Source organism: Bemisia tabaci, chromosome 1 (genome assembly GCF_918797505.1).
Source record: "Bemisia tabaci chromosome 1, PGI_BMITA_v3".
Lineage (NCBI taxonomy): Eukaryota > Metazoa > Arthropoda > Insecta > Hemiptera > Aleyrodidae > Bemisia > Bemisia tabaci.
Window position 1 is genome coordinate 42919585 of NC_092793.1, and position 288358 is coordinate 43207942.

At 39.0% G+C, this 288358-nt stretch overlaps 2 protein-coding genes across 2 annotated transcripts; one reads left to right on the top strand and one right to left on the bottom strand.

Annotated features, from left to right (window-relative positions):
- Positions 1–11194: 11194 nt before the first annotated feature.
- On the top strand, positions 11195–87959 carry LOC140224733 (uncharacterized). Its single transcript, XM_072301174.1, has 2 exons — positions 11195–13121; positions 86776–87959. The coding sequence occupies exons 1-2, from the start codon at positions 12930–12932 to the stop codon at positions 86932–86934; spliced, it is 351 nt and encodes a 116-aa protein (XP_072157275.1). The 5' UTR covers positions 11195–12929; the 3' UTR covers positions 86935–87959.
- On the bottom strand, positions 40858–193314 carry LOC109039130 (protein glass). Its single transcript, XM_072301148.1, has 5 exons — positions 192232–193314; positions 159049–159327; positions 150498–150678; positions 104555–104800; positions 40858–47645 (listed from the first exon to the last, which is right to left on the bottom strand). Exons 2-5 carry the CDS (start codon positions 159276–159278, stop codon positions 46638–46640), a joined length of 1665 nt encoding a protein of 554 aa, XP_072157249.1. The 5' UTR covers positions 159279–159327; positions 192232–193314; the 3' UTR covers positions 40858–46637.
- Between the last annotated feature and the right edge of the window lie 95044 nt (positions 193315–288358).

Below are 288358 nucleotides of genomic sequence, written 5' to 3' on the forward strand. Positions count from 1 at the left end.
CTTCCGCTGCCAGCAGCCCAGCCAAACCTGCTCTTTTCCTAGTGCGTGGCACATTAGGGTGTATCATCTTTATACCTGCAGACATTTTTATGAGGATTTTTTTCGCTCCCATCCCCTCAACTCGTTCCATTTGCCTTAAAAATGACTCATTGCCAGTAAAAAAATTAGCTTGATTGGAACTTTTTAAACTTTGCCTCCTGGGGGGTACATAGTTGCTTACACCCAAATTAATGGTTCACATAGAGAGAAATTAAATAAGCACCGCCTAAAAAATAATTTTCGTCTAATTGATTTCTGTTTCTTAGGTGTTTCGCCTGTACTTTTTAGCGTAAGATACACAAATGATAGCCATTTTTTGCCACAGCATCAGAATGTTTCGAATAATTGAAATCCTCTAAAGTATCGTTTTCTAATGAAAATTAAAGTTTCTCAAAACCTTCTGTGTAATCGAAAAGAAGCGAAATAATATGTAAATAAAAAACCATAAAAACATCAATAGCATGAAAATATTACATCGGTAGCTGAAGGCGAAACTACGTATCTGCATTACTGTGTTTCAAAATCTCTGCTCCTATTTAATTTTTTGAAGTGAAATCAGTCAACTATATAGTTTGAAATTTCTAGAGAATATGCTGCATATAGAGAAGAGAAATCAAGGCAGTTTTCGAGACATTAAGTTGATTAGTTTTCCAATGAAAGATGAAGTACCTATGTAACAAGAGGTCTGCAACGTCGCAAACGGAGATGCGTGGTTTCGCACTTTGGCCATCGATACGGCTCAAAACAGTATCCTCCTTCCTTTGATGATACATTTTCTTCCAAAAGACAGTCACATCACTGGTACAAGAGAAAAAAGATTGTAGAGGAAGAATAAAGATATGAGAAAATAAACGTAAATCAAAATGTTAAGATGAACAGTTATTTTTTATGCATCATACTAATTGAGTTACTTAACAGTTCAACATTTTTGGCACATAGTAGACTGTTTGAAATTTTTGAAGATATTTCCATGTTCAGAGACAGTCTGCATAATTAACTATCCTTGACTCTCTTGTTTCGTCCAAAAATGTTCGTATTCGTCAATCTACTTTACGTTTACGACCCTTTCAGCCACACCATTGAGCACCTTTATTTTTCTGACCTTTTTAAGTAAGTCTTGACATAGCTCTCATTTTGGGGCCAAGTCTCCGGGTCACATCCTAGTAAATCGTCTTAGAGTCCTATTCGTCCTATTTGTTGGGAAAAAAGGTTCAAGCCTCCTGAAATAAATTCGTGCATCCCCTTTCCTTGAATCTCATTGACGTCATGTATTCTTAGACGCTCAAGACTTTCGTGTAGTGGGTTTTCTTTATCTAGAGCTTTAACTTATTTTTAATTTTGCCTCAGGGGAAATCCTATCGTCAAAAAACGCAAGGGATGCATGTTCACTTTTTAATAACCATAGGTATGAGGCCTTATTCGTAAAAACAGCAGATGTTGCATTTTTAAGTTTTGAGAAAGTTGCGTTCAAAGTTTTCAGAGCTGTGTCCGTCTTGACATCTGCCCTGGAATAAAAGGCTTCCTGATCAAGAGTGGCGGTAGCCACCCCCGGTCGAGGAAAATGACGTCCTACTAAAGTCCCGATAACAAACGGGTGGCCGACACTCTTAGTCACAGGCAACTCCCTTAATCTGAAAATTGATTCGATTTAGAATGGAATTCAGAGCAAACGGCGGCACGGATTCCAACGATCTTGGTGTCTATGGACGCAGCTAAGTTAGCCGGATGGCGTTTAAGGGTTTCATTAAGATCCATCGAGTTTTCAAAAAGTTATAAGCACTTAATGACCCAAAACAAGGAAAATTTTACTTTTTACTTTGCCGGGAAATTTGAATTTCAAGAATCCAGGGTCCTGAGAAAGTCACTCAAACTCCGCGATAACGGTAAACCTTAGACCCATAAAAGTGGGTACCTAAAGAATCACCATGTTACCGTGTCCACGGGTTTTTACAGTTTTTTAACATTCCTGGTGTTCTAAAAGAGAAATTACGGAAAATACGACTAAACTGCCCGTCATGACCATCTTTAACAACAGATTTCTCGCTTACCCGGCCGCAGATCGTAATGGAGCCTATATAAAGGGCACTCCGTGAAGATGTGAGGATTTCATTTTGCCACATAAAAAAGCGCTTTATCTCACGGATAATCCAGCATCCGCTTACATCCTTCAAAATTTTAGCTATAATTTTTGAATTTAGAAAAAAGCCAGTATTATAATGGTTCAACGCCATTGGTTCATTCTGTTCAGGTTCGTCCGAGTTTCGGGAACGAAATTCCTGTCGTCGTTATCAACCTCCATCTACTGTATTTATTTGTGAATAATGAAAATGAACAGATTTAATTTAAAAGTTCAATTCATTTTAGATCCTAACTAATATTACACACTTCTATTATTACGCCCACTTTGATCCCGATACACTACTCCATTGGTTTCTTAAAAATCTCAAGTGATTTCTGGTCGGTCGTTACCAACCTCTTTAACTAGTTGTGAATAGATTTACCTAATTTGTATAAGAGTTTAATTCTTTGTAGATGCTAACCACTATATGTACGTACTCTTATTATTACGTCTCACGTGTTCTACTGGAGCCCGATATACCTTAATTTCTCTTAAAATGTTCAAGTGATATCTTTATTTTATTGAACGATATGTGACAAAATTTTAAGTGAGGTTATGTCGTCATGTTTATGTCAGTACCTGACCGAAGCGATCGATGTAATTCCGGTAAATTACGTCCAAGAAATTACACCGAAATTGTGCCAAACTCTCCAAAGAAAGCAGCATTTACATCACAGAATGTATTCTCACTACTAAAGTCTAAAAATTACTGGAATATGAGCCTCGGTCTTCACATGCGACTGTCACTGAACTTCGACCAAAATTTATTCGCTCTATATCTTGCCATCAACCTATGTGCTCTGGAGTGATTATGCTTCTCTGAAGTGTATGTTATTTACATTAAGAACATGTTTCCTTCATGATTTATCTTGGAATCCTCCTATCTCTTCTACCGTTCTTGTTACGCGCGGCTTGCGTACCTGAGTATGTGAGGCACAATTCCATCCCTTTTCGGAACAGTTCAATCATAGGTCAACTGAATGTCACATAATCAAAGGTCTTTGACTGTGAGCATTTGCTCAAATTGGTTTCTTCTGAGTCTCTTTGATTTTGCGTCAGGAGTTGTTAGAAACATCATTTTGCCCAACTTTAGTAACAAGGTCTTTAATGAAAGGTATGTACTCGTATTATTCTCATAATTTCATAAGTTGATGATGAAAACACAATGAAGGCTTCATTTTCTTGCATCGATTACCGTGTGAAATGGGTGCGTCCATTCTTCCTCCGTACAAAAGCGACTTTCCGAGCAGTCCAAATACCGAATTACACCCCCAGTTCCTACCTAGTTCCATTGGAATAAGTGCGATTGTGTCAATCAAGGCTGAATACAATTATATTAACAATTATCTTTTTATCCAGCCAGAAGTATGTCTTCATGATCCTTACTTTGTCTATGAGCCTTGCCTGATCGCATCAGCCCCAGTAAGTGAGAGGATATACCCACCTAAATCGGAATGGAAAGCTTTGTTTAAATCGCCGCCCCTCTTTCTTGCTGCTTATGTGAGGGGATAATCTCCACCCTGTTAATGGATATTTAATCTCAGTTCTCTGTTTTAAATGAGGACCAGTTTGCTAGAGGGAGCCTCTGTGTCATTCACGTATTGAGTGTTTGTTTACATCAAGTCATAAGGTTATGTTTGCACCCACTTATTGCTATTTATACTTATTACTAGATGTGTTACTGAAGTATTATTCCATTTTGACCTAGCGAGTGCTTTCTAAGCTCAGCTCCCAGCATGTAATTACTCCAGTGAAACAGTGCACGTAAAATATCAGGTGTTCGGAGTTCAGTATTGACCTACCTAGTTTCTGCACCGCTAATCTTCCAAGGCTGAATGTGATTAGATCAATTGGTATCATTTATGAGAAGAAATTGAAAGCTCGCATATCACCTTCCATATATTAACTAAATGCTCTTATCAAGAGATTGCCGTTTCGGTTGATGTCTGTCAGTGAACCTTAAAAACTCAAGGAAACTAAGAGGTAAATTTTGCAATATTTTACCCAAAAAATGCCTGTATTACGACCAAATACTTTCTTCGTGGCTATTGCATTTTTTAAAATAACCTAAGGCACTACCTAGGTGGGCAAGTATATGATTTGACAAATTTTATGGTGAAGCGATATTATTCGAAATTAATCCAAGAGAAAGACAAGCTATTTCATTGCATGCGCAGGTATTTTTTTGCAATGGCCGATACTTAATAAGGTCAGTGAGAAATTCTCTTAATAGGTATTCATTGTCAGAACCTGCAGCCTGATTGTCGAAATTGTGTGTTTCTCGGGTAGACATAGATGACATAGGTCAAAAGGCGGTACGTGATTGGTCGGCGCTATGTCTTGTCGCTGTTTTGTCGTGCCTCTGATGGGTGGAACCCTAGACAAGCTAAAGGCATCTCTTAAGTTTCTGACAGTATGTTGTCCATTCCACCAGACAAAGGCACGATAAAGCAGCGATAAGACATATTTGATCAATAACGCTCCACCTTTTAACCAATGTCATCTGTGTCTACCTTTCAAACACAAACTTTCAACAATCAGGCTGCTGGCACCCTCAAGTTAGGAAGATCATTTTATGCGATAAGTATGCCTGTTGCCAAATTTTCAATGAGAAATTAAGTATTCAGGGGAAATGAAAATATTTCTCATTTCATTGCAATCATCGACAATTTTTCTTTTACAATGCTCCTTAGAGTATGGTGTACCTAGAGTCTGTAGGAACAAAGTTTGGATGTTCGGATGCTCTAAAGAATAATAATCCCAAAAGTCATGAAAATACCTAGCTGGTTTAAAGTTACGCCACACCAAATAGACTCATTTTGGTAAAATTTGTGCTCTACTACTTCATTCACTGGTTGTTTCATGAATAATTCATCATTCCATACAGAGTACCTATGATTTATAAGGCAACGCTCTCATGAATTTCCATTATCATCTGATAGGTTGCTGAGTGATCAAATTCAGTACTTATCGAAAAACTTGCTGCTAGCATTAATACAAACATAGGTGCGCTTAAGAGGGATGATGTGCGTAGTTGAAACAAATGAGCAAAATTATTTTATCACTTGGAATAAGCTAGCAGTGTAATGCCTATGACAATAAGTTATACTCTTTTTCCATTAATTTTCTCACGCAGGTAAATGAAAACTCGATAGCTATTTAACCCCTCCCCCTCCCCTGTCACCCTTTTCCTGTGAGCCTTTCCAATAGGTACTGATACATTTGACTACCTTAGGTAGCCCCACTACTTTCAACTACCTATTTCCAGACTGATCACAAAGTCAGTGGGTGCTATTAAAATTTCCGCTGAATGTGTTAGTGCTTTAGCAGATGTTGTTTACTTTCCATTCATTCAGGATTTTCAAATAGCCAATAGTACCTACTTAATATTTTATGGCCACACCTTTCTCCATTCAAAAACGAGCTGATATAAACTACAAAAACCCTCAAAAACATTTTCGGGCAAAAAATCCGGTCGAGGAAATTGACGTGTTACATCTTATTAACCAAAAAAATTCCCTTTCACCCCTCCAAGGAGGTTGATAAAACCAAGTAAGTAACTATGAGATGGCAAAAAGCTCTCTTTTAAATTCTCAGGGTCCATCAAGGCCACATATGTCCAAAAACTTACTCTATATGGTTTAAAAAAAAGAAACAAAAAATAATCCCTTAACAATAAGAAAATTTAAAAAAAAAAAACAAAAACAAAAACCGATTATGTGGTTCACAGATATGTACATAAATCCTTCGAATGAACTTGAAATCACAAAATCGGTCGAGAAAATTTAAATGAATTTTCTCCTTCAATTATGAGTTCCGCAACAAGCACGACTCGCTTGAAGCTTACCATACACGAGCCGCAAGAAACTAATTTCTTCTTTCTTACCTACTGATTGTGAGGAGAGCGGGAGCATTTACTTTTTCCTTCATTTATACAGGATGCAACAAGCATGACTCTTGCGTTTGCAGAAACCCTTTCATTAAGGAGATCGCGAGAGCCTTTACCGCGTTCATTTCCAAAAGGGATTACTCCAGAATTTCATGCATTTTAATAATTTAAACGATTCATCTGTTCTTCTCTTCTCTCCTTCTGTCCATTGACAGAGATACACAATTTTTCCGACTCACTGACGCGACCGGCTCGATGCGTAAACAAGTGTGGATTACCTCTAAGGTATAAAAAAAAAAAAAAAAAAAAAAAAAAATCAGAATAACACATCACAGCATGGGTGTGAGTTTTCTTATATCGAAACTTAATTCAATTTCTTTAAGTAACTCCTCTTGTCAAATGGGACCCATTTCGTGAAAATGAAAAAAAGGAAAAGTAAACGAAAACTTTTAGCCTTCTCACCATCCAAATCATATAGTAAGCTTACAGTAAAAGCAACCATGATTTAGATGCAGCGAAGTTAATCGAAAGAGTCTGAAATGTACCTATGTGGTAAAATGGGTCCACTTGTAAAACTGAAGCTGGCGTCAGGGATAAAAAGGCATCGTTTCACTGAGAGCATCGAGCCGGTCGCGTCAGTGAGTCGGAAAAATTGTGTATCTCTGTCAATGGACAGAAGGAGAGAAGAGAAGAACAGATGAATCGTTTAAATTATTAAAATGCATGAAATTCTGGAGTAATCCCTTTTGGAAATGAACGCGGTAAAGGCTCTCGCGATCTCCTTAATGAAAGGGTTTCTGCAAACGCAAGAGTCATGCTTGTTGCATCCTGTATAAATGAAGGAAAAAGTAAATGCTCCCGCTCTCCTCACAATCAGTAGGTAAGAAAGAAGAAATTAGTTTCTTGCGGCTCGTGTATGGTAAGCTTCAAGCGAGTCGTGCTTGTTGCGGAACTCATAATTGAAGGAGAAAATTCATTTAAATTTTCTCGACCGATTTTGTGATTTCAAGTTCATTCGAAGGATTTATGTACATATCTGTGAACCACATAATCGGTTTTTGTTTTTGTTTTTTTTTTTTAAATTTTCTTATTGTTAAGGGATTATTTTTTGTTTCTTTTTTTTAAACCATATAGAGTAAGTTTTTGGACATACGTGGCCTTGATGGACCCTGAGAATTTAAAAGAGAGCTTTTTGCCATCTCATAGTTACTTACTTGGTTTTATCAACCTCCTTGGAGGGGTGAAAGGGAATTTTTTTGGTTAATAAGATGTAACACGTCAATTTCCTCGACCGGATTTTTTGCCCGAAAATGTTTTTGAGGGTTTTTGTAGTTTTTTTAAGTAAACGCATTGGATTGGATTTTCTGCTAATTCCAAGGCGGGTCCGTTATGGACGATAACACCGGGTTTCTCATTATAAGCACTCAGAATTGTCTTGGAACAAGAAAGTCCTATTTTCTTGAATAAAATCAACGGCGTTTTAAAATAAGCGATCGTGTACTTGAATGAAGGAGCCTGTTTCTTAAAATTAGTAAAAGGGGACAACGCCTTGAGAGCATCGTCGTTCCCTTTTTTCAACTCCCCAGCTTGCTTGAAAGAGGAAAACACGTTACGTCGAAAGAATAAATCGTTCTCTTGAGATAAGTAAACGGGGCGAACGCCCTCTGAGAACGTTCATTGCCCCTTTTCAAGTCATCAGCTTGCTTGATCAAGTAAAATACGGTGCGTCGAAAGAAGGAACCAGTATCCTTAAAATTCGTTAACGGGCTGGGCGCCTTCCAAGGGGGAAAAACCAATTAGCAATACGCTTGTTGCCATATTCCAAGTAACAGCTCGCTGGATGAAAGAAAACACATTGCGTCGAAAGGAGAAACCAGGCTCCTTAATTAAAATTAGTAAACGGGGTGGTGACTCCTCCTATGAGGATGACGCATGCAATGGAGATGTTGCATGTGTGAGGAATTTGCGATTTGACTGTTGTTTCTTATATAAAAGTTCGCGAGAAACACGATGGTGCCTCTGGTTTTTTCTGAAATCAACTCCCATGCTCAAAAAAGCTCTCAAGTTGAGCCCGAAATGGAGGAGATATCCCACCCCACCTACCCTGAGAGTCCACGTCTACATCAAGACAAACTATCCATGCAAAGATAAGGAGCCAATACATTGACAGGGCTGCCTTTCAGAGTTAAGAAATTTCGTGAAAGATTATAAGAAGAAATTTCATGAGGAAATTTCAAGAAACTTCATGGGAAAAAAGGAAATTTCATGAAATTTCTTGTAAAATTTCACAAAATTTCATTCGATGAAATTTCTTTTAGTAACTCTGCTGCCACTTTATTTGGAGACTCCAAAACTGAAAACACGACAACCCTGCTAATGTATTTGCTCCCTATCTTCGCATGGAGAATTTGTCTTGATGTAGACGTGGACTCTCAGGGTAGGGTTGGATATATCCCCTCCACTTTGAACTCAACTTGAGAGCTTTTTTCGAGCTTGGGAATTGATTTCAGAGAAAACCAGTGGCACCATCGTGTTTCTCGCGAACTTTTACGTAAGGAGCAACAATCAAATTGCAAATTCCTCACACATGCAATATCTCCAATCTGCCAGATGCCGCAAGCATCTGCGTAAAGCAACATCATTTATGAAGGATAGTGAAGGAACCCATCCATCAAAATTATCTTGAACAAGAAATATAGTTCTTCCCAGGAAGGGTGCAAAGATGTAAGGATTAAAATATTTTGATTAGAACAGCGAATGGGAGTTGAGTTTTCGGGCTAACTCGATGGTTAGGTCGATCTCATGTCGGAGAATCTGGGTGCGCATCCGCCGACACAGAATATATAGGCAATATTCTGTGCCGCTGGTCTGAGTTTATCTTTTGCGTGAGTCCAACACTTCGACATAGATCTCTGCCCATCAAGTCTACCCTCCCAGAGGATCCGTTGGCAGACTTACAGTAGGTAGCTGCAGGCTCTCTGGAGAGAGTGTAGTCCGTTTGGCCGCCGAATTCGGCTGCGCGTCAATGGGAAATTCTCGGAAGTGGACATCGTGGATGTTGAGGACATGGCACGGGTAGGCTGTAAGATGCTGTGAGACAATGTACAATCATGTGGTTTACGACGAGCATGATTTCCGGAAAGGCGGAAACCGGGAATCTCCGGCCGCGGCGGAGGAGCACCGCGATTTGATACCGGGGGTCGGTCGGCGCTGGGTATCACGCTAACGTTTCAAGACTGTTGTGATATACCATTAAAATCCTTGGTTTTGAAGTAAAAAAAAAACGCTCTCCAGCCACAGTGGAAACGAAAGGTAGATTTCGACTAATCGTTTCTATGAAAACAATTGCGCCTAATGAGCCTGACAGGTCGGAAAATCGTCCCCCTTGAACTTGAGATTTCCCGGATAAGGAGTGGTTTTAGAGGGTAGGTGAATATAGGTTGTTTTGAAGGCCACGACGAGACGAGTTTTTTGACGTATCACCGACCAAGATCGGACGAGTTTGAAAAATCATCCCCCTTTGGACTTGAGATTTTCCGGATAAGGGGTGGTTTTAGAGGGTAGGTGAATATAGGTTGTTTTGAAGGCCACGACGAGACGAGTTTTTTGACGTATCATCGACTAAGATCGGGCGAGTTTGAAAAATCCTCCCCCTTTGGACTTGAGATTTTCCGGATAAGGGGTGGACCGATTTTCACAAAAAAGGAAACTTGATCTAGACCTCATAGCAGTGAAGAACCATGCTTAGTTTCCTTTTGATCGTACGGATAGTTCCGGAAAAAAACGGTCGCAAAGGTTCGTTATATATATATATATATATTCTAATTTCATGGTTATTTTATGTTTAATAAAGCGAACTTCATGAGTTGTATAACCGTTTTATTTATTTTAAACAAAAAATTTTTTTAATGCTACGTTTCGGTGGCTTATTATTCGCACCATCTTCAGGCAGAGACTGAGGCGACAAAACAAGGAAAAACGAGAAATAAACACCTAGTCCTCCGATCCAACACGGTCAGGGAAGAGAGGAAAAGATAGTTCAATCTAACGAACATTACAAACATTGTTGCCTGAGTTACAGCTATTAATAAATGGTCGACAAAACAATGGGTAACAATTAAAAGGTATCGGTGCCTACCAAATAATCCTCAAAATGGGAAAATTCTGTCCGTGAATTCAGAGCGTTGTTATTTTTAAGGATGCTTAACCCTTCTAAATTTAAACGGACCTGCTCATTTTTCTCTTGTTTTAGCACTCTGGTGTTATCATAATCAAATTGATGGTTTGTTTCTTTTACGTGCTGCTTTAGTGCCGTTTTTTCATGCTTATTAAACTTGTGTCCATCAAGGCGCTTATGTACATACTGTGAAGTCTGCCCAATGTAGACCCCTGGGCACCCTTTGCATGGGATTTCATAAACCACGTCGGACATTTTCTCGTTTGGGATTTTGGTTTTTAGAGCTGATTTAAACCCTTTCAAATTACACTTATTTGTTGTTACTAGCGATAATCCAAATGGTTTTATTGCGGCACTTAATTTTTCAGAACATGAGGACAAATATGGTCCAACCACCGTCTCTTCTTTTCCCCTATTTTTGCGAGGGGGGAAACCGTTGTAGCAAGAATTTATTACCTCTGCAAAAACTGACTCGATAAGTGACCACGGGTAACAATTCTCAACCAACAATTGCTTTGCCTCTTTTATTTTGTCTTTTCTGAGCAAAGGATGTGTCAACAAACATACACGCGTTGCAAGATTTTTTACCACATTGATTTTTTGTGGAAGTGGTTGCACAGACAAAAAATTGAGATATCTACCAGAAAATATTGGTTTTTTAAACCACGACGTGATCAATTTCCCTCTGTTTTTTATGACAGTGACATCCAAGAAATTTAAAGAGTTGTTGACTTCACGCTCGAGTGTAAATTTGATATTGCTCGAAAAATTATTGAAAAATTAAAAAAATCGAAAAATTATTGTTTTGTCGCCTCAGTCTCTGCCTGAAGATGGTGCGAATAATAAGCCACCGAAACGTAGCATTAAACAAATTTGTTGTTTAAAATAAATAAAACGGTTATACAACTCATGAAGTTCGCTTTATATATATATATATATATCGCACATTTTTCAACTCAGGGCTTCAGGATCGATGCTCTTTGAGCGAAAATTCCGGAAAATTACGAGGTCGTACCGTCTGCAATAGTTAGATATTTCTTCGAAATCTACCTAAAATCAAGAAGCCCATTTGGCAACAAAATAATTGTTATTTAAAGAGAAATTCATTTAATGTGTCCTTTGAGAAATCACTCATACGCTCGGTGTCAACAAGAAATCAAATAATTAAAGAGGCAAAGAAAGAGAAGAAGAGGAAAGTATCTGCGTTTTTTTAAATAGATCGACACTGTGCTTTTGGAATTTTGATCCTTAAATGAAGGGGTCCGCATAAAGAGGACTTTAATACTGAAGTAGATGAAAGCCGGGAGTTCATTGCATTGCAACAGTTCACCTTCATCTGACAATGTACTTCTTCACACTAAACTTCACACGACAGTAACATGCGCATTTCTTTTTGCTCCAAAGGCATCTTTTCGGGTTCAAAAAATCTTAACTCATCAGACCTCACGCATATTCACTATCACAAATGGTGAGAGCCTAAGTCGATGACTTATTAAGTGTAAATTTGCCAAATGAAGACCTAAGCCTCGATGGCTCAGTAGGAAGGGCGATAGGTTCGTAAACTGTAGGCCCCAGGTTCAAATTCCGATAGGTAGGCCAAAATTTGCAAGTCGGTACTTGTCATTGTTGAATTTGTAATTTCCCGCCGATCATTTATCAATCGGTGTGCCGAACCTCATCGGTCATCCACCCCTGTAAGCAATACTAAGCAATAAGTTATATCCGCATCCCGCCCATGATCGCAGCCAGATACAAAAGTATTGTACAAGTTATTGAATTGAAATCAAATTTTATAAGTATTTTAAATGAAATAAAAGTGCCTCCGCACAGGTTTTGATAAACCGGTCTTTTCATTGCGTTACTTCAACATGGTAGCAGAAGCTAGTGGTTGGTAAATTCGTGTCCGAAAATTCGCCGGTCTAACCGTATGACCTTAATGTGACCTCGTGAACCTCGTGTCCGAACTATCGTTTTTTTTTGTTTTCTCACCTAAATTATGGCTGATGAAGATTTCAAATTGAGAATTCCCGTTCTTGATGGCAGTCGAAAAGACTACGACGGATGGAAGTATCGTCTCGAACTACTCCTAAAAGTCGAAGAGTGCTACGAAGCTGTGGACCCCGACATCAATGAAATTTCAGAAGACATCGAAGAGGAAGAGTGGGTTACAAGGGAAATAAAAGCCCGAAACTATTTGGTAAATGCCGTATTTAATTCAGCCCTTGGTTTTATTAGACACGAGAATAATGCTGCTATCACTAATACCTCAATGAAATTGATGATCAAGAGAAAACTGCTAGAGACTAAATTTGATATCCCACCACTTTCTTCAAAAGTTTTGAGAAAAACACCACTGACCTCAAAAACTCAGGTGAAAATGTTAGCAATGAAGACCATCTCAACTATTTGTTGCCAACCCTCCCTGAGTCTATGTCTCATTTGCATGACATTGTCGATGCCTCGCCAGTTGCTCAGCGCAAAGCTGATTTTGTGAAAAAGAAGATAATGATCTCTTTCGAAAAGGAATCAAATGATTCCAGTCTAAGTCTAAGTGATAAATTTGAAGCCCTAAATCTCCAAGCCCACAAGCCAAGCCAAGGGAACTCTAGTGGTAACCCTTCCTACAACCGTGGAAGAAGTCGTGGATTCAGCAGAAGACCGTGGGTGCGAAGCAACAACTCGTCATCGCTGTGGTGGCACAGGACATGATGCCAACGTCTGTCCAAGCTACAGTAACAACCGAGGTGGTTTTTCCTCAAGAGGACATCCGAGCAACAATCGTGGTTCAAGAGATTCAGGCAACTTCAATCGTGGGTATTGAAGTTACCGCAGCAAAGGATACAACGCAAGAAGACCCAGCAGAGGTTTCAACCAAAGCAACGCAGTTTCAAAGTCTGGTAATGATTACTTCTACTCTCCATACGATGAAAATACCTTAAACAGAGGAAATTGTCATGTAACTTCAACCTCTAGTTCCGTAAGTCTCTCATCTGCAAGCCATTCTGCTGATTCAAATCTAATTGTTGAATTCCTTCTAGATCGTGGGTGTAGCGACCATATTGTAAATGATGAAACACTTTTTTCAGGTCTTTCTTATCTCGAAACCCTCCTCGAAATAAAGGTAGCTGATGGCTTTATTTTAAAGGCTGATAAACTAGGTAAAGTGTCTGTCTTGTGTAATGTCTCTGGTAATTTAATCAAAACTGAAATCAATAATGTTTTATATGTGCCAAAAATGAAACTTAATTTATTGAGCGTACCCCCCCCCCCCCAGGGGGGACGCGGGGGCCCCCAACTTTTTTTTTTCAAATGGTAACCCCCATCTTGTGATGCATCGTTAGAAAGATCATAAAAAACTAAGAATTTTGGCGCAAACCGCAAATCAATATCTTAATTTTTGACCGAGTTATGATAGGTCAAAGGTCAAATTTGACCTATTTTCAAAAAATCATGTCTCCGGGTCATATTATCTTAAAGATAAAAATAAGACGGGAAAATTTATCAAATTGTAAGCACTTTCAAGTAAAAATCACAGAAATTACTTCAAACTAATTTTAAGGGGGGTTTCGGACCCCCCAAATACGTCATTTTGAAGGTCATACGATATGCTCGCGAAATGAGCCAATTTCCCCTTACTTTTCCTCAACATTATCTTAGTAAGTTCAAAATTAGTTCAACATTGCGTTTTCAAGTCCCTAAATTTTGAGCAAAGTTCAAAAAACGAGATTTTAGGTGATTCAATTCAACCATTTAAATTTCATTTTTTTTTAAAACTTTGTTCGAAATTTGGGGACTTGAAAACGCAATGTTGAACTAATTTTGAACTTACTAAGATAATGTTGAGGAAAAGTAAGGGGAAATTGGCTCATTTCGCGAGCATATCGTATGACCTTCAAAATGACGTATTTGGGGGGTCCGAAACCCCCCTTAAAATTAGTTTGAAGTAATTTCTGTGATTTTTACTTGAAAGTGCTTACAATTTGATAAATTTTCCCGTCTTATTTTTATCTTTAAGATAATATGACCCGGAGATATGATTTTTTGAAAATAGGTCAAATTTGACCTTTGACCTATCATAACTCGGTCAAAAATTAAGATATTGATTTGCGGTTTGCGCCAAAATTCTTAGTTTTCTATGCTCTTTCTAATGACGTATCACAAGATGGGAGTTACCATTTGAAAAAAAAAGCTGGGGGACCCCGCGTCCCCCCTGGGGGGGACGAAAATTTTAACCCCCCCCCCCCAGAAGATGGACCCCTTTAAGATAGAAACATTCCCAAAGTTTCGTTTTTCTATCTCTAATCGATCAAAATTTACGAGGGGGGGGGGGGGGGTACGGACTTTTGGGACACCCTGTATAACTTTTAAGTTAGTTTTGGAAGTTCTTGTATATTCAAGGTGTTCTGTGTGAAATTTTGATGAGGATATATGTATGTCGATGGTTAAAGTGCGAAACCACGTATTTCCATTGCGGTGTTTCAAAATCTCTGCTCCTATCTTATTTTTTTGAAAAAGAAATACGTGGTTTGGTACTTTCATCGTCGATATGTCTTTCATGCGTAAGTTTACCTCTTACCTTATTTTTTGCTCCACTGAATCCGTGTTATTTCCACTTGAAATGGTTCATTGTGCTTTGATAAAGAAGAAAAAAACCAACATAACGCTATTGTTTGCGCTGGCACGTTGGATATATTTTTCCTCCGATGGCACACCTAAACTTTGATCGGTTGAGAAAATCCTAAAGTAATGTTAGAACATTTATTTTCAATTGTTGATGCTGAAAGCTCTGTAAGTCTCTTCAAAAAATTGGATCAAAATTTCAAATCGTAATTAGTAGTATGAGTAATGTTCTAAGCATTTGAAATTAATCATTTCTGAGACTGGCATCAGCACTGATTAACTTTGACAAAATTTGTAGTAGGGTTGTAGGAGCTGTGATACCTGGTGTTCCGTATAATCAAACAATCAATTTCGCTCTGTTTTCTACATCAATACTTTTAAAGATCGTTCACTTTCCAGTCCTATGTTTTCTACATCTTCTTACAAATAATATTATACGCGGTCCGGCGTGACCTTGAACTTCTCGGCCCCGTCTCGCGGCCCCCCTGTGTCCCACACCCCTGAAGATCGATCGGCGAGACCCCAGCGGCCGAGTCTCCGGTCCCCCCGCCGGGTTTTCCGGGCCGACCCTACCCGGGGGGTTGCTGCAGCCCCTAAGAGTTTTTTTCGGGAAAACCGCCATCGCTCGCGCCACGTTCGTCCTTCCGGCTCGGGATTCGGCACACGGGTACACTCGGGTGGCCGGAGCTTAAGTCCAAAGAATCGCTGACCCCGGCCTCCCAGGAAGGCGCTGCGCCCCCAAAGGCCGTTTTTTCCACCCCCGCACGGAGTGCCCCACTTTTTACCTTCCCGTTCGTCCCCCGGGCTCCCGGTTCCGTCTGCGGGTCGGCTTCGGGTCGGCGACGTTCGGTCAGGTTGGATTTAGCGATTCCTCTATCCGGGGATGCGCTGGTGCCCTCCGACGGTTTTCGGAAAAATTGGCCTGGCGCCCTTCCTGCTGCATGGCCGATCGGAGCCGCGTTTGGACCGGAGGTTCTGCCCTTCGCCCCGCGTTGGGCGGTGCGAGCGCCCCCCGGGGATCCGCAACGGGGGAGCCGCGGGAGCTCCCCGAGGGTACCGTTGCCGATCCAGTTTCTCAGTAGGTTAAGCGGATTTTGGAGACGGAAGGCCGGATCGCTGTTGCCATGGTTATGCTATACTTATATGACTGCGCACGGCTCGAGCGCGCAGTGTCGCAAGATCTCGCTCACCGGCGGGATTGTTTTGAGCTAAGTCCGTCGGGAAACCTGAATTCGACAGCCGCGCATCTTTTTCTTTTTTACTTTCCATTTTTAAACTCTGGTGTGGGAAGCGTGGTGGCCGGGGATTTTAGGGTCGCTGCGGCAGTTCAATAATTTCATTCATAAGAAGAGAAGAGGAGGAAGATTTGAATTGCTCAATCGCAGAACACGGCCGATATTCTTAAATTTTAATATTTTTCATCACTTGTATGTTCTAGCGTTGCATTGCCAAAAAAAATTGAAATTAAACGCTGAGTCCTGCAATCTTAAGTTTCAGCGGTCGCTATTACACTGTGCGATCGCAATTACTCCCCAAAATAAATTAAAATGTTCCCAGCTACGTTCACTAAAATTGACCGCGATTGCAATAATATTCACCAAAGTATGCGTGCTTATAGTATTTCTTAAAAACTATTTATTTTCGATGCTTCCATGTCAGGCCATTAAAAAGACGTTAAGAGAGAAAAATAATTTGATTTTTATGTTTTTTTTTTTTTTTTTTTATAAAGAAAATTGAAGAAAAATTATCCGTACGGAATGTACAAGAACCTCAAAATTATAAAAAAAAAATAAAATCATGAGTTGAAAAAACGCTAATTCCGCGAGTTTAAATAATCGCATCAAACACAGTTCAGGTACTGTAAAACGCATGTTAGCGCCTACATTACAGAAGGAATATTTCACGCATTGCGCGCTCACTAAGGGTGCGTGCTGGAGTTGAGAATTTGTAATTTGTCGTTGTAGGGCCTACCGCAAGGCACTTTGTGTCCTAGGATTTTGCACTCTTGGACTCAGTAACATATTTTTTGTTTCAATTAAGCCTCCATCTGACGGTCCATTGCAAATATTTTACTATCCTATTCCACTCCCCGATCCGAGAAATCTTTGTTTTGCTATGTTGTCTTTTCAGTTTGCTGATCAAAAGCATCAATCATTGATAAAATGGGAAGCATACAAGAAAATTTCGCGAACGACAATTTATCCATTCCAAATATTCTTCAATGTAGCGCAAAAATAGCGCAAGTGATCGAGTTATTAACGAGATACATACTTACTGGGAACAATGGTCGACTTTTAATTTTTTTAGATTTGCCTGAAATTGTTCAACCCACCTTGAATAGATTTATGAACGCTGATATCGAATATCACGTCCGTTTTTTGGGTTAGGTGTTAGGTCCATGTTCCCCGCAAAATTAGGAATTTTCCCTACATAAATCTAGCTTCTCCAGAGAAGTATCAGTGTTCCGGAGAATCTGTGCATGATGGATAAAAGCTGAAGCCGTGTACGGATTCAGCAGCCAAAATCTCATAGGGAATTTAGTATTGCATGCCTATTAAAGTTTCTTTCTAATCCTAATATCGAGATTTTTCCGGACCAGTGCTCCTATTCGCCCATATAACACCATCCCTAGTAGCCAAAATATTCTTTTTAATAATTATCTAAATAGCAATTTAATATATATCCAAATAGCTATGAAATAGGGTATAAAATAGCCAAAGTTAGATGTAAAATATCCTATCTAAATACCCTATATAGTGTCCTTTTTTTCAACTATAAATACCCTATTTTATAGCTTTCTGGACAGCTATAAAATGGGTATCTGAATACCTATTTAATAGGTATATGGATACCTATTGAAAAGATATTTAAAAGGTATTTCAATTTTGAAAAAGAACCAAAATTGAGACCTTGAAAACCATAAGGTGGTAAGTGCATTGATACGTTGCCAAGATTGTGCAACTGTATACGATAAATGCAGCAAATCAAAACCATGTAGAGGTGAAACTCTTTTAGCAAAAATTCCCTGGGCTATGCTGATTTTTTTTTTTTTTTTGCATTAAGGTTTGCAATTATATGTGATTTTGGTTTGCAAAAAATGAAGTTGCTCTATCATAGCAACGTTGCAATGTACATATCATCTTATGGTTCTTAAGGCTGCAACTAACAATACTACGAAAATTCATTAACATGTTTAAGAAAATATACAATAATTCTTGGGTTTCTTAAATGTTAAGGTTGAATGATGCAATTTATTCCACCCATTTAGTGTTTTAAATTATTCACTATCCCATAAAGTACATGACTTCCCTTAATTTAATTGTTCAAATAATGTCTTACTGCTACACAAAAGGGAGGAGGCGCACTTATTATAATACAGAAAAAGATTGTCCGCAATATTCTTAAATGATGCAAAGGTGCCGGATTTTGCACGGATATTTTCGGAAGATTAGATGCTAACTGGGAACTGGGTATGTATCCCTTGCAACAGGGTGAGGGGCTTGAAAGAAGAAAAAAACCTAGTACATAGCTGTAAAATACATATTTTCAAACATAAATTTTAAACCAAGATAAATGCGCATGGAATAGCTACGAAATAGCTATAAAATAGCCTTTCTGGCCGATACCTATTTGCTAATCCTATTTTGGCTACAAGGGATGTATAATTCATCCGATTGTTTTGCGGCGGAAAGGAAATAAGGAAAACATTTTTCACAGGTAACTAGTGGCTGATTCCCACTCAATTTTTGCCTCTGAATCCGAAAATTATCTTATTTTTAATCTAAAATATACCAAATTTTTGAAAAATAGATTTTTCAGCTCCAAAAAATCCCCTTTTATTGGGATATTGATTTTTCCGAAGGTTTTGGAAGTGATTGAGGATCATTTTCGGCTGCACCCTAGTAGCAGAGCTAAATTCACAGTATAAACGAAGTATAGCAGTTATATAAAGAGCGTATTTATATAAAGAATTTATAATCAAACTATAACGGTTATATGAAATATATATAAAGAGTGTATTTAAATAATAAAATATGTATAACTGAAGTATAACGGTTATACAGGGTTATCCAAAAGTCACCTACCACCCCTGTAACTTTTTTCCTATTTGTCATAGAAGTTTGAAATTTTGGGAATATTCCCCGGTTTAAGGTAGCAACTTTTTGGTCCCCCCAAAATTTCGGCCCCTCCTAAGGGGGGCGGGGCTAACTTTTTTTTTCAAAAACCAACCCCCTTTTTTGTGATACTTCATTCGAAAGATAATAAAAAAAGAAAATTTTTGGCGCAAACCGCAGGTCAAAATGTTGATTTTTGACAAAATGGCGGCCGGTCAAAGTTCAAAATGGCGGGAATTTGACATCTCCACTTTTTATCGGCGGATTGGTCTGAAACTCAGGATCCCAGGGTTTTTTGGGACGAGAAAAACGATTCTGGCATTAGTTTTCCAGAAATGTCAGTCCTTTTCAAAATGGTGGCGGTTAAAATGGCGGCTTAGAGCGGGAAGTGGATATTCAGGCTGCTTATCGTCGGATTTGTATGAGATTTGGTATCCGGGGGTATTTTGGCACGAAAAGAACGAATCTTTCATTGGATTTTTGAAATTTTTAAAAACTTTAAAATGACGGCAAAAATGCGAATGGCGATGGTGGATACGGATTTTCCGTTATTTTTCCGACGCCATTTTGACGATATTCAGTGTTTCAAAAATCTAGTGAAAGATTAATTTTTTCCGAGCCAAAAACCACCAGAGTATTGACTTTTGTGCAAATCCATCGGTAAACAGCTTTGATATGGATTTTCCGTCATTTTTTCGCCGCCATTTTGAAGTTTTTAAAAATTTCAAAAATCCAATGAAATATTCGTTCTTCTCGTGCCGAAATACCCCCGGATACCATGTCTCATACAAATCCGACGATAAGCAGCCTAAATATCCACTTCCCGCTCTAAGCCGCCATTTTAACCGCCGCCATTTTGAAAAGGACTGACATTTCTAGAAAACGAACGCCAGAATCGTTTTTCTCGCCCCGAAAAACTTGAGCATTCTGATTTTCAGACCAATCCGCCGATTAAAAACGGAGATGCCAAATTTCCGCCATTTTGAACTTTGACCGGCCGCCATTTTGTCAAAAATCAACATTTTGACCTGCGGTTTGCGCCAGAAATTTTCTTTTTTTATTATCCTTCGAATGAGGTATCGTAAAAAGGGGGGGGGTTGTTATTTGAAAAAAAAAATTAGCCCCCGCCCCCCAAAATTTGGGGGGACCAAAAAGTTGCTACCTTAAACCGAGGAACATTCCCAAAGTTTCAAACATCTATCTCAATTAGGAAAAAAGTTACAGGGGTGGTAGGTGACTTTTGAATAACCCTGTATAAAACATTTTTACAAATAACTTTTATGTAAACTAATTATAAAGGTTATTCGCGCACTTTATAAAATTATTTGATTAATAACGGTTATATGACGGCGGTTTCCTTTGAACATCCCGTTACTTAACCGTTATACGAGTGGTATACTTTCGTTAAAATTTTTTTTATATAAATCTGCTAGGTACTAGGGCAGCGTCAAGAATTGAGTGGGAATAACTCCACTTGTTGTGTGAGGAATAAAATTTTCTTCTCTTCTCCGACGCATAACGATCGGATGAGTTTTACATGGCCTTATAAAGGCGGAAAGGAGCACTTGTCCGAAAAAATATTAATGTTAGGAACAGAGAGGAAACGTGAATGAGCATGCGATAAATGGCTCTTGTGTGATTTTGGCAACTGAATCCGAAAATCACCGTATTTTTCTCCCGTCATTCAGTCTGCATAAACTGCTACGTGTGAAGCACGTAAGGGTCGCTAGTAGTTTAATAAAATTCCCAGAAAGTTAAAGTGGTGCGAAACTTGCGGAGAATGTTTTTTAAACGATAGAATGCATCGAACATGTTTGATATTAAAATGTGATTTAAGAATGTTAAATCATATTTTGGAGGATTTTGCTTTGAATAACAATAAAATTATTAATTAATGCTGAAGGTACCCGGGCGCGTAGTAGCGATTCTTGAAAGATGCCTATGCATCTCCCATTAGAATTGGGCCCAGAACGGAATCTTGTCATACCTTCACCTTTTGTAGAAGAAGGTTAGAGAAGTTTAAAAATGGCGGAGGTTTTGATCCAGCCCCCCGGGGGATGGGCGGCAGGGGGGGGGGGTCAAAGAAAAATCAACTTTTGGGCACTTTTGAACGGTTGTATATATTGAGTTGAACTTTTTTTTAAATGAAAGAGCATAAAAAACCTCTCTATCGAGTATAAGAAATTTACAATCAGTTAATTTTTGGCAAAGATATGGCTCATCGAATTTTTTGAAAAATTTTAATTTTGGATTTTTCAATTTTTCGATGTGGGGGGGTTACACGAAACGTTATGAATATGTATGCAAAACATAGCCCTTATTTTTTTCTTTAAAATGAGCTAAAGAACATGGTGAGGAAACGATTAGTTGCGGAGTTACGCTTTTTCTAAGTTGACGTATCTAGTTGACCAAGTAGCGTCCGTCACGGCCAGCCAAGGGGCTGCGCCCTCTGGATTCCCGATCACTCGCTACGCGAGATGACTCCCTGATCGGGAATCCAATGACAACAAGGAATTTAATGACATTTCCGGCTAAATCATGGGTTTTCCCAGGGAGGCAGCCTCTCGTCCCTCCCGGACTCTACTGTTGCCAGATGAGTTGCTTTTTTAGCACTTTTCCCAATTCAAATCCATGTAAAATATTTTAGGGGATAAAGAGAAACGATAACTTCGAAGACATGAATACTTTATTCTTGTATCAGATACACGAGAGCGAGACAACGAAAAGCAGGCTACATACTTGAAGGAGTCGTTTCTCTTTATCCCCTAAAAGGTTATGGGCCCAATAATTGCGTGCGTGATTATCGGATTGTGCGTTAGTTCGGGAAACGTGATCTGATGTTTCGAACTTTGAAATTCTTCACAAAAGTGCGTAGCCGGTCTAACAACCCAAGCAAAAACGTGGCCTAAAGTTATCGGTATCGGTATAGTTTTGTATTTCGCAATCGAAGTCAAATCATGAGTGATGCAAAAGGAAACAAGTTTATGTTTAATGTGCGGATACTTAGTAGAACTAACTTTAACAATTTGAAGTTCAGGATTAACTCCATCCTAGATCAGAAACAGATAACTCATGTGCTTGAAAGTGATGGACCCGCGGCCGACGCAGTGGCTGAGACAAAGAAGAGCTTCAAGGAAATCGACGCCAAGGCAAAGGCAATTATCATCCAAGGTATTGAAGATAAACACCTAGATATAGTTAAAGATTCGAAAACAACCAAACAGATGTTAGAGACACTGCAAGCAGTATTTGTAAGGAACAGTGCGTTCACCAAATTAACTTTATGGAGAAAGTTAATCAACCTGAAATGTGGGTCCACCGACAAACTTGAAGATCACTTTCTCAAGTTTGACGTCATAACCAGAGAGCTGGAAGATGTTGGTACTAAAATTGACGAACAAGATAGAATCTGTCACCTGCTACTTTCTTTGGGGAAAGATTATGATACAGTTATCACCGCTTTGGAAACCATTCAAGATGTCAAAGTGGACTATGTGAAGGCGCGTCTCTTGGATGAAGACATCAAGCTGAGGAATCGTAGTTCGGTACCTGCCAGTGGATCATCAGAGGCTAGTTTCGCAGCAGGAAGTAAGCAACTATGTTACGAGTGCAATGCTGAAGATCATTTTGCCCGTGATTGTCCCAGGCGCTCTCAAGGAAATCGTGGAAGAGGCAACGGATATCACCGAGGAAGTAATCGTGGACGCTACCATCACCGAGGAAACAACAGAGGACGCAGAGCAGAAGAGGATCAGCTCACATTTCTGAAGAGAAGGAAATATCTTTCTTCGCATTCAACACAAAGGAAGTTAGTTTAATCAGCAAAGAAGAAAATGACGTTTTTATTCTAGACTCCGGAGCAAGCAGCCACATGATGCAGCATGGTATGATTAAAAATATGTACGATATTTCCTATTTTGATAAAGGATTTCCTATTGAAATCGCAAATGGCGAATCAATGACAGCTGTTGCTGTAGGAAAATTAAAATATTTGTGTCATGAAAAACTTATTGTAATTGAGGCTCTAATAGTTAAAGAATTGACCCACAATCTGTTGTCAATTAGAGTACTTGTAGACAAAGGATACAAAGTCATTTTTTCTCAAGGTAATATACGCATTTGTGGAACAGGTTGGAAAATTGAATGTGAACAAGAAAAAGGATTGTATTATTTAAAAGAAGCTCTTGAAAGACAGGAAAATTGTAATATTGCTAATTCGTGGCTTAGGCGATTAGGCCACCTGAATAACGAGAGCTTACGACAGCTAGACTTACCTGTTACTAATAATAAGTGTGAAACTTGTATTGAGGGCAAAGCCAAAAGACTACCATTTCCTTCGCATGAAAAACGATCTCGTTTTATAGGTGAATTAATTCACTCAGACATAAGTGGTCCTATCACACCAACAACGATTAATGGTGAAAGATATTTTCAGGTCATAGTTGATGACTTTTCGAACTTTGTTGTAGTAAAACTTTTGGAGACTAAAGATGAAGCAGAAGAAAATCTTATTTGTTATATTAATGAGGTAGAAAGGCAAAAAGATGTATTTGTTAAAAGAGTACGACTGGATAATGGCGGAGAGTTTACGTCTAATTATTTCAAAGGTATGATGCGACAAAAAGGTATCTTGCTCGAGTACACAAGTGCTTATAGTCCATCACAAAATGGAAAAAGCGAGCTTATGAATCAAACATTACAGAATAAAGTTAGAACAAAACTTATAGACTCTGGAATCTTGAAGAATCTCTGGGGAGAAGCTATCCTATGTAGTGCGTATGAATTGAATCGTTCTCCCTCAGAGAGTTTACCTGCTGGTAAAACACCAGCTCTTCTTTGGCATGGTAGACAAGACCTTAGTAAACTAAGAATATTTGGATGTAGGGCTTGGTGCATCACTTTGCCAAAAGAATCAAAATTGGAACCACGAGCTAAACGTGGAGTAATGGTAGGCTATTGCGGTAGTGGTTACAGAGTCTGGCTTCCACAAGAAGAAAAAGTAGTAAAATCTCGGGATGTTAGATTTGATGAATCAGTCGCTGAATATCGAGATCATCTAAACCAAGAAAATCATACTCCGTCCGACAACTGACCGACAATTGACCCAAATTGTCAAGAAAATGAAGCACACAATAAACCTTGTATTGAACCAGATAAGGAAAGTGAGGTAAATATAGTTAATAATCCAACAAGCACTCCTAGCTTAAGTTCTGATCTTTCTTCCAGTAAAGATAAGAAAATACAATCAGGTAGAACTGTCAACTTGCCAAAATATTTGCATGATTATATAATCTGGAGGTTAATTATTGCATGCTATCATGTGCGAAAGAACCAAAAACCTTCAGCGAAGCCAGTAAGTGTCCAGAGTGGAGAGAGGCTATTAGCAAAGAGTTGAATTCGCATGAAAATCTAGGGACTTGGTCCCCTGCTACTTTGCCTGAGGGGGCTAAAGCTATTGAGACCAGATGGGTTTTTAAAATTGAGGATGACGGGACGAAAAAAGCTCGTCTTGTGGCAAAAGGGTTTCAGTTACAAACTGATAATAATGAGCATTTATATGCACCTGTCTGTAGGCCAGCCACTCTAAAACTCTTATTGTCTCTCACAGCAAAGAAAAAGTGGGCTATGCGTCAAATTGATGTACCCACTGCTTTCCTAAACGGCGAATTGGATACTGAAGTTTACATTAAAAGGCCAGAAGGAATTGTCACTGATTGTTATGTTTTTAAGCTCAATCGCGCTTTGTACGGTCTTAGAAATTCACCTCGATGTTGGAATGATACTTTTACCGAAAAGATGATCAGCTATGGTTATAAAAGGTCATCCTACGACTATTGTTTGTACTATAAAGATGGTGTTTATTTGTTGATACACGTTGATGACTCATTAATCTGTGGGGAACCTCAGAAGGTAAATGTTTTGATAAATATTCTTCAAAAAGAATTTAATGTCAAAGTATTCGAAAAAGTTGAGCGTTTTCTCGGAATGAGTATCAAACAAACTGAGACCTCCATTGCGATAAATCAAACTCAAATGATACAAAATTTATTAGAAGAATTTGGAATGTCAAAATGCAATCCAATTGCAACTCCCTTGCCAGCAGATTTTCATATTGATGATGCCCCAGTAATAGAAGATGTGCCTTACAGAAGATTAATTTGTAGTTTAATGTATATTGCTGTTACCACGAGACCAGACTTATGCTTTGCGGTATCTTTGTTGAATAGAGTACTTGGCCGACCCACAGCTGCCTGTTGGAATGTCGGTAAGAGAATCCTGAGGTATACTTAAGTGGAACCAAAGATTTAAGTTTAGTATTTAAAGGTTCACCCCATGATGAGTCTCTTACTTGCTACTCAGATGCTGACTGGGCTGGGGATAAGAGAGACCGCAAGAGCATCAGTGGCTGTATGGTTTTTGATAGTGGAAACCCAATTGCCTGGTTTTCTAAAAAGCAGAATTGCGTAGCAATTTCCTCAATGGAATCCGAGTTGTATGCAGCTTCTATTGCTGTACAAGAACTTGTCAACATCAAAGGAATTTTAACAGATATGAATAATTCTCCTAAAAATACTGGACTCCTTTTAATAGATAATGAATCTACTGAGTCAGCAATCTGCAACTTTGAAAATTCAAAAAGGGCTAAGCATATCGATATAAGGGCACATTTCATTAAAGATTTGTATAACAAAAAGGCTTCTGAAATTCAACACATTCCTAGCTCAGAAAATGTTGCTGATATTTTCACAAAAGCATTGCCCAAAGAACTATTTGTAAAACACCGAAACAAAATCCTGCAAAATTGTGTTTAATTTTTTCTTTCTTTCCTGTATGTAAATTCATATTACTCAGTTATTTAAGAGAATGAAAATGTAACTCTATTTTTTTTTTCTCCATCAAAAATATATGGAGAACAAAGTTTCTAAATTTCTACTGCATCCACTTGTATTCTAGGATTGCCAATGCTTGTATCTTGTTGGGCGATCCAAAGGTTTTTCCTTAGAATTTAAAAACACTTTGAATAGAGGGGGGAGGGGGGTGTCTCACATACATTGGAGCGCCATCTGTCGGCCATTCACTTCTCTCACTATCAGAGCCTCCTTCTCTTTTATCTCTCCCCTACTTTGTTCGACTCCTTCAAGTATGTAGCCTGCTTTCCGTTGTCTCGCTCTCGTGTATCTGATACAAGAATAAAGTATTCATGTCTTCGAAGTTATTGTTTCTCTTAAATTTATCCCCTAAAAAAATATTCACATTTATCGCACAAACTGGCAACCTCTCGAGTGAAATAGCAAAAGGTAGAATCGCTGAAAGTCTGAATCCTTCGAAGTTCATATTAATGATGTCATGATTGTCTTTTACTGATCATTATATTTTTTTCTGGTATCCAAAATCAATGCTCATAGTTTTTTTTTGTCCTTAAATAGTGATCATATGCATACTACCAAATCACAAAAACCACTTATGACAAAAGTAACAAGCAGGCCAATCCATTGGCGGATGCAGGAGGGGGGGCAATGGGGACATGGTGGGGACCCCTTCCCCCTTGGACCAATAAAAGGGGGAAAGAAAGAAAAAATTAGGAAGAGAGAGAGAAGAGAGTGCTCCGGGAGAGTGTTTGGGAGACAGAAAGTGCTCCTAATAATTTATTGAAATGGTGTCAAGAGAGAACTTCAGAACTATTTAACCAATTTTACGAAGCCAAAGGTTACTCAACACCGTGCAGAAATAGATAGGCCATATAGCAAATTAAATTTCTCTAAAAGAGGTATTACCTATACCTATTCGTCAATTTTCAACTTTCAAATAATGCATAGATTCCATGAAAACTGCTTAAAATTCAAACTGGGAGGGCTACTTTTTTTTGAAAATTTTCCGGGGAGAGACCCCCCTTGCTCTAGGGGTATCCCCCAGATCCTCCATTTGACATCAGCAAATGCCCCCCCCCCCCTCCTACTCACTCTGGATCCACCGCTGTGCCAATCGCCACTGCGCCGTTTCCAAATTCCAGATCGGTTTACATTAAATAGAAAATGGGGGAAGGGATATTATGTATGGCATATTCATCCTTATACAGGGTGGCCCAGACCTACCGTACCAGACCTTTTTTTCGGTTAATTTGGGTCGCACAAAGTCCAGGACCGCGGGGATGAATAGGGAATCGACCCCAAGGAGTCCGAATTTCATGGTCCCAGAGCCCCCCTGGCGAGCCTCTTGGGGGGTAAAAGGGGGGTCCGTACTTCAAAAGTTAGGGTTTATGTCAAAATTTTGAAATTATCTCACTGGAATCAGAACGTACGGAAATTTTTAACTTAAATCGAAACCAAGCAATCCAAAATCGGCCCATCCGTGTCCAAAATACCGACCCCTAAAGGTGGGGGACAGAGCCCACTTTCAATAAAATTCAAGTTCGTTAAATTGACGTGGAGACTCGGAAAAAATGAGCATTCATGAGTAATCGACCCCAAGAAATCCAAATTTGAGGGTCCCGTTCTCCTCAGAGACTTTCCTGGTGGGGCACAAGGGTAACCTCCACACCGGTTAAATTTAAAAGTTCAGAGTCCCCCTGTGCCCCACCAGGAAAGTCTCTGAGGACAACGGGACCCTCAAATTTGGATTTCTTGGGGTCGATTACCCATGAATACTCATTTTTTCCGAGTCTCCACGTCAATTTAACGAACTTGAATTTTTTTGAAAGGGGGCTCTGTCCCCCACCTTTAGGGGTCGGTATTTTGGACACGGATGGGCCGATTTTGGATTTCTTGGTTTCGATTTAAGTTAAAAATTTAAGTACGTTCTGATTCCAGTGAGATAATTTCAAAATTTTGACATAAACCCTAACTTTTGAAGTACGGACCCCCCTTTTACCCCCCCCCCCCCCAAGAGGCTCGCCAGGGGGGCTCTGGGACCATGAAATTCGGACTCCTTGGGGTCGATTCCCTATTCATCACCGCAGTCCTGGGCTTCGTGCGACCCAAATTAACCGAAAAAAAGGCCTAGTACTGTAGGTATGGGCCACCCTGTATGTATGCTTGCTAAATGGTCAAAATGTTGTAAAATGTTAAACAATTACGGAGATCAGCGCGAAACAGGGTGCTCCCAGGCGCAGCTGCGGGACTCTGGCCGGAGGCCCATTTACGGACCCTGTCGCGTCAACTTGGAAAAGCGTAACTCCGCAACTAATCATTTTCCCAACATGTTCTTTAGCTCTTTATAAAAAAAAAAAAAAACAATGACTATCTTTTGCACACATACTCATAACATTTTGTGCGACCCCCACATCGAAAAATTTAAAAATCCAAAATTACAATTTTTCAAAAAATTCGATGAGTCATAACTTTGACAAAAATTAACTGATTGTAAATTTCTTATACTCGATAGAGAGGTCTTTTTATGTTCCTTCATTTAAAAAAAAAGTTCAACTCAATATATACAACCGTTCAAAAGTGCCCAAAAGTTGATTTTTCTTTGACCCCCCCCCTCCCTCCACCCGGGGGGATGGATCAAAATCTCCACCATTTTTGAACTTTTCTAACCTTCCTCTACAAAAGGTGAAGGTATGACAAGATTCCGTTCTGGGCCCAATTCTTATGGGAGATGCATATATTGCATATACCTCTTTGGCAACACTCCATTTACGTGTATGTAAAACAATAGATTATTAGTGAAGCAGTTTGCCTCATCTAAAGCGCACTTCACACGTCGAAAGTGCGAGACGAAAATGAAGTCACGTGGTCGTCGCTCAACAGTCGTTTTTTCGTAAATTTCAAATCGTTTGATCCAAAGAACCCCGCACAGAGCATGGGCTCAGCGGCTCTCTATGAAAGTTGATGAAACTTTAATAGACCCTGGTAGCACAGCTCGGATCGGTAAGGTTTTAGAAACATTCCACTTGTGTCGAAACTGATTCATCTCGATGAAACATATTAGAAACATTTCAGAAATGTTTCAATGACGCAAATACTTTGAACATTTCATTGAAACATATCCAAAACATTTTGAAAATGTTTTCAAATTGGATACATTTAACACAACAGAAATGTTTTGAAAACCAATCCAAAACATTTTACAAAAGAAAAATTTGGAGGGGAAATGAAATGTTTTAAAAACATTTTGAAGACAAAGTTGCGAGTCATGTAAAATATTTCATCAGAGACAACATGTTTTGAACACAGTTTAAAAATATTTTCATTTCATCTTACAGAAACGTGAAAACAATGTTTTTAAAATGTGTTCAAAATGTTTTCAAATTGTTCTACTATCACTTTTTAAAAACGTTTTCAACACATCTCCAACATGTTCTCAGATACTTCTAATTTCGAAGTGTTTGGTGATATGTTTTGGAAATATTCTGAAAATGTTTCGAATGAATCTACAGCTTGTTTCAACCAACTTCTCAAAGTGCTGTCAGATACTTTTCCTGCACGACTCAACAACACCTCCCAGCAACCTATCTGACACATTTTAGATATGTTTTCAATTATTAATAAATATTACTAATTGGTGCGGTATATCTCCAACTCATTTTCAAAACGTTTTAATTCTCTTTCCGATCAGCATCCTCAATTCATTTCAAAACGTTTTGAATATGAATCGAACCAGTGTCGCTGAAGTTGTTAGAAAGTATCATATAGATATGGCAACCATGGATCATGTGACCAGGTCAAACCCCACTCCTCACCACACTCATACAACATGTCCGACCATGCAAGTTCTTGAATAAACAGGTGTATTCTCGTAAATGTCTTTATTTTATGTTTCATCAAAAGTCCTTTAAAAGTCAAGATAAAACATGGCGCAGTCGAATGTATTTACGTGCCGAAAGTGTTTTGAAAGCCAATAGTGAAAGCCAAAGTTATTGAAAGTGAAATATCGTATCAAGTGCAAACGTGACTGTGAACAGTGAAAGCCTATTCTGAAGCCTAAGGTGAAGCACATGCAAATTTGAAAACTGTAAGTTTTGGATATCTTACAATTATGGAAGTTTGTTCTAAACCAAAACCGTTGAGCGTCAAAGGTAACCTCAAAGAAAACTGGAAGAGGTTCAAGCAAGAATTTGAAGACTTGCTAGTCTCAATGGAATGGGACTCAAAATCCGATAAAGTCAAAGCGGCCAAATTAAGAAATTTAATTGGTCCTGAAGGTCGAGAAAGAATTGAAGCTCTAGGTCTACAAACGTCTGAAGACTATAGTGAACTGATATCGAAACTAGATGCTTGGGCGGAACCTCAGAAAAATATCACAATGGAACGAGCTAAGTTCAGCTCTCGAAACCAAAATCCGAATGAAAGTTTCGACGAATACGTGTCTGATCTAAAACGTCTGATCTCCACGTGTGAATATGGTACTCTCAAAGATGAGATTCTAAAAGACCGAATTGTCTTGGGAGTAGCGGATGTTAAGTTAAAAGAACATCTTCTCCGAATCTCTGATCTCACCCTAGAAAAAGCAGAGAAGTTAGCACATGCGGTTGAAACTGCTAAAGCAAGCATAGCGGTGATGTCATCATCCGAGCAACATGAAGCAAACCATGAAGTGAATCCAGTCCAAAAATTCAGAGGTCGTGGTCGCGGGCGAGGAAATTCTCAGAGGTCATCCAACTCGCAGCGTGGTCAAAGCAGAAGCAACCAGCCAAATGGACAGTATCAACAACAAAGATCTCAATACTCTCAATCACGTAGTGGAAACCGAGGTGACTTTAACGGAAATTTCAGAGGTAAACAGTCTAATTATTGTGATAGGAATGATAACTATTATTGTAAAAAGTGCGCAACAAAGCATGGGCCGAGACAATGTCCAGCCCATAATAAAGAATGTGGAAGGTGCTTTCAATCTACATCATTTTGCAAGGTGTTGTAGGGCTAATAATGTAAATGAAGTTAACGTAGAAGAAAATAATAACGATGTTGTTAAGCGAGCAGTCGAATCCGTTGTTTACAGAGAATGTCATGAGCTAGTAGCGTACAGCCCAAAAGCAAGTTTTTATGAAGCCAGGGTAATAAATTGTGACAAAGCAGATAAATGTCTTGAAACTGCCACTAAGAATTTAGAAATTGGAAAGCCAGCTGAAAATGCTAATGAGAGTCAGGTAAATGTCCTTGATGTCCAAGATCACCCAAATGTCAGTAGCGTTGGTGAACAGAAAAAGCCAAGAAAGGAATGGAGAGAGACAATATTCCTTGAAAACGTTCCGGTTAGTATGAAACTGGACCCGGGGAGTGAAGTAAACACTCTACCAGAAAGTATTTTTAAAGCTATTTTAAAGAAAACTAAAATTCCACTGGAAAAGACAAACGAAATATTAGGTGGAATAGGTCACGGTGTAGCTAGACCTCTAGGTATTGTAAGAAAGGTGGATTGTAAAACAAGTTTTGATGTGCGAGGATATTTTGATTTCTATGTCACAAAAGATAGTGACACTAAAGCATTATTAGGTATTGAAGCGTGTGAACGCCTTGAATTAGTAATAAGAAGGGTGCACTCTGTTAGCACTAATGCAGAACAAGCAGCTTTTGTTGAGAAAAATAGAGATGTTTTTACTGGTAGCGGCAAAGTTCCAGGTTTAGTTAGTTTTCAGGTAAAACCGAATCCTGATTTTAAAATTTTACCTCCGAGGCGGTATCCGATTGACACAAGTGAAAAACTGTTGAATAAATTAAATAAATTGGAGAAGCAAGAAATAGTTTTAAAAATTCCAATAAATGAAGAACTGTTATGTGTCAGTAATATATTAGTCCGTGAAAAACCGGATGGTGATTTACGGTTATGTCTTGATCCAAAAAATTTAAATGAGTGCCTCATAACAAGAAAATGTGCTATCCCTACTGTTGATGAAATCAGTGCAAAGCTGTCAGGTAAAAAATGGTTCACAGTGTTTGATGAAAAAGAAGCGTTTTATCATTTTGAACTGGATGAATACTCAAGTCGTTTGTGTGCATTTAACACGCCTTTTGGAGTTTATAGATTTTTACGTATGCCTTTTGGGATAATCTGTGCAGCAGAGTGTTGCCATGAAAGAAATGTAACTATTTTTGGAGGAATCAAAGGTGTGACAGTGTACATCGATGATATCCTCGTAGCTAATGACACAGAAAAAGAACACGATGAAAGCATCAATCTGGTAATAATTCAGGCCAGAAAACATAATGTTAAATTTAAGTTGTCAAAACTTCAATACAAACAAAGGTTTGCGCATTTCACTGGGTTTATTTTTTCGGAAAAAGGAAGGCAAATCGACCCGGAAAGAACGAGAGCGTTAACTGCGATTGCAGACCCCAAAAATAAAAAAGAACTAATGTCAATAATGGGGATGTTGAACTATGTAAGACAGTTTTTGCCTAATCTAAGTAATGAATCAGCTCCTTTACGTGAGTTACTTAAAAAAGATGTAGAATTTTTGTGGACCCCGTATCACTCTGAAGTGTTAGCAAAATTAAAAAAGAGAGTTGCTGAAGCACCTATTTTAAGTAATTTCGATTCGTCTCAAGAAATAGTGTTACAATCTGATGCGTCAAAATCAGGAATTGGAGCATGTTTGATGCAGTTAGGTAGACCAGTTGCCTATTTTTCTAAGGCTCTGACAGAAACACAAACCAACATCTGGGGTCAAATCGACAAGGAATTTTATGCAATAATTGCAGCGCTTGAAAAATTCTACCAATTTACTTATGGTAGAGATGTAACTGTTGAATGTGATCATAAACCTATTTCTTATTTGGTTCATAAGGACATATGTAAAATTAAATCTCAAAGATTGAAGAAATTCAGACAAAGGTTGTATAATTTCAAAGTTAAGATAATATTTAAGCCAGGTCGAAAAATGTACATAGCTGATCTGTTGTCTAGGCAATATTTGCAGGATGTAGCGGAAGACGATCCAGAAGAAATGGAGTATGTCCATTCCGTCCTAACTGAAGAAAAAGGTAGTTTAAGTGATTTAGAAGAGTTGAAGCGAGAAACAGAAAATGACCCAACTCTACAAATTTTAAAAGAATACCTACTCAATGGTTGGCCTAATAATAAAAGTGTTTGGCCAGATAATGTAAAACCATTTTGGAAAATTAAAGAATTTTTGTATCTAGAAGATGGAGTAATTTTTAACGATGAGAGAATTGTGGTTCCAAGAGCAATGAAAGAAAAATGTCTTACGCTGTTGCATTTAGGTCATTTTGGTATTTCAAAAACTATTGCGAAAGCCACTGAATTGTATTATTGGCCAGGTATGAATTCTGATGTAACGAATTTTGTAAAAAATTGTCCGATTTGTGAAAAATTTTCAATGAACAATCGTAATGAACCCTTGATGCCCATCGAATTACCAAAGAATGTATTTGAAGTTTTAGGTATTGATTTTGCTGAGTTAAATGGGGAGAGTTTCCTTATTTTAGTGGATTATCTGTCTAAATGGTTAGAAATAACAAAAGTCCCATCTCACCATGCTAGAACGGTGATTAATGCTGTAAAACCAATCTTTGCAACGCATGGTTATCCTAAAGAAATTATTTGTGATAATGTCCCTTTCGGAGCCAGAGAATTTAAAAATTTCATTGAAGAACATAAGGGTAAGGTCCTAACAACCAGCCCAAATTTTCCTCAAGCACATGGAATGATTGAAATTTATGTAAAAATAGCCAAAGGAATGATAAAGAAAAGCAAAGAGTCTAAGGTTGATCTTGATGAAATGCTGTTAGAATATAGAAACATGCCTTTGACAGGTATGAAAGTCAGTCCAGCTCAAATTTTAATGAGTCGTCAGTTGAGAAGCAAGTTACCTGTTAATCCTAATCAGTTAAAACCTAAAGTAGTGAATGCAAGAGAAAAGTTTCTTGAAAAGCAAGCTAAAGTTAAAGAACAGTTTGATAAATCTGCTACACGATCTGAAACTGAGTTTAAGGCGGGTGACAATGTTGCTGTTCGAAAAGATAAAATCTGGATTAAAGGAATAATTGTAGGTCCAGCAGGTACCCCTCGTTCGTATATTGTTCAAACAGCTCATGGTAATTTGCGTAGAAATACTTTTCATTTAAAAAAATCTCAAACTGAACGTTTCAATCCACTTTTGCAACAAAATGACAACTATGATTTTCTGGAGGCAGAATTAAATGATAATACCCAGTTACATAATGTAATTGAACCTGATAATAATGTAACCCCAAATGCACAAGTTGTTAATAATGCCCTGCCTAACGGTCAAGCGCAAAATAATGAACCTGAAAATGTAATTCCACGTAGAATTAGACGTGTCCCTCAGTGGCACAAAGATTATGTTATGTAAAACTTAGAGTAAATTCTGTTTTGTAACCCTCTCAAATGTAATCTGTGAATTGTACTAAAATTTAAAAAAAAAAAGAAAATTTCTCAAAAAGGGAGATGTAAAGTAAGATTTAAATTTTTTTTCTCAAAAAGGGAGATGTTGTAATGTTAGAAAGTATCATATAGATATGGCAACCATGGATCATGTGACCAGGTCAAACCCCACTCCTCACACACACTCATACAACATGTCCGACCATGCAAGTTCTTGAATAAACAGGTGTATTCTCGTAAATGTCTTTATTTTATGTTTCATCAAAAGTCCTTTAAAAGTCAAGATAAAACAGCTGAAGTTTTAGAAAAATGTTTTCAACACATCTCCAACACGTTCTCAGAAACTTCCAATTTCGAAGTGTTTGGTGAAATGTTTTCGAAATATTTTGAAAATGTTTCGAATGAATCTACAGCTTGTTTCAAGCAACTTCTCAAAGTGCTGTCAGATACTTTTCCTGCATGACTCAACAACACCTCCCAGCAACCTATCTGACATATTTTGGATTGGTTTTCAATTAAAAATAAATATAATGTCTTTGAAACCTTTTTGAATATTTTGTTCGAATTTATACGTCACTTAAAATGTTTTTGACACGTTTTAGAAATGTTTCATTGAATTACATAGAAACATTTCTAGGACCTTTCTAAAAATTTTCCTACCTAGTTCAAACTGAATCCACCAGAGGGCGTTGAAGTTTAATTTTTCAATTTTACCAAATTTCAGCTTAATTTTTCGTCTCAAGCTATACTTTTTGGACATTTAATTATGTGGAGGTTATTAACACGGTTAATTCCTTGTATGAATCGAGTTCATCTCCATAAAAGCTCAAAAGTTATGGATTATCTAGAATATTGAAACCGTACATCGTGCTTTGCGTATACTTCTCTAAAGTGAAGGTGTTCTAATCCCTCTGATAGGTTGATAATGATGAAGTGTAACGATTCAGCCCTCATGCAGGGTTGGTATAAAGGATGCCTGCTGTGATGGTTCTAATTCCACAGCGACATTAGTTAAAACAAATGTCTGAAAATTTTTGATACTTATAGCCTCGGTGCCGATACCTCACTGAGATGTGTTGAAAAGGTATGAGAGACATCTATCGGACGTATCTGTGAAACGAAATTTAGGGGTGACATAGAGTTGTTTTAGAAACCTTCTCAAAACCGTCGGGACACATGATATGTTTTCAAGATGTTTCAACAAACCACTGAAAGGTTTTGAAAACATTTTTGAAACGTTTCGACGATACAAAGGAATGTCATGCCTCTCACCGAAATGTTTCAAGAATATGTCAGATATATTTCTGCGACGAATTTGTGGTGCCGATACCTCACTGAGATGTGTTGTAAAGGTATGAGAAACATCTATCGGACGTATCTGTGAAACAAAATTTAGGGGTGACATAGAGTTGTTTTAGAAACCTTTTCAAAACCGTCTGGACACATGATATGTTTTCAAGATGTTTCATTGAAATGTTTTAAAGAAATTTTTTCGGATCAATGACACATTTTAAAAACATCTTCAATCTGACCTGTGCTACCAGGGGATTGTTATAAAGTTCATAATTAAGGGAAAGCCAAAAAATTAGCTCACTTTTACGAGTAGAAGCTGAGATATTCGCGATTGAACCCGGACTATTTTCTGTGCGGCGGAGGTAAATGGGCGCTCCGCGTCGCCGTCGCCTTACCTTGCTCGAGCACTTCGGCCAGGAAACCCCCTCTCCCCACCAGGTAGCTACGATGTCGCATTGTTTACACTCACAAGGGGAACTTACGGACCTGCTGCCTCCGATTGGGCTGAATTTTTTTTTACAGACTCTATGGACCAATTCTAGAGGTGAAGTTGAGCCGTTTTCCCGAATGCGCAATAGGAAGGGCGTGAAAAATTCCCAAAAGTTGCGTTTTCGGCGTGTGATTTGGTCTTTCGGCGCTTGGCAACACTGAAGCAGCCTCTTGTACCGCTTTATCGGCCTGAAGGTTTCAGCGGAGTCCGGAGCCCTACTGCACACGTACTGGTTCCATGATAGTGATGTCCCGGGTTCGATCCTCGACTTTTTATTTTCCGCATGATCACGTAACATTTTATTTTTAATTCTTCATCCGCATTTATAAATCAAGCAGTTCCGATCACTATCCCCCCCCCCTCATTTTACGTACATTTTCCCCCGATATTTATTCACAGTGGCCACATATAATCGTATGAAACTTCATTGATATAAATTAATGAATTAAAAAGCAAAAGGCTAAAATAATGTGTTTCTTGTGACCCTTGCGTGCACATGGGTTTGGGTTGCTCTTCGATTTATTTACACATTACATATTTTTCCAGGAAAACCATTGGGAGCAATGTAGTAACAAATAAGGTTTTGCCTTTGCTTTTTAATTCATTAATTTATATCAATGAAGTTTCATACGATTATATGTGGCCACTGTGAATAAATATCGGGGGAAAATGTACGTAAAATGAGGGGGGGGATAGTGATCGGAACTGCTTGATTTATAAATGCGTATGAAGAATTAAAAATAAAATGTTACGTGATCATGCGGAAAATAAAAAGTCGAGGATCGAACCCGGGACATCACTATCATGGAACCAGTACGTGTGCAGTAGGGCTCCGGACTCCGCTGAAACCTTCAGGCCGATAAAGCGGTACAAGAGGCTGCTTCAGTGTTGCCAAGCGCCGCAAGACCAAATCACACGCCGAAAACGCAACTTTTGGGAATTTTTCACGCCCTTCCTATTGCGCATTCGGGAAAACGGCTCAACTTCACCTCTAGAATTGGTCCATAGAGTCTGTAAAAAAAAATTCAGCCCAATCGGAGGCAGCAGGTCCGTAAGTTCCCCTTGTGAGTGTAAACAATGCGACATCGTAGCTACCTGGTGGGGAGAGGGGGTTTCCTGGCCGAAGTGCTCGAGCAAGGTAAGGCGACGGCGACGCGGAGCGCCCATTTACCTCCGCCGCACAGAAAATAGTCCGGGTTCAATCGCGAATATCTCAGCTTCTACTCGTAAAAGTGAGCTAATTTTTTGGCTTTCCCTTAATTATGAACTTTATAACAATCTATTAAAGTTTCATCAACTTTCATAGAGAGCCGCTGAGCCCATGCTCTGTGCGGGGTTCTTTGCACCCGAATTATTGGAACACCTCTTATAAACTAACAGCTGTTGAGTCCCGGCTTATCATCGGTTGCTGCGCGTAACGCGCAAATTTCACGGAATCTCGCGGCAAAACTCATCGATGATTTGATTACCTCAATTTTCAGCTCCTATTTTCGGCGTGTGAAGTGGGCTCCAATCGATATTTTTATCAGATATTAATAAAAGAAAAACAGTCTTGCCAACTCGTAAAATTGCCACTGCGAGAGCTAAGCACTTCCAGAGTCATTCTAATGTGCTTCCAGAACTATCTTCAATTTTGGTATGTAAAAAAAAAAAAAAAAAAAAAAAAAAAAAAAAAAAAAAAAAAATTTAGAGCAAACAAATTTTCGGGAAAGAAGTAAAAAAGGTTTGCACTTTACAACAGAAATTCCAAATTTATAAAAGATTTTGATCATAATAATGAAAAAAAATTGAAACAATAAACATTCTCGGAGGAGGAATAAAATAACATACAAAAACATAGGAATATACAGTTATTATAAAGAGCATCTAGTGATAAGTAAAGGAATGCCAAATTTCCACATCATACTTTTGACCCGAGGATTTCGACTTGAATCGTAGGTACACTGATGTGAAATAATATTACCGTTAGTCCAAGACGGACAGTTTACGAATTTTCAGCGATTAAATCACGCGTCATAGTGCATGTACACGTAATTAGTGAAGTATACATACAGTCTTGTAGGCGCTAAAATATCCGTTTCGCGCCGGACACAGCCGCACTGGTTTTTTTAGCTTTTTATATCGTTAGCAAGCGTGTTCTTAACTTTAAACCAAAGAAAAACCTCGTGCCTCGCGCGCGTTTTTATTGTGATTGTGAGTATTTAGTCGATTGGCTCGTTCTTGCGTGCCTCGCGCATCCACCGCGGGATAAGTGTATTTTCCACAGGATAAGTATACTCCACTATTTAGCGGTAGTTAAGTGTGGCATAGGAATTAGTCAACAATTTTTTTAAAAAATCAGGATTAAAAAACGTTTGTCAAAGAACTCTCTTCTCGTGACCCACCGTGTGTCAAATGTCTGTCAAAAAACTTCCTTCTGGTGACCCACCGTGCGACGGAGCATTTATCCAAAATATTCAAACTACGTATCTCCGTTTGCGACGTTGCAAACTTCCTGTCATACTATATTTTTTCTTCGGACAACTCGTCAACTTAATTTCTGGAAAACTACCTTGATTTTTTTTCTCTGAAAAAGAATATTCTTTAATAATTTCAAGCTATAAAAGTTTGCTCGTTTCTCTGCAAAAAATAAAATCGACGCGCAGATTTTGAAACACCGGAATGGTGATACGCGGTTGCTACGTGTATAAAAACCAGTTGAGGTGATTCCATGAAATTTTGCATCTACCACACTTTGTTTAACCTTGGGGAAACGATTCGTTCGTGAGTTACGGCGATTTTTCTGCGCGTTCCCGGTTACGCGTGGGCGGCATACCTATCGGCGGAGCTCCATCCCGCGCGGGCAAGGCAGAGGTTGTTTCACCGCTAGGCAGGGCTTTATATTCATGCTGTAGGCTGTAATTATCGATATTTTCTCCTTCCCCCACCCTTCCCCTCAAATAAATATTTTTTTTTATACTTCGTTATACAGGGTGTCCCGGACCACCCGTACCCGGTCTTTTTCTCGGTTGGTTTAGTTGGTGTATTCTGCTGTTTTAGCTGTCTCAGTAATTTCCTCTAAAAGAGTTTAGACGAATTTTGAGGAAAACTCGATTTCGAAAATTTTGCATTGACGGCTTTCTTCGCTATCACGGCAGAATACCCTACAACCCCTGCTTCTCTTTTCCCGCGTCTCTCCCCTCTTATTTACTCGAGAGAAAAAAAGAGGAAGAAAATCCGAAAGCCGCCTCCTAAAATTTGCCGCCCGGTGCCATGGCACTCTTGGCCCACCCCTAAATCCGGCTCTGATTATACTGTCACTCTGACATTACTCTGTCATTACTCTGCCATCACTCTTATCTGAACATTCAGAGGTTGACACGATGTCCCTGTGATAGCAGAGTGTTCGACGGACATCGCTGATATCACAAACCGCTTTATGAAACACATGGTAGATGTCATTATGACATCAGAGTGACGTCACAGTGTCCTACTTTTATTGAGGAGCGAATTCATGCATTTTAATACTTTGTTCGAGATTTAGACTCCTCCTATTTATTTCTCCCTTTGTTATTCATCCATTATTGGATCTTAAGGAACAATATACAGGGTGTCTCACGAAAAACGAGCCACCTTGAATATCTGCCGAACGCGTCAAAATTTCGACAAACGGTAAAAGACGTGTTCATTTATATCGAGGGGGACACCTTTTGGCGTATTTGAAATTTTCCCAAACTGCGGGAGGGGCGCGGAGCGGGGGGTGCCCCACCCGTAAGTCGAACTTTTCAAATGGCACCCCTACTTTTTTATTTCAGAAATCAATTCTACGCAAAAAAACAAGCCACCCTGTCCAAACCGAATGTAATTCGGACAATTTTTCAGTGATTGACAGAGGTTGAAACATTTTTTTCATGCTCTTTTCAAAAATTTCCCACGCCCAATGGAATTGCTGCATCAAACCAAACTCTCCGCCAAAAAAATTCTTAAAAATTGCACTTTTGATAAAAAATAAAAAAAAATCTGCTGCGCTCGAAATCTGGAGCACGCAGAGCCCTTCTTTGTGACTTTAAAATTCGTTCTACCGAACATTTCCGAGGGGCGCTCATCGGGAGGGAGGAGTAAGTCTTAGACAAGAATTATTATTATTTTTTCTGCAGCATAAGAAACCGTGGCCATGAAGAAGCAGTTAAGTTGAAAAACAACGCACCGCGGAAAAATAGCGTCCTCAGAAGTATCAAGGTCCGGCTCAAGTCGTTGACCCCCCCCCCCCCCCCCCAAAAAAAAAGCTAATCCATTTGTTTTTCTACTTTACTGCTCCTTCATGGACACGGTTTCTTATGCTTCAGAAAAAATAATAATAATTCTTGTCTAAGACTTACTCCTCCCTCCCGATGAGCGCCCTTCGGAAATGTTCGGTAGAACGAATTTTGATGTCGCAAAGAAGGGCTCTGCGTGCTCCAGATTTCGAGTGCAGCAGATTTTTTTTTATTTTTTATCGAAAGTGCAATGTTTAAGAATTTTTTTGGCGGAGAGTTTGGTTTGATACAGCAATTCCATTGGGCGTGGGAAATTTTTGAAAAGAGCATGAAAAAAATGTTTCAAATTCTGTCAATCACTGAAAAATTGTCCGAATTACATTCGGTTTGGACAGGGTGGCTTGTTTTTTTGCGTAGAATTGATTTCTGAAATAAAAAAGTAGGGGTGCCATTTGAAAAGTTCGACTTACGGGTGGGGCACCCCCCGCCCCGCGCCCCTCCCGCGGTTTGGGAAAATTTCAAATACGCCAAAAGGTGTCCCCCTCGATATAAATGAACACGTCTTTTACCGTTTGTCGAAATTCCGACGCGTTCGGCAGATATTCAAGGTGGCTCGTTTTTCGTGAGACACCCTGTAGACAAGGAAAATAGAGACACCTCACTTTCCTTGTTCCGTCGGTGAGTATTTAAAAAAATGCAACCTCCTGCCTTTCACATTTGGCTACCATCTTTGATTTGGAGCGCCCCCTTTGACCGGGGGGCCTTGTGGAGTTAATTTATGAAATCTACGACCAAAATTACATAGGAAATGATACCTCACATGAGACAGACTGAGCTTTTTAAAATACCGATTTCCTGGACCCCCTTATTACGGCCGCCACTTTCAATTTTAAGTACTTTGAGGGGTGTTCCGGGGTCGCACCATTTTTAACTTTTAGGAAGTTGTTCAGGGGGACGTACTGATGACGATTACATAGGGAAAGTTCGTTACGCAATTTTTCCCGGTCAAACCGCACTTCTCCCTCAATATCATAGCACGATCCTGCTTCTCGAGCCGTACACTTTTTGGAGGATTGTGCAAAATAGTTGGAACTTTTTTTGAAACTGAGGAAGTTCTGATGACATTGGCATCTTCAACACTTGCGTACAGTTCATTTATACCCTCTTTCGACTTATTTTCGTGAAGAATGAGTCTTTTAAACCGCTACTTTGCAAGACCTCGGAAATTCTGAGGACCAAAAAAATAAATACCGAGGTGAGTTTTTCTAGTTCAATTTGATTTTTATCGTTTACAAAGACGTCTTCCTAATGTAAAATTCCATCCTCTACAATTTGAATACAGTGGCATTTTTCTCGTAAACGCACGATTTCAGCGTAAAATCAAGTTTTTTGTACGAAATCGAGGTCTAAACCCAAATACCATAATTTCATCACAAAATCGACCTTTGGCACCATTTAAAATGGTTGAAATTGGCCCAAATTTATTGGCAACCATGTTTTTTTACCAAACGTCATCGATTTCCGCCCGGGGAGCGGAACACTTCAGACTTTCATTTTTTTTGACGCACCCTAAGGTACTCCCCATAAATTGTGTGAGAAAAAATGAGGGAAAAAAGATTGGAAGGATTTGAAGAAGATCAAAGTTGGGTCAACATGCGCAAATCGTTTGTGCAAATCGCGCGTTTTTTTAAAACGTTGCACTGTATACCTGAGAGTGAGAAGAGGCGGCAAAAACCTATATCCGGCTCTGATTATAATGATTTGTTTCACAAATCATTGTGCCCTCACAATGACGAGGTCATTATGTTTCACTTTTATATCGGAAGAGACTTTTACTGTATGTTTGTACGTAAAAATGCTATCCAGTCAATTTTTACAACATTTTTTGAAGTTGCATACTTTGCACTGTTACCCCACTCATTACATCAGTGTAGACTATAGACGATTGTGTTAGTAGGTAGAGTACCTTTATAGACAGAGTATGGCCATTCGTATCTTATTACTACAAGAAAACTGTGCCGCTTTTTGATTGGTCAACGAGTTGTTAGGCTTCATGATGCTCTTACGGCCGTAAATAAACAAACAAAATGGCGGCTCACAGTAACATTGATAAGAAGCTAAATTTGACAAAAATTTCAATTATGCGGCAGTAACAATTTAAACTAGCATTTCTACGAATACCACACGAAAAACACGTGAAAACACTGTTAAATCGCCTAATTTTGCCTTTATCACAGGAGGATATAAGATGTGCATAACCTCAAACTTGCTTGCCCTAAAAGCCATCTTGTTTGTTTATTTACGGCCGTAAGAACATCGTGTCAGCCTATTTTCACGCGACCAATGAAAATCCGGCACAAGAATGGCCATACTCTGTTTATAAAGGTACTCTTTCAGTAGGTACTAACAAATTTTCGATGCCAACTTTTTTCTTTGCAGATTTTTTTTTTTTGGTATCATTCACATAAAATAAGAAAAATAAGAAAGTGATTGTGAAGGGATTTTTAATTTGCATAGTCCGATAGGTGAGCTTCGGTTTTTCTCTTTTTTTCTTTCTTTCTTTGCAATTATAATATAATGGCATCATGATTTCTTGTCAGAGCTGACTAGCTATGTTTTCTGTACGCCGAGCGCATGTGTCTCTAAGCAATTGTTTTGAATCCTTCAACCGTTCTATAGATATTTGGAAGATACCAATTTTTCCCGCTATTCTTATTTAGGACGATGACCAAGGATGCCCAAGTAGCACAGAGCAACGAGAATATTAAAATGATATTGCAATTTAATGCAATAAAATTACGATTTCCACCTACGATAAAATTGCAGTAGGTATAGGTTCTTTTACATGATTTGGTAAGTAAGTGACGATTTCTAAGATGGAAAAGTTTTATGTGTGAGGATGGTAGACAATTTAAAACGCAAAGAAATTGAAATTGCAACTTACGTATTTCAATTTTATTGCAATAAATTTCAACGGGAGGAGCTCCCTCGATTTTAAAATAGACAATATACACAACAATCCGACAGAAAAGTAACCATCTCGGCATGGAATAAATTGAAAAGTCCAATCTGTGCTACTTGGGGGAAGGAAGATCACCTGGGGTGGTTACCGGCTGATTTGATTCGTAAAGAGTCTAACAGTCATTATTAGATCGAAATCAAGTAGGGGAGAGTGGGGTTATTTGAGCCAGTTTTAGAAAAACGCTCCTAAGTCTTATTTAGAATTTTTTTTGTCTAATCTCATGATTTAATGCGATCAAGTATACTCTTAGCTATTTAATTTATGCCGGAATATATTTTTTGTGCATGAAATAAAGTCAAAATCTGCATTTGAGCAGGGTAACCTTTTTGGCTCATTTAACCGCGATCATGGGGTCTAATGAGCCACCCCTGGGGTTAACTGAGTTATATAATAGATATTTGTCAAACCTGTAAGAGATATATCTTTAAATGTTTAAACTTTGCACTATAAAAAAAGCAAATGAACAAGAAATATGGAAAGGGGGGGATTGGGGTTTCCTTTTTCATCCTTCAATGTAAAGTTTGCAATGACTTGATGGGCATTTTCTTTTTCTTTTTCTTTTTTTTTGGTACTTGTTTAATGAATGAGTTCACCTGATGTAAATAAAATTATGAATGAATAAATGGACGTTTTTCTCAAAAACATAAAGACGGAGTGCTCGTATCTAAAAGCAAGGGGGAAAAGTGAAGCCTGCATGGTTTGGCGCTGGGTGCTTGTGCGAGTGTGTAAATGAGTGCGGAAATCCATGGCGGCAAACGGAAATTTGATTTAAACTTGTCCTCTTGATTTTTCCACATTTCTTCTTCGAAACGTATTTTAAATGCCTAAAACGAATATATTAAGAAAGTTGGGACTGCGTCTTATTATATTACACCTACTTTTGCTCGGTAATAGGCAGTAATCTCAGATAAAGTTAGTTTTTCTTCTGCTCATGGTGGTTCTACAGGTTCAAACAGGCTGTTACAATTATAGATGATCGTTACTCCCAAATGAAATTAATCGGTCGACGACGGACCAAAGCTAACCTAAAGTTAAAAAAATATGAGTGGGTAAGTGAATTTGGGCAAAAATCAACCTAGAATACTTTGTTTCCGCAATTTTATTTAGTTCCCGCCCTACATTTGAATTTCAAACTTGTCCCGATTTCGCCGCCAATCCTGTAGCCAATAGTGGAGGTGGTTGAAAAAAGCTTCATTTTTTGCTTTTAGCCCTCCGTCTTTATGTCTTTGGTATTTCTGTCAAACGGAACTAAGCGCCAATTTGAGTTCCTTTTGAGGAATTTAGAACGCTGGATACCGCGTTCTGTCAAACGGAACTAAGCGCCATGGAAAAGCATTGCGAGTATAGGACGGAATGAGCCCGACGCCCGGTTTTGCCGCCAATCAAAGCCCCCCTCTACCTCCCCCTATGGCGCTTGGTTCCGTTTGACAGAAAAACGTCCAAATAGATAAATGATTAATGATAACTTTTGGTTGGTATGAGAGGAGTGTTAAAAGAAGGTAACCTTAAGAATAGGTATTTAGAATTTCAGAATAACGAGGTGATAAGAATCCACTTTTTTGGCAAAAAGTATGAATCTTCTTTTAGAGGCTGAAATAAGAATTTTGGAAAGTTTTGAAGGTTTTCTGGAGAACATTTTTTTTTTCAACCCTGCATTTCATGCCCACCAAAATAATGCAATTTTACGGCTTTAAGCAGAATTCTTCTGGGAATTCTTGGAACCGCCTTTTTTCTGATAAACTTTCTAGTCATGATTTCTGCAGAAAGAAAAATTCAGAAAATCAGTTAAGATCTAGACTTGGTGAGTGGCTCATGTCACCCCCCCCCCCCCAAAAAAATGACTAATTTAGCCCCCAAGCAGGTTAGAATTTTCAAAGGATGCTGAGGAAATTTCAAAATAATTTTTTTCAACGTTCTAAAAGGCCGAAATGTGGGGAAACAAGTCTACTTTTCAAAACAATTTACAGCATTATGATCCAAAGTGAGTACTTAACAATGTGCACAAACTTCTTGAATGAAAAATTGCCGTTTTAGGCCGAATGCGACGGCTGCCGTGCTAAGCAAGAACGCCGTAAATCCATCAAGATTTTCCCGCGTTTTTTAGAACTTAACACTATAAAATAGAAACTGTTCTACCCATACACCTCAAAGGACCCCGCACACCTCTTGTGGGAAGCTGCACCATGACCGATTGCCTTCTGACTTATGTCATTCGATTCTCCTCAAGATGCTGATCAAGATGCGCCAACTTTCTACGATGCACCGTTTTCGCAAAAACCAAAGAGAAGATTCAATTATTCGGCGACTATGAGTAAAAAAGAACAAAGCATTTGAGAACTGGCCCGATGTAAATAAGGAAAAACCGTAGCGCGTGTCCGTCTTCTTATCTGTACCTGCCGACTCAGGGGCTATCTCCCTCCCGCACTCGCCCGGTAGACGTTCAGACTTTCCTGTTCTTATGCTCTTCAAGAATCTGATTTGGATGGTCGAGCAAAACGGCGTGTGGAATTCGAGATAAGACTGCCGCTCGGTGCGGGAGTCCCCATGATTTCCTTGTTGACACACAGCCGCTTGTCAATCGAGCACTGAAATGAGGAATCTTTCTGGCTTTTAATCACCGAATAATTGAATTTACTCATAGGTTTTTTGCGAAAACGGTGCATCGTAGAAAGTTGGCGCGAGTATAAATTTTGATCAGCATCTTGAGGAGAATCGAATGACATAAGTCAGAAGGCAATCGGTCATGGTGCAGCTTCCCATCGGGAAAGAGGTGTGCGGGGTCCTTTTCAGGTTAAGTTTCTGATAGTTGATAGTATTTGCGAAAGAATTCTGTAGAAACATTGTCCCAAGGTAAAAAACACGTTTCTTTGCTATAAATCATTGTTTCCAAAAAATTTAAAATGGCGTTTCCGGCGTTTTTGCATGCGTTGCACGGCAGACGGCTCCGCAGCTAATGCGACTCCAAAACAAAAACAAAGAATGCTGATGACGTCACTGCACATTTTTTTGGTAGAATACTAGTATTGCCCTCTTCCCACGCCGGCAAAACCGAAAAATCCCTATTAGGTAGGAAAATAGCCCGTGTGACTCATTGAACCCCGTGGCCCAAATAATTCCACTCTCCCCTAGGTACTATGATACCTCAAACCTCATAAAGTTTTTCTTGACGACCGTTCTAGAATGTTTACTTAACTTGAGATTCATGGAATATTAGGAGGGCGAATCACAGGACCAAGATTGAGCAACTGAGCATAAGCATGAGCATGAGCATGAGCATGAGCATGAGCATGAGCATGAGCATGAGCATGAGCATGAACGCTGGGATCAAGATGTCACATGGGAATGGCATAATGTTGACCATGAACCCTCATATGTCGGTTCAAGTTTCCAGATTGAGAAAATCGAAGCAGACAGAGCTTGCACTGGTAGGGTTTTTCTCCCGAGTGGATACGTAAATGTTTGGTGAGGGTACTCGAATCTGAAAAAGCTTTTCTACAAAGTCTACACCTATAAGGGCGCTCGCCGGAGTGAGTGCGCATGTGAGTGGTCACAGACGAGGACTGCGAAAAGCGCCTATCACAAATATTACACTTAAACGGCTTTTCGCCGGAGTGAGTCCGGACGTGGGCCGTCAAATTGGCCGCTTGACTAAACGACTTGTTACAATCTTCACACCGGTAGGGTTTTTCTCCGCTGTGAGTTCGAAGGTGCGTCTTAAGCGTGCTCGGCCGGGCGTATGTTTTCCCGCAAATCCGGCACAAATTTGGCCGATCTCCGCCGCTCTCGTTGTTGGAGCAATCGTGGTGGATCGAGGACAACTGCAACCCTTGTTCCATGTGCGTGTGCTCATGCTGGCCTCGTTTCACGCCGAGCTCGTCCTCTTGCTCATGCCCGTGCTGCTTCCTCATGTTTGAGGACGGTGACGTCGGGGCCTCTAATGTCGGTGACATTGTGTTATGAGGCGATATGGTTATACAGTAATTGCTAACACTCTTCAGATGGTTCGGCATCGAACTGCTTAGGTTCGACGGTGACAGAGGTGAGATCGGTGAAAGAGGCCTGTAGCTGGGCGTCGCTCCCTTTTCCTCTCTGTGTCCAGACCCTCCTTCCGCACCGTCGGCACAACTCCCGGCTCTGTTGCTCCCGCAGCCACTTCCGAGAGGATTCGTGTATATACTGAATCCTTGCTCCACCGTGTTCTGATTCGATTGTCGGAAGTCCGTCGTGAAAGAATAACTGGCACTCCCACCGTGGTTTCCACTGTGCGGATTCAGCAATCCCTGGCTTTGGTAGTTAGGTGAGTTTGATTCTGATGTTGAAGGTATTGATATCCACTGCATCTATGAAAAAAAAAACCCATCAGTGAGTTCAAAAGTCACGAATCGATAATTTTTACGTACCTATAGACTAAGAAATGCTTTTATTTGTCAACGGCCTGTTGCAAGGTGCGGGGATTTGCGAATTGATAACTGATTCCAATGGCAAATTTCACGAAAAGAACGATGGCGTTATTAAAAAAGCTTGAAATGACTTCTCAAACTCAAACAAGCTGTTTTTGGAACCGACCCATTCGAAACGGCCACTTTTATTAGGAATTGGCAGCCGCTTTCCAAATGCAAATATCGAGTCAATCGATGGTCTTTTGACCCAAATGGAATTCAGAAATGGAGTCCTTGAACGTTCAAGTGGTTACATCCTTTCAGTAAATAAGAACCAACGGGATAAACCCTATTCTTAAGGAAAACTGTACCTAATCAATTACGATTGTTTAATACATCTGCCATAATGATAACAGACATGGACGTTAGCTCAATATTCAGCCATTTTCATGAGTTTTTTCTTTTTTGTCACTGTTTAAAGGTAATTTTTTTTTTTTGTACATCAATTTTTTAGTACCTCAGGAGCATGTTGAAAGCTGTAACGGTATACATTGTCATAATACATATTTTAAATAGAACACATTCCGGCAGTCCAATAAACGCTCAAACCATGGCTGTTCTCTCATTGCCTGTAAATCGTTTTTGACTCTTTAATAAACATCTTAATATCATTCAGAATGTTCCCACGTTCCATACGCTTATGTTACTTTAAAATCCATATTATTCGTAAAGTAACACTTTACCTACAAGAAAATGTATGGTAGATGGGGGTAAAAGGCCGCACCCCAGTTTTTTTCCGAGGATTGTTTAGGTTAGCATCGGCACCGTGGTTGGTCCTTACCGATGTACTTACGTGGTTGGGACCGTGGTATATGGTGGTAATGTTGGTAGTGGTGATGTTGTTGTGTTGACGAAGTTTCGGACCGAACGGACGCATTCCCTCGGAAACATGAGGGTGATTTCACGATAAGAGGAATAGGTAGGTAGTCGTGTCACCGTGGGATATAAATAGGTAACGTAGGACAAAAAGATTGAAAAATAAGTTCATAAATCAATAGGAATGATGTCCCTGAACTTAGGTATCTATTCTAAAATTTATGATAAATTATTACACATTGTGCACACGAAAAAGTCCTCTTTCTTCCGATTCAGTCAAGGTAAATTGGTCTTGCAACATCCAAACTTTGATTGCATAAATGGCTCTGCACATCCATCGTGTTTTGTTCAAAGCTCCGGTTGACGTAAATATACCACCCCGTTGTGGAACTCCACCTAGGAACATTATTTTCACAGACGTTCCAGCCAAGGGATGATTACAAATAAATGCTGTGCTTAATCATAATATTCCTAGGTGGAGTTCCACCCAACGGGCTGGTGTTTATGGCACCCGGAGCTTTGAACAAAACACGATGGATGTGCAGAGCGCCATTATGCAATCAAAGTTTGGATATGTTGCGAGACCAATTTACCTTGACTGAATCCAAAAAAAGAGGACTTCTTCGTGTGAATATTTTTATTACTACGGTAGATATATCATTCTATTGTTCCTCAACATTCAACGATGATGAGCATGAGCTCTATTAATTATCTTTTACTAGCAAAAAGCCCGTGACTGAAGTCACGTGTCTAGATCCCAGTTAGCATTTTATCTTCGGAGAATATCCCTGAAAAATCCCGCGCCTCCGCATCATTTAAAAATATTATGACAATACCCTCACAAAAACCAAACAAAATAAATATAGTGAGGATATTTTGAAAATGTTATGAAAACGTGCAAGTTTACAATCTTCTCAGAACATTCTCAGAATATCCCATCTGCCGTTGCACGGGTTACATAATCGCCCATTTGAATGCGCTACAAAAACTGCTCGCTCTCTAGCGGCGCTCGTCAACATGTCAACAACTCACAACAAAACAATCGTAGCGCCGGCTACTGAAAATCATATTGTGTTCTCGTTTGTGAGTTTTTATTTCACATTATTTACATTTGTACTTCTGTGGAAAGTTTCTTTATTCACCCACGACTAAACACTAGGTAAGTAAACATCATTCTTGTTCATTTTGACTGTTGTAGAATAACTTTTGTGTTCGACTGAAACCCATTCCATGCGGACACGGATACAAAGCTATACATATTTCAATCTCTTGAAATCCTCGAAATATGACTTGCATTCCGTCTCATTCGATCAATGTATGAACTCTGGAAAGAATTCTGTGTGTGAGATGGGCAGGAACTTCACTTTCCATCTCTCTAGCATGACTTGATCCGTCATGAAACCTAACCTTGCTAGTTCATCATTATCCTCCGCCAATCTGTTTCTAGTGCTTAATATTCTGATTTCTAGACACATTTTAGTGATTGTGTCACATTTAGTGACATAGTGGCCACTGCCTAAATTTTACACTTAGCACTAAAATAGTCTGCATGTAGGAGTATCATGGATGTCAGATCTGGGATCTTGCACAGCTAGTTTTGCAGAAAACTTGTATTCATACTTGGTGAAGCCAGGACTACACAATTTTGAAGGTAGGAAAGGCATACTTTTTCCTGTATTTGGTGTGGAGCGCTGAATCTAGTTCTCTGCAGCTTGACCATGTGTCTAATAATCATACCTATCGACGGTCAAGTGTTTTTTGCCTTTCTACCAACACATTGAGTTTTTTCAACTTAGATCAATGACTGAGGCTAAATCCGATCATAGAAATCTATCTGAAACAATACAATAGCCCACTGCGTAACTCATTTAAATGTTTCATTTTATTTTCATTTTCAGAGTGGACAACCCTGATATTTCTATTTCATACCTTACCTACTTACCTACGACTTCATTCCTGTTGGTTCAATCACAATGGCAACAACATCAATCGTAAATGTGATGAGCTCCCAATAGTCAAGGTATCTTCGTCTGCGATTACGATGAATTGGAACCGATAAATCCAACGCGAAATAACTCCTCAAAAATGTTTGTCTGCTGTTTTGTACCAAATTTAATTATTTCGAAGAGTGTAAATATTTTCAAATACTGTTTAACTATCCACAAGTATTCATTTATTTTGTTTCTATGATTACTACTACATTTTAAATACTAAGTATGAATAAAGCTTCTTTTGTTCTTGAAATTTTGCTTTCAACGTATGTTTTTCCAATCGTACTTTCTGTTCAGTTCCATGGAGAATGGATATGGGTACCGATGCATATCATGTGCAAAAAATGATTCAGACAAATAAGTATTCTCTTTTAACAGCTAAAACCATGCCCTTTTCAATGCAAGCTGCTTGACAGCAGTTTAGTTTAGTATTACGTATGTAAGTAATGTCCTTTTGAATCTCTCTGAAAAAATTGTATACCTAACTTTTTACGTATAAAATGAGTCAGCTACAGCCATACAAGTAGGTGTCTAATAGCAATGCCATGCAACAAGAAAGAATCGCAACATTTTGAGAAAAAAATACTGTCCATTGAGACTTGCAACGTCTTGATGCTATCGTGTTTTCATGGCTTTGAATGTTGTTTTTAAAGACTAATTTTCATCATAAAATTTAGAATATTGAAAGGAAACACCTGTCTTTTATCCATCCTAGTGGTTTTCGATCATAGGCATGTTTTTTCTGCTTTCCTCAAGGGCAAACGAAAAACATATTGCTTCGCCTTTCAGCAGTGGATGAAATGAGCCCTGAATTAAATTCCTCGAGGACGTTGAAAGAAAATTTACAACGGACCATCCAACGTTTCCAGCTGGTAAAAATATACTATCCACTTTTCCTGACAGCAGTCCCTAAAACGAGTAGGGTGAAAATGATGACTTGACTCGATAAAAAATCCAACAGCGTTGCATGATGGTGCAGAAAAATACGAATTAAATTACAGTGTTGTATAGGGATTCTTGTTCAATATGGCAACGCTGTAAAGTAAAAGTATTGCATGTTGCCCCTTCAATAATGGGATTATGCAATGGTGTAATGTAGCCCCCTTCAATCTGCGGTTTATGCAATGGTGTATTTTTCAAGATGGCGCAGCAGCGTTGCCGGACGGTGCACTTAAATAAATGATTTAATTATTGGTGAAATTTTGTAACATCGCATTTTACAGTGTTGCCAGATGGGGCGAGAAATTAGTTAATTTTTCGATACAGTGTTGCCAGATTGTGCAAAAATTCGGATTTTCGGACTTGTAAAAATTTTCGGTTTCGGAAGACCGTATCTAACAGTATGGGCCTGGTATCGGAGACTGGAGATTAGGGTCTGATTCGGTAATTTACATTTTCTTAGCGCTTGGAGATGCGTACGGGAACCTTGTGCTTTGCGATGAGCGACTGGGATTGGATATTGCAATATTCAGTTTGATAAATCAAATTTTTTTTTTTTGGGGTATTTACAGTTACAGTTTAAAACAGTTCCCGTTGCAAACTATTTATACGGAATCCTTACTATCGATCCAACTGTTGTGACTCGCGTCCAGACCCAACCATTTGACAAAGGCCTGGTTTTTCTTGCGACGCAGAATTTTCTCCACCAGGAACGTATCCTTATAGTTGGTGGGTTGGAGTTCTTCGTGGTAGAATTTTCCTTTGATGATCGTATCGTGCGCGTCTTTCAGATCGTACGTGATCGAAACGGTCGGATTGACGCTGACAATCTTGAAAATTTCCGTGCTCCAATTCGGTGTGTATCCATTCTCGAACATGGCTTTGAGTCTCGAGATCCGGACGTGATCACCGACATTCAGTTTTCGTCTGGCCAAACGTCTCTTTTCAATTTTACTCAGCGGCGGTCCACGAAGCTTTTGCAGGATCATCGGTACATCATTATCAGTGACATCGATTGGTTTCATCCCGATGGTGCGATGAACGCTCCCGTTATATTCACGGATGAGTTTCGGTAATAGATCTACCCACTTGTACGATCCTTGCGCGCTAAACTCTTTCCACATCTTAGTTTTGAGCGTTCGGTTGAGTCGCTCCACAATAGAGGCTTTGGTTGTCGAGTACGAGCTGTACATATTGATCTTGTGACGCTTCATCAATGCTTGACATTTGGAGTTGTAGAATTCCGAGCCCATGTCGACTTGTAAATGTTTCGGTGACTTTCCGGCTGCTTTGAGAACGCGTTGCAGAGCATAAGTGACATCCGTGGCCGTTTTCGATTTGAGCGGTTCGGCCCACGCCTTTTTCGAGCACGCGTCGATGACGGTGAGGAGATATCTGTATCCTTTGTTGACCGAGGCGTACAGTTGCATCTCGACGAGATCGGCTTGCCATAAATCGAACAATCCGAGGATCCGTACTTTACGACGCGGATAGTTTCGTCGTGCAGGTTTATGTAGCTCCTCGACGATCCCACGTTTTTCTGCCGACATGATAATTACCGTCAACGTCGTCGTCGTCGTCGTCGTCGTCGTCCGCTCTCTCGATTCAAATGCTGTTTCGATGCTACTATTTTAACTAGACGATTGTAAGATTGCTGAAGTTGGTGGATACGCTCCAGACAGTGTTGACCTAATTTCATAGCTTCCTTCCACTTCCGTTCGGACCATTGTTTGTTCACCGCATCCTCATCGCTTTCGGGATCTTGCACTTGACGAATCCGTTTGTTTGATACGATATAATTTCCATCGGAATCCAGTGAAAATCCATCACCTCCTGGACCGCGGCGGAATTTCGATCGGCCAAATTCGTCCGTGTGACTCATCTCAACACTATTTTCCTTTCATTCGATTCACAACCTCTAGTTGACTGATCCTATTTTCCAGTCGTGATAATTTCGTCTCGAGTCGTTGCGCGATACTTTTGTATTCTTCCATTTTCTCCAAACAAAGCTGTGTCGAATTCATAGTTTCCGTCCACCTCGATTCTGTCCATTGTTTGTTCACGGCGTCGGTATCCTCTTCGGGATCTTGCAGTTGTCGGATCCGTTTGTTGGATACGAGATAATGCCCGTCGGGATCCAGTAAGAAACCGTCTCCTTTGAGACCTTGCTTCGTGTTGCGAACGTAAGTCCCTTTCGATCTTCCAAACTGGTCGGTGTGACTCATTTTTGTGCGGATCCTATATTTAGTGGATGTAATCCGCTTCGCGAAGCTCCTCGACGATACTCAGAATTTCACGGTCGTGATCGGTGTGACCAGCTTGTTTCGAAGCTACAAGTAAAACGAGACGTTGGACCAATTCGTTCGGATCGTCCCAATAGACGAGTTCCCGTTTCGCACGATGAATTTTGATACCGGAGCCTTTCTTCAATTCTTTACGCAATGACTTCCTCGTTGATCTCGGCGTCGATGTAGCGAACAAAGGTTTGATGAGATCGCGGTATTTTTGACTGCGGTTCAAGTTGGGTCTACCGTGTGGATGATGATCCCTCCTATGCGCATTGGTGAGCGTAACTACTCTTTGGAATTTTACGCGATCATCTGCTGTGTAATTACGCGGATGTTTCTTAAAAAGGAGCTCCAAGAACCCGGGTGTCGGTTCGAACACCTCATCGCTACCGTCCAGGATTCGTCGTCCGTCCGAATCGAAACTTATGGTTCGGTTTCCGATGAGAAAGTTTCCGTTGATCGCTTTCCGCACACCATACGCGGGATCGGATTGTTTCGGATGTTTTTCCAGATAGTCCAAGTATAATTGTACGTTCGGGGCAGTGATTGTGTCTCGAGAATCGACGTCGTCGTCTTCCGTGCGACCCGTTGTTTGTCCTTTATCCGTTGCGTCTTGGAACGATTCATCATCGTCATCATCATCATCATCATCCTCCTCCTCGTTTGAGTCGTTATCATCATCATCATCATCATTGTTCATATTTTTCGGTGATCCGAACGAAGCAAATAAACTATCAACAAACATTGTTTTATCTTTCGTTTCCGATTTTGAAGGTTCGATCTTGGTTTTCTTTTCCTGAGGAGCAGCAACAAGTGCGGGTGTTGACGACGAGACAGTTTTCTGCAACGCTGCGAGCGGATCTGTCAACGGTTTGAAAACTTTCTTCAACGTCACCTGAGCGTCGGCCTCTCCGGTGCGAATGGTATTTAACTTCCGTTTGATATCTTGACGGATTTTATCGATACTACCGTATTTCTGAGCGATCGTCGACAACGATAAGTTATCCATCTTGTACAATATAAGTATCGAAACTTTTCCGGTACCTTCCCTCGTTCTTATTACTATCTTTATCGATGACTAAAAACCCGTACTTGTCCTGCCAGCACACCGAGCAGATATGTCTGAAATCTTCAAACGTGAAATCCGTGTTGACGTGATCGTCGTAGATGTGTCGCAAGTTTGTATTGTCCTGTTTGAAAACTACGAGCAGGTTAGCGTTATCGCGAATCAATTGTTTCGGTATGCGAGAATAAGTTTGACACAAGTAGAAACTATCGACCGAGCTATGCCTTCCCATACTAAAATAATCCCGCATCGCATTTTGTTTGTCACAGGCGACATCATCGAAAATAAAGACCGAGTCCGATGCGGCATCGTTTGGTGGAACAATCTCGGCCGTGTCCGAATAGACGTTGTATCCGAGACCGTCGATTCCGTCGAATATCTGACGCAGTTCTTCGTACGTGGGTTGGAACGGTGTCTTGGAGTACAAGTACACGTTGCGGAACTTCAATCCGTTCGGATGTTGTAGCAAGCAAACCATCACGTTTGTTTTACCGCAGTTGGACGGTCCGGCGACAATGCAACGGATACTATCCGGTAACAGTTCACTGTGTCGTCGTCGTCGTCGTTGTCGTCGGTTTTCATTTTGCTTCTTCCGTTTGTCGAGGTTCGGGACTCGCAATGACTTTCTTTGCTTGACGAGTCGCATCGTATTCGTTCCCTATTTTATCGGACAGTTATTTTTTTACTTCTCCGTATAAATAGTATGGACATTTTCGTCAGAGTATGTCACCGAGAAGATTATCAACTTGCAGCAAAACCAATCGAGGACGTGGACTGTTAAACTCGTTGATAAATTCACTACCGTTCGAACTACACTTACCGGGCGACTACAGGTACTGCGGACCGGGCACTCGCCTCGCAGAACGATTGAAACGCGGAGATCCGGGTATAAATCCGCTCGACGAAGCTTGCAAGTCCCACGACATCGCTTACAGTAAGACCAAAGACACCACCGAGAGGAACAAAGCCGATCTCATACTTGCGGACAGAGCTTGGGAACGTGTGAAAGCGTCCGACTCACCGTTGGGTGAAAGAGCGGCAGCATACGCCGTAACGAACGCTATGAAACTCAAAGCCAAACTCGGAATGGGACTAAACAAGACGTTGGCAGCGAAAAAACCGAAACCTAAGAAGAAGAAGAAGAAGAAGAGAGCGTCGAAGAAGAAGACGAAACCGGTGGAGCGGTCGATCGAACGAATCTTGGCTCTCCCAAAGATGGGTGCCGGGGCGTCGAAAACGAAGAAGAAGAAGAAACCGGCGGAGCGAATCTTGGCTATCCCGAAGACGGGTGCCGGAGTCAAGAATCTCCTGACGAGTATCGGTCTGGCCGCGCGAACAATCACACCGGTAGCGAAAATGATCAAGACGGTCATCGACGGATCTTTGAAGAAGAATGTACACCTCGGTGAAGGATTGTACTTGCGACCGTACCGTAAAGGTTACGGACTTTACTTGAGACCTTACCGAAAGAATTTAAACTGATCCGTGAGCTACCGCGCCGAGCGATGACGGATGTTGAGTTGAGGATCGCTGCGACAGAACAATTACGAATCCCGCATTTCCGCGGTGTGTTCATGATCGGTGAATTGGCGACCAAGAAACCCAAACATCCCGAGTGTGGTATCATCAATCTGGACCGAAGCGATGGAGCCGGTACACATTGGACAGCATACCGGATTTCAAAGAGTGGTAACGCATTGTACTACAACAGCTTCGGTGATCTACCACCACCCGTTGAAATTACTCGATACATTTTACGCTCACGTGGTAGCTCAACGACGACGACAATAGGATACAATTATGATAGCGAACAAAATTTCAACTCGAGCGTCTGCGGGAAACGATGTTTAGAATGGCTCGTACAAACCAGGAATATATAGTATTCTCGAAACCCGAATATGGAAACACAGAAAAGATGTCACACGTTCATGTTGACGGGGAGGAGCAACGTACTCAAGTTTGCACTGCCTAGACCTCTCGAGTTGTTCGGACCTTGCGAGATCGGTCTGACGGGTTTTGTAACTTATTATTCCATCCCGAACATCGACATAACGAACAGACTGCTTTTCTACTCCGAGAGCCCTGAAGAGAATTACTCGGCAATTTCCTTCCCGATCGGAGCCTACGAGATCGAGGGTATACAAGAATACTTGCAGGGAGAACTTGGCGGAGCGGAAGCTATCAAACTCAAAGCGAACAACGCTACGCTTAAAGTACGCATCAAATCCAAGTACTGGATCGATTTCCGTAGACCCGGCACTTTACGTAAGATGCTCGGATGCGGAAAGCGTCTCTGTCACCGGACAAATGGCACGAAGCTGACTATCGCGTCAACATCTCGCCCGTAAACATGATATGCATCGAATGCAGCATCGCCGACGGTGGATACGTGAACGGGGTGCGCGGACATCACATTTATGCGTTTGCTCCCGATATCAAACCAGGATTCAAAATGGTAGAGCAATCGTCGACGATTCATTACTACCCCGTCTTGGGTGATAAGATCCAACGTTTGCTCGTTAATATAGTAGACCAACAAGGAAGATCGATCAATTTCGGTGGTGAAGAAGTGATAGTGCGACTGCACGTGAGACCGCTAACTTATGGGTAAACGAAGGATCCAGAACGACGACAAAGATACGTTCCTATATTCTCTTGCATATAATAGTATTGATAATCCACGGACTAGTTGTCAACAACAACAGCAACAGGAGCAACAGGAGCAGAGGAAAACTTTGACCGAATATTCCAAGAGAGCTCTCACACAACTCGGATTCGTGGTGAAAAATCCGAAATAAGAACGAGATGGAAGCTTGGCGACAAGAGATCATCGAATACGAATACATCCGTTTCGGTCCGGTCGACGAACGGCGTGGAAAGAACGATTAAATCCGGTTCACCCCCGATACCCACGGCCTGATCACCGTGCCTCAAGATTCGAGGATCTTCATGCGTTTAGAAGTGAAACTCGAGAAAAATCCTGGAGCCGCCGCAGATGCTGCGAAACCTAAAGTCAAGTGGGCTAACAATTATCCCCTGCACTTGTTCGACCGTATGCAGTACAAAGTGAACGGGACGGAAATCGATAGCATGCAGTGTGTCGGAGTGACATCGACCGTGAAAAATTATCTCACATACACTAGAGCGGAAACCGCGGGACTCGCAACTTCCGGGTTTTGTGACATCACTCATTCATGGAGCGAATGGGATATGACAACGTTAGATGAAACTCAGTGCGCTGTCGTTCCGTTGTCTTCACTCAGCGGATTCGCAGTACATTTCAAAGACGTTCTAGTCAGATGCTCGCAAGAATTGATCCTAGTGCGCAGTGGTACGGATAAGAACGCATATTATATCACCGACGCGGCGACCGCGGACGGTTACACCATCAAATTTAAAATAATCGAAATCTATTGGGAGATTCCCGTCGTCAAATTCACATTGGAACTGGAAAAACAAATCTTGCTCAAGATGAAGAAGAACGACAAGATGAGTTTCGGATACATGAATTGGGAATCGCACGACATCCCGGGGATTTTTCCGACCAAGACGTTCAAATGGAGTGTAAGAACAACCAGCAGGCACAAGCCCAAATTCGTGGTGTTGGTGTTTCAAACGGATCGACGGGACAATCACCTGAAGGATTCCTCTCGTTTCGACCATGTAAATGTGCGCTCGGTCAGCGTTCAAATCGGTGAGCGTCGGTTTCCTCAAGTTGATACGATCTACGATTTCCCGACTATGGATTATAATCACGCCTACCTGAACTACACCGATTTTATGAGAGACTACTGGAAAGGTGAGAAACTCTGCGAGCCAGCTATGTTGATTGAAAATTTCAAAGATCGCGCGATTTTTGTCATCACATGCGTTCAAGGTGAAGATCTAAAAACAGCTCCGGTGGATATCACGTTGACCGTTGTGGTAAAAGAGAATTTCCCGGCCAACACTACAGCCCAGGTGATTCTGATCACGCCTGTGAAGTATTCCTACGAACTACTGCACGGAACCGTGAGGCAATTGGATTGATCTTAAGCAAAAATTTAAAAAAAAAAAAAATAACATGTTTATTTTTTTTTCATTGTTTTTAACAAACTTGTGATTTCTTTTTTTTTTTTTTTTTTTCAACCATTACATCATGTACAAAAGAATACAATAATACATACAATATAAATCAAGCTGCAACGTTTGGAACGAGTGCGAATTTATATGTTCTTCCGATCGGACCTTCGTAGATGAGATCGAAGGATCCAGCGTTGATATCCTGAATTGCATCGTCCGTCAAACAGTTCGTAATGTGCAAAGGTAGGAAGAGGAGACAATGATGATTCTCGAAGATGATATCAGCGGCAACGGTGATCCCGTACTTGGTTGGTATTTTGATGAGTTTGTTCATCTTGTAGCGGGTGTTTACAGTCAGCTCTTTAGCGTTGACGATCAAGATTGAATTGTTGAAAACTTCCATGTAGTCAGTTCTATCTGCTGTATATCAAGGTACGGATGATTCCAATTTTCGTTTGCTATATATTTCGAGTGAAACAAGTTGTCTGCTATATTAAGCACGGATGATTTCAATTTTCGACTGCTATATTTCGGTTCGATAATTCGTCTGCGAATGATTCCACTTTTCGTGTGCTATATATATTAAGTCGGGTTGATTCGACAATTTGTCTGCTATATTAAGCACGGATGATTTCATTTTATCTGTCTGCTATATTTTGGTTCGTTCAATCTGACTTTTCATCTACTACTCCTTTATTATTATCGGGGTGAGTCCTTTGTTCGTCTGCCACTATAATCTTCTCCTGCTCTTGCATGATTTCATCTTTGAAATAATCACGATAAAAAGATTCCGACATCCACATACACAATCGGATTGCGTTCGACATAGCGCAGAATGGATGTACTAAAGGACACGTATATGCTGTCGACCAACGAGCCAATAGTCGCAAGGACGGACAATCTTTAGTGTCCAAATTTACAACGATACATTTTTCCGGCACGAAACGACTGATGAAATTTCGTTTTTGTTCACCTTCAACATAAAGTACATCGTAGCGGTTCCCAATGCGATTCACTTTTTATAGTGAATTCATCGTACTCGAGAAACCCGCTTTCCCATTCCAAGTGATGATAATTGCGTGTTAACCAGTTGTTTGTCACAACGTCTTTAGCGCTCAACATGCTGCTCGGGAACGGAGGTTTGAATAAATAGAGTTCAGTTTCAGTACACTTCATATCCACAAGACCAAACTCTTTGACGATGAAATTTCCTTGGCTCCAAAAACCTTGTACATCGAGACAAGCCATCATTTGTTCGTTCCGTTAGTTACAATTTTACTATTTTCAAATTCGAGGTTTCTTAACTGACGGTTCTCCAGAATTATTTATACTATTTATACGAGGTTGTTTAACAGCGAGGATTTTTCTCAACTCTCCCCGGACTCGATGACAAACGATGCATGCGTTCTAGAGGACGGAAAGAACACTGTTCCTATTTTCAAATTCGAGGTTTCTTAACTGACGGTTCTCCAGAATTATTTATACTATTTATTCGAGGTCGTTTAGCAGCGAGGATTTTTCTCAACTCGGTCTTGGCTCCGCAACTTTCATCCACCATGCAAAGATCGTCGTCGATGTCACGATGACCCCAAGGAACAGTGCTAACACCGTCTTCTAAAATACAACGTTTATCGTCTAAGCCGGAGAGGGTTCTTTTTGTACTTTCAAATGAGTATAGTTGATGTCTCCGCGCCCCGATCCTACGCATCGGGGCGCTCATTCTCGATTCAGGATCCTTTAATACTGTGAGAAAATTGACAAAGTTTAGCGATCTTACCACTGCTGTTGATATACCTTTTGCCCTTTTCTCTGTTTGCCCGTTGCTGAAACGATATGCATACATTTTAGGTCGCAGCGCGACAAACTCAGCAATGGGTATTCCCCCCGTTTCATCCTTAAAAATACCCATTACTTTACGGTTTGCCGCGCTGCGACATTGATGACCTTCTGGGAAGTTGGAGGTGTCGTACAAGTGTAGGTCTGACATCATATCATCGTAGACGTTCGGTGTAGTCAACTCGTAAATGAACGAATCCGTATCCATATAGAGAAGTTGAACTTGGTCGGGATTGTACTTCTTAAGCATGTGATTATAGTGGAATTGATACAAGTGTACTTTACTCAGATTTAAGATTGAAAAACCAACAATCATTGGTCTGTCTATGACGACCTCTGTTCTCCGTAAATGGATTGCTACCAATTCTTCTGCGAAAATCGTGCGATCTATGAAATCGACCCGTGAGATGGCTTTCAGTATCTGTCTGCTGTTTGTACCCAATTTAATATTCTTTCGCTTCAACGGGTTCTCGATAAATTTTCCGTAGCAAGCGTTGCTGCATAGTTTCAGGAGCGTTTGGTGAAACAGATTCGTAGCGTCCCGTCTCAACCGGGCGTTCAGCTCGATGAAGGGTGCCAAGAAAGGAGCCTGACGGAATTTGATGGCCCGGTTGACGCGCAGGAGTTTCAATCCCTGACCGAGCGCTTCTTTCAACATTACATAGTGGATAACATAGTTGTTTTTATTAGCTAGAGTCGTCAATAGTTTCGTATATTTCCCCGCTCCCGATGGTGGTATTTCGTTCCGGCACAAGAACGGAAGGTCCTTGTGCAGGTCGTGGAGGTGTTCTGGATATTCAATATCTACATCGAGTATGTACCCGAAAGGAGCGTCGTCGGGATGGTTGATTATAGTTTTCGCCAGAGTTAGCAACTCTTCTCCTTCCGGGACCCAAGTGTAGTTATCGTAGGGTAGATGCTTTCTCATGGTGTGTGCGTAAAGTGCCGTCACATCCAAGTATTGTATATAGTTCACTGGTATTTTAGGATCAAACTGATCCGGTATCAAAGGATTGTTTGCGAGAGCGTGCCGTTTCACCACCTGTGTTATCCCACCTCGGATCGAGCTCATAATCATGAATACCATATCCATATCATTGAAGAGTTGAATTTTCACATTAGTTATTTTTAAGAAGGCGTCGAAAGCGAAACCGGGTAGCGTTAAGTAGTTGGCACAGTCCAAACCATAGTTTTTCATCCCAAAGAGTCGGAACTCCTCGAACACATCGGTGAGGAGGCACACATCGAGTCGCAAGTAGAAATCTGAATACTCGCCGAGATTACGGAAATTGAAAGTTTGCCAAACTTGGAGAAACCTTTGGCATTCCTCTTCGGAGATGTCCGTTTGAGTCAGGATGTTGAAGAAAGCCTCTCGCGGTGGTGGACGCGGCTCGTTCAGCTTGGCCGGATTGTCAACGTAATCGTACGGGAACGGAGCTTTCCGACAAACCATATCGAACTCATTGTCTGTGCGAGTGAGCTTCCTCGTGCGAACGAAAGATTCGCGCGGGATCGTCTGAACCAGTTTATCCAACGACGCGGGGAGGAAACGGAACGAGTCGATAAACTTGATCGAAAACCTGTTACCCAGATGGACCGTCATGCTGATGTAATTTTCCTCCGTGTGTGGTATTATGTCGGCGCGATGAGGATACTTGTTCAGAGCCAGCACTACCTCGTGGAAATCATACCTACTACCATTGTGCAGGACGACTCTAACACATTTCTCATGTCGGAAAATAAGATTGCAATTTGAACATAGCGCCTTTCCATAATTGGACCCTGTTTTCCCTCCCGCTCTCTTTTGATGGCCATGATCCCTTACCTTTACGATACCTGGTTGTGAGAAATCCACCTCGCAATGTCCACACCTATTTTCCGCTTCAAATGAGGCCCGATCTTCATGTGTCATGATTATTTTTCCCTCTTTGTCGTTTTAACTCTCACTGATTCTTCCTACCAGAGTAATTATATCGTCCAGAAAGGACTCTATGCACGGACCCCCCAAAATCACCCCTTTCAAAAGTTAACGAAATTCATACCAGTGATAGAGGGGCACTTCCGGCCTCCAAATCCGGGGTTGGTTTAGTCCCCAGCCCCCCGAGTGCGACGTTGCCATTTTTTAAAGTTGAAACATGTTAAACCCCATAACTTTTGAGCAATTAAAGATACGAAGGTGCGATTTGTTTGAGTTGATAGAACATAAAAAGAGCTATCATTTCGTATATAGTTTTGATCCATTGTTGCCAAATTTACCCAAAAATCGACAATTTTTCGATTTTTTCAAGGTGCAAAAATACGGTTAACCTTAAAAAGTCGGTATTGGGACACCAGGTAGGAAAATTTGAAACACGCGTATTTAAAGCCCTTGATGTGAGCTTTCCAACGGTATATCGGTTTTTCCGGGGAAACGATTCTATCGCGAGATACAGCCCTCCAAAGTCCGACTTGGCGTACTTTTTGGAGGTCCCGCGTCATTCGCACCTCAAAAAATTAATATTGCGAACGCTGGCAGAAAAACGAAACTCATATGTAATGAAAGTCCTTTGTATGGGCTTTCCAACGGTATATTGGTTTTTCCGGAAAAACAATTCTATCGCGAGATACAGGCCTCTAAAGTCCGACTTGGCGTACTTTTTGAGGTCTCCCGTCATTCGCACCTCAAAAAATCAGTACTGCGCACGCACATAGGAAAATGAAAATTACATGAAATGAAAGCCCTTTGTATGGGCTTTCTAACGGTATATTGGTTTTTCCGAAGAAACGATTCTATCGCGAGATACAGGCCTTTAAAGTCCGACTTGGCGTACTTTTTGAGGTCTCCCGTCATTCGCACCTCAAAAAATCAGTACTGCTCACGCACATAGGAAAATGAAAATTACATGTAATGAAAGCCCTTTTTATGGGCTTTCCAACGGTATATTGGTTTTTCCGGGGAAACAATTTTGTCGCGAGATACATGCCTTCAATGTTCACTGTAGCGGTTCAGGTCCTATTGAATATTACATGAAACAGGGGATTTCTTATCTAAGTGGGCTGCCGTCCATGCAGCGGCGAGCAGGGAGAGAAAGATGCAGATATGCAGAGAGAGATGCAGATATAGAGACGAACCTGACACATACTGCCAACTGTATATTACCAAATGTTAAACGAATATTAAACCTACAACTTCAATGGAATCTCAGAGACAACGGATCCATTTTTATGTATCATGTCTCCCCTATAACACAATCCCTGAGATTGCGACTTTTTTCTTGCACCCTTTATGCCTGAGTGTTTTCATTCACGTTGAGTGTTTGACACCATCGATTTGTCCGAGGCAGGGAATCGATAAACGAGATCGAAAAATTGTCAATTTAGTGCCCTGTTTCATGTATTATTTAATATGACCTGGGACGTGTACCATCACGATAGGCAAAGAAACAAGCCGCGCGGGATACCTAAAAACCCCGCTACAGTGAATATTGAAGGCATGTATCTCGCGACAAAATTGTTTCCCCGGAAAAACCAATATACCGTTGGAAAGCCCATAAAAAGGGCTTTCATTACATGTAATTTTCATTTTCCTATGTGCGTGCGCAGTACTGATTTTTTGAGGTGCGAATGACGGGAGACCGCAAAAAGTACGCCAAGTCGGACTTTGGAGGCCTGTATCTCGCGATAGAATCGTTTCTCCGGAAAACCAATATACCGTTAGAAAGCCCATACAAAGGGCTTTCATTTCATGTAATTTTCATTTTCCTATGTGCGTGCGCAGTACTGATTTTTTGAGGTGCGAATGACGGGAGACCTCAAAAAGTACGCCAAGTCGGACTTTAGAGGCCTGTATCTCGCGATAGAATTGTTTTTCCGGAAAAACCAATATACCGTTGGAAAGCCCATACAAAGGACTTTCATTACATATGAGTTTCGTTTTTCTGCCAGCGTTCGCAATATTAATTTTTTGAGGTGCGAATGACGCGGGACCTCCAAAAAGTACGCCAAGTCGGACTTTGGAGGGCTGTATCTCGCGATAGAATCGTTTCCCCGGAAAAACCGATATACCGTTGGAAAGCTCACATCAAGGGCTTTAAATACGCGTGTTTCAAATTTTCCTACCTGGTGTCCCAATACCGACTTTTTAAGGTTAACCGTATTTTTGCACCTTGAAAAAATCGAAAAATTGTCGATTTTTGGGTAAATTTGGCAACAATGGATCAAAACTATATACGAAATGATAGCTCTTTTTATGTTCTATCAACTCAAACAAATCGCACCTTCGTATCTTTAATTGCTCAAAAGTTATGGGGTTTAACATGTTTCAACTTTAAAAAATGGCAACGTCGCACTCGGGGGGCTGGGGACTAAACCAACCCCGGATTTGGAGGCCGGAAGTGCCCCTCTATCACTGGTATGAATTTCGTTAACTTTTGAAAGGGGTGATTTTGGGGGGTCCGTGCATAGAGTCCTTTCTGGACGATATAATTACTCTGGTAGGAAGAATCAGTGAGAGTTAAAACGACAAAGAGGGAAAAATAATCATGACACATGAAGATCGGGCCTCATTTGAAGCGGAAAATAGGTGTGGACATTGCGAGGTGGATTTCTCACAACCAGGTATCGTAAAGGTAAGGGATCATGGCCATCAAAAGAGAGCGGGAGGGAAAACAGGGTCCAATTATGGAAAGGCGCTATGTTCAAATTGCAATCTTATTTTCCGACATGAGAAATGTGTTAGAGTCGTCCTGCACAATGGTAGTAGGTATGATTTCCACGAGGTAGTGCTGGCTCTGAACAAGTATCCTCATCGCGCCGACATAATACCACACACGGAGGAAAATTACATCAGCATGACGGTCCATCTGGGTAACAGGTTTTCGATCAAATGGGCGATTTTGGGGGGTCCGTGCATAGAGTCCTTTGATATGTGCCTCTTCGCCACGGTATAGTTTCGGTTCCGTCATTTTAAATTCGGGATACTCCGTGACGAGGAGGTAAGCGTAAGAATTTGAGATTTGCCGTCTATGCGCAGACGCTGGATGCTCCGAGTCACCATTAAGTTGTTCTAAGTAGGCTTCAAAGTCTGCCTAAATTATGTAATTATGTTTTATTTCCTTATGGTGATTTTTGAACTTGAGGTATCGCTCGTCGGGAAATGAAGCTAGAAATGCGTCTTTGCTGACTAAAGAGCAAAGAACTTTATGTTGATTCAATTGCTCCATCGAGTACTTGTGCGTAAAGCATTTCTTGCAGATGTAGATACGATTTGCATGTTTTGTCAACTGTTTTCGTACAAGTTGTTCAAAGTTCTTGATCCAGCAATAATGGTAACTGAAAGGTACGGGGGTTGAGAGACATAGTAGGTCGGTGTGGTCCTCTTTTTCCGGGTCGGCAACTTTAATTGGGTAAACTGTATACTTTTTCTTGTTGGACACCAAACTCTCATGGAGCCCAAATACCGAAACCGATACGTTGTTCCTTTTCTCGAATTTGATAATATCATCTATGCTCGTGGGGAATCGAACGACCGAGAAATCATAATGATGGAGTATATCTACATATTTAGCCGGATCATATTTATGCTTCTCTTCCTTCGGGACGAACTTTGCCAACATTGCGAAGAAGAAACAATCGTTATATTCACCGTTATTTACATTGACAACATTGTTCGTTCGAAACGGAAGCTTAACGTACGTTCCTCCTCGATGTAAAGCGTAATAGCGGTTGACACGTAGCTCCATACCTTGTATCTTCTTCAGCACCCACCCGGATCCGTTCATGTGAAAATCGAATGACTCTTTATTGATCTTGGCCCTGAACTTTTCATAATACTCGTCCAGATCCGTTGACGCGAAAACAGCTTCGTTTTTAGTCTTGAATTTTTTCAACTGCATTCCTTCCTTGTCCTTATCGTCAGCTTTCTCGTATTCTGCGTAAACTAGTATATTTACCTTCAATGCCTCGTCGGTGAGTTCTTCTTTAATTTTTCCAATCACGAGGTCTTTAGCTGATAGTAGGTAGTCATCGATGATGAGAATCTCCGGTTGGAGGTTCGTGATGAAAAATGTTTTCAACCTACTTTGAGCAGCAGTCTCAACTTGAACAATCGGTACTTTAGTCTCAAACAAATTTCTTATGTGACTTGCAGATTCTTCATGTTTTTCTCTTTTATGGTATGAGATCTTGCACGTGTCACAATATTCTTGATTCTCATCGTTGTTGTCATCGGTAGGTGATGAGGTGTCCTTCATGGTGGACATCTTTTCAATATGTTCGGGAGATTGCTCATGATTCTCTCCCTCCGCATAAAACTCATCACAAAGATCACAATGGATGAGCGCGCTGTGCTCCTGTTTAATATGCGTTTCATCGTTGATACCCTCCTCCTTCTTAATTTGTTCCGCACACTGTTCGTGCTTTTCACCTTGTTTATAAAATTCATCACAAATATCACATTGGATGAAAGTTTCAACAATCTGTTGTGTTTGTTCTTGAGGCAGCCATGATAAAGATACTATTTTAAGCTCTACGTTTTCCGAGTCGGTAAGAAAAGGAAATCTACACTATCTTAACGTTTGCTAGATTCTGTCTCATTAAGAAAATTTCATAGCGAACAACTGATACTATTTTAAGCTCGGGGTTTTCTGAGTTTGTCACCACAGAAAATCTACACTATCTTTACGTTTGCTAGATTCTGTTCACTGAGAAAATTTCAGAGCGAACAAGTGATACTATTTTAAGCTCTAAGTTTTCTGAGTTTGTCACAACAGAAAATCTATACTATCTTTACGTTTGCTAGATTCTGTTCATCGAAAAGATTTCAGAGTGAACAAGTGAAAACTATTTTAAACTCGAGGTTTTCTAATGTCATCAAAACCTAGACCGATGAACTTTCGCTCGGAGACAAATTTACACTTTTCATAACCGAGTGAAAAGAAACTGTAAAGTCATAATTTACCTCAGAGTAAATATAGTAGTAGTATTCATTCCCCACCAAACACGGTTACACTCGGAGAAAGTGTGTAGTCATGATTTAGATCAAAGTTAATATAGTAGTATTTCTTAATCACCAGATTCGGTTACACTCGGACAAAATGTGTCGTTGTAATTTAAATCAAAGTAAATATAGTAGTATTTGCTAATCACCAGACTTGATTACACTCGGACAAACTGTGTAGTCATAATTTGTAGTAGTAATATAAAACTACGCTTTCATACAAGTGGGAAAAATTAACAATTCTAGTCAGGGAACGTATAAATAGTGTCGAGGAAGTGTGATCGATCATTTCAAAACAAGAACTCGTCAAGTATGGACGCTCTAACCCTCAAATCACAATCGATTAGAGCGATGAACACCTTGGACACGGTATATGAGGCTCTCTCTTTCAAGATTCCAGGAATACGAGTAGAGCTTTTGAACAAGTTTGCCAGACTCCTCTTTCCTGACAAGTTGTTCCACCATCTTAAACTCAGCTCAATAGACACTTCCGATCCCGTCGGGTGTTATGGGTTAGTTGAGATAACGGAAAGATTTTGCCATCTCCTAGAACGTGTCGCAGACGAGCATGAAATAATGTACTTCTTAAAGCAGGGGTACAAGAAAGTAGATGAACGGGACTGGAAGATATGCAGACTTTTGAGTGCGATTCGCATAGTATTATACACCAGAGAGAGGAGAGCGGCTCTCTAAAGATTTCGTATTAATAGTATGCATTCTCTTCTCAGTATCGCAAGGAAAAAATCATGATTGATAAAATATTCAGTGGCGTGCGGTGGGTTTAGTGACAGGGCAAGCTCTAGCGTTCGCCATCCGGGGGGGGGGGGGGGGGGGGGTTAACGTAGTCTCTTTCCCTTCCTCAGGGAGCCTCCCTAGAAAATTGTCAAAATTTTACGGTATTTGCTCTATTTTTCGGATGAAATCCGATGGAACGTCTTGAAAAACTGTGGTTTTATTACTTTCTCTCTTACATATGATTTCATTTACTCAACTTGTTTCAAATGTTACTGAGCATTAGAGGACGGCTCCATGCTCTTAACTCCTAATTTTGCCACTTATTTGAGGTATTGTAGTCTTTATTCTACATTATTTAGAATTTTTTGAGTTTAAAATTAGAAATTAGAAAAATAAGTTAGAAAATTAGAATTTTCTGCGTTTAAAACATGATTGAGAATTTTCTAATTCATCACTAATCAGATCAAGTGAGGGAAATTTTATAGAATTTAAGGGCATTTGCACCGAAGGAGCAATTACAACCGCGACGGAAAGAGGGAGCAAGATAGCGCATCGGAGGCAGAAGCAGCGCGCTGCGGTGACGGGCCAAGAGATGGCCAAGAGAAGCGAGCTGCGATCGCGCAGCGAAGGGCTCGGACTCGGAACGTACCGCTCTACCCGCCCGCCTTGATTCCGCCGCCGAGCAGGGGCTCTCCGCTCAGCTGATCGCAAGCGATTCTCCAGCGCATGAGTCGGCCCGTGTTCAGGCCGCGCAGCGCGCTGCGCCAGCGCCACCTCCATCCGCTCTGGTGCTTACCTATACTTTAGTGGCACTATACGTATTTCTGTCTCTCTCTCTTTCTGTTTTTAATGCAATTTACATACTGAACACGCTTTATAAATATATTTGCTAAAATGTAAAACATGCATCTAACAGGTGTAATTTTCTTCTTTCTTTTGAAATCTTTGGGCAAGCAGTGCTTGCCTTGCTTATCCGGACCGCACGCCACTGAAAATATTTCTCATCACCATCATCATTGCTGTTGTTGGAGTGAATTCCACAACGGTAGCGAAAAACTCATCCGAAGCAAACATCACAATGTGCCCGGTCTGTCCGGAAATCAAATGCGCACCCTCTACCTTGACGGATGTTCTTCTATTCATCTTGAGTTTACTGGCGCTTATTTGCTCCGCTCCGTACCTGTACTCTAAGTACATATCATCCGACTGCAAGTTCCGTTTCATCAGGATGGCCCGGAAAAATAACAATCGGAAAGTCGATGATATAAGTGTTGATTTAAAGTTCGGAGAAGGAGAAGGAATCGATGTTTGTGGTTGACAACCCTCACGTTTTTAGAACGCGCACGTTTTCTGAACGTGTACGTTTCCTAAACGCGTTTGCGTTTGCGTTTTCTGAACGCGAACTGTTTTAAACTGTAACTTTAACTGTAAATATCCAACAAAAAAAAAAAAAAAAAAAAATAATAGAATTTTTTGATTCATCAAACTGAATATTGCAATATCCAATCCCAGTCGCTCATCGCAAAACACAAGGTTCCCGTACGCATCTCCAAGCGCTAAAAAATGTAAATTACCGAATCAGACCCTAATCTCCAGTCTCTGATACCAGGCCCATACTGTTAGATACGGTCTTCCGAAACCGAAAATTTTTACAAGTCCGAAATCTCGGAAACGAAAAGTCGTATTAAAATTCGGTCAGTACAGTTTTCCGATCTTCGAAAGTGGAAAAGAATCGCATCGATCCGCAACGGATCGGAGGACGGTAATTTTCCGAAAATTTTTCAATTTCCCGGATCAGACCCTAATCTACAGTATCCGATACCAGGCCCATACTGTTAGATACGGTCTTCCGAAACCGAAAATTTTTACAAGTCCTAAAATCCGAATTTTTGCACAATCTGGCAACACTGTATCGAAAAATTAACTAATTTTTCGCCCCATCTGGCAACACTGTAAAATGCGATGTTGCAAAATTTCACCAATAATTAAATCAGTTATTTAAGTGCACCGTCCGGCAACGCTGCTGCGCCATCTTGAAAAATACACCATTGCATAAACCGCAGATTGAAGGGGCTACATTACACCATTGCATAATCCCATTATTGAAGGGGCAACATGCAATACTTTTACTTTACAGTGTTGCCATATTGAACAATAATCCCTATACAACACTGTAATTTAATTCGTATTTTTCTGCACCATCATGCAACGCTGTTGGATTTTTTATCGAGTCAAGTCATCATTTTCTCCCTACTAAAACGTAAACAATTGAACAAAAATCCGCTGCTTTTTCAACTATACATGAGTAGATAAAAAACTAAAATCAAGTGATCCTGTTTAAATCTGATAAAAGCAATTTTTTTCAGTTTTGTCATAATGTTTTAAGTAGCTATCCTCGTGAAAAGTAGAAAACATATTTGCATAAGCTGGAAAGGTTGGATGGGGGGCCATGGCAAATTTTCTTTCAACGCCCTCAAGGGAGTTAATTCTGGGCTCATTTCATCCACTGCTGGAAAGGGAGGGAGGACTATAATAACACTTTTATGACAATGTCCACACGATATCCAGTGAATATTTTGCGGATTTTACGAATATCCTGAGGTCATCCTGACAACATGCTGTGGACTTTTCAAGGATTTTTTCAAATATCCCTAGAATGTCCACACAATATTTTGGGGATTTTCAAATATCCCCAGAATATTCTGGGGATTCCGTTTTGTCTCACGAAAATGTTCTGAGAATGTTTTGAGAATATTCCTGAATATTCTCGCAACATTGTCAGAATATCTTGAATTTGCCTCGGAATATTATCAGAACGTTCTCAGAATATTAGGCTGCTAACTGGGATGCTTCACCAAAAAGTATTAATTTAATAAGGGGGTAAAGTAGATTCAATTTCTGAGGAAACTTTCTGATATACTATTCTTATATGTTTTTGGTCGCTGAATCCGAATTTCACATTTGCGAAAAGATCTGAGGCGAGTCAAAGCCGCCATCTCGAAAAAATGGCCGAAATTTGCGTTTTTCGGCCAAAAAACCGAAATAACATGTATATTTTGGAAATTACGGCAAAAATAGGTTATTTTCAAAAATTGAAGTACATAATATTTACATTAAAACGAGCCCAAGATGGTTAAAATCGGATGATAAAAAATGCCGTTACAGTGTTGCAAAGTTTCACGAAAGTATTCCCTAGTAGCATTTGCATGTATTTTTTTACAATTTTCTGGAAATTTTGCAGGAATTTAATTGCAATTTTATTGAGATGAGATTTCGATTTCATTGCAATTAAATCTTCTTGAAGTCGCCTTTTTATTTGAATTTAATAGCGATTACATACGTATTAAATTTAAATTATATTCAGATAATATCTAGATTTCATAAAAAAATAAATAAAAATATTTTTCAGATGTGGTAGTACAGGCAAAGACCGTCATTTTCACAGCACTGCACTTGTATTACATTTGAAACATGAATTACACAAGTATTGAATATTATAAACCACTTACCTGAATTCCTGTGACATTTGGTAGCGTAAAATACCCGGACACCCTCTTGCGGATTTGAACCAGAGCCGCGAGTGTGGTAGCTCAGCACTCTGCCGTTGAACCACAGAAAGCTCGTGATGAATCGGGTTAAAATCACGCCTGGTAAGGCTGTTATAGCAAGCATTGCGTCAGTGTGCGGCTCGACTTTCATCATAGCGTTGATTAACGCCGTGTGTTCTTGGGCTTCTATTTTTCCTGTTATTTTGTTTTTCGATATCACGTAATAGGTACTTCCAATAAATTTACACTGATGTAAATTACACCACTTACTAACTTAAAAATATTTTTAAAATATCTTCGAAACTTTTCTAAGGAATATTTTGAAAATGTTTACAAATTTTTTTTTAAAATAATTATAAAATGATGTCTGTAAACATTTTGTAAAATATTCCTTAAAAAGTTTTGAAAATATTGTAAAAATATTTTTAAATATTTTCAAAACATTCTTAATTGATTCAATTTAATCAGTTCATTTTAATCAGTTAGCAATGGACCAATATGGACCGACTTCAATGGAAAGGAACCAATAAATCACATATTGTTAAAACTGGAGAAAAAGTTGTTTACATTTTTTTCAACGATAAAGTACAAATGTTATTTCTATAATTTTCTGATTTTTGTTTTAGTTAGCAGAGATATTTTTGAATATGTAAGCAATTAAAAAGACATAAAATTTCAATTATATCGCTGTAAAAAAAGTAAAATATATTGGAACTAAAAGTCAAGATTGATTGTATAAAATTGCTAAAAAAAATCGTTACGAAAGGGAATTTTTTTCTAAAAATAAAAATTGAGTTTAAATTGAAATAAAATCGCGATTAAAATGAAATTTCCCTCCAATTTTTGGTGAATCTATGAAATTTCAATTTCATCCAAACAAAATTTCAACAAAATTGGAATTTCTAATACAAGGGTGAGGTTAGGCAATTTTTGTAACCCTCCCTGCGAAAAGAGAGCTTTCGAGGAGATTAATCAGTAAATCTTACATAAGTGAAAGTCTGAGTGAAGAAAGGAGTGTAATTTTGAATTCTTGACATTCGAGAACGGCAGTGGATAAGGGTGAGGGGGAAGGGGGGGGTCCGTATGATCGCAGCTGCAGGGTCCTCCCGTCCTTCCCCATTTTCATGACCGGCCGAGTGCGGCCGGTCGGCCTTCGTTCTCCGCGGGTTATTAGTTAGTTTTTCTGTCCTCCACAGGCGCCTTTTCCGGTAAACATAAACTTGATGTGCCTATGTACAGGTATATTTGCTGATAGCAACATTAGCTGCCACCAAGCCAAAGAGACAGGCACTGCTAGCTTGTCAAATATACGGTGGGTCAAACTTTTGTGTCCGTTAAGTTGAAGCGCGCCGACCGCTGTAATCCAATCAGCAGTATGAGGAGTTGAATTTGAGTTGTTCCAACAAAACCTCTCGTATTATTTCGGCGCATAGTTATTATTAAAAAAATCGGACGAGTAGCTTCAAAATGTTTTGTCGTATTTAATTCCACCCTATCCACTCTCGCTATTTGCCGCAGCAGATATGCGTAAAGTTACTATCTGTCCACATTTTGTAACCCTGATAAAAATAAGCCATACAAATTACTTATAGCCCGGTCATAGGAAAAATCATATGGTAAATTGAAACATGGCCTTTTGGCGATAGGAATTTTCTAAAGCCGGCGATTGAGAATTCCTATGGCTGGCTGTAGGAATTCTCAATCGCCGGCTATAGAAAATTTAGGGGTTCGCAGCTAGAGGGTGGTGGGAAAGGGTTAATTGAGGAAAGAGTTTTTAAAACCATGAAAATTAAAAATAATGAAACCACTGGGATGTAATTTAATCGATGTTGAAGGTTACAGATTTTTTACCTATCTTAAGGATTGTATAGGTACCCGGGACTTACCTAACACAAACCGAAGACCCTACCGATTGAGCCATACCAGTCGATGCTTTCAAATGACGAAAAATCGGTAGGTATTTAACGTCGATTTGAACGGGCAACTAGGATATTTTCAATCTACCTGGATTTGTCCGTGTAGGTATTTATTTTACTTTTTACTTTACTACCTATATTTTTTAACTTTATTTTATCGTTTTCTTTGTTTTATTTCCTTGCTGACTCTATTTTTCTCTCACTCTATTTTATTTTTTCAAGTACTTCATTTTTTCTCTTTAATTATTTACTTCTCATTCCTTTATTTTGTTTTATGTGTAACTGTAATTTATTTTAATACTTCATTATAATTTTTTTGACTTCAGTTTACTTTTTAAATTAATTCTATTCTTTAACCTCATTTAGTTTTGTCCCTCATTCTTCACCTCATTTTTTTACTTCATCTCCTTGCTCCCTCCAATTGTTTACTTCAATTTAGTCTTTGACTTCATTTTATCATATATTTGATTTACTTTATTTTATTTCTCTTCTATTGTCTCTGTTATTCTATTATTTCTACTATTTTTTTATTTCCACAACTCTATTATTTTATTTATTTTTTTCTCTTTAAATTTTTCATTTTTATTTTGGGAGTGGTAGGCCTAAAGGGGAGAAGAGACAGTATATAGCGCTAGTGCAAGAAAGAGAGAGGTGCGCGTGACTTACAATTAGGGCCCTACTGAAGCTCCGGTGCGGAAAGCTTTGCGCACATCTCAACACCTATGCGCTGAATCTCACTCCCCTATTCATTCTCACTCAAAAATCAAAAACAAAGCAAATCAAATTATGGAAAGGTAAGAATTATTGAGAAAAACTTGAAGAAAAATATTTTCAGAAAAAAAATTTGCAGGATAGATTCACTGGCGCTTATGATGATTTTCGAAAAAAATACTTATTTAATTGCCCCTCGTGCACACGCGTATTTCCAATTTGAGATACTGAACATTCTGTCGCCGGCTACAGATGGCTGTCTTGGCAGCGGATGGTTATTGCCGTTATCCTATCACCACAATCTAGTAATAGCCACATATGGCCAGCTATTGAATGTCCTATCGCTGGCTATTCATGGCTATCGCCGGCTGTAAAACGTTCTATCTTCGGCCATTCGTGGCTGTAGCCGGCGATTGAACGTTCCATCGCCGGCCATTTGTGGCTATATTCGGCGATTGATACTCCTATCGCCAGCCATACATGGCGATAGAGCTTTTTATCGCCGCCCATAAGGGCGATAAGAAAATCCTATCGCCAGCTATGAAAGCTATAGAAAATCCTACAGCCGGCCATAAGATTTCTCTATCGCCTCTATGGCTTATTTTTGTCAGGGAATGCATTAACACCGTGTCATGGCTCCCTTTGCGCTCCATTGCCTCTTCTTCCTACCATTCGTCAATCTCTTCACTTTTCTACATTTCATAGTCATTGTTCGAACATTCAGCGTTTGGATCATCTACATCATCTCCTTCTTCTTCCATTAAAAGTGCGTCATATTGACTTTTTTCGCACGAGATACGACAATACCCGCAAACAAGACTGCAATGAAGGCCTTTCTTCCAAGAACCGCAGGCACTGCGACTTTCTTCAATGTAATTGCATGGGATCTTGCTTAAAATTTCGCCGTAGCGAGATTTTTCAAAGTAATGATGGGGATGAGGCTATTTCTGCTATTATTCCACCCCCGCAGTCGCACGTGTTTTTCTTGATGCCCGTCTTTTGCTGTATACACGAGGATAGGAGCATGAAATGTGGCAGCATCCTCTGAAGATGGAAGATAAGCGATATTTTGTATACATTGTGGAAAAAAGTCCGAACATTGCTTTCATATCTAAATTCAGCCAAAGCTTTTTTCTACTCACCCTCGTAGCCATATGATCGGAGTAAAAATTATTTTTCTGCTTTAGAAATTTCTTCTTGCTTTAAGGCTGATTTTTTAAGCATCTGAGTCTGCTGAGTGGTTCTCCAGGGTTGCCAAAAACTTAACTTAGACTTGCCTGAAGAGTGATGATATTGTGTCACACCTACTAATCGCATGAATGAACCGTAACCTATGTGCTCGGCTTTCACTTCATTTTGAAGGCTGCCACAGTTGAAAGGTTTTTGTGGAGTCTTACCTTCGTTGGATTTTAGAAGAAAAGCATTTTTGACATTGAGTGACTGATCTGTAAGGTGGACAAGAAGGTCAATAGGTATCTTTTCCTACAGTGACAGCAATTTTTCCCTGTTTTGCCATTTCCAAAGCCTTTGAAACTATGATCGTGTCAGCGACTTCTTCTGCTTGAAACACAGACACTTTCTCAGCCCTGAAACATTTCATGGGCATTTGGATCGAACGGGATTCGTGTTTGCCGTTTTTCCAGAAAATTTGCTTGTGATGTTACTGGGGCCATATTTTCATGGAATTCTACTTCCACTGATGAGGCTTGTCCTCTTCGCAATCTTTTAAGAGTTTTCGTGCTGCATCTTGTAATATCTTTGAGATAGTAGGGTTCGGCTTATTTGTATGCTAAAAAAAAAGTTGGAAAAGTTCAGCTCCCCGGTTTCCAATAGGTGCCAATACATGAAAAAACAATTCCTGTAAAGTTTCAGTCCGATCGGATCATTTTTAGAACCTCCGCCGGGGTCGTTTTTACTAATAAATAGATTTTTTTACTCTTGCCTCTGAATAGCTCGCCCTGTGATCAAAAATGGCTTTTTTTCTGCAAGAAAAACGCGTCGTAGCGAAAAAGTGCTTATTTTTCAAATGAAAGTCCGTGAAATTTTACACAAGAATCATAGTAGATATGACGACAAATTTTGAGAAAATCACCAATAAAATTCATCCATCGGGACGGATCTATTCTAAGCTCAAAAAATTGTGCCTGCACTCCGATAGTATATGCAAAAAAAAAAAAAAAAAAAAAAAAAAAAAAAAAAAAAAAAATTGGCCACTCAAATCGGTTCTGGGCGTGATAAAACTACAAGTCGTACACTCTTGCAAGAAAACTTTCTTAATTTTTTCTTTTTCATCGAAGTAAGTCCAAAAATACCACCCATTACTTTCCTTGCAGCGCTTTAAGTAATAGAACCTGTTTTTACTATGAAGAGGGCCCTCATAGAGAAAATATGGATACAAAAATTTAAAATGCCCAGAATACTGACCAATAAAGTTTTTTACGGTTAAATAAACTGTAAGCTTTGAAAATGTTTTAAAGAAAATTGCTACTACGGTCATAACGAAGTGTTAAAATGACAGACCTGCATATTTTCCTAGGAACCTTCGGAATTTTTAAACGGCGTTAGATCAAGGCTCTCTTATTTAGCCACGGGCCGTCAAGAGGTATATTGCAGGGTTGGCGCAAGCTGTTTTGTGTTTCGTTTTGTTTCAACTGATTCAAAGTAAACGTGATTGCTTATGCGCATCGGTTCAGACAATCCCTTGGGAAATCAAAATGGACTGATTTAGTGACTACGTTATTCTACATAATATGATCGAACTCTTTATTCAAAGCAACATAACTTCATGTGCGAATTTTTCATGTGTTAATTGTGCTAATTCATTAAAATGTAGTCATTGGCCGGTGATAAATTAACTAAAGACTCATTTAATACAAGAACTAACGATTGTAAGAAACACTTGGACGCATTTTACCACTATGGTGCGAAGGCCGCGAATGAGCGCGAAATGGCGCGAATCAGGAACAGTGTTCTGTGTTTGTTTACATTTGAACCAAGGGTTCGATATCATATCGAATGATGTAGCACTAGTGCAATATGCCTCTTGACGGCAGTTTATTTAACCGTAAAAAAATTTATTGGTCAGTGTTCTGGGCATTTTAAATTTTTGTATCCATATTTTCTCTATGAGGGCCCTCTTCATAGTAAAAACAGGTTCTATTACTTAAAGCGCTGCAAGGAAAGTAATGGGTGGTATTTTTGGACTTACTTCGATGAAAATGAAAAAATTAAGAAAGTTTTCTTGCAAGAGTGTACGACTTGTAGTTTTATCACGCCCAGAACCGATTTGAGTGGCCAATTTTTTTTTTTTTTTTTTTTTTTTAATTTTTGCATATACTATCGGAGTGCAGGCACAATTTTTTGAGCTTAGAGAAGATCCGTCCCGATGGATGAATTTTATTGGTGATTTTTTCCAAATTTGTCGTCATATCTACTATGATTCTTGTGTAAAATTTCACGGACTTTCATTTGAAAAATAAGCATTTTTTCGCTACGACGCGTTTTTCTTGCAGAAAAAAGCCATTTTTGATCACAGGGCGAGCTATTCAGAGGCAAGAGTAAAAAAATCTATTTATTAGTAAAAACGACCCCGGCGGAGGTTCTAAAAATGATCCGATCGGTCTGAAACTTTACAGGAATTGTTTTTTCATGTATTGGCACCTATTGGAAACCGGGGAGCTGAAACTTTTCCAACTTTTTTTTAGCATACATATAAGCCGCACCCTATTGAGATAGCCGCCTCGACACATACCTAATTGTTGCATATATTGTTGAAAATGCCTCATTTTGTCTCCAAATCACTCAAAGGAGCAAAAAACGGACATCAATGACATCAGTAGGATTCTTGTGATCAATTTTATCTACACACGGTTTAAGTAAATGCATCATAAAATGTGGACACAGCTCCTTTAATACGCATACCGTCTGCTCGGGTCAACGAAAGGGAATTTGGTGAGAGTTCGGCAGAAAATTTTGAAGTTCCTCATCTGATTTTTTATTAACAATTATGCGCCTAAATACAGGAGGGGGCCATTGGGAAAACATCGTTTTCAACTCAAATCGAACTTCTATCCCGGAGAACGAAGGCTGGGGAAGGACGAGAGGACCCTCCAGCTGCAATCACACGACCCCCCCCCCCCCCCCATCCACTGCCGTTCTTGAATGTCAAGAACTCAAAATTACCTACACTCCTTTCTTCACTCATACTTTCACTAATGTACGATTTAATGATTAATCTCCTCGAAAGCTCTCTTTTCGCAGGGAGAGTTACAAAAATTGCCTAACCTCAATTCTTGCGTGAAACTTTGCAACGCTGTAACGGCATTTTTTATCATCCGATTTTAACCATCTTGGGCTCGTTTTAATATAAATTTTATGACCTTTAATTTAGAAGATAACTGCTTTTGCAGTAATTTCCAAAATATACGTGTTATTTCGGTTTTTTGGCCGAAAAACGCAAATTTTGGTCATTTTTTAAAGATGGCGGCGTTTGCTCGCCTCAGATTTTTTCGCAAATGTAAAACTCGGATTTAGCGATGAAAAATACATAGGAGTAGTTTATCAGAGAGTCTCCCCAGAAATTGTCTCTACGTAGCCCCTACATTGTGCTCTATTAACTGGACTATTACCCAATTCTAAACAAACTCTTCGTCATTTTGATTTTAAGTGCCTTTTGCTTGTTTCACCATATGAGTTTTTGCTCGAGAGCCGCTCCGCACTTAAAAAATACTAGCCGTTCTGGGCGCGCTTCGCGCGCCCGTCACGCCTAGCCGGCGGGCTGCGCCCCTGGACCCCCGGTCTCTCGCTAGGCGAGTGTCATTCGGGCTCGCTTGCGAGCCGATTTTGTAGTAGTTGCAAATTTTTTTTCACTATATTTTGAAGATTTCATAGAAAACATTATGAAAATTCTCACTCCACCAATTTTTACTTGTAGAATAAATAATGGCCAGGGCAAGAAATAGACTATATCTTAAAATGGACGGTTCCGCTTATTAAAACAGCCAACACCACGTGAAGGTGAGGAACCATCGTTAGCCACTTTTTTTATTTATTTTTTTTTCTTTACTTTTCTGAACAAATTTACTGAAATGTTAGTTGCGTCCCCTAAAGGGAAACACGGAGAAAAAAATTAGTGCATGGAACCCGAAGCTGAGATCATATGGATCTCTGAAGTTTTCGGATCTCGCATCGAAAAGTTAAGGTCCATCTGCCGAAGTTCGGTTAGACATTGAAGTAGTTCGGTATATACGAAGATTTCAGGTCAGAATCGAAGTAACTCGGTGGCATACTCGAAGTGCTCAGATTTCTGACTCAGAGTTTTGGGATACAACACAGTAGTGAACCAAGGAAATCACAGTAGACAGAGAAAAAAAATACAGTCGATAAATAAAGAAAACTAATTATCGAAGAAATTCTAAATATTAGAATGAATTCGCTGCGTAATCAATGCGTAACTGCATTGTGCATGAGCGAGATTTATCCTCAACTGACCGCTGGCCACTAGGTACCTGGGTGGGCGAGCGACAATACTTATAGCGGTGGCATATGGTTCGATTGCCAGGAGTGGGGAACGGTCAGACGTAGGGAAAGGTTCAGCTTGAAACGTTCAGCACAGCGCAGCGTCAGTCACCGGGTGGGGAAGAGAGTCCGGGAGGGGACACTTCCCCTCGAGTGAAATAGAAAAAGGCAGAATCCTTCGAAGTTTATATTAATGATGTCTGATTTTTATGTAACACTGAGGCTGCTGCTCCAGTTAGTTCTTTTTTCCATGTGGGTACCCTGGTAAAAATGGCAAGTGCTCAGATCAGTAGCACTTGCCTTTGGAACAGACCTGAACACTGATGTCAGTGCTGCCGGGCGCTGATCTGCTACCTCAGTGTTAGGTCTGTTCCAAAGGCAAGTGCCTCTGATGTAAGTGGCACTGACCTAAGTGTCTCAGACGTAAGCGGAATGGAAACTCCCAGAAATACTGTACAGGCAAAAATTTAGTTAATTACCGATCCGCCAGGTACGTTAAGTCACTATTTGACGACCAGGGAGGGCTGCTGTGGGTTTTCAATCACAAGTAATCCCACCTATAATAGTTACCGGATCTATGTCAGCAATTCTTTCGTTCACGATGACTATCGTTAGATTTACGTTAGCTGTCTCAAATTTTGTAATTTTGTCCATTTTGATCTGATGAAGAACTGTATAGATTTTCGGTTAAATCGCATTTACCGTTTACTTGTAAACGGTAATTAACGTAAGTGCCCTACTTACGCTGTTTTCCACTAAACTGTTTTTTTTTATGAAAATTCCATTCCGTGGTTTCCTTGGTAACCTTTGTTTGCTATCAGCTGATGTTTCATTTCCATTTCTCGGCCAACGGATTTTATTTTTTTATTTATTTATTTTTTTTTCTTTCATTGCCAGGTTAGTTCTAATTTTTTTGCCAGCATTTATTCGACCCCTCCCCTCCCAGCTCATTTTTCTAACTCCCTTAGCCCCCCCCCCCACTAATTTTATTTATATTTTTTTTTCCTATGGCATGCCTCGCACCCCTACCATCATATTTTGGGGTTTCATTCGGAGGGATAAAATATTGTATTGTATATAGATCTTCGATATATCGTTCGATATAAAGCAGGATAGACAGGGATAAGACGGAATTTTATTGATATTCACCGGGATAAAAGGTAGGAATTTTAAGAAAAGGGGAATAATCAGTGTGAAACGGGGTAGATAGGAATTAAACAGGATAGATAGTGATAAAACAGGGTAATGTCTATCGATCTTCGATATATAGTTCGATATAAAATATGATAGACATGGATAAAACGGGATGGGGAACGACATTGATATTAATTGAGTTAAATGGAGGAAGTTTGAGAAAAGGAGAATAATCAGTGTGTGACGTAGGTAAAGATGAGGATAAAACAGGATAGGTAGGGTTATCCCACCCTTCGATACATCGATCTTTGATAAATTGTCCGATATGAAACAGGATGGGAAAGTGGCATAATGAATTTGAAACGGGATAGATAGAATATATCAGGATAGATATGGGTAATATTGGATATAGATAGGGATAAAACGGGATGTATTGATATTAACCGAGATAAAAGGGATGTTTATCGTGTTTGAAGATTTTGCTGTGTTTGTGGTGTTTGATGTATTTGTTGTGTTTGTAGTGTTCGTCGTGCTTAATATGTTTGCTGTGTTTGGTGTGTTTGATGTGTTTAATGCGTTTATTGTGTTTGATGCATTTGTTGTGTTTGATGTTTTTGTTGTGTTTGATGTTTTTGTTGTGTTCGATGTTTCATGTGTTTTTGTCGTGTTTGATGTGCTTGATGAGTTTGCTGTATTTGTTGTGCTTGATGTGTTTGATGTGTTCGTTGTGTTTGATGTACCTGTTGTGTTTAATGCGTTTGTCAAGTTTGATGTGTTTGTCGCATTTGATGAGTTTGCTATATATGTTGTGTTTGATGCGCCTGTTGTATTTAATGTGTTTGTTGTGTTTGATGTTTTCGTTTTGTTTCTACTCAACTCACCTATATTCTATCTTCAAGTATACAGGGCGTCCCTAAAGTCCCTTCCACCCCTTCTAAAATTTTACCTAATTAATATTTTGAAACAAAACTTCGGGAATGTTCAAAGATCAATGTAAGCTACTTTCAGGGCCCCCAAACTTTCCCCCCCCCCCCCACTGTTTTTATGAAAGTTTCATTCCTCGGTTCCTTGGTAACCTTTGTTTGCTATCAGCTGATGTTGTATTTCCATTTCTCGGCCAAGCCAACGGATTTTATATTCATTGCCAGGTTAGTTCTAATTTTTTGCAAGCATTTATTCGACCCCTCCCCTCCTAGCTCATTTTTCTAACTCCCGTAGCCCCCCCCCCCCCCACTAATTTTATTTATATTTTTTTTTCCTATGGCATGCCTTGCACCCCTACCATCATATTTTGGGGTTTCATTCGTAGGGATAAAATATTGTATTGTATATAGATCTTCGATATATCGTTCGATATAAAGCAGGATAGACAGGGATAAGACGGAATTTATTGATATTCACCGGGATAAAAGGTAGGAATTTTAAGAGAAGGGGAATAATCAGTGTGAAACGGGGTAGATAGGAATTAAACAGGATAGATAGTGATAAAACAGGGTAATGTCTATCGATCTTCGATACATAGTTCGATATAAAATATGATAGACATGGATAAAATAAAGAGAATTAAAAAAGAAAATTTTTGGCACAAACCGCAAGTCAAACTCTTGATTTTTGACAAACTGGCCGCCGGTCAAATTTCAAAATATCGAAAATCTAAATCCCAGTTCTCGTCGATGGATTAGGATGAAACTTGGTTCTCACACCGCAATCACACGCTGAATGTGGAAGTCATCGGCCGGATGCCTGAATTTTGCGCGTGACGCGCAAAATTCAGCAACGATTCTCAGCAACCATCGGACCAATTTTGAATTTGTCTGAACTATTCGAGTAGATTTGATACACATCTGGATGAAAATAACTCGAATTTGCTAAATTTCAGCCGTTGGGCGATGACTGTTGACTTCCACATTCAGCTGCTAAATTCAGCGTCTGATTGCGGCACCATAGGTTTTTTGGAACGAGAAAAACGATTCTGGCATTATTTTTCCGGAAAATTTTTGCCCTTTTCAAAATGACGGCGGTCAATATGGCGACCTTGAGCGGCAAGAGAATAAATTAGGCTGTTTATCGGTGTATTTGCATGAAACTTGGTATCAGGGGACACTTCGGCATGAAAAAGACGAATCTGTCATCAGATTTTTTGTAATTCTGAATAATTTCAAAATGGCGAGGAAAATGGTGGAAACTTGGTATTACGGACGTTTACGGGTGGATTCGCATGCTGCCATTTTGAAAGTATTTGACATGTCAGAAATGCATTGCGGAAGAGGCATGTTTTGTCGAACCACAAACCAACAGGACCCAGACTTTCATTCGCATCCAACCGTAAACGTCTGTAATACCAAGTTTCTGCATTTTCCAGATGCAAAAGGATTGATAAGCATAAAACTACATTTATCCCGTTTAATGTACGTTCATCCTAATTCAGTAACATTCACCCTTGCCGGACAAAGAATTTGATTTTAAATTAATTGAATTTTAAATAAATTAAATGTGTCGAGTTTTATAAATTGAGATTAAAATAAAAAAAAAAAAATCTAATCACACATTGGTAGGTTATAGGTTATGTTACATTTTTTTTGTCTACCGGATCAAGACCCCCTTCACGCTCTTAACCTGTGACCATAAATTGTGCTGAACACTTATCAAGTGGATTGCCGATCTCTCCAATTAAAAAAAAAAAGAAAAAAAAGTGTTTATCAAACAGGAAAAGATTACAGTAACGCCATTTCAGTTCACCTTAAATTTCAAGGTAGGCAACACGAGTTTCTACGTGGTTGAATGGCGGTATTGTCGTCGTGAAATGACAGTTTGCCTTCAATGATTAGTGTAGGGAACACAAGCTCTCACGGGGTCGAAGAGTGGTATCATCGTCCGTGCAATAGACGTTCTCTGTCTTCTAATTTGCTTTCATGTCATGTCGGGGCCGCGTTTGTCAGTAAAGTGGTTGCTCCTCTTAACTGTTATTCATTAAGCTGTTTTTATTTTTTTTTTTACTTCCCGTCCGAGCACATGAACACTAAAAGAGAGAGATAAGAATGATGATTATGATGCTGATGCTGATGCTGATGATGACCATGAAGAAAAAGGAGAACAACGAATGGTGCAGAACAAGAAGAGTGAAAGAAAATAAGCTAGAATAAATTTAGAGAGAAGAAGAAGATAATGAAAGTGGGAGAAGCAAACAGACAGAAGAAATAAAAAGTAAAAAGAAGAAAGCAGTGAGGGGGAGATTGAAATAAAATAAGAACGTGAAAAAAGTGGAATAGCTGTTTCATAGTGAAATTGCACGATTACTTGGAACGTTTTTAAAAAATAGCATTTCACCAAACTGGAGAGGATAAATTAACGTCATTTCATTTCGCCCTCAATTTCAGTGTAGGCAACAGGAGCTTCCGCGTGGTCGAATAGCGGTATCGTCGTGAAATGGCACGCTCACTCAGGCAAAATAAGCTCCCATGTGGTCGAATAGTGGCATCATCCCCGAAACAATATCGGCCTAATGCTCCCCGTAACTAAATTTTTGGTGAAGCATCTAGACCCGTGACTTCAGTCACGGGCTTTCCGCTAGTTATCACAATCTTTAGAGGACAACGCTCGTTCCCTTGCGGTCTCCAATCTAAGCACTAACTACCTGCGCGTGTAAGTGTTAGGGGCGTAATTATGCCATTTCAGGGCCCCCATTGGAGTAATTTTGCCAGCAAATGATGATTTTGTTTTTGATTTTGAATCCGATACTTAATTTTTTTATTATTCTATTTTAATCAATCAACATGGAAATGAAGTTTTATAAGTTATGTTTCTTTGAAAAAGAAAAAAATGGAACGCATTAAAATTCAAAATTATAGCTAAGGATGTAAAAAAATAATTAAAGTTGAAATGATACAAAAAATGGACGGAGTTAAACAGAAAGGAACCAAGCCACGTCGGGATCGAACCGAGAAGAAGAGGTTTAAAGTTTGGCTCCTGCATAAGACTCAATGTAGAAAATAAACTTCGAGTTCAATTTCTGCAAAATTTGTTCCAACAAAAACTTTGGATTTTCGGCAATAGATAGTAGAGTAGTGGTCGAGTTCAAAACCACTTATAACTCAATTTTCTCCAAAATGTGGGTTGGTTCCTTTCTGCTTAACTCAGTCCAAATATAAATTAGCAGATACAAAAATTGAAAGTAAAGGAGTAAAAAAGTTGGAAAAGAATTAAAAATAAAGTAGGAACTTTTCAAAAAAAATTAAGACTGAAACATTTTAAAAAGAGTTAAAACTGAAAAAAATTAAAACCAAATTTAAAACATTTTTTTAAAAAAAAACTCTGAAGTTAAAAAAATAATAACAGTTAGCGGCAAAAAAACCCTCAAATCTGAGAATTGAATAACGGTAAAAAAAAATTGTTTCCTTGTAGATAAATGCTTAGAACTTTCTGTATTACTACTTATAAAGTAGTATTGTATACCAGGACACTGTTTGGCCACTTTTAGTGAGATTAAGCATGATACATTTTTAAAAAATGAAAAAAAATTAAGCCGCGAGGCTGATCTGGGATAGAGTCAGGCGCCAAAAAGTTCCCTTAATTTTTAAGGGGGGCATTATTTGTAATTCTCATTGGCCAGAAAAGAATGTCCTTCTCATGAGGGTTTCAGAGAATTTCATTTGAATTTATATAACCATGTTTAAGTCGTTAAAAGTGATGTCATAACAGTTAGCGGCAAAAATGTAATTAAGTAATGCTTAAGTTATGCTATAATTGACTTAAGTTAGAAGTTTAGTGTGCTGGGAACCCTGATTATTGGTCTTTGGCACTTAAAAGTCCACAATAGTCAATTAGTTGTGACATTTTCTGCTTAAATAAATGCATCTAAATACATATTATAGCGGTGATAATATTTTTACCAATCTCATTTTTTTGTGTGTTTTAATTATTTAAGTGCTATCTTAAACGAAGAGGGTAAAACAAATTATTCAAAAGTGTACCTAAACCATGTGTATTACCTACCTAAACTAGTTTTCCTTCCCTCTTAGAAAATCCCACCTCCTACAAAATATGCCTCTCTGAAAGATAAAGTTAGTGGTCCCTGTATCCCGAGGAAATATTCCCCCACGAAAAGGAATTAGGATGGGGGAAGGGGGAGCCATCTCTACTTTTTGGGAGTGAGTGCGGTTCGATTAAGACTGATGTCAGAGCTAGACTTACCCTCTGAACCAAGTCCTGACCTCAGTCCCGCTTACCTCAGAGATATCTCTGCACTTAGGTAAGTGTTTCTCCCGACGTCAGTGCCTCTTACCTCAGTGCTGACTTCTTGGGTAAGTGCTTTAACACTTACGTCAGAGAAAACTGAACTGACCTCAGAGCAAATTGCACTGACCTCAGTGGAAAATTCACTGACCTAACACTTGCAATTTTTACCAGGGTATGTCACACCAAGCTTGACTTTAACCCTCTCCCTTCCTCAATAAAAGTAAAACCCTAACGTATGAAAATATTTTCATTCTGTTGCAGGTTTACATGATATGCGGGTTTGGAGCTCCACACGCCATTGATGGGGCGCCCAAAAATGATATTGAATTAATCGACGACTTAAAAAAGCTTAAGAAATTTGATGAGCCAAGTGCAACTGCTGCATTGCGGAAATCCCAGGTATTTAAATTACTTAAGTGAAACGGTTGCGGTACCGTTCTGTATTTTTGACGAAAGAATATCTGTGGCAGAGAGAAAACTCTTCGTCCACAACATAAAGAGCAAGGTGTTCCTGATCCTCCGCAGAAATTGTGATGTACCAGTTAATGAAGTAACAGATTTAAGTGATCGACATGTTCACAACTAACAGTTTAGTATTTATCAAAATGCTAGATATTCCCACCGAATTTTTAGACATGGATCCCTCGGAGTGGTTACAAAATTCAGATTACATTAATGCTCGTAAAATCGTTTCTTTCCTTGTTGTTGTTAATGATCATGCTGAAAGAGCGGTAGCATTGATGCAAACGTAAGTACAATAGAAAAGTTACCACGGAGGAGTCATTTCAAAACGTGGTACAAGCTTCTGCAGACTTCAACCAAAAAGTTGATAAGAATAAAAGAAAATTATCTGTTACAGAATTGGAGAGTTTGTCAGGTTAATGTCAGTTTTAAGTCTTTTACTTCAGTGTTGTTGTTATTGTTTTTTTTTTTGTTTACTTTTAGTGATTTTCTGTCATTTTTAGTGTTCTTCACTTATTATTAGATTTGTTGAATCAAAAGATCTTGATTCCATTCCTTCGTTGCAGCCCCTATTCCCTCATGTGCCCTGTTCCGTGTTGGTGGCGCGCGACGGATAAGCGCATCCTACTCCGCGTGGCCGCTAATCCAACGCGCGCCTGGGGGAGCTTTTCGCGCCGTCGAGGTCGTCGCGGCGAGCACTTGAAATGCCTTTTGCCGGCTAAATGACTGAGCATACGGCAAAACGGACTAAATTGTTACTATAAGGGCCGTAGGTAAACCGTTGATTACCTTCGGGAAATGACTCTACTTTTTCCGAATAACCAAGCTTTAGACCTGCTCCATTTAGGGCGCTCTAGAGACCCCTAAATTTTTTTTCTATTTTTTTTATCAGAAGATCTTGATTTTCTCATATAGTAGCACGTCTTAAGCGAATCGCCCCTTAACTTTTCTTAACTTTCAAAAATAAGAGACACCCTACCCCACCTAAGTATCCTATTGATAAGTCTGGTAATCGAAGAAGGATCTTACGTCTACTTTCCTTGCCTCCATTTTGAGCACACCGGTCTCCTCATGTCATCAGTATTGTCATGATAAGGTTTTTTTTTTATCATCAATGATTGATACTAACATTTTTGTGTCTTCAGTGAAACATTGAAGGGTGAAAAATCAAGAAATAACAACTGACTCGCTCTATACAGCAGGTTTAAGCGTTCGACTGCCAGAGTGTGTTCTGAATTAATATCGACGGTGAAACTACCAAACCACGTATCTCGGTTTGCGACGTCGCAGACTTCCTGTCATACTTTATTTTTTAAATGAAAAACTACTTAACGTCCAGTCTTGAAAATTTCTGTGATTTTTCCTCTTCGTGCGGAGAAAATTCTGTGAAAATTTCAAGGAATGATATTGATTTGGTCTACTTCAAAAAAATAAAATGCGAGCGTAGATTTTTAAACACCGCAAACGAGATACGTGGTTTGGTAGTTTCACCGTCGATATGTAACAATGTATACCGTTACAGCTTCTAACATGATCCTAAAGCACTAAAAAATTGATTTACAAAAGAAAACTTACCTTCAAATAGTGACAAAAAAGTAACAACTCATGAAAATGGCTAAATATTGAGCTAACGTCCATGTCTTTTATCACTACGGCAGATGTAAACAATCCCGAATCATGGACCAAGAGAATAAATAAGGACCCCCAACTCCGGTTAGCGCTGACATCAGCGCTCCCTGGCAGAGGGTGTAGTGAACTAAACCGATGATTGGGTCTTCCTGTTTATATTTCCATGCACCACCTATTTAGGCTTATCACTCAGTAGTGCTCATAGAAGTTTCTAGATCCTCGTATCCTCGTGGTCGCCCTGCAGTTTTGAAGAGTGTAGTGTGAAAAGTTTCCCATTTTCATTTCAATCTTCGTCAGTCTTCGTGTACATAAACTGGTATTAATGTGAAGTGTTATTTCTAACCGTTTTACTCAGCAGCAACTGCTGTTGAGAAAGCCAAAGGAAGTGTGTATGTAGTGTGCAGCAGGAATCAGGATTGTACTTTTAGCCGAAGGCGCCGCTCTGTTAAGTGAAATCTTTTTAGTGAGAAATAGTGTTGTACTGATAAAAATCAACTGAGTGTCACAAAATCAAAGATACTTGACTTCAAGCATTACCTTTAATTTGATTATTAGCAAGTCTCTTTGATTCTGCGTCAGAAGTTGACTGAATCATCTTTGCTCGTGTTCTGATAAGATACTTCACATCAAAGTCTTTCGCATTGACCTCTGCCGAAGGTATGTATCTATACAATTTCATTAGTTAGCGAAAGTAAAATGTATTAAAGTATCTACACAAATAAATAAATCATAGATAAACAAAGAACATTGCATGGAATAACATACTATAGAGGTACGATCGTGGACCGCTGCGGCGTTAGTTCACCGCACCCTCTGCCAGGTTCGCTGCGAGCGCGCGTTAACGGTTTTTAACACAGGGTAGCATAGGGAGTTGGGAGTCCTTATTTATTCTATTGGTCCATGCCCGAATTGACTACAGTTTTCGTTCAAAATAGGGTTTATCCCGTCGGTTCTTACGTATAGAATGGAGGATTTGACCGCTTGAACGTTCAAGGAATCCATTTCTAAATTCTACTCTGGTCAGAAAATCATCGATTGACTCAATATTTGCATTTGAAAATCGGCTGCCAATTCCTAATGGGAATACACTGTAAGTGATGAAAAGACCAGGTTTGTCATGAGATGTGACGTAACAAGTGTACCGGATCCGTCCCCGCGTAAAACTGACCGTTTTGAAAATCCGAATTCATAGGCGAGTCATTCCTTGTCAAGTGTAGCAGGCTCGGAACTCGACCGATTTTAGAAATTTCGTAACTCATTACCGACACAAGATAGGGCTAAGTACCTACCGAATAATTTACACAGAGCCCAAGTAGCATTTTTCAACGGAAAAATCGCGATTTGTTGCGATTTTGTAGGCGATAAATCGCTAAGATCATCAACATCTGAGCGATTATCCTCGATATTGTTGCAATAAAATCGCGATTCCATAGCCCGGCAATTTATTGCGATATTATCGTAACAAAAACCGCGATACATGGCGATTTAATCTCGATTTTATCGACGAAAATTGATCGCGATTTTATTGAACAAAAAATTGCGATGCACAGCGATTTAATCGCCGTAAATCGCAGTTTTTTATTCGATAATATTGCGATAATCAACCGATAAAATCGTTATTTATCGCGATCACTGTTCCTTGGGCAGTTGGAGATTTCCAACAGGACACCTACCCGATTTTTTAAAAAATGCGAGTCAGGTATGTATATTTTGGCTCTGGGGTACGGATACATTGATCCTGAAATATTTTATGGCAAACTAGAATCCCATAGGTGATAATGCATCTTTGCCCGTGCATGCGACTTATTTAATTGACTAAAGCATGGTTTTTAGTGAGCGGGAAGTTCGAACGGACGTACCTACACGAAGAAACGCAATTTAAGTACCTATTTCTGGCTATGAGTTGAATTTGGAAAGCTTTATTGCGCCCATCATTGTCGCGGGGTCATAACGAGGGGTTGCGCGCCCCCGCTCATGCGACTCGCGCGCCCATGGTGTTTGCTCCTATATCTACTAAACGGTTGATTTTCAGGTAAAGTGGATGAAATTTCGGACCTACGGAACATAATTCGACATTTTCAGTCGGAAATGACTCTTTAAAAATATGAAATGACCTTTTTCCGACATGCGCCCTTTTCGCCCCTTGGGCGGCGGGTAAAATTTTTCTTTAATTTTTTTTTCCAAAAAAGCAGGTGTGTTTTTACATCACATAGAAACCTTTGAGAGGTTGACCAACTTGAAATTCACAAATTTAAAAAATAAGGGACACCCTGACAGGGAAGTTCGAACGGACGTACCTACACGAAGAAACGCAATTTAAGTACCTATTTCTGGCCATGAGTTGAATTTGGAAAGCTTTATTGCGCCCATCATGTTTAACGTGGAATGTCACTGAGAAAACGAATACTGTGCTGCTAAGGTTCGTGCCCTGTCTAGTGGTCTGTTGTTCTTCAAACCGCCATTAAAACACAATTTACGATGAATCAAAATGTATGCTGCATACTACTTACCTAATATAGCCATGCACATTAATGAGACAAAGCAACGGGCCTGCTGTGCCGTTTTTTTTTATTGTCTTAATCGAAAGAACTAAGGCTCCTGATGTCACAGGAATTTTTCCGGAGTTTCTTGATCACTGAAAACCCTAAAAAATTCAACTTAAAGACGCCTGCGTCATTCCACGTCAAGTGTACCCGGCTCGGAACACGACCCCCTCCGATCTGGCTGAAAATTGGTATACGAGGCCTTCACATCATTCTAAGAAACTGAATTGAAGGGTTTTCCTATCCGACGCCCCGTTCGCGAGATATCGACCCCCAAACATGGGGTGAATTTTAGCGATATTCAAAAAAGCCCGTTTTAGCGATTCTCATTTTCTCGACTTCCTTCTCTTCGACTCTCCGTAGCGAGACTCTGTATCAATCCATCATACTTTGAAAGAATGTTTCTAGGCCAATATTTCATGTAGACTCTGAATATGCCATCGAAATTGAGCTAAAAGTTATTTAAATGACCGTAACTTAGGGTTTTTCAAAATTTACTATTTTTTCGCCATTCAATGTTCAAACTGAATTATCTAAAAAACAGTCGCTCCGATTTTCGATTTTTTTTATACTTCAAGCTTCAGATATATACTTTTGGTAAATATACTTTTTTCAATTGCTATCGGACGGTTAAGGGCCTAAAAAAATTCAAATAGGCCAAAAAAGGTAAAAAATTGGTAAAAAAAGACGATTTTTTACATGTTAATCCAAATATTTCGATAATGGACGCTTTAATTATCGATATTTTCCCCAGTTTACCCTCTTAGATGTATAACATCAAACTTTCAACGCTTTTCATACATTCACCGATCGATTAACGGCCTGAGGGAAACCGGAAACCGACCAAAAATCCTCGTTTACGCAAAAAGGCGATTTTTCACGCGGTAACCGATGCATTCCATGGATTGTAACTGCAATTTCCAATTTTCTCTCTCCATTTCAACCTTAAGGTGTACACTTACGAGTAATAAACACTTACTAACGTGCATCGATAGGGCAAGTATCTAAACGGAAATGAAAACCGGGCGGAATTGCTCAAAAATGACGGGAAAAGGCGACTTATCGCATAGTCAGGGGAGCATGTGTTCGAAAATTACGTCCCGTTTGCACGTTTGTGATGCAAGTTTACTCTCTTCGTTTTGGTCCCTAGAATGAGAAAATCTTTGCAAGACTCTCCGATTTTGATGCCAAGGCTCCCAAAAACAAGATGGCGGCCAATGGAAGCTGAAATTGAAACGTTGGTAAAACGGCACAAAACGTCAAGAGAGGTGTCGAAATGTGGAGGTGTGTTTAAATTTGTGAATTTCAAGTTGGTCAACCTCTCAAAGGTTTCTGTGTGATGTAAAAACACACCTGCTTTTTTGGAAAAAAAAATTAAAGAAAAATTTTACCCGCCGCCCAAGGGGCGAAAAGGGCGCATGTCGGAAAAAGGTCATTTCATATTTTTAAAGAGTCATTTCCGACTGAAAATGTCGAATTATGTTCCGTAGGTCCGAAATTTCATCCACTTTACCTGAAAATCAACCGTTTAGTAGATATAGGAGCAAACACCATGGGCGCGCGAGTCGCATGAGCGGGGGCGCGCAACCCCTCGTTATGACCCCGCGACAATGATGGGCGCAATAAAGCTTTCCAAATTCAACTCATAGCCAGAAATAGGTACTTAAATTGCGTTTCTTCGTGTAGGTACGTCCGTTCGAACTTCCCGCTCACTAAAAACCATGCTTTAGTCAATTAAATAAGTCGCATGCACGGGCAAAGATGCATTATCACCTATGGGATTCTAGTTTGCCATAAAATATTTCAGGATCAATGTATCCGTACCCCAGAGCCAAAATATACATACCTGACTCGCATTTTTTAAAAAATCGGGTAGGTGTCCTGTTGGAAATCTCCAACTGCCCAAGGAACAGTGATCGCGATAAATAACGATTTTATCGGTTGATTATCGCAATATTATCGAATAAAAAACTGCGATTTACGGCGATTAAATCGCTGTGCATCGCAATTTTTTGTTCAATAAAATCGCGATCAATTTTCGTCGATAAAATCGAGATTAAATCGCCATGTATCGCGGTTTTTGTTACGATAATATCGCAATAAATTGCCGGGCTATGGAATCGCGATTTTATTGCAACAATATCGAGGATAATCGCTCAGATGTTGATGATCTTAGCGATTTATCGCCTACAAAATCGCAACAAATCGCGATTTTTCCGTTGAAAAATGCTACTTGGGCTCTGTGTAAATTATTCGGTAGGTACTTAGCCCTATCTTGTGTCGGGAAGGAGTTATGAAATTTCAAAAATTGCGATTTACATTGAAACCAATAGGGCCGATGCACGGTTTACTCCCGAGATCTCAGAATGACTGAAATGGAGTTGGATACCTTTTGACCCAGGGGCCCTGGTATGATAATGTCGTCACTTTAGCAGTCTGTTACGATAAATCATCCCCGCCCACCTTTGAAAGTGAAAAAGAAGCGCTTCCAAACACAAAAAAATGAAATTTGCTAATTTAGAAAGTTTCCATCCACAGTATTACAGAATTTTCCAGTTCCTCCATAAAATCATTTTTAAGAACTTTGTACATATCTTCTGAACTGTCCAACAGAAACTTATCGGAACGTTCTCGATCCGGTTTTATCGTTGTTAGCGAAGGCAGAGAAGACTGGAGAATAGGGAGAGACTTATGTAACAGATGAGTCTCTTAATATTGAGTTTGCGTAAAGGGTGGGGGGGGGGGAGGAAAGGCTTTGAAATTTTTTACCAAAATAGTGTAAGGTTAGCTCATAAAATACGGAGACGGTATTGAATCTAAGAAATCGAACCATCCGGTCGAACGCTTCTCTATAATTGCTTCGTTTCTGCAGCCGTTTCAGTTGTCATGGCGACATTCTGTGGGGTGGGTGATGCAATGTTGCGAAAACGTGAACTGATTGGTTGGTTTTGACTTCACGTTTTCCTCCTCCTTTCTATCGATTACCCGCCATTATGATCTCATGTATCCCATTCCTGAGCACAGTTCACCCCCTCTACTTTTCTGTACCCCACAATGCACGTTTGGCTAATTCTCTTTCCTTCCCGCCTACCTCTTTCCTCCCTCCCCCCCCCCCTCTCTGACTTTCTTCGAATAGCCATCCGTCTCCTCATTCATATCTCACTCATTCTCGCATTTCACCAAACTATTTCTCGAGCGTACCTATATTCTTCGCTTTTTCTTACCCCTCAGAATGTCATCGGAGTCTTCGATCTTAATGTTTTGAGTAGGTAGGTATCAAAGGCTACATCTGTGTTAAAATAAATGGGAAGACACAATAAACTAGGTAACCAACTTTGTTTGATATTTCACTGACGACAAGCTTTATTCTTCTAAGTTACAGGCTTTACACAAGATAGGTACATATAGGCCGTGTTTTACGCATATACACACCAACATCTTAGTCCCTCAGTCTAAACGACTCCTTACTTTTTTTGAATTTTCAAAAGAAAAGAAGATTGTAGAAAAAAGCACATATGCAGAGATTCTTGTTTTTTTGTTGAAGAAAAGCTCCTCTTACAATTCGACCACTACTAACGATAAACAGGGTGTCCGAATTGTCCCAACAGTCCATTGGCAACTTTTGAACGGTTAGAGATAGAAAAACGAAACTTTTAGACCGTGGGCCAGCAAAGGGTAACCCCCCCCCCCCCCCCCGTGGGAATTTTGAAGATGGTGATTTTTTTTGAAGCTCTCAACTAGTAGAATAAGATTTTTCTTGTTTACGCGAATTCTATCGTGGTAGGAAGCCCCCCCCCTAAACCCCCCAAAATTGCTCAGATTTCCGAACTTTTCCGCGAATTTGCCCATTTTTCTCGAAAAGGCTTGATTTTAGGGCAAAACTCCACGTTACCATTCTGAAAGCTCGTGAAAGAGCCGTAAGCAAAAACGACATTTTTCGCCCCCCCCCCCCCACTAAAACTTATTCAAACTTCGTCTATCAGTTACTAATACTGGAGCGCTTCTTTCCCCAAATTTTCAGACCCCCAAAAAATTTTGGGGGGCGCTAGGGGGGGTGGAAGTCAAAACCTGTAACCATCAATATCTTTCGAACGAAACAAGATATTGAGGCCCGGTTTGAACAAAAAATCGTCTAAAATTGCATACTTTAAGATTCTAGAGGTCAAAATCCCAAAATTAAATTTTTAACTTAACTTATGTGCTTTTTTTCAGTTTCTGAGGAAAAACAATTTCTTTTAAACAGATTAAACTGAAATTTCACATTTTTTGATTTGAACCAAAACCAGTTTTTTAAATTGTTCGTCTTTTTCCGCATCCAACGAGTGGTCGTATAAGCTGGGGAACCGAACGGTTTCGGGGTTATGATCGATTGAAGTTTCCGCTCAACGCGCGCCGACCGATTTTTGCGCGCAAAAAAGTCGGATTTGACTGTTATTAGATCACATTTAATGTTCAAACTGAGCAAAATGCATTATTAGGGACTCTTGAGGGTCGCTGAGTCCAGAAATTACAGATACTTCCAAAAAATTCACGTTTTTAAAATTACAGCTCTGTACAGGACCACTGAGCGGCCGGTCGGCGCTCAGTGGGCCTCTAAAATAGCGCTACGGAGCTGTAATTTTAAAACGTGAATTTTTTGGAAGTATCTGTAACTGGACTCAGCGACCCTCAAGAGTCCCTAATAATGCATTTTGCTCAGTTTGAACATTCAATCTGATCTAATAACAGTCAAATCCGACTTTTTTGCGCGCAAAAATCGGTCTGCGCGCGTTGAGCGGAAACTTCAATTGATCAAAACTCCGAAACCATTCGGTTCCCCAGCTTATACGACCACTCGTTGGATGCGGAAAAAGACGAACAATTTAAAAAACTGGTTTTGGTTCAAATCAAAAAATGTGAAATTTCAGTTTAATCTGTTTAAAAGAAATTGTTTTTCCTCAGAAACTGAAAAAAAGCACATAAGTTAAGTTAAAAATTTAATTTTGGGATTTTGACCTCTAGAATCTTAAAGTATGCAATTTTAGACGATTTTTTGTTCAAACCGGGCCTCAATATCTTGTTTCGTTCGAAAGATATTCATGGTTACAGGTTTTGACTTCCACCCCCCCCTAGCGCCCCCCAAAATTTTTTGGGGGTCTGAAAATTTGGGGAAAGAAGCGCTCCAGTATTAGTAACTGATAGACGAAGTTTGAATAATTTTTAGTGGGGGGGGGGCGAAAAATGTCGTTTTTGCATACAGTTCTTTTGGTCTAGAGAAGTTATAAGTGATTTTGGCCATTACTCGCGGTCCCCCAAAATGGGGGAGCTTAAAATGTCAAAATATCTCAAATTTCCGCGAAAATGACCGTTTCGCCGCGATTTCTCGCCAATAACGCGGAGAAGGTTGGTAATATCGTAAAATTGTTTATCCCTAAAATGATAGAGCATTAATTTTTTTATTCGAGGGGCGGCCTAACCCCTCGTGGGGGGGAGGGGGGCCCCCAGCAGTACCCACCCTATAAAAACCGTCAAGATTGGCCGCTTCCTTAAAGTAGCGTTATGCGCAAAGAGAGCGGCAAAATGAAAACAAGTGGCGTTTGTTCTGAGAGAACATCAGTGTGACTTTTTGTGGGAGGTGACAGGGGGGAGGGAGGTACATCCTCCTCCCTCCCCCTCCCCCTCCCCCTCCCCCCAAAAAATAATCACGAAAAACGATAATAAAACGCGAAAATTCCTCTTTGTAAGACGACTTTCAGGGCTTGTCATTACACGTTTACACTAACATAATTTAACGAGGGGGGGAGGGGAGAAGGGTTTATCCTCCCCCCTCCTCTTCCACCCCTCCCCTCCCCCACATAAATAATCACGAAAAAATTTAAATAAACGCGAAAATGCCATATTCTAAAGGGCGACTTTCAGGGCGTGTCATTGTCACGGTCAAACTAATATAATTTAATGAGGGGAGGGGGGGGGGCGTTAGACATCTTAGCCTCCCCAGCCAACATTAAAAGAGGGTGGGGGAGGGGTAATTTAAAAACGTCACTTGCTGAATAATAGGAGGGACGGGGAAACCTAGCTGCAGTAGGAGAATTTCGTTAAATTATGTTAGTGTAAACGTGTAATGACAAGCCCTGAAAGTCGTCTTACAAAGAGGAATTTTCGCGTTTAATTATCGTTTTTCGTGATTATTTTTTGGGGGGAGGGGGAGGGAGGAGGATGTACCTCCCTTCCCCCTGTCACCTCCCACAAAAAGTCACACTGATGTTCTCTCAGAACAAACGCCACTTGTTTTCATTTTGCCGCTCATCTTTGCGCATAACGCTACTTTAAGGAAGCGGCCAATCTTGACGGTCTTCATAGGGTGGGTACTGCTGGGGGCCCCCTCCCTCCCCCCACGAGGGGTTAGGCCGCCCCTTGAATAAAAAATTAATGCTCTATCATTTTAGGGATAAACAATTTTACGATATTACCAACCTTCTCCGCGTTATTGGCGAGAAATCTCGGTGAAACGGTCATTTTCGCGGAAATTTAAGATATTTTGACATTTTAAGTTCCCCAATTTTGGGGGACCGCGAGTAATGGCCAAAATCACTTATAACTTTGCTAGACCAAAATTTCACGAGCTTTCAGAATGGTTATGTGAAGTTTTGCCCTAAAATCAAGCCTTTTCGAAAAAAATGGGAAAATTCGCGGAAAAGTTCGGAATTCTGAGCAATTTTGGGGGGTTTAGGGGGGGCTTACTCCCACGATAGAATTCGCGTAAACAAGAAAAATCTTATTCTACTAGTCGAGAGCTTCAAAAAATCACCATCTTCAAAATTCCCACGGGGGGGAGGGTTACCCCTTGCTGGCCCACGGTCTATTTAGGACTATTTCTATCTTAAAGGGGACCATCTTCCAGAGGGCTCAAAACTTTTGTCAGTCCCTCGGGGGGGGGGGGGGGAGCCTCGCCCCCAAATTTTTTTCCAAATGGTAACCGCTTTTTTGTGATACATCATTAGAAAGTACATAAAAAACTAAGAATTTTGGTGCAATCCGCAGATCGATAGGTATCTTAATTTTTGACCGAGTCATAGGTCAAAGGTCAAATTTGAACTTTCTTAAAAAAATCATAGGTCCGGTTCAAATTACCGAAGAGAAAAAAATAAGACGGGAAAATCTACCAAAGTTTAAGCACTTTTAAGTAAAAATCACTTAAATTTGAAGGGGGGGGGGAGTTCGGACCCTCAAATACGTCAGTTCAAAGGTCATACGATTTTTCCGCGAAATGAGCCAATTTCCCCTTACTTTCCCTTAAAATTATCTCGGTAAGTTCAAAGTCAGTTCAACATTACGTTTACAAGTCCCCAAGTTTAAAAAAAACGAAATTTAATCGGTTAAATTTCATCACCTTAAATTTCGTTTTTTGAACTTTGCCCAAAATTTGAGGACTTGTAAACGCAATATGATTTTGAACTTACCGAGATAATTTTGAGGGAAATTAAGGGGAAATTGGCTCATTTCGCGGAAAAATCGTATGAACTATGAGCTGACGTATTTGGGGGTCCGGAGCCCCCCCCCCCCCTTAAAATTAAAATTTAAGTGATTTTTGTGATTTTTACTTAAAAGTGCTTAAAATTTGGTAAATTTTCCCGTCTTATTTTTTTCTCTTCGATAATTTGAACCGGAGTTATCATCTCTTGAAAATAGGTCAAATTTGACCTTTCACCCATCATAACTCGAACAAAAATTGAGATATTGATCTGCGGTTTGCGCCAAAATGCTTAGTCTTTTATGTTCTTTCTAATAACTATCACAAGATAGGGGTTACCATTTGAAAAAAAAGTTGGAGGCCCTCGCTCCCCCCCCCCCCCCCCGAGAGACAAAAAAGTTTTGAACCCCCTGGAAGATGGTCTCCTTTGAGATAGAAACATTCCCAAAGTTTCGTTGTTCTATCTCTAACCGTTCAAAAGTTACCAATGGGGTACGGACTTTTGGGAAACCCAGTATAATACTCAGTATACGCCTCCTTGTTTTTGAGGGGAAAAAACACACCTTATTGCTCTTTGATTTGTAACCTGCTTACCGAAATGTATTTTGCTCTTTGATTCGTAATATTTTCTTAATTGTGAAGAATTTATCTTCTATTAAGGTGATTCAATGGACGCCATATTTCGTGTCAAAACGGCATGCGATATATCGCATCAATTGGTTCCATTTTTTCAGCTACTCGTCATTTTTCTCAAATTTTGAGATCGCAATTCTGTATTCAGGAGACTAAAGCACTCACTTACCTATTTTAACAAAAAAATTCAACGTAATAAAGGCGTGATTTTCTTAAAGAGAAAACATAGCATTCGATACTGATATCGAAACTGCACTGGAATGCGATATTTTCTCTCTAAAAAAACCACGCCTTTATTACGTTGAATTTTTTTGTTAAAATTGGTAAGTGAGTGCTTTAGACTCCTGACTATAGAATTGCGATCTCAAAATTCGAGAAAAATGACGAGTAGCTGAAAAAATGGAACCAATTGATGCGATCTATCGCATGCCGTTCTGACACAAAATATGGCGTCCGTCGAATCATTTTAAAGCTTTCGTGAATATACTACCTATATTATCATCAGAAGAAATTTTAACAATAGGTATTAATGATGCCTTTCTTATAATTTTATTTGCGAAGTGACAGTTCACTTGAATGTATTTCGAATTTTTAGGTGGTCAAGTTTCCAAGTCTTGCTCTTGTGAGAGCTCCTGAGTTATATCCACACAGGATTGGATCCTTAACATTAACGCTTAATGTTTCTAAGAGATTTACTACAATCATAATCTCAGAAGTAGCCTCATATAAAGCAACATATTCGGTATGAGTTGAAGATTTTGTGACAAAGTTTTGTTTGCGGGTTTTCCAATAAATAAGAAGGGTTTCCTTAAAATCGAATAACATACCCAGAATTACATTTGTGGTCAATATGATCGATGCCCTGTCCGAATCAACAAATGAGTCTAATACCTTTTTTTCATTGACATTTAGTTTTTTCGAGACATAATATAAAGGCTAATACTTTAGAACTCTCAGCGCGTACTTATAGTGTGTTTCATCAGCACAAGTAGTAAATCTATTGCGGCAGTTGACGCTGTACGTTATTTCAAGGCAAGTTGTGCTACTTGTGTACAGGAGGGCACCAATATAAGATTTCTGGAAGGTAAATTTGGATCAAGATTTTTCCTCGGATCCACATGGACATGAAGATAGGAAGATAGATAAGACCCTCTTTACGCCCTTCGATCAAAGAGGTATCACCCGGGTTCGAAGGCATTACGTGTAGGTATCCTTGAAATTCAAGTCCGAGCCCGCATAGGTGGGTGAATCCAAATAAGGGTCAAATTTCAGGTTCAATTTCCTCCCAAAATTTTTTTGTGAATTTTTGGGCAAACCAAACTTTATTTTGACTCTCATTAGGTGTAGATTTAGGAAATATAGCTCGTCGAGCTTAATAGTTATGCTTAAACCCGAATTTCCACCGTCACGTGTATCACTTCCCAAAATTTGCTCTAATTTTGCCTGATTTCCCAAATTTCCATCTCAGAGGTGACATATAATACTTTTAATTGAAATTTGAACGCAATTGTCATAAAAGCATCGTCGAGCACTAAATTAAAGCATAATTGAAAACATGTAACCCTTTCATATCTTACAGAACCAAAAGAATTCATCCGTCATGAAAGATATCTGGAGCTTATTCTGCTTATTTTTTAGACAGTTCCGTCTGTTTATCCTACTGTTTTCCTTTAACACGAGAAGAAGCTTTTATTTCTTGGAATACTGCAATACAAAATTGATCAAAAACATCGAATTTTAAAACTTCAAGTGGGCGTGTACCCGCTGAAGTGGAGGTAAAGCCAGGAAAAGTTTGAGGAATTGCATTAACATATCAATTACACTGGTCAACGTTTTTTTTTTTTTGATTTTCCGAAGATTTGCCAACGGTTTTGGAGTAGATTTTTGGCGCTGATTCCGAAGATCACCTCCATTTACCTGTATCAGTGCGACTTATCCCGGGAAAGTTCGACATTTTTCCGGAGAAATCGGAATTGTCCTTAAAAATCTAGCTTTTCCAGCAGAGTCAATCTTCCGGGAGAATCTGTGCACGATGGAAAAAACCTAGGAATTTTTCGATTTCGTAGCCTAAGATACATAAGAAACCATGTATTGCACCCCTATTAAAATCTTTCTTTTCCTAATGCCAAGGTTTTCCGGTCCAGTTTCATTAAAATCAATTAATTAGTTACTGAGATAGCATTTTAGGCAACGTCCGCCATCTTGGATTTTCAAATTTTGAAAATTTGACTAAAAATTCGAGTTTCCCATTCAAAAATATCCCCGAGTACCAAGTTCCGCGTAAATCGATTGATTAGGCGCTGAGATAGCATTTTAGGTCATGTCCGCCATCTTGGATTTTCGAATTTCGAAAATTCTACTAAAAATTCAAGTTTCCCATTGACAAATACCTCCGTGTACCAAGTTTCACTTAAATCGGTCGAAAAGAGCGCCTACAGGGCTTAAACAAACAAGTCTCAGTTGATTAGACGCTGCGATAGCATTTTAGGCAATGTCCGCCATCTTGGATTTTCGAATTTTCAAAATTCGACTAAAAATTCGAGTTCCCCATTGAAAAATACCCCTGGTTACCGAGTTTCACTTAAATCGGCAGGAAAGAGCGCCTACAGGGCTTAAATAAGCAAGTCTCAGTTGTGACAGTTTTCCAATCTGTCCCACTGAACTGGGACATGGGACAGGATGGAAACATGGGACAGGATGGAATGGGACAAGATGGAACGGGACAGGATGGAATAAGCTGTTTTTTAAGCTTATCTCTAACAATAAAGACAATTTCGGTGTTTTTTTTCACGGAATATTTAGTAGCACGTCCTAGAGGATCGGAATAAGAGAAAATTTTCCCTAATGCACACTCCGAAAGTATTTTACGAGCTGATATTAGTGTGTGTGTGTATGCTTGACGCCCTGTTAGTTATCGTGTAAAGCATTCTGTTTGGCATCATTAATGGCGGTAATCTTGCACAAAAATTTGCGAATTTCAGAATTTTTGCCATCTACGATGTCAATCAAAACAAAAAAAGTAGTTTTTGGAAAAACCTCAACGTTACGGCAATCATATAGAGCTTATTACATCGTTGCCATGTCTCTCCTGACTGTTGCTGACTGTTGCTCGGGACAATGATTCTAGCGCGTGAAAAAGTTATTGATGGAGCAAAAAATGAATTGACATTTTTTTTTCTCAAATTCAAAAGCATTACCTATCATCTCCAATAAAGTTTTCTTAAATAATCACTCTAGTTATGCTGCAACATCGATTTAAAGTCAAGAACGAGGCACGGGGGACACGCAAATTTGGGACAAATGTAGGCAATTTACACATTCAAAGTTCTCCTAAATTTTTATTTCAGTCCAAATAAAGTTGGAAACAGCATGTAATAGTCAACAATAGTCTGGAAAATGAGAAAAAAATTTGATCTGCCCATGTTTCTTAGATTATGACGATTAAAACAGCTGGGGACACCAGATTAGACGCTTATTTGAACTCACCCAGGTACCACGGAAAATATTCCAAGTCCAAAATTCCGGAGCCCGCGCCGCGCGCACCAGGCGCACCTTGGAAAATATTTCAAGTCCCGAATTCTGGAATCGGTAGACTCGGTGCTCTGCTTTTGTCTAAGGGTCCACTCGGGAGTACACGGTCCGATTCTGGATCTTTTTGTATATGGCCTCCAGGTAGGTTAGGTCACTTGACACCACCACCATACTAAAGTTAGGTTGCTAGACATCAGCATACAATGCGATGTTGCTATAAGTTGCACCGAAAATTAAATTATTTATTGCACCATATGGCAGTATCTGTGCTCAAACCTCCATTTCCATCCTACTTCGGTAGAATTCATCCTACTTCGGTATAATCCACCCTAGATAAGTTTACACACTTGTAGACTGCGACAGAAGATCCATCACCTTGATTCCTTCATTTACTTTACAAGCAAAAGTAGTGACGTCAGACGATCTTCTGTCGCGGTCTAGAGGTGGGTAAACTTATTTGGCGTGGACTCTACATGTCCACTTTTTTGGGTGGGAAGGGGTAAGGTCCGCGGAAACTCGAGTAAAAGTGAATATGTTGAACTGAAACTAAATATGCACCCGTAACTTAATGATAAAATACTAAATTTGTGAAATTTCTTCCGAAATAAATTCATGCCGCGGTATAAATGCGCGGACTTTATACACAAAAATCCGTCTTCCCTACTTACCGACAGCCCCACGGACACTCCGGACGTTTTTTTGCTTAATGACAGTAGAGTGAGCCGGTGCAGCACATGACAGCTTTATATTCTTGGACCGAATAATATGAGACAAGTTAGTGACTTGATTACCCCTATATACCTAGTACACTCTGAGAATCCATTGAACCAACATAAAAGTTCTAGTAAGCCTAACCCGACCTCTGCCGAGACAAACCGAACTCTGATTGAGGTTGCCACAACAGCCACATGCCACATATATTGGTTGGAGTAACCGAAATTTCCGGTTGTGCTAAAGAAGACGTTTGGCTTATCGGAAACTCTGTGTCTCCCTCAGAAATTTCCAGTTGACGCCACTAAGAATTCTGGTTCTGAAATTACTCTAATTTTTGGTAGCCTCAACCAGAGTGCCGGATCTGGTTATGAACCTCGGACTATGTTTTCAATCCACTAAGCACTGACTTCACGGTGATGTATCAGAGTGACGTCAAAATCACGTTGGAGATATATTATCGTGGTATCATCCCAGAATGTATTACGTAAAGCGGCGTGATGTCTCAGTGAGGTCAGAGCCGGATTTACATTTTTTGCGCCCTAGGCTAAACTTAGGGTGGTGCCCCTGAAAGTAAGCGCTCTTGTGGGGAGGGGGGGGGGGTCCCAGATGCCCCTCCCCTCCAGATCAGAGGGAGGATGTTAGGTGTCAGGACCTTTGATGACAACACAAATGACATTTTTTAATAAGTCACGTTTTTGAATAAATTCTCAAAAATGATGCGCCCCTCAGAATGCTGCGCCCTAGGCTATGGCCTATGTAGCCTATTGGTAAATCCGACCCTGAGTGAGGTGGTCATTATGACTCTCTTTTACTAGGGGCTCATTTTCACATTCATAACATTTTTCTCTCAACTTGGAATCTTAACAAGAGAAAATGTGCGGCTACTCAAACTGGATGCGTAACACTACTTCGAATTCTACCCCTTCCCTCCCCTCCCGAAAATGTGACTTGTTCCTAAATATTTACTATAGTCCAAATTTTATCAAAAAGATACCTAGTTATAATATTTGTACATTTTCTCAAGGAGCTCGTCCTTGAGATGGAAATGTTTTTGTATAAATTACCTTAATACACATACCTGCGGATATGTTATTTGGTGCTCACTCATGACCGAAGGGTAACCGTGCATAGTCATGTTCATAGATACGTTGACACTCATGCTCGGGAATATAGGTGATTGATTTGTATTAGTGTTAGCTGACCAGTTTCCACCTGCATTGCTTGTCATACAGAGATCAGCGGGGTCTAAATTAAAGCCGGGCACTCCATTATTGCAGCCTCCTCCATCAGAGTATGAACCAGCTCCCGGCGAGACAGGCATCATCTACCAAATAGAAGCACGTTTTTTTTTTATCCTACGCTCATATTTAAGTCTGTTGGGGGCCCGTTTGAGAAGAGCACAAAGTTCCAAAAAAATTTATCAAGGGAGGCCTCTCGTATCCTCCATTCTTTTGAAACATAATTCTAAAATCATCCCCCATTATCGAGAGGATGCACTTTAGGAGGAGGGGCCGAGAGGCCTGTACCATCGATCGCGGTTATGCGCCCAAACATCTTAAATTCTGTTACCATACCCTGGAATCGGATTTAATTTACTACGCAAAAAAAAATGTAAAGAAAATGCGATGGTCATCTTAATACTAGAGAGGTGAACCTTTAGGGACCTCTCACCACAGAGTGCACTTAGCGCCCCATAATGCAAGAGATACAGCCGTGCGAGTAGACTTTTTAGTGGTTAAATGACACGAAAATTACGATGCTCACATTAAAAAAGTCTGAAATACACTCCTTATTGCGCAATTTGCGTTGTCAGGAACGCGCTTTTTCAAATTTCCCGCGTCTGGGGGCAGTTTTCTAACGGCAACTCGCGGCTATTTCCGGTCAACTAAAACTGACAACATAGCCTAAAAATCGGAGCTCGTGATATCGTGAAATGAAATGTAGAAGGATTGCGTTGGATATTTAAAAGTTGATCGATATGGTTACTGCATAAAGCGTATATGGACCACTATAAGAGATCACGTTGGGTTTGTAAACAAACTGAAGGAAAAAATAACAACAACAACAACGACTCGACATCTTCCGGAAATAACCGAGCCCGCCGTTTGCTCGTTTCCGGTGATTAGAAAACTGCCCCCAGACGCGGGAAATTTGAAAAAGCGCGTTCCTAACAACGCAAATTGCGCAGTAAGGAGTGTATTTCAGACTTTTTTAATGTGACCATCGTAATTTTCGTGCCATTTAACCTCTAAAATGTCTATTCGCGCGGCTGTATCTCTTGCATGCAACAGGCCCGTTCCAAAATCTAGCCCTATCTCTCTTCCTCTATATAGATACTTTAAGCTCTCAAGCCTCCTAAATTTTCATTTCTGGTATCGCTTAAATTCAGCGTCCCCCAAATAGCATCTTTCAACGGAAAAATCGCGATATTTCGAAATTAAATTGCGATTTTTTTACGATTTTATCGGTGATAAAATCGCTAGGATCATCAACATCTGAGCGATTATCCTCGATCATTCGCGATTTTATTGCGATTTTATCGCGATAAGATCGAGTATAATCGCTCAAATGTTGATGATCCTAGCGATTTTATCGCCAATAAAATCGCCAAAAAAATGGAGTTTGCGCTGTCAGCCGATTTCCGTCAGGTTCAGCTGTCAAGTCCTTTAACAAGTACGAGAGTATAATCCCCGGAGCCTCCGCGGGGATTCGAACCCGAGTTGCAACGGTGGTAGGCCTGCACATTGCCACTAGGCTATGGCCGCTATATGACTAACGTGTGCGAATTGAAGCCTCGTATACATGGATCGGCGCTTCGCAACCTCACAACTTTTGTCATTGAGTTGACTGACACCGAGTTTTCATTGGATTTTTTTTTTTATTTTCCCTCCTCCGTATTTTATTTCATACCTTGAAATACGGTTGGTAAAATAAGGCTCTATTGGTAATCTCATCATTTTGTCTCTGTAAAATTATCAATAATAGTGAGATGGCAAAGTTACGGATGGACCTTGTTAAACACGCCAATATTTTTTATCGACGGTAGTAGAATTACCGAGATAAAATGGTAAAGTTACCGGGAGTTGATTACCGATAAAAGTGGTATTCTTACCTGAAAAAACCAGTAAAAATACCGGTTTTTAGGTAAGCTTACCAGTCTGTCTTGGTAACATTACCAATAATTGGTAAAAAAAGTGAGATGGTGTAAAGTTACCAACGGACCTTGGTAAAAACGCCGAGAGTTTTTTTCTCAATGTGGGCGTACCTCCTACCATCCCAACTCCACGCCCAACCACGTATCGAATCATTCTTACACCTCCACTAATTGCAATTTAACCCCTCGAAACAAACTCCGCGTCACCCCATTCCTCCTCTTCTCACTCCCAACCCCACCCCATACCCTTTCCTTTATGACCATGCAGAGGCGATTTTAGAAGTAGGCACATTTTCATCTTAATGGGGGGGGGGGGGTGGCGGCGGCATAGAAACATCTTTCATAAGCATCATTCATGCGATAGTGGGCGTTGATGAAAAATTGCAATTTTTTGCAATTTTATCTCTATAAAATATCGTTCGATAAAATCGAAATATTATCTCAATTTATAGCAATTTTTCTCCCTATAATATTGCGATGAATCGCCGTCAATAAAATCGCGATTTTATCGCAATTTATCGCGATTTTTTATCCGATAATATTACAATAAATCGACGTCGATAAAATCGCGATACATTCTCCGTTTAAATCGCAATTTATCGCAATCACTGCTACTTGGGTCTGCCGCGACGATTTTCATGATTTTTACGGCTTTCGATAGGTAATTGTCTCTAGATGTACCCGCTTTATTCAGATTTTGGAAATATGACCCAGGTTTTTGTACATTATGTGGTAAAGCTGAAAATTCTCCCATGTGAACAATGTTAAATTTCATTTTTTGTCACAGTTCCTTTGAGCATTTTACTGGGCCGATTTCTATGATTTTTGTAGCTATCGACGGGTGATAGTCCTTAGATGAGCCCGCTATAATCAGATTTTTGAAATAGGACCCACCCTGAAAAAGATAGCTTCATGATTTAACCAGAACTTCTCGTTATAGAAATTCTAGTTGCCACAACCAGAACTCTGAATGCGACTATCAGCTGTATCGGTTGACGCAGCTATATGCGCTAGTTCGCGTAACCAAACATTTCTTGCTGGGGTAGATCTGTTTATCCGAAACAAGCATTTCTGGTTAGGAAGACCAGGCATCTCAGAATGATCCGCGTATCCAGCAATTCTGGTTCGCTCAGCCTAGACGATCTGGGTGTTGAGTTATGAGCCAGAACGGCTCAATATTTCTGGTACGAACCAGACATTATGTTTCACCCTTCAATCTGGCTGGTTGGTATTTGACCTTTGCCGATAGGCCAAAAAATAAGTTACTGTATTCATTTCCATTTCAATTTGCTCTTGCGAAATAAGAATAATAAAAAAATGAGAATAATAAAAAAATAAGTTTAATAAAAAATTAAAAATAATACAAGCTAAAAATGATTGAAAAAATAAAATAAGTAAAAGTAACAACAAAATAAAATTACTAATAAAGATAACAAAAAATGAAAATAATAAATAAATAAATAAAAATAATGAAACTAAAAAGTGAAATAAATAAATAAAAACAACGAGAAATACAAAAAATATGAAAAAATACTGAAACTGTAAAAATTATGAAGAGATGAAAGAAATTAAATACAATTATGGATTCAATTTGAAATAAATGTCAATGAAAATAAAGTAAAAATATTGAATGGTATAATTGAAAAACGATGATTCTAACAGTCGGAAATTACGTTTAATATATGTTACAAGTTAACTCCGTTACTTTGCGATCGTTTTTTTCTAGCTGGTCCAAAGCCCAGGAAAAGGAGGAGGGTTGTGCGTAGGGCTAGCAACCCTACCACGTAAAAACATCCAAGCTGCAAAAACCAAGTTGGAGGCCAAAGCCCACCCCGGGCTGTAGCGTCACTAGTAAGTAAGTAATATTTATGTTACAAGTTACATCGAACACATCAGACCTCACGACCTTTCAATATCTCATTAGCTATGTTTATGCGAGCCTCATAACCTAACTTCAATCGAAACCTGAGTTTGAAACCAAGGTTCAACTCTAGTTCAAATCACGGCATAAACGATACGGATGAACTAACGAAATGTAGGTTTCCGAAATTTGTGTTTGAAACCTTATTTTACACTAAAGACTAGGTTTTCGCACTCCGCATAAACGAACCGGAGGTTGAAATTAGTTGAAATTCGACTTCAAATGCGATTTTCAGGTGCGCGATCGGCAATAAGGCGGATTCATTATCATAACGTTCGTAAACAACTGGTGCTTATCCCACGATTTAGCTTTAATTTTGCCATTATTCAACATTTTTTACAATCATAATTTTACTATAATTGTTGCTTAAGCACTTTTACGTGATTCCTTCAGTTATATGTGGCTTATTTATCCTTATTTAGCTAAACGTAGGGCGTTATTTTCTAGTGAAGGTGTTTAGTGTCAGATGGAATCCAGGCTTATTACTGCTTTTTCAGATAATTCTTGCAACTCTAATCAACATTTAATGACTACAGAAGCAAAGCAAGCAAAGAGCTTTACAGGCTACAATTGAGTAATAGCCTTACCTACCAGTTCATCATCTGCGGAGAACTTTTTTACTGTATCCACACGATTTGCCTAGGATTTCAAGATAAGGCACCCTGCTTCCCTTTAAAAAGTGCACCGAATTTTTTCATTTCATTCTACCGATTAAATCTGAAATCTGATCCAATCAGAGCTGTGTAGCTCTTGAATTTGTGTGGTATCCATGTATCTATTTCCTGGTTGTCCTACTGAAAGTGAGAGACCAGCCACAACCGTGACCTGCTGACTTATTTCTTTGATCCAATCTCTTGTAAATGATGACTCAAATTCTGAGGCCATCATTTATTGAAACTTGTTCAAAGTTATTGCTCCAAAGTATCGTCACTCTTTCATACTGAGGCAGAAGGAAGGAGATTTTTTGGTGAGTACTCTGTTATCCAAGATTTGCAATTTGAGATAAGAATAAGGTTTTTATTGAGGCGTGTAACAATTTTTGGTCGTTGAATCACTAGTCATAATTGAGCCTTGGCGTTAGAGATCCATCTATTGTGGAAAGTGGCTCTGCCTGTGCAAAAATATCTTGTGACAGCAGTGAATGGCAGTAAATGCGCTTTACAGGTAGACTGAAAGCCCCATATTCCAATCTACCCGAATAATTAAATTCAAAAGCATTTTTGAATTGAGCTCATATCGAATCTCAATGGGAGAATAATATACAGTGTAAGCGAAAGAATATCAATGGTAAGGTTGGGTTTGTGTGTTTGGTTAGTGAAATGCAATGGCAGGTTCTGAAATCTTGTTTGTCAGTTGCTCTTTTGATTTCAGTCACCTTTGAAAATCAAGGTTAAGAAAAAACAAGCAGTGAACTCCAACACAATGTGTTGATAAGGCGCGTCATTAACTCGCACATATCAACCCCTTTAGTTTTCATTTACAGAGATTTCAAAACAGGCAAACAGCACAACAAGAGAATTCACGATCCAACACTGCGAGGTCAAAGACGCACCTTGACGAGACCGTGTATTGTGAAAGTAGAGAGCTATTCGATCGAATTTAAGTTTTTTGATCTGCCTCAAGCAAAATCTTATCAGATTCTTGAGGAAAAGTGCTACGGAATAATTTAAGCGAAGAAAGGAAAAATTCTGTCGAACTCCTAGAAGATAAAGTTGATTTAAAGGTATTTTGGGGCTAAAATACCCAAATCACCGGTAGTAAAAATCCCGTTATATTATTGAAAAGAAATTGACTCGATATAAATGCAATTGCATTAAATACGTCTTGATTTTGTTATTTTAAACGTCTTTCCATGCAAAGAAGTTCAACCATGTCGTTGCTTTATTCATTCATGAATTGAAAGTAAGCAATCTACATCCCGGAAATCTACTGATTTGCCGTAAAAAATTGCAGAAACTTGATATACCAGGTCGATGCACCCACTCGTTGAATTTACCAACCAATTTCGTGAGTGCAAATGTGTAAAAATCAATATGCTATAGTCATTTTGGGTGCATTTATTTTTCATGAAACAATAATAATTTCAATCCCGAAAAACCATCAATTTTCCGTATAAAATCGAAAAAATCAAAATATGTCGACTCCCCGACGTGAAAATTAGATTCTACGTGTGTAAATACTTATGTATCGATATGCTGAACAGAAACTATGTGTGGACACCGTCAGAAGCCCGCGGCAACATTAATTCAACAGAAAAACTGTAAAAATTAGATCGGATTTTAGCCGCTTTGCCCGCCTCTCCTCGTTACTTACAACAAACCGTTCTTATACTCATCTCAAAATTTTTCTCAGAGCTTTGGGTTATTATCAGCTTCCATTTAAACTCCGGTTCGATGGCCGAATCGGCTGCCAAAAAAGCAAGCCACTGTTGAAGGGTTCTATGAGAAATTCGTGATATTATCGGCTCTCAGGAAATCACCCCATGGCTAAAATTGGTGGTATAAATGTTTAAGTGCTTAAAATAATCGTATTCAAGAAACTAAGGAATTAAACTATGGATTCCTTTTTTTTTAATAATATAACGGGATTTACTACCAGTGATTTAGCTATCATAGCCCCAGAATACTTTTAAAGCGCCTTTACGTTCCAGAATCTCGACGGAATTTTTTTTTTTTTTTGCTTAAACGATTCAAGAGACACTGTAGTTAAGAATATAAAGATTTTTCGATTTGGACGTATAAAAAATGTTTAACTCGTTCAGGCACACCGTGTATTGTATGGAGTACTGCTGTTATTCGACCGTTGTCTTCAGGTCAAAATTCTTACAAGGAAGCCCCTTGCAAGAGGCGAATTTTTTGTAATTTCTCCCAGTTTTTTCAGCGTTAGGTATATAAATGAATTGCTTGTCAAATTCTGAGGTCAATTATATTTAATTGTAATTTATACTTTCTTTTTTTCCCCTTCATTTTATTTTTCGTATCGAGAAGTCGAGGTTTTGTTGATTTCTTCGGATTTCGATTACTGTAACTTCTCTTCTATTCGGCCGATTTTTATGAATGAGGTCTCTTTTTATTTGTGTTTTAACGGAGAGTAAGGAAAAAATTGCTAAATACACGCGAAACAATTTTTTTTTGAAAATTGGATGAATCCTAGCGTGACGGTGAAATGGTTAATGAAGCGTGAGTAATTGGGGTACGGGTATCGGCCGCGTTGGGACCCAAGGCGACCCAAGGCCCATTGTTCTTCGTGACGCCGACGCAGTGATCAGGAGCGTGGGGAAGAGAGGGATGAGTGGACTCCTGTATGAGCCACGTTTAGCAAATGGTCTAATGAGTCTCGAGGCTCATCACAGGTTGCACTTACCACTATCCTGCTGGCCCCGGCTATCAGAGCAAGGAGTACCAACTTTTGAAAAGGATAACAGTGGTGTGGAGATATGTCAAAGCAACGTTTTGAACAAAACAGAGTGAGTGAAATTCTCATTCAAAGAGTGCCGAACTGGTCAGCCATCCTCGAATCAGTTCGCTTGCTTCCGCTTATATATGCATATTTTAAATCAGCGCGTCGTACTCTTAGGCTTTTTTTAAAAAAACCAAGTAACGTAGACTCTTGGTATTCACTGCACATAAACTAACGAGCCCCAGAATGAGAAACAACTTTAAATCATAATTATTGACGGATAAATAAACTTTTTACACGCTTTGGAAAATCTCAGAAGTTCGCGGTAGTCACTTTTCGGTAAGGAACTAAGGGACTCGGTTATTGTATCGAGCAGGGTTCGAAACGATCGCAAAGGCGGTATACTACGTATACGCGCCAAAACACATAGGTAGGCAAACAGTGGTAGGTAGCTTGCCTATTTTCTTCCTGTCTTGCTCATGGACTCGGAGAGCAGTGGGAAAGAGTAGAGTACCTGTATAGCGAGAGTATGGACAGATGTGAAACTCCGAAAATCCATCAGGCCTTCACCGATGCTTCTGCGAATAAAGTTAGGGCCCAGAAATGCAGGCCAACCTATGAATTTCAATTATCCAGAAAGATTTACTAATACTATTGTTACGAACCGTCGTTTATTAAGCACGTGTTTGACTCCGTTTTTGCATAAATTTACTCAATTTTCCGGAAGAACGCTCATTTATGTACATTCTTGGCCATCTTGGTTAGAATTGGAACCTGCAGACTGGCAGTGAAATTTTGTGCGTTAGAAGTTGGTTAGAAGGGTGGCTGCACTTTTGGGCCCTAAGCCCTCCATGAAGCGATCTGTCCATACTCTCGCTATACAGGTACTCTAGGAAAGAGGGGTGAGAAACAGGACTTCAGCGCATGTCTCTGGGAATGTGGAAATTAAAAATTTGTGAAGCGTCATCAGTTTGTTAAGATTGTCACCGTCCGTTGCCTCAAGAGGATTTAGACGCTTCTGCTTCAGCGATACATTGTTGACCTATCAATATCCGCTTATTTTGATCATATTTTGAAGGAGCGATTCCCATAAGTATTCCCGATTAGTTATTTGTTTCACTACAATAATGGCAGACATACAATCTTTACGACACCATGGAGTGAAGGTGTGGTACTTTACTGGATTAGCACTCCTACACTTTCAATGCCTATATCTACCTATTGTAAGATCATTAGAAGCTCAATAAACAACATGATGAACTTCTGCGCCTGCCACAATTATTTTTAACATCACTAAAATTAAATATGATGGCAACTTTTCTGAACTCAGAATATAAGCTCGAGCATGATTTAAAGGGTTGTTGAGATTACTTAGGTATTCATTCAATTTTTAAATATGAACGTAAAATGATTAAAAATCCACTGTCATTTTTCCAACTGTTGCTCAGAAAGTCATTAAAGGCTTTTCTAGTGAAGATGCGAAGCCTCCGCTTATATATTGCGGAAAAATTGTGGAACATACACGGGATAAAAGAGTAATAATAATTTTATTGAATCAATTCATAGTGAAAAAGTGAAGTATAGCTTGTGAAAATGGCGCCAACGCATGAAATTCAAGTTCAATCGAAAATATGCGCATAAACAGCGCCAGAATCGGAAAGTTTGATTTCCCGCGAAAGTCGGGTTACAGCGCCCGCATAAACCCGACGACGAAAACTAGCATTACAAACTCGGGTTTCGTGAAACCTCGGTTTCGAGCCTCGCATAAACGTAGCTATTCTAGTGGACAGTCGAAATCATTTGTCGTGGTGTAACGGTTAGCGTGTTAGGCTAGGAAACTGTACACTCAGGTGCAATCCCCGCTCAGGTCCAAAAATACTTATGTCGTGTGGTTAGATTGCAACTATGACTTCCAGATTTTTCTGGTTCACTTAACCAGATTTCTAGTAAAAGTACCCGGATGCATAGTAAAAGTAACCAGATTTCTGGTAAAAGTAACCAGAATCATGGTTGACTCCACCAGAGTTCTGGCTGAGATAAACTGAATTTCTGGTTGTGGTAACAAGATACTTCTGATTGTATATACCAGAAACGGCTGGTTAACGTAACCAGAATGTCGGGTTGCAAAATGCAACCTTCACTAATTCAATATCTGGTTGCCTTAACTAGAATTTTGGCTCTGTGAACCGAACTTTTTTTTTAAAGCAGGATTATTTTACAATCACGTTGTAAAAGTGAGCGAATTTGCAGAATGCTCCTTAACTGCTGCCATTATGCGCAAAAGGTTGCACAGTGGCTGAGTGGCAGTCCTGGCGGTAGTTGAGTGCATTGAGGCGTCAGATGACCCTCCAGCGAGCGCCGCGCCGAGGCGTGGCGTGGGTCCGCGGACCCACGCCTTTCCTTTGAAAAGAGACTGCGTTTCACAGAACCAGAATCCTGGTTGAGACAACTAGAAGTTATGGTTCCATTTCGCAACAAAATATTCTGGTCTCGCCAACCAGCCGTTTCTCGTACATCCAATCAGAAGTATGTATCTGGTTACCACAAGCGGAAATTCTGTTTATCTCAGCCGGAACTCTGGTAAAGGTCACCAATAATTCTGGTTACGAGAATTAGAAAAGTTTGGAGGTTACAACCAGATTTTTCCGGGGAGTGCACCCCCTTCCCCCTTAAATATAGCCCTAATGCAAATTTTAAAAGACCGAAAAAATAAAAACTGTCAAAGTCTACATCTTATTTACAGCCTGCATTCGTTGAAATCTAAACAGACGACGTAAGTATTTTTGGACCTGAGCAGTGATTGCACCTGCATTGAAAAAAAAGTTCGGTTCGCAGAACCAGATTTTCAGATTCAGTGGCTCAAAACACACCAGAACAGTTCAATATTGCATATCTGAGAAAAAATTCACCCACATTCTGCAGGGCCCCTGTAGGGGTACTGGTCCTAAAAAGACATATAATGCTAATTATAGAAACTGACCCGGAAAATGAGTGCCGAGTTCGGCCTTTGCATGGTCCAAATCAGTACCATTTGGCATGAAATGTTTTTCCCCCTAATTTTTTGGAATCCCTGACCTCGAAAACCGATATCTAGAGTGTTCACTCCTCACTTTGCTCCGCATTTGACGTTTTGGCCACTAAAGAGCCAAAGTCGGCCGCCATCTTGGATTTTGGGCATTTCCGTGGGTCGAGGGGTCTGTATGACTAATTTTTTGGAATATACGATCCAAAAAACACGAGAATCGACACCTGTCTTGACGTTTTGTGCTCTTTTACCAACATTTCAATTTCAGCCTCCATTTTGGCCACCATCTTGTTTTTGAGGCCTTGGCATCAAAATCGGAGAGTCTTGCAAAGATTTTCTCATTCTAGGGACCAAAACGAAGAGAGTAAACTTGCATCACAAACGTGCAAACGGGACGTAATTTTCGAACACATGCTCCCCTGACTATGCGATAAGTCGCCTTTTCCCGTCATTTTTGAGCAATTCCGCCCGGTTTTCATTTCCGTTTAGATACTTGCCCTATCGATGCACGTTAGTAAGTGTTTATTACTCGTAAGTGTATACCTTAAGGTTGAAATGGAGAGAGAAAATTGGAAATTGCAGTTACAATCCATGGAATGCATCGGTTACCGCGTGAAAAATCGCCTTTTTGCGTAAACGAGGATTTTTGGTCGGTTTCCGGTTTCCCTCAGGCCGTTAATCGATCGGTGAATGTATGAAAAGCGTTGAAAGTTTGATGTTATACATCTAAGAGGGTAAACTGGGGAAAATATCGATAATTAAAGCGTCCATTATCGAAATATTTGGATTAACATGTAAAAAATCGTCTTTTTTTACCAATTTTTTACCTTTTTTGGCCTATTTGAATTTTTTTAGGCCCTTAACCGTCCGATAGCAATTGAAAAAAGTATATTTACCAAAAGTATATATCTGAAGCTTGAAGTATAAAAAAAATCGAAAATCGGAGCGACTGTTTTTTAGATAATTCAGTTTGAACATTGAATGGCGAAAAAATAGTAAATTTTGAAAAACCCTAAGTTACGGTCATTTAAATAATTTTTAGCTCAATTTCAATGGCATATTCAGAATCTGCATGAAAAATTGGTCTAGTAACATTCTTTCAAAGTATGATGGATTGATACAGAGTCTCGCTACGGAGAGTCAAAGAGGGGGAAGTCGAGAAAATGAGAATCGCTAAAACGGGCTTCTTTGAATATCGCTAAAATTCACCCCATCTTTGGGGGTCGATATCTCGCGAACGGGGCGTCGGATGGGAAAACCCTTCAAATCCGTCTGTGAGAATGATGTAAAGACCCCGTATACCAATTTTCAGGCATCGGAGGGGGTCGGGTTCCGAGCCTGGCACAGTTGACGTGGAATGACCCTTATTCATTCATGAATAATTGAAAGTAAGCAATCTACATCCCGAAAATCTACCGATTTGCCGTAAAAAATCGCAGAAACTTGATATACCGGGTCGATGTACCCGATCGTTGAATTTACCAATCAATTTCGTGAATGCAAATATGTAAAAGTCAATAATGTGATATAGTCATTTTGGGTGCGTTTTTTTTCATGAAACAATAATAAGTAATTTCAATTCCGAAAACCCATATCAATTTTCCGTATAAAATCTAAAAAATCAAAATATGTCGACTCCCTGACGTGAAAATTAAATTCTACGTGTAAAAATACGTATGTTTCGATATGCTGAACAGAAATTATGTGTGGACACTGTCAGAAGTCCGCGGCAACATCAATTTAACAGAAAAACAGAAAAATTGGATCGAATTTTAGCCGCTTTGCCCGCCTCTCCTCATTATTTACTAACCGTTCCTATACTCATCTCAAAATTTTTCTCAGAGCTTTGTGTTATTATCAGCTTCCATTTAAATCCGGTTCGATGACCGAATCGGCTGCCCAAAAAGCAAGCCATTTTTGAAGGGCTCCATGAGAACTTCGTGATATTATCGGCTCTCAGGAAATCACTCCATGGGTAAAATTGCAGGTACAAATGTTCGAGTGCTTAAAATAATCGTAATCAATAAGGCATTAAACTATGGAGTCAATTTCGTTTTAATGATATAACGGGATTTACTACCGGTGATTTAACCATTATTGTCCCAGAATACTTTTAAAGCGCCTTTACGTTCCAGAATCTCGACGGATTTTTGTTTGTTTGTTCGTTTTTGTTTTTTTCTTTGGGGGGGGGGGGGGGGCTTAAACGACTCAAAAGACACAGTAATTAAAGATATAAAGAATTTTCGATTTGGACGTATAAAAAATGTTTAACTCGTTCAGGCACTTCGTGTATTGTATGGAGTACTGCTGCTATTCGACCCTTGTCTTCGGGTCAAAACTCTTACAAGGAAGCCCCTTGCAATGAAAGAGGCGAATTTTTTGTAGTTTCTCCCAATTTTTTCTCTGTTATATAATTGAATTGCTTGTCACATTCTGAGGTCAATTATCTTTAATTATAATTTATACATTTCTTTTCTCCCCTTCATTTTATTTTTTGTTCGGAGAAGTTTTGTTGATTTCTTCGGATTTCGAATACTGTAACTTCTCTTCTATTCGGCCGATTTTTATGAATGAGACCTCTTTTAATTCGTGTTTTAACGGAGAGTAAGAAAAAAATTGCTAAATACTCGCGAAACAATTTTCTTTTGAAAATTGGACGAATCCTAGCGGGACGGTGAAATGGTTAATGAGGCGTAAGTAATAGGGTCCCGGCGGCCGCTGCGCAGGGAAACGGTCTATTGTTCCTCGAGACGGCGACGCAGTGGTCTCGCCCGTGGGGAAGAGAGGGGTAACTGGATTCCTGTGTGAGCCACGTTTAGCAAATGGTCGAATGAGTCTCGAGGCTCGTCACAGATTGCACTTACGGCTGCCCTGGCTGGCCCTTGCAATCAGAGCAGTGGTGCCAAATTTTGAAAAGCATAACAGGGGTGTAGAGATCTGTCAAGACAACGTTTTAAACAAAACGGAGGAGTGAAATTCTCATTTGAAGAGTGCTTAAATGCTCAGCCATCCTCGAATCAGTCCGTTTGCTTCTGCTTATATATTCATATTTTAAATTAGCGCGGAGCATTCTCAGGTTTTCTTATTAAAAAAACCAAGTAACGTAGACTCTTGGTGTTCATTTCACATAAACTATAAAGCCCCAGAATGAGAAAAAATTTTAAATCATAATTATTGACGTATTAGTAAACTTTTTACACGCTTTGGAAAATCTCAAAAGTTCGCGGCAGTCACTTTCCGGGTAGGAACTAATGGACTCTGTTATTGTATCGAGTAGGGGTCGAAACGATCGCAAAAGCGGTATACTACGTATACGCGCCAAAAAACTTGGATCCTATTTTCAAATTCTGATTATAGCGGGCTCATTTAGGGACAAGCACTGTTGATAACCGCAAACATCATGGAAATCGGCCCAGTAGAACGGTCGAGCGAACTGTGACAAAAAATAAAAATTTACATCGTTTAAATGGGATAATTCACAACTTTACCAAGTAGTATAAAAAAGCCTGGGTCATAATTTCAAAATCTGAATAAAACGAGCTCATTGAAAAGACAATTGCCTGTCGATTGCCGGAAAGATCATGAAAATCTGCTCGGTAGAACGCTTGAATGAAGCGTTACCTACTAGGTTACCAAAAATGCCAAAAAATGCACCTTTATCGGGAGAATTGGCTTTTCCGGAAAATTGGAGGGTGATGGGAAAAAATGGAGGTCATTTTCGCATTCAGCGCCTCAAAATAGATAAAGATCACAACTCATCTCGTCTGGAGGATTTGTGTCATTTGTTTTGTTCAACCTTGATATCTAGGTATTCTTCAGTACCTACCTATAATAGTACGATAAACTTTATGAATGAAATGGACTGCCGTCAGGGCTCTAATTTTGGTCACGCAGGAATGATGATGGTACCTATCAAATTAAATGGCGTATGTGTACTTTACCAGCTCCGTCCAATGAGGCAAAGCTTTGATCTCAATTTTTTCAAGCTTCGAACGAAATGATTTTAACGGATCTACGAGGGTCATCCCAAAGGTAGGTTCACCCCTTTCATATCTCGAGAAATAAAACAGATAAATCAAATCGGTAAAAACAAACTACTTTTTTATATCCTTAGCTCTCTATCGACACCAAGATTTTTTAAAATTGGATCACTGGTTGCCGAGGAAATCGATTTTTACGCGTGAACAACTCCCGACCAGTTCCGTCCACTGAACGGCGCGGCGTGCTGCCGCATGCTGTCGCCAGGGGCCGCAAGCGGAGGCCTCGAAGACGAGGGATTGGGGTGATTCCTCCACCGTGAGGAAACGCGTGGACGAGGTACAAAACCTCGTTAGTGAGTTTTCTCCCAGATGAGGGATTTCACCTCCGTCTCCTGGAAATGATTCCCTCGCGCTGCTTAAAATCTACGAGCAGCGATTATGCGCGCCCGGACCTTCCTTACTGGGAAATTTCTAGACGCATAAACTAGCGGCGGCGCGAAAGCATAACAAGAGCCCAACTTTGGGCCTGACGCAGGCCGGAGGGTTGGCGGGGTGAGTCTTGGGGCAATCCGCCAAGAATGAGGGATTGACTTGCCGTTCAAACGAGCCAAAACCTCGCGGTGAGGAAGTCTATTCCTCCGCCACGAGGAAACTCGTGGACGCGACTATTGCACCAATATCTCATTTGGTCCAGTACCAATAGGAGTTTATGAATGCAAGAAAGAGGTCAGAAGAGGTTAAAGCTGATTTTTATGTATTTTTGGTCGCTGAATCCGAATTTGATGCTTCCCACCAGATCCGCCTTGTGCGTTTTCCGGAAAAGCCGGAAAACTGCCGAAAATCACGTTTTTACGCGCTTTTCCGGGAATAAATAGCTTAATATTCGTCGGAGCGTAAAATTAGTTATTAGCCAAGTTGTAGCCGAGTAAATTGCCGACAATATTGAAAGGGACAAGTTTTCGCTAGGACTTAAAGTTAAGCCACCAGAGCCCGCGAAAGTTCGAATTCGGCCAAAAATCACGTTTTCTCGCGCTTTTCCTGCCATAACTCCCTTAATTGACTTTTAATTGAAAAAGTCAAGAGAAATGGAGTTTAAGGTAATCAAATTTTGAACAAACTAGAGGGCTCCGCCCCCTGGCCGCTCCGCGGCCCAACCCCCTCGTATATTCTGTCAATGCGTTATGAAAATATCACTTAATTTTTTTTAATTTACATTATTCTCGTAAATTGTATTAATATTAATACTGCTGAAGTTCTGTTAAGTGCTTATTCATTCAAAAGATCATCTTCAATTTAGCTAAAAACTTACTTCAATTAAGGTTGGAGTTTTAAAAAAAGGTGAATAATCAGTTTGAAACGGTTTATATGGGATAAAATAAAATGGATGGAAAGCAAATAGGATAGAATATAATATAATATAAACGAAATATAATAGGTTTGTCATTAATAAAACGGGATGTATTTATATTAACCTTGATAAAAGGCCACAGGTCGGTTTGATATTTAAATTAAAGAGTGGCGGTGATGCGTAACAATTTTTGGATTTGCTGCTGCAATTCCCGAGTAGTAGTGATCGCCATAAATTGCGATTTAATCGGAGAATATATCGCGATTTTATCGACGTCGCGATTTATTGCAATATTATCGGATAAAAAAATCGCGATTTTATCGACGGCGAATCATCGCAATATTATCGGGAGAAAAATCGCGATAAATTGCAATAAAATCGCGATTTTATCGAACGCGATTTTATAGAGATAAAATTGCAATAAATTGCAATTTTTCATCAACGCCTACTAACGCATGAATGACGCTTATGAAACATGTTTCTATGCCGCCGCCGCTGCCGTTTTTACCAAGGTCCGTTGGTAACTTTACCATCTCTTTTTTTTATCAATCATTGGTAATGTTAGAAAGGCAGACCGGTATTTTTACTGATTTTTCCAGGTAAGAATACCACTTTTATTCGTAATCAATTCCCGGTAACTTAATTTACCATTTTATCTCTGTAAATAATAATAGTAGTGTATATTACCTACTATCTACATATGTGTGAACAAGGCCTTCCATTTGTAAGAAATGAAGGTAAAAATTATGCAAGAACAAACATAAATGTGGTTCAATAATTTTAACTTCCGCCGCCGCACCGCGCTGACCGCACTGTGTTTGGCGCAATGCGTCTATTACTATTACCGGGATAAAAGGGAGGAATTTTACCTGCAGGATAGTCATGGATGAACGGGATGTACCTATATTAATAAACCGGGATAACAGGAAGGATATCGATCTTTGTGTATCGATATTCGATACATCGTTTGTTCTAAAGCTGTATTGACTGGGATAAAACGGGATTTCTTCATAATAACCGTGATAAAAGGGAGGAATTTTACCTATACAGGATAGTCATGGATGAACGGGATGTACCTATATTAATAAACCGGGATAACAGGAAGGATATCGATCTTTGTGTATCGATCTTCGATACATCGTTTGTTCTAAAGCAGTATTGACTGGGATAAAACGGGATTTCTTCATAATAACCGGGATAAAAGGGAGGAATTTTACCTATACAGGATAGTCATGGATGAACGGGATGTACCTATATTAATAAACCGGGATAACAGGAAGGATATCGATCTTTGTGTATCGATCTTCGATACATCGTTTGTTCTAAAGCAGTATTGACTGGGATAAAACGGGATTTCTTCATAATAACCGGGATAAAAGGGAGGAATTTTACATCCTATACGGGAGAGTCATGGATGAACGGGATGTACCTATATTAATAAACCGGGATAACAGGAAGGATATCGATCCTTGTGTATCGATATTCGATACATCGTTTGTTCTAAAGCTGTATTGACTGGGATAAAACGGGATTTCTTCATAATAACCGTGATAAAAGGGAGGAATTTTACCTATACAGGATAGTCATGGATGAACGGGATGTACCTATATTAATAAACCGGGATAACAGGAAGGATATCGATCTTTGTGTATCGATCTTCGATACATCGTTTGTTCTAAAGCAGTATTGACTGGGATAAAACGGGATTTCTTCATAATAACCGGGATAAAAGGGAGGAATTTTACCTATACAGGATAGTCATGGATGAACGGGATGTACCTATATTAATAAACCGGGATAACAGGAAGGATATCGATCTTTGTGTATCGATATTCGATACATCGTTTGTTCTAAAGCTGTATTGACTGGGATAAAACGGGATTTCTTCATAATAACCGTGATAAAAGGGAGGAATTTTACCTATACAGGATAGTCATGGATGAACGGGATGTACCTATATTAATAAACCGGGATAACAGGAAGGATATCGATCTTTGTGTATCGATCTTCGATACATCGTTTGTTCTAAAGCAGTATTGACTGGGATAAAACGGGATTTCTTCATAATAACCGGGATAAAAGGGAGGAATTTTACCTATACAGGATAGTCATGGATGAACGGGATGTACCTATATTAATAAACCGGGATAACAGGAAGGATATCGATCTTTGTGTATCGATCTTCGATACATCGTTTGTTCTAAAGCTGTATTGACTGGGATAAAACGGGATTTCTTCATAATAACCGTGATAAAAGGGAGGAATTTTACCTATACAGGATAGTCATGGATGAACGGGATGTACCTATATTAATAAACCGGGATAACAGGAAGGATATCGATCTTTGTGTATCGATCTTCGATACATCGTTTGTTCTAAAGCAGTATTGACTGGGATAAAACGGGATTTCTTCATAATAACCGTGATAAAAGGGAGGAATTTTACCTATACAGGATAGTCATGGATGAACGGGATGTACCTATATTAATAAACCGGGATAACAGGAAGGATATCGATCTTTGTGTATCGATCTTCGATACATCGTTTGTTCTAAAGCAGTATTGACTGGGATAAAACGGGATTTCTTCATAATAACCGGGATAAAAGGGAGGAATTTTACCTATACAGGATAGTCATGGATGAACGGGATGTACCTATATTAATAAACCGGGATAACAGGAAGGATATCGATCTTTGTGTATCGATATTCGATACATCGTTTGTTCTAAAGCTGTATTGACTGGGATAAAACGGGATTTCTTCATAATAACCGTGATAAAAGGGAGGAATTTTACCTATACAGGATAGTCATGGATGAACGGGATGTACCTATATTAATAAACCGGGATAACAGGAAGGATATCGATCTTTGTGTATCGATCTTCGATACATCGTTTGTTCTAAAGCAGTATTGACTGGGATAAAACGGGATTTCTTCATAATAACCGGGATAAAAGGGAGGAATTTTACCTATACAGGATAGTCATGGATGAACGGGATGTACCTATATTAATAAACCGGGATAACAGGAAGGATATCGATCTTTGTGTATCGATCTTCGATACATCGTTTGTTCTAAAGCAGTATTGACTGGGATAAAACGGGATTTCTTCATAATAACCGGGATAAAAGGGAGGAATTTTACCTATACAGGATAGTCATGGATGAACGGGATGTACCTATATTAATAAACCGGGATAACAGGAAGGATATCGATCTTTGTGTATCGATCTTCGATACATCGTTTGTTCTAAAGCAGTATTGACTGGGATAAAACGGGATTTCTTCATAATAACCGGGATAAAAGGGAGGAATTTTACCTATACAGGATAGTCATGGATGAACGGGATGTACCTATATTAATAAACCGGGATAACAGGAAGGATATCGATCTTTGTGTATCGATCTTCGATACATCGTTTGTTCTAAAGCAGTATTGACTGGGATAAAACGGGATTTCTTCATAATAACCGGGATAAAAGGGAGGATTTTACTCCTATACAGGATAGTCATGGATGAACGGGATGTACCTATAACAAGGAAGGATATCGATCATTGTGTATCGATCTTCGATACATCGTTTTTTCTAAAGCAGTAATGACTGGGATAAAACGGGATTCCTTCATAATAACCGGGATAAAAGGGAGGAATTTTACCTATACAGGATAGTCATCGATAAAACGGGATGTACCTATATTAATAAACTGGTATAACAGGAAGGATATCGATCTTTGTGTATCGATCTTCGATACATCGTTTTTTCTAAAGCAGTAATGACTGGTATAAACGGGATTTCTTCATAGTGACCGGGATAAAGTGGAGGAATTTTACCTATACAGGATAGTCATGGATAAAACGGGATGTACGTATATTAAGAAACCGGGAAAACAGGAAGGATATCGATCTTTGTGTATCGATCTTCGATACATCGTTTTTTTCTAAAGCAGTAATGACTGGGATAAAACCGGATTTCTTCAGAGTGACCGGGATAATATGCAGTAATTTTACCTGTACAGTATAGTCATTTATAATAGTGGATGTAACTATGTTAAGGAACCGGGATAAAACACATCAAATGCATCATGAAACATAGCAAACACATCAAACACATCATGAAACACGTAAAACGCAATATACACATCATGATACACCTAAAACACATCAAACACAACAAATACATCATGAAACACAATCAAACACATCAAACACAACAAACACATCATGAAACACAATCAAACACATCAAACACAACAAACACATCATGAAACACAATCAAACACATCAAACACACCATGAAACACAATCAAACACAACAAATCGCATGTATCGATAATCGCACGTTTCGATAACCGCATTTATCGATTCCAAATTCCCCCAAATTTCCCCATTTATACAAAAAATTACGAATCTTCCTATTTCGCATTCTCATTGGTCTTTCATTAACCAATCAGAAAACGTCATTGAAAATCCCCGGGAAATTTAAATGTATTCTTCCGTAAAGGAATTATTGATAGGTAGACAGGTATAAAAATAGGATGTATTTCTTCTAATAACCAGGATAAAACGGAGGATTATTACCTATACAGGATAGTCCTAGAAAAACGGGATGTACCTATATTAATAAACCGGGATAACAGGAAGGATATCGATCATTGTGTATCGATATTCGATACATCGTTTGTTCTAAAGCAGTATTGACTGGGATAAAACGGGATTTCTTCATAATAACCGGGATAAAAGGGAGGAATTTTACATCCTGTACGGAAGAGTCATGGATGAACGGGATGTACCTATATTAAGATCGATATCCTTCCTGTTATCCCGGTTTATTAATATAGGTACATCCCGTTCATCCATGACTATCCTGTATAGGTAAAATTCCTCCCTTTTATCCCGGTTATTATGAAGAAATCCCGTTTTATCCCAGTCAATACTGCTTTAGAAAAAACGATGTATCGAATATCGATACACAATGATCGATATCCTTCCTGTTATCCCGGTTTATTAATATAGGTACATCCCGTTCATCCATGACTATCCTGTATAGGTAAAATTCCTCCCTTTTATCCCGGTTATTATGAAGAAATCCCGTTTTATCCCAGTCAATACTGCTTTAGAACAAACGATGTATCGAAGATCGATACACAAAGATCGATATCCTTCCTGTTATCCCGGTTTATTAATATAGGTACATCCCGTTCATCCATGACTATCCTGTATAGGTAAAATTCCTCCCTTTTATCCCGGTTATTATGAAGAAATCCCGTTTTATCCCAGTCAATACTGCTTTAGAACAAACGATGTATCGAAGATCGATACACAAAGATCGATATCCTTCCTGTTATCCCGGTTTATTAATATAGGTACATCCCGTTCATCCATGACTCTCCCGTATAGGATGTAAAATTCCTCCCTTTTATCCCGGTTATTATGAAGAAATCCCGTTTTATCCCAGTCAATACTGCTTTAGAACAAACGATGTATCGAATATCGATACACAATGATCGATATCCTTCCTGTTATCCCGGTTTATTAATATAGGTACATCCCGTTTTTCTAGGACTATCCTGTATAGGTAATAATCCTCCGTTTTATCCTGGTTATTAGAAGAAATACATCCCATTTTTATACCTGTCTACCTATCAATAATTCCTTTACGGAAGAATACATTTAAATTTCCCGGGGATTTTCAATGACGTTTTCTGATTGGTTAATGAAAGACCAATGAGAATGCGAAATGACACGGACGTACACACAAAAAAGGCCTTATTTTTTTTTACTATAGTAAGATTTCAATGTGACATTTTTCGGTATGATTCACTTATCGGCCGCTAGAGCGCGCCGAAGTGCAAAAAACCCCTAGAGGTAGGCAATTTCGACGATTTTCTGCTCAAATGCGATGAAATTAGCAGCATATGTTGAAAAATATTGGCGTATCATGACAGATATGTATATTTGATTCGCGTATCTCGTTTATTACTTGTCATAGAGATTTTATTCCGCTCGCAACTTTGAAGAGTGAATCTGTAGCATTGCATGGAGGATGAAATCTGTGTGCACAAGGTCGCAAATAAAATCAGCGTACATCGAATTTTTTGCTCTCGTCCAACTTGGAGCCTAGAGGTATATATATCATCCTCAGTTTTGACCATATCTCTTTGGCCAGGCTGAAACAGCTGTGGTCACTCGTATAATGCCGGGAAAGCCCTCTTTAAACTCGCGGAGTGCTGCAGTACAATCGCAGGTAGAGGAGCGCGCGGGCATGTTTTAACGGCGGGTTGTGGCGGGCGCGATGAGTGAAAAGTGAAAAGGCAGCCATGGTCGGGGGAGAGGGAAAGCTAGAAAGGGTGAAAACATTCATTGTACATCATGCAAAATCTAACATCTTGCCTAGATATTTCGGCCAGCCTCTACTAATACGCATGTTTGAGGGTATTAAGTCAAAATTGTGGCACTGGGAATCTGAGACTGATCAGCTCCTAATTTTCAGCCCTATGTCGAATCTCCGTCTTTCAACATACTTCATCTCAAGCTTAAGTGCACGTGTGAATTCAATAGTTCCTTGAGTTTTCCACTAACTTGAATCATTTCTATGTCAGAATTTTTCGTTAATTTACGCGCCATATCCCATATCGATAATACGTGATGAGTTTGTATCTCATTTCTGAGAAAGCACTTGAAACGGCCAGACCAGTGTTGGTAGGAGAGAAAAGGCTTGCCCTCATTTTGGAGAGCAGGTATTAGAAAAAAAGGTAAAAAAATACGAGCTATTGCCTCCCTCGCTACAGTGACAAAGCAATAAAAATGTCAAAAAGAATATGTGAATGAAAAATCAATCGTTGCTCATTTGAAGCGGATGCTAAAAATTCAGGAACGATCAATCAGGCTGAGACAAGTGCACTCCGATGAGCCAGAATTTGACTTTAAGCGATGTTGCTCATTTTGTGGTGAAAGTATGCTTGCTAATGTAAAGCTAAAAAACAATAAACTTCAATTGCATGGACGTGTAATTGTGATTAGTGTAACTGCATTAAATATGCGGGATCGGTTATTGTGTACTATGCATACAACGAATCCTTGGTGCTCAGCTATGTTGCGTCAAGATTACGCAAGGTGGAGGATTTAGTCGCAGAGGAAGCCAGGTATCATTCGAATCGTAATTTAAAGTTTGTAAGATTGTATTTTCCTGTGACTAAATCGGAGACTTCACGTAAGAAAGGGTCGTATGAAGAGCTTATTTCCGAGGTCATGCGACAGATTTTTGATTACTTGGCTTTATACTTAAATGAGTGTCAATTCATGTTGACAGACTTAATAGGCGAATTTAAGGGAGAATATAAACCTGATTTAAGAACTGTTAAACATGAGTTGATGAAAAATTATGAGAGTGACATCATTATATCAAGATCTTGGAGAGTCTTCTATAGTTTATTTCAGAAATATTGGTTTTCAAGTCCTTTTCCGGACGCATTTTACCCGAATAAAAGTAGCGATGAACACGATGCCACCTTAATTTCTGAATACATTCGGTCCAAAATCTACAAAACTGAAAAATATTCTCCCATCAATAATTTCCTGGGGAATGCCCAATCGATTGTCCCCTATAGGCCTTTTAACATTTTTAGAAATTGTCATTGTGAAACACAGAAAAGAAGATGAAGAGTCGAAAAAATGTATATGCTTTGCTCATTGCATCATAACGGCGGCACGGCCGAAATCGTTTATATCTTCCATTGAACTTGGGATTTCTTCATTTATTTAAAAAAAAAAAAAAATTGTTTCTCGGTGACTCATTGACACGCTTGAGTCACTAGGAATATCCCGCGTCTTATCGAAAAACCGTTGTCAAAAATTTCTCAAAAAGGATGAGGGAAGGATGTTTATGAATGTTTTCCAGACCAAGGCTTAATATTTCGCTGAAATATGATTCTCACGTGTGACCTAATATTATGATTGATCAAAATATCCGAAATTGACATCAAATCCACTGTTCTCTCCTAACCCTGGAATTATTCTTCAGAATTAAAAAGAAAGAAAGTTCTCTTGATTCAATATTATGTATATACGCAGCCGTAGCGCTTGCAGTGAGGTTGGGGGGGGGGGGGTGAGGTTGGGAGCTCTACTTTAGGAAAAATAATTCCTTAAATCATCTGTTTTACAAATATACATCGATTTTGAATTTACAGCGTATCAACAGTGAATTAATAGCTGATATCATCGCATTTGAGCAGAAAATCGTCGAAATTGCCTACCTCTAGGGGTTTTTTGCACTTCGGCGCGCTCTAGCGGCCGATAAGTGAATCATACCGAAAAATGTCACATTGAAATTTGTTCAAAATTTGATTACCTTAAACTCCATTTCTCTTGACTTTTTCAATTAAAAGTCAATTAAGGGAGTTATGGCAGGAAAAGCGCGAGAAAACGTGATTTTTGGCCGAATTCGAACTTTCGCGGGCTCTGGTGGCTTAAATTTAAGTCCTAGCGAAAACTTGTCCCTTTCAATATTGTCGGCAATTTACTCGGCTACAACTTGGCTAATAACTAATTTTACGCTCCGACGAATATTAAGCTATTTATTCCCGGAAAAGCGCGTAAAAACGTGATTTTCGGCAGTTTTCCGGCTTTTCCGGAAAACGCACAAGGCGGATCTGGTGGGAAGCATCAAATTCGGATTCAGCGACCAAAAATACATAAAAATCAGCTTTAACCTCTTCTGACCTCTTTCTTGCATTCATACCCCCCTTTTTAGATCTATTGGTACTGGACTAATTAGCTCGTCGGCGCATCGTTGAGGATTCCCTAAAATCTGGAAGAAGAGGCTTTGCGCTCGATGAGGACACACGCCGCGTCTGAACCAACTTTAAATAAATAGTCGATGACACCAAAAAGTTTCTTCGGAGGGTTGAAGTAGGATACAAGGGTCAGTCCATTTAAGATTTCATTTTGCTGTTACCGCTACTTTTTTCACAAAACCAAACCAGTGGCATGGTGTTTTGTACCTACATCATTCCTCATGAAAATTTTGCGCTGAATCCGGATCCGTGCTTAAATTGCAGGAATTTTCTTTTTTTATAGCTCAAATTTGATCTGAAATGCTGAATTTGTCATTACCGTAACCTGTTACCGGTCGAAAGTCTCAACTTTATCGCTGAATTCAAGCAAATATATACAAAGTCACGGGCTTCTGAAATCAAATATGGCTTCAGCATACTTTGAATTGATAATTCTTTCTTTTTAGAGCTATATTTTCCTCTAAGTTTTCGAAAAAATTGGCATCTTGTGCTTGTTACCGGATTTGGTGTCATTACCGTAACCCCTTGTTCTGGAGCAAACTTCGGCTGCTAGGCGACAGCACCAGCTCGAACTTACATTCGTTGATGTTTGTGTTGGAAGTAGGACCCATGGTGAGTAGCTCTCTATTTTTTACTTCATCATAAAGTAATATTCGTTCAATTTACAGTGATGAATTGAGTTTTGTCCAACTCTCAGCTGCCATTATCGTCACCATATAAAAATCCACCAAGGATTGAAGATATCATCAAACCTACTTCATTTATGAACGCATGGCATTAAACTAACCTCAAATATTAAATCTCACCTTCCTACAACAAGCCCATGTCTCCTTTTGGCGCGAAATTTGAATGTTTCTCATTACCGTAACCACACTGAAAAAAATGAGTTAGCGTCAGATGACTAAAAATGGTTTCTATACACTAACTCAAATTGTGTGATTTGGACACACATGATTTTTGGTTTCTGTACACTAACCACTATTAGTGCTGGAAACTAATTCCGCTACTCTAATTCGCATTCGGTAGGGTTGGGTCAACCTAACCTCAAAACTGAGAGAGGAGAAAACGGCTTAGCGAATGATAACTGGACAATACTTTCAGGAAAAGAAGATTTCTTAGAAGATGAGAGGTAAAAATAAACTGACCGGTTCCAAACGAACGACAGAGGAAAGGAATATCCCATAGGTACGTGCAAGTAGACAGAATTATTCTTTAGAGAGACACACACTCACACATGAAACGGTAGCGAATGTTCACACTGAATAAACATATCTCGTCCGAACACTTGAGATATTCTTTTGAAATTACGGGAGAACACGAACTATAGAAGTAAGCAGTAAGTTCACAGGTTTTCGTAAAATATAAACTGAACGCGGAACGCTTTAATCGCAATTTAATACAGAAGATTGACGACTCCAACGAATATCATGCTTGTTTACGTTTTGAATCGAACAGACGATTTCTAACCTTAACAGGTTTATTTATGTTGCTTTCGAACGTTTTCAAGAAAGAGAGGACACTATAAATCATACCGGGAGTATTTACATTGTCAAACGAGCCCGAAATTTCACATTTTAATTGATTTTCACGAGCTGACGCGATTGAGGCTGTTGTACCGACGCCACTTTTTTGAAACTAAATAAATGTAACGGACAATGTGGCAGTTAGCGTTGAGGGCGAATTAGTTTGACCCGAAGGTGAATTTGTCTTACCACAGCGCTAATTTTACAGCTAGTGCTGTTTTCCAATTCTGGTTCGCGCTCTAGTAAAGTGAAGTCAGCGTGAAGCGAATTGATTGGTGCTTCAGTACAATAAATTAGTTCTGAAGCCTAATTTTGATTCTACTTGGCGAGAACTTACCAAATTAGTTCTCAACGCTAACTACTTTTTTTTCAGTGCATCATTACCGTAACCGTAACCATCATTACCGTAACTTCCACCCAGACCGTCTAGGGTGTACGGTAATGATGCAAGAGTTTCGGTTATGACCAACTATCTTTTTTAATGAATCTATAGCGGCCTTTTTTAGTTTTTTAGGAATAATTTCAGTTGCTTGAGATTACCTTTAAATATATCTCTGTCTTTTCCTTGTCCACAGACGTTTTAATTGAAGAAAAATGTCAACCCCATACGAGAAATGGTTTCAGAACTTACAAAAAAACTGAAAGTCAGTCAGTTTAAATCAGTACAAGAAAATGGCCCATCAGATACCACCAGCAATACCGTCGCGTCCTGCCCAGAAAGTACATCAATACGATCCGAGATAGTCTTATACTATTTATTGCTAGTTTTGCTAGTTAAAAGTTCTATTTTCTCTTGACTATTTATTATGATTATTTTGTTTGAAGATCTCACTAGAGATATTTTTGTTTACGTTACCTACATTTCTTCTCAAAGAAATTTTCTCTTTTGCATATAGGTGGTTAAATAAAGTCCTATTTTCCCTCTATTATAATTATTTTGTTTAGTGATCTCATTAGAATACTCATTTAATGTGAAATTGGTTGATGTCTACCATTTCTTTGACTATTTATTTCTTTCAAATGATTTGGTTTGGTCATTTTTTCGAATTTTTGTACTGCTTTAATACAATGTTTCTTTAGAAATCAGTGCTTTTTTCCTTCAGCCTTGAGATCCTACCCCATAAGGCCGTCATGCATAACAATAAATCATTACCGTATACTGACATAGTCATTACCACTACTATTTATCATTACCGTAACCGGCTTATTTTTCTTGAAAAAAAATTGGAAAAAAGCTGTAAATTTACAATTTAGGGGGAAATTACGAAATATAAGTTTAGCTCTTTATAGAAAAGTCTTTACATGCAACCTCATCCTTTTCTCTCAAATGTAGGGCAATTTAGAACTCAAAAAAACAAAAAATTCCGAATTTGACATCGAAATCTTACTATAGTAAAAAAAAATAAGGCCTTTTTTGTGTGTACGTCCGTGTCATTTCGCATTCTCATTGGTCTTTCATTAACCAATCAGAAAACGTCATTGAAAATCCCCGGGAAATTTAAATGTATTCTTCCGTAAAGGAATTATTGATAGGTAGACAGGTATAAAAATGGGATGTATTTCTTCTAATAACCAGGATAAAAGGGAGGATTATTACCTATACAGGATAGTCCTAGAAAAAACGGGATATACCTATATTAATAAACCGGGATAACAGGAAGGATATCGATCATTGTGTATCGATATTCGATACATCGTTTGTTCTAAAGCAGTATTGACTGGGATAAAACGGGATTTCTTCATAATAACCGGGATAAAAGGGAGGAATTTTACATCCTATACAGGAGAGTCATGGATGAACGGGATGTACCTATATTAATAAACCGGGATAACAGGAAGGATATCGATCTTTGTGTATCGATCTTCGATACATCGTTTGTTCTAAAGCAGTATTGACTGGGATAAAACGGGATTTCTTCATAATAACCGGGATAAAAGGGAGGAATTTTACCTATACAGGATAGTCATGGATGAACGGGATGTACCTATATTAATAAACCGGGATAACAGGAAGGATATCGATCTTTGTGTATCGATATTCGATACATCGTTTGTTCTAAAGCAGTATTGACTGGGATAAAACGGGATTTCTTCATAATAACCGGGATAAAAGGGAGGAATTTTACCTATACAGGATAGTCATGGATGAACGGGATGTACCTATATTAATAAACCGGGATAACAGGAAGGATATCGATCTTTGTGTATCGATATTCGATACATCGTTTGTTCTAAAGCAGTATTGACTGGGATAAAACGGGATTTCTTCATAATAACCGGGATAAAAGGGAGGAATTTTACCTATACAGGATAGTCATGGATGAACGGGATGTACCTATATTAATAAACCGGGATAACAGGAAGGATATCGATCTTTGTGTATCGATCTTCGATACATCGTTTGTTCTAAAGCAGTATTGACTGGGATAAAACGGGATTTCTTCATAATAACCGGGATAAAAGGGAGGAATTTTACCTATACAGGATAGTCATGGATGAACGGGATGTACCTATATTAATAAACCGGGATAACAGGAAGGATATCGATCTTTGTGTATCGATCTTCGATACATCGTTTTTTTCTAAAGCAGTAATGACTGGGATAAAACGGGATTCCTTCATAATAACCGGGATAAAAGGGAGGAATTTTACCTATACAGGATAGTCATCGATAAAACGGGATGTACCTATATTAATAAACCGGTATAACAGGAAGGATATCGATCTTTGTGTATCGATCTTCGATACATCGTTTTTTCTAAAGCAGTAATGACTGGTATAAACGGGATTTCTTCATAGTGACCGGGATAAAGTGGAGGAATTTTACCTATACAGGATAGTCATGGATAAAACGGGATGTACCTATATTAAGAAACCGGGAAAACAGGAAGGATATCGATCTTTGTGTATCGATCTTCGATACATCGTTTTTTTCTAAAGCAGTAATGACTGGGATAAAACCGGATTTCTTCAGAGTGACCGGGATAATATGCAGTAATTTTACCTATACAGTATAGTCATTTATAATAGTGGATGTAACTATGTTAAGGAACCGGGATAAAACACATCAAATGCATCATGAAACATAGCAAACACATCAAACACATCATGAAACACGTAAAACGCAATATACACATCATGATACACCTAAAACACATCAAACACAACAAACACATCATGAAACACAATCAAACACATTAAACACAACAAATACATCATGAAACACAATCAAACACATCAAACACAACAAACACATCATGAAACACAATCAAACACATCAAACACAACAAACACATCATGAAACACAATCAAACACATCAAACACACCATGAAACACAATCAAACACAACAAATCGCATGTATCGATAATCGCACGTTTCGATAACCGCATTTATCGATTCCAAATTCCCCCAAATTTCCCCATTTATACAAAAAATTACGAATCTTCCTATTTCTCTACTGTTCGAAATTATATGAATTTAATTTTTGATCATTAATAATTGTATGTATTTCATTACAATTCTTTTCTCCTATCTTTGCGACTTATTTTTCATTATCAGTTGCATTACTTCATTATCATGTGATGAAAAACAGCTGAGTATTTTTCACCACTTGGTTTTTCAGTTTTAACCTTCAAAAAACAAAATTAAAAAAAATTTCGGAATGTCTTCTTTCAAAAAAATTAAAGATTTAAATGAGTATGCTTATAATATCCAAATTAAATGTAAGGTAATTTCAAAATCACAAGTGAAAGTTTCAAAATCTGGTTCGGTCGAGTTTTTCTTTTTCAATTTACAAGATGAATCTGCCACAATAAATTGTATTTCGTTTGAGAAGGGATTCCATCAAATTATTCAGGTATGTACTTATTTATGTATTAACCTCTTACTTTATTTTCTCTTTCTCTAATTCCATTTTTATATGTCAATTTTAATTAGCTGAAGAACTATTTACTAAAAAATGTTATGGAAAGTTATTTTAATTTTTCTTGGAATTGATTCTGAAAAAATGTATAAATTTTTTATTTAGTATAGGTATGCGAAGATAAGATTCTGTTGAAATTTTTTTCAGTGTTAACTTTTTTGTTCCAAAAAAAACATAATTTTAAATTTTGAATTGTAAGTTTGAATATGAGATCAGAAAAAAGTGGAACATTGTTTATCAAGAAGTTCTGCATTAACTTTGTATATTTTCTACTGTTTAAATTGAGGAATGCAAAATGTACTTATTATCTTAAAAACAATTAATTTTGTCCCTATGAACAAACCTTTTTTTATTATGTATATAACTTAAAATTATAATTTCACTAAACGTGATGGACGCACGGAGAACGCCCAGAGTTAACGCCAGGGGATGAAACCCCTTGGAGACTTGATGGTACAATTTTTTATCTACCAATATTATTCACGGTAAAATTAAATCACCCAACCCAAGTAGCATTTTTCAACGGAAAAATTGCGATTTTATCGCCGATAAAATAAAAATAATAAAAATAATATTGGTAGATAAAAAATTGTACCATCACGTCCCCAAGGGGTTTCATCCCCTGGCGTTAACTCTGGGCGTTCTCCGTGCGTCCATCACGTTTACCGGTCGATTTTACCGGTGATAAAATCGCTAGGATCATCAACATATGAGCGATTATCGCCTCAGTCGCCACGGTGGTAGGCCAACACTTTTCCATTAGGCTATGGCCGCAACATGATTCCCAAGTGCGAATTGCCTCTATGTAGATGGATCGGCGCTTCGCAACCTTACAACTTTTTACATTGCGTTGACTGACACCGAGTTTTCATTGGATTTTTTTTTTTTTTTTTTATTTTCCCTCCTCTGTACTTTATGAAATACGTACTGTACTTTATGAAATACGGTTGGTAAAATGAGGTTCTACTGGTAATCTCATCATTCTGTCTTTGTAAAATTACCAAGAATAGTGAGATGGCAAAGATATCGATGGACCTTGGTAAAAACGCCGATATTTTTTATCGCCTGTGGTAGAATTACAGAGATAAAATGGTAAATTAAGTTACCGGGAATTGATTACGAATAAAAGTGGTATTCTTACCTGGAAAAATCAGTAAAAATACCGGTCTGCCTTTCTAACATTACCAATGATTGATAAAAAAAAGAGATGGTAAAGTTACCAACGGACCTTGGTAAAAACGGCAGCGGCGGCGGCATAGAAACATGTTTCATAAGCGTCATTCATGCGTTAGTAGGCGTTGATGAAAAATTGCAATTTATTGCAATTTTATCTCTATAAAATCGCGTTCGATAAAATCGCGATTTTATTGCAATTTATCGCGATTTTTCTCCCGATAATATTGCGATGATTCGCCGTCGATAAAATCGCGATTTTTTTATCCGATAATATTGCAATAAATCGCGACGTCGATAAAATCGCGATATATTCTCCGATTAAATCGCAATTTATGGCGATCACTACTACTCGGGAATTGCAGCAGCAAATCCAAAAATTGTTACGCATCACCGCCACTCTTTAATTTAAATATCAAACCGACCTGTGGCCTTTTATCAAGGTTAATATAAATACATCCCGTTTTATTAATGACAAACCTATTATATTTCGTTTATATTATATTATATTCTATCCTATTTGCTTTCCATCCATTTTATTTTATCCCATATAAACCGTTTCAAACTGATTATTCACCTTTTTTTAAAACTCCAACCTTAATTGAAGTAAGTTTTTAGCTAAATTGAAGATGATCTTTTGAATGAATAAGCACTTAACAGAACTTCAGCAGTATTAATATTAATACAATTTACGAGAATAATGTAAATTAAAAAAAATTAAGTGATATTTTCATAACGAATTGACAGAATATACGAGGGGGTTGGGCCGCGGAGCGGCCAGGGGGCGGAGCCCTCTAGTTTGTTTAAATAAAAGTTTTAATCATAACTTATCCAAATATTTGTATTTATTTCGAACTATCAGACTTTAAACTAAACAAAAAAAATAAAAAAGATCAGTTTCCACTTCTTTTGCGTGTGCTGGACTAACAAAATAAGTAGGTTACGGTAATGATGAGTTTTTTCAAAAACTCTTAAAAATCACAAGAAATAAAAAAAATGGTGCCGAAAAGAGCCACTGTCCAATAATTATTCCGAGGGGTTCAAAGGTCCCAAAAAATATCATATACAAGTCACTTACTGACTTCCAACTGCTGTGAAAGTCTGATTCTGAAAATGAAATCTTAAATGGACTTGTTGGTGTTCCACCCCTAATAATATTTTCAATCTAATGTTAATGCTGTAAACTTGTCAACCTTGCATGTCATATTAGCATGCGTGCGCATCTATTGCTCTCAGCTGTCCTTTTGTCTTTTGAGGTTATATTACATAATAAAAGTAAGAGGCTTAAGCCATGTCGCCTACTAAAGCTCTTCTTCTCTTTTCTCCTTTTTCTTTTTCGGCTGTGCATTAATCTAACTCTACGACAGGTTATGGGCCTTCCGTTTTTATCCGTACTCATCCGTTTTTCGTAAGTTTGTCCGAATTTCTCACCGAAATCAAAATGGACCCGTGCTTCTCGCGTCGCTGCGTGATCTCGTGGATATCGTCCTCTGACTCGTGCGCGTCTTTCAACTACAGATGACACTCGATTCAGATCTTGATACGGACAATTCTCTCTTGGATTCAAGTACAAACAACGATTCCTGAAACCTGAACGACATCTTTGAAGATAACCGTGGTGCTCAACTCAACTTGGAAGAATCGCCTACTACGACTTCCATCATGCCGCAGTCCAGTTCAACCGCAGGATCAATAGGTCTTCCGTCTTTCCCAAAACTCTCAGGTCAGGATAATTATTCCTTATGGAAGTTTCAAATGTCAAAATTTTTAGACTACGATGATCTTTGGGACATCACGAATCCTGAAATTCCTAGCAATCTAGTGGCCGCTACCGACGATGATCTTAAACTAAAGCGTCGAAAAGCGATCACTAAAATTTCCTTAATGGTCGAGCCTAACTGCATTAAGCACATACGAATGTGCAACTATCCCGCAGAAATGTGGAGAAATCTTCAAACGGCTTTTGAGCATACTGGTTTATCTAGACGTTTACGCTTGATGAGAAACCTTTTTAACGTTCGCCTTGAGAATTACTCTAACATTCAATCATACGTCGATGCAATTTTAGAATTAACTCAACAAATTAGCGACATTAGCGATCCCTTGGATGATGAATTCATCGGAATTCTTATGTTGAATGGCCTTACGCCAGATTTTGACCCCATGGTCCTTGCTATGGAGAATTCCAACACTAAAATCTCCAGCGATTTAATCAAAGGCAAACTTCTGGACCAGGCCAGTAAACAAACTGAAGACGCAACCTCACAAGCTTTTTTCACTAATAAGAACCGTTTTAAATGTGATTTTTGTAACAAAACAAACCATTCAACTGCTAGATGTTTTAAGAAGAAGTATCTAAACAGGAACACTACTACTTCTGAAGATTCTTCCAATTCTATATCTGCTTCCTCGTCTAAAAAAGGCAAAGGTGGCAAAGGTTTTAAGTCATTTTTTTCAGCATTAGCAACTACAAAACTCAACTCGTCAGATTGGTTTTTAGACTCGGGAGCTGGAAAGCAACACATGACTTGTCGCCGAGATATTCTTGCCGACTTTAAAACTCAGCCACCGGAGTATATCACTGTTGCCAACAACTAAACTATTGCTTCTGAAGGAGTAGGTAATTGCCAAATCCTACTTGAAGGTGATACAACTCCAACCTCTATTAAAGTTGTTCTCTACGTCCCAAAACTTTCAGTCAATCTTCTATCTGTTAGCAAATTGACTTCATGCAATTACAAAATTGTTTTTAATGAAAATTCTGCTGATATTCTAGATGAAGATAATGATGTTGTAGCTACTGCTTCACTTTTTAATGGTATTTATCGTTTGAACATACAAAATCCTCAGTCACTGAATTCAGTTCTCTCACTAAACACTTCAAATTCAGTTGATCCTTCAAATATTGCCAACACGGCTGTCAAACTAAATAATCAAATTTTATGGCATAAAAGACTTGGACATCTCAATTTCAGGTCTATGACTTTGCTGAAAAATGGTTTGGTTTCAGGCGTCACTTTTGCAGAATCCTCAACACCTCTTCAACCCTGTGAAGAATGCATCTTAGGGAAGCAAAAGCGCTTACCATTCCCAAAGTCAAATTCACGTGCAACTTCGAAACTAGAAATTGTTCATAGTGACCTTTGTGGCCCGCAGTCAACGCCGTCTCATAATGGTGCCAGGTATATACTCACCTTTATTGATGACTTCAGCCGTAAAACGTTCGTCTATTTCTTAAAGTCAAAAAGTGATACTTTCTCCAAATTCCTTCACTTTAAAGCACTTGTAGAAAATGAAACTGATTGTAAAATCAAATGCCTTCGATCCGATCGTTATCGGAATAGAAAGAATGAATATGAAAATTCAAAATTTCAAAATTTTTTCAACGAAAATGGCATTAAACATCAAACATCTGCCAGCTATACTCCTCAACAGAATGGTGTAGCTGAACGTGTCAACGGAATTATCCTTGACAAAGTCCGGTGTATGCTAGTGGATGCTAGACTACCGTCTACTTACTGGGCAGAAGCAGTTAATTATGCCGTTTATTTGAAAAATAGGTCTCCTTCTAGAGCAATCAAAAATTTTGTTCCCGAAACCATGTGGAATAACAAACCGGTAGATCTAAGCAATCTGCGTATTTTTGGATGCGTAGCTTTTATGCATATTCCGAAAGAAAAACGCAAAAAGCTCGAACCAAAAAGCAAACGAATGTTGTTCGTCGGTATTTTCGAAAACTCAAAAGCTTATCGACTAATAGATCCAACTAAACCTACAGTCGTCATCAAATCTAGAGATGTCATCTTTGATGAAACTTCCTTCTTCTTTAAACAGAAAAAACCAATTACTGCAGAATCAGCAACTGATAATGTGCAGGTATTTCCACAAATACCTTCCACTACCACTAATCAACCACTTGCTGTACAAGAAATTCATCAACCTCATCCTTCATCCAGTTGTGAAGCTGATGCTTTAAAAGCACCGTCGAATTCTTCACTTCCAGATGAAACGTCAGAAGATTCAGCAACCCATGATGAACCCCACTTCGATGAAGATGACACCTTGTTCGAAAGTGCAAACTCTTCCTCAAGTACCGACTCATCTCAGACGTCACCTGACATTGATTAAACAATCCTGCAACAAATGATTCCTGAACCGTTCGAAAATGATCGTGACACAGAAAATCTTCCACCTGAACGTCCGTCAAATTCAACACAAGATGAAAGAAAAAGCAACCGACCTACACAATCTCCAAAGTGGACTCATGATTACCATATGTTATTAGCTGTAAGTAATATAGATAATCCTATTGTAAGTGAAAATCCTCCTCCACAAACTGTAACAGAAGCTTTGCAAAGTCCTGATAAAAAACTATGGACAGCAGCAATAAACAAAGAATTAAAATCCTTTGAAGATAACAATGTTTGGAAACTAGTTGAAAGAACTCCTAATATCAAACCAATTCATACTAAATGGGTTTTTAAAATTAAAACAAATTCAAAAAACAATACAAATACTTTAAAGCCCGTCTTGTCGCAAAAGGTTTTACTCAACAATACAACATTGATTATCAAGAGACTTTTTCACCTGTAATAAGATACTCAAATTTGCGCCTTTTGTTTGCATTAGCTGCTAAATTTGATTTAGATATAGAACACTTAGATGTCGATACTGCTTTTTTGTCTGGTGATTTAAAAGAGACTATTTTTGTAGAACCTCCAGAATGTTTTCACCTGAACAAAAAAGACAAAAATAAAGTTCTCCAATTGAAAAAAGCAATGTATGGCCTAAAACAAAGTTCTAGAGTATTTAATGAAAAAGCTCATTCATTCTTCATTCATAATGGTTTTAAACAATCCAAATTTGAACCCTGCATTTATCGCAAAAAGATCAACAATACTATCATTATTATTGCATTATATGTTGATGATTTCTATATCTTTCACAATAATGTAGATGAAGTAAACAAACTTAAAACAATTTTGAAAAACTCATTCCAGATTAAAGATCTAGGTTTGATTACCAATTGTTTAGGTCTCGAGGTTCAGAGGAATCGAAAGAGAGGTGAAATCAAGCTTAATCACACAAAGTACATCAATAATCTTCTTAATAAATTTCAAATGTTAAATTGTAAGCCAGTTTCAACTCCTCTTATTGATACAAAATTTGACGAAGATATTCCTGTACGCCCAGATCTAGAGAAACCATATCAACAGTTGATAGGTAGTTTACTTTACTTAGCTATTACCTCACGTCCAGATATTCTTTATCCTGTTACGTTCTTAAGCCAATTTAACCGAAAACCAACGCAACAACACTGGACTTGTGCTCAACGTATTTTAAGATACTTAAAAGGTACTTCTAATCTGTCTCTAACTTATAAAAAGTCAGATCATGATCTTATTGGTTACTCAGACTCTGATTGGGCCAATAATTGTCCTCAAAGGAAATCCTTCTCTGGTAATGTTTTCACTTATAGCGACTGTGCAATTTCGTGGGAATCTCAAAAACAAAAAACCACATCACTCTCAAGCACAGAAGCTGAATACATTGCACTAACTTTAGCTGCTAAAGAGGCAATTCATTTAAAATTTCTCCTTCATGAGTTAATTAACAGAAAAGATTCTGCACTTATTTTTACTGATAATCAAAATGCAAAAAGAATAGCAGAAAACCCTGTTCAACAAAATAGAACAAAACACATAGATGTGCGCAGAGACAAGAGACCCTCCACTGGCCTCCTAGCGACAGGTGGAAGCTTTTACTTTCGGGGTTTCAACAATTCCTTATGGACAATTATGAGCGAGCAACAGTCATCACCCTACTTTCGGCTGTTGACTTACCTACATGGTCGATGATGAGCTTCGGATGACGTCATAAGCCAAACAACTTTCCCAAACGTCGGCCATTTTCGGCTTGTTTGCGGAACGAAACTGCCAACACGTTGTTGAACATCAACCATGTAGGTAAGTCAACAGTAGAATGCTGAAGTCCCGAAAGTAAAAGCTTCCACCATGGCCAAGTTACTAGTGGAGGGTCTCTTGTCTCTGGATGTGCGTTACTGGTTCTTGCGAAATGATGTTAGAAATAATGATATCACTGTAGAATATCTCCCTACTTCAGTTATGCCTGCTGATTTTCTAACTAAGCCTGTTCCAGCCCCCAAACAGAAATTCTGTTCTCAAAAAATTGGTCTCCGCTAATTTCTTTTGCTATTTGCTATAATATCTCTGTTGTTTAAATTTTTTCTGGTCATTATGTTTCACTTGAACAATTACATATTAAGGGGAAATCTTTTTCAACCTTCTTGTTAAAGCATAACATGCAATTGTTTTGTCGAAACATTCAAGTTGAAATTGTCACTTTAGTCGTCAATGGAATTGTTAATATTTTTTTTAACAATTAGATTGAGGGGAAGTGTTGGTGTTCCACCCCTAATAATATTTTCAATCTAATGTTAATGCTGTAAACTTGTCAACCTTGCATTTCATATTAGCATGCGTGCGCATCTGTTGCTCTCAGCTGTCCTTTTGTCTTTTGAGGTTATATTACATAATAAAAGTAAGAGGCTTAAGCCATGTCGCCTACTAAAGCTCTTCTTCTCTTTTCTCCTTTTTCTTTTTCCGCTGTGCATTAATCTAACTCTACGACAGGACTGACCCACAAGTACTTACTATCATTTAAGCCAAAAACAAAATAATTCGTCGGGCTCTTCGAAAATAAAAGTGATTTTTATGTTGACATGCGTGGTTTTTTCACAAAATTAAGTTTCTCTAATTTTCGGGGAAGATAATAGCGACAAATAGTTAATATCACAACATCATATTGTTCTACAAGATTTTAACCTTCTAACGAGCTATAAATTTTTATTTTTGGACCACTGGTTTGCGAGATAATCGATTTTTACCGAGACAGCTTCATTTCGCTGCGGGTCCTCCGACACTAACAACACTACAAAATGAGTATCATGATGCAATTAATGGTACCTACGTTTCATGTTAAATTTAACTTTGTCAGCTGTAAAAATCGTCATACGACAAAAATACAAAATATTGAAATTCTTGCGTTTTTAGACAATTTTGAGGATTTATAGCAAAAAACTGAAACGCATGATGACGTCAAAAATAATTTTTCTTTAAAGTAAACTAACACATGCTCTCGCTGTGAGATATTTGAGGCGCTAGCTCAATTCTAATGTTGTGAAGAAAATTCGTCAAAATGGGCAAAATGCAGAATTTGGCCCAAGGCCGGGGGTGGTTTTTGGCCTTGTGCAGCACTTAAAAAAACTTTATAGAATTTTTTTCTTTAGTGAAATCTTCATTTTCATAAGCGAAGTCAACGATTTAGAGGGTACCGTCATCAAAATTCGGAGGTGACCTTCAAAGTGGGACACTCTAGGGTGCACCAACGTCGGAGGACCCGCAGCGAAATGAAGCTGTCTCGGTAAAAATCGATTATCTCGCAAACCAGTGGTCCAAAAATAAAAATTTATAGCTCGTTAGAGGGTTAAAACCTTGTAGAGCAATATGATGTTGTGATATTAACTATTTGTCGCTATTATCTTCCCCGAAAATTAGAGAAACTTAATTTTGTGAAAAAACCACGCATGTCAACATAAAACTCACTTTTACTTTCGAAGAGCCCGACGGATTCACTGTGCAACAAAAAAAAATGACAAAAATGTCTCCCGTACGAGATAAAGTGATCCTTATGTATTTTGAGGCGCTCAATCCGAATATGACCTCCGTTTTTTCCCCATCACCCTCCAGTTTTCCGGAAAAGTCGATTTTACCCGGAAAAATGACCATTTTTGGTGTTTTAGCGACTATTACCCCCTGCAGAATGTAGGTAAAATTTTTCTCCGATACGAGAAAATGACCGAAAATGACCTCCGTTTTTTCCCATCACCCTCCAGTTTTTCGGAAAAGCGACTTTTCCCCCGGAAAATGAGCAAATTTGAAGTATATTTGTCATGCATGCAATTTATTTGTATAAATTTTTCTGGACTCGTGGTACAGTCATTCTTATGTATTTTAAGCCGCCGAATCCGATTATGACCTCGGTTTTTTTCCATCACCCCCCAATTTTCCGGCAAAGTCGATTTTTCCGAGCCTAAATTTGTGAATAAGCTTTCCCGGACTCAAAGAGGATCAAAAATATATTTTAAACGTGTCCGCGACGTGCGATACATCGATTCTTATGTATTTTGACTCGCTGAACCCGAATATGATCTTGGATTTTTCCGATCACCCACGAATTTTCCCGGAAAATCGATTTTCTTTGGAAAACTACCTTTTTCGGTGTTTTTTGGACGATTTTCCTGTTGTGAGGAGTCTAAGAAATTTTCTGAGATCCTCTCTAGGTCTCTTCTGCTATATTAAGAGCAGCTGAATCCAAATTTGACCTCTATTCATCTCTGACAACCCCCCGTTTTCTAGAAAGTCCGATTTTTCAGGGAAAAAAGCTTTTCCGAACCGTCCCCACCTCCAGGGAAATTTGAAAATTTTTCCGCACGTGTGATACATCGATTCTTATGTAATTTGAGCTGGAAAACCCGAATATGACCTCAGAAATTCGTTATCACCCACCATTTTTACGTAAAACTCGATTTTCTGGGAAAATTTCGGAAATATACCAAAAAACACGTTCTCCAAGAAAAATCTACTTTTCCGACAAAATGGAGGGTGATGGGAAAAATTTGAGGTCATATTCTGATTTAGCATCTGAAACTACATAGGAATCTCCCCTTCACGGATCCAGGATAATTATTTAAATAAAGAATTGCATGCCAGACTAAAATAAGTCAATTTCACTCAGTCTCCCGGCAAAAAGTGTCTTTTTTACAAAACTGAGGGCTCATAGAAAAAAATAGAGGTCATTTCCGTACTCAGGGACTCACAATACCTGATGTACAATCTAATTTGTAGCTAAGAACAATCTTACGCACATTCCACAAGGAGCAACAGTCGCAGAAACACCGTAAATGGTCAAAAATACCCATTTTTCCCAAAAGATCGAGTTTTTCGTAAAAATGGTGGGTGATAACGAATTTCTGAGGTCATATTCGGGTTTTCCAGCTCAAATTACATAAGAATCGATGTATCACACGTGCGGAAAAATTTTCAAATTTCCCTGGAGGTGGGGACGATTCGGCAAAGCTTTTTCCCCTGAAAAATCGGACTTTCTAGAAAACGGGGGGTTGTCAGAGATGAATAGAGGTCAAATTTGGATTCAGCTGCTCTTAATATAGCAGAAGAGACCTAGAGAGGATCTCAGAAAATTTCTTAGACTCCTCACAACAGGAAAATCGTCCAAAAAACACCGAAAAAGGTAGTTTTCCAAAGAAAATCGATTTTCCGGGAAATTCGTGGGTGATCGGAAAAACCCAAGATCATATTCGGGTTCAGCGAGTCAAAATACATAAGAATCGATGTATCGCACGTCGCGGACACGTTTAAAATATATTTTTGATCCTCTTTGAGTCCGGGAAAGCTTATTCACAAATTTAGGCTCGGAAAAATCGACTTTGCCGGAAAATTGGGGGGTGATGGAAAAAAACCGAGGTCATAATCGGATTCGGCGGCTTAAAATACATAAGAATGACTGTACCACGAGTCCAGAAAAATTTATACAAATAAATTGCATGCATGACAAATATACTTCAAATTTGCTCATTTTCCGGGGGAAAAGTCGCTTTTCCGAAAAACTGGAGGGTGATGGGAAAAAACGGAGGTCATTTTCGGACTCAGCGGCTTAAAATACATCGGATTAGCCGTTTCTCGTATCGGAGAAAAATTTTACCTACATTCTGCAGGGGGTAATAGTCGCAAAAACACCAAAAATGCCCAAAAATGGCCATTTTTCCGGGTAAAATCGACTTTTCCGGAAAACTGGAGGGTGATGGGAAAAAACGGAGGTCATATTCGGATTCAGCGCCTCAAAATACATAAGGATCACTTTATCTCGTACGGGAGACATTTTTGTCATTTTTTTTAAGTTGCACAGTGTTTCGTTTTCGGCTTAAATGATAGTAAGTACTTGTATCCTACTTTAACCTTCCGAAGAGACTTTTTGGTGTCATCGACTTTTCATTTAAAGTTGGTTTAGACGAGCCGTGGACAGTATTTGGCCGATTCCTCTGCTCTGCTCCCCTCCGCTCGCGAACCCTGGCTGTCGCGTGTCGCTGTTGTCTCTTAACATTTTGTTGCCAGGAATCCTAGGGAGAAAAGTGCATTATTCCAACATATTATCTAAGTATTTATCGATGAAAATGCACGGGGAAGGGGAACTCGTGAACAGCTCGTAATCAGTGGATCCTGAAATCAGTATTGTGCGTTTCATGACGGAGTTGCCATTGAAAAAGTCGCCGATTACTTACGAAATCCGCGCTATTACTAGTTTTCTCGTTGCGAGTAATGAAACTTCTGAGGCTGCCTATTCATAAGAAGTTAGTCGCCGTGTACGGTGGTCCGTCTATAATTTATACAGGGTGTTTCAGACCACCCATACCAGGCCTTTTTCTCGGTTATTTTAGGTCGTACGAAGTCGGGGACCGCGGGGTTAAATAGGAAATTGACCCCAAGGAATCCGAATTTCGTGGTCCCGAAATCCCCCCACCTCCCCTTGGGGGGTAAAGGGGGGGTCACGATGCTAAAAGTCACGATTCCCGACCGAATTGCGGATGAATCGCATCAGAATATAAAAGCTCGGAAAATTTCACGTGAAATTGACCCCTAAAAATCCAAAATCGGCCCATCCAAGGTCCGAAAATGACCTCCTAAAGAGGGGGACAGTACCCCCCTCCATAATTTCTCTTTGGTCTCAAAATTGACGTAGATTCTCCAGAAAAAGACGGTTTCCCAGGTAATCGACCCCGAGAAGTCCAAATTTCATGGTCCCGAAGCTCCTCTAGCTCCCCTTGGGAGGTAAACGGGGGGCCAAATTTTAAAAATCGGGGCTCCTTTCCGAATCGCAAATTGATTGCATCCAAATTGAGGAGCAGAACACTTTTACATCTTTAGTGACCCCCAAGAGTTTTAATTGACCCCCTTGAACGCCAAAAAGTAACCCCTGAGGAGGGAGGTTTCGCCCTCTCCAAAAGTTTCTCAAGATTCCTCTTTGGTCGCAAAATTGACGTCGATTCTCCAGAAAAAGACGGTTTCCCAGGTAATCGACCCCAAGGACTCTGAATTTCATGGTCCTTGAGCTCCGCTATCCGCCCATTTGGGATTACCTGCAGGGAAACCGTCTTTTTCTGGAGAATCGACGTCAATTTTGCGACCAAAGAGGAATCTTGAGAAACTTTTGGAGAGGGCGAAGCCCCCCTCCTCAGGGGGTTACTTTCTGCCGTTCAGGGGGGTCAATTAGAATTCTTGGGGGTCACTTAAGATGTAAATGTGTTCTGCTCCTCAATTTGGATGCAATCAATTTGCGATTCGGAAAGGAGCCCCGATTTTTAAAATTGGGCCCCTCGTTTACTCCCGAAGGGGGGCAAGAGGAGCTTCGGGACCATGAAATTTGGACTTCTCGGGGTCGATTACCTGGGAAACCGTCTTTTTCTGGAGAATCTACGTCAATTTTGAGACCAAAGAGAAATTATGGACGGGGGGTACTGTCCCCCTCTTTAGGAGGTCATTTTCGGACCTCGGATGGGCCGATTTTGGATTTTAAGGGGTCAATTTCACCTGAAATTTTCCGAGCTTTTATATTCTGATGCGATTCATCCGCAATTCGGTCGGAAACCGTGACTTTTAGCATCGTGACCCCCCTTTACCCCCCGAGGGGAGGTGAGGGGATTTCGGGACCACGAAATTCGGATTCCTTGGGGTCAATTTCCTATTTAACCCCGCGGTCCCCGACTTCGTACGACCTAAAACAACCGAGAAAAAGGCCTGGTACGGGTGGTCTGAAACACCCTCTATAATGGTCTGTAAATGGCGGATTCAGTTTCTGCATGAGCGCGAAAATGTGCACGACAAAAAACGATTCGGACATCCCAGTCATGCTTTAGGAGACGATGCTGCGATCTATACCATTGGAAAGATTGTTGAAGAGGATCCCTGGTACAAAATCGACAAATTTTGTGATGCCTCCAAGTTTTGAAATCGGACGCTCCAGTGTCACACAAATTTTAACGGATCACCTCGGATTGCGGAACATGTGAGCACAATGGGTAGCGCGGCGCATCGTTTGGTGGACGGAACCCGCCGGGAGTTGTTCACGTAAAAATTGACTTTCTCGGAAACCAGTGATTCGCAATTAAAAATCATGGTGTTGATAGAGAGCTAAGGATATAAGAAAGAAGCTTGTTTTTACCGATTTGATTTATCTTTTTTAGTTCCCGAGATTTGAAAGGGGTAATTTTACTTTTAGGATGACCTTCGTATTAGCAGCAAAATTACGCGGCAATTAAGGGCCTTATTGACCCCTCTATGATCACGCGCCGTTGACGCGCGCACCGTCGCGTTTCACGTAAATTGCTCTCGTGCATGGGTTTGTTTTTCCATCGTACAAATTTGGTTTTGGGATAAAATTAATTAACCCATGTCAAGCTTACGTCTGATTATAATAACTGAACACTCATATGTATTCGCCCGTTAGACATTATCTAACAGCAAAATTTTCGAAAATTTATTTTTTTTTCACTTGAAAATTTTGAAAAATTATCACGATGACGCCAAAAATTTTTAGAGAGCTGATTCTCCATGAACATTTCTGCTTTTAAAAAAAGTTGATTGAAATCGATTGCACAGCGATACAGCGCATTGAAGGGTCGTGTTGGCCGTCTAGGGCGCCGGAATGGGTCCCGTGGCGCGCAACACTTAAATTGCTCTTACGAACTTATTTTTATCATCGCACGAAAATTGTATGGGTATCAAATTAAAGGCCAGACAATTCTACGTCTCATTATGAAGAAGCAAAATATTCATTTTCTCGCCTGTCAAAAAGTTATTTAACCTCGAAAATTCCGAAAATGGGAACATTTTCAGTTTACACCCATTTATAAAGAAAATATAAGTCTAAGGCCTTGTCTCCACGAGCCGTTTCACGAGATTTGTCCCAGGGAAAAATCCCACTTACGAAGTTGGGAAAAATATTGAGTTAATCAATATTTTTCCCAGTACCAAGTATGGTACTTGTACCCCTAGGACCCACTGAGAGAAGAAGAAGAAGTGAAAACGAATTGTGCGATTCATTACTACATTGTTAATGTTTGTTTAGTTAAAATAATGTGTCTAATTGTCAATTGAGTGCAATCATTATTTTAATCCCGGTTAAACACCCGACTTTAACCAATTTATCTTCCCGCGAAAACTAGTCGCAGGACTGTATGAGCCCCGTCCCGTGGAGACGGTAACTGGAAAAAATCCCAGAAGTTTCATTCCTGCGATTCAAACTTGGGACAAATCCCATGAAAACGTCCCGTGGAGACAAGGCCTAATGGAAAAATTGATAAGGAATAAAATCGTTCTCCTAGAAATTACCTTTCATCAAAAAAAAAAAGAAGTTGATCCGAATTAGGTCAATAGCAACAGAGGTACAGCGCTTAGAAAAAAACCAAAATGACGGACTTTAACGGCCGCCATCTTGCTCCAGTGGCGGGTCTTTGAGTGTTGCCCCTTCCAGAATTACTCCTGAGGACACCACCAATAAGCCCTGAAAGCGGCAATATACCAATCAAAAAGCGCAGGGTTTTTTCGTGTAGGCAACGGACTAACGGGCCAACTCCCGCTCTAAAGAATCGCTTGGGAAGGGCCGACCGGTGAGCCACTGCTTGGAGGGAGAATCAAGACGGGCAGGGGGAGCAGCACGTTCGAATCTAAGTCCGGCCCTTCCACAGGGCCCTTTACTGCAGAGCGCTACTCTTACCTCCGCTCCGGTGCGCTATCTCCCCCCCTCTTTCCGTCGCGGTTGCGATTGCTCCCTCCAAAGCAGGTGCTCTCTAATTTTATACCATGTCGCTCACTTGGATCTCCTTGGTGATGAATAAGACAATTCTCAATTATGTTTTAAATGCATAAAGGTGTTTTTTCCTTTTTTTTCTCTTTGGAAACTAATATAATTTAAAAAAAAATCTATAAGCTGTAGAAGTGAGACTAGAAGTACCTCGAATACCTAAGTGGCAAAATCGGGAGTTTAGAGCAAGATGCCGTCTTTTATTGCTCATAGATTTAGAAAAAAGTTGAGCGACCTGAAATATAAGTGAGAGATTAAAAAATAAAACTACAGTTTTCCAAAACGTTCCATCAGATTTCATCCGAACGACAGAGTAAATAGAGGGTCGCGAGAATCTAAATTTTAACAATTTTTCAGGGAGGCTCCCTGAGGAGGGGAAGGGGGCTACGCTAAACCACCCCCCCCCCCCCCCCCCGCCGATGGCGAACGCTACACCTTGCCCTATCACTAAACCCATCGCATGCCCCTGGAGTTGTGAAATATTTCTTTCTATCTCTGTATTAAAAATGAGAGACAGAAGTTTTAAAGCGATTTTTTTTGCGTTTTGGCCAAGCCAAACTTTTAAACACGTCGACTTCACGGCATTGCGAAATTTAATGGTGGAAAAGGATTGAAGCTTTGTCGCATGTTCCTACAATTAAACTACGTATCCAAACAAGGAGAAATGGGCGACTAGAAAAAATAAGAGATGATTTCATAATAAAAGAGTAGATTGGGAGAAGAGGGAGGATACGGTTGACTTACTTATATTTTTACTTCCCTGGTCTCATGCAACATCCTTCATAATATCATTTTTATGGTCGCATACGATTGTAATTATAGATACCTGTTGTGGATGTAGTGAGTATGGCGAGGAGCTGTATGAGTGAGTGAAAGGAGAAGAGGAGCATGTGTGTCCAGGGTGAACGATAGCATGTTTTAGTGATAGTAAAACGTCAGCCATATCATGTGGTTCCCTTACTCCAACTTCATCTCCGTTTTTACCGATCAATGTGCTGAATTCACTCCTGCAATATATAGTAGATTACTTAAGTATAAATGGGTGCAAATGAATGGAAATAGTTATCCTAGTAAAAATGACTCATGAGAACCCATACGAACATTGTCAAATAAAGCTACATGGTTAATTGACCCACAAAAAAACCGTGCTCCCCAAAGGAGTCCCATAGGACCTCGGACAAGAATTTTTTTTTTGGAAAACCAACGCATGGAAAGTCATTAATTTTTAATTCAAGTAGAGGTATAAAAAGAGAAATAGACTGCCTTTTTAAAATTCTTTAGAACATGCACTGATACACAATACAAGTTGGCCCAGACTTACCGTACCTACTTGACTTTTTTCTAGGTAGTCCAGTAAACAAAGACGTATAGGGCCGATTTCCGGCCAAAAATTAACATACGGCTGGGTTCAGGCCGAATCAATTCTCCACATGAAAAGGTATTTTTTGCCAAAAAAATCCCATATATCCCTAGGGGAATTCCGCAAGGCGCTAAGCCGGTATCAGACGATCAAAGTGGAGCTCTCAAAGTGGAGTCACGTGGGGTCACGTGACCCCAATGAGGCAATGAGAGGGCCAATGGAGGGCCACATGACCCCACATGACGCCATTTTCAGAGCTCTACTTTGATCGTCTGATACGGGCTGTGCGCATTCGATGACGTTGAAGAGACGTATTTTCAAAAATTCACTGGGGAGCGAGAAACAAACTTGGAGAGCTCATTTTTTTTTCTTTTCTTTTCTTTTTTTTATTTATTTAACAAAAAAATATGGTACTAGTCCAGGTAAACTAGCTTTTTACCTCGGCCAAATTAGCACAAACTTTTCCTTCGGTACATAGGGTCTCTAGGTACCTAATAAGACAGAAAAAAAAGTTGGGTTGCATTTATCGGCACGCAAAAAAAGGGTAAATTCACGGAAAAATTATGTTTTTCACGAAATCGAAAATGAATGTCACAGTAATTGTAATAATTCACGCAATGGAAAAAATGTTGCACAAAAAATCAAAGTTGTGAACAGAGGAAAAAATACTTACACGAAAAATGAAGTGAAGAACAGGAAAATATATCGGAACTCGCACGCAAATTTAAAGTGCAGGAGCGGTAATCAGACGTCTTAAAGTTCATTAAAAATTCATAAAAATTCATAAAAACGTATTGTTCGTCGTATTGTTAAAATTATGTTTTTAAAAGAAATATACTAAAAATGAAGCGTCTTAATCTTGAACCAACAGAGCTTGCTTGGCTTTTGCGGGCCGCCCTCTCTTTCGCTTCTGGCCCAACGGAATTGTTTTGGCCTCTGGTGGTGCATTCACTAATTTCAGCCGGATTTGCATTCCCAATGTATGTTTACAAATGTGTTTTTTCAGGAAGTGAGGGCATGTGCAATCGCAGTCATTAGTATCCTGTTCATTAATCGAGATGGTCCAAATGCTGTAGTAGCTCTGCTTAAATTGGTCGAATGTCTTCCACTTACCGGCCACGGCTTTAAATTTGGTTAGACGTTTTTGAGTGATATTCTCAGACATAGCACGGTTCGTTTGAACCAAAGTTAAATGAAAAGTCGATGCACTCATGATTTCTCTTCAGAACCTTGAAGTATGATGTAAACACATTACTTTAAGACCAAAACGAAAATATTCTGTCGAGCTCTCGGAAAATAAGGCCGATTTAAAGGTTTTTAGCCCTGAATCGGCTGAAAATTGCTGATTACGGAGCAAATATCCAATAATTATGGCTGTACTCTTTGTTTTTTGAAGTTGCGGGGGCATCGAGGGTAGGAAAAGGCCTTTTTCTTCCTTCAGCCCCCCCCCCGCCCCCTTCCATAAAAAACCATTTACACCTATGCATATGCATGCGCTCAAATTGATATGAATGTCTTGCTAGTTTGAGTCGGTGGATTGGACCCAAAGTAGAATACCGATGACCAAACTCGAAAATTGCACAATCGCTTATTGCAACGTTGCAGATTTCCTTCTATTATTTTTTACGGCCGAGAATTTTGCAGAATTTCAAGGAAAACTTCATTAGTTTTTTTTTACAATGACATTAAAATTCAGTGGAAGTAATTCTCTCAAATCTCTCCTATGGTTCGTCTATAAATAAAGAAAGTAGAAAAATATACAAGCAGAAACTCTGAAACGTCGCAATAAAGATGCGTTTAATATTTGAGTTTACCTTTCAATATTCTTTAAAATGTATTAAAAATACAGCACATATTTGAAGAAAAATAGTCTTTTTCACGAAAATAGAGGGTTAGTTATATTGAAAGCATTTGAATACAAAATATGGCAAAGCATAAAGCATGTTAGAATGGCAGAAAAGCAATTTAGCAATCAAGCATAAAATCTACTGTGAATGGAAGCATATAAGAAAACATTGAATACAGGACGACAAAGCAGCATAAGTCATATAAAAATCGCATAAAATCATTTAAGGATGGAATTATAAAAATAATTAAGCATACTAGTATAATTTTAAGTAAAGATGATTATACCCACAAGATTACAAATGCAGTGAATTGTACTCGCAAACTGCGCGTAGCAATCGAGTTAAGTATAGTTAGGGTTCGTTTCTGCTACTTTGTATTTCAGCCATGTGGCTTTAAAATCTTGATGGACACTCTCAGGGGCTTGCTCGCTAAAAAAGCCAAGACCTTGTTGTTTCTTTTCACAGTATTCAAATGCTTTCAATATAACTAACCCTCTACTTTCGTGAAAAAGACTATTTTTTCTTCAAATATGTGCTGTATTTTTAATACATTTTAAAGAATATTGAAAAGTAAACTCAAATATTAAACGCATCTTTATTGCGACGTTTCAGAGTTTCTGCTTGTATATTTTTCTACTTTCTTTATTTATAGACGAACCATAGGAGAGATTTGAGAGAATTACTTCCACTGAATTTTAATGTCATTGTAAAAAAAAAACTAATGAAGTTTTCCTTGAAATTCTGCAAAATTCTCGGCCGTAAAAAATAATAGAAGGAAATCTGCAACGTTGCAATAAGCGATTGTGCAATTTTCGAGTTTGGTCATCGGTATTCTACTTTGGGTCCAATCCACCGACTCAAACTAGCAAGACATTCATATCAATTTGAGCGCATGCATATGCATAGGTGTAAATGGTTTTTTATGGAAGGGGGCGGGGGGGGGGCTGAAGGAAGAAAAAGGCCTTTTCCTACCCTCGATGCCCCCGCAACTTCAAAAAACAAAGGGTACAGCCATAATTATTGGATATTTGCTCCGTAATCAGCAATTTTCAGCCGATTCAGGGCTAAAAACCTTTAAATCGGCCTTATTTTCCGAGAGCTCGACAGAATATTTTCGTTTTGGTCTTAAAGTAATGTGTTTACATCATACTTCAAGGTTCTGAAGAGAAATCATGAGTGCATCGACTTTTCATTTAACTTTGGTTCAAACGAACCGTGATAGTGGAGGAGGCCGTGAAAAACAGTGACCTATCTTTAACTGACTGTTTTAATACCTTCTTATTCATAGAGGCCTTTCATCATTACCAATGTTTGATCATTACCACAGGCCGCCTGCCTGCGTACCGACTGTCCCATGTCTTCGTTCTTAATTAGCCGTAGAGCCGTATCAAATTCAGAGTTAGTGGGCTTATATTTATTTACAGTTCATTTGATTTATTTTTTCGTTTCAACTTGCAGCAGAATTCTGTGGTATCAAATTAAAATGTCGTGCAAAAAATACCGCGCAGTTCAATAAATTTTGCGTGCATTCAGACGATTTTTGAAAAAAAAAAATTGCGTGCAAACCTCTTTTTTTTGCGTGTGCTTTATTATTCCCCAAAAAAGTTTACGGAAAAATTTCATCGGAAAAGTGGTCAAATCGCACGTTTACATAATGACGGCTTACAGCTATTTTCAAAGAGGACGTCCATATGGATTTTCCTTTGTAACTAAAAAATCATGCATCAAAGGAAAATTTCTTGAGATCAATTGGAAAATTTTGGTTAAGAATCATATTCAAAAATTCAGCTTTTATTACTTTTTTCCTTCTGAATATTACTACTTAAAAACACCAACCGGCACAATCTGCCGTAAGTTCACGATTTTTCGCGTTCTTGACCAATTTTAGGTCAGAATAATTAATTTAAGGTTGCAACAACAACTCAACTGCAGAGTACGTTAAAGGGGTGTATGCAAAATCAAAAATGAATATTGACCTCATGCTTAGAATGATTCGACTCACAATGCGGTCATAAAAGATTAAAAGGTGAAATGGTTGGGTATACTTACGTAAAAGGGGTGTATGCAAAATCGGAAAAAATTCTCCCCTCATGGATTTTGACGAATTTCCAGTAAGTATGTCATTCTCCATTATAGGATACGCCTTTCCCAAAAGTTTCAAGGCCTGAAATGAATTTCTTTCCGCGTAGTAGCGTTGCCAAGTTGAAAACCGTCGAGTTCCATATCTGTTGAACAGAAAATGATATTGAGGTGCAATTTGCGTTAAAATTCTCCAAAAAATGCGTTCTTTTGAAATATGTATTCAATTTGATCGTTTACCTAGGTACTTTAAGATTGCAATGATGCCATTTTTCAAAATTTCTTGAGGGTCAATTTTTGTTCAACCCTAGTACATTGTCAAATGCCGGATTCTCGATTCGAACAAAAAACTGTTTATTAAATTATTCGTACTTTTCCATTTCTTTTGATGTATTAAAGCTCCCAGGGAAACGATTGGTAGTGGAGAAATAAGCAATCTAAGGTTACGCTCTGCGCGCGCCGACTGGAATCCGGGCGCCGCTCGCTCGCCGCTCGGAGTCGTCTGCACACTCCCTCCCTTAAGCTTCACGAGGTCATTCCAGTGTATTTTTTTTGCGAACTTTTCATTTCTGGCCTTTAAAAAGGCCTCCGATGCATTTTTAGGGGCCTTGCGGTCCATGGTTGCCATGTTTGGCTTGTACATAGGCTGTCCAAAAAGTACCGAGACTGGTTCTATAACTCAAAAACCAAGATAGCTAGAGGCTTGATCTTGGTCTTATTTGAAAGATCAAATCAATATTTATCGATTGAGACCAAAATCAAAACTTTTGGTCAAATATTTCAAAAGTTACAACACTGTTTGTAGAAAAAATATCTGGACCCCCTACTGTTTTTTATGACTAATTTCTCTTGCCGGGAACACTCTCTAAATTATTGATGATCAGTGCACGGTTCTTTTGCAACCAATCATGGCGAAACCTAATTGATTTGGAAACACTGTCAAGCCGTTGTCGTCCGACTATACGGGTATGAGAGTTCAAAATTCCACGGGGAAAGAATGAACCATCGGTCAGCCACCCCTAAAAAATCCAGAAAATTTTCGGCAGTTGCTGACAATTCACAGTGCGTGCGTGGTCTACGCTGCAAATAGTGAGTGGTTTTGTTTCTGTGTTCGAAATTTTTAATACCACTGCTTTATCTCTTTCCATAAAGGTATCAAAATTATCTAACACAGAAACAAAATCACTCACTATCTGCAGCGTAGACCACGCACGCACTGTGAATTGTCAGCAACTGCCGAAATTTTCTGGATTTTTTAGGGGTGGCTGACCGATGGTTCATTCTTTCCCCGTGGAATTTTGAACTCTCATACCCGTATAGTCGGACGACAACGGCTTGACAGTGTTTCCAAATCAATTAGGTTTCGCCATGATTAGTTGCAAAAGAACCGTGCACTGATCATCAATAATTTAGAGAGTGTTCCCGGCAAGAGAAAATAGTCATAAAAAACGGTAGGTAGGGGGTCCAGATATTTTTTCTACTAACAGTGTTGTAACTTTTGAAATATTTAACCGAAAGTTTTGATTTTGGTCTCAATCGATAGATATTGAGTTGATCTTTCAAATAAAACCAAGATCAAGCCTCTAGCTATCTTGGTTTTTGAGTTATAGAAACAGTCTCGGTACTTTTTGGACAGCCTATGTATTTAGGGTTTTTTCCAATTTTACTCACAATTCTACTGTAAAACTTAATGTGAACTGAAAACTGTCAAGTCACCAAGGTCGTTAATGATGTACTTTTTTACGTTCTTTTCAAAATTGGAAAGTACAGGAAAAATACAAACGATACACCCCTACGAAGGATGACTAAAGGTCTAAAAACATTCAAAAAATCTATACACATTAGAAAAGGCCGCAAAAGGTGACATCCCGGAAAATTTTCACATCTTCGGAATCCAGATACAACTCGGCTTTTTTAATATGTTGTATAGATGGGTAAGATTTGTTACGTACCTACGTCAATGTAAAAGTTGCGCCCCACTTACTTAAACCATGGCGTGGCAATTAATCCAATTTTTCCAATATTTCGCTCTTTGCTACAATTTTTCTCGAAAATTTGGCAACGGAGGAAAAAATTATACATAAACGTTTATTTTTTTACGTTCTATCCCTCGACGCACACAGTTTTCAGTTTACATTAAGTTTTACAGTAGAATTGTGAGTAAAGTTGGAAAAAACCCTAAATACAAGCCAAACATGGCAACCATGGACCGCAAGGCCCCTAAAAATGCATCGGAGGCCTTTTTAAAGGCCAGAAATGAAAAGTTCGCAAAAAAAATACACTGGAATGACCTCGTGAAGCTTAAGGGAGGGAGTGTGCAGACGACTCCGAGCGGCGAGCGAGCGGCGCCCGGATTCCAGTCGGCGCGCGCAGAGCGTAACCTTAGATTGCTTATTTCTCCACTACCAATCGTTTCCCTGGGAGCTTTAATACATCAAAAGAAATGGAAAAGTACGAATAATTTAATAAACAGTTTTTTGTTCGAATCGAGAATCCGGCATTTGACAATGTACTAGGGTTGAACAAAAATTGACCCTCAAGAAATTTTGAAAAATGGCATCATTGCAATCTTAAAGTACCTAGGTAAACGATCAAATTGAATACATATTTCAAAAGAACGCATTTTTTGGAGAATTTTAACGCAAATTGCACCTCAATATCATTTTCTGTTCAACAGATATGGAACTCGACGGTTTTCAACTTGGCAACGCTACTACGCGGAAAGAAATTCATTTCAGGCCTTGAAACTTTTGGGAAAGGCGTATCCTATAATGGAGAATGACATACTTACTGGAAATTCGTCAAAATCCATGAGGGGAGAATTTTTTCCGATTTTGCATACACTCCGTTTTGTTTGTCAAGTGTTAACGACATCCGTAAACAGTTGTCCTCCGCGTTAACGAAGTTGGTATTTTTATCAACCAATCAGAGCCCGGTGGCCTGTTAACGAGACTGTTAATGGGTTTCACTCTCATGTCAACCAGAATCGTCAACATGTTCGAAAACGTGGTCCGGAGCACGCGTTTACAAAACTATAAACTTACGGGCGATTTGGCGGGAAAGGCTGAGCCACGCCACTTGAATCACAACCTGGGAACGAAAATTTGTTTGATGTCGTATTTCGTAAACTGCCTACGGATTTCGTCAACAATTAACGAACGAATTACTTAATGTCTGAACGAATCCTAAGATTTCTCGACCACCTCAGAGATGAGTCGAGCAGTGGATTTGGGAGTAGACGGTGTCACAGAGAACGTCAAAGAACAATCAAGTGTCCGAAAAAAATGGCGGTAAGAAGATGAAAAGATATGAAAGTTCTGCACCAATTATACTGTATAGGTATAGCGAAAATAGGTATACCTAGATGAAGTGTGAATAGTGTATATGTTATTGTAATTGCAATAACACACACTATTCACACTTTTAGTTAACTATGGCGACTGTAGTTCAATTATAAATTTTCTTTATGTAAGTCAGTAATTTAATGCATTTTTCACCGATGAATTTCAAGGAAATCAATTAACGTGGTGGCTGTTTCGTGTAGGTAATCCTACTGTCATCATCCAGTAACAACAATAACGTTTTGAAATGATCTGAATGAAGTTCAAGTGTCTCTGTCATTCAACAGAACACTCGATAAATAACACGACAGATTTTTAAAAAACAACAACAACAACAACAACAACAAAAAAAACCTTTTTCCAGCTCAATCGAGTTGTAAAATTAGCCGATTAGCGCGTTTTTTTAAAACTTAATCTGGGATTTTGTTGATTTTCCTAAGGATTGGATTGAAAATTGAATTCTTAATTTCGATTCGTCATTTGAACGATGGTAAAACAATCATGGATCGTCCAAATGATGAGCCGAATTCTGTCGCGGAAATTCGCCTTTAGAATGGCTTACCAATTACACCAGAAAGTTTTCTAAAGTATTAGTAAGCGTTTAGCACCGACAAATAAAAATCGACTTCTCTAATCCCAGAACAGTTTTTTGCTGTATGTCCTGCAGAATTTGAGATTCCATCTCCGGGGCTTTTTGCGTGACTCCATCATAAATATGAGAATGATCGAAAGATTGAGTTAGGTACTTACTTATAAGATGCCGTCGGAGCGGTGGTTCCTGAGCAGGGGCTAAATGGAAACAAACTGGGTAAAGGGTCGAGATCGAGAGTGGGAAGGGAAAGCTCGTCGGTCACTCCGATGCTCCAACCTCCGTCAAGCCCGTAGTGTGCCGGGTTATTGGGTATGTAGCAACCCTCCATCCCTCCGCCTCTGTCGATTCCGCCACTCCCTCTGCCGACCGGATCGCTACCGTCTCTCATTCATGCCTTCCGATTCCACACTCCCTCTTTTTCGGCTTGCCTGCAGTCCCTGTGAAATAAATGAACGCATCGCAAGATTACTTTTTTTTACGAACCAGAAGCCAAAAAGAAAACAAATGAGGCGCAATTTGTGGTCCTCAGATCCTCTCGTCTGAAAAAGATATTTTAACAATAAAAAACAAGCAGTGAACTCCAACACAATGTGTTGATAAGGCGCGTCATCAACTCGCACATATCAGCCCCTTTAGTTTTCATTTACAGAGATTTCAAAATAGGCAAGTAGCACAACAAGAGAATTCATACGATCTAACACTGCGAGGTCAACGACGCACTTTCACGAGACCGTGTATTGTGAATGTAGAAAGCCATTCGAACGAGTTTAAGTTTTTTTCTAATTCAGAAAATTCTAAATGAATTCTTTTTAAAGAAAAGTGCTACCTACGTAATAATTTAAGCGAAGAAAGGATTTCTGTCGAACTCCTGAAAGATAAAGTCGATTTAAAGGTATTTTGGGGCTAAAATACCCAAATCACCGGTATTATGAATCCCGTTATAATACTGAAAAGAAATTGACTCGATATAAATGCAAGTGCTTTAAATATGTCTTGATTTTGTTGTTTTAAACGTATTTCCATGCAAAGAAGTTCAACCATGCCCATTCTTGATTCTTTAGTGAATTGAAAGTAAGCAATCTAAATCCCGAAAATCTACCGATTTGCCGTAAAGTCGCAGAAACTTTTACATACCAGGTCGATGTACCCACTCGTTGAATTTACCAATCAATTTCGTGAGTGCAAATATGTAAAAGTCAATATTCTTTAGTCATTTTGGGTGCATTTATTTTTCATGAAACAACAGTAGGTAAGTAAGTTAATCCTGAAAAACCATCTATATTCCGTATAAAATCAAAAAAATCAAAATATGTCGGCTTCCTGACGTGGAAATTAGATTCTACGTGTAAAAATACTTAAGTACCTATGTATCGATATGTTGAACAGAAACCATGTGTGGACACAGTCAGAAATCCGCGGCAACATCAATTTAACAGAAAAAATTGGATCGAATTTTAGCCGCTTTGCCCGCCTCTCCTCGTTATTTACAAACCGTTCCTATACTCATCTCAAAATTTTTCTCAGAGCTTTGTGTTATTATCAGCTTCCATTTAAATCCGGTTCGATGACCGAATCGGCTGCCCAAAAAGCAAGCCATTTTTGAAGGGCTCCATGAGAACTTCGTGATATTATCGGCTCTCAGGAAATCACTCCATGGGTAAAATTGCAGGTACAAATGTTCGAGTGCTTAAAATAATCGTATTCAATAAGGCATTAAATTATGGAGTCACTTTCGTTTTAATGATATAACGGGATTTACTACCGGTGATTTAGCTATTATAGCCCTAGAATACTTTTAAAGCGCCTTTACTTTCCAGGATCTTGAAGGAATTTTTTTCTTTTTGGCTTAAACAACTCAAAAGACACTGTAGGTAAAAAATATAAAGAATTTTCGATTCTGACCCAAAAAAAAATGTTCGTTCAGGCACACCGTGTATCGTATGGAGTCAACCCTTGTCTTCAGGTCAAAATTTTTACAAAGAAGCCCCCTGCAAGAGGCGAATTTTTTGTAATTTCTCCCAATTTTTTCTCCGTTATATAAATTGAATTGTTCGTCAACTTCTGAGGTCAATTATATTTAATTGTAATTTATACATTACTTTCTTTCCCCTTCATTTTAGTTTTTGTTTGGAGAAGTTTTGTTGATTTCTTAGGATTTCGAATACTGTAACTTCTTTTCTATTTGGCCGATTTTTATGAATGAGACCTCTTTTAATTCGTGTTTTAACGGAGAGTAAGGAAAAAATTGCTAAATACACGCGAAACAATTTTTTGGAAAATTGGACGAATCCTAGCGTGACGGCGAAATAGTTAACCAAGCGTAAATAATTGCGTGAGAGACCGAGTCGGGTCGCTCGGGAGGATCAATAGAATCTGCCTCGGTCTCGGGACAGACGTCCGATGTGCGGGGAGGACATCAGGAGAAGGGTAAGTGGATTTCTGTAAAAGCAAATTGATATCTGTATGTGTTATGGTTAGCACATGGTCTAATGAGTTTTGAGGCTCATCACAGAATGCACTTACGGCTGTCCTGGCTGGCCCTGGCTATCAGAGCAGTGGTACCAAATTTTGAAAAGCATAACAGGGGTGTAGATATCTGTCAATGCAACGTTTTAAACACAACGGAGGAGTGAAATTCTCATTCGAAAAGTGCTGAACTGCTCAGACATCCTCGAATCAGTTCGTTTGCTTCTGCTTATATATGCATATTTTAAATTAGTGCGGAGCATTCTTAAGTTTTTTATTAAAAAAACCAAGTAACGTAGACTCTTGGTATTCATTGCACATAAACTAGAAGGCCCCAGAATGAGAAAAAACTTTAAATCATGATTATTTACGGATTAGTAAATTTTTCACACGCTTTGGAAAACCTCAAAAGTTCGCGGCAGTCACTTTCCGGGTAGGAACTAAGGGACTCGGTTATTGTATCGAGTGGGGGGTCGAAACGATCGCAAAGGCGGTACACTACGTATACGCGCCAAAAAAGAAAAGAAGCGGGAAAGCTCTAATACGTGGGTATTCGAGAAGCGCTCAGCGGAGAGCGCAATTTTAATGAGTCTCAGCTTTAATGTACTACCTATGAACTGAGTATGTTTAAATTTGCAGTAAAAAAATTAAGTAATTCTTAATATATTACTAAAACATCTAAAATGGTGCTTTGCTCCTCCCCCCCCCCCACCAAAAGAAATTCCAAGATCCAAAAGAAAAAATAATGATCCATTACTTAAGTATTGAAATATTAATACATAAAAAATCCTTGATTTCTCATAAAAACAGAAAAAACCATTACGGCAAAAATAACTTTTCTAGAACACTTAAAGAAAATGTATCAAAGATGAACGTATCACTTCACGGCCCGAAAAAATTGCGATTTTATCGCGATAAGATCGAGGATAATCGCTCACATGTTGATGATCCTAGCGATTTTGTCACTGATAAAATCGCCAAAAAAAAGGGGTTTATGCTGTTAGCCGATTGCCGTTAGGTTCAACCGTCAGGTCCTTTGACGAAGACGAGCGTAAAATCCCCGGAGCCTCCGCGAGGATTTGAACCCGAGTTGCAACGGTGGTAGGCCAGCACATTGCCACTAGGCTATGGCCGCTATATGACTAACGAGTGCAAATTGAAGCCTCTTATACATGCTTGTAATTAACACCCCGTAAAGGGGTGGTTGTACATTTATATAAGTTAATAAAAAAAAAAAAAAAAAAAAAAAAAAAAAAAAAAAAAAAAAATTATACATGGACCGGGGCTTCGCAATCTTACAACTTTTGTCATTGCGTTGACTGACACCGAGTTTTCATTGGATTTTTTTTTATTTTCCCTCCTCTGTATTTTATTTCATACCTTGAAATACGGTTGGAAAAATAAGGTTCTATTGGTAATCTCATCATTCTGTCTCTGGAAAATTACTAATAATAGTGAGATGGCAAAGTTACCGATGGACCTTGGTAAAAACGCCATCATTTTTCATCGATTGTGGTAGAATTACCGAGATAAATTGGCAAAGTTACCGGAAATTGATTACCAATAAAAAAGGTACATATTCCTACCTGAAAAAACCAGTAAAAATACCGGTTTTTAGGTAAGCTTACCAGTCTCCCTTGGTAACATTACCAATAATTGGTAAAAAAAGTGAGATGGTAAAGTTGCCCACGGACCTTGCCCAAGTAGCATTTTTCAACGTAAAAATTGATATAATGTATCAATTTATAGGTATAAAGTTGTAAAAAATATTGCAATAATATAGCTATAAAGTAGCAATTCTCAGTCAACATTTGGACGATTTTTCCCGATATCGTCAGGTCAGATCGATAAAAAAAAATCTATACTTAATAGCAATGTCATTGCTATTTGTGGCGGTGCCAAATGGTTTTAGGAAAATTGAGGAAATTATCAGTCTACCCTAATTTTTACAACGTTGCAGAATCCATTCGAAAATCCGATCTTGCCGGAATTGACAGGAAATTCATGATTCAATCATCCAGCACCCTATAAATTCTTCTGTCCGAGGCGCGATTAGAACGCGCAACCTTCGGATTACTGTCGTGCGCCGCCTTTACCGTTTGAGCTAGCCAGGCTACTTGTCGGGTGCCTCACTTTTCACACATTATATAGCTCCGACATGAAACGAAACCCTTAACGGCGCATTTGCATGAAATAAAAAATTCAAAGAATTAAAAGTAACAAAAACAGAAACGAAATAAAAGGAGGAAAGAGAGGCATGAAAGAAGTAAAATTAAATTTCCCAGAACTTGGTTAAAAGCATAGACGATATTTATTTTGATTGACTGGAAATTCAAACCTTTTAAAAAAGCATTGAAATTTTTAAAGTTTCAGATTTATCGAGTTTGAGCTATTTCGAGAAGACTAAATTGAGGAAAAATGGTTGTTTCATCAAATTGTTGCGATACATTCCTGCATTCATGCTAGAGATTTGAAAACAAGTTACGGAAAGGAACACGCGGGAGTTTTTCATCATACTTAATAGCAAGATTATTGCGATAATTTTTGCGCCTTGCAATGAGCAGATTGGCAACAGGTGACACAACCAATGATCGGAATTTATTGCTACATCATAGCAACAATATAGGAATAATTTCCGCGCCTTCAAATGAGGGAGTAGGCAATACGCATGGCAAATATAATATAGAGACATTCCTACGATTTTATGTCCATCTATAGGTATCCTTGCTACTTGGGTGGTAAAAACGCCGAGAATTTTTTCTCAATGTGGGCGTACCTCCCACCATCCAAACCCCACGCCCAACCTCCTATCGAATCGTTCTTATACATCTTTTATAAGCGTCATTCATGCGTTATTGGGCGTTGATGAGAAATTTCTATTTTATCTCTACAAAATCTCGTTCGATGAAATCGAAATTTTATTGCAATTTAATGCGATGAAATCGCAATTTATTGCGATTTTTTATCCGATAATATTGCAATAAATCGACGTCGATAAAATCGCGATACATTCTCCGATTAAATCGCAATTTATCGCGATCACTGCTACTTGGGGAGGGTATTCTCAGGATATTTTTCGAATCGATTCGCAACCTCACACTCCCTTTTGTTTTTGTTGATAATGAAAATACAGTTGAATAGTGGTCATCTGACGAAAAAGGGTGGCAAAATTGTTTATTTATCTCAATCCTTGAGTCGTTGAAACTGAAACCAATTAAGCTTGTAGAATAAGTCAACATTCGACTTTGGCTTGCACGTACTATGTACCTACTCATGGGGGAAGGTTTTCAAAATTATCAATGCAATATAGCTACTAAAGATTCAAGAATTGGGTGATCAAAATACTAAGTTAAAAATAATTGTAAAAAATAGCGATCTCATTGTGGTTAATTTCAATCAAATAGCCATTTCGTTGGTATGCAAAAATCGAACATTATTAGCAAGTTTGTATTTCACAAGTAGATTAAAATTACTATTAGTAGAAGTTTGATAGCAATAAATACACAATACCTACTCAAATTGACTTCCTATGTATATTGCTGATCTATCATTATCAATCTTGAAATTCTGCTACAGGGTTACCTATAACCTATCATTTGTTAGTAAATATAGGTATTCTTCTACCTAACCAGCAACGACTGATGTTTCTGGTATTAAATATTGTCGATGAAATTACCCGAAGGGTAAAATATGAGAGAACCATCGGAAAAACAGATGTATTTCACTTTCAAAACGTACGTATGTCCACATAGGAATATTTTAGGGGTAAACTCTAGTTTTTTAAGGGAACCGAGGCCATTCGCAGGGATGCAATGGTTCCATTGCTGGTAAGATCGCCATAAGGTGAAACGTCGTCGGGCGTATTTATAGTGTTAATACTTTGGATGTGGCTTGAGACAAATGGGGAAGGAAAGAAAGAAGACCCACTTTAGTTACAGGACGCCATGACAGAAGTGTATTGAAGGGGGCCGCTTCCACAGGAGCCTATAGGCGGCTAAGTGTACATAGTTGCCATATCGACATGTATGACATTTTTTTGAAGAAAATACTTGCATTAAAACTAGTTAATTAGATACGACTTATGTACAACTCATTAACATAACACATAATACTTAAAGTATTTAACATCATTTAACACAATCGATAATAATAATGCCTTTAATACACCTACCAAGCGAAAAGCTCGTGACTGGAGTCACGGGTCTAGAGGCTCCTAAAATATCTAAATGTCCGTAATTGATTGTATTTCCTGTACTTGCCGTGGTAAATGACAGGGATTGTTTCTATCGAGTTCTTACTTCGCACATTACTTCGCTTCAGTAATTGCATAATTTCCCTAATTGTCTGATGCAGTTATGTTCTCGATAGATTTAACTTGTAAACATGTGACACGTTTGTTATGTTCGTGTCAATATGCGCACAAATTTAATTTTTTCGAAATTTATACAATTTTAAATCATATCAGGGTCGGACTGACCATAAGGCCAATCTGCCATTGCCAGACGCGCCCCTAGGGGCCTAGGGTGCGTCAAAAAAAATGAAAGTCTGAAATGTTCCGCTCCCCAGGCGGCAATCGATGACGTTTGGTTAAAAAACATGTTTGCCAAAATTTGGGCCAATTTCAATCATTTTAAATGGTGCCAAAGGTCAATTTTGTGATGAAATTATGATATTTTGGTTTAGACCTCGATTTCGTACAAAAAACTCGATTTTATGCTGAAATCGTGCGTTTACGAGAAAAATGTCAAAGAACTCAAGTTGTAGAGGATGAAATTTTACTCTAGGTAGACGTCTTTGTAAACGATAAAAATCAAATTGAACTAGAAAAACTCAACTCGGTATTTATTTTTTGGGTCCTTAGAATTTCCGAGGTGCTTACACAGTAGCGGTTTAAAAGACTCATTTTTCACGAAAATAAGTCGAAAAAGGGTATAAATGAACTGTAGGCAAGTGTTGAAGATAAACCAAAATATCATAATTTCATCACAAAATTGACCTTTGGCACTATTTAAAATGATTGAAATTGGCCCAAATTTTGGCAAACATGTTTTTTAACCAAACGTCATCGATTGCCGCCTGGGGAGCCGAACATTTCAGACTTTCTTTTTTTTGAACCACCCTAATGTGCCCCCCTCAGCGCGCCGAAGGAGCGCCCCTCTTCCGGCCGCTACAATAATAATGAAGAAAATGAAGAAAAGAAGAAATGAATAAAAAGAAGAAAAAGAAGAAAAGAAGGAAAAAAAGAAGAGAAAAAAAGGAAAGAACAATATAAATAAAAAGCAAGGAGAAAAGAAAATAAGTAAAGAAAAAATGCCTAAAAATTATAAGTACCTAAACGGAAGAAGCTTTAGTAGAAGTTGATTACTGAAGAACCCCATTTCCCCATAAGAAGCCGTATATTTTTGGAGAAAATAAGGGGCAAAACAAATGTCGTTACCTGGAAGCATCGTCTGGTACAGCTCAATTGGTACGGTCTTTGGTTAGTGTTAGGTAGGTGGTTCAATCCAGGGTAGGTAAAAAAGTTCTGACCTTCAATATCGATTAAATTACATCCCAGTGGTTTCATTATTTTTATTTTTTATGGTTTCAAAAACTCTTTCCACGATTGACCATTTTCAACCATCCCCTAGCTGCGAACCCCTAAAGCAGTAAATCGATACATGACTTTTTGGCGGTAGGAATTTTCTATAGCCGACGATTGAGAATTCCTTCAGCCAGCCAAAGGAATTCTCAATCGCCGGCTATAGAAAATTCCTATCGCCAAAAGGCCATGTTTCAATTTACCATAGGATTTTTCCCATGGCTGGGCTATAGGTAATTTGTATGGCTATTACTTTTTTCAGGGATTGTAGACTGGGAAAGTGTCATTGTGGTTCGTTGCGCGTTTCTCTTTGGTATTTTTAGAAATCATATATCCTAGAGATACCATATTCCAAAGCACAAACGGTACAAACCGGTGCAACCATATTTTTCGGATGCTTCTTTGAGGTGACCTCTAATTTCCGCGAAAATCGGATATAGGGGTTTTAAGGAACCACTGTACACATTAAGGCGGCCAATGAAATATTTCAACACAAATTCATGTTTTAAGGGTTTTAAGGGTTTTCAAGGTTTCCAATAGCATTTCTCGCTCTTTCTATACGGTAGAATGGAAGAAGGGGGAGGGGGAGGCCGACCAAAATCAGACAGTCAAAAATTTGTAATGGTCAACAATTTTCTTGAGCCCAGTAAATAATGATAATCTTTTTACATCCGTTCACACATTCAGCCTAAATAGGACTAGTTTTAAACCAATTTGGCAAGGAATATGAAAATTCTACCATCACATGGCACCTAAGTTTAGAGTAAGTTGACCGTCGCTGACACCAATATAACTGATGAAATATGTCAACTTCTCTGTTGAACTATAACTTATGCAATCTTGCGTGCTCGAGGGTGATATCTTAGAGGTGGAGGAGGAATCTATATCAAATTCTGCTAATTCGATCAAACATTAATGTTGGTATGAAAATAACGTATTATCAAGAACCGACTCGTACGCATGCTCAGCTCAGGATGCCGTCACTCACCGAAAGTAACACATCACTTATACAATGACAGTAGCTTTTAAAAGGGATGTAACACTAAATTAGGCATCGTTGTATTTAAAGAAGTCAACATTTAGTTATCTGAGTGACTACAATCATACGATATTACATCACTTTAAGTCCAACAGTGAAATTGAAAGAGCCTCCCAAAAAAGGGCCTTTTTTGGCCCCTTTTCTGAAACTCGGGGATTTCATTCAAATGTAGCCTAAACGAAACCTTATGATGACCAGTAAAAATTTTAGCTTGAGTATACGTCCGGTTTCGGAGATACAGCGTTGCAAAGTTTGCATATTTAAGCTTTAAAAATCTTCATATTTTCAAATATTATCTTCCTAAAACCAACATTAGAGTGAACTTTACGATCTAAAACAACCGTGAATGAAGCATAATGATAAAAAAAGCCTCCATTAAAAGTTTTAGCTCATGCATGACCCCTGTTTTGGTAGTGCAACGTTGCAAGTTTACCTTCCTGAGCTTTAAAAATGCTCATATTTTTAAGTTTCTTGTTGAAAAACCAATTTTAGTGAATATCAAACTGCATTTTGAGGGATAAAATTAACCCCTAGTGGTACTCGTGGATGCATAGTTGCATTGATAAAAGGTTACAATGATTTAAAGTAACACAGCGTTGCAAAGTTTACATCATAAATCTCTGAAAATGTCTTTTCTCTTGTTTTCTTATTAGAGACAACTTCGATCAGACATGTTTCGATATTGTAAAGCGAAATACAAGGACTCTAGGTAGTTCTAAGTGACAGTTGGTGTAAGACATGACACTGTTGCCTATTTTTCCTTTTTTTCTCTCAGCATTTAATCATAAAATAATATTAAAATTAGGATACTTCCAATAATTATCTAATTTCTAAATCAAATTCAAGAGACTTTGCCATGCTCGATTAAATACTCAGCATCAGCGTTGCTTTCAAAATCCAATAAATCATGCCTCGCCATAGTTGCCAATTTGACCTGTTTTTAAGTCAAATGAAAAAATAAATATAGAATACGGAATTTGTCGAGTTTTTTTAAGTTCAAATAAATCTTGATCTAGAGAATACATTTATTATGCCTTGCAAAATAGAGTGCCTCCACTATTTTTAAATAAAAATTTAAAAAATTAAAAATATTGACAAAAATTTCAAAAATTAAAAATATTGAAAAAAAATTTAAAAAATTGAAAATATTGAAAATATTGAAAAAAAAATTAAAACAAATAAACATATTGAAAGAGAAATTAAAAATTAAAATTAAATCAAATAAAAATTAAAAAGTAAAATAAAATAAAAAAAAATAAAGTATCAATTATTGGAGACATCTTTATTTTAAGATTAATTTTATTATTTATCGTTTGAGAAGAAGTATTAATAAACTTAGCAACAGTACTTTTGCGAATACTAATCGTCACTTGGAACTGACATCAGCCCTCGACATTTTCCCTTGATATGAGGTATGACACCCATTGACGTTCTCTTGAACTAGCATAAATAATAATTTCGAGAGTTTAAAGTTGTTAGCTTGGCAACGCTGTATCGCCACCAATCAAAGTATCCCTGTTGAAATACAAACATAGAGCTACAAATGACACATTTGGTGGATTTTATGCTTCAAATTCTAAAGAAGATCCACGAAAGTCGCCTTTTGAACGCGGAACTTAGAAATATAAACATTTTTAAAGCTCAAATATGTATAAACCAAGCAACGCTGTATCAGTAAGTCTGTACTTACGCTCGCGGTAAGGCCTATACGGAATACTTATCATATTAAAATATTACATTTAAACACCATACACGGAACTTTTGGTGACAATAAGTTCGTTTTTTCATTCAGAAACTTACAAAAATGAGCAACTTTTTTAGGTCTTTGGTGTCAACTTTGCAACGTTGTATCAAGAGAATCAGCAGTATTACCGTATCAATAGGAATATGGATTTAAAGATAAGACTAACTGTAGGTAAAATGTCACAAAATAACGTATTACACCCGATGGAGTTGTTCTTTAAAGTAAGATATTTGAAAATATGCGAATTTTTAAAGCTTAAATATGCAAACTTTGCAACGCTGTATATTGGAAACCAGCCGTACACTCAAGCCAAAATTTTTACTGGAGGCTTGTCTTATCATAAGGTTTCATTTATGCCGCATACGAATGAAATACACCCGAGTTTCAAAAAAGGGGCCACTTTTTGGGAGGCTTTTCTTCAGTTATATTGGTGTCAGCGGTGGTCAACTCACTCTAAACTTAGGTGCCATGTGATGGTAGCATTTTCATATTCCTTGCCAAATTGGTTTAAAACCAGTCCTTTCCGGGCTGAATGCGTGAAAGGATGTAAAAAAATTATTATTATTTACTGGGCTCAAGAAAATTAATGACCATAACAAATTTTTGACTGTCTGATTTTGGTCGGCCTTCCCCTCCCCCTTCTTCCATCGTAAAATATCGAAAGAGCGAGAAATGCTATTAGAAACCTTGAAAACCCTTAAAACATGAATTTGTGTTGAAATATTTCATTGGCCGCTTTACTGTGTACCGTGGCTCCTTAAAACCCCTGTATCCGATTCTCGCGGAAATTGGAGGTCACCTCAAAGAAGCTTCCGAAAAATATGGTTGTATCGGTTTGTACCATTTGCGCTTTGGTATATGGTATCTCTAGGATATATGATTTCTAAAAATACCAAATAGTACCGCGCAACGAACCGCAATGACACTTTCCCAGTCAACAATCTTTTGAAAAATTCATTTTTAAGGCATATTTTTCGGGCAACTTTGATCTCATGCCCTGCTGCTAAAAATCAATATTTTTGGGATCTGCAAAAGCGAAAATATTCTCCTTTTAACAGAATCACAAGGATAGATGATAAGATTACATTTTTCTCTTCGATTATTGTGTTTTTTCCCCATTTTATAAGAAGCAAAAGTTCCTCTTTTTCATGGAGCAATTTCTTCGGCTTTCGACGTTCAAAACCTACATTTAGACATTTTTACCGGCTTTTTTGACACAAAATTTGGAAAGAACAGATCAAATTACCCTAGGAATCATCATGTCTTGAACGATATATCTGATCTAGCAGGAGTTATGAATTAAGCGCCGCTACGGACACGATCTGGCCCACCGTGCGGCACATGGGACTTTCTCGCTGAAACCGTCGCACGGCGGATCGAGTCAATGGTGTAGGTCGGCCATGAGCGATTCGAGCGACTCGCATTTTTTAAGGGGCAAAAGTGTTCCTCAAGAGATATATTTAAAGGATCTGACATTGATTTGGAACACAACATGTTCATTCTTTAGAGTCTGAAGAACACATTGCGCGGATACTTTTGGCGCGTATACGTAGTATACCGCCTTTGCGATCGTTTCGACCCCCCACTCGATACAATAACGGAGTCCCTTAGTTCCTTACCGAAAAGTGACTACCGCGAACTTCTGAGATTTTCCAAAGCGTGTAAAAAGTTTATTTATCTGTCAATAATTATGATTTAAAGTTGTCTCTCATTCTGGGGCTTTCTAGTTTATGTGCAGTGAATACCAAGAGTCTACGTTACTTGGTTTTTTTTAAAAAAAAGCCTAAGAATGCGCCGCGCTAATTTAAAATATGCATATATAAGCAGAAGCAAGCGAACTGATTCGAGGATGGCTGAGCAGTTCGGCACTCTTCGAATGAGAATTTCACTCACTCCGTTTTGTTCAAAACGTTGCTTTGACAGATCACCACACCCCTGTTATGCTTTTCAAAATTTGGTACCACTGCTCTGATAGCCGGGCAGCCGTAAGTGCAATCTGTGATGCGCCTCGAGACTCATTAGACCATTTGCTAAACGTGGCTCATACAGGAAGCTACTTGCGCACATATGGAAATCTACCTATACCCCTCTCTTCCCCACGCTCCTGATCACTGCGTCGGCGTCTCGATGAACAATGAACTTGGGCCGCCTTGGGTCTCGGCGCGGCCGAGACCCTTTTCCGATTACTGACGCTTCATTAACCATTTCATCGTCACGCTAGGATTCGTCCAATTTTCAAAAAAAATTGTTTCGCATGTACTTAGCAATTTTTCTCTTACTCTCCGTTAAAACACGAATTAAAAGAGGTCTCATTCATAAAAATCGGCCGAATAGAAGAGAAGTTACAGTACCTATTCGAAATCTGAAGAAATCGACGAAACCTCGAATTCTCCAAACAAAAAATAAAATGAAGGGGAAAAAAAGAAATGTATAAATTACAGTTAAATATAATTGACCTCAGTATTTGACAAGCAAATCCATTCTGTATATAACGGAGAAAAAATTGGGAGTAATTACAATAAATTCGCCTCTTGCAAGGGGCTTCCTTGTAAGAATTTTGACCTGAAGACAAGGGTCGAATAGCAATGGTACTCCATACAATACAGTGTGCCTCAACGAGTTAAACATGTTTTATATGTCCAAATCGAAATTCTTTATATTTTTAACTTCAGTGTCTCTTGAGTCGTTTGAGCAAAAAAAATCCGTCGAGATTCGGGAACGTAAAGGCGCTTTAAAAGTATTCTGGGGCTATAATAGCTAAATCACCGGTAGTAAATCCCGTTATATTATTAAAAAGAAATTGACTCCATAGCTTAACGCCTTAGTGTCTTAAATACGATTATTTTAAGCACTCAAACATTTATACCACCAGTTTTAGCCATGAGGTGATTTCCTGAGAGCCGATAATTAGAGTACCTGTATAGGGAGAGTAGCGACAGATCTGAAACTCTGAAAGTCCATCAGGCCTTCACCGATGCCTCCGCGAATAAAGTTAGGGCCCAAAAGGGCAGCCAACCTATGAATTTCGAATGTCCAGAGCGATTTACAAATACAATTGTTACGAACCGTCGTTTAGAAAGCATGTATTTGGTTTACTTTTTGCATAAATTTACTTATTTTTGCGAAAGAACGCTCATTTATATACATTCTTAGCCATCTTGGTTAGAATTGAAATCTGTAGGCTGGCAGTGAAATTTTGTGTGTTAGAAGTTGCTCAGAAGGGTGGCTGCACTTTTGGGCCCTAAGCCCTCCATGAACCGATCTGTCGCACAAATTTCTCATAGAACCCTTCAAAAATGGCTTGCTTTTTGGGCAGCCGATTCGGCCATCGAACCGGGGTTTAAAGGGAAGCTGATAATAACACAAACCTCTGAGAAAAATTTTGAGATAGACATGGATTCTGTTCAGCATTTCAATGCATAAGCATTTTCACACGTAGAATCTAATTTTCACGTCAGGAAGTGGACATATTTTGATTTGTTCGATTTTATACGGAAAATTGATGGTTCTTCGGGATTGAAATTACTTGTAATTGTTTCTTGAAAAATAAAGGCTCCCAAGATGACTATAGCATATTGACTTTTACATATGTGCACTCACGGAATTGATTCGTAAATTCAACGAGTGGGTACATCGACCTGGTATATCAAGTTTCTGCGATATTTTACGGCAAATCGGTAGATTTTCGGGATGTAGATTTCTTACTTTCACTTCATGAATGAATGAAGCATAGACATGGTTGAACTTCTTTCCATGGAAAGACGTTTAAAATAACAAAATCAAGACATATTTAAAGCACTTGCATTTATATCGAGTCAATTTCTTGTCAGTAATATAACGGGATTTATACTACCGATGATTTGGGTATATTAGCCTCAAAATACCTTTAAATCGACTTTATCTTCTAGGAGTTCGACAGAATTTTTCCTTTCTTCGCTTAAATTATTACGCAGCACTTTTCTTCAAGAATCTGATAAGATTTTGCATGGGGCAGATCAAAAAACTTAAACTCGTTCGAATAGATTTCTACATTCACAATAAGTACACGGTTTCGTCAAGGTGCGACGTTGACCTCGCAGTGTTGGATCGTATGAATTCTCTTGTTGTGCTACTTGCCTATTTTGAAATCTCTGTAAATGAAAACTAAAGGGGTTGCTATGTGCGAGTTAATGACGCGCCTTATCAACACATTGTGTTGGAGTTCACTGCTTGTTTTGTTTTTTTTTTTTTTTATTAATAGAAAATAAACATGAATACAATTCGTATAGAGGCATATAAATGAATGTTCAGGTTCTAGTTGAGATATCCAGTATGTAAAATTAAAGTTATGGGATCATATTGATCAGATAGTAAAGAGTTAATCGTAAGTTAATCATAATTACAATCCGTGTAGAAAATAGTAGGTAACATAAATATTTTAGGTCTGCATGAGATCTCAAAACGTTATAAGCCGGGTAATTAATTGATCAGTATGAAAAAATTAATCATATTTACATAAACTTGTCTTATCCATTTTCTACAATACCGGAACCGGCCGTGGCCACTACATCGGTTTAGGTGGTTGGCACCCTACCATTTGATACTTCGTTTCTTTTTTCTAACACTAATCTTATGTATCTATATACCGTGTTCCAACCTGTCTTTGTTTCTAACATGACCTTCATGACCGTATTTTTCTTTATTTCGCAATTCACGGCCGCCTGGGCCGCATCTCTTTCGGTGTTGAAGTATGTGCATTAGAAAAATGCATGATCAGGGTCATCCATTTTCGCACCACACATGAAACATCCCGGATCTTCTCTGATCTTATATTTGTGTAGATACGAACCGAAGCAGCCATGTCCTGTCAGGAACTGTGTCAGATAGTAATCAGGGACACCATGCTCCCTGTAAATCCACTCATAGAAATTAATGCCAATAATTGTTCTAGTCCATCTTTCTCTGTCGTCTTTCCAATAAATTTCGTTGTACCATTTCCCTAATATATTTTGTCTTATCTCACTCTTATCTTCTGTTTTATTCATGACGCTTATTCTCTCTTCGACCATCAATTCAGGAGGGGGGATGCCCGAGATCACATCCAAGGCAAAATCGGAACACGTTCGGTACCCACTGCAGAGGGACAATTTAAGGGGTCTTATTGTTTGTCTAATAGTCTTTATGTTTTTCTTTAACTTTATTCCTTCGTGCCATATTTGGATTCCATAAAAGATTGCTTGTTTTGTATTACAGACCATTTTTTCGATGATTATGTTTGCGCTATTGTGCTCACCTCAAAAAGCAAAAATAGCAAAAAAAAGAAGAAAAAAAAAAGTTTAGGCGATACTTTTAACTAGGTACCCATCCGCCATCATTTGCCAGAAAACTTTGTGTAAGCATGTTCATAGGAGCGTCCATAGAGACATTCCGCAATATTTGGGTGCCACTTTGCGCCGCTTTGGCCATGACGTCACTTTTTTGTTGCATTCCGAGATTGCGCACGAGCTTTATCTGGAGAAACAAGCGACCAGTGAGCTCTCGAAACTGCTAAATGACCCAGGTAAGTATGATTCCCGTTAATCGGAAACTGGAAATAATTTTACCGTCAAAACGTATGCTCTTTGGCCCGTTTTACATATTTTCATTATTTCCCAAGCTACTTAGGCATATCTATAGGAGAACTAAAAAAAAAAGAAAAAAAAAGTCGTTTTTGTGATGTATGCGTAGATGGCTTGCGGAAATTTTTAGCAGGTAAACCCCCCCCCCCCCCCCCCCCAATTGCCTGGCCCCTGACTGTGATGCAATTTTATCTGTTGCCCTCGGCGATCGCGCGCGGCCCATATCATGAAAATTGGACGACCGGTCACCGAGGAACTTTTAAAACTGATACTTCTCTCAAATATAAGTACATATGATTCAATTTTTCACCTGTTTTGATGTAAACAAACTGAAATCAGTGCGAAACTAATTTCATTACGACTATGCTTTAACTTTACAAGTCCGGGAAATTTTGGAAATTTTGCGGTTTTTGCGTCGTTTGTTTTTTAAGTTTGATGAATTTGCATTTTATGCATAAGAATGATACCTAACTTATGACAAAATTTCGAAATTAACTTTGCTGTGAAGGACATAATATATCTGATGCAGTAGCTCATATCTGGGTAGGTATGTTTGTGTATTTGTGGCACTTACTTGTAAGTTTCAATAATTCTATTCATAATTATTTATCCTCTTTCCTCATGAAAAATTAAAAACTTCGTCGTGCGAAGTGAAACACAGAATCAGAAGTGATCAAAGCACCTCTTTGTACACGATGTTTTTCGTACGGTTGCCTTTTAGTCCAGTAAACGAAGGCGTATAGGGGCCGTTTCCAGCCAAAAATATGGAGGACAACGGATTATTTTTATCCAACATTTAATTAGCACGCTTCAATGAACAACCAGATGCAAGTGGGTATCAACTCCAGAAATGAGGACTATAAAGGCGATTTTTATTATGCTTCCAAAGTTTGAATGATTCTACAGTAGTAAGACCGCACTGAGGGCGAGCCCACGGCTCTAAAAGGCCCAGTCACCTCCTGAAATTTTGAAATGGAATCCCCTCATCGAGCCTTGCAGAGGTGGGCCCAGCGATAAAGTCTGCGGGCGGACCCGCGCTTGGTGAGTTGCGTAACTCTTTACAGAAAACGCATGAATTTAAAAAAAAAAGAGTCAACTTACACGCGCTGAAGAGCGCAAGCCTGGAACATTACCCTATAATAAAAACCTTGCGTAAGCTACTCAAAAAGGGGGGGGGGGGGTAAGGTCTAAGTTTGGCTCACGGGGTCTTACGAAGGGAGAGGGGAGTCAAAGTCAAGTCTTAGTGAGCCTCCCACTTAGAGAAAAAATAATAATTTTGAATAGAAACAAAAAGTCGCCAGTTTTCACACTTTCTCTGTCATACTTTCTGGAAAATTGTAGGGGGGGGGGGGACCAGGGCAGTTACTTGATTCCAAAGGGGATTGAAATGTAGTTGCACTGTTGCTTCACGAGGGGTGGAGTCGGTGTAGGTTTTAAAAGTCGTTCAAAAAGCCGTAAGTATTAGTTAAATCGCTACCAGAACGAATTAGTGAACAGTTAAATAATAAAGCGAAAACTGGCAACCATGGCGCTTTAGAAAAGAGCCTTTATAATGGAAATGATTGATTCTGGTCGTAAGTAAACGAGGAGAGGTGAATTAACCATCACTGCCATCTTGTGCCATCAAAAATCGCCAGGTTACAATTCAAAACACAGGCGGCCGCGCGTCGACCCGCTCCGTTTTTGCGCTTTTGCTCCGCTCAATTTTAAAGATAAACCTATGATGTAATATACCAAATCAACGCTAAAAGAACGATCTACAATTTTTACTGAAGGGTATTTTTCGATCCGGGTCTTCGTAAGGACGTAAATACGGAAAATGCCGGTCAATAATTCTCAATTTTCAATTTCTTTCAATTTTACTCACATTTAAATTACCTTGACATTCTTAACTATAGTTTATTCGAAAAGTAGACTCAATTACCTACAGTTTCAAAAAATTGAGCTCTTCAAGTTCATTTCTCGCTATGCAGTGAATTTTTTAATATACGTCCAATTTTCAACTTCATCGGACCACTGTGCGGGATCCCCCAAAGGCCCAAGGGGATTTATGGGGACTTTTGGCTAAAAACACCTTTTCATATGAAGCATCGATTGGGCCTAAATCCAGCCGTATTTTCATTTTTGGCCATCAAAATGCTTCGTTTACTGGACTAAAATGGCCAAATTGAAATACTTGTGGGTAGCAAAAGAAATCATATCCCTGCAGAGGAGAGAATACCAGGGAATCCTCCCGCCTTACGGTAGGGCCGCTACCTGCTTAAATTATGGATTAAGACATAGGAAAAGTAAACACACATTATGCTTTCATCAACTTTCAACATAGCTTCTAAACAAGCCCAAAATAATGAAAATCGGACGAGAATGTGCCGAGATATAGCGCGCGTATGACTTGCGTAGCACGCGTTAATTGCACGTACCTATTCCGCCGTTTCCACCGCGCACCGCGCACCCTGACGCTTCACTTACCTAATTTGCTCTAGCGGGTGCATTTTTTGACGCACAAAAAATTGTTTTGGTATCATATAAGAGGTCAGATAATTTCCCATCGCCGTTACTTAAGGCAAAAAATCCATTTTCTCGCGTGTTAAATAATTGAACGCTCTTGAAAATTGGGTGAAATTTCAAAATTTTCCTAATGACCATTCACGTATGCCTTAGGCGAAAAAATTTATGAGATAAACTTCTGTAGAAGCATTTTAGCTTCAAAACGAGATCAAGAAAACGAAAATCGGACACGTAGTTTCCGAGATATAGCGCGCTGAAAAAACGCTTGGTTCCTGCACGGACCTCAGAGTGCCTCCCCTTCTAAAAGGGCTTCTAATGACCATAAGAATGATCCCTGAAAGCGGCAATTTCCAATCAAAAAGTGCAGGGTTTTTTGTGTGCCCGCCGTACTAATATTGCTTCTCGTTAGTTCCTCGCCTGAAAATGTGACATATAAGCGTCACCCTCCCCTCTCCCGCGCGAACTGACAAGAAACACATCCTCCGATAGTGTAACTATGTATGAAATGGCAGAGCTAGGCATTGTAACCTGTCGGCAGCCTCTTTGCGACTTTTCAAACAGGACTTATGAATTTTTGATAATAGGTTGAGATTGAACTTTAATCGTGAATATCTCGAGAGCAAAAAATTGGATTGATCTCCTGTTTGCGCGAGCATTCTTGTTTTTTTTTTTTTTCATATTTTTTCTAACGATGTAGCATATCAAGGGAGGGGTTGCCGTTTGAAAATTTCGAGTTGCCCCTCCCTGGGGGGCCCGCTCAAAAAATGAGCCCCTTGCCACATTGAGTAATGGCTCAAACCGAGACCTTTTATCTCTATTTGTTCCCGCGAAATGGTGTGGACCCAGCACCATTTCTCCACCTTATTACATGCAGTATTCGGACCCTTTCTTAGTGTTTTTTCTCATTTGTTCAAAAGATATAGAAACTTTTCACTTACCTACTTTCGGCCCACCTCGTATATTTTAATAAAAGTGCAAATTTTCTCCCTTTTCTTTCTAAAACAACCGACACTACCTACAGGAGATTTGCTCAGATATTCGCAGGATATTCGGTGGTAGAAAATTCATTGGATATCTGAATTGTCTCAATGGAAGATTCGCAGGATATTCGGCAGGATTATCGTAGGATATTCTACCTTTTTGTCATTAAAATATCTTTGGGGTATCCTACGAATACCCTCCTGCTCGGTGCGTTCTTTTTAAAGGGAAAACGTGATGTTTTCCCCGAGGTTTACTTTGATCCATCGACACGTAACTCTTTGTTGTATACAGGCCCGCCACATCCCATCTCGGGCCCTGGTACCAATTTTAAGGCCCGGGCCCCATGCCCGGGGGGGGGGGGGGATCAGAGGGGCATCCCCCGAGAAATTTTTGAATTTATGAATGTATTCGGACGCATTTTGAAGCTTCCATGACGAATTTTTCCATCAATTTCTGCGGAATAATTACACTTTTTTCTACTTCCAGCACAAAATACTTGCGAATTGTTGCATTCAAAACATCTGGAAAATTTTTATTTTTGGGGGGACAGGGAAAATTTGAATTCTAACGACTTAGGTTATTCTCAAAAACTGTTTTTGAAAATAAAAACTTCATATCAACATAACGTTTGGCTTGATGTCATACTACTGGGCGTTTTTCGAGCTGATAAATACTTGTAAAACACTTCTTCAAAAAAAAAAGGTGAATCGTTTGATCTGCTGTTTCTCGCTGCTAAAAGTTAGGTTATGTTCACGTGTACAAATTTTAAAGCCTAAATAACTATGTAATTTCTTTGAACCTAACTATCTGGGGGCATTTTACCCCCAGATCTTCTTTACTTTACTTTGATATTTGTTCTGTGCGTGGTGAAAACATTCTAAATCGTCCAAATGCGGGAGTGCCTCACCCACAGTCTCACCCAATGCTCCATATGTAAGTGTGCGGCTCATTCAAAAACTGACTGTCTAGATGCTATTTGTAGCAAAATTAAAGAGAGTAATATCGCTACCTACTGAAATATCCAGATGTAACCTACTTTCTCAAAGTTCTTGTGTTAATGCCTATCTCTCGCAAAGTAGAAGAAACAGTTTACAAAACTCTACAAGCCAAGGCCTAAATAGTGCAACTTCTACTAACTCTACGTCTACGGTTCTCTCAACTCCTGCTTCAATTCCACATCACCCTCAACCCGATGTTAATATAATTGCATTCCTTCAAGAGCAAAATCGCTCATTAAAAGAAAACAACAAAATATTGCTTGATAGAATTGAAGATCTAACCAATCAAATTAAAAAACAATTCGAACAACTTGAAGCCCTTCAGGCTCAATTATCGAATAAAAATTCATCTCCTCCACGTAAACAACTCAAAACCACAAACAAAGTGTCATCTCTTTCTAAAAAGAGGCTTTTCCACGATAATAACCGGTATGATCTCCTAAGCTCTTCTGACGTTGACGATGATAATGATGATTCAATGGATATCACTCTTGGCTCTGACGCATCAATCTTCGAAATCCCTGCTCAACCTCCACCGAAAGATCCTGTCATGGCAAAAGCTGCTAAGGCAATCTCTCAAAGGAAGATTCAATCACAGAAAAAGGACAATAAAGCTATCCAACCAAAGCTTAACCAATCTAACATCCCTCAACCTGATTCTCAAACAGACAACGGTAAGAAAGGGGTCAAGCCCCCTTCTCCTATCATTACTGCGGTAGTCATCAACTGACTTACAGCCCAAGTAGCATTTTGCAACGAAAAAATTGCAATTTAAATGAAATAAAATTTCCAGATGATTTCAACTTTCTTGCAAGAAAATTGCAATTATTTTACAACATCTGACCCCCTCATTGTAAAAAAGTTGCAATTTTTTTTTTTTTGCAATGAAATTTCAATATTGACGACCTTTAAATTTCAACCCCTAAATTTTCCGGGGAAATTATAATAATTCGAACCCATGCTTACCTAATGTCCTACTACGTTTAGCAGCATAAAATACCGGACGCCCTTGAGTGGGCTTGAACCCGACCCGCGAATGTCATAGCGGAGCACTCTTCCACTGAGCTACAGGGAGCTGATGATGAGCTTGGTTGAAATCACGCCTGTTAAGGCTGTTATCGCATGCATTGCGTCAGTGCGTGGCTCAACATTCATCATAGATTTGATTAACGCCGTTTTTCTCAGGCTTCTTTCTTTTGCCTATTATTTATTTTTTTTCGTGTTATTTATTTTTTTCGTATTTTTTTTGTCTGATTTTTTTTTTCGATATCACGTAATAGGTACTCACACTAAATTAACACCGGTGTAAATTATACCACATACTAACTTGAGAACTTAAAAATATTTTCAAAAAATATTTTTAAAATATTTTCAAAACTTTCTTAAGGAATATTTTTAACATGCATGTTTACAGGCAATATTTTTGAATTATTTTAAAAATATTTTTTGTAAACATTTTCAAAATATTCCTTTAAAATGTTTTAAAAATATTTTGAAAATATTTTACTTACAATATTGCCATGAAAATATTTTGATAAAGGTGACAATATTTTCAAAATATGTTGGGCTATATGGGTTAGGTAGGTGAGACATTTAAGTCGAAAAAACTTTAAAACAACTAGAGAATTGGATGCCAGGCACATGGCGTGAATTTGTTACAACATGATTGCACCGAAATTGCAGTCTTTATAGTGCCTTGAAAAACAAGCATAATCTACATTTCTTGCAAACTTATTGCAATAAAATTGCAACTTTTTAAGCGCCTTCAAATGAACGTATAGGCAACAAGCAAAAATTGCAATCAACTCACAATCCATTGCAATGAAATTGCAATCCATGCTACTTGGGAGTAGGTACTCTGCCACACTTTAAAAAATGTAGATAAATCTAAATGGTGTTCCACGGCCTTACCACAAGGCTCATTTAAAATTAATGCATCCGATGACTCTACGCATAATACTATCATAAGATTGTTCAAGGATTGCAAAATCTATTGTAATACTTACGAAAATAAGAATAATAGGCCTATCCGAGTAATGTTCAAAGGCCTACATCACTCCACTGATCCTGGTGATGTTATTTCTGATCTAAAGAGTAAGGGTTTTAAACCCATTTCTGTAATCAACATTGTCCAAAAGAAACGTATTGTCACTAAAACTTCTAAAGAAAAATCTGTCAAAAATTCCCCCCAAAATATACCAGTAAATTCTCAAAAATCTGATAAGATGCCTGAAAATATCCCTGACAATTCTAATACCAACAATAATCCTGACGCTAACTCACCAGCTATCTCTAATAGCGAATCCAATAACATGTCACAAACCTTACCCCAAGATGAACAACCTCAACCAGATCCAAATACCAATAGAGATCAAAATCCAGTAAACCAGGATCATAATACTCAAACTGAAGGTATATAGTCCATGGTAAGTCACCTACCTCGCAATCTCAATCTCATATCGTTGATATTGATGAACAAGTCAAAATTGAAATTATACCTTTTAACTTGTTTGCAGTTTCTTTTGAACACTCTGATGATATCGAAAAAATTTTTAATATTAAACTTGTTGCTAACATGAAAAAAATAGTTGAGCCGTTATGCCCTAACCCTAGGGACTTACCTGTTCAATGCCATCGTTGTCAGAGCTACAATCACACAGCCTCATTTTATAATTATATACCTAGATGTGTTCGTTGTGCAAAGGAGCAGGAAACAGTTAATTGTGACCTACCCAGGTATATATTTCCAATCCTAAATGTGCCAACTGTGGTTTGGACCACCCTGCCAGCTATAGAGGTTGTGAGGTTGCTAAAGAAATTGCCAAAGAACGAAAGGAGAGAATAAATAGATTAAAAGAACGCTTCTCCGTTCAAAATAAACGAGAAAAACTTACGGAAATTCCACCTGCTAAAAACTCACTCAAAAAAGGCTTATCATTCAGTGGCTCTATTAAAAACATCAACAAAAACTCAAATCTTACTCCAATTGACAATAGCAAAAATCAAGATATATCAATCTCAAATCAAAAATCTAACACCCAAGAATCTGACATAGCTCAAACCTTAAATTCCATTCTAGATTGCATCAATAGCCTTTCTGCTTGAATTACAAAATTAGAAAATACACAATTTCCCCACCTCAAGGGTGGTCCAAATCACAGCCGGAATCGTGGAGATGTCTGCCAACCTCAAAATTGCTGTTTTCAACTGCAATGGAGTCTTAAATCGCATTGCAGAGATCGATAGATATGTCAATGATAATAATCTTGATATTATGATGCTCACTGGAACTCATCTGGCTTCAGGACTACATTATTATGGTAAACCTAAGCGGACTAGTCCGTACCGGTTGCAGGAAAGTTCCTGTGAATATAGCGCTATAGAGGGTTACCGGGGTTGACGACTGTAATAGTACCTGTGAATTTGATGGTCACTATGCCGGAGTGGACAACTGCGAATGTCTCGCTACGCCGACCGTCCTACTCATTCACCACTCCAGAGAGGTCCGCTGTGAATACCGGAACTCCCGGTCGTTCATGCGGGCTTATTCGTTCGTTAGATCAGACCAAGACGAATTTTGTAGCAGAGCTAGACTGATGTAATCACAGTACCGAATTTCTTTTTCTTCCCCCCCCCCCTTCTCAGCCCTGCTGCTCCAGGGATCCTCAGGTTTTCCCTGTGCATTAGACCAGTTATTATTCGTTGAGAAAGCTCTTGTTCCTATATAGGAATAAGAGTTTATTAGTTCTTCAGGTTCGCATCCGTTTTAGCAATTTCGTACTTCCCGTTCATGCGCAGTTCATGATGTAAGTCAGAAACCCAAAAAAGTCCCGCAATCAAGATCTGGTGCTCCTGTATCAGTTTCTGTTTGATTTTGATAGTTTTTCCGAAAGATGAGAGTTTTTTAAAAGAGCTGTCAGGCGTCAAAGCTGTTCAAAAGCTCAAAGATGTGTGTGTTTATCAGTCATTGAACACCGTCATGAATTTTCTACCAATTTTCAAAATTCGTCACCCTTTAGTTACTTATTAACTAAATAAATAAATAAGCAAAAAATGGGGGGAAATAATTGTTTCATGTAACACATTTGCTTTGAAGTTAACGTGCATCACGCGTTTGTCGATGTCAGTATTTTCTCTCTTTGGATTTCAGCCTTTCAATAAATCAGTGGGACTTAATAGTTGCGTTACTAATGTCGTGAATGTGTAATGAAATGCCAGTATTCTTAAAAATTCAAATTGCGGATTTTATCATTGATTGATTTCTAAATGAGTGACCAAATAACAAATATACAAGCATTATAAAACCATCGATTCCATTAAAAATGAATGAATGCAAATAAAAATTGAATATTAGTTACATTAAATTCCTCACTGTTGTCCAGCTATGCGTAACTCAAATGGTAAATATTCTCGCGTTGTACTTGATATATGTATAAAGTAGGTGTGCACTTGTTTGCAGGTGTGATGGGGCAAAAACAATAAAGATCCAAGATACGAAAAATTGAATGATTCTGTGAAGCAAAATGTGAGAAATGAAATAAGAAAGATAAAAATGTGAGTAATAATGTATGAGTGACGAATTCTGAAAATCTAGAATATTCGAGGGCCTAAAATGGCCTAATAAACACACTCACCTTGACAATACACTTAATCCTTAACTGCCTACAGCTCTCGTAGAATCGTCTCAGATTTCTTCAAATACATCAACATCGTACACAAAAACAAAACAGAAAATAACACAGTGTTCACACAGATATTAATATTCCAACTGAAACTTGGAAAGCAGTTAAAACGGTCAGAACGGTTGGAAGTCAAACACCAATATGGCGCGCGGTGGTAAGTGGACAAAGACCACGCCAACGGTAATTAGTTGGCCGGACAGACATGCGGAAATGCGGACCAACGCGGGGTTGAGCCCTGATCCTTCTGTGCCGACGGGGGTCGATGCGTCCGGTATCCACGGGGTGGACTTTCCCCGTTCGTTGGCGCCGACCAGCCGCTCGTCATTACTGAAGTTACGGTATTCATCTCAGACCCGAACAGCCGGGTTCCACAGGCGACCTGAGTACGGGGTTGACAACCAGGAGTCACCTGGGTCTTTATCAGACAGTCGTTCCTCAAGCTCGTACCTCAAATTCACCGAGCAGGTCCGCTCACGTAGAAAATGATGTCTTTTATAGGGTTGATCACCCCGAAGATAATGCAAGGGGCGGTGTTGGCCTCCTCGTTAAAAAATCAATTCAACATTTTTATGATCCCAGGATCAATTTTTCTACTGATGCAATCCAGTCTGTGGGGATTGGAATTAAAACTAATCTTGGTGAAATCTATGTAGCCTCAGTATACTTCCCACATAGCACAGAATCTTATGTCAATACTGATACATATTGTTGGATGTTGACATGATATCACCAAAACTAATGCAGTATGATATTAAGATTGTCGGTTAAAAGGTATACCGCGTCAGCAGAATATAACACTGATACCTTCAATATATCAAACAACAGTATTGAGTCAATGCTGACGAGGTAAAAGAAAAAAATAACACGAGAAGAAATTAACACGAAAAAATGAAAAAAAATATAGGAAGAAAAAGAAGCCTAAGAAAACACGGTGTTAATCAAAGTTATGATGAAAGTCGAGCCGCGCACTGATGCTATGCATGCTATAACAGCCTTAACAGGCGTGATTTTAACCCGAAACACCATCAGCTCCCTGTGGCTCAATGGCAGAATACTGGGCTAGGAATTCCACGGTTCGGGTTCAAATCCACCTGAGGGCGTCCAAAAGGTTATGTTCCACAAACCTTCGAGTGTTTCCCAACATAACGAGTGTTTTACCAAGTTAGATTAACATGTTTTCATTTTACTTTAAGGTATTTTTATCAATTTTGTGCATTGTATAGTCTGGTACACAAAATTAAAAACTGGGCACGAAAATGTCCTAATTTTTAGGTTTAAAGTGGTCTGCAATTTTCTGTAAAGATCTGTAAGGTTACGGACCGCTACCATGTGGTTCAGTACATCCTAAACATCTAAATTTTCATTGGTTCATTTGCTTTTTCTTGCTTTACCGTGAGTTATGAATTTTTTTGTGACGCAAGATCGAGGATTTTATGCTAATTTCTTATATTAGATCACTCACGTGCCAGGCATTGGCGATTCTTGCATGTTGGCATCAATGCTCTTTCTCATTGTAAATACACTAACGAAAATCGATTCTAGGTTAGGATTTTCGATATATATCGATTCTATCGTAGATGTGTTCATATGGATGAAAGACAGTGTTGCCAAATTGCAAGCATGTCGTATAATGGCGCTATCCTACGCTAATCTACTTATATTGTTATTATAGATGTCCATACAATTGCTGCCCGACTTCTGGGGTTAAATTATGACTGATTCTGAATAAAATTTTCTAATTCAAGGTTTTATTCCGGCTTTGCCTCTCTATCTTCTAATTTCTGGCAAAAGAAGTGCATTCTTTAAAACAATATTTTCATTGGTTCCGCCAAAAAATACGCGACAAGCAGACGACTCCTGAATTTTCTGGACATGTCTGGAGAGTTCAAATGGTCAATTTTGTGTAAGAACACACTCCGAAATTTTAGAATTTCTTTGGTCTACTCGCAATTTTTCGCAATTTTCTGAGCAATGAGTATTTTCGTTGGGCGAGATGAGATTCAATACTATAATTACGCTGAAAAATACGCGACATGCAGACGACTCCTGAATTTTCTGGACATGTCGGAAGGGTTCAAATTGTCAATTTTAAGTAAAAGCACACTCAGAAATTTGAGAATTTCTTTGGTTCACTTGCAGTTTTCGGCAGTTTTCTAGGCTATGAATATTTTCGTTGGGCGAGATGAGATGCAATGCTAATTCTGCTGAAAAATACGCGACATATATTCCCATATATTACCCAAAGATAAATCATCACTTTTCAAATTTTTTAAATTTTAAACTGAAAAATGTTGAACAAAGAAAGCAAAACTGTAATTTACTCACTAAAATAACCCTCAGAAACCAATTTCTTCACACAAAACAATCTCAGGTACCTCTGAAGATTTGAGTGAAAAATTGCTATTAATTACCCGTTGATAAAGCAATTTTTTTAAATAATTCTCATCAAAAACTTCAAAATTTCTTTAAAGAAACCCAAAATATGGATTCAGCGATCTAAATTACCCCTAAAAACATACATTCTCTCATATTAGTAAGTTCAGGCGCCTCTGAGGACTTTTGACCGGCTAAACTTGGCTGCGGCGTCCGGGTATTTTACGCTACTAAACGTCGCAGGACATCAAGTAAGTGGTTTATAATATTCAATACTTGTATACTTGTGTAATTCATGTTTCAAATGTAATACATGTGTAGTACTATGAAAATTACGGCCATCGTCTGAACTTTCTTATCTACTTGACAGAGTGCGCTGAGTGTACAGACGTGTCAGTGTTAAGGTAGTAATGCATACATATTGTCGGTGTCCTGCAGTGTTCTGATGACCTTGTCATAACCCTGATTTCCATATGAAATCAACCTTTTCGGCCAATACTGTAACAATATTTTGACAGCTCCAAATCAGTAACTAATAAATACTGGCATAGTCTTGATATAATATTAAATCAGGATACATCAGCATTTTATAAATACTGACACTACTGACGTGTCAGTACTATTGTAGTGTTATATCAATATTCTGTGCTATGTGGGTTACCACCAAATAGTAAAGAGTTCAACTTTGATTCCATCAAAAACTTCTTCTCATCCCTCCCAAAACGTCATATCTTGGGCTGTGATTTTAACTGCAAATCAGTTTCCTTCGGTTGCAGAAAGACATCCACTAGGGGTACTATCCTGCAGAGAGTCTTGCATTAACTCGGGGGATCAACCCTTACAGATGGTTTTCCAACCTACTATCCTTCTGACCCAATTAAACAACCGGATATCTTAGACTTTTGGATTATTAAAAATATTTCGAGAAATTATTGTGCAGTTGGTTCTGACCTAGAAATGAATTCCGGCCATATCCCCATAAAAATTCAAATATTCCAAAAAATTATTCTCAAACCTAAAATTCAAATCACAAATTCCAAGACAGATTGGAATCTATTTCGTGATAAACTCAACTCATCAATACTAAGACATGAAATCGCTAATGTTGATGAGCTGGAATATGAAGCGGAAGCTCTCGCTAATTTGATAAGGTCGGCTGCCTCTGAATCAACACCAGTCGTTTCATATAACGATCAAGCTCCCCCACTCCCATCTAAAATCCGGGAGCTCATAAAAGGAAGACGCAGAGCTAGAGCCAAATGGATCAAATGCCGATTTTATAAAGACAAAACTTACTATAACAAAGTCAATCACATTACAACCCACAAAATTTCAGAATTTCGTAATGAAAATACAAGAAAATTCCTAGAAACTTTAACACCCACCCACCATACAGATTACTCCCTTTGGAAAGTCACAAAATATTTGAAAAGAGGTGATACTTTCAACCAACCCCTGCAACGACCAGATCTATCCTGGACTAAAACCAATCAGGACACGGCAAACGAACTTTGTCGTCACCTTGAAGAAGTTTTTAAACCGGATAAGTCTGTCCCCTCAGAATTCAACCCGGATCAGGAAATTCTAAAAACCAAACCTAAAGAAGAGGTTGAAATTTCGGCGATAAGACATTCAGAGGTTGCTGACATTATCAAATACAAAATCAAAATCCATAAATCTCCCGGTCTTGATTTAGTCTCTGGTCAAATGTTAAAGGAACTTCCTTCTCTTGCTCACAAAAAATGGCAGATATATACAATGCAGCTCTGAAGCTCAGACATGTTTCCCTTGCCTGGAAAAAAGCGGACGTGATTTGTATTCATAAAAAAAACAAGCCTCGCCATCTTGCCTCATCTTATAGACCCATTTCACTTCTGGCGATTATAGGGAAGGTATTTGAACGTTCGATAGTAGCACAAAGACGTAAAATTTACCCCAAAAAAATTCGTAAAAAAAGACGTAAAATAGACCAAAAATGAAATGCCAATGTAGTCTTTTTTACAAGAATAATTCGTAAAGAGTACAAGATTTTTTACGTAAAAAATCGAGTTTCTTTACGTAAAAAGTTATGCGCAAATAAACTCTTGCTTCCTGAAATTGATTAAAATGATAAATCGTAAAGAAAAAAATAGACTTCTTACATATCTGAATCTGTAGTCAATTAATTCTCCTTGAGATCAACTTTCAAATTATTATCTACTTGTCGGGAATTGAACCTGGGACCTGCCTATCAGGAATCGAATGCGCTACCTACTGAGCAAACGAGGCCTCTGTATTAGAGGGGCGACTTTGCGCTGTATAAGTGAATATTTTTATTGTTGAATATGCGGGAGAAGGAATTGCGGAATATTTTTTGAATTTGGAAAAACTGGATAAGGGCAAAAACTAATATTTATCATGGATATTTTAAAGATGGTTTAGGGTATACCTACTTTCAAAAGTACCTTTGTTGTTCAGAAATATGTGAAAAAAGTTATGTACATTTTAATAATGTGTCCCCCTTTTATCTTTTTCTTTTCTTAAATATTATTAACATGCATCAATTTTGTATAAGAATGTCTGAAATATTTTAATAAAGATAAGTTATTAAAATCTTCTCGAACTTTTAAAAACTCTGGCTTATTCGTTCAGAACAATGTGTTTTTGTATCCAGTTTTCGGGCTATACTTTTTTTTACAAACAATCTTTAGGGGACATCAGAATTTTTGGCTTGATTTCCTTGTCATAAAAACTACAAAGGTATCTCCTGTTCGGTCAATTCAGCGAATTTTCCGTTCAGAAATTTTTTTCCTAATTTTCTACATGTAGAAAATCGCGAATTTTTTACGTACAGATTTCAGTTCAATCCCCCAGTTTTTTTTTTTTTTTTTACGTCTTTGATCACAAATTTTTTACGTTAAGTTCTCAGACTCTGATTTTTTACAAGTTCTTTTACGTACATCTTTCGTACTTGTAAAATTTACCAGTTTTAATTTTTTTTTTCACGAATTATATTACAAGATGTGCTACTAGGGTCTATATCTTAAGCGTCTGCTCCCAGTAGTAGAGGAAATGAGAGTAATCCCGCCTCATCAGTTCGGCTTCCGCAGGAAACACTCTACTGTCGAACAAATTCATAGATTCATTAACTTTATCAACAAAACTATGGAAGGGGGGCTAGTGTGCGCGACAGCCTTTCTTGATATTCAAGCTGCCTTCGATAAGGTTTGGATTGAGGGGTTGGCTCTTAAGATATATTGGAGTCTACCCTATAATCACTATGAATTACTAAGAAACTACCTTTCTGATAGATCATTTAGAGGTAGATACGAGGATGCGGTATCGGATTTTACGCCAATCTTGGCCTCAGTTCCCCAAGGATCGGTACTCGGCCCACTCCTCTTTCTAATATACCTTGCTGATTTTCCTAAATTACGTAGAACCAAAAAGGGTAAATTTGCGGATGATACAGCTCTCGGAACATTTGGCTCAACTGCCCAAGAAGCCAATAAAAACCTCCAATCTAGCCTGAATAAAACATCAAAATATTGTTCAAAATGTAAAATTAAGCTGAATGGCGGGAAGTCACAGCATACCATATTCTCCCTCAATAGAGACCCCATCACATCTGTGAAGCTTGATGGCGAGGATATTCCTCAAAAGAAATCTTCTAATTACCTGTGCGTTTTGCTTGACAGGCGCCTGACCTTCAGGCGGCACATCATGGCTATGAAGCAGCAGATAATTATTAATAAATATAAAAAATTGTGGTGGCTGCTCAGACCTAAAGTGGTCTCACAACATATAACAAACTACTTCTATATAAAGTTGTGCTCAAACCTGTATGGACTTATGCTTGTCCTTTATGGGGATGTGCGAAAAAAACTAACATCGATGAGATTCAAACTGCTAGGATAACTTAATCCTCAGGGGTCTCTCGGGAGTGAAATGGGATGACTATATCTCTAATGAGATGGTCCGCCATCTTCTGGGAGTTCCTACTAATAAGGACACTATTCAACAATACTCGTTGAGGTATGCCATGAGGCTGAGCCGTCACCCCAACGAAAAAGCTGCTAATCTATTATTCAAATACAAAACCGGACCGAGACGCCTCAATCGGAAACATCCATTTGATTGCGTCTCGAGCCAGGTAATTAAATTAATGTGTGAATGAATCACCTCCGTTCCGGTCCAGGCCCAATTAATTTCGCCTCTTACTTTATTCATTTTCAGCTAGTGATGTTGACGCGGGGGTTGAACTAGTAAGAACCTTGAAATTCGCCACGACACTGCGACCGCTTTGCTCAGTGCTTCATTGAGCTTATCTGTCCTGTGGGAACATTGAACTTATAAAGTCTAAACAAACCGCGTATAAGTGGTTGCAGTGCCGGGGTGACTAAGCGTTGGGTTTGCTGCGCCTGGAAATGGCCTCTTGATGGGTTAATTATCCGTGTCATCATTATTAAGTTGTAACGCTGTGGACCAGTTAAACAAAAATATTCACCTGATCCTTTTCCTACCTCATTGCCTATAATATTTCTATTCATATTTATATTTATCTTATTATAATTAGTATGTATATATAGTGGCCCACTGTATTATACTTTTCCTCCTACCCCTATCCAGGGGAACATAATATTTTAATAGCACTAGCATTAAGTCTTAGCCTTAAGTCTAGTTATAATCAAATTGTAAATATTCCACTGTATAAGTAGGAGAATAAGTTTAAAATAAAAAAAAAAAAAATTGGGGGGGCCATATGATACTATTTTTAATTCTAAGGGGACCAGGTCCCCTGGACTCCCCCTCATTTGTCTATGGCAAGGAAGTTAAGCCATAAGCCATTGAAGTCGAGGATGCCCAGACTGGAGACTCTTAGCAACTGACGACGGAAGAAAATGAAACGCAGTTACTGAAAATATCCTTCTGTACTGAAAATCTTGAAAATAGATAGAAATTTTGCAAGAAGTAGACTTCTTTGAAAATTTTAAGAAGAATTTTACAGTGTCCCAGCGTGTTTTTGAAAATTTATTCACCTTTTGCGAAATTTTTAGGGTAAATTTTTCACTTGTTCTTACGAAACAAGGGTTGCATGTGATAATTCGTAGTGGTTTTTCACGGGCAGCACGGCCCCCCTCCGGGGCCCGGGCCCCGATACCAGGGACCCAGAACCCCCCCCCCCTTGTGGCGGGCCTGGTTGTATAGAAAATGTTCATCGGAAAATATAGTTGCTGATTGAGTACCAAAAATGTAGAAAATCCGTTATAAGGAACGTCATTTGATAGTATTATAAATGAATAAGCTTCACCTACTTACTCATAGGATAGGACGTCGTATTACGACGCCCAGAGCCCTGAATCCTACCTCATTTATTGAAACTTGACTCTTACCTGATCGAAAGTTTATCCGGTTATCCCACTGCATTGTTGAATGTTCACACACGAATTTAAATTTGAACACTTAGTAAAAAATTACCACGAATGCAAGAGGGAAGAAAACACCAGAAGATGTACATGCGCCGAGAAATGAATCACTGCACACCCTGAGTTCGCGCGCAATCAGAAAAGTTGAGTAGAATCTTTTAATGTCTTACTTTTCGCCTGAATATATTTTCCCGCATAGCAAGCTAGCTTTAAGCTTGCTAACTTCAGTTCAAACTGAACTTTTGTGACATGTGTAAGAGATTCTGTGTATACAAATTCTCTATCCATACAATGTTATAGGTACCCATCCAAAGGCAACTAGTAACGCAGCGATAGGTACAGAGCGATTTTGGTTTTTCTATTTTTGAACAAGTGAATCTGGAGACTTCCATGTAAATTAGGCTATAATGGCTGTACAATTTTATCCTTCAAAAATGATTTTCTTACTAAGTAGTTAAAGGTTCGTTTGCACTTAATTAGACACTAAATATTCACGCTGTATCACATTCAATAATGGATGTAAATCAGATTCTAGTGGGACCTTCGTTTTAAATCGCTAACAATTAGAACCATCGAGCTAAAGAAATGTGAAGAAACATCCTAATGCCAACACTTAACGACATTTGGGATTATAATAATTTCAGCACGCATATTTGCTCACAATAAGAGAAAATAAAATCACTTCAAATCCAAAGCTCACTGCCAAAAATTCGAAATGGCCGGTTATGGTAATACGTGTGCAGCGAGGGAGGCGATGTCTTATGATAGATTTTACTTTTTTCAAACCACGCTCGTTTCAAAAATCAGAACTTTGACGCGGAGACAGACATGGGAGATAGCGATCGGTCAACGCAGCTACTTCGATTAGCGCATGGTGTTATTTGTTAGACAGGAAAAGGAAAAAAGAAAGGCATCGGATGGTGATCAGTGACGTAGCAAAAGGGGAGGGTGCAACTTGCGGTGAATGAGAGTGTGTTGGTGTGCATGAGTGAGAAAAGGGGAGCAAAAGGGAGGAAAAGAGTGAGATAGTGGACAACTAGGATTATTCCACCAATTAGCTCATTCAAGTTGAAAAACACACATTCGTATCGTCGAGGCTCTCGGCTCCTTCGACACTCGATTGGCCGATCTGTGAAGTCGACCACAGTCACTTTCATAAGGGAAAAGTGACAGTTTTTTTTACTAGTATGTACCTAGTCCAGCAAGTAAAGGAAGAGGAAGAAGAGGAGTTTTTGCGGAACAAATTAATAAGTAGTTAGTTTCTTCCCCCATTGATTGATGGTACCTCCAAAGATGACTATTAGTCTCAAAAGGCTCCATCCCTGCCCCCTATGAATTTTAGCTGGCCCCCTCAAAGTTGAAAAATTCCCTTCCGATTTAAACCAATATAATTTAGCCCCTAATGTAGCTAGACACTTCCACCGTTTTAAAATGTCTTCTTCTTCAAGAAAACTAGAATCAAACAAAAAAGGGGTATCGATGAGCGCCTTTTTAGGCCCCCCTAGAATCTAAAAAATGCGGGTTTTCCAAATTGACTCAATGTAGTTTACGGAAATAATCATGATTTGGTCCATAGGCCACTGGATACGTGTTAAACGGTCGCCTGAACATACGTCTGCAGGCGCATTTTAGCGAAAAATGCGTGTTTTTTTATCACTCCAAAGCTTTTTGGCACCAAGCACATTGTTTAATTAAAACAAGCGTTTGATATGTTATCAAGGAGGCTTCAAGACACATTTTAACCCTGGTTTGGTTTTAGTTAGATGATGTGCTCATAGGTAGTTCAAAAAAAACTGTTTCAAAATTCGACTTTTAAGGGACATCCGCAAAAATCTTGGGGAAAAACGTCGTAAGGGTTTTTTTTTTTGCCACAATTGAAGAAAATTTCCTTGTAAGAGTCTAACAAGGCTTAATAACGGCCCTCGATAATATACATAGCGTGTATACAGTTGCAGAGACGGGTTCCCCCAAGATTTTTGCGGATGTCCCATAAAAGTCGACTTTTGAAAAAGCTTTTTTTTTTTTTTTTTTTTTTTTTTTTTTTAAATTATGAGCACATCATGTAACTAAAACCAAACCAAGGTTAAAATGTGTCCTAAGGCCTCCTTGATGACATCGAAAGCTCGTTTTACTTAGACGATGTGCTTGGTGTCAAAAAAGCCTCGTAGTGATAGAAAAACACGTATTTTTCGCTAAAATGCGCCTGCAGACATATGTTCAGGCAACCGTTTAACACGTATCCAATGGCCTATGCACCAAATCATGATTATGTCCGGAAACTACATTGAGTCAACTTGGAAAACCCGCATAACTTTCCAGATTCTAGGGAGGGTCAAGAAGGGCCCCTATCTATACCCCTCCTTTTCCTACTCAAAGCTGAAAATGCAAAAAATTTGCAAATTTTTAGAAATTGAATTGCTTCTGTTTTACAAAGAGCGTTATGACTTTTTTATTACGGAAATGAAGGACTTTCAACGTTTTAAGGAGAGGTTGTTCCCAGAACGCCGATTTCGGCCCCCCTTTGGATTTGGCTTGAACTTCGCTCAGATATTGTGATATGAACTCCCGATGCACGCGCAAAATTTTAGCTCCCTCGGATTGCAAGTTGTGCTAAAAAACGTTAGAAAATTACAAAGAGCCGTAGGGACGTCAAGCCTGTAAGATCTTCCTCCAAGAGGGAAGATGCGACTGTATCTTATACGGAATCGTTCATTTCTGGTATTTCCAACACGAATCCCTGCTAAAGATTTCCCATGGAACTTTCACCCAGGTATTTTCGGGAAGGAGAATGTCTTCCCTGGGAGGCAGCTCCCCTGGGAAGCGGCTGTCCTGGGAATTTCACCCAGGTAATTTTGGCCTGGGAACTGGGTCCCCTGGGAAGCCTCCCATTCCGTGCCCGAAATGCGGTCCTTACAGCAGAGCCATAGAAGCAAGAGATCAAGGATTAAATATAAGAAAATTAATTTGTTCTATTGCCGAGACATTTTTTAGACAAAAAAGGAATTCTCAGCCACTATGCAATTCTCCATACCGCGGTCATTCCCAAACGGTCTCCCATCTATGTACTAACTATGCCCGACGTTGCTTAACCCCTGGGATCGTCCTAGAGCTGCTGCCGTGGAGCGCCGGAGGCTCGCGTGTTCATCGAGCATTCGTAATTTAGCATTAACGTCCCTAGCCACGGTGCGTTTTAAACAGTTTTAATGCGGTCAACATACCACCCGCGATTTTTTTGCGGAAATGTCAACTAGAAGGCCTACTGATTGAGGAACAACAAACCGCGAAATCTATGATGGGGCCGTTTTTGAGAAAATGCGATTTTTCGCTTTTTTGGCGGGAATTTCGGGTCAAGGCGCTGAAAAAGTCAAGTTAGGCTGTTTTTGTAGTTCGTAAATGCATATCCTATACATTTTGAGTCAATCAAGTGCCAGTAGATAGCTATTCGTGCATATTGCCCAAAATTCATCTCCTTAAATCCACGACTTTTGGGTTTTTGGGGGGTTAGTCAAGGAGAAATCCGAAAAAAAGAGGGTTAACCCGGAACAAATTGCTTAACAAACTTTTCCTACGTAAACTTCTTCAGTAGGTCCTATTGAACAACATACCAAAAGTTTACCACGGTTCGCTCCCGGAACACCCCCCCAAATTGCCTAAATTTCAAAATGGCGGCCATAATAAGGCCTCTGGGAGTTCGATTTTTTTAAAAATACGCATACAGTGTCATGTGAGGTGTCAATTCCTATTAATTTTGGTCGTAGATTTCAAATATGAAGGTGAATTTTTGAAATGTTTACGTGACATCCCTAGTATACTAGGGACTTCACCCTCCTGCCTTTCAAAGCTGGCCGCCATCTTTGCATTTGGAGCAATCCCTTTGACTTGAGGGCTTTTATGACTTCATAAATGAAATCTACGACCAAAATTACATAAGAAATGATACCTCACTTGCCTTATCACGCGAACTTTTTAAAAATCCACCCTCTTGACTTTCAAAATTGGCTGCCATCTTTGATTTGGGGTACCCCCTTTTGATCAAGGGACTTTTTTGACTTCATATTTGAAATCTACGACCAAAATTACGTAGGAATTGACACCTCACATGACACTGTATGCGTATTTTTAAAAAAATCGAACTCCCAAAGGCCTTATTATGGCCGCCAATTTGAAATTTAGGCATTTGGGGGGGGGGGGTGTTCCGGGAGCGAACCGTGGTAAACTTTTGGTATGTTGTTCAATAGGACCTACTGAAGAAGTTTACGTTGGAAAAGTTTGTTAAGCAATTTGTTCCGGGTTAACCCTCTTTTTTTCGGATTTCTCCTTGACTAACCCCCCAAAAACCCAAAAGTCGTGGATTTAAGGATATGAATTTTGGGCAATATGCACGAATAGCTATCTACTGGCACTTGATTGACTCAAAATGTATAGGATATGCATTTACGAACTACAAAAACAGCCTAACTTGACTTTTCCAGCGCCTTGACCCGAAATTCCCGCCAAAAAAGCGAAAAATCGCATTTTCTCAAAAACGGCCCCATCACAGATTTCGCGGTTTGTTGTTCCTCAATCAGTAGGCCTTCTAGTTGACATTTCCGCAAAAAAATCGCGGGTGGTATGTTGACCGCATTAAACTTGTTTAAAACGCACCGTGTAGCGCCAATTCCATGATTGAAAGCAATGATATTCTCGGAAAGAGCCTCCCAAAAAAAGGGCCTTTCTTGGCCCCTTTTCTGAAACTCGGGGATTTCATTCAAATGTGGCCTAAACGAAACCTTATGATGACCTAAGACTCCAGTAAAAATTTTAGCTTGAGTATACGTCTGGTTTCGGAGATACAGCGTTGCAAAGTTCGCATATTTAAGCTTTAAAAATCTTCATAGTTTCAAATATTATCTTCCTAAAACCAACATCAGAGTGAACTTTACATTCTAAAACAAAGCGTTAATGAAGCATAATGATAAAAAAAGCCTCCATCAAAAGTTTTAGCTCATGCATGACCCCTGTTTTGGTAGTGCAACGTTGCAAGTTTACCTTTCTGAGCTTTAAAAATGCTCATATTTTTAAGTTTCTTGTTTAAAAACCAATTTTAGTGAATATCAAACTGCGTTTTGAGGGATAAAATTAACCCCTAGTGATACTTTTGGATGCATAATTGCATTGATAAAAGGCTACAATGATTTAAAGTAACACGGCGTTGCACAGTTTACATCCTAAATCTCTGAAAATGTCTTTTCTCTTGTTTTCTTATGAGAGACAACTCCGATCAAACATGTTTCGATATTGTAAAGTGAAATACAAGGAATCTTGTTAGTTCTAAGTGACAGTTGGTGTAAAAAATGACACTGTTGTCTGTTTATCTTTTTTTTATCTCAACATTTAATAATAAAATAACATTAAAATTAGGATACTTCCAATAATTATCTAATTTCAAAATCAAATTCAAGAGACTTTGCCATGCTCGATGAAATGCTTGCAGCACCAGCATTGCTTTCAAAATCCAACAAATTATGCTTCGCCATAGTTGCCAATTTAACCGTTTTTTAAGTAAAATGAAAAAAATAAACATAGAATACAGAATTTGTCGAGTTGTTTTAAGTATAAATAAATATTGATCTAGAGAATACATTTATTATGCCTTGCAAAATAGAGTACCTCCACTGTTTTTTTAAAAAAAAGGAAAAAATGAAAAATATTGAAAAAACTTGAAAAAATTAAAAATATTGTAAAAAATTGAAAAAATAAAAAAAATCAAATAAGAATTAAAAATATTGAAAAAAATGAAAAAATTAATAAAATCAAATAAAAATTAAACAGTAAAATAATATTTAAAAAAAAAAAAAAAAATTAAGTATCAAGTATTGGAGGCATCTTTATTTTAAAATAATTTTATTATTAATTGTTTGAAAATAAGTATTAATAAACTTAGCAATAGTATTTTTGCGAATACCAATCGTCACTTGGAACTGACATCAGCCCTCGACATTTTTCCTTGATATAAGGCCTGACACCCATTGACGTCCTCTTTAATTAGCATAAATAATAATTTCGAGAGTTTAAAGTTGTTAGCTTGGCAACGCTGTATCACCACCAATTAAAGTATCCTTATTTAAGCTACAAATGACACATTTGGTAGATTTCATGCTTCAAATTCTAAAGAAGATCCACGAAAGTAGCTTTTTAAACGCGGGACTTAGAAATATAAACATTTTTAAAGCTCAAATGTATAAACTTAGCAACGCTGTATCATTAAAACTGTACTTAAACTAGTTGTCAACCCCCCTTTTGTGATACCTCATTCAAAAGAAAATAAAAATAGAAAACTTTTGGCGCAAACCGCAGGTCAAAATGTTGATTTTTGACAAAATGGCGGCCGGTCGAAGTTCATAATGGCGGAAATTTGGCATCTCCGTTTATTATCGACGGATTGGTCTGAAACTCAGTATCCTAGGGTTTATCGGGACGAGAACAACGACTCTGGCATTAGTTTTCCAGAAAAGTCATTCCTTTTCAAAATGGCGGCGGTTAAAATGGCGGCTTAGACTGGGAAGTGGATATTTAGGCTGCTTATCGTCGGATTTGTATGAGACTTGATATTCGGGAGTTGGTATTTCGGCACCAGAAGAACGAATCTTTCATTGGGTTTTTAAAATTCTCAAAAACTTTAAAATGGCGGCGAAAAAATGACGGAAAATCCATATCACGGCTGTTTACCGATGGATTTGCACAGAAGGCAGTACCTACTCAGTTGGTTTTTGGCTCGAAAAAATTAATCTTTCATTAGATTTTTGAAACACTGAATATCGTCAAAATTGTGGCGGAAAAATAACGGAAAATCCGCATCCACCATCGCCACTCGTATTTTTGCCGCCATTTTGAAGTTTTTAAAAATTTCAAAAATCCAATGAAAGATTCGTTCTTCTAGTGCTGGAATACCCCCGGATATCAAGTCTCATAAAAATCCGAAGATAAGCAGCCTAAATATCCACTTCCCGCTCTAAGCCGCCATTTAACCTTCGCCATTTTGAAAAGAACTGAAAGGAGGAGTAACGTTTTGGGCCTTTTCCGGCCCCACCTGGATTTTGCTAAATGTTTCATATTTTCAAAGTACTAGTCTTAGGTAGACTCTGTGCCAAATATTAGACCGAACGGAGCCCATGCAAGGGCGCAGCAGCGCCTCAAACCCAAAATCCTGGAATCGAAAAACAATTATTTTCGTCGACTTTTTCGACTGTTATCACTCTTCCAGCACATGATTCTTATGTATTTTTTTGCGCACTTTTTGTTTCTGGCCTTTTTAAAGGCCTCCGATAAATTTTAAAGGGCCTTATGGCCCATTGTTGCCATTTTTGGCCCATTTTTAGGGATTTTTTCCATTTAACACATTCAAAACTCAATTTAATCCAAAAACTGTGTACATTTTTGAAAAGTACGTAAAAGAATGAATAAAAAATGTTCAGTAAAATTTTTTCCTATGTTGCCAAATTTCCGAGAAAATTGGTCCCAAAGTGTCAAAAACGGCAAAAAATCGATAAATCGCCGCGTCTAAGGTTCAAGAAAGTGGAGTACATTTTTCATACTGTACCAGATAACAGCTCTTATCCATCCATACAACATATTAAAGTATCATAGTTGTACCTGGATTCCCACGATGTGTAAATTGACCGAGATGTCGATTTTAGGGGCCTTCTTATACTTGAATGTACGTATGCGTATTTACGTTTTTAAAATTACAGCTCCGCAGCGCTATTTTAGAGGCCCACTGAGCGCCGACCGGCCGCTCAGTGGTCCTGTCCGAAGCTGCAATTTTAAAAACGTGAATTTTTTGGAATTATCGGTAATTTCTGAACTCAGCTACCCTCAAGAGTCCCTAATAAAGTATTTTGCTCAGTTTGAACATTCAATCTGATCTAATAACAGTCAATTCCGACTTTTTTGCGCGCGAAAATCGGTCGGCGCGCGTTGAGCGGAAACTTCAATCGATCATAACTCCGGAACCGTTTGGTTCCTCGGCTTAATGGACCACTCGTTGGATGCGGAAAAAGACGAACAATTTAAAAAACTGGTTTTGGTTCAAATATAAAATCAAGATATTTGTAAATTTTTCGTTTAAAAGAAATTTTCTAGACCTAAAAACTGGAAAAAAGCACATATGTTAACTTAAAAATTTGATATCGGAATTTCGACCTTTAGAATCTTAAAGTATACAATTTTTGACGATTTTTCGTCCAAACCGGACCTCGATATCTTTCTTTGTTCAAGAGATATCGAGGTTCACAAGTTCTGACTTCCACCCCCCCCCTAGGTCCCCCCCAAAATTTTTTGGGGGTATGAAAATTTGGAAAAAGAAGCGCTCAAGTATGAGTAATCAATAGACAAAGTCTGAAGAACTTCCAGAGGGGGGCGAAAAAAGCCGTTTTTGCATCAAGCTCTTTAAAAGTTCCGAGTCCCCCTGCTGTGCCCCATCAGAATAGTCTCTGAGGACAATGGGACCCTCAAATTTGGATTCCTCGGGGTCGATGACCTTTGAATACACATTTTTTCCGAGTCTCCACGTCAATATGATAAATTTGAATTTTTTTGAAAGGGGGTTCTGTCCCCCACCTTTAGGGGTCGGTATTTTGGACAGGGACGGGCGGATTTGGATTTATTGGTGTTAAGTTAAAATTTTCTGTACGTTCTGATTTTGATTAAATAATTTCAAAATTTTGACAGAAACCCTGATTTTTGAAGTACGGACCCCCCTTTTATCCTCAAAGGGGCGCCAGGGGGGCTCTGGGGCCATGAAATTCGGATTCCTTGGGGTCGATTTCCTATTCATCCTCGCAATCCTGGACTTCGCGCGACCCAAATTAACTGAAAAAAATGCCTGGCACGGTAAGTCTGGGCCACCCTGTATATTAAAACTTTAGCAGAAAAATTTAGTGTAACAAATGCAAGACTCTTTAGAACTCCGATGGAAACAAACTTGAGACTTGAACCAGCTGAAGATATGTATGTGATTTACCTTTTATGCAACTAATAGGAGCCTTACACCGAAAAAAAATTGAAGTTAATTTAACATTCTGGATGTAAAAAAAGTGTGCGAGAACTTTCAAAATGCTAAAATACCTGCCACAGCAGTTACTTCAGCAATGCCAAGATGTAAAATTAAGTGCTGTGGCGGGTAATTCAGCATTTATAAGTTCTCGCACACTTTTTTTACATTCAGAATGTTAATTTAACTTCCCTTTTTTTTCGGTGTAGTGTACCTATGTAAGTTCAGGCACAAGACCAGACGTATCCCAACCAGCAACGACTGACGTTTTCCAGGAGAAAAATTTGTTATAGGACGGATTTTGGGGGGAAAACACACACTGAAAAAAAAAATTGCTAAAATACGGTGACAAATCACCAAATTAGTTAAATCAACCCGGTGTTCTTAATCTATTTTGATGAGTTGTCACCCTTTTTCACTATTTCATGTGTTGATTTTAGCAGTTTTTTTTTCAGTGCGTGTATTTTCTAAGTTTAGCCTCGGTTTTTCTCTCGTATAATAGTCAGAAAACAGGAGTTTAACTTGTTTAAAACTGAGGTTGATGTTTAACCCTAGTTTTTCTTCTGAATAACAGAGGAAAAACGTAAGATTAACTTCTGTCAAACTGAGGGTGATGTTTAACTCTTGTGTTTCTTCCGTAATCAGCAACGACTGACGTTTTCCAGGCTAATATTCTGGAGAAACCAGGGCAAAACGGTTGAGAAAACATGGGAGAATCATCTGGGGAAACTTATGTATTCATACGGAAGAAAAACTAGGGTTAAACATCACCCCCAGTTTGACAGAAGTTTAACTTACGTTTTTCCTCTGTTATTCAGAAGAAAAACTAGGGTTAAACATCAACTTCAGTTTTAAACAAGTTAAACTCCTGTTTTCCGACTGTTATACGAGAGAAAAACCGGGGTTAAACGTAGTAAATGCATGTGGTTTTTCCCCGAAATCCGTCCTATAACACAGCGGATACATCAGTAGCTTATTCTGTTAATTATTTAAGTCGTTTTTCTAATGCTTTTTCCCAAATTCATTTCAAATATGCGCTTAGACTTTTAAAATATCTGTATCAAACCAAAAATCTAAAATGAATTTACAAGAGGAACAGTATTGCCGATCCTATTAATTGCTACGTTGATGCGGACTGGGCAGGTGACCATAATAATAGAAAATCCACCTCTGGCTATGTAATTAAAGTCTTTAATAACGTTGTAGCTTGGAAAAAAAACAAAGCACCGTAACAAAATCGTCAACCTTTGCGGAATACGTAGCTTTATCAGAAGCTGTCACTGAAGTTTCACTTGTAAAAGAAATTTTATCATTTATGGCAATTGATCAAACGACAGCGATCAAAATTGAAACCCCCATTAACATATTTGAAGATAATGCAGGAGCTATTTCCATTGCGAAAAAAGGAAATCTAACTAAAAATTCAGAGCATGTTGAGGTCCACTATCATTTTGTCCATGAAAACAGTAAAAAGGGTATCATAAATGTCATTAAAATTAACTCGGAAAATAATATTGCTGATATTTGTACTAAATGCTTGGGGAAAATGAAATTTGAAAAGTTTCGAAACTATTTAAATTTATCAAATGTCTAGTTAAGAAGCACAAATTTGAGGAGGCGTAGGAATTATAATTTATATCTTATACCAAAGTTCACTAAAAGTCAATCGCTTCCCTTAGTCTCGTCATTTTTACTGTAACTCTTGCTCCATTTGTTTTTTTATTTTAAGCTAAATTTTTGTGAAAATTGTAAAAATTTGTAACAATAATTTAAGGAGGCGTGTTGAAAGACCTCTCTCCTAGAGGGCAGCACTTGTGTTTTTGTGGCATTGTCCGTCTGTCTGTAGATGGTTGTCTGTTGCTGTGTAATTGTGCATTGAGATGTGAGCAATGAATAAAGTTCTGATTTTTATCCCTTGTAATCCAAGTGTTTTCCGTCTGTTACACCATTAAAAGTACCCGTAATTAACAATTAAAACCCTCCTCGATGAAAATAAATGCCCATAAGTTATCATCGGCAAGTCCTGAACGCTCTCATATGAAAATTTCAGTTTCCTTCAAATTCTGTGGGACGATCATAGTTCGAACTGCAAATTCCACGCAAACTGCTCCTTTAAGGCAGTAGCTAAGTAACAAGTAACGCTCTAAAAACGTTCGGCTTGGAAGGTAGAGTTGGTAGGTGCTCCTTAATGAGCCTGCTCCGTTACTACCCGTCTCACAAAAATTTTCATTCCAAATTACACCACACTTTGGCAAATTGCATGACGGTGAGTCGAGAGAAAATACAAGCGGGGGGGGGGGGGAGGACTGTACTTTTGGGACACCTTGCATGTATATTGAGACCAAAAAAATGTATTAGGGGAAAAATAGCCTTCAAAGTAGAAATTTATTTATAATTTTTTTCTCAGACAGCGCCCCATAATCTCTATGTTTCTTAGGAATCTTATGTACTTTTACGGAAATTTACGATACATATTTTCATGTAAAATGTATACAAAGGTGCCACCATGGACCCGTCTAAGAGCTAGGTGTCCTCTCAAGCTTTCCTGACGTACGAGCCAAATGAGTAGCTCCTTACGAATGTTCAGGCTGTGCGGCAAGTAATGCGGTCACGTCCTTATGCGAAACTTGACCACTTTACGCGCATAAGCCGAAAAATAATAAAAACTATCGATGTTATTCAGCCCGTTACTGAGCTATGCGCGGCTAGTCATCATTACGAACAGACATCTGATACGGCTGATGTGCCACGACTGACCAATACTCGCTGGGCAAGGAACGAGCACCTATAGAGAAGGTGCGGCCTCGTGCTTTTGCTGTGCGGCAAGATAGTATGTACCGTTACGGTGGGTTCAAACTGTGCGTGTAGTCTGCGGTTCATACGGCTCGTTGTATCTTACGATAGGTAGGTACCTCCCTAGTTTTAGAGAGGCCGTTGCGTTGGAGAGACTGCATGATATCCGTTCTTGTGAGATATGTCTCGTGTACGCAGTGGCGCGCTGTAGTGCGTTTGGTGATAGGATAATACTTCGTAGCTTGGCTGACAAGGGCGTAACTACACATTGAGATGAGCCCGGGAAAGTGTTGAGTTGTACGGACGACTGGGTTCATTGCAGAGTGTAGTTACGCCCTTATTTTAGGAGGGCGACGACTTAGGCCGTAAAAAGCCGTCACTGGAACAACGGTGGGTTTGATGGACACAGTACCTAATGGAACGATTTTGGATTTTTGAAAATCTGACCAAAAATTCGAGTTTCCGGTCGAAAATTATCCCCCGACACAAATTTTCACAAAAATCCGTCGAAAAGTACCCCCTATCACCTGGAATTTCGTCTTGAATGCTGTGACGTCACGCGACACGATTGAACCTGTTCAGTGCGGTGACGCGCGTAAACAACTTCGCGGTGCGTTAAGGGGGAACAAGGATTAAAAATATCGAATTTTCACCGTTATGTAGGTATGTTATGAACGACCCCTTTCTGACTTTGACTAAGTATGTCCGTTCAGAAAACCACTTTCTATCACTAACATCAGTAAATTTATCCTGTTTTGATCGAAAAACGAAGTTTATCAAAAGGATAGCAAAAACCATTCATCCGGGAGAAATTCAGGACATTAAAAATAATTGAGTACTAAGCAGGAATTTTCTACGTAAAAATGGAAAATACTTTGGCGTTTATATTTTCGCGTACACATATTAGCGTACATATACTTTATAGCGCACATACGAATGTTTATATTTGTGAAAAGTGGCGGGAAACTTCGTCATCTGATAGCTTTAAAGACGTACCTACATTATTTTGGTGACGTGTCTATAATTCTGACAACACCTTTATCTCTGCACTTTTTGTTGACTTCCTCTGTAATGAAAAAATTATGGAAATTTTCTATGCGTCATAGGAGTGTACCTATCAAACAAAAATTCACGTCAATTATGCTTTAAGAAAAAAAAGTATTTGAACAATGATGAAAATAAAAGAAAAATACTTGACAACCTCGGAAATTTACGTTCTATCAGCTGAAACTCTTCATCTAGTGTACCAAGGGATATTTCCAGCATTTTTTTTTTTTATAAAACTACCAATCTCGAAGAAGTATCTGCTTTTCCTTGTGTGTAAAAGTTATAACCTTGGAAAAATAAGGCAAATAGTGAAAAGCGTCACCAGAATTGTAACTAATCGCAGTTTTCTAACAATAAAACTCATTTCACAATCAAACGAAACCGTAAAGGGATGTAGGTATATGGCTTCAGAACATGTTTGGATTTCATAGTTTTAAGAACTTTTTTTAGAAAAAAAATTGAAAACCTCAATTCTCCTGTTAAATAAAATCGTTCCATATAGCGCGGTCGAAATGGCAGAAGTGACAAGTTTTTACTTAAATTACGAATAGTTTACCTACTTCCATTTTTTCAGAGAGCATTTTTAATGGCCAAGATTCACATAGGTACCTGTAATAATTTATTATCAACTCTCGAACGTCTAATGACGACGCGACGTGAAGTGGGAAGAAATGCGGGTCTTTTTCGTAATGATGGATAGAAATAAAGGAAGCGAGAGGGGAAGAGGGAGTAGATACGCGGGCGCAAGTTGAGAAGTCGAGGACTCGGGAAAAGAATCGGTTTTATGAGTGAGCTAGCTGTGCGGTCTGCAGTGAGACATTGACGGTTGAATAGCGACGTCTCATCGAATTAATGTTCACTGTCAGACCTCACACAAGCAGGTCGCCTTTTGCTCTTAGACTTTTTCTATTTTATTTTATTGATCTTTATAACTTATTCACTTTTAAATACTTCACAACCGCACTCATAAGCAGTTACAGTAAGCAGCTGCAACTCAGCTTGCCATAAAACGAACGTAAACTCTCAACATTTTTGAAGTTGTTTCAAGTACCTAGACGTAACGCGAGATACGCCCAAATACATTTTGTGCAGAACCAACCCTTTTATACGGTAATTTTACAATACGTCCTGTCGGAATTTTACGCTGTCCGAATCTGTGCTTGGAATTCAGGTTTTATTTTCCGACTTAAGCTACCTACTTGTAAAATACTGAATTTGCCATCACCGTAACCTGTAATTAATTAGGTAACGAAAATTCCAACTTGAACGATTTATTCGAGGAATACATATACGAGAATCGTCCAGAGAGTAAATTTACCGATTCGTTATCTCCTAAACTAGAATAATTAGAGACAATCCAGGGGAAAATATGCCACTTTATATCGTCGAGGGGGGGGGGGGGGGGGGGGCCATTACGCCACCGGACGCGCGCTATTTGATTTGCTTGTTTTTGAGGGACCCGCACATTCACCGTGAGAAGAGTGAAGGTATTTTTTGAGGGATAAGCATTGACTCAGCAGCAGTTTTAATGTGGTATAGTTGACGGTTAAAAACTTCTTAATTAAAGCAGGATTTAAAAACAGTTTGTGTAAGAACTTCCTCCCTGTGACTCACTGTTCGACGAAAAGTTAGTTCAAAATCTTTTCTCAAGAATCTTTTCTTGCTGATCCACTCGTCAGCTCTGTAAATATTTGTCGCCACTACCGGGATTCGAACCCGTAGCCTATTGACCCAGTGTCTGACGCGCTGACTTCTAGGCCAACCTGACATGCCCGGTTCTTTCTCAATACACATGACATTTTCTACAGTCATTTTTTATTTCAGACGATTTTAGAATTAACTTGAAACGATTTTACGTTGATGTTACGCCAAAGATACAATCGAACGAGGACTCAGGACCTTCCATACATGAAATAACGCCGGGAGAAAAATCGATCCCCGCATCCTATTCTCCATACCTATTTATTCGTGCTTTGGGATTAAGAGGGCATACCACAGGTTCGCCTTGAGGCGAGGCCCCTACCGACCACCAGCCTAAGGCCGGCACAAAAGGTATCCCAACCTTCGAAGGGTTCATAATTATCACTGAACATCAAGGAGCAGCGACAAAGTTTAACGGCAAGAAAGAGTTGACGTTGGACCAGAGTCAAAACTTGAGAGGGGATCCTAGGAAGGAAACTGAGTATCGACAGGTGTAGAATGTCAGGGAGCTTCCGCTTTACCTGAGACCTTCCGCCGTTTGCACCCACCTCCACTTTAATACCCATTCCCAGCACCTCTTTCCAAATTATACTACCTACACCACCGGAAAATATGTATACTGTTCCCCTCTTCGTTTTTTCCTCCCTTCTTCCGTGTCAGCGCGAGACATGTTAATTTATAATGCAACTCTAGTTACTTTCAGTCGTCACGCAGTTGCTCTCATCAGACCTTCGATCGGAATCCATACCAACTATGTTAGCTCTCAGGTCTCCTACATTTTCACGTCTGGTAAGTGGTAACACTTCTAGCTCTAGCGTTCTATAGGACCGATTTTCATTATTTTTGCGCCTATCGACGGGTACCTAGGTAAACCCGCTCTATTTACATTTTGGAAATACGGCCCAGGTTTATGTACAGGGTGATCCAAAAGTCCCTTCCCCCCCCCCTCTAACTTTTTACCTAATTGAGGTAAAGATTTGAAACTCGGGGGATATTCCTAGGTCAAAGGAAGCTACTTTTTGGCCCCCCTAAAATTTTCAGGGGGCCCTCCATAGGGGGGCAACGGCCCCCAACTTTTAATTTTCAAATGGGAAGACCCCCTTTGTGATAGCTCGTTTGAAAGAACATAAAAAAAGAAAACTTTTCGCGCAAACCCGAAGTCAATATCTCAAACCGGTTCAAAATGGCGGCCGGTTAAAGTTCAAAATGGCCGAAAATTCACATCGATTATTTGTCGATGGATTTGCGCAAAAATCGGTATGTATGGGTATTTTGACACGAGAAAATCGAATTTGACGTTAGTTTATCAAAAAACCCAAATTCTCGTGTCAAAATACCCATACATACCGATTTTCGCGCAAATCCATCGACAAATAACCGATGTGAATTTTTGGCCATTTTGAACTTTAACCGGCCGCCATTTTGAAACAATTTGAGATATTGACTTCGAGTTTGCGCGAAAAGTTTTCTTTTTTTATGTTCTTTCAAACGAGCTATCACAAAAGGGGTCTTCCCATTTGAAAATTAAAAGTTGGGGGCCGTTGCTCCCCTAAGGAGGGCCCCCCTGAAAATTTTAGGGGGGCCAAAAAGTAGCTACCTTTGACCTAGGAATATCCCCGAAGTTTCAAATCTTTACCTCAATTCGGTAAAAAGTTAGAGGGGGTGGAAGGGACTTTTGGATCACCCTGTATAATATGTGGTGAAGTTGTGAATTCTCCAATATAAACAATGTAAAGGACGACGGACCGGTCTTATGGGAAAAGTGGGCCCGGTTAAATCGGCTGGCGTTTTGATATGTTGTAGGTCTTAACCTACTGATCAAAAGTGTCAATGGGCACTTCTCCCTATCTCGAAGTTTTACCCCCCATTTTGGGGGTCAAAGTTGCCAATTCGGCGTATATTTGGCAGTTTTGACACCCGGGTTTATTGGTCGCCTATGAGATTCTTTGATGGTTTCTTGAGTCTTTTGTATCCTCTGAATAGGCTAGAGACCATCCAAACTCAAAAACTGACAATTTCGCCTTATGAGTAAGGGGGGGGGGGGGGTGTTCACGCCACCGATTTCAGAGTCGGCGAGCCGCATTAAACCGATTCTTTCGCCATGTTTTGGAGAATTTTTTATGCAAATGATTGCGACTGCATCTTGAAAGGTCGACTAAGATGCAGCTCAGAATATACCCCCGGGCGGGAGGGGGGAGGGAGGGGGGTGCGACCGAACTCGAGCAGCGTAACTGGCTTGCGCGGGTCGGATCAAACCGATCCTTCTATTATGTTTTGGAGAACTTTTTTGCAAGTGACTCAGGCTGCTTCTTGAAAGGTCTACTAAGATGCAGCTCAAAATATACCTCCCCCCCCCCCCCCCGAAGCGAAAACTGGGCCGAAAAGCCGACCGAACTCGGGCAGCGAAACTAGCTCTCGCGAGTTGCATCAAACCGATGATTTTGTCATGTTTTGGAGTTTTTTTTCCATCCCAATGAAACAGACTGCATTTCGAAGTGTCGACTGAGATGGAGCACGGAATATGCTGTATGAGAAAGGAGGTTTCTCAATCCGCACCCTCCCTCGCAATAGGATCTCTCAGCATAGGTCAGTGTGGCACTGACACTAGTATAGTGGCATTTTTTACGTAATCAGAAAATCTAAGAAAAAAACAAGGTCATGTACTTCTTCTTTTTAATTTTTTTCTTTTCAAAAGCAAATAACCCTTCCCCTCGTCGAAATTCTGAAATGCATCAGGATATACTGAAAATTGAATGATGCGTTAAACGGTATGAAGTTTTAATCGTCCTAGCCACATTCAAAAGTGTCACTCTACTAGTGTCAGTGCCACACTGACCTATGCTGAGAGATCCTATTGCGAGGGAGGGTGCGGATTGAGAAGCCTCCTTTCTCATACAGCATATTCCGTGCTCCATCTCAGTCGACCTTCCGAAATGCAGTCTGTTTCATTGGGATAAAAAAAAAAAAAACTCCAAAACATGACAAAATCATCGGTCAACCTACCAACCCATCAACCGATCAACAATCTAACTCGGGCAACTTTCGCTGCCCGAGTTCGGTCGGCTTTTCGGCCCAGTTTTCGCTTCGGGGGGGGGGGGGGAGGTATATTTTGAGCTGCATCTTAGTAGACCTTTCAAGAAGCAGCCTGAGTCACTTGCAAAAAAGTTCTCCAAAACATAATAGAAGGATCGGTTTGATCCTAGAGTCCCTTTATACCCAGAGTTACGACAACTCACTTTTGGTTGGGCCAGGGTTGGGCTGAAAGTGGCCTAAAAAAAAATCCAATTCTGATTGGTTCTCGCTCATGGAGGCCGAAACGAGTGCACCAAGATGGCGGTACCTCGTATGTGAACAAGAATAATGAAAATATTACCTAATTGTGGTTTATCAAGAGTAAATTGTTATTTCCATCGGTCCAAAATGAAAATAGATCAAGAAATTATTCACAAACCAATCTCATTTTCTTTTTAATTGATCAATTTGTTGATGTTGTTGTTTCTGTGTGACAGACATCGCAGGATTCCTGATCCTTATCCCTCAATATCGTTCGTTTGGGTGCACTCGTTTCGGCCTCCATGGCCAGCCAAGGCCGGCTGTCAGTCAGCTGATAATCGAGTTGTCGTAACTCTGGGTATAAAGGGACTCTATTTGATCCGACCCGCGCAAGCCAGTTACGCTGCTCGAGTTCGGTCGCACCCCCCCCCCTCCCCCCTCCCGCCCGGGGGTATATTCTGAGCTGCATCTTAGTCGACCTTTCAAGATGCAGTCGCAATCATTTGCATAAAAAATTCTCCAAAACATGGCGAAAGAATCGGTTTAATGCGGCTCGCCGACTCTGAAATCGGTGGCGTGAACACCCCCCCCCCCCCTTACTCATAAGGCGAAATTGTCAGTTTTTGAGTTTGGATGGTCTCTAGCCTATTCAGAGGATACAAAAGACTCAAGAAACCATCAAAGAATCTCATAGGCGACCAATAAACCCGGGTGTCAAAACTGCCAAATATACGCCGAATTGGCAACTTTGACCCCCAAAATGGGGGGTAAAACTTCGAGATAGGGAGAAATGCCCATTGACACTTTTGATCAGTAGGTTAAGACCTACAACATATCAAAACGCCAGCCGATTTAACCGGGCCCACTTTTCCCATAAGACCGGTCCGTCGTCCTTTTCATTTTCCGTGTTGCTAGATGAACCGTCCGTTCCAATGTCCGTTCCATGTTGCTAGATGAACGCTAGACGTTCGAAAAGCTTCGGCTCCTACCACCTCTGCATGTATACAGGGTGTCCCAAAAGTCCCTTCCACCGCCTCTAAAATTTTACCTAATTGATATTTTGAAACGAAACTTTGGGGATGTTCATCGATCAATGTTAGCTACTTTTGGGGCCCCCAAAATTTTCGCCCCCCCCCCCCCGTGGGGAGGGGTTGCGGACCCCAACTTTTTTTTTTCAAATAGCAACCCCTATCTTGTGATACCTCATTCGAAAAAGCATAAAAAAATTAAAAATTTTGGCGCAAACCGCAGATCAATATCTTAATTTTTGACCGAGTTATGATAGGTCAAAGGTCAAATTTGACCTATTTTCAAAAAATCATAACTCCGGTTCAAATTATCGTAATGAAAAAAATAAAACGAGAAAATTTACCAAATTGTAAGCACTTTTTAGTAAAAATCACAGAAATTACTTCAAACTAATTTTAAGGGGGGTTTCGGACCCCCAAATGCGTCAATTCAAAGGTCATTCAATTTTACCGCGAAATAAGCCAATTTCCCCCAGATTTGCCTCCACATTAGTTCAGTAAGGTCAAAATCAGTTCAACAATACGTTGGCAAGTCCCAAAATTTCGGGAAAAGTTAAAAAAAAAAAAATTTAAACGGTCAAATTTAATCACCTTAAAGTTCGTTTTTTTAAACTTTTCCCGAAATTTGGGGACTTACCAACGTAATGTTAAACTGATTTTGACCTTACTGAAGTGGTTTGGAGGCAAATCTGGGGGAAATTGGCTTATTTCGCGGTAAAATTGAATGACCTTTGAATTGACGTATTTGGGGGTCCGAAACCCCCCTTAAAATTAGTTTGAAGTAATTTCTGTGATTTTTACTTAAAAGTGCTTACAATTTGGTAAATTTTCTCGTTTCATTTTCTTTCATTACGATAATTTGAACCGGAGTTATGATTTTTTGAAAATAGGTCAAATTTGACCTTTGACCTATCATAACTCGGTCAAAAATTAAGATATTAATCTGCGGTTTGCGCCAAAATTTTTAATTTTTTTATGCTCTTTCGAATGAGGTATCACAAGATAGGGGTTGCTATTTGAAAAAAAAAAGTTGGGGTCCGCAACCCCTCCCCACGGGGGGGGGGTCGAAAATTTTGGGGGGCCCCAAAAGTAGCAAACATTGATCGATGAACATCCCCAAAGTTTCGTTTGAAAATATCAATTAGATAAAATTTTAGAGGGGGTGGAAGGGACTTTTGGGACACCCTGTATGTAAGTAAAATAAACAAGTATGAGCATCAAGGTTCCTGTATTATTCCTTTTTATATCCGTCACAATTCGTTCCAGCGTTCTACCGGGCCGATTTTCATTAAATCTGTCACTATATCAACAGGTGCAATATTCCCTCGATGAGCCCGCCAAATCGGAAAAATTACCGTGAGGCAATCTTGTATTTTCATTGATACAATATTTTCCAAAAAGTTGTCTCAAATGAGATTGTATTAATCTCCGAATTTCCAACGAATAAGATTGCGTGAATACCTACCTAATATGAATGCGAAGTTGAGAAAAAAAATTGTTGGAAGCTTTGAAATAATAACTAATGCTAATATATGATTAATTTCCTGACAAGTTTGGATGAACCTTGAATCTCCGAATGTTCAACAAATACCTACCATTATATTAATAACTAGTCGTGATTAGCTCGCTTTGCGAGCTGACACGTCTAGCCGGGGAGTGCCCCTGGACCCCAGTTCTACGCTTCGCGACGAACTTGCGACTCGCTCCGCGAGCCGCCACCGCCCCGCACAGTTTTTAACATTGATGAGGAGACAACATCTATGTCTTAATCTTCTTTTTCACCAAGTTTTACAGAAATTGATGTTCTAGAAGTCCGGACCGCGTTTTCGTGGGGGGCCGCCATCTTGGATTTGGAAATGTTGAAAATCTGACCAAAAATGCGAGTTTTCCGTCGAAATACACCTCCTAATACCGAATTTCACAAAAATCGATGGATCGGAAGCCAAGATAGCAATTTAGACCACGTTCGTCATCTTGGATTTTTGAATTTTGAAAATCGGACCTTAAATTCTAATTTTCTATCGAAATATACTCCCTAATACCGAATTTCACAAAAATCGATTGATATCAGGAAGCTATATAGCACTTTAGGCCACGGCCGCCATCTTGGATTTTGAAAATCTGACCAAAAATTCGAGTTCCCCGTCGAAAAGTACCCTGGATCTCCGAGTTTCACAAATCCTAAATCCTAAAGGTCCTAAATCCTAAAGGTCCTAAAACCTTAAATTTCGTCTACAAGGCAGTGACGTCACGCAACAGGATTGAACCTGTTCGGCGCGATGCGCGTAAACAACCGCGTATCTCCAATGTAATACTATATGGAGAAATAACTTTTCGCTCTTGCGGGCATCCAAGGCAGCGGATTTGAATGGGAATAATTTTAATCAACTCCTCATTACAGTAGCTAAGCGTGTACCAATTTTAAAGGAAATCGCTTCGGCCAATTTTTATCTAGGGGGGCAGAGTGAGTGGGAACAGCAACTTTATATAGAGTAATAATAGAAATGCAACATTGAGGAAAAAAGGTTGTAGGAAGCTCGGGGGTAATAGCTAATGCTATTATTTGATAACCTGTAATCTTGACGAGAAAATCTCATAGAGTACAATAGAGTCGCAAAGCACTGGATCGCCGTTGAAGTCACTTTTCGAGGCTGTTTTGTCCAGTTCTCCGGAGACTAGTGTGCGGCGACTAGCGACGACGCATACGCAGAGACTCGCGCTCAGCGCTCCCCACCTCCCCACTCCCGACTCGGCTCCGTTCGTCGGCTAGGTCCACACACATTGAACCAGCCAAGTAGGCCGGTAATAAGTCTGAAATTGAGTCCATATATGAATATTATCCAGGAGTAACATACATTAATGGATTCATTATGGCTTTGGATATCTATTTAAAGCAAAATTTGTACAAATTAATACCGATGGAATTTAAAAAAGTCGAAAAAATACAAGCAGTCCTTGATTTCTCCATAAGCCACCGTGTTAAAAAATTCCGGTTGGTTCACACTTGGTATAAGTCAGAAATTAAATCCCTGTATGAATATTATCCAGGAGTAATATACATCAATGGATTCATTATGGCTTTGACTATCTAATTATAGCAAAATTTGCACAAATTAATATCGATGGAATTAAAAAATGTCGAAAAAACACAGGCAGTCGTTGCTTTTCCCGTAGGTAAGCCGCCGTGATAAGAAATGCTGGTTGGTTCACACTTGGTATAAGTCAGAAATTAAATCCCAATATGAACATTATCCAGGAGTAATATACATCAATGGATTCATTATGGCTTTGACTACCTTTAAATAGCAAAATTTGCAAAAATTAATGCTGATTGAATTATAAAATACCTAAAAAACACAAGCAATTCTTGATTTCTCCATAAGCCGCCGTGTTACAAAATGCCGTTGGGTTCACAAATGGTTCACAATTTTCGGAGCACACGCGGCTCGGAAACGCCTGTTAATGGATTGGCTTCATCGGCGCTCCAGTACTTTGCGACTCTATTGTACTCTATGGAAAATCTCCGGCGGGGATACCCTGGGGTTAAAGCACTGCTTCAGTGCTACCTATGGGCCTGTTGCAAACTTTTGCTAGAGCAAAAATAAGAGTTGTTTCCCATAGATGATGCCTGAATAATCACAATGAGCGCATCGGCAAAGTCTGAAATGCTCTCATATCTTCACAATCTGCGTAAGAAATTTGCGGGTTTTTGAGATTCCCGCTTCAAAAACGATACTACCGCACAGGTGAACATTTTGCTAGAGGAGTCGCTCCATCGTCGGCAATATTCATCATGGCTGACGCTCCTGCAGTTTCGCGCGTAATTCGAGGAGAGTTTAGGTCAATCAAGGTAGGCGAGAAAAATATGAACGTAGACACGCCGATTGTTGTCTGGTCTTATACTGGGCAGGTGTTATCTCGTCCCATCACACGTGTTTTGGCGGATTGACGTCAGTCATGATGAATATTGCCGAGAATGGAACGACTCCTCTGACAAAATGGTCACCTGTGCCGTAGTATCGTTTTTGAAGCGGGAAGCTAAAAAAAAACAAAAAAAAAACACAAATTTCTTACGCAGATTGTGAAGTTATGAGTGCATTTCAGACTTTGCCGATGCGCTCATCGTGATTTTTGAGGCATTATCTATAAGAAACAACTCTTAGTTTTGCTCTGGCAAAAGTTTTCAACAGGCCCATTATCACCTGCTCAATATTGATTCGTGGATTACTTCACATAACCCAGGCTATTCAGTGATAATGACCTTGATGAACGAGGGGCAAGGCTGGAGCCGAGCTAAACACAGATCCGGCCGAGAAATCGGGGAAGCGTACTTCAGTTCAGAAAATACAGGAAAGTAGAAGACTTTCCGGTCTGCAGCTTTGCAATAGACCTATTGCAAACTATTGCTAGAGAAAAAATAAGAAATGTTACTCATGGAGAGGGTCTCAAAAGTAAAGATGAGCGCATCGGCAAAGTCGGAAATGCACTTCTTACTTCACAATTTGCATAAGAAATTTGCGTTTTTTCGAGCTTCCCGCGTCAAAAACGATACCACGGCACAGGTGAACATTTCGTTAGAGGAGTCATTCCACCCAACCCCTACTCTCCAGAACACTACGGAATATTCAACACAGCCGACGCCAATCCGCCAAAACACATGTGGCACGACGATGATTCTGACCACCTGATAATAATCTGCGTGTTTACATTCACATTTGTCTAGTGTTGACAGATACCCTAGTGGCAACCATAACTGTTTGTGGAAAACTTGAAATAAAAATTAAAAAACTTTCAAAATGAGGATGCACAACACATACAGTAGGTACTCGTAAAAAACTCTTACCTAAAAAAAAAGGGTTCCAGTCGACAAATTTGGAAGCATTTTTAGAGTTTAACACGTGACTTTAACTTTGTACTGAATCAAAATAGAGCGTGCCAAAGCTGGAAGAAGGAAGTTTAATACCCTTAATATGAGGTAATGAAATCCTGTTAAAATTGATGCACTTTTATTTTTAAGGTGTTGCACATTTAAGCTACTCCTGACATCGTGAAATCACCCATACCTACTAATAGTACCTATTGAGACAACAAAAAAGGTAACAAAAAATCCTGATATTAATAAGATTAGAGTGTTTAGTGGAGGAATATCTATAAATCTATTTGAATAATACCCGTTATGAGAGGTGGAACACACCTACGATCTTTCGAATACCTACCTACGTAATTCCAAAGGGAGTCATCAAGTAGGTAAGTCTTAAATGAAGTATGATTGCGTCTGTTTAATTGTACCTGTAAGTCATAGGTACAGTTAAACAATATTAAGCAAAATCATTCCTTATAAGACTGTCACAGGCCGCTGTACACGGGGCTAAACACGGGGGGTCGTCACGGGGCTGTACACGGTATGGCCGTCAAGGACCAGTGAGGGCAGCGCTCTGGCCCTGATACGCTACAAGGGCCATAAGTTTTTTCTACAGATGATAACTTATATAGCGATATAGAACTTTTATAGCTGGACAATGGCCATCTTATTGCTCAACCAGATCGCGTTAAGAAGCAAATACCTATTAATTTATGACCCTGAAGCTCGTCCAGCCTGTTTTGCGCAGTGCGCTTGCTGTATTATTGATCTCTCATGTATTGTGATGATCATGAGCAGTGGAAAAACTTTTGGGGCACTCAGTGTAAATGTTCGTATGGATTTTAAGTATGATGGTGCCTTATGAGGCATAGGTAATTATTATTCATGGGCCCTTATAGACAGATAGATATGAAGACGGGAGTTAAAGTAAAATCTTCTTTACTTAAGAGGACGGAACATCAACAATACAACGATAGAAGTAATATTGACACAATGAAATCAGCGCACAGAGCGCCCAGACCCGCGGTTTTATCAGATTGGAGGCCACCTGTATTTACATTTGAGGTGAATCATTAAAGTAGGAGGGTTAGGGATGTCACATAAAGCAACCCTCTTACACTGCTACAGAATAAAATTGTTTGTTGAGAGATGTGGACTACCAGTTGAAGGACGGGTCAATACGCGAGGCGGCCGGCGCGCAGCGCTGGCTTGCACTGTGGCTAGGTATAGGTAATTATTGAATTTGAAGAGAGAGAGAGAGAGAGGGGGAGAGAGAGGGGGAGAGAGGGGGAGAGAGGGGGAGAGAGAGAGAGAGAAAACTGTATTTACTTGCTTACAAGAAAGTACGCCTGTCCTCTGGCTGCCTCACGTGCTCAGATGATAGGTAACGTTGTAGCATGAGGGCCATTCCATTGTAACGGGTGTGACAACAATTTAACTTTAAACAAGAATTTGAACTCTTTCTTGGGGTTTAATTAAAAAATTATCTGCAGTAGCAGAAAGAACTTTTTTTATAGATCATTTTAGTTTATCAGAAATTGTTTTTACTTTGTTCCATTCCTCAGGAAAAAATTAAAAGGCTGCGTAACGGGCGTGACCGATTTTGGAAGTGAGTTTTTCCTCAGTGAGTGTAAAGTGGAAACTCAGCGAATTTTATGAATTTAAAAATCTGATTAAATTATATGATGAAGCCAAGGGTTTTTGCTTCATCTGCCGATGATCCGTTTTCGATTATCTTTTTTTCTTTCCTTGAAAAATGGGAGAGTTTGCGTAACGGGTGTGACGTAACGGGTGTGACAGATTGTCTCTCTGAGGTCCATCATTTCTGAGAGAGTTTAAAAGTTAAAAAACTTACTTTTCTTCTCATACTCTTATTGCAGGCAATCCTAAGCAGTAAATCAATCAGCAATTTGACGCATTTTAATGTAGAACATGCCAAAACTACATTTTTCTACAAGGTGGCCCAGACCTACCGTTTGCGTTACGGGTGTGACGTAACGGGTGTGACAGATTGTCTCTCTGAGGTCCATCATTTCTGAGAGAAATTAAAAGTTAAAAAACTTACTTTTCTTTTCATACTCTTATTGTAGGCAATCCTAAGCAGTAAATCAATCAGCAATTTGACGCATTTTAATGTAGAACATGCCAAAACTACATTTTTTTACAGGGTGGCCCAGACCTACCGTCCCAGGGCTTTTCTTCGGGTAGCCCAGGATTCCCCTTTCGTCCCCGCGGTCCTGGACCTCGCATGATCCAAATTAACCCCAAAAAAATCCTGGTACGGTAGGTCTAGGCCTACAGTAAAGTGAAAATATTTTAATCCAATCGGAGAGAGTTCAACGAGTTCTATTTGAAGTCCTTTTGAGATAGGTGTATTCACTTTAAATACTGAAATATGGCAAAAAATTTGGCTATCTCTCTCTCATTAGATGTATACATACCTCAAATTGTGCATATGAGTTAATTTCTTGTGATAACCATAGAAAAAATGGTGAGAAGTGAGGCAACATCTGCATAATTGAAGCCTCTTCTCATTGGTCACACCCGTAACGTGTCACACCCGTTACGCAGTTTTGCCTATCAATTGTTGAAATAAAAATTTGGAAAAAATACTCCAAAGCTGTACTTGACTTGAAGACGTACGGAAAAAATTAGCATCTCAAAATAACATGAATTAAAATAGTTACATTAAAAAACCCATGTTTTGCGTAACGGGTGTGACAGTCAGTACACTAAGTTTTAAAAGTTACATATAATACACAGTAATTACTTTTAAAAATTGAAACTTTGCAGGAGCACATTGAATCAGTTTCTTGACAACTGCAAACATAGACTGAAACTTGATTTTGGCGGGAACACCAGAAAATATTGCTACCAAACTGTCACTCTTTTTACGGTAGGATGAAGCTAACCAATGGGGTTACAAAACACGTAATAATTGCGAGAAAAAAAACAAAACGGATGTAAACCCCATATATTTCCAAAAACTAGGAGTATTAAGGAGTCCAAAAATTAATATTGTTGGGTCATTTGGAGGGGGAAAAAAAATACCCCCCGGACTACCTAGGCGTGGAATGACCCATGAGACATTTTTTTTTTTGGGGGGGGGGGGGGTTAATCGCATGGGTATGGATAATATGGGCATTACAGGAAGTAAACGAGAAAAATTGCCAGCTCTCATTCTTTTGGTCTTTAATGATCATTTGCTCGTAGAGAGATTGGGAAAAAAAACACTCTGAGGGGGCGCGGTGCTTAATCCTCACGGTCACTCCCCCCCCCCCCCCCCAACAGGGACTGTCTAGTTTTCAGTGTTAGGTTAAAAATACTGAATATTGATCCCAAAGTGATTGGGTCGTTACTTAATATAAATTCTCCAAGTTTTGTTGCATATGAGGACTTATACGTGTAACAATAGCGGATATCGAGTTTTCACATTGTGAGAAAATCGCATTTGAAGTTTTCGAAGCTTTGCACTAAGCCGCCCGTAGAACTGAGAGGATTCTTTTAAAGATTTTCATGAAGAACAACTATTCCTGTAAAAAACACACGTTTTATGATCTATTTAAGTGAAAAATTGAAACAGTAACAGCGATTTGAAAAAACGTGACATCCACTACTTTTACTGACAACATTTTTTTATGCATGAAGCAAACACTGAAAAAAAAGTTTACTAAAAATAAGGCGGAGCCGCCTTGGACCAAGTAACCGTTTACTCAAAAAGTATCGACTAGTGACGGAAGTTTATTGCAGCAGAACAGAGTTCGATTGAATCAAGTACACGCGTTATCTCAAACTAGCACTCCAAGTGTATTTGGAGTGAGAACACACGTTTACTGAAAAGTAGTAACTTCCGAGACGCGAAAATATTTACTGAAATTAAGTAATCACCTACGGTTTGAAAGGAGTATCTGTGATCTTGATCTAAGTCAACCGTTTACTTAAAATCAGAAAACGGTTGCGTGACTGACGAGCGCATTTACTGGTTACAGGCTAACGGTTGCTTTAAAATTAGTAAACGGCCGAGCGTCTGGCCGGAATAGGTTTTTCCCAGGTGCGGTTACTTATTTCTAGCGAATTGTTGTTTTAAATTTAGTATATAGTCACATCGAGGTATGCACACTGCACCCATACCATATGTATAAGGTATTATTAATCATTAATTGCAAAAAATGGATAAAGTTATCGACTTTTTGATGAAAAAAATGATTCAAATGCATATCTGCAAGTGTCGAAGACTCGACATGACAAAAACCGACTTGCAAAATTTGGCCAACCTATCGGGATTTGAACCTGGGGCCTACAGTTTACAAACCTAACACCCTACCTACTGAGCCATCGGAGCTTATGTCCACGTCGGGTGAATTTACACTATATAAGTCATTTACTTCGGCTCTCGCCATTATTGTGATAGTGAATATGCGTGAGACCTGATGGGTTAGGTTTTTTGAACCCGAAAAGATGAATTCGGAGCAAAAAAAAAAAAAAATTACGCGTGTTACTGTCGTTACTTTTTCATGTTTATATTTTTTTTCTTTCCCGTCTTATATTAATTTTTCATCTTATTCTTATTCTTATCTTATCTTATCTTATCTTATCTTATCTTACTATAGTAAAAAAAAATAAGGCCTTTTTTGTGTGTACGTCCGTGTCATTTCGCATTCTCATTGGTCTTTCATTAACCAATCAGAAAACGTCATTGAAAATCCCCGGGAAATTTAAATGTATTCTTCCGTAAAGGAATTATTGATAGGTAGACAGGTATAAAAATGGGATGTATTTCTTCTAATAACCAGGATAAAAGGGAGGATTATTACCTATACAGGATAGTCCTAGAAAAACGGGATGTACCTATATTAATAAACCGGGATAACAGGAAGGATATCGATCATTGTGTATCGATATTCGATACATCGTTTGTTCTAAAGCAGTATTGACTGGGATAAAACGGGATTTCTTCATAATAACCGGGATAAAAGGGAGGAAAGTTACATCCTATACGGGAGAGTCATGGATGAACGGGATGTACCTATATTAATAAACCGGGATAACAGGAAGGATATCGATCTTTGTGTATCGATCTTCGATACATCGTTTGTTCTAAAGCAGTATTGACTGGGATAAAACGGGATTTCTTCATAATAACCGGGATAAAAGGGAGGAATTTTACCTATACAGGATAGTCATGGATGAACGGGATGTACCTATATTAAGAAACCGGGATAACAGGAAGGATATCGATCTTTGTGTATCGATCTTCGATACATCGTTTGTTCTAAAGCTGTATAGACTGGGATAAAACGGGATTTCTTCATAATAACCGGGATAAAAGGGAGGAATTTTACCTATACAGGATAGTCATGGATGAACGGGATGTACCTATATTAATAAACCAGGATAACAGGAAGGATATCGATCATTGTGTATCGATATTCGATACATCGTTTGTTCTAAAGCAGTATTGACTGGGATAAAACGGGATTTCTTCATAATAACCGGGATAAAAGGGAGGAATTTTACCTATACAGGATAGTCATCGATAAAACGGGATGTACCTATATTAATAAACTGGTATAACAGGAAGGATATCGATCATTGTGTATCGATATTCGATACATCGTTTTTTCTAAAGCAGTAATGACTGGTATAAACGGGATTTCTTCATAGTGACCGGGATAAAGTGGAGGAATTTTACCTATACAGGATAGTCATGGATAAAACGGGATGTACCTATATTAAGAAACCGGGAAAACAGGAAGGATATCGATCTTTGTGTATCGATCTTCGAAACATCGTTTTTTTCTAAAGCAGTAATGACTGGGATAAAACCGGATTTCTTCAGAGTGACCGGGATAATATGCAGCAATTTTACCTCCTATACAGGATAGTCATGGATGAACGGGATGTACCTATATTAATAAACCGGGATAACAGGAAGGATATCGATCATTGTGTATCGATATTCGATACATCGTTTGTTCTAAAGCAGTATTGACTGGGATAAAACGGGATTTCTTCATAATAACCGGGATAAAAGGGAGGAATTTTACATATACAGGATAGTCATGGATGAACGGGATGTACCTATATTAATAAACCGGGATAACAGGAAGGATATCGATCATTGTGTATCGATATTCGATACATCGTTTGTTCTAAAGCAGTATTGACTTGGATAAAACGGGATTTCTTCATAATAACCGGGATAAAAGGGAGGAATTTTACCTATACAGGATAGTCATGGATGAACGGGATGTACCTATATTAATAAACCGGGATAACAGGAAGGATATCGATCTTTGTGTATCGATCTTCGATACATCGTTTTTTTCTAAAGCAGTAATGACTGGGATAAAACGGGATTCCTTCATAATAACCGGGATAAAAGGGAGGAATTTTACTTATACAGGATAGTCATCGATAAAACGGGATGTACCTATATTAATAAACTGGTATAACAGGAAGGATATCGATCATTGTGTATCGATATTCGATACATCGTTTTTTCTAAAGCAGTAATGACTGGTATAAACGGGATTTCTTCATAGTGACCGGGATAAAGTGGAGGAATTTTACCTATACAGGATAGTCATGGATAAAACGGGATGTACCTATATTAAGAAACCGGGAAAACAGGAAGGATATCGATCTTTGTGTATCGATCTTCGATACATCGTTTTTTTCTAAAGCAGTAATGACTGGGATAAAACCGGATTTCTTCAGAGTGACCGGGATAATATGCAGTAATTTTACCTTTACAGTATAGTCATTTATAATAGTGGATGTAACTATGTTAAGGAACCGGGATAAAACACATCAAATGCATCATGAAACATAGCAAACACATCAAACACATCATGAAACACGTAAAACGCAATATACACATCATGATTCACCTAAAACACATCAAACACAACAAACACATCATGAAACACAATCAAACACATTAAACACAACAAATACATCATGAAACACAATCAAACACATCACAACACAACAAACACATCATGAAACACAATCAAACACATCAAACACAACAAACACATCATGAAACACAATCAAACACATCAAACACACCATGAAACACAATCAAACACAACAAATCGCATGTATCGATAATCGCACGTTTCGATAACCGCATTTATCAACTTCCTGGTGGAAAAACAGCTCACAGGGTTTTTAAATTGCCACTTCAGATGACATCCGAAAACGACATTAAACCGGCAAAACTTACAACAGCATTAAAACAAATATTAACAGAAGTTGATTTTATAATATGGGATGAGGCTTCAATGATATTGTCAACAGCTTTTCAAATAGTGAACGTAACCTTGCAAGATTTAATGAGAAACAATGATCCATTCGGAGGAAAAGCAGTTTGCCTAGGCGGAGATTTCAGACAATTATTGCCAGTAGTAAAGAAAGGAAGCAGAAATCAAATAGTCAAATCAGCTTTAATAAGCTCTCCTTTATGGAAACATTTCAAAATCTTCCACTTGAAAAAAAATATGAGAGCAAACAACGAAGAATTCAGTGAATGGCTGCTGCAAATCGGAAATGGAAAGAAAGAAATAGTTGAATTCCCATCAGAAATGATATGTAATGAAAACATTGTTGATAGCATTTTTAAAGAATATAACGAAGAAACATTAAAAACATCAATACTTCTTGCATCCAGAAATTGTGAAGTTGACAGATTGAATGAAGAAGTACTCTCAAAAATGGAAGGAGAAACAATTGTGAGTGAAGGATTCAGTTGGGCAACTGCAGTGGACGGAGACCTGACAGACCAAGACGAGTTAACTCTGAGATATCAACCAGAATACTTAGCTTCACTGAACCCTTCAGGAATGCCAAGTCAAAATTTGAAGTTAAAAGAAGGAGCTGTGGTTATGTTACTACGCAACATTTGTATCGAGGATGGATTGTGCAATGGGACAAGATTAATTGTCTTAAAAATAAATAAATACATTTTGCATTGCTCAATTTTAACCGGAGAAAAAAAAGGAAAAATAGTTTCACTACCAAAAATTACACTTAACACAAAAGAACAAACGAACCTACCTTTTTTTTTGAATAGGAAACAATTCCCCGTTAGATTAGCTTTTGCTATGACTATTAGTAAAAGCCAAGGGCAATCGTTTGACAGAGTGGGAATTTTTATAGATAAAGAAAGACCAATGTTCGCTCACGGGCAACTGTATGTAGCATTGTCTAGATGTAGGACTAAAGAGGGTTTAAAAATAAAAATCATTAATTTTGATGACGACAAAAATAAAAACACAGCAATGAACATTGTTTATCAAGAAGTTCTGCATTAACTTTGTATATTTTCTACTGTTTAAATTGAGGAATGCAAAATGTACTTATTATCTTAAAAACAATTAATTTTGTCCCTATGAACAAACCTTTTTTTATTATGTATATAACTTAAAATTATAATTTCACTAAACGTGATGGACGCACGGAGAACGCCCAGAGTTAACGCCAGGGGATGAAACCCCTCGGAGACTTGATGGTACAATTTTTTATCTACCAATATTATTCACGGTAAAATTAAATCACCCAACCCAAGTAGCATTTTTCAACGGAAAAATTGCGATTTTATCGCCGATAAAATAAAAATAATAAAAATAATATTGGTAGATAAAAAATTGTACCATCACGTCCCCAAGGAGTTTCATCCCCTGGCGTTAACTCTGGGCGTTCTCCGTGCGTCCATCACGTTTACCGGTCGCTAGGATCATCAACATATGAACGATTATCGCCTCAGTCGCCACGGTGGTAGGCCAACACTTTTCCATTAGGCTATGGCCGCAACATGATTCCCAAGTGCGAATTGCCTCTATGTAGATGGATCGGCGCTTCGCAACCTTACAACTTTTTACATTGCGTTGACTGACACCGAGTTTTCATTGGATTTTTTTTTTTTTTTTTTTTATTTTCCCTCCTCTGTACTTTATGAAATACGCACTGTACTTTATGAAATACGGTTGGTAAAATGAGGTTCTACTGGTAATCTCATCATTCTGTCTTTGTAAAATTACCAAGAATAGTGAGATGGCAAAGATATCGATGGACCTTGGTAAAAACGCCGATATTTTTTATCGCCTGTGGTAGAATTACAGAGATAAAATGGTAAATTAAGTTACCGGGAATTGATTACGAATAAAAGTGGTATTCTTACCTGGAAAAATCAGTAAAAATACCGGTCTGCCTTTCTAACATTACCAATGATTGATAAAAAAAAGAGATGGTAAAGTTACCAACGGACCTTGGTAAAAACGGCAGCGGCGGCGGCATAGAAACATGTTTCATAAGCGTCATTCATGCGTTAGTAGGCGTTGATGAAAAATTGCAATTTATTGCAATTTTATCTCTATAAAATCGCGTTCGATAAAATCGCGATTTTATTGCAATTTATCGCGATTTTTCTCCCGATAATATTGCGATGATTCGCCGTCGATAAAATCGCGATTTTTTTATCCGATAATATTGCAATAAATCGCGACGTCGATAAAATCGCGATATATTCTCCGATTAAATCGCAATTTATGGCGATCACTACTACTCGGGAATTGCAGCAGCAAATCCAAAAATTGTTACGCATCACCGCCACTCTTTAATTTAAATATCAAACCGACCTGTGGCCTTTTATCAAGGTTAATATAAATACATCCCGTTTTATTAATGACAAACCTATTATATTTCGTTTATATTATATTATATTCTATCCTATTTGCTTTCCATCCATTTTATTTTATCCCATATAAACCGTTTCAAACTGATTATTCACCTTTTTTTAAAACTCCAACCTTAATTGAAGTAAGTTTTTAGCTAAATTGAAGATGATCTTTTGAATGAATAAGCACTTAACAGAACTTCAGCAGTATTAATATTAATACAATTTACGAGAATAATGTAAATTAAAAAAAATTAAGTGATATTTTCATAACGAATTGACAGAATATACGAGGGGGTTGGGCCGCGGAGCGGCCAGGGGGCGGAGCCCTCTAGTCTTTTTAAAAATATTTTAATGCAATTCACCTTTTTAAAGTTTTCTCTCTTCATTTTTTTTTGAAGAATCACTGAAGAATCGCTGACTTTACAAAAATAAGAATAAAGAAAAAAATGAAACTTTTCGAAAATGTTTGTAACAAACTATTTATTTTTGATGCCTGAGATTGTTACATTTTTTTAAATATTAATAGTCCTAATCAATTCGACTATAATATTCAAGACTATTCTGGACCATTTATTTTAAACTTTTCTATTTCAATTAGATTAGGTAGGTACCTGCTAATAGTTCTATTCAATAGTTCTATTTAATTCACATCGGGCGGAAAAGGAAGAACGTGAGCACTATAAAAGAAACACTAATAGTTCTAATTCCTTACTTTAAAAAATTAGATTTGAAAAATAAGCTTTGAAATTTTCTAGATTAAGGCACCTTTTTCCGTGGGCAGTCACAATTTATTCATAAAAAATGTTCAATCTTAGATTACCTTTAATTTTACTCAGTTTACATAATCACACGCGTGACATTTTAATATTTTATTGTATAGCTGCACTTCCTTTTCGTCATACTCTCTAAAGTTGATAGGAATAAGGTGGTAAAGAAGTGCTGGATCCACCCTATTTTGCAGGGAAACAAGGTGAAAAGGTTACTTCAATTACAGTAAAAAATGTTGAGCTCTTAAGAGTATCCGTACAAGACTAAGGAGGGGGGGGGGGAGATCGGTCCCAACAGGTCCTTCGACCCAAAATTTCCCCGGACACAAATGAATCAAAGTTTTAAAAATCAACAATTTTGCACTCGCAAATTCCTTTCGAAAATACAGAAAACATTTTTTTTTTATCAATCCACTCCCGTGGCGTCCAGAAATCAAAGGGATCCAGAAAATCGATATTGAACAGTGCATACACTACGTAGCAGCAGAGTTATTCGATTATCTTCATCTGTCAACTTAGTGGGTGACATGCTGAAAAGTATGATTCTCTCCACATTTTTTAATTTCTTCCTCGGTCCTTAGCATAAGCATGCATTTTATTTGACCCTTTTTAATTCTATCTGCGAGGGATATTTCATTCATCAGGATAGGAAAAGTAAGGAGGAAAAAAAAATGCGATTGTTTAGTGTGAAGAAACACATTGTCCGATGAAACTGAACTGATGCAATGCAAAAAACTCCCGGCTTCAATCTACTTAAGATCTGAAGTCCTCTTTATGAGGCCCCCTTAATCTTACTATAGAAAAAAAATAAGGCCTTTTTTGTGCGTACGTCCGTGTCATTTTGCATTCTCATTGGTCTTTCATTAAGCAATCAGAAGACGACGTCAGTGTCTTTTCGCATTCTCATTGGTCTTTCATTAACCAATCAAGAAACTTCATTGAAAATCCCCGGGAAATTTAAATGTATTCTTCCGTAAAGGAATTAATGATAGGTAGACACGTATAAAAATGGGATGTATTTCTTCTAATTAACCAGGATAAAAGGGAGGAATATTACCTGTACAGGATAGTCCTGGAAAAACAGGATGTACCTATAGTAAGAAACCGGGATAACAGGAAGGATATCGATCTTTGTGTATCGATCTTCGATACATCGTTTGTTCTAAAGCGGTATTGACTGGGATAAAACGGGATTTCCTCATAATGACCGGGATAAAAGGGAGGAATTTTACCCACACAGGATAGTCATGGATAAAACGGGATGTAACTATACAGGGTGTTTCAGACCACCCGTACCAGGCCTTTTTCTCGGTTGGTTTAGGTCGTACGAAGTCGAAGACCGATGGGTTGAATAGGGAATTGACCCCAAGGAATCCGAATTTTGTGGTCCCGAAACCCCCCCACCCCCCCTTAGGGGGTAAAGGGGGGGTCACGATGCTAAAAGTCACAGTTCTCGACCGAATTGCGGATCGATCGCATCAGAATTGAAAAGCACGAAAAATTTCACGTGGAATTGACCCCTAAAAATCCAAAATCGGACCATCCAAGGCCCAAAAATGATCCCCTAAAGAGGGGGACAGTACCCCCCTCCATAATTTCTCTTTGGTCTCAAAATTGACGTAAATTCGCCAGAAAAAGACAGTTTCCGCGGTAATCGACCTCGAGAAATCCAAATTTCTTGGTCCCGAAGCTCCTCCAGTCCCCATTGGGGGGTAAACGGGGGGGGGGGCCCAATTTTAAAAATCGGGGCTCCTTTCCGAATCGCAAATTGATTGCATCCAAATTGAGGAGCAGAACACATTTACATCTTAAGTGACTCCTAAGAGTTCTAATTGACCCCCCTGAACGGCAAAAAGTAATCCCCTGAGGAAGGGGGCCTCGCCCCCGCCAAAAATTTCTCAGGAATAGGATTCCTCTTTGGTCGCAAAATTGACGTCGATTCTCCAGAAAAAGACGGTCTCCCATGTAATCGACCCCGAGAAGCTCAGGGAACATGAAATTAAGAGTCCTCGGGGTCGATTACATGGGAAACCGTCTTTTTCTGGAGAATCGACGTCAATGAGGTTGTTCCATCCCCCATTAGATTTGGCCCCCTATCAGATATGATCCATCTTTTCAGGAGTGATACAGTAGCATGCGAGACGTTCAAATATGGCGGTCATTTTGACTTAGGCCCCCCCAGAGAGGGGGGGCGGGGGGTCAAAGTCAAAACCTTCAACTGCCTATAACTTTTGAGCGAAAAATCGGATTGAGTTGAACTTTTTTTTAAATGAAAGATCTCAAAAAGATCTATCTGCTGATACCAGAAAAATTGAAAAAAAGTTAAATTTAATGCAAATTTTTAGCAATTTTTCAATTTTTTAGGGGACAAAATTTTCAATTTTGTCGTGTTTCGGCACCGCGCAATGACTCTACTAAAACAAAAACCAGTTTTTTAGATTCTACACTTAATTTCCTACAAGATGCAAAAAACCGCATCTTGGGGAAACGTTTAGATCGCGAGCTATGGCTCGTCAAAGTTAGCCCCGCGCTGAGCGCGCGCGCCCTACGCTGTTCGCATATCCTCTGCGCGTCTGCCACCGATCCTGTTGCCCCTCCTCCCCCTTCCTAAATGCAAATTAACATTCTACTACCCAGCTTTCGTATATATCTGCGTTATAGGTACGTGAAAATTTCAGCAAGTTCGTGATTTCCAGTGGAATTGATGCTTTATTTCGCTCCCCCCCCCCCCCCAACCCGGCCACTGTGCTCCAAATATTGTGCAAAAAAGAAATATATAAATTTTCTTGTTTCATGTTTTTGCTGATGTAGCACCCTGTGACTACGAGATCGAATTGAGGTAATTTTTTATCCCACCTCCCAACCACTTTTCGGTGTATTGAGCGTTTACCATTCATGAGAGGCCGACATTATTATGGGTATTCATAATAGGCTGCTGAGGAATTAAAAAATATTTCGCACGATTTTTCTCCACATAGCTTTGAGAAATATAAAATGATTTCGTTGTTGGCAGGGGCACACTTCAGTGCCAGTGGCCGGGTTGGGGGGGGGGGGGGGAGCGAAATAAAGCATCAATTCCACTGGAAATCACGAACTTGCTGAAATTTTCACGTACCTATAACGCAGATATATACGAAAGCTGGGTAGTAGAATGTTAATTTGCATTTAGGAAGGGGGAGGAGGGGCAACAGGATCGGTGGCAGACGCGCAGAGGATATGCGAACAGCGTAGGGCGCGCGCGCTCAGCGCGGGGCTAACTTTGACGAGCCATAGCTCGCGATCTAAACGTTTCCCCAAGATGCGGTTTTTTGCATCTTGTAGGAAATTAAGTGTAGAATCTAAAAAACTGGTTTTTGTTTTAGTAGAGTCATTGCGCGGTGCCGAAACACGACAAAATTGAAAATTTTGTCCCCTAAAAAATTGAAAAATTGCTAAAAATTTGCATTAAATTTAACTTTTTTTCAATTTTTCTGGTATCAGCAGATAGATCTTTTTGAGATCTTTCATTTAAAAAAAAGTTCAACTCAATCCGATTTTTCGCTCAAAAGTTATAGGCAGTTGAAGGTTTTGACTTTGACCCCCCGCCCCCCTCTCTGGGGGGGCCTAAGTCAAAATGACCGCCATATTTGAACGTCTCGCATGCTACTGTATCACTCCTGAAAAGATGGATCATATCTGATAGGGGGCCAAATCTAATGGGGGATGGAACAACCTCTTTGCAACCAAAGAGGAATCCTGAGAAACTTTTGGAGAGGGCGAAACCTCCCTCCTCAGGGGTTACTTTTTGGCGTTCAAGGGGGTCAATTAAAACTCTTGGGGGTCACTAAAGATGTAAAAGTGTTCTGCTCCTCAATTTGGATGCAATCAATTTGCGATTCGGAAAGGAGCCCCGATTTTTAAAATTGGGCCCCCCCGTTTACCCCCCAAGGGGGACTGGAGGAGCTTCGGACCACGAAATTTGGATTTCTCGAGGTCGATTACCGCGGAAACCGTCTTTTTCTGGCAAATTTACGTCAATTTTGAGACCAAAGAGAAATTATGGAGGGGGTACTGTCCCCCTCTTTAGGGGATCATTTTTGGGCCTTGGATGGTCCGATTTTGGATTTTTAGGGGTCAATTCCACGTGAAATTTTTCGTGCTTTTCAATTCTGATGCGATCGATCCGCAATTCGGTCGGGAACTGTGACTTTTAGCATCGTGACCCCCCCTTTACCCCCTAAGGGGGGGTGGGGGGTTTCGGGACCACAAAATTCGGATTCCTTGGGGTCAATTCCCTATTCAACCCATCGGTCTCCGACTTCGTACGACCTAAACCAACCGAGAAAAAGGCCTGGTACGGGTGGTCTGAAACACCCTGTATATAGAAACCGGGACAACAGGAAGGATATCGATCTTTGTGTATCGATCTTCGATACATCGTTTGTTCTTAAGCGGTATTGACTGGGATAAAACGGGATTTCCTCATAATGACCGGGATGAAAGGGAGGAATTTTACCCACACAGGATAGTCATGGATAAAACGGGATGTAACTATATTAAGAAACCGGGATAACAGGAAGGATATCGATCTTTATATATATCGATATCCTTCCCTTCATCGATCTTCGATACATCGTTTGTTCCAAAGCAGTATTGACTGGGATAAAACGGGATTTCTTCATAATAACCCGGATAAAAGGGAGGAATTTTACCTATACAGGATAGTCATGGATAGAACGGGATGTAACTTCATTAAGAAACCAGGATAACAGGAAGGATATCGATCTTTGTGTATCGATCTTCGATACATCGTTTGTTCTAAAGCAGTATTGACTGGGATAAAACGGGATATCGATCTTTATATATGCACTGAAAAACACATCTGGGGTAAGAATGCTTACACATTCAAAATTAAAAATTAAAATCGAGACGTTTCGTCCAAATTCTTGGAAATTTTCAATCGATAAAAAACAAAGGCTAAAATATAGTCGTCTCTCAGACCATAGCAGGTCCAAATTCTTGGACATTTTCAATCGATAAAAAACAAAGCCTAAAATATAGTCGTCTCTCAGACCAGAGCAGCGAGGCACTGACTCTTTATATACAGGGTTATTCAAAAGTTACGCACCACTGGCCATAACTTTGGTTCTAATTATGATATCGATTTGCGGTTTGTGGCGTCCTTCCTCATATCGAGGGAGAAACTTTTTGAGGTACTTTTCAGTTCTTCACCCCCCCCCCAGGGGGAGGGGGGGCGGGGGGCAACTCAAAAATTTCAAATGGCAACCCCCATCATGTGATACATCGTTTGAAAGAGCACGAAATAAGAAAATTTTTGGCGCAAACCGGAAGTCGATCTGACCCCCCTGTCAAAAGTTAGGGGGGTCCAAAGGTTATTTAGGGGGTCCGTACCTTCATTTTTTAGAGTAGCTTCGGCGGCTCTTGGACATACCGTTTCTCTTTACAAAGAGTCCTCGAATACTCCAAGTCTGATACCGAAGTCTTCATATTGCCCCCGGGCCACCACAGCCCCCCCGTAGGGGGGATGGGCCTGTTACAATGAAACATTGCATTAAAATGCGAAATGTCACAGAAGAGCTTCAAACTTAGCATCAAATCCGAGTGGAACTTCTTGCCAATGTTAACGCAAACGTGCCTGCGACTTTAAAGTGAGTTTTCAAAACTCTTAGCCCCCTGCCCCCCCTCATTTTTGGTTGCAGAGCGGGTAAAAACCGGGAAATTCACTACAAATAATGCCCGAAACTAATGTCCAACTTGAGGAGGACCCTTGAAACGTTGCGATCAGTCGGAGCATTGAAATACAAGGACTGCCACCCCCTTAAAGTACGGAAACATCCAAAACACCCCCGCTGCCCCCCTCATTTTTCGTTGCGGAGCGGGTAAAAACCGGGAAAATCGCCAGAAATGATGCCCCGGTTCTTATCAGCTCTGCAACGAAAAAAGAGGGGGGCAGCGGGGGTGTTTTGGATGTTTCCGTACTTTAAGGGGGTGGCAGTCCTTGTATTTCAATGCTCCGACTGATCGCAACGTTTCAAGGGTCCTCCTCAAGTTGGACATTAGTTTCGGGCATTATTTGTAGTGAATTTCCCGGTTTTTACCCGCTCTGCAACCAAAAATGAGGGGGGGCAGGGGGCTAAGAGTTTTGAAAACTCACTTTAAAGTCGCAGGCACGTTTGCGTTAACATTGGCAAGAAGTTCCACTCGGATTTGATGCTAAGTTTGAAGCTCTTCTGTGACTTTTCGCATTTTAATGCAATGTTTCATTGTAACAGGCCCATCCCCCCCTACGAGAGGGAGGGGGGGCTGTGGTGGCCCGGGGGCAATATGAAGACTTCGGTATCAGACTTGGAGTATTCGAGGACTCTTTGTAAAGAGAAACGGTATGTCCAAGAGCCGCCGAAGCTACTCTAAAAAATGAAGGTACGGACCCCCTAAATAACCTTTGGACCCCCCCTAACTTTTGACAGGGGGGTCAGATCGACTTCCGGTTTGCGCCAAAAATTTTCTTATTTCGTGCTCTTTCAAACGATGTATCACATGATGGGGGTTGCCATTTAAAATTTTTGAGTTGCTCCCCGCCCCCCCTCCCCCTGGGGGGGGGGGTGAAGAACTGAAAAGTACCTCAAAAAGTTTCTCCCTCGATATGAGGAAGGACGCCACAAACCGCAAATCGATATCATAATTAGAACTAAAGTTATGGCCAGTGGTGCGTAACTTTTGAATAACCCTGTATATCGATATTCGATATATCGTTTGATTTAAAGGAGCATTGACTGGGATAAAAGGTGATTTACGGGATGTACCTATATTAATAAACCGGGATGAAGGGAAGGATATCGGTCTTTATATATCGATCTTTGTGTATCGATCTTCGATACATCGTTTGTTCTAAAGCAGTATTGACTGGGATAAAACGGGATTTCCTCATAATAACCGGGATAAAAGGGAGGAATTCTACCCACACAGGATAGTCATGGATAAAACGAGATGTAACTATATTAAGAAACCGGGATAACAGGAAGACTATCGATCTTTGTGTATCGATCTTCGATACATCGTTTGTTCTAAAGCAGTATTGACTGGGATAAAACGGGATTTCTTCATAATAACCGGGATAAAAGGGAGGAATTTTACCCACGCAGGATAGTCATGGATAAAACGGGAAGTAACTTTATTAAGAAACCGGTAACAGGAAGGATATCGATCTTTATAAATCGATATTCGATATATCGTTTGATTGAAAGGAGTATTGACTGGGATAAAAGGTGATTTACGGGATGTACCTATATTAATGAACCGGGATGAAGGGAAGGATATCGATCTTTGTATATCGATATTCGATAAATCGTTTGATTTAAAGGAGTATTGACTGGGATAAAAGGTGATTTCCTCTCATTAACCAGTATAAAAGGTAGGAATATTACCTATACAGGATAGTCTTGGAAAAATCGGGATGTACCTATATTAATGAACCGGGATAACAGGAAGGATATCGATCTTTGTTTATCGATGTATCTGATGTAACGATGTATCTTTGATACATCGATGCTTTAGAACAAACGATGTATCTTCGATACATCGTTTTTTCCAAAGCAGTCTTGACTGGGATGAAACGGGATTTCTTCATAGTGACCGGGATAATACGTAGTAATTTTACCTTCACAGTATATTATGGATAAAACGGGATGTAAGTATGTTAAGAAACCGGGATAAAACACATCAAATGCATCATAAAACACAGCAAACACATCAAACACATCATGAAACAATTAAAGCACATCATGAAACACTTAAAACACATCAAACACAACAAACACATCATGAAACACAGCAAACACATCATGAAACACATAAAACACATCTAACACAACAAACACATCATGAAACACAATCAAACACATCAAACACAACAAACAACGTGATGACTGATGGGCTGGTTTGATCTTCACGGAAATACACATCAGAGAAGGGAAAAATAAAGAGTACCTATATTGAATGTTAGAAATTCTAAACAACGAAAATATGGTAGATTTTACCATCCTGTGACGTAGTGATGCGAGTATGATATTAAACACCAGTCTCTATGGTATAAAGACTGTGCCATATCATGGTATGTATCACCAGAGTTCTGGTAAACACTACTATTATTCTGGTTATTTTCACAAAATAGTATCACTGTGAAAAAAGGCTCGAGTAGACTTACAGTAGATATACTTTTTTCCAGTGTAGTTGAAACATGGTGCATGACCAGCTGGCTAAAAAAAAAAAAAATTTATTTTAAAAATTTAATTTTTTTAACTCTAAAAAATTAATTTTTTTACTTAAAAGATTTAATTTTTTTACTTAACAAATTTGATTTTTTACTTAAAAATTTTAATTTTTTCACTTAAAAAATTTGATTTTTTACTTAAAACATTTTGATTTTTTTACTTAAAAATTGATTTTTTTACTTAACATTTTAACACATCATGAAACACAATCAATCACATCAAACACGACAAACTTATCATGAAACACAGCAAACACATCATGAAACACAGCAAACACATCATAAAACACATCAAACACATCAAACACATCATGAAACACAATCAAACACATCAAACACAACAAACACATCATGAAACACAATCAAACACAACAAACACATCATGAAACACAATCAAACAAATCAAACACATCAAACTGATAATCGCATGTATCGATAATCGCATGTTTCGATAACCGCATGTATCGATTCCAAATCCCCCCCCCCCCATTTTTACAAATAATTATGAATCTTCTTTTCCTCTACTGTTCGAAATAATATTGATTTCATTTTCGATTATTGATAATTGCATGTACTTCATTGCAATTCCCCTCTCCTATCTTTGCGACTTATTTTTCATTAAAAAAGCAGAAATCAAATAGTCAAATCAGCTTTAATAAGCTCTCCTTTATGGAAACATTTCAAAATCTTCCACTTGAGAAAAAATATGAGAGCAAACAACGAAGAAATCAGTAAATTGCTGCTAGAAATCGGAAATGGAAAGAAAGAAATAGTTAAAATTCCATCAGAAATGATATGTAATGAAAACATTGTTGATAGCATTTTTAAAGAATATAACGAAGAAACATTAAAAACATCAATACTTTTTGCATCCAGAAATTGTGAAGTTGACAGATTGAATGAAGAAGTACTGTCAAAAATGGAAGGAGAAACAATTGTGAGTGAAGGATTCAGTTGGGCAACTGCAGTGGACGGAGACCTGACAGACCAAGACGAGTTAACTCTAAGATATCAACCAGAATACTCAGCTTCATTGAACCCTTCAGGAATGCCAAGTCAAAATTTGAAGTTAAAAGAAGGAGCTGTGGTTGTTACTACGCAACATTTGTATCGAGGATGGATTGTGCAATGGGACAAGATTAATTGTCTTAAAAATAAACAAATACATTTTGCATTGCTCAATTTTAACAGGAGAAAATAAAGGAAAAATAGTTGCACTTCCAAAAATTACACTTAACACAAAAGAAGAAACAAACCTACCTTTTGTTTTAAATAGGAAACAATTCCCCGTTAGATTAGCATTTGCTATGGCTATTAGTAAAAGCCAAGGGCAATCATTTGACAGAGTGGGAATTTTTATAGATACAGAAAGACCAATGTTCGCTCACGGGCAACTGTATGTAGGACACGGGACTGTGTCTAGATGTAGGACTAAAGAAGGTTTAAAAGTAAAAATCATTAATTTTGATGACAACAAAAATAAAAACACAGCAATGAAAATTGTGTATCGAGAAGTTCTGCAATAACTTTGTTTATTTTCTACTGTTAAAATTGAGGAATGCAATATGTACTTATTATCTTCAAAACAATTAATTTTGTCACTATGAACAAAACATTTTTTATTATGAATATAACTTAAAACAAGCAGTGAACTCCAACACAATGTGTTGATAAGGCGCGTCATTAAATCGCACATATCAACCCCTACAAACAATAATGTATAAAGAAAAATTATGTGATATTTTCATCATAAATTGACAGAATCTACGAGAGGGTTGGGCCGCGGAACGGCCAGGTGGCGTAGCCCTCTAGTTTAAAAATAAAAATTAAAACTTCAAATGCACGGTGCCGATGTATTTAAAACAACGCAAATATTTCCCTCCTCTTCTCCTTCTATACTGCTTTATTTATTTAATTTCTTGTCGACGCCGAGCATACCTATGAGTGATTTCTCAAAGGACACATATAATGAAATTCTCCCTAATCAACAATTATTTTGTAGACAAATATAATGGGCATCTTGATTTTTTAACTTCCGTCTCCTTTATTCCATCATAAATGGTGTTGGTTTAGGCAGATACTAAAGGCATCTGGCAGCAATTGCATGCATCATCATCATCGGAGGCGTCACCACCCCGTTTACTAATTTTAAGGAACATGGTTCCTTCTATCGACGCAACGGGTTTTCTTTCATCAAGCGAGTTGTTTTCCTCTTGCAAACAAGCTGGGTAGTTGAAAAAAATGGACCAATCTCTCTACAAACACGGGAAGCATGAGAAAATTAAGAGAGAGAGAGAGAGAGAGAGAGAGAGAGAGAGGGAGAGAGAGAGAGAGAGAGAGAGTAACCTTTCGAGGTTAGAGAGACAGAAAGGCCACTAAAATAATCTCAATGATCAAAAATAATCTCTAATAATCAGGGCAGGTAGGTAAGCACACACAATAATGAGTCTGAGATAACGATGATACAATTTACAGGGTTATCTAAAAGTCACCTACCACCCCTGTAACTTTTTTCCTAATTGAGGCAGAAGTTTGAAACTTTGGGAATGTTCCTCGGTTTAAGGTAGCGACCCAAAATTTTGGGGGGGGGCGGGCCCCCCCTGAGTGGGGCGGGGGCTAACTTTTTTTTCAAATAGCAACCCCCCTTTTTGTGATACCTCATACGAAAGATAATAAAAGAAGAAAATTTTTGGCGCAAACCGCAGGTCAAAATGTTGATTTTTGACAAAATGGCGGCCGGTCAAAGTTCAAAATGGCGGAAATTTGGCATCTCGGTTTTTTTATCGGCGGATTGGTCTGAAACTCAGAATCCTAGGGTTTTTCGGGACGAGAAAACTGATTCTGGCATTAATTTTCCAGAAATATCAGTCCTTTTCAAAATGGCGGCGGTTAAAATGGCGGCGGTTAAAATGGCGGCTTAGAGCGGGAAGTGGATATTTAGGCTGCTTATCGTCGGATTTGAATGAGACTTGGTATCCGGGGGTATTCCAATACTAGAAGAACGAATCTTTCATTGGATTTTTGAAATTTTTAAAAACTTCAAAATGGCGGATAAAGTGCGAATGGCGATGGTGGATGCGAATTTTCCGTTATTTTTCCGCCACCATTTGGACGATATTCAGTGTTCCAAAAGTCTAAATGAAAGATTATTCTTTTTCGATCCAAAAACTACCAGAGTATTGACTTATACCAGCCGTGATATGGATTTTCCGTCATTTTTTCGCCGCCATTTAAAAGTTTTTAAGGAAATCAAAAATCCAATGAAACATTTGTTCTTCTCGTGCCTAAATACCCCCGGATACCAAGTCTCATACAAATCCGACGATAAGCAGCCTAAATATCCACTTCCCAGTCTAAGCCGCCATTTTAACCGCCGCCATTTTGAAAAGGAATGACTTTTCTGGAAAACTAATGCCAGAGTCGTTTTTCTCGTCCCGATAAACCCTAGGATACTGAGTTTCAGACCAATCCGCCGATAAAAAAACCGAGATGCCAAATTTCTGACATTTTGAACTTAGACCGACAGCCATTTTGTCAAAAATCAACATTTTGACCTGCGGTTTGCGCCAAAAATTTTCTATTTTTATTTTCTTTTGAATGAGGTATCACAAAAGGGGGGTTGACATTTGAAAAAAAAAGTTAGCCCCCGCCCCCCAAAATTTTGGGGGGACCAAATAGTTGCTACTTTAAACCGAGGAACATTCCCAGAGTTTCAAACTTATATCTCAATTAGGAAAAAAGTTACAGGGGTGGTAGGCGACTTTTGGATAACTCTGTATATTTTTATAATCTGTTTTTGCACCTTTTTCTGGATGGAGAGAAAAATTTTTGTGGATGCGTCAATCATGGTAGGTAAGTAGGTAATGCTTAGCATTACTTAATGCTAATAGCAGAGAATAATTTGATTAATTAATCAATCAGAAAATGTCATCCTCTAGGTTTTCTATCCTCTTTTTCAGTGTATTTAACTAAATTTTGCAATTAAGAACACATTCTTTTATTATCTTTCGAATGAGGTATCACAAAAGGGGGGTTGCTATTTGAAAAAAAGTTACCCCCCGCCCCACTTAGGGGGACCGCCCCTTCAAAATTTTGGGGGGGACCAAAAAGTCGCTACCTTAAACCGCGGAACATTCCCAAAGTTTCAAACTTCTATCTCAATTTGGAAGAAAGTTACAGGGGTGGTAGGTGACTTTTGGATAACCCTGTATAAATTCAGTCATATAAATCAACAGCAAATCACAGAAAACGCATGAGCGTATCGCTCCAGGTACAAATATAAATCATGAATGGTTCAGGTAGCCCCATGGATTGGAGTTTCAACAATTACCGAAAAAGAACATACTTTCTATTGTAATAAAATCATGTTTAAGACGCTCGATGGACGGGGTGAGGAAAGAAGAGTAAGACGATCGATGAGCAGGAGTGAGGAAGGGGAGTGCAAAGGTCAGAGTTTTAAAGGAGTGGGTCCTCACTTTCAGAGGCCTTTGTTTGGTTATGGGCAGTTATATGTGGCCCTGTCAAGATCGACTTTAATAAAAGGAATCAAAATTTAGAGTAAGGAGAAAGTCATTAAGAATATTTTTGGCGGAAAATTTTTCTTTGAAACATCGTTTTGTTATTCAATTAAAATTATTTACTCATTAACCGCCAACGGGCGATTTTGACAGTTTCGCTGCGTGGAGGCGCGCAGCCCCCCGGTAATTGGGTCGTAGGGCAAACCCCCTAGTGCAAGCGCCCCTAGTGATATAAGCGCAAATGTATACGAAAAAGTTAAGAAAAGACGAAATCGTCGCTCCTCTGAAGTTAAGGCGTATCTCAATTTCCACGTGAGCCCTGTTATACAGGGTGATCCAGACCACCCGTCCACTATCTTTTTCTCGAAAACGGCGGAGAATTGAGCTTTGGGACAAAAACGCTCTTGGGGTAAATCGACCACAAAGAATCGAATGAAAATATTTTCATCCCCCCAGAATGGCCCCTTGGGGGAGTTTTGGGGGAGAGCCCCCCCGTTTCTCGCAATTTTCAAATAGGAAGGGTATGTTTTGACTTTGGATTCGGAATCTAAGGTAAAAAATAAGCACATTTTGTTCCTTGCACTTTTTCCCTAAACCCCATTTTTTGGAGTTATGGGGCATTTTTGGGGCAATTTTCAATTCGACGCTGTAAGCGGCCAAATTATCCAAATTTCAGAATCTAAAAATCTCCTGAGAGGAGAGGTCAATACCTTTTTATTGATGTGCCACATGACCCCTGTTGTTCCAAAATTTTGGGAGCCACGACCCCCCAAAAATTTTGGGGCTTTGGAGGGCCGTAAGTTGAAAATGTTAAAAGGCAAGGGTATGTTTTGACTTCAGATTTGGATTCTACGCGTAAAGTTACGTAGAATTGATATGGCGCATGGCCTGTGTGCTCAATTTTTTTTCACCCCTTATTTTCTCCAAAAATACACGGCTTCTTCAGTAATTTGGAGCAAATATAAATATTTGGAGCATCCTCTGGGATGGCGTTGAAAAAGTTTTAAACTGCATTCTGGATTTCGGTCTTCGATTCGAATCTTCGTCCGCGAAGCTCCTTTTTAAGGGCTGCAAACATCCAAAAATCACATGACATGGAGCCAAGTCAGGGCTACAAGGGGGATGAGGGATTGTTTCAACTGCATTTTTACTCATAAATTCACGTGTTAAGTTCGATGTGTGAGGCTGCGCATTGTCTTTAAGGAGTATCCACGAAGCTTTCAAGTCCAGCCGTTTCCGGAAGATGTGCATTCTCAACTCCTGTAGCACTTTGCAAAATTACACACTGTCAACTGTTGTGTTTGGTGGTACAAATGTTGATAAATGACACCTTGAAAATAAAAAAAACACCATAAGCATCACATTACAGGCCGATTTTTCGATTTGCGGCGATGAAGAATCTTCCTTAAAAACCGTAGGGGTAAACTTTCCTCACTGATTTCAAATTGCCAAGACTCGGTCAATTTTCATTCGATTGAGCTGATCTTGGTCTTAATCGATAGGTATTAAGTTGATCTTTATAAAATGAAACCAAGATCATGCCTGTATCTATCTTAGTTTCGAAGTTACAGAACCAGTCTCGGTATTTTTGGGACACCCTATGTATAAGCTGGGGAACCGAACGGTTCCCGAGTTATGAGCGATTGAAGTTTCCGCTCAACGCGCGCCGACCGATTTTCGCGCGCCAAAATATGGTTCCAAAGCCGTATTTGGGTGTTAATGAATCAGACTTTATGTCCAAAACCGTGAGAAATACATTTTTAGGTATTCTTGAGGGTCACTGAGCTCAAAAATTACAGATACTTCCAAAAATTCACTTTTTTCCCGTAGAGCTACGTGAGAGACCCACTGAGCGGCCGGTCGGTCGGCAAAAATCTATTCTATATATCGACGGTGAAACTACCAAACCACGTATCTCGTTTGCGGTGTTTAAAAATCTACGCTCACATTTTATTTTTTTGAAGTAAACCAAATCAATATCATTCCTTGAAATTTTCACGGAATTTTCTCTGCACAAAAAAGAAAAATCACAGAAATTTTCAAGACTGGATGTTAAGTAGTTTTTCATTTAAAAAATAAAGTATGACAGGAAGTCTGCGACGTCGCAAACCGAGATACGTGGTTTGGTAGTTTCACCGTCGATATTTAATATCCTAAGGCCTTTTAAGCGCTCAGCCGATAGGCGGCGCTTTTTGATTTCGACCTGCCACTAGAGCTCTAGGGCTCTAGTATACTATAGTCCCTTTATACTGAGAGTCAAGACAATTCGGCTCATGGATGTCACAAACGGGAATAAAGATACAGAAATTGAACGTTTTTCGTAATCTTTGATCGGCCCATTCTCAAATGCCTTTCTCCGTTCCTCCTCTCATTCCGTTTGTTCCTTGCCGAACCCGTAATTCCCTGGTCCATTCCAGATTATAATCTTTGCAATTGGTGAAAATGTAATCTTTATTCCCGTTTGTGACACTGTGGAGGCCTAAAATACGGGAACCAATCAGAAATGGATTCAAATTGTCTTGACTCTCAGTATAAAGGGACTCTATAGTATACTAGTGCGCTCAAGCGATCAAATGGCGCACCAACTCATCGATGCACGAAACGCCATTTTTACTCTTTTTTTTTTTGATTACCTCATTATGCCTCTGTGAATACGATTAAATGCAAATTAGCGTAAGAAATAAATAACAGTCCTAAAACTCTCTTTGCTATGCGGTTTATAGTTATCCTATAATTACTTCTGAAAGTTCAAGATTCGCGTTCTGTTTTCCGAAAACTTTTCCACCGGTGATAACCTTATTCGGAGACCTTAGTAGAATTCGCCTACATCTAGGTTATGTGTCTTTGACCTAGGTACTGGAGAGTATTGCCATCCTTTTGCCCTTCTCTGATTGGTTCATGAGTTTTGGCGTCTTTGGCCCTCTTCTGGCTTAATAAGATCAATGTTGTTCTCCCAGTGATCAACTGGAGAGAACTTTCCTTTCACCCTGGGCCGTTTAATCAATGTAAAATCTCGTAAAATCTCGATCGCTAGTGAGATTTTCCTCTGTTCTCTTGTAAAAAATCGGTTGAAAGAGCGATTTTTTGTATGTGTGAGTGCGCTCCCATAAGATCTGATGTAACCGCTTATTGTATTAGTGCGTATTTTACAGGGGTTTTTCGAGACTATCGATAGTCGCTGTTCGATACGTCGATACGTCGATTCAATTCTAGACATACCAACCCTTTCCTACAAAATACCCTGTTCCTTCTGAGTTTCCTTAACTTTGCCTTCTTTAACTCCGTTTCTACATAAACTGTATTAATTATCTGAAGTTCTTTATATCTTAAAGCTTCAATTTCCAATATGAATTTCCTAACTTTTTCACCATTTTCCTTATAAAACAAAATCAATTTACGTATGTACTTTTTACCCTTGTGTTTAGCGCTTGTTTCATTTGTGCGTCTGCTTTGATACAATGGCGGATTGTTTACGTTCATTTTAAAGTTGAGCATTTTCCAATTTTTTCCTTTAAATCTCTACGAAAAAGTCCCAAAATGACTTAGCACTCTTTAAATAAGTAATTCACCCCTTCAACTTAACATTGATGGTACTTTGGATGGTTCCACCTTTTGCAGTGAGAGAAACTGAATTGCCGAGTTTCTGAGCTGGCTATGGCTGGCTCCTTGGTTTGTCCGGGTCCTTCGGTTTGATTTGTGATTTGTGCAACTTCCTTAATGGATAATCTTACTTATCAAAATACTCTTTGACTGTGCGTGGAGTGTAATTTTGTCTTGAGTCTTGACAGCATTAGCACCATGTGAATCAAAATTTCAATCAACTCCATTTTTGCCGCAGGGTAGGGATCCTTTAGCTATCCTACCGCTATCAGAGTGCTGTCGAGAAACTAATCACAACTGTCTGTATGTTCTGTTGAGCAGTTATGTAAATATAAAACGGTTGTATTTGTTAGTCAGTAGCTATGTTTATGCGAGCCTCTTAACCTAACTTCAATCGAAACCTGAGTTTGAAACCAAGGTTCAAATCACGGCATAAACGATACGGAACTAACGAAATGTAGGTTTCCGAAATTTGTGTTTGAAACCTTATTTTACACTAAAGACTAGGTTTTCGCACTCCGCATAAACGAACCGGAGGTTGAAATTAGTTGAAATTCGACTTCAAATGCGATTTTCAGGTGCGCGATCGGCAATATGGCGGATTTATTATCATACCGTTCGTAAACAACTGGTGCTTATCCCACGATTTAGCTTTAATTTTGCCATTATTCAACATTTTTTACAATCATAATTTTACTATAATTGTTGCTTAAGCACTTTTACGTGATTCCTTCAGTTATATGTGGCTTACTTATCCTTATTTAGCTAAACGTAGGACGTTATTTTCTAGTGAAGGTGTTTAGTGTCAGATGGAATCCAGGCTTATTACTGCTTTTTCAGATTATTCTTGCAACTCTAATCAACATTTTATGACTACAGAAGCAAAGCAAGCAAAGAGCTTTACAGGCTACAATTGAGTAATAGCCTTACCCACCAGTTCATCATCTGCGGAGAACTTTTTTACTGCATCCGCACGATTTGCCTAGGATTTCAAGATAAGGCACCCTGCTTCCCTTTAAGTAGTGCACCGAATTTTTTCATTTCAATCTACCGATTAAATCTAAAATCTGATCCAATCAGAGCTGCATAGCTCTTGAATTTGTGTGTTATCCGTGTACGTATTTCCTGATTGTCCTACTGGAAGTGTGACTCCAGCCACAACCGTGACCTGCTGACTTATTTCTTTGATCCAATCTCTAGTAAATGATGACTCAAATTCTGAAGCCATCATTTATTGAAACTAGTTCAAAGTTATTGCTCCAAAGTATCGTCACTCTTCTCATACTGATGCAGAAGGAAGGAGATTCTTCGGTGAGTGCTCTGTGATCCAAGATTTTCAATTTGAGATAAGAATAAGGTTATTATTGAGGCGTGTAACAATTTTTGGTCGTTGAACCACTTGTCATAATTGAGCTTTGGCGTTAGAGATGCATCAACTGTGGAAAGTGGCTCTGCCTGTGCAAAAATATCTTGTGACAGCAGTGAATGTTAGTAAATGCGCTTTACAGATAGACTGAGAGCTCCAGATTCCAATCTACCTGAATAATTAAATTCAGAAGGATTTTTGAATTGAGTTCATATCGAATCTCAGTGGGAGAATAATATACAGTGTAAGCGAAAGAATATCAATGGTAAGGTTGGGTTGGTGTCTTAGGTTAGTGAAATGCAATGGCAGGTTCTGAAATCTTGTTTTTCAGTTGCTCTTTACATGAGTCACCTTTGAAAATCAAGTTTAAGAAAAACACACATAGGTAGGCAAACAGTGGTAGGTAGCTTGCCTATTTTCTTCCTGTCTTGCTCATGGACTCGGAGAGCAGTCGGAAAGAGGGGTGAGAAACAGGATTTCAGCGCGTGTCCGAAACTCCGAAAATCCATCAGGCCTTCACCGATGCTTCTGCGAATAAAGTTAGGGCCCAGAAATGCAGGCCAACCTATGAATTTCAATTATCCAGAAAGATTTACTAATACTATTGTTACGAACCGTCGTTTACTAAGCACGTGTTTGACTCCGTTTTTGCATAAATTTACTCAATTTTCCGGAAGAACGCTCATTTATGTACATTCTTGGCCATCTTGGTTAGAATTGGAACCTGCAGACTGGCAGTGAAATTTTGTGCGTTAGAAGTTGGTTAGAAGGGTGGCTGCACTTTTGGGCCCTAAGCCCTCCATGAAGCGATCTGTCCATACTCTCGCTATACAGGTACTCTAGGAAAGAGGGGTGAGAAACAGGACTTCAGCGCATGTCTCTGGGAATGTGGAAATTCAAAATTTGTGAAGCGTCACCAGTTTGTTGAAATTGTCACCGTCCGTTGCCTCAAGAGGATTTAGACGCTTCTGCTTCAGCGATACATTGTTGACCTATCAATATCTGCTTATTTTGATCATATCTTGAAGGAGAAATTCCCATAAGTATATCCCGATTCTTTATTTGTTTCACTACAATAATGGCAGACATACAATTATCTCATAGGCGTAGCTAGGCCATTTTGCTGGGGGGGGCCTGGCCCCCCACCACCGGGGGGTCTGGGGGGTATGGAATACCCCCCAGGTCAGCGGGGGGTCCGGGGGGCCTCCCCCGGAAAATTTTTGAAATTTTAACTCTATTTGAGCGCATCTCGAGGCACTTGTGGCGTTAATCTTCCTTCAATTTCTGCATAAAATTCACCCAGTTTTATGCATTTTAAGGTTAAAATACTTTGAAATTGTTGCATTCAACAGATTATTCCATTTATTTTCTCACTTTTAACCACTCATTTGTGTGAAAATTGCGAAATAAATGTTTAGTGAATGCCAGAATCATTGTTCTGTATTAGGAAAAGCCCATGCAAAGTAAAATATAATATAATGAGCAAGACGTAACTATGAACGAATGAGCATTTGTCATGTACCAAAAAATAAAGATATGAATTATGAATTAGAAAAAAATCGATTGCATCCAGATTTTTTAGAGCAATTCAACTGAATAATGAACAGAGAAGAAAAAACTAACCGTTCGAGCGCGAGATTTTAAGTAAAAACTATGTGCATTAAGAGTGATAAATTTCAATCAGTGCACCATCCAGAATTTCTGGGGGGGCCAGATGATACTATTTCCAATTTTGGGGGGGGGGCCAGGCCCCCCCTGGCCCCCCCCTTCCTACGCCACTGTACAATCTTTACAACAGCATGGAGTGAAGGTGCGGTGCTTTACCTACTGGATTAGCACTCCTACACTTTCAATGCCTATATCTACCTATTGTAAGATCATTAGAAGCTCAATAAACAATATGATGAATTTCTGCGCCTGCCACAATTATTTTTAACATCACTAAAATTACCTATGGCAACTTTTCTGAACTCAGAATATAAGCTCGAGCATGATTTGGAGGGTTGTTGAGATTAGGTATTCATTCAATTTTAAAGATGAACGTAAAATGATTAAACATCTACTGTCATTTTTCCAACTGTTGCTCAGAAAGTCAGTAAAGGCTTTTCTAGTGAAGATGAAGCCTCCGCTTATATATTGTGGAAAAATTGAACATACACAGGATAAAAGAGTAATACCTAATAATTTATTGAATCAATTCATAGTGGAAAAATGAAGTATAGCTTGTGAAAATGGCGCCAACATGAAATTCAAGTTCAATCCTGGTTCAATCGAAAATATGCGCATAAACAGCGCCAAAATCGGAAAGTTTGATTTCCCGCGAAAGTCGGGTTACAGCGCCCGCATAAACCCGACGGAGGAAACTTGCATTACAAACTCGGGTTTCGTGAAACCCCGGTTTCGAGCCTCGCATAAACGTAGCTAGTTTCTTTTGTATGTGAACAATAACTGAATGTCCAGAATTCCAAACATCTGACTGTATCTCAAGTATATGTCGGAAATATTTATCAAGGTCAGAGTTTGTGAATCCTTGGCAGCAGTTAATGAATTTCCCCTAAGTAACAACTTCGCTCAACAAAGTTTGGTAAGTAAGTACAGCTCAGATCCACCATCGTACACATATAATTACATATTAGTTTAAAATCAGTGCGAGTAATGTTTTGAGGGTAAAGTGTTCTCTATTCTCCAACATTTATCAGCAGGGGTGCGAATTGCGCGGAGGCTGAGAGGTAGGGGAGAGTGGGGTTATTTGAGTCAGTTTTAGGAAAACGCTCCTAAATGTTATTTAAAATTTTTTTTGTCTGATTTCGTGATGTAATACGATCAAGTATATTCTCAGCTATTGAATTTATGCCGGAGCAAAGAGCGACGCCAAAAACGACCGTTTTTTGGCACAACTTGGGCCAGAAGGGATTTTTCTGAAACCGGGCCCAAACGATACCTTATGATACCCTAAAACTCTGGTAAAAATTTTAGCTTGAGTATACGTACCATTTTTGAGAAATGGGGGGGCAAAGTTGCCAAATCGCCATCATTCTGGACAGCATTTTTACAGCAAAAAGACGGGAAAAATGGAGGAAAAAGTTACACTATTGATGGGTTTGGGCTGTAAATGTTCTTATTGAGCCCCCGTGCATGTAACTGAGTTCAGTTTCAAAAATTTTGGACGTACAGTGGTCCAAAATGGGGAGAAATCGTGGACAGATAAGGATTCTTTGTCAAACTTTTCAAAAATGGAAGTAAAATTGTTGGTCTCCTGCAGAGATCACGGGGAACAATGTTCTTATCGGTCTTCAATGCATTAAATTGAGTTCAGTTTATCAAATTTTCATCGCACAATGGTCCAAAATGGGAAATCAGTGGACAAATTAAGATCTTCTGCCTAACTTTTTAAAAATGATGTACGACTATTGGTCCCCTGCAGAGATCATGGGGAACAATGTTCTTATCAATGCATTCAATTGGGTTCAGTTTATCAAATTTTCATCGCACAATGGTCCAAAATGGGAAGTTAGTGGACAAATTAAGATCTTCTGTTGAAATCTAACCTAACCTAACCTAGTCTAACCTTTCCTAAATCCTTAGAAAGGATTTATTGTAAAGTATTATTCTAACTACAATTATTTTCTGACAACTAACTAGGACAAAAACCACCCAGTTAGCCGGATTTTAAGGATCGAAAAGCTAAGTTCCTCCTGAATTACCGTTTCCAGACCTCATTTTTTCAGTTCAAAACAGTGAACATGGATAATGGATAGCTTTTATTGGCTACTAACTTATTTTGAATTTACACCTTTCGAATCTAGTGAAAAACCTCATAGTTTCATGTTATTTTTCAAAAATTTCAACAGAAGATCTTAATTTGTCCACTAATTTCCCATTTTGGACCATTGTTGAAATCTAACCTAACCTAACCTAACCTAACCTAACCTAACCTAACCTAACCTTTCCTAAATCCTTAGAAAGGATTTATTGTAAAGTATTATTCTAACTACAATTATTCTCTGACAACTAACTAGGACAAAAACCACCCAGTTAGCCGGATTTTAAGGATCGAAAAGCTAAGTTCCTTCTGAATTACCGTTTCCAGACCTCATTTTTTCAGTTCAAAACAGTGAACATGGATAATGGATAGCTTTTATTGGCTACTAACTTATTTTGAATTTACACCTTTCGAATCTAGTGAAAAACCTCATAGTTTCATGTTATTTTTCAAAAATTTCAACAGAAGATCTTAATTTGTCCACTAATTTCCCATTTTGGACCATTGTGCGATGAAAATTTGATAAACTGAACCCAATTGAATGCATTGATAAGAACATTGTTCCCCATGATCTCTGCAGGGGACCAATAGTCGTACATCATTTTTAAAAAGTTAGGCAGAAGATCTTAATTTGTCCACTGATTTCCCATTTTGGACCATTGTGCGATGAAAATTTGATAAACTGAACTCAATTTAATGCATTGAAGACCGATAAGAACATTGTTCCCCGTGATCTCTGCAGGAGACCAACAATTTTACTTCCATTTTTGAAAAGTTTGACAAAGAATCCTTATCTGTCCACGATTTCTCCCCATTTTGGACCACTGTACGTCCAAAATTTTTGAAACTGAACTCAGTTACATGCACGGGGGCTCAATAAGAACATTTACAGCCCAAACCCATCAATAGTGTAACTTTTTCCTCCATTTTTCCCGTCTTTTTGCTGTAAAAATGCTGTCCAGAATGATGGCGATTTGGCAACTTTGCCCCCCCATTTCTCAAAAATGGTACGTATACTCAAGCTAAAATTTTTACCAGAGTTTTAGGGTATCATAAGGTATCGTTTGGGCCCGGTTTCAGAAAAATCCCTTCTGGCCCAAATTGTGCCATTCTTGGCGTCGCTCTTTTCTGTGCATAAAGTAAAGTCGAAATCTTTATTTGAGCAGGGTAACCTTTTTGACCCACTTAACCCCGACCATGGGGTTTAATGAGTCACCCCTGGGGTTAACTGAGTCACCCACTGTAAATCATTCTGGACACATATTAATCAACTTAAAATAGATATTTGTGAAACCTCTATGAGATATATCTTTAAAATTATCAATGCTGCACTAATAAAAATAGTAAATAAATGAGAAATATTGAGGGAGGGGGGTGGGGTTGGGTTTCCTCTTTTTATCCTTCAATGTATGGTTTGCAATGACTCGATGATCAATTTATTTTTTTCTTTTTTGGTAGATACCAATTTGCTTAATGAATGAGGTCACAGGTAGGTACCTAAGTAAGTGAATGGATGAATAAACAGATAAATTATTAATGATAACTTTTGGTTGGTATGAGAGGGGTGTTGAAAAAAAGGTGAGCTTAAGAATATTTAGGAATTCAGAATAGCAAGGCAATAAGAAGGAACCCTCTGTTATGGCAAAAATTATGAAATTTCTTTTAGAGGCTTAAATAATAATTTTGGGAAGTTTTGAATATTTTCTAGAAGAAATCATTTTTTTTTCAACCCTCCATTTCATGACCACCAAAATAAATATTTAAGAGGCTGTTGTCTTCGCTAAAAAATAAGAACCAAAATTAAAGAAATAAATTTTAATGAACACAAATTAATCTAGAACCACAGGAACATGGGTAACCTTATAAAGAAGAATTAGGTAATCTAAATGGGCAACAATTTATTTTCATAGGTAACATACTAAATAGGTATATAAATTAATGCTTTGGCGCAAAACATATTTATGTACGCAACATTTTTACTTTTGGTCCAAACTTAAAAACTAAAAGAAGGAAACAGTTGAGAAAAGGCTAAAATACAAATATACCTAAACACAGGACGTTTCGGTGTCTCACAACACCATTATCAACCACTAAAAAAGTACAAAAATAAAAAAAGAAATTAAAATCAAAAGAGACCAGCACGGCGTTACATGGTCATGAAAGAGTTTCCTGTTATCACTGCAGTCGAAGGAATCTTGGAATCCTCGGAGGAATCCTAGGTTGTTCCCTCTTCCTGGTGAACTTTCAGGTCATGATCTCTGCACAAAACAAATGAAATACAGAAAATCAGTTAAAATCTTAACTCGGTGAGTGACTCATTTAACCCCCAAAAAAGTGACCCATTTAGCCCCCAAGCAGGTTGGGATTTTCAAATCATGCTGAGGAAATTCCAAAATTATTTTTTTTTATGTTTCAAAAGGCCAAAATGTAGGAAAACAAGTCTACTTTTCAGAACAATTTACAGCATAAAAATCCAAAGAGAGTACTTACCAAGGTGCACAAACTTCTTGGAAGAAAAATCGCCGTTTTCTGCCGATTTCGACAGCTCCGCAGCTAATGTGGCTCCAAAATAAAAACAAAGAATGCCGATGACGTCACTGCACATTTTTTTGGTAGAATACAAGTGTTGCCAACTTCCTACGCCGGCAAAACCGAAAAATTCCTATTAGGCGGGAAAATATTCCATGTGACCCATTGAACCCCATGACCCAAATACCCCCACTCTCCCCTACTTGTTATTTTTCTAGATTTTTCAGATTTGCAATTTTTGTGGAATACTTACTGTGACTTTGGCACACATTCTAAAATTAACAAGAAATTCCACAAAAGTTTGATCAGCGCGTTGTGCTGACCTTCTTGCGAGAACCTAGCCCGAAGCTGAAAATTGCAGAGGCATGAAACAATGTTCACTTTGGTTTGTGAGATTTTCTTATAAACTTGGCATCCTCATATTTGTCCGACTTTTACCAAAATAATCTTGAAATTATCTCTCCCATCACCACATAGCAACAAAATTAGCATAAACATTCTTGATAAGAGGTGGCATAGTATCCAGAGACCCCTGAGAGTTTTGTATTAAATACTAATGATGCTCCTCTGGCAGAATTAAAAATTGACCATTCTAAACTACATACTCATATCAACAGCTCTTGCTGACAACAACCTGCTACCTTCATCAACTTAATCTAAAGTTTAGAATAATAGATAAGCCGCCAACTAATGTACTATCATTTCCATGCAAACAGTCAACCTTGTATTTATTGAGGAATGATAAATACAGTTTTTACTATGCCTTAGAGTTCTTACCATAATTCTTACCATTTGGAGTCAGGAAATAAAAATAATTGCTTCATTGTTTGCATTTTTATTGGCCAACTAAGTTCACAGTGGAACTTTCGTCTACTTGGTGTTAATGAAGGTAAATATTTATTCTTCTCTTATTTGGATGAGAATTACCTAGGTACATCAAATAGGTATGACATACTTTGACACTGGGTGCCGCTACTAGGTACTCTACTTATACAGGGTTATTCAAAAGTTACGCACCACTGGCCATAGCTTAAGTTCTAATTATGATATCGATTTGCGGTTTGTGGCGTCCTTCCTCATATCGAGGGGGAAACTTTTTGAGGTACTTCCCACTTCTTCACCCCCCCAGGGGGAGGGGGGGCGGGGGGCAACTCAAAAATTTCAAATGGCAACCCCCATCATGTGATACATCGTTAGAAAGAGCATGAAAAAAGAAAATTTTTGGCGCAAACCCGAAGTCGATCTGACCCCCCTATCAAAAGTTAGGGGGGTCCAAAGGTTATTTAGGGGGTCCGTACCTTCATTTTTTAGAGTAGCTTCGGCGGCTCTTAGACATACCGTTTCTCTTTTCAAAGAGTCCTTGAATACTCCAGGTCTGATACCGAAGTCTTCATATTGCCCCCGGGCCACCACAGCCCCCCCGTAGGGGGGATGGGCCTGTTACAATGAAACATTGCATTAAAATGCGGAAAGTCACAGAAGAGCTTCAAACTTAGCATCAAATCCGAGTGGAACTTCTTGCCAATGTTAACGCAAACGCAGCCTGCGACTTTAAAGTGAGTTTTCAAAACTCTTAGCCCCCTGCCCCCCTCATTTTTGGTTGCAGAGCGGGTAAAAACCGGGAAATTCACTACAAATAAGCCCGAAACTAATGTCCAACTTGAGAAGGACCCTTGAAACGTTGCGATCAGTCGGAGCAATGAAATACAGGGACTGCCGCCCCCTTAAAGTACGGAAACATCCATAAAACCCCCGCTGCCCCCCTCATTTTTTGTTGCAGAGCTGGTAAGAACCGGGAAATTCGCCAGAAATGATGCCCCGGTTCCTATAACAGCCCCGCAATGAAAAATGAGGGGGGCAGCGAAGGGTTTTATGAATGATTCCATCCTTAAAGTGCGCGGCAGTTCCTGTGTTGCAGCTCTCCGACTGGGCGCAACGTTTCAAGGGTCCGCGTCAAGTTGGACAGTAGTTTCGGGCATCATTTCTGGCGAATTTCCCGGTTCTTACCAGCTCTGCAACGAAAAAAGAGGGGGGCAGCGGGGGTTTTATGGATGTTTCCGTCCCTAAAGTGGGCGGCAGTCCCTATATTGCAGTTCTCCGACTGGGCGCAACGTTGCAAGGGTCCGCGTCAAGTTGGACAGTAGTTTCGGGCATCATTTCTGGCGATTTTCCCGGTTTTTACCCGCTCCGCAACAAAAAATGAGGGGGGCAGCGGGGGTTTTATGGATGTTTCCGTACTTTAAGGGGGCGGCAGTCCCTGTATTTCAATGCTCCGACTGATCGCAACGTTTCAAGGGTCCTTCTCAAGTTGGACATTAGTTTCGGGCTTATTTGTAGTGAATTTCCCGGTTTTTACCCGCTCTGCAACCAAAAATGAGGGGGGCAGGGGGCTAAGAGTTTTGAAAACTCACTTTAAAGTCGCAGGCTGCGTTTGCGTTAACATTGGCAAGAAGTTCCACTCGGATTTGATGCTAAGTTTGAAGCTCTTCTGTGACTTTCCGCATTTTAATGCAATGTTTCATTGTAACAGGCCCATCCCCCCTACGGGGGGGCTGTGGTGGCCCGGGGGCAATATGAAGACTTCGGTATCAGACCTGGAGTATTCAAGGACTCTTTGAAAAGAGAAACGGTATGTCTAAGAGCCGCCGAAGCTACTCTAAAAAATGAAGGTACGGACCCCCTAAATAACCTTTGGACCCCCCTAACTTTTGATAGGGGGGTCAGATCGACTTCGGGTTTGCGCCAAAAATTTTCTTTTTTCATGCTCTTTCTAACGATGTATCACATGATGGGGGTTGCCATTTGAAATTTTTGAGTTGCCCCCCGCCCCCCCTCCCCCTGGGGGGGTGAAGAAGTGGGAAGTACCTCAAAAAGTTTCCCCCTCGATATGAGGAAGGACGCCACAAACCGCAAATCGATATCATAATTAGAACTTAAGTTATGGCCAGTGGTGCGTAACTTTTGAATAACCCTGTATTTCAACGATACTGGAAAAATTCATAACTCAGGTAAGGGCGTTATCTTGCAAGCTACAGAGCTAGTAATTAGTCATATTTCGATCCTTTGAGATTTTTTCATCATTCAGAAATAAAAAACTAAATTCAGCTGGAACAGGCACATTTCTAGGAAGGAATGTGACGGATCATTTATATCTAATTTATATCTCATCGTCATCTCACTTATCAAACAATGCTTCTCGTCCTCATCTTGTTCTAATCTTGTTGAGAGCAGGCGAAGATTTGAAATGCGCGCTACAGATTCGGTAGTCGCCTGGTGTCGCCTGGGTACAAAGTGGTACCCGCCTGACGTCACAAAACTTCAAGATGGCAACAAAAATCAAACTGGGACAATAATCAAAGAAAAGGACTGTGATGGTTACAAAGGAATACCTAAATGATCATTCATTTTTTCGAACCCTTATAATTTAAAAAAATTAATTTGAAGTGAAGTACGTATTTGGAGACTTTACACTTTACTGGGAGAACATCCAATGCCCAGCATGAGCATTGGAAACGTCATTCGTGAACTCAAAATGACCGACTTGTTCATTTTCTGTAGGTACATAGCCGCGATTCAGATTCAGATGACACTACTCTCCCGTATTTGCTTCTCGCGTCTCGCTTACTCCTTTGTGTTTTCATATTTCGTCCATCTCCCTCTATCCATAATTAATTCCATAATCCATCCGCCTCGTTTAGGATTGTGTTGTGAAATTTAAGATTGTGAAATTGTCTGAAATTTGAAGCATAATATTTTGGAATTATTCAACGTATGTCGTGTCTTGTCTTCAGACTCGTTCTGCCCACCTCGTGAAGTTTGTGAAAGTTTCTGAAGTATAATGCTGTGAAATTATTTGACCAATTATCATGCTACCTCAGAGACTGTTTTAGTGTTTTTGGGTTAATTAAAGTATGTCAGGTAGGAGATCTGCCATTTGCGATACATGCTAAATGCTTCATTATACTAGTGTACCACAGTTGTTCTCAAGCACCAATTACAACACGGTTTGCATTTTTATGCTGAATAGCATAGATAAACGACTGGAGCATTTTGCGCAGCTCAAGCGCAGGGATTTGTACCTTCGTAATTGTCACCACCTCATCGCTGCAAATTATGAAAAGGACCGCTCGAGTGTATCCTTGATCATAGAATATCTGTTATTCTCCAAGCGATGTCGTCATCACATCCCTGTCAGTTCACAACTTCTAATTATTGAGTTTAACTAGGTGTCGAAAAATCTGAGATATCTGAAGTAGCAGAAAATTGTGTACTTTCAAAGTCTAAGATTTTTTGCGGCACCGACAGTTTCATAAATCTTCCTTATAACACTCTACTCTGAAACCGTTACACTCTACCTCTCACATTGCTCCATAACAAAGGTATGTGTTAGCCTCTTATTTGTACTAAAAATTCTAGGTTTCATGACTCATTTACTCATTCACTCTCTGGTGAATTTGGTTCCGTCAGATTCATTGCAAGACACCTTATGTGTTATCTCCGCAGACCTAACACAGGCATTTGAACGCTCAATGAGAGCAAAATTTCAACTGGCCTGTTGTCTACTTTTCAGTAAAGAAGGTAAATAACCTTCCTTAAGGACTCGCTTTGAGACGATAAAACAAGGTTTCTCCATTACTTACCGTAAGACGATAATAAGTGTTCCACCAGACTATGTAGGAGATGAGGTTGAAAGTTACATCACCTCCATGTGTGAGGAAGTTTTCTTACCTACAACCTGATTTTATGACTTACAATAACAAAAGATACTGCTTTCGCCTGGCATATTTTCATGCGTCGCATCGTCTAATAAACGGGGACCTACATTTACTTGATTCCATGAATAGGTAAAATGGCTCAGAGAGAATTTCGTCGAATGATCACTACGGCCATCTCTCATCCAGTTGGAGAACTTATACTTACCTTTGATTAAAAAATTCATGAACCATAGAGTTTTTGGAAATTGAGTACACAATATTATTGTGAAAGATTTTTGAGGTTGAGTCTTTGTTTTTGTGAAAGATTTTTGAGGTTGAGTCACATTCTCAAAGTATCAAAAGTTCTACAGTTTCATCGTGTTTCCTCCTAACTTTATCAGCTTATGAGCAATGGCTCCTAATTTACTCAACTCCTCAGCAGGCCAAAACTCTATACCTCTACAGATACATATGAGAATCATGCGTTTCAACGAAACCTACGAGTCCTGCTTATCATCACTCAGGAACCACCGATCTTTTCTGCAGGTGTCATGGACCATTCATGACAAATACTGTTGCAACCACCCTTATCCTAGGTACATATCTATGCATAGTAATTCTAGTGATCAGCTCCATACTCACAATGTAATTTCTGTAAAATACAGTTGGACGGTGGAATTACCAGACCCCGTATCTCGGTTTGCGACGTTGTAGACTTCCTTTCATACTTTCTTCTTTACACGGGAAACCAACCAACATCAATTTATAAAAACTTCTGCAATTTTTCTTCTCTGTGCAAAGAAAACTCTGTGAAAACCAAGGAGGAAAAATGATTTGTTCTCTGTCAAAAGAATAAAATGGGAGCGGAGATTTTTAAGCACCGCAAACGAGATACATGGTCTGCTAGTTTCACTGTTGACTTGTTACGATATACCTATACCTACAATATCCCTACAGATTACATTGAAGATATTACTGTCCCTGTAACAGTGACTGATTCGAATGTTATCACAGTAGAGGGTTTCAGATATTTGGGTCAGCATGGTTTATTAATTACACAGAACGTAAGTTACCTTTATAAATTAAGGCGTAGAGGCAACTTCTGCCTTTGGTTGGCCAGAAATTTGTGTAAACGCATTTACATTCCTAAAATTTATGAGAAATTCCGAATCTACTAAATGAAAGCGAGGATTTCAGGAGAACATGATTAATAATTTGCTGTCAGAAGGAAAACTGCGGAAGGAAAGTGGGAAAGATTTTTCACAAAGGCTCAACATAATATGAGGAGGAAAAAATGAATGTAATTTCCGTTTACCCTGGTTATAATTCTGGTATTGTAAGAATTCTCTTTCTCTATTTACGTAATTACGTATTAGATTATTGTATTGTATGAAATCCTGTTATCACGAAGACAGAGTATCATAGAGCATAAACAATAAACATAGGAAAGGTTGTGTCTGATCATGAGTCATTAGAAGGTTTTAGCGTAGTGTGCTGCAACCTAGCGGACACATGGTGCCTTCGATTCGCGAAAAGTTACCTTCAGTACTCACAATCAGTTGCAGTTGATTGATTTCGTTTATTGTCTCATCATTTACCTATTAATATTTATATTTCGTTCATTTATTTACCTATAATATTTTTTACGTGTCCAATTAGGGCATCATTAAAACAATTAATTTGGCCTCGTTAAGTGATACGTTCATCTTTGATACATTTTCTTCAAATGATCTAGAAAAGTTATTTTTTTGGAGCCGTAATAGTTTTCTCTGTTTTTATGAGAAATCGAGGATTTTTTATGTATTAATATTTCGGTACTTAAGTAATGGATCATTATTTTTCTTATGGATCTTGGATTTTTTTTTCGGGGGGGGGGGGGGGGGAGGAAGCACAATTTTAGATGTTTTAATTATTGCAAATTTTAACATACTCAGTTAATAGGTAGTAAATTAAATCTGGGACTCATTAAAATTGCGCTCACCGCTGAGCGCTTCTCTAATACCCACGTATTAGAGCTTTCCCGCTTATTTTGGCCTCCTACAGTTTGTGCTAATTCGATCTCGGAAACTACTGGACCGATTTTCCTCGGATTTGTTTTAAATGAAAGCTCTTAGGCCGTAGACGTGCCAACATCCCTTGGTTTTTCGATTTGCGCGACCGACGTTGCAAAATTTACCTCGATTTGGTAACGACATATTTGCATTTTTGACGCTGGACAGTTTGTGCTAATTCGATCTCGGAAACTACCGGATCGATTTTCCTCAGATTTGTTTTAAATGAAAGCTCTCAGGCTGTAGACGTGCCGACATCCCTTGGTTTTTCGATTTGCGCGACCGACGTTGCAAACTTTACCTCGATTTGGTAACGACATATTTGCATTTTTGACGCTGGACAATTTGTGCTAATTCGACCTCGGAAACTACTGGACCGATTTTCCTCGGGTTTGTTTAAAATGAAAGCTCTTAGGCTGTAGATGTGTCAGCATCCCTTGGTTTTTCGATTTGCGCGACTGATGTTGCAAAATTTACCTCGACATTGATAACGACATATTTGCTTTTTTTGACGCTGGACGAGTCATATGGTTGGGGGACCTCCCACCCTCTGATTTTCCGTTTCCCTCTCCAGGTAAACCCATACGTGTCACCCTTTTACTCTGGCACGGGTCATGTGGCAGTATACCTCCTTTCCTTATGCCGCCTGACTCGGAACACCTGCTACGCATTTCCTTCGTCGCATTGCTCATAATCAGTTCTTGGTTTGTCCGGGTTTCTTATTAGTGCGTCTAGAGTTTTGCTTTCTTGATTTTGTCTTTAGTTTTTTTTACATGAAAATTACTTAATTTTGATGTGTATTTTTCAGAAGATAATTTTCCTTTTTACGGCAGCACAGGTTTTATTAATAATTAACTTTTGTCAGCAGTTCATGTGTTCCTACAAGAGAATCAGTAATTAATCTTCACCCTTTCGCACCGTTAAATTTTCACTAAGTGGTTTGATTTTTTTTTCCAGGAGTGTTTTTTATTTTTCAAGGATGTTTCTTTTTCTAGAAGTAGGTGGTTATCATTATTAGTTTCTTATTCTTTGTTTTTGCATTTATCAATTTGCCTCCAGGAAGTCCACTAATTATTCGTAGTACCAATATTTGGCTCGCGAAACGAGCCAACATTCACTCGCGGAGCGAGTGACTGGGGGTCCAGGGGGCGGAGCCACCGGCTAGCGGCGCAAGCGAGCGTAGCGAGCTGAAGCAGCTAGTCGCAGTTTAATTTCAAAGTATCGCGATTTTTCCGTTGAAAAATGCTACTTGCGATAGTGTTCTACATGAAATTTTAGTTAAAAAACATGTCCTTGTCTAGTGGTCCATTCGAAATTGAAGGGAATCGGCATCAGCCTTTTCTTCGAATTAGCGAGGTTTCGAAATGAAGAGAGTTCGAATTAAAGAGATTCCATGTGGAGAAATTTTGAAGTAGAGAGGTTCGAATATAGAGGGGCAAATGGACGGATTTACGCCAAAAGGAACCAAAAATATCAGTTCATCAAATCTTTTGGCCACGTCACTTTTTTTCTCACCGCACCCTCGACCACATCAATAATTTCTCGTTTTTTCCCGAATCCAGGGGTTTATATTTTCCCATTTGTTACATACACTACGAACTTGAAATATGTATGTACAACCACCAATAGCTGCTCTCTCTAGGCGCACTCGCTGCAGTCGCTGCTTAATAATCAGCTGATCAAGCTTTTCGCGGGGAGACTCACAGGACTTGTTTCCATGTTGACAATCCTATCAGCTCTTTCAGACACCCAGGTGCCTACATAAACAGTTGACTTCGCATTGTAGAGGGAATGTACCGTCTAATTTCGAATTTTACAGGGAGGATCATATTTACTTCTCACACTTCGAATTACAGAGAGAATTTTTGTCGCAATTTCGAGGTATAGAGGGCCGCGCCAGCTTAAAAATTTCGAAATAATGAGGGGAGAAAACTACACTGATTTTCTTCGAACTATCGAGAGATTTTCAAGGGAAACAGACTTTCCTTCGAATTAACTAAGTTTTCGAATTTTCGAGGTTCGAATTATCGAGAGTCCACTGTAATAACGGAGCATTGCACAGCCACGTACCTACAGCTCCAGGCATTTATAACTGATCAGAGTCCGGCCCGGTTGGGGTTGATCCTGTTTCTTCAAGTTGTCAGTTGTTGTTTTCGCCATGCTTGACCATGTCCTTACTCAATAAATACTCATAGGTACCTACTCCGTTCATGATTTGAGTGTTTTTTTTTTTGTTTTTTTGGCTCCGACAACAAAAACAAAGGGTTCGCCGTCGGAGAATTTACGCACAAAAATGTTTGCTTCATCTGAGAAGGCCTAATGCGCATTGCGCTGAGTTCGCGGTATAGGTATTATTCAAAAAAATTTTCTGACATGAGAAATTGGAGAAAAATAGATTTAAAAGTGAGAAAATATGCCGCCTGATGACGTCATCTGGTGGAATTTTCCGTTTAAACACATGTATTTTAGCAGATAAGGTTATTTCGTCATATTTCCTCCAATAATTGCGTTCAATTTAGAAACCAAGGATATCCTCGTACTCAGTTTTCCTAGCAGTATCATTTTGAAGATGAAATTCTCAAAATTTCAGACACCTGCAAATTCTCTAATATCGAACAAAGTAGGAGTGATCGGGTAACAACCTCTATGAAAGCTCAAGTGCGATCTTGGTCGCATACCTATGCATGAGGAAAAAAAATGCAAGTGTTCTTAAGGGTGAACAAAGGATGAGCAGTGAAGCAAAATAGAAAATCTATAAGTCGTGGTGCTAATTTCGCGAACATTTTTCTCTTCTCAAGAATTGAAACGTTTTTCCTTACAGTTCCTCCTTTTTATGTTTGCACACGCAGGTATTAGGAAAACTGTATACAAGTAATTGAACTGCTTTTTGCAATCGAATTATTCAAATCTAAAGTGTCTTTTTTGCATTAAAATTTTTTTGAAAAGATTATAATAGGAGGTACGTAACACATTTTTCGACCAATAAAGCAGTTTTCTCGAGCTTTCTACAGTCTCTTAGGTAGTGTTTGCCTTTCTAGGACGGAGGAAACTAATTCAAAGGATCAACCTAAATGATACCGTCAAGGGGGGGGGGGGGGGGGGAGATAATTTGGAACGCGTAAGTAACTTGGAACAGTTTAGTGAATTTTTCGTTTGCCTTAGTGGCAGCACTGCTGTTTATCACCAAGACAAACCGCGGCCGCAGATCGACTCAGGAGCGTATGCGGATGCGGTAGCTGTGTATGGGCAAAAAAGTTGTAAAACTAAAATGGTAAATGATTTCTTGAAACTCTTTTCAAAAATTGCTTTTTAATGAAAAAAATTAAACTTTCAAACATTTGCCTGGTGCGCCCTGTTAAAATGTTTGTGTCGCGTCGAAATTCAGGCATCACTTAGGTAACCTATAGACCAAAGACATAAAGACGGAGTGCTCGTATCTACAAGCACGGGGAAAAAGTGAAGCCTGGTTTGGCGCTGGGTGCTTGTGTGAATGTGTAAATGAGCGCGGGAATCCATGGCGGCAAACGGAAATTTGATTTGAACGTGTCCTCTTGATTTTTCCACATTTCTTCTTCGAAACGTATTTTAAATGCCTAAAACGAATATATTAAGAAAGTTGGGACTGCGTCCTATTATAATACACCTACTTTTGCTCGGTAACAGGCAGTAATCTCAGATAAAGTTAGTTTTTCTTCTGCTCATTATGGTTCTGCCGGTTCAAATAGGCCGTTACAGTCATAGATGGCCATTGCTCCCAAATGAAATTAATCGGTCGGCGACGGACCAAAACTAACCTAAAGTTATAAAAATATGAGTGGGTAAGTGAATTTGGGCAAAAATCAACCTAGAATACTTTGTTTCCGCCCTACATTTGAATTTCAAACTTGTCCCGATTTCGCCGCCAATCCTCTAGCCAATAGTAGAGGTGATTGAAAAGAAGCTTCATTTTTTGCTTTTAGCGCTCCGTCTTTCTGTCTTTGCTATCGACGCTATAGATCGTATTCGATACATCTAACGGGTGAGATTAGAATTAGGTACAGTGAAGGGACACTAAAATTAGCGCTGCAGTCAATCAGAGAGGGCAAATAAGTTTCCCTAAACCAGAAACCTAGCCAGCAAACAGTTCGAAATACAAAAATCAACTTTAAGCAGAAAGCTCCGCAACTTAAATTTTCAAAATGTGGGGCGGCCTCAGATTACCAAATTCTCTTCAAATTTCGTGCTTCTTGGTGGTGCATAGTACGTACCTACCATTTTTTGTTTAGCTCTTAAAACATATCCTGTTGGGTTGAGTCCTCCAGTCCACTCTTAAAAGTTTTAAAAGAAAAAAAATTTTTTTTCTCGTTCAGTTCGCAAGATTTTAAGAGTACTGCTGTCATTTTAATTCTTTTTTTTCCCATTCTTGTATTTTTAAAAATGTTAAAACTGTTCCAAGTTACCCTTCGTGCCATTAAACTTGCTTTTCCTGCTTAAATATCCTCCGTTTTAAAGAAAAAAAAAAAACCGGTGGGGGGATTTTTTTATACCCAACAGGTCTATAGCATTCTCTATAGGTGCTCATAAACAACCATACACAAAGATTAACTTGGTAGAACAAAAAGCCTTTGCGTGTTGCTCGCTCAAAGTTGAAAAGTGCATGCTCCAAGTTACGCCCCCTCCCCCCCCCCTGACGGTAATTCTAGATGAAAAGTTATTTTAAAGAAGTGTTTTTTTTTGTGGCAGATGTTTCTGCATGATCTAGGTATGAATCCGATAGTGTACCATTCATCATATCTCATCAATATTGACAGCAACATGGCCAAGCAATATTGTCCAATAAAAAGGACAGACAAGTAATAATTGAAACACTGGAGGCAAACATTTAGGCCGAAAAAAACACCAGTGGTATCTCTCTTGTAATTTTGATCTTCAATTAAAATATTTTTACAAAATAATTTGCCATTTTGCTTCTTCTAGTTTGCCTCACACGGTGCCCCTGAACTCACTTTAAATGCGACTTTGTTGTACATCAAAAATTCAAGTTGGAGGTTGTAGTGGGGTACTCCCTGATGGGTTTTTGGGCAATTTCGAAATAGGTTGTCGGAGCTCCTCGAAAAATAATCGCATTTTTGTGGTTTTTTAGGGGTAAAATAGCAAAATTGGCCTCCGGGCGACAAATTAAACCCCCTCTCCCTCATCCTTGCCTTGACCGATCTGAATTTTTAGTATGTTTTTACCTGGTATAAGATGGGACTTTTCTGAAATTTTCATGCCCATACAAATTTTTTTGCTCCCGCGGCAGCGTTGCCAAGTTGCGGACTCCAAAATATCGAATTTAATGATAAAATGAAGGTTTCGGAGTGTGATTTCCATTCAAAATCAAAAATTCAAATTGTAAGTTGTAGTAGGGTACTGCCTGATGGGGTTTTGGCCAATTTCGAAGTAGAGTGTTTGAGATTTTTGAAAAGTAATCGAATTTTTGCGGTTTTTTAAGGGTAAAATAGCACACTGAGCACGGGGCGGCAAGTTGAACCTTTTCTCTCTCATCCTTGCCGTGACCGATCTGAACTTTTAGTATGTATTAACCTGGTATAAGATGTGACTTTTCTGAAATTTTCATGCCCATACAAAATTTTTTGCCCCCGCGGCAGCGTTGCCAATTTGCGGACTCAAAAATATCGAATTTGATGATAAAATGAAGGTTTCGAGGTGTGATTTCCTCCAAAATTTCACGAAAAATGTGCAATCTGAGAGTTTTCGATAAGAAAAGGCATATTTGAACAATTTAGAGTTGCAGTGTTGCCAGCTTTTGATTTAAAATTCGTCAAAATGACCCAAATCGCGTTGCAACCTCGAGCGCTGGATTTTTATTTCGTTCAGAATTGGTTATTACGGTTCTTCTGTACTCTATGCATTTAGGTACCATGAAAATTATGCCATTACTTACTTGATGGGTGCAGCTAACTCAAAAAGAGAGGCCGGATAAAGCGATGAGTCGGGGGAAAACGAGCGGTTCGGGTTGACAGAAAGTTCTTAAATCTACTCCATCACCAGAAAGTAAAATTTGAGAACTTTCTCCCACCCCCCAAACCTTATCCCTGTTGCAGTCAATCCTTTGAACATCTGATCTGAAATTTTGCCCCCGAATTTTTACCAAAAACATGATGTGTTTTTGCACAAAAACTTGTTTTTTTTTTCATGTTTTTGGTAAAAATTCGGGGGCAAAATTTCAGATCAGATGTTCAAAGGATTGACTGCAACAGGGATAAGGTTTGGGGGGTGGGAGAAAGTTCTCAAATTTTACTTTCTGGTGATGGAGTAGATTTAAGAACTTTCTGTCAACCCGAACCGCTCGTTTTCCCCCGACTCATCGCTTTATCCGGCCTCTCTTTTTGAGTTAGCTGCACCCATCAAGTAAGTAATGGCATAATTTTCATGGTACCTAAATGCATAGAGTACAGAAGAACCGTAATAACCAATTCTGAACGAAATAAAAATCCAGCGCTCGAGGTTGCAACGCGATTTGGGTCATTTTGACGAATTTTAAATCAAAAGCTGGCAACACTGCAACTCTAAATTGTTCAAATATGCCTTTTCTTATCGAAAACTCTCAGATTGCACATTTTTCGTGAAATTTTGGAGGAAATCACACCTCGAAACCTTCATTTTATCATCAAATTCGATATTTTTGAGTCCGCAAATTGGCAACGCTGCCGCGGGGGGCAAAAAATTTTGTATGGGCATGAAAATTTCAGAAAAGTCACATCTTATACCAGGTTAATACATACTAAAAGTTCAGATCGGTCACGGCAAGGATGAGAGAGAAAAGGTTCAACTTGCCGCCCCGTGCTCAGTGTGCTATTTTACCCTTAAAAAACCGCAAAAATTCGATTACTTTTCAAAAATCTCAAACACTCTACTTCGAAATTGGCCAAAACCCCATCAGGCAGTACCCTACTACAACTTACAATTTGAATTTTTGATTTTGAATGGAAATCACACTCCGAAACCTTCATTTTATCATTAAATTCGATATTTTGGAGTCCGCAACTTGGCAACGCTGCCGCGGGAGCAAAAAAATTTGTATGGGCATGAAAATTTCAGAAAAGTCCCATCTTATACCAGGTAAAAACATACTAAAAATTCAGATCGGTCAAGGCAAGGATGAGGGAGAGGGGGTTTAATTTGTCGCCCGGAGGCCAATTTTGCTATTTTACCCCTAAAAAACCACAAAAATGCGATTATTTTTCGAGGAGCTCCGACAACCTATTTCGAAATTGCCCAAAAACCCATCAGGGAGTACCCCACTACAACCTCCAACTTGAATTTTTGATGTACAACAAAGTCGCATTTAAAGTGAGTTCAGGGGCACCGTGCAATGTTGCTCCAGCATCCTCTTTCAATATCGTCAGGATTTAAGAGGCGTTTAGGTAATATTATAGGTACCGTTTTGCTTTGCAGGAAGGGGAATATTATACCCATGTTGTTTGCTCAGTGACACGAGATAAAACATTTTAAGTTTTTGATGAGATTTATTATCATGAAATTTCACTATCCAGGAGCTGATGATCACTGAGGTCAAGAGAAATAAGTGCGGCGATGGTGAGGAGTGAATTGTACTACTGTATTTAACTAAGAATTTTTTAGGTTTCCCGCCCGTTGCCTTACCCTTGTCCGAACGAGGCACGAGTTTTGTAACCGTAGACCGCTGTTGAGGGTTGCTCCAGCAAGAGAGTCGTGTTGGTAGAAGAAAGGGGATGGAGAGCAAGGAGGAGGAGTATAGCAGCAGGAGGGACCAAATGACACTTATGAGCGGTCGATCGTTATTTACGCCCTGCGATTGGTCCGTTGACTAATCAATGAATTCGCATAGCTCTCTTCCGCCGCCGCGCCCAACTCTTGCCCGCCTATCCCCAGTGAGTTACTCGACGCCGATTATCTCTCAGTCCTCGTACCCTTGCCGAATTTGTTACGAGAACTCAATCGAATTTAAGTGAATCGTCAATGCTGTAGACATAGTTTAACGCCTGTTTTCATGAAAATATTTTTCTCGGCTGAATTTTTGATATGACATGGTTCGTTTAAACCATATATACGAGGATCATCCAAAAAGTAAGTTTCCCTACCTTGTATCTTCCGAACGAAATAAGATAAATTAAATGGGTAAAAAGACACATATTAGGCATACTCTAAGCTTTAAAGCAAGTCCAAGTTTTTGAAAATCGATAAAGGAATTCGCAAGAAAAGTTAATTTTACTGAGACAACCTCCTGTCGCCGCGTGCCCACCTCCCGGGTCAGGATGCGCGGATCCCAAGTAGCAGTGATCGCGATAAATTGCGATTTAATCGGAGAATGTATCGCGATTTTATCGACGTCGCGATTTATTGCGATATTGTCGGATAAAAAATTGCAATAAATTGCAATAAAATCGCGATTTTATCGACGGCGATTTATCGCAATATTATCGGGAGAAAAATCGCGATAAATTGCAATGAAATCGCGATTTTATCGAAAGCGATTTTATAGAGATAAAGTAGCAATAAATTGCAATTTTTCATCAACGCCCACTAACGCATGAATGACGCATATCGACGGTGAAACTACCAAACCACGTATCTCGTTTGCGGTGTTTAAAAATCTACGCTCACATTTTATTTTTTTGAAATAGACCAAATAAATATCATTCCTTGAAATTTTCACAGAATTTTTTCCGCACGAAGAGGAAAAATCACAGAAATTTTCAAGACTGGACGTTTAGTAGTTTTTCATTTAAAAAATAAAGTATGACAGGAAGTCTGCGACGTCGCAAACCGAGATACGTGGTTTGGTAGTTTCACCGTCGATATGAAATATGTTTCTATGCCGCCGCCGCCGTTTTTGCCAAGGTCCGTTGGTAACTTAACCATCTCATTTTTTTAATCAATTATTGGTAGGTAATGTTACAAAGACAGCCTGGTAAGCTTACCTAAAAACCGGTATTTTTACTGATTTTTTCAGGTAAGAATACCACTTTTATTGGTAATCAATTCCCGGTAACTTTACCAATTCTACCACAGCCGATAAAAAATATTGGCGTTTTTACCAAGGTCCATCGGTAACTTTGCCATCTCACTATTATTAGTAATTTTCCAGAGACAGAATGATGAGATTACCAATAGAACCTTATTTTTCCAACCGTATTTCAAGGTATGAAATAAAATACAGAGGAGGAAAAAAAAAAAAAAATTCCCATGAAAACTCGGTGTCACTCAACGCAAAGACATAAGTTGTAAGGTCGCGAAGCGCCGATCCATGTATAAGAGGCTTCAATTCGCACTCGATAGTCATATAGTGGCCATAGCATATAGTGGCAATGTACTGGCCTTCCACCGTAGCGATTGGGGTTCGAATCCCCGCGGAGGCTCCGGGGATTTTACGCTCGTCTTTGTCAAAGGACCTGGCGGCTGAACCTAACGGCAATCGGCTAACAACGATAACCCCTTTTTTTTGGCGATTTTATCGGTGATGAAATCGCTGGGATCATCAACATCTGAGCGATTATCCTCGATCTTATCGCGATAAAGTCGCAATTTTTTCGGGCCGATAAAATCGCAATAAAATCGCGAAAAGATAGAGGATAATCGCTGAGATGTTGATGATCCTAGCGATTTTATCGCCGATAAAATCGAGGATAATCGCGATTTCATCGGCGATAAAATAGCGATTTTTTCCGTTGAACGGATAAACTTCCACGATGAAAAGCGATTGCCAACCGATTCAGACGAGGTACAGATCGCAGTCAATGATTGGTTTCGGAGCCAAGGCGAGAGCTTCTACATGGAAGGCATCAAAAAGCTGCTGTAATGATACCAGAAATGTCAAAAAAGATGTCTATGTCAACAAGAAAGGTAAGACCTACTCAATGAAAACTTTTAAAATCCTTTTTGATGTGATGTTTAGAGGCGAATATACCCGAGTCTGAAATAATCGACTCTCCGCGCATCCTGACCCGGGAGGTGGGCACGCGGCGTCACGCGGCGACAAGAGGTTGTCTCAGTAAAATTAACTTTTCTTGCGAATCCCTTTATCGATTTTCAAAAACTTGGACTTGTTTTAAAGCTTAGAGTATGCCTAATATGTGTCTTTTTACCCATTTAATTTATCTCATTTCGTTCGGAAGATACAAGGTAGGGAAACTTACTTTTTGGATGACCCTCGCACAAATCAAATGCTCCGAGTGTGATGTCATTTACATTGGTATGACACGTCAACTTCTTAGGATGCAGTTTAATGGGCACCAATATGATCGGAAGAAAATAACTGCGTTACATGCCCACCGAGAAGCGACGAGCCATGTTTTCGATTTCAAAAATGTAGCGATTTTGGACAGAGAAAAAAATGAATTCAAGAGATTATTGCTGGAGATACCTAATGCAAATTTTAAGGAATAAAGAGCACACCTGTAATGTTAGGACTAATATCGAAAAGCTAAGTGGAAAATATCCTAGTTGCCCGTTCAAATTGACGTTAAATACCGATTTTGCGTCACTGAAGAGCATCGTTCCGTGTAGCTCAATCGGTAGCGTCTTATTCGGTTAGTGTTAGGTAGGTCCCGGGTTCAATCTCCAAGGTAGGTACAAAATCTCTAACCTTCAATATCGATAAAACTACATTCCAGTGGTATCATTATTTTCATTTTTCATGCTTTCAAAAATTATTTCCACAATTAATCCTTTTCCACCATCCCCTAGCTTTTTTTTTTTTTTTTTTTTTTTTTTTTTATCCAGGACATTCCCCTTCTAACTTTATTCAACAATTTACATAATATAAGTTCTTATAGTAATTAATATGAGACAAAAGATAGAAATTAGTTACAAAAAAGAAAAAGAGATAATTTACATAAAGTGTTGAAAGGGACGGAAATATCTGTAGATATGACTATCGCCCTGGTTAGGTTTAAAAACCATCCCCTAGCTGCGAATCCCTAAATTTGCGGCTCCAGCAAATCCGTCCGACGTCGGAGTGATTTCTCAGTACAGCACACAAAAAGCCGTCCGGCCAATTGGATTACATTTTGCAATAAAGGAACCACTATCTCTGGCTCTCCCATAAAAGCACACATCTGCATAATGAAACCAGTGGTATATATGTTGTTTCTAAAATGGGCCAGAAATAGTGGATCCTTATTGCAAAATGTAATTCAATTGTCCGTCGGAGTGATTCCTCGGTCCGGCGAAGTGAGGGTCCGTTCTTACTCGCGCTTGTGCTGAGTCTCACTCCATTTTTTGGCGCGTATACGTAGTATACCGCCTTTGCGATCGTTTCGACCCCCCACTCGATACAATAACCGAGTCCCTTAGTTCCATACCGGAAAGTGACTGCCACGAACTTTTGAGATTTTCCAAAGCGTGTAAATAAAAGTTTACTAATCCGTCAATAATTATGATTTAAAGTTTTTCCTAATTCTGGGGCTTTCTACTTTATGTGCAATGAATACCAAGAGTCTACGTTACTTGGTTTTTTTAAAAAAAAAACCTAAGAATGCTCCGCGCTAATTTAAAATATGCATATATAAGCAGGAGCAAACGAACTGATTCGAGGATGGCTGAGCAGTTCAGCACTCTTCGAATGAGAATTTCACTCCTCCGTTTTGTTTAAAACGTTGCATTGACAGATATCTACACCCCTGTTATGCTTTTCAAAATTTGGTACCACTGCTCTGATAGCCAGGGCCAGCCAGGCAGCCTTTAGTGCAATCACGCCTAAGACAGCCAACGGTGTGTCTGAACGATTTTTTTTTGGGTCAAAATCGAAAATTCTTTATATACATAGGCTGTCCAAAAAGTACCGAGACTGGTTCTATAACTCCAAAACCAAGATAGCTAGAGGCTTGATCTTGGTCTCATTTGAACGATTAACTCAATATCTATGGATTGAGACCAAAATCAAAACTTTCGGTCAAATATTTCAAAAGTTACAACACTGCTTGTAAAAAAAATATCTGGACCCCCTACCGTTTTTTAATGACTATTTTCTCTTGCCGGAAACACTCTCCAAATTATTAACGATCAGTACACGGTTGTTTTACAACTAATCATGGCAAAACCTAATTGATTTGGAAACACTGTGAAGCCGTCGTCGTCCGACTACGGGTATAAGGGTTCAAAATCCACGGGGAAAGAATGAACCGTCGGTTAGCCACCCCCAAAAAACCCGAGAAATTTTCGGCAGTTGATGACAGTTCACAGTGCGTGCGTAGTTTACGCTGCAGATAGTGAGTGATTTTATTTCTATGTTCGAAATTTTTGATACCACTGCTTTATCTCTTTCCATGATGTTATCAACAATTTCGAACGCAGAAACAAAATCACTCACAATCTGCAGCGTAGACCACGCACGCACTGTGAACTGTCATCAACTGCCGAAAATTTCCCGGGTTTTTTGGGGGTGGCTAACCGACGGTTCATTCTTTCCCCGTGGATTTTGAACCCTTATACCCGTAGTCGGACGACGACGGCTTCACAGTGTTTCCAAATCAATTAGGTTTTGCCATGATTAGTTGCAAAACAACCGTGTACTGATCATTAATAATTTGGAAAGTGTTCCCGGCGAGAGAAAAAAGTCATTAAAAAACGGTAGGGGGTCCAGATATTTTTTTTACAAACAGTGTTATAACTTTTGAAATATTTGACCGAAAGGTTTGATTTTGGTCTCAATCGATAGATATTGAGATAATCTTTCAAATAAAACCAAGATCAAGCCTCTAGCTATCTTAGTTTTGGAGTTATAGAACCAGTCTTGGTACTTTTTGGACAGCCTATGTATTTCAACTACTTACAGTGTCTCTTGAGTTGTTTAAGCCAAAAAAAAAAATTCTGTCAAGATTCTGGAAAGTAAAGGCGCTCTAAAAGTATTCTGGGGCTATAATAGCTATTTATTTATTTACTTTATAATTTGTACAATTGAGCCTCTGGCTGAGGCTATGACACACGTCATATTCGGTACATGGTGAACAGTTACAGCGATTTACATAAGGTACAAGTGTTAAATTTTACTAGCCTAAAAGTTCGTGAAGATTATAGAAGGCTTTTTCGAATAAGAAAGCACGCAGCCCCTTAAACAACGACGTTAGATCAGCATTTCGAAAGTGTAGCTTCACACTCCAAGGCAGTGCGTTGAACATCTGTATTGCCGAAAATTTGACATCCTGCTCAGTCCGTCTCAATCGAATCATTTAATTAGGGATGTTCTTATGCCTACTGTAGTAATGATGATTGGGCAGGAGGTCAGAAGGCAAAATAAGAGCACTGGAGATGGCAAATTTCAGGCAATCCCAGATGTACAGGGAGGTTAGGGTAAACAATTTATATGTAACAAAGATCGGGCGGCTGTGTGAGTTATGAGGAAGATTGAAAATGGTTCTGATAATTTTTTTCTGCATGACAAACACTTGATCAACACTAGAGCCTCGCCCCCACAGAAGAAGCCCATATCGCATATGAGACACTATGTGAGCGTGATAGAAAGCGAGACAGCAGCTCAAGGTGGAAATTCAGGAAAGGTTGCGAATGGCCCAAGCAGTGGCGTGCGGTCCGGATAAGCAAGGCAAGCACTGCTTGCCCAAAGATTTCAAAAGAAAGAAGAAAATTACACCTATTTCATGTTGAACATTTTAGCAAATATAATTTATAAAAGGTGTTCAGTGAGTAAATTGCATTAAAAACAGAAAAAGAGAGAGACAGAAATACGTGTAGAGCCACAGCAGTGGGAAAGCGGCAGGGCGGATGGAGGTGGCGCAGCGCGCTGCTCGGCCCGAACACGGGCCAACCCATGCGCTGGAGAATCGCTTGCGATCAGCTGAGTGGAGAGCCACTGCTCGGCGGCGGAATCAAGGCGGGCGGGTAGAGCGGTACGTTCCGAGTCCGAGCCCTTCGCTGCGCGATCGCAGCTCGCTTCTCTTGGCCATCTCATGGCCCGTCACCGCAGCGCGCTGCTTCTGCCTCCGATGCGCTATCTTGTTCCCTCTTTCCGTCGCGGTTGTAAGTGCTCCTCCGGAGCAAATGCCCTTAAATTCTATAAAACTTCGCTCACTTGGATCTAATTGCTGATGAATTAGACAATTCTGCATCATGTTATAAATGCAGAAAGCTAATTTTTGGGGAAATTTAAGTAACTCAAAAAATTCTTAAAGCAAAATTAGGAGTTAAGAGCATGGAGCCGTCATCCAATGATCAATAACATTCAAAACAAGTTGAGTAAACGAAATCATAAGTAAGAGAGAAAGAAAGAAATAAAGCCACAGTTTTTCAAGACGTTCCATCAGATTTTATCCGAAAAATAGAGCATATAGAGTAAAATTTTAAGAATTTTCTAGGGAGGCTAGGGGGAGGAGGAAGGGAAAGAGACTACGTAACCCCCCCCCCGCGGATGGCGAACGCTACAGCTTGCCCTGTCACTGAACCCACCGCACGCCACTGGGCCCAAGAGGCCCTTGATAGTTTTGACACAACCATGTCGATCTGTCGTTGCCACGTTAGACCTGCATCAATATGAATGCCAAGAAATTCTATGGAACTTTCCAATTTTACGCTTAAATTATCATCTAACATACAAATGGGTTCTGGCAATGAAGAGGTAGTTCTAGGGGATACAGAATAAAGAATTGCTTGAGTTTTCTTTTGATTGACAAGGAGGCCATTTGCCTCAAACCACATACAGGCCTGCTCATAGACTACACGAGCTTTTAGCTTAACATCGCCATCTGTAATTACAGCGGAAGTATCATCGGCATATAATAAAATGGGATGAGTAACGTTGGAAGGGAGGTCATTCATGTATATAATAAACAATAGTGGACCGAGTATTGAGCCCTGCGGTACGCCAGTAATTATGGGTAGGAAATCAGATAAGATGGTTCCTGCAGCAGAGATGATTTTCACTCTTTGCTTACGACCAGTAAGATATGAGGCAATGAGGGCTAGTGAATTTGAGGACAGCCCATAAAGTTGAAGCTTGTCGAGTAACAAGGAATGGTTTAAGAGGTCAAAGGCTTTAGTTAGGTCAAAGAGTAGACTCATAATCGGAATTTGCAATTCGAAAGCATTAATCACATTATCAATTAGATTAAAGAGAGCTTGTGTGGTAGATAGACCTTTCCTGAAACCGTACTGTCTATGATATAGTAGGTCATTTGATTCGAAATGACAAAGGAGTTGCTTGAATAAGATTCTCTCTAGGATTTTGCTTACTGTGGACAGGATGGAAATGGGACGATAGTTTGAAATATCAATTTTAGAACCCTTTTTGTAAACAGGAATTACCGTGGCTTGTTTTAGAGAGTCAGGAAAAATTCCTTGAGAGATGCATTCATTTAGCAATAAGAGTAAATGGTCACTGATAACCGGAAAATAGTCTTTGAAAAAGAATGGTGGTAGGTGCCCGTCCGTATCAGTTTTATTAGGCTTGAGACTGCAAACGCAAGAATACAATTCCTCCATTGATATATGTTGAAACTCAAAGGACGGAGGTGGGGTTTTTAGTGATTTTTCCACCATGTTTAGTGCCACCTTATGCTTAGGATTTAATGGGAAGGTTTCATGCAGCGAGGTAAGGAGATCATTGAATGCGTTTGCTATTTCAGCAGTGTCTTTAATATCAGTATTGTTGTAACGTATGGAATCAATCAATGAATGTGTTCTTTTGCCTGGTAATTGCTCATTGATTATTTTCCAGACAGCAGAAGATTTGTTTTTAGAATTTCTAATGAAAGACTCGCAGTTTTTACGCCTTTCACGATAAAGGGCCTTTTTTAAAGATTTATTTGTTTTATTAAAGAGTTTCTTGTACTTAAGAAGGCCTGTCGTTTTGTAAAGTGCATGGTATTCTTTCTTTTGTGCACTCAGCGCATTTAGGGTGTTATTTCTTATCCTTTTGTAAGCAAAAGGCTTAACTGGTTTTAAAGGGCAACAAAGATCAATGAAGGAGAATAGACCAAGACAGAATTTTTCCAACTTGTCATCAGTTTCACCTTGTTGAGCATTAAAATTAGAACAGAAATGAGTGAGTTGATTTAGTAGGTCAAATCGACAATCATCAGACCAGTATCTTCTAAGGGTACTTACTGTTTTTTCTCTGATGAGTAATTTGGTTATTAATGTTAAATGAGACAAATTCCCCTCGGTGGTCGGATAGACAAGGATCCCACATGAAAGAGTCTACGGGCTGATTATTAGAAAAACAATTATCAATCAGGGTTGCCGTAGTTTTAGAGATCCTCGAGGGCTCATCGCAAAATAATGGCTTAATGCCAAATTCAGTTAATAGACTACAAAGTGACTTAACGTCTTTACACTGCAAGTTGAGAAAGTCAACGTTAAAATCGCCTGCAATAATGTAAGGGCAACTTGATTCGAATAAATCTCTAAGTATTATTTCTAGTTGTTCTAAGAGAGTACATATATCACCAGTCGGTGGCCTGTAAATAGAAATTACAATCCAGGGTTTTCGGAAACTAAAATTATCAGATTTTGTTACGGAGATAGCAGAGACTTCAAAGTGGTTTTCAATTGAAAGAACATTAAACTTTTGTAGACACGAGCTCGTAATATTATGTTTAACATAAATGGCTGATCCTCCTCCCTTAGTAAAACGTCTTGCGTTGGTATCAGCACAAATGTAATTTGCTAAAGGGATGGTTTGACCAGGTTTAAACCAAGTCTCTGTAAAGCATATAATATCAGGCGGGGTGCGCAGCTTTCCTAATTCAAGCGCAAGTAGGTGCGGTTTTTCAATTTTTTTGAGGCTTTGAATATTAAAATTTAAAAAAGATAAAGATAAAGATAAATTTGTCTTCGAGGAAGATTTTAAGAAAACCTTATCAGCGGCAGCTACTTCGGTCTTGTCCTCACTTATTAGTTTAAATGTATCTCTCACTCTCATTTGACTGCCAAGATGCAGCTTAGAACCAGGCCTGCTTGTGCTTGCCATGTCGGATTCTAGTAGTTTAAATTACTTAAGATGGTTTTTATCATTGAGGCCAGCCTCATCTTGCCTATCTTATTCAAATGTTGGCCGTGTCTTGTAAAGAGATTCCGTTCGATACTATGGAGATCTAGCATATACACATTATTAAATTTGCCTACAAGGTTGCATATTTTAACATTCATTTTCCTAATTTCTTGGTTAATACGAGACGTGTAACTGAGATCATAACGTGGGGGTATTGTTGCTAATAATACATTTTGATCCTCATCAGTACTGTTTAACAAATTATGAAGCTTATTGTAAAAATTATCTGCATTATTTTGATGCATATCATTCGAACCACTTATTAAAACTAGATTTTTGAAATTTTCGTCACTAGTAAACTCGATTAAGTTTTCTAGGGATGAGCCCGGATAGACGCTTGAACTCACAAAAGCATTACTTGAGTTTTTTAGGTGGAAGCCAAGTTCTTTTCCATGGCTATCCGCCACTATTTTTACTCCATTTTTTCTCTTTTTAAATTTGGTCGAATCCCAATTTCTGTGTTCTCTCTCAAGGTTTTCTTGGGATAGAAAGCCCGTATTCATACCTGGTATGTTTTTTGTAAAACTTTTCTCCGTAGGGTCATCACCAGGTTTAAGATTTAAATTAATTTTCTTACCTACTAAATCATTATTACTGATAATAGGTTCATCAACTGTGTTTACAAATCTAAGTTTTTTGAAAACACAAGTGTTTCTATTACTAAACTCAGAACACTTCTCTCCTTTATCTCTCTTATTTGTTTTTCTAATTTGTTCCTTAATACTAAAGTTCGCCTTTTTTAATTTGAGTATTTCATCCCGAAGTTTACTGTTAGTGACATTTAACAATGCTATCTCATCTATGAGCGCATTGCGCTGAAACAGAAGGTCTGCAGACATTTGCGTTCCCTGAGACACGTGTGATTGACGGTACAATCAGCTTTGCAGAGCCGTTCGTCTGTTTTCGGTCTTCTTCGTTCGGTGTGGAGTAGATATCGGAAGAGGATGCGTCGAGCAGGCTGCTCTCGTCACTATCATTAGAAGTCAGCGCTGTCTTCCGTATCCGTCTGCTAGGTGCTGAAAAATTGGATGTCGCCGTTGCACTCCTCGTCATGTTAGTTTGAGTTTTCTTCATCATCCTGTCGCTAGAGGTCGTTGGGCTTGCCGAAGGAGATAATACTGTTGATTTCTTCTTTATGTTCTTCTTCCCACCATTTATCAGTAGGCTGCTGCTTGGCTTGTTACTGGTGCTAGATGTTGTTTTAGACCGACCACTGGATGACGGAATTTTACGAACTTGCGGTGTTGAAAGATCATGTAACCCTGTGGGGGCAACACTCATCGCTGTGAGATTCTTGGTCGATGACCGTAGTTAGAGTACCTATATTGAGAGAGTATGGCCACTGGGGTTACCACCTCTGATTGGCTCAGCCATCTTAGGCTGAATGGAGCCCTTACGACCCAAAAATGGCGGACGCCATAAATTAATGTAATGCAAAATGACTCAAAATGTAGTTTTCTTTGCTTATCGTAACGAGAAATTTACTGAAATGCACTATTGCGACATCTTTACATATTTTTAAGGCTAATCGTGTGCAATTTTTGAGAAAAATTATCTTAGATGTAGTAAGGTTGGCAGCAAGTGCGGTTGGTGATGACCGTCAAAAGTTGGCAATGACCCCCCTCCCATCCACAAAAACCAAAACAAAGCACCGCCATTTTTGGGTCCTAAGCCTCTCCATGGGGCCCAGTCAGAGACAAGAGACCCTCCACTGGCCTCCTAGCGACAGGTGGAAGCTTTTACTTTCGGGGTTTCAACAATTCCTTTATGAGCGAGCAACAGTCATCACCCTATTTTCGGCTGTTGACTTACCTACATGGTCGATGATGAGCTTCGGATGACGTCATAAGCCAAACAACTTTCTCAAACGTCGGCCATTTTCGACTTGTTTGCGAAACGAAACTGCCAACACGTTGTTGAACATCAACCATGTAGGTAAGTCAACAGTAGAATGCTGAAGTCCCGAAAGTAAAAGCTTCCACCATGGCCAAGTTACTTGTGGAGGGTCTCTTGTCTCTGGGCCCAGTGGCCATACTCTCTCAATATAGGTACTCTAACCGTAGTAGCCGCGTCTCAGAATTAGTCGGGGATCGGTCGGAAATATTTATGGTGGCATTGGTGGCCAGTCGGGCAACAATGGTGCGGCCGGCGCGAGTAGATAGATTAGGTACTCCGTTTGGCGAGCGAGAGCGATTGGGCGGCATGTCAAGATGCGCGCGATTACGTCTCCGAATTCCTTGAATTCTTCGAATTCTTTAGAGGAGCTACATAGACAGTGCGACAGCAAAAACTGGAATTTTTGACACACAATGAACACTAGACAGATGAAATAACGGATACAGATGCACAAGCAGTTGTTACGTACATTGAAACACACTACACAATTTTAATGTGAAATTAACATCCTGGAAAAAAGAGAAATGTCAGAGCTGTTTACAACACGTCTATAACACACGGACACGTCGGGGGGGGGGGGGGGGGGAAGCTAAATCACTGGTAGTAGATCCCGTTATATTATTAAAAAGAATTTGACTCCATAGGTATTTTAATGCCTTGGTTTCTTGAATACGAGTATTTTAAGCACTCAAACATTTATACCACCAATTTTAGCCATGAGGTGATTTCCTGATAGCCGATAATATTACGAATTTCTCATAGAACCTTTAAAATATGGCTTGCCTTTTGGGCTGCCGATTTGGTCATCGAACCGGGATTTAAATGGAAGCTGATAATAAAACAAAGTTCTGAGAAAAATTTTGAGATGAGTATAGGAACGGTCCCTAGTAGCAGAGCTAAATTCACAGTATGTAAACAAAGTATAAAGGTTATATAAAGAGCATATATACAGGGTGTTCGAAAAGTCCCCTCCCCCCCTCTAACTTTTGACCTAATTGAGGCAGAGATTTGAAACTTGGAGGGTTTTCCTAGATCAAAGGGAGCTACTTTTTGACCCCCCCCCAAAATTTTGGGGGGCCCCATTTTGGGGGGGTTACGGACCCTAACTTTTAATTTTCAAATGGGAAGACCCCTTTTGTGATACCTCGTTCGAAAGAGCATAAAAAAAGAAAAATTTTCGCGCAAACCGGAAGTCATTATCTCAAACCGTTTCAAAATGGCGGCCGGTCAAAGTTCCAAATGACCGAAAATTGGCACCTCTGCTTTTTGCACATGGATTTGCTTGAAACTCGGTATCTGGGGGTGTTTTGGCACGAGAAAAACGAATTTAACGTTAGATTTTCAAAAAAACCCTAATTTTTCAAAATGGCGACCGGTTTAGGCTCAAAAAGGCCGAAAATTTGACAAACTCGATTTTTTTGCCAGTGGATTCACCTGAAATTCGGTATGTGGGGGTATTTTGACCCGAGAATAACGAATTCAACGTTAGATTTTTAAAAAAAACCCTAATTATTCAAAATGGCCGCCGATTAAAGTTCAAAATGGTCAACAATTGGCAACCTCGACTTTTTGCCAATAGATTCGCCTGAAACTCGGTGAAATAACGTCGAATTCGTTTGTCTCCCACCCAGATACCCTCAAACTCCGAGTTTGAGGCGAATCTATCGGCAAAAAGTCGAGGTTGCCAATTGTTGACCATTTTGAACTTTAATCGGCGGCCATTTTGAATAATTAGGGTTTTTTTAAAAATCTAACGTTGAATTCGTTATTCTCGGGTCAAAATACCCCCACATACCGAATTTCAGGTGAATCCACTGGCAAAAAAATCGAGTTTGTCAAATTTTCGGCCTTTTTGAGCCTAAACCGGTCGCCATTTTGAAAAATTAGGGTTTTTTTGAAAATCTAACGTTAAATTCGTTTTTCTCGTGCCAAAACACCCCCAGATACCGAGTTTCAAGCAAATCCATGTGCAAAAAGCAGAGGTGCCAATTTTCGGTCATTTGGAACTTTGACCGGCCGCCATTTTGAAACGGTTTGAGATAATGACTTCCGGTTTGCGCGAAAATTTTTCTTTTTTTATGCTCTTTCGAACGAGGTATCACAAAAGGGGTCTTCCCATTTGAAAATTAAAAGTTAGGGTCCGTAACCCCCCCATAATGGGGCCCCCCAAAATTTTGGGGGGGGGGGTCAAAAAGTAGCTCCCTTTGATCTAGGAACACCCTCCAAGTTTCAAATCTCTGCCTCAATTAGGTCAAAAGTTAGAGGGGGGGAGGGGACTTTTCGAACACCCTGTATAAGAAGAATGTATAATCAAAGTATAACGGTTATATAAAATATACATATAAAGAGCGTATTTATATAAAAGATGAATAACTGAAGTATAACAGTTATATAAAACATTTTTACAAATAACTTTTATATAAACAAATTATAAAGGTTATTCGCGCAATTTATAAAATTGTTTAATTAATAACGGTTATACGACGGCGGTTTCCTTTGAACATCCCGTTACTTAACCGTTGCGTATGAGTGGTATACTTTCGTTAAAAATTTTTTTATATAAATCTGCTACTAGGGATTTGTAAATAACGAGGAGAGGCGGGCAAAACGGCTAAAATCCGATCTAATCATTGCCGTTTTTCTGTTGAATTGATGTTGCCGCGGACTGACAACTGTATCTACACATGGTTTCTGTTCAGCATATCGATACGTAAGTATGTTTATACGTCGAATCTAATTTTCACGTCAGGGAGTCGACACATTTCAATTTTTTCGATTTTATACGGAAAATTGATGGTTTTTCGGGATTGAAATCATTATTGTTTCATGAAAAATAAATGCACCCAAAATGACTATAGCATATTGATTTTTACACATTTGCACTCACGAAATTGGTTGGTAAATTCAACGAGTGGGTGCATCGACCTGGTATATCAAGTTTTTGCAATTTTTTACGGCAAATCGGTAGATTTCGGGATGTAGATTGCTTACTTTCAATTCATGGATGAATAAAGCATGAACATGGTTGAACTTCTTTGCATGGAAATACGTTTAAAATAACAAAATCAAGACAGATCTAATGCAATTGCATTTCTATCGAGTAAATTTCTTTTCAATAATATAACGGGATTTATAGTACTGGTGATTTGGGTATTTTAGCCCCAAAATACCTTTAAATCGACTTTATCTTTCAGAAGTTCGACAGAATTTTTCCTTTCTTCGCTTAAATTATTACGTAGCACTTTTCTTTAATAATCTGATAAGATTTTGCATGGGGCAGATCAAAAAACTTAAACTCGTTCGAATAGCTTTCTACATTCACAACACGGTCTCGTCAAGGTGCGTCGTTGACCTCGCAGTGTTGGATCGTATGAATTCTCTTGTTGTGCTACTTGCCTATTTTGAAATCTCTGTAAATGGAAACTAAAGGAGTTGATATGTGCGAGTTAATGCGACGCGCCTTATCAACACATTGTGTTGGAGTTCACTGCTTGTTTTAACAGTGCACTGGAATTTTACGATGTATTTAGGATAAGTCTCTCCTTACCTCATGTCGCGTAAAAATTACGAACGGCCAGAGAGGCTGGATAGGGTGTCTGACAGAGTGCTTAACAGGAGAAGGTTTGCATGATGATTTTGGCAATGTCGATAAGTTGGAAGCTTCATGCAATTCAATTGCCTTAAGTTGCGACTTTTCTTCCGATCAGATCGCAGAAAATCGGCACTTATCGACCAAATGTTGACTGAGAGTTGCAACTAAGTTGCAACTTAGTTGCGACTTTTAACCAATATTGTTTCAACTTCTTGCAACTTTAACTTTGAAAAATGCTACTTGGGAGCGAAAGATGCGTTTGTTGTTCCCTCTGATTGTTCATCAACTGATTGTTCATGTTCCCTCTTCTTTTGTCACAAATTCGCTATTTAGATTAAGAGGGCGTGTTAGAGTTGTATCTCTCGCTCTATGCAGGGCCAATCAAGAACCACTCTCTATCAGCCAATGAGGAACAGCCACCGCTACCAGTAGTTTGTTACTCGTATCTTAGCTCGCGGTTCGGCGTCCTTCTTTTTTTTGCTACACATTTTGCCTTCGTCATTCTCGAACATGAACAAATCAGAATGTACCTAAATCACAGCAATTTCGTTCCGTTATTTCTTCAACTTTCCAGATCAAAAAAAAAAAAAAAAAATATTCTAAGGATATTTAAGCCCGGTACCTACCTATTAGGTACGAGTTAAAAGGAGTTCAGAGATTTTCCAAATTTCTGGCTCTGGGACCAAAACTATTTTTCTTTTGTCGTAAATATGCCGTTAGAAGTCGATACCTTCGGCCCATACGACGCCAGCCGTATTTCTCCGAAATACGTTACCTAAACTCGATTTGCGCAGCGAAAATTACTGATATCAACTCCTAACCAAGATGTCGACGTTTTTATGCAGCATTGGTTAAAAAAATTAGAATTTCCCTTTCACAAAAAAAACTATCACACTTTACTTGAATCAACCTGTTCACTAAATCAGTTAGAACAATCTTCGCAATAAGCAGTGTTTCTTCCTCAAGGAAGTGTTGTTCCTTCCTTTCCAATTGTTGTTCTAAGTGTACGCAACGTGAAATAGCTGAACCTAGGTGCCGTGATTGAGGTTGTCATATTTAATACCTACGAGACTGTCACATTAACGTTTTGCGTGCTATTTAACTCAGGTAGATCATTGTTTTTTATATGAGTGGAAAGTCTGAATTTATGCGTGAAAAAACGTAACCCTAGTGGAAGTGAACCTCATGCGGCGGGAGGTCTGCAGGTGGTTAACCATCCGCGGCGGGGACTAACCTCCTGCAACCTCCTGCTAACCTCAAGCAACCTCCCGTCGCATGGGGTGAACACCCTGTTCCAGGAAAAAACCGAGTAACCTCCCGCGAACCTCCTGCGAACCTCATGCAGACCTCTCGCAAGCCTTAGTTACCTGCACGGGGTTACAGGCCCTTGCTTGAGGTGATTAAGGCTTGCGAGAGGTTTACATGAGGTTCGCAGGAGGTTCGCGGGAGGTTGCTCGTATTTTTTCCTGGAACAGGGTGTCCACCTCATGCGACGGGGGGTTGCTTGAGGTTAGCAGGAGGTTGCAGGAGGTTAGTCCCCGCCGCGGATGGTTAACCACCTGCAGACCTCCCGCCGCATGAGGTTCACTTCCACTAGGGAAATACCTGGGTGAGGAGTTAATTTCAGTGATTTTTGTCGTACAAATTGTGTCCCATGTGGAATTTTGATAAGAAAACGTGCATGTATTATGTAGTTTGAAGTTACACCCTGTCTAGTGGTCCCTTTTTCTCAAAAATTCACTTCTGGTGTTACTGCACTCCTTGGTGACATACCTAATAGAGCTCTTAAAAACTAATGGAGAGGGAAGCACTGTGTGTTACCATTACTGTTGATTTTTCATTTTGGTGTAAAATTTAAAGAAGTGCTTTTGACGACGTATGAAAGAGTATTTGAACTTCATACCCATTACTTATGTGTGAAGAAAACACTGGGGGATAAACAAAACACTCCTGAAGAATCTGAATATACATTCTTTGTTAATACAATATCACTTTTTCAGCCTCTTAAAAAACTCTTTGGAAATAGAAGTAGACCGGTAAAAAAGGGATGATGGTTGGAGGAGAATATATTTACACAGTAAAACTTAACAAATAATTTGTACATCAATTAACAGATTGCATTAAAGGATTAATTGAGCAATAGGTAAAACACTCTTATAACAAGGAAATGAGGCAAGAAAAATCATTATCTTTCTGAACATGACAGTAACTAACTAAATTCATCAGATGACCTTACTTAATGCAACACCATCTTAATGGCACGGACTCAAAAGCATGGCCGGCATAGCACAAAAGATCCTACTCAAAGTCAGCCATGTTTGAATTAACAAATAATGCATGTTGACAGAGGGAAACTTCACATTTCCCAAGACTTTCCTGATATAGAAGACTAGAAGTCACTCTGTAGTCACTGCGTTTAAGTAAAGTTACATTATGAACTGAACTTTTCGTCCAGGCTTTAGCAAGAGGATAAATACTTATCCGCTGGTTACGTAGCAAGCAAATTTGACCAGAGGTGTTGGGATCGGTCCTTAAATCAGCAATGGACATAGAGATTATGAAAGTATAAATGGCCAGAGGCTGAGTGGGAATGAAACAGTATAGAGTAATAGGAGTACAAAGATTTATATATATTAAAGAAAATACAATTTTAATATAACAAATAAGGAGCTTGACTAATGTGTACGACTTGGAGAAGTTCTAAGTCTAGTTGAATAAAAGAAAATGAAGCTTGCATTTGAGTGAAGTGAGTGCATCAATCGCTTCAGTTAAGTTGAAGCATGTTCCTGTGAACACTTTCACAAACATATGAAAGCTCCTATCAAAATAAAGGCAACGACAGCAAAATAGTTTTATTGAGAGTATCTGTAAGAAAATTGGAATAGAGAAAAGATGATTTTGAAGCTACGTATTTGAAATCCTAGTTGGATGGAAACATTTTTGCCAAAAGCAAAAAACGAAGCATTACTTTTCATTAAATTGAGACCAATGTTGATAAGGGCTGCATTTACCTAAGAAGGTTACTTGTTTGATACCTATGTAATGATCTGACTTTAGCAGATGAGATAAAAATCTAACAAACTGGATGGAAATTAGATGGCATTGATAAACCAGGGTTGGTGCAGCCAAAGAAAGATATAATTGAAGAACTTCTTGCAAATTTTTCGAGAACTGCAGACTGAAAAGGACCCTGCACACCTCTTATGGGAAAGTGAACCATGAAGGATCCTTAATTGTTTAATGGCATTTGATTCTCCTCAAGATGCTGATCAAAAGTTATCATTGCGCCAGCTTTCATCGTTTTCTCAAAAAATGGCCGAGAAGATTCAATTATTCGGCGATGAAGAGCCAGAAAGATTCCTCATTTCAGCACTTGAGTGAACGGTCGGCTGTAAGTCAACAAGGAAATCAGGGGAACTCCAGCACCGAGCGGCAGTCTTCTCTCGGGATTCCGCCCGCCGTTTTGCTCGACCATTCAAATCAGTTTCTCTCTCCCGCTCTACTATCACCTCTTCCCCATGTCTCTAAATCGAATGTTTTGTTCTTTTTGATTCATTGTCGCCAAATAATTGAATCTTCTCGGCCGTTTTTTGCGAAAACGGTGCATCGTAGAAAGTTGACAGAATGATAACTTTTGATCAGCATCTTGAAGAGAATCGAATGTCAAAAAACAATTAAGGATCCGTCATGGTGCACTTTCCCATAAGAGGTGTGCGAGGTCCTTTAAAAAGAAGTCTATTTTCTCCGAAATATATCTTTGCTTCAATACAGCGTTTTTGATCAAGTTTCCGAATTTTTAAAAATACTTCCGCATCCTACACGCGCAAATGAGTAATTTATATCAAAAGAAGTCCACTAGAAGTCCGCCTTGAGTTTTTACGACGATAAAAATATTCCTTCAAACTTTAAAAAATTAATAAACTCGCTGAAATGTATCCCATTTGCGCCTAGGTATTCAGCGTTTTTGGCCAAGTTTCCGATTTTTTAAAAAATACTTGCGCGTCTTGCACGACATTATTTTCAGTTTAGGTATATCAAAGAAGTGTGTTAGGAGACTATCATTTTTAAATTTTTGGGGCTCTTGCGTGACTGCTTCGTCCCTAAAGGAAAGCATCAAATCGTCAAAAATCTCAAATATTGGGATCGCAAATTTTACAAAAAATGTGCGATGCAGCTGCACTTAAACCTTAGGTACCTAAAAATCTAGAACTTGGCCACAAGTGTTTTCCAACCAAATGGAACATTTTTTAAACCAGAAAACGTAACTTTTTGAGGGTCAACCTTTTTGTAGGACACCCTAGTACATACCTACGTATAGGTAGTCTTAAATATTGTGACCTAGCTTACCTGCTAGAAAAGAAGAATGATAGATCAAACTCACAGCACATTACTTTATCCTGTCTCGTCGGCGGCGATTCAGACCTATCATTGCAGGATCGACTACCTATATTATCATATGATTGAGATGATGTGGCAATGATACTTACTGTCTACTTGCTCAAATTGAGACAGCATCCTAACATGAGACATGTCAGGAATTTTCTTTTTTTCCATCTTTGGTAGCCTTTTTAAGTGATTCTTAAACAAAAAAGGCGTGGTTACCTCAAAGGGTAGCATCTAAAGAAAACGAAAGCTAGTCTTAAACTCGAAGGTAAGTTTTGGAGTGATTTTTTTTTTTGAAAAGCGTATTTTGAGAGAAATGCAAGTGCTCGAAATAGTGTTGGTGGTAATTTATTCACCCTCAGCCGTATCAGACTCAAAATATGTGTGAATCTCAAAAATATATTCCAGTTGATGGAGTTGTATGCAATTTTTTTTATTTCGACCGCTGCTCAAAATTTGGTAATAAAAAAAATACCAAAAAATTTAACATTTTTTACCAAGGCAATTTTAAGTCGTGCCTTTTTTTCCTACTTAAAAGCAAGTAAGTACTTGCTCATTACTGCAATCTTTATACTGACTTACAGACTTCATTAGGATGTTAAGCTAGGATTTTAAAGACACGGGTTATTTTCAATTTGTTCATTCGTTTTAAGTACGATTTCAATTATATTTTTTTTTCAAAATTTCTTTGTTGTGTGAGTGTTAAATGCTCTACAAGCAATTTGTTTGTAAATATTTTTCTTTCTCTTTTTTAAAAATGTAAATTTTCGTATCATGTTACTTACAGACCATCTAACATAAGACAGAATAAAATATCTATCTAACCTGTTGTCTCATGTTAGGGTTAAATGGAAGTAACATAAGACGCCCACTTTAAAAAAAATTGGGGGGGGGAGGGGGTCGAAAATTTTTTTGTGCAAGTCCTTCTTTAAATTCGACTTATATAATAGACAACTACTTACAATTTATAGTTAAAAAAAACGCCTTTTTTGTGTGTACGTCCGTTTCATTTTGCATTCTCATTGGTCCTTTCATTAACCAATCAGAAAACGTCATTGAAAATCCCCGGGAAATTTAAATGTATATTTCCGTAAATCATTCGATATTAAACAGGATAAACACGGATAAAAATGGGAAGTATTGATATTAACCGCACGGAAAAAAAAGGTTGTCTCGTGCAGTCATGAAGATGGTCGATTCGACCATCTTCGTAAGCTGAAAACCGCGCCAACCAAATTGTTGGCTAGATCGACAACCAGCAGGTAGTGACGCTGCCTTCATGCCGCGCGGCTGGGTCAGCCCTGCGAAGATGGTTAGATCAACCCGAGCGCTCGGCCGCAGCGCTCAGCAATTATGTCAAAGTGACCCATTTTGAGGGCTACCATGCCCGCTTAGTTTTGCCAAAATGGACAGCGGTCATTGCTACAATTTTTCGGGGCTTTTAATGGAAAATAGGGGGCCAGGAGCCCCATAAAATAAATATCTGAGAACGCTAAATTGTAAAAATGAAAAATATGAAATTTGTTAATTTACTCAACTTATTTTACTACGATAGAATTTTTTCAACCCATTATTTGGGATTGAACCTGGACCTACCTAATCCTAACCTAACACCCTAACGATTGAGCTATGACGACCGATGATGAAGGAGCACAAAAAATCTATATTTAACCGTCAACGTCGACCTGCTTGAGTTTGATAACTGAATTCGAATCTAGATTTGTATTTGTGATCATTTGTTTCATTTCTTTAAATCGCACAGCCTGTTTTTTTCTTTATTATACTTTTTATTTCTACTACACACGCTACAAAAAAAAAAATATGATCGGATTTACCAGTGTTTGGTTATTATTAACCATGCTGTCTTCTTGCTTTTTTTCCAATGAAGCTGCGCAGTTTAGTTAGTTACCAATATACCAGTATCGTAAATTACACGATACGGCTGACACCATGCTAGTGTGGCGTTTCCGACCTGCGTAGTATGGTAATTTCAAGCTTCCCGAATTCCATATGCTCCGACGAACTTTATGGATTCTAACATCCACTCAACATATATTTTTAAATATTAACTCAACTTATCAGAAACAAATTTGATATGAAAGTAGTAGATATTTTACTTACTTTTTGATTAAAAATTCCGGTACACATACAATTACTGGCAGTTAAAGCAAATTTGACGAGAAATAGCAGATAATTGCTTCACCGATTTCAAGTAAATGATACCAAAACGAAACTTGTTTTTACCGTCAAAGAATCATTTACAGACTAAATCAGTTTCACAAAAAGTTTGATTTCATAATAAGTAGATAGATAGGTAGTTCAAAATATACCTAAAAAAATAAACTACACGCAGTACCAATTGCCACAGTTCACGGTGGGACAGAAACTGTCAAATTTTGATTAAAGCTTATATTCAACAAATATCCCAGGAAAATTTTACTCTGCATCAGAGTATTTTGATTCTCTAAAATTTTAACACAAATAGATATACGAACGAAGTATTCAATAATCACTGGTCTATCATTTTCAAGGGACTTCCGTATCTTCCCGCTTTCGCAATGACTTTATACAGAACCGACACTCACTAAATAACAGAACATTATTTTGCGAAACGCCCTTCAAGTTTTCAGAATTCACACATTTTGTTAGCCAGATTCATCGCAGCAACTCTTATAACCTCCAAAAAGTGGTCGATACAGGTAACTAGGAAATCTCGGAAAATATGCGTGGAAAGTTAAAACAGATAGATTTAAAGAGAAGACGGTAGCTGTAGAAACGATTCGAACACGAATTTGGGCAAATTACGCGTAAATTCACATGGATTAATATAGATAAATATAGCCAAGCGCACAGACTCCGAACAACAACGTGATGAACTCGTAACTGAGTGACAAAGGAAAAATGGCGGACCGCAGCTTAGCCAGGCGGGAACTCTCACCGCGCTGACGGTACCTGATGGTTGGGTCGCCTTTGTGATGGCCAGTTCAGCTTTGTCAAGATGGTTAATCCGTCCATCTCAGCCACAGTAACATCCGCCGTAAGATTCTTGTTGGCTTGGCCTACTTGTGAGGGTATGATAACATACATTGCTGGTTGCACCACTAAAAGATGCAACAGTCAGATTTAATTTAGGCGTATAGGTAAATTGGATTCGTGCTTGGTCACATCGGTCAACGTGGCTGGTGAATCCAACTATTTTTGTTGGTTCTCACGGCTTTTTACTTTTCAACCATACCGCATTAGCTGTTAGAGACAACCTATTTTTTTCCGTGCGGGATAAAAGAGATAGATTTCAAGAAAAAGGGAATAATCAGTGTGAAAGGGGATTTATATTTATAAAACAGGATGTATAGGGATAAAATAGTGTGGATAGGGAACAAATAGGATAGAATAGTAAATAGATAGTATTGACTGGGATAAAACGGGATTTCTCCATAGTGACCGCCGGGATAAAACGGAGGCATTTTACCTCTACAGGATAGTCATGGATAAACGGGATGTACCTATATTAATAAACCGGGATAAAGGGAAGGATGTCGATCTGCGATATATCGTTTGATTTTAAGCAGTATTAACAAGTATAAAACGGGATTTATTGATATAAACCGCGATAAAAGGCAGGAATTTTATCTAAACAGGATTAACAGGGATAAAACGGGATTGGGTGATACTAATTAACCGGGATAAAAGGGAGGAATTTCACCTGATCAGGATAGTCATCGATAAAATGGGATGTACCTATACTCATTATGACCAGGATGGAAGGAAGGATATCGCTTTTTGTACATCGATCATCGATATATCGTTCGATTTCAAGCAGGATTGACAAGGATAAAACAGGATGTGCCTACATTCATTTACCGGGATAAAAGGATCGATATCGCTCTTTGTATATCGATCTTCGATATGTCGTTCGATTTAAAGCAGAATTGACAGGGATAAAACGGGATTTATTGATATGAACTGGGATAAAAGGGAGGAATTTAACCTAAACAGGATTGACGAGAATAAAACAGGATTTAGAGATATTAACCGGGATAAAAGGAAGGATATCGCTCTTCGATATATAGTTCGATTGACAGCAGGATTGACAGGTATAACACGGGTTTTATTGATATGAACCGGGATAAAAGGGAGGAATTAATTACCTAAACAGGAGTGACAGGAATGAAACGGGATCTACCTATATTCATTAACCGGGACAAAAGGAAGAATATCGCTCTTT

Coding starts and splice junctions, on each gene's coding strand:
- LOC140224733 (XM_072301174.1), top strand. CDS start 12,930: ATGATGCCAACGTCTGTCCAAGCTACAGTAACAACCGAGGTGGTTTTT. Junction 13,122..86,775: donor CAACGCAGTTTCAAAGTCTG/GTAATGATTACT, acceptor ATTCTGTTGCAG/GTTTACATGATATGCGGGTT.
- LOC109039130 (XM_072301148.1), bottom strand. CDS start 159,278: ATGAGAGACGGTAGCGATCCGGTCGGCAGAGGGAGTGGCGGAATCGAC. Junction 104,801..150,497: donor ACTCACTACATCCACAACAG/GTATCTATAATT, acceptor TCTATTTGGTAG/ATGATGCCTGTCTCGCCGGG. Junction 47,646..104,554: donor ACCAAATAACATATCCGCAG/GTATGTGTATTA, acceptor TTTTTTTCATAG/ATGCAGTGGATATCAATACC.